We start from the raw sequence: 282,329 nt of genomic DNA, 5'->3' as shown, positions 1-282,329 counted from the left end.
TCTCTCTCTTTCCTCCCATCTTCTCTCTCTCTCTCTCTCTCCTTCCCTCCCTCCCTCTCATATTCCCTCTCTCTCAGAGACACAGCCAGAGCTGCTTTACTTGCATGTGTCCATCGCATTCTTGGTCTCCTTCTCCCTTCCAGATCCATCAATGGCGGTGCCAAAATCCCAATTCTCTTCTTTTCTTTATATTAAATTAGGAGTATTGTTGTAACCAAGAGAGGGGTGAGGAGGAAACTGTTCATTTATAAATAAATAATTAAAAAAGATCCACCTCAGTGCATCTGCCCCGGTGACTCTCAGAAACAGCCCCCTCCCCCCTCAATATAAAAAACTCAACTCTAAAAGGGTTGTAAAAAATAAATAATTCCAAAGGGGACCAAAAAAACCTATCAACTATCCATTGACTTGCAAGTTCTGAGGTTCTTCTCTGAAGAGAATTGTTTCCATCTCTTTCTCTCTCTCTTCAACTCAGGGAAAGGTTTGTTTTTGCTTTCAATTCTCCTGTCTCTCCCATGCTGCTTCTCCAGCTCCTCCAATCGCAGGTTCCTTTCTTCCTGCTCCTCCAGTTACAGATTCTGTTTCTGGACAAGCAGCAAGAGCAAGAGGGAGAGTACCTGTGATTGGAGGAGCTGATGCAGCAGCATGAGAGAAACAGAACCTGCAATTGGAGGGACAGCTCCTCAGATTCTGTCTCTCTCATGCTCACTGCTCCTTTAATCAAACACTGCACATTTTCCCAATCTCAACAAGACCCCTGTGGCTGCAATTGTTCAATTGCAATTCTGCAATTGTGTCCTGGACTATGGAGAAGCCATAATGTAAAGTAATAGCACAGGGGAGACCTTTATTGAATTTTTCGCCCACATCTTTGCTTTTTCACAAACTACATGTGATGTTTAGAGGGCAAATTCTCCTGATGCCCCCATGCATTTTGAACCCTGGTTTCATGTAAGGCGGTAGAAGACATTTGCAGCGTTCTGGGAAAAGATTTGCTGCCAAGTGGACCTGGTGGGCCATGTTTTGCCAGTGACTGTCAACGTTACCACCAATCTCAACTTCTTTGCCTCTGGCTCCTTCCAGGTATCTGCTAGAGACAGTTACAGGATCTCACAATCAGTGGTCGACAACTGTGTAACACAGGTGACTGATGCCTCATTTACCAGAACAGGCAATTATATCTACTTTGCCATCGATAGTGCCAGTCAGGGTGAGTGAACACTCGGGTTTGTAGCTCTAGCTGGCTTCCTACAGATGCAGGGCGTCATCGACTGCTCATGCGGTAAACAAGGTATCCTTGATCATACTGAAGTCTTCATTAACTGTAAGGGATTCTCCATGTGGAACAGCCATAAAAAATTTTTAATGCAGATCTACGCAAGGTTCCTGAGTAACTGCCATGTTTTCATCCTGCAGCAGTTCACCCGTCCTGACCTCTTTGCACTTCAAAACAGGCCTACCGGCTGGCTGCTCAGAAACAAGAGATATCCACTTAAAACATGGCCGATGATCCCTGTGAGGAGCCCAGCCAATCTTCATCAACAGCCCCTAAGATAAAGCTGAGCAGGGCTTGGAGCATACTGTCTCCAATGCAAACACTCCACTGGTGCCTGTCTCCACCATCTGCTCTTGCTCACTTGTGCAGTGAAAGTCAACAGGTGAAACACCAACTATCTTCTTTACCGATCCTATTGAAGTGTATCTGAGCTGGTGCATGATCTGCACGAGAACTGTAATAGTGCACCCTCAGTGAGTGTTCTGAGGAGTTATCGTTATCTTCCTGCACCATCACCATCACTGTCGCAATGGGGGACCATTTTGGACAAAGTGATCACACTATAGTTAGATTTAGGATCATTATGAAAAGGACAAAAATAGAACAGGAGTACAAGTTGCAAATTGGAAGAAGACAAATTTTACAAAGCTGAGGGGTGAACTGGCAAGGGTGGACTGGATACAGCTATTGGAAGGAAAAAATGTGTCAAATCGGTGGGAGGCATTCAAAAGTGAGATTCTATGGGCACAGCATAGACATGTCCCCACAAAGAAAAATCTAGAGCCCCTGAAGCATACAAGCCAAGATAAATCAGAAAAAGAAAGCTTATGACAATCACAAAAGACTTAATACTGTAGAAAGCCAAGAGAAGTATAGGAAGTACAGGGGTGAAGTAAAAATGGAAATTCAGAAAGCAAAGAGAGGATACGATAAAATATTGGTAGGTAAAATCAAAGAAAATCCTAAGATGTTTTACCAGTACATTAAGAGCAAGAGAATAACTAAGGAAAAGGTAGGGCCTATTGGAGATGTACATGGTAACTTGTGGGTTGATGCAGAAGATGTGGGCAGGGTATGGGTACAATGAGTAATAATCTCTGTCCTCACTCAGGAGAGGCATGATGCAAACATTCTAGTTAGAGGAGTGTGAAATGTTAGATGTAATAAGCATAATGAGAGAGGAAGGACTGGATTGACTGGCATCTTTGAAGGTGGATAAATCACCAGGGCCAGATGGATTGTATCCCAGGCAGTTGAAGGAAGCCAGGGAGGAAATAGCAGGTGCTCTGAGGATCATTTTCCATTCCTCACTAGATACAGGCAATGTCCCAGAGAATTGGAGGTCTGCGAACGTGGTACCATTATTTAAAACAGGTGTAAGGGATAGGCCAGAAAATTATAGGGCAGTCAGTCTGACTTTGGTGATGGGAAAATTATCATCAATTCTGAGATATAGGATAAACTGTCACTTAGAAAGGCACGGATTGATCAGGGATAGTCAGCATGGTTTTGTTAGGGGAAGATCGTGTCTTGCTAACTTAATAGAATTTTTTGAGCAAGTAACAAGGAGGATTGATGAGGGTAGTGCAGTGGATGTTGCCTACATGGATTTCAGTAAGGCATTTGACAAGGTCCACATGGCAAACTAGTCAGGAAAGTGAGATCTCATGGGACATAAGGGAAGGCAGCAGGTTGGATCCAAAATTGGCTCAGTGACAGGAAACAAAGGATAATGGTCGATGGATATTTTTGCAAATGGAAAACGGTTTCCAGTAGTGTTCCACAGGGCTCAGTGTTGGGGCCCTTGCTTTTGTTATATATATTAATGATATAGTCTTAAATATGGGAGGCATGATTGGGAAATTTGCAGATGACACAAAAATTGGCCATGTAGCTGATTGTGAAGAGGGTAGCTGTCAACTCCAGGATTATATCAATGGTTTGGTTGGGTGGGCGGAGAATTTGCAAAAGAATTCAATCTGGAAAAGCTAGGGGATACTTAATAAATGGAAAATTATTGAGATGGGTTGAGGAAGTGAGAGTGCATGTCCACAGGTCCTTGAATGTGGCAGGACAGATGGGCAAGGTGGACAAGAAATCATATGGAATGCTTTCTTTTATTGAGACAGGTATTGAATACAAAAGCAGGGATGTAATGACGGAACTGTATAAAATACTGGTTAGGCCACAGCTGAAATTTTGTGTACAGTTCTGGTCACCACATTACAGGAAGGACATGATTGCTTTTGAGAGAGTGCAGAGGAGATTTACAAGAATGTTGCCAGGTCTTGAAAAATGCAGCTATGAGGAGAGATTGGATAGACTAGGATTGTTTTCCTTAGAACAGAGGAGGCTAAGGGGTGACCTAATTGAAGTGTACAAAATTATGAGGGGCTAGACAGGGTAGAGAGGAAAGACTTGTTTCTCCTAACTGAGGGATCAATTACCAGGGGGCATAGATTTAAGGTGATTGGTAGAAGGATTAGAGGGGACATGAGGAAAAACATTTTCACCCAGAGGGTGGTGGGTACCTGGAATTCACTGCCTAAGTTGGTGGTTGAGGCTGAAATGCTCAACTCATTTAAAAGGTATCTGGATCTGCATCTGAAGTGCTGTAACCTGCAAGGACCAGGTGCTGGAAAGCGAGATTAAAGTAAGTGACTGCTTCTTTTTTTCTCTTTTTTGGCCGGCGCACACATGATGGGCTGAATGGCCTCTTTCTGCACTGTTAACTTTTCTATAGAAGGTCGGGTGAGACAGGGTTTCGGGTGTGAAACTGGGATCGGGTTGGGAACCGATGCTGACTGCAAAGAAGTTCAGGCCCAGTATATTTAATTTCTAAATGATTACTTTATAAACATTTGTGATTAAATGATATTCTGTGTGCAATGCACTAATTTTGCAGTATCATAAAAGAAAATTATGTTGGGCCTCAGGCCTGATGGATGATCCCTATTTGGATCAGTTTAAGATATTTTGGAATGGCTTTCAAGCCTTTCATGTGGTAGCTATCAACCCATTCTATAAAAGCTACACCCTACTAACTGTTTCTGGTTTTTGCTTGAATTCACAGGTTATGCATTATGGGTCAAGTCTTTATACATAGCTCGTTGACTTACCAATATGGACATCCATTTGTTGTTTGTGCTGAATGATATGATCTCAACCAAGTCAGTAAAATTAATACTACAATTGGCCTTGATGCACCTGGGCTCAAGAGATAAGAAAATAAACGTGAATGAGGTTTTTAACGTCTGATCACTATCTAATAATTCCTGCTGGAAATTGAAATTGGATATCAGGTGACAACATAATCATGGTGGCCCTGAATCAAATAATTGTTCACTGGACTCACAAATAAATTATGGCCACATACCGGACTGATACTGATGGAATGGTATCACAGCATGAGCTAGTATGTTCAGGAGGGGATTAAAGATAATAGGGTTCTTCTTAAATATTAAAATGTCATGGTAAAAATAGTTTCAATGTAAAAAAGATGTCATCAAAATAAAGCACAATTCAACAAGCATAATCTTTAGATCAGTTGAATTACAGATCAAATATAGTATCAACAAATTAGCTGCTAACAGAAGAGGCCTATATCCATGTCTATCATGCAACCAAGCAAACTGGTAAGAATTTAAGATATTTTGAAAAAAATTCCAATGATATTCATAGCAGATGGAGGACCTATTCTAAATAATAAACATGTTGTTTAATTTTTTTAAAAATCAGTTTTAGGAATTAAAAAAATCAAACAGACTGCTTTATTCCTCAAATTCACAGAATGCAAAAGTTCCTGGTAACAATCCAAAACAGTATCTAAAACACTTAAGGTCTAGATTTTTGTCCGCATATCGGGCGCGCGGAGTCAAGAGAATTCCCGGCTCTGCAAACCAGACTTCTAAAAGTGTCTGGCGCGGGCCACCTCAGAAGTGGTGAGGGGTAAGAGGTGGGCCTCACATGTGTTGGGCAACTCGGGCCCAGATAAAAATCGGGCCCTCGGAAATGTCCATTTAAGAGGTTGGTCGTCCATGGTGAAGTCCCTGTGCCTTGGACAAGACGTCATTAATATATCAGATGAGTGGGAACTCTGTAAATGCTGTACAATTAGTTGACCCTGGAATGGATTTTCCATTATGGGCTTTCCCTGGAAAAAAATTGTCATTGTTTTTACCTGTTCACAGTGTACTGTACTGAAGCACTGAAAGTATGGAGTGGATTCACAGCAATGGAGATGGTATTGTCTTGCCACCACTACCTGGTACAGATATTTTGCAGTCATGTAGTTAGCTGTCAAGACTCAGTGGATGAATGATGAAGTGTTATGGTCATTATCGCATCTACTTGCCCTCTTGCCACCCATCAGGATGCACCCACACAGTTGGGCCTTGACCAGTTCCCACACATCTGCACACTGTCATGGCGTAACAGTGTAACGAAAAGGGAGTAAACCGGTTGGGATGTCTGTGTTGAGCACAGCATACTACCTTGGAGTCACAGCAGCAACATTCGTGGCACCAAGCATTTGTGCAGAGCTATTATCTCCACCACACCTTAAAAGTAATCATTGATGACGTAGTGAAAACGGTTAGTGCATGTAAGCATACGAAAGTGAATGAGAGCACTGTAAATTGAATGGATCATGACCCTTTCCGCCTTACATTTTTATTGATAGAATGTCTCACAGAGGAGATGCGGGGAAAGGAATGAGTCCAGCTGCTCAACGCTTTTCTGATCAGGACCTTCAAGTTTTGGTGGAAAAGGTCCAGAACAGGAGGGCAGACCTGTACCCTGCTGGCCAGTGTAATCCACCAGCAACAACCAAGAAGACCTGCATTCAAATTGCGGCTGCAGTAAGCACAGCAGGAGACCATCAGTGAACCTTTTCTGGCACTGAATCCACGAGCAATAACCTGCTGCTCCCCAGCAAGGAGAATAGCTTGCTTCATCTACACAGAGGTCGAAGGGAAGGGTCACATCTGCATGCTGCAGCTAAGGTGCGAGACCAGGCACATGCTTCTGCTCCAGCACTAAGCCTTATATACGTGAGCTGCACAAGTAGGTGCACACAGAACCAATGTGAATGAGCATTGTGATGTGAAGATAAATATCACAGCATGCACTATATAACAGGCTAACATGAAACATGTTGTCATTGCAGTCAGAAAAGGCAAAGAACACTAAGGAGATGGCCCAGACTGGGGTTGGGTCACCCTGGCTGAGAATAATTCACTTGGTTGAACAGATGGCCATGGAAATTGCCAGGGTGTCTGAGCAGCTGTCTTTTGGTGATGGTGAATCGCCGTTAGTAGGTGATAAAGACGTTGTTAAAATCACCATGGAACATGGTGGTAATGGTGGAGGTCGTGATGTCAGTTCACTGAGCACAAGGGGGTGTTGGCATGAGAGGGAGTGAAAGGATGGGGTTGTGTCATACGGACAGCATGAGCATAGTTAAATGCAATGGCGCGCATCAGCGCGTGTTTTCACAATGAGAAGGGCTATATCCAAATAACTTCTTTTACGTCTCACAGGATGGAGCAGGTCACCATGCTCCTCATTGCCGTATAGACCAAGAAATGAGAAGCCTCCCTCCACTTCCTCCAAGGCAACATGAGGGTGGGGCACTTCATAGGAGTGTGCGTGAAGGCATGGCACTGTCTTGTCTAGAGCACTAATGGGTTCACCGTGGTTACACTTTTCACATTGTATATATCACATTTGAGAACTTTTTGAATATTTTTACATGCACTCGTAGAAGACTCAATGTGTGTTTGTACACTGGAGAACTCCGAAAGAATGGTAACATTATGAAAGCCATTCTTACCATGATAATGAAGGCAGCATGCTGAGGTTCATCTTGAGGCAAAGTCATCAGAAGCAAGAGTGTGACCACATTTGTGACGCATTGAAGGGCTTCTTCTTTCTCTGGTCTATCAAATAAGAATCCAGAGGTCAAAGGCTCAAGCATTAAGATGCTCTTTGCATCTTTCATTGTCTATACAAACTTAACTTTAAGGTAGGCTCAATGATCAGACTCCATGAACAGATGCTGGGCTGCAATTGCACCTCAAGCATGTGTGCTGGGTACAAGGTACTGATCTGTATGCCGCTGTCATGCATTGGCCTAGGTGTAAGCATCGCAGTTTGACATGCCATGTATGCTCCACTACTTTGGCTGCATTTGCATTCCAGGTGGCAGAGAATGTGCTTTGTTAGGGAAGCAGTGGTTTATATGAGCCTGGAATGTTGCATTTGGCACCCAGCTCAGAAACTGCACCATTAGCCAGAATCGATGTGCACAAGTTTTTCAAAGAGCTATTGTTACACATCTGTGGGCTCATCCTGCGCAATATGCCTTATCCACATGTTTGCTGGCAAATACATCCTATCAGCATGTAGACGTTGTAAAGTATTAAGTCATGTCGCTCTCAGCATTGTGGGCATGGTTTGACTATGGACAAGGTGGCGGCTTTGGCACTTGCCAAAGGCACTCACGTTTATGCGAGGGGCCAGGTTGTGAAGGATTTCTTACCAAGTGTATTTGTAATATGTTGAGGCCCATGGTTATGATAGTGAAGGTTTCAGCTATTTTAACGTAACTGAGTCAAACTCATTGATGTTGATTCTCTCCCTTTGGGGGATGGACGTTCCCCGAGTAATAGTGGCATCAATATACAGGTTCTTTGCTTGGAAGTTGCTCACCAGGGACTGGCTGTTGGCAAGTGTGAGAAAGGAGGACCTTATGTGAATTGATTGTGCATAAGGACACATCTGGCGATGATCCCCTCCTGCACAGAGTCAGCCCTGGCTCATGACCATGCCTCCCAGCTGCTCTGCCATTGGTGGCTTCCTCATTCCCCTCTGTTTGGAAATCATCAGAATGGACAGGGGCTTCCTCCTTCTCATCTTACTCATCTTCTTCATCATCCTCCTCCTCAAAGGTTGGAGCTCTGCCCATGGCGTTGTTATCATCAATTTCTAAACCCCTCCACTGCGCAATGTTGTGCAGCATGCAGCAGACCATTGCTCTTCTTGGTGCCCTTGCTGGGGCATACTGCAGGCTTCCACCTGAGTGATTGAGACACCTGAAGCGCATTTTTTAAATGCCAGTGGCCTGTTTTACTGTACTCCTTTGACAACATAGCTGCTGCTTTAGTTGCATTCTGCCTCAGTTTGAGGCATCCTAAAGGTGGTCATTAGCCAGGTTCCTAAGGGGTAGCCCTTGTCCCCTAGAAGCCAACCACAGATCTGCGAGAGTGGCAGAAATGGCTGAGGGAATTGGGAACTCCTTAACGCAAACAAGTTGCGGCATCTACCAGAGAACCTTGCACACACTTGAAGGAAGACCTTGTTGTGGTCACAAACCATCCCATACATTGAGTGAGTGGAAGGACCTTTGACTGACGAGGGTGTCCAAATTATGAGTTGGAGCCTTCATGGCAACATGGGTACAATCAATAACACCCTGCTCCTGAGGGAAACCTGTGAATTTGGCAAAGGCTGTGGCTCTTTGCGTTTGAGATGCCTAATTTACAGGGAAATTAATGTAATCCCCCAAAATGAGCAAACAGGGCATTAGTTAGCTTTAATGTAGCTGTGTGCTGCTGACTGGAATATACCAGACAGCTGCCCCCTGGCAGGAGCCTGAGGCATAAAAATTGAGAGCAACGGTTACCTTTACTGACACTGGCAAGGCAGAGGGGTGGGGGATGGAGTGCGTCAATAGAGTGTGGCTCGAGTTGTTGCTGAACCATGTGACATACAGTATGTCTGTCACCACCTCACAGCTTAGTCTCAGTCACCTTAGGCACTGGTTCTCTATCATATTGTGGTATGGTGTGCTAGGTCTGAACACCCCTCCCATAGGGTAGTATGTGGTTGTCCTGCCTCTCCTTATCCTCCTTCCTGGTGTGCTTCTTCCTCCTGACCTTCTGCTGTCTCTCTCTCTGGCTGCTCACATTGACTTGGCTTCTACGGCGTCCATGTGCGAGGGTGCCATGCCCATCTTAATTCTTCCTTTGCACGAGTCGCAATGTGCCCTTCTCAAGCAGAAAGTTCTTCCTGGCAGCTGGGCGCATGAGTCAGCAGGGGCAAAAAAATCTGCCCTGCAAATCCAACAGGCCCACTCCCCCCTGTGAAAATGATAGGTGCCTTGTTCAGGAGGGGGGCTTTTGATTTCCAGATGTGTCCACCATTTTTGCTGTGATGGAGAGGCTCTCCAGCGTAGCGAAAATTCAGGCTTAAGTTACATGCCTGCATACCAAATATCTCATCCAAATCACATTTTCAGTACACATTGTGAAAGCAAGTATGTAACACCTAAATTATTCGCATACCACTAACCTGGATTCCTGTCTCTTTACATAAAACATCTTTAGAAACACAAACAAATTTCTAACAGCTCATAAAACAGCCCCACACACACATGCATTATGATAACTCCCAACAAATAGCTCACATTTTTAAGAGGAAAATGATAAGGATGTGAAACAATTTGGTAATTATGACAGAATTTTGAACAATACTTGTGAAAGTACAAGGACAAAATAATGTTTCAGAATGTTAATCTTATTCAACATTCCTCTTTCTAAATATCATTAAATGAATATGAACACCAAGCAATGCTGGCTATGATTGAGTGGGTGTCACTGGGACTGAGTTTTTGGATTTATAGCAAAATCTGAAAAGCAGATCGTTATGGCTAGCCTCCTAGAATTTAACAAAGGCTTATTACTTAATTTATGACTCACCACTAACCTTCAATAAAAAAGTTGCTTGGGGAAGGCCAATTAATGAGACATTGTGTTTCAGTAGACCCACTTACCGGAAAGCTGTTAATTCCATTTTGTTCTGAACATTGTAAATTTGCTTACCATGTTACTTAGATTGCACCACTCATCTCTTGACGCAGATTTTAAAACAGCAAGAAGCAAATAGCTTAAAATTAGTTTCACGTAAACTCCCTAATTCAACATCTCACTTCCCTTCTGCCTCTCTACATAACAGAGCACACGCTGGGTGACATTATTTGCTTCAGGTATTAGTTTTGAAAAATATGTGCTGTACAATGGATTGTAGAATAACTCATCACAGTGCCAATTCAATTGATCGTCTGTAGCATGGTGAGCTATCTGAAAATGCCAAGTGGTGACTTGATATCCCACTGGGTAGCAGAGAAAGTTAGAAAGTAATTCACCGTTCAATGTTGCCATGCATATCCTAGTGCAAAGTTAGACTGAATTATTAGGATCTTAGGAAAAATAAAATGAAATTTATATAAAAAACTGAAATAAAGTAATTAATAAAAATTGAGATGGTCTTACTGAACATGGTAATATTTATATAGTTTGTGGGCTTGGCATCATAGTGCACTTATACCTAACTTTGACACACTGGGGTTAGATATAATTATTATACAACAACATTTGTCTTATACTAACTATAGTCTTGAAATTTTACATTCTAATTTATAGATTAGCAAGCATTATAGCCAATGGCAAACATTATCTGATTCCCCAAGGTTTGGATAACCACCTAGAAATTGGTTATTTTGTTTTTAAAACTTGTCAATCTCCCATGCTGCTACACATAGGGAGTCAAGGCCAAGTATACTCTTCAGGTGAAGTGGATTAAGAGGATAACAACTTACAACAACAACTTATATTTATATAACATCTTTAACGTAATAAAATGTCCCAAGGCACTTCACAGAAACATTATAAAATTAAATATGATACTAAGCCACACATGGAGATATTAGGTCAGATGACCAAAGAGTTGGTCAAAGAGGTAGGTTTTAGCAAGTGTCTTAAAGAAGGAAAGCAAGGTAAAGAAGTGGAGGGGTGTAGGGAGAGAATTTCAGAGCTTAGGTCCTGGGCAACTGAAGGCATTGGAGGCTAGGAATCGTGTGATGAGTAACTCACCTCCTGATTCCCCAAAGCCTGTCCACCATCTACAGACACAAATCACTTGCCTGGATGAGTGCAGCTCCCACTACACTCAAGAAGCTTGACACCATCCAGGACAAAGCAGTCCGCTTGATTGGCACCACATCGACAAACATTCACTCCCTCCACCACCAACACACAGTAGGAACAGTGTGTACCATCTACAAGATGCACTGCAGGAATTAACCAAAGCTCCTTAGACAGCGCCTTCCAAACCCACGACCACTACCGTCTAGAAGGACAAGGGCAGCAGATAGATGGGAATACCACCACCTGGAAGTTCCCCTCCAAGTCACTCACCATCCTGATTTGGAAATATATCGCCGCTCCTTCATTATTGCTGGGTCAAAATCCTGGAACTCCCTTCCTAACAGCACTGTGGGTATACCTACACCACATGGACAGCAGCGGTTCAAGAAGGCAGCTCACCTCCACCTTCTCAAGGGCAACTAGGGATGGGCAATAAATGCTGGCCTAGGCCAGCAAAGCCCACATCCCATGAATGAATTTTTTTACAAATTATAATTGTGAATGCTTAAGAGGCCAAAATAAGACGAGTGCAGTTATCTAAGGGTGGTGACACTGGAGGAGATTAGAGGAAGGTGCGAGGCCATGGAAAAATTTGAAAACAAGAATGAGAATGTTAAAGTCAAGACATTGCTTGACAGGGATCTAATGCAAGTCAGCTAACATGGGGTGAAAGGTGAATAGGACTTGGTGTGAGTTTAGTCACAGGCTACTGATTTTTTGATGACTTCAGTTTATGGAGGGTAGAATGAGGAGGCCAGCCAGGAGTGCATTGGAATAATGAATTCTAGAGGTAACAAAGGCATTGCTGAGACTTTCAGCAGCAGATGAAGTGAGACAGGGACAAAGTTGGGCAATGTAATGAAGGCGTAAGTAGGCAGTCTTAGTTACAGCGCAAAATTGTAGTCGGAAGCTGATCTTGGGGATCAAATATGACAGGGTTTGGAACAGGGACCAAAAACAATGGCTTCAGTCTCCCAATATTTAACTGGAGTAAGTCCCTGCTTACCCAGTACTGGATGTTAGATAAACAGTCAGATAAATCAGCAAAAGTGGAGAAGTCGACAGAGAAGTGATGGTGAGGTAGAGCTGGGTGTTGTCAGCGTAACTGTGAAAACTAATGCTGTGCTTTTGGATGATGTCACCAAGGGGCAGCATATTGATGAGAAATATGAGGGGGCCTAGGATCAAGTCTTGGGGGACACCAGAGGTAATGGTGCAGGGTCAGGAAGGCAGGCCATTAAAATTGATGATCTGTCTATGATTAGGTAAGAATGGAACCAGGTGAGAACAGTCCCACCCAGCTGGACAACAGTGGAGAGACATTGAGGAAAATGGTGCGGTCAATCATGTCAAAGGCTGCAGACAGGTTGAAAATAATGATGAGAGATAATTCACCTTTGTCGCAGTTACACAAGACATCATTTACAAATTTGTTAAAAGCTGTTTTGGTACTGTGGCAGGGCAGAAACCCGATTGAGAGATTCAAGTGTGGAGTGCTGGGAAGCATGAACACAGATTTGGGAGGCAACAATACATGCAATGGTTTTGGAGAAGAAAAGGATGTTGGAGATGGGGCAAGGATGTTGGGGTGAAGGTTATTTATTTATAGGGGTGATGATGGCAGATTTAACGAGCAGAGGAACAACACTTGAAAAGAGAGAAATGTTAACAATATTGGCAACCAGGGGACCAGGAGGGGAAGTTGGGCAGTTAGCAGTTTAATGGGAATAGGCTCAAGGGAGCAGGAGGTGCATCCCATGGACAAGATGAACTCGGAGTGGACATGATGGAAGATAGGAGAGAAACTAGGGAAAGCTGCAAGTTGAGGGGAGGTGGGGGAGACTTTAGAGGAAGTTTGGCTCAATGGCCTCGTAGAAGGAAGGGACACAGCTGAGGCAGCTAATCAATGGTCTCAATTATAATAACAAAGAAGTTCAGCTCATCACAGTTATTGTTAGAGGTGAGGGTGGAGGAGACAAGGGAAAAGGGTATAAGAAGACTGTTTGCAGTAGAGAAAAGAAGCCAAGGGTTAACTTTGCATTCCAGGATCACCTTGAGTAGGATAGGGGACAGGGAGCAGGGAATAATTGGACCGGGGCGTGCAGATATATTTCAGCCCCATTTTAGTTCATATATTCTGTTTTTATTTTTCATATTTCCATTATGAATTCCCAGGTTCATATTCATAATGGAAATTGTCTGTGTAAATGTGTCATGCTGTAATTACACCCTTTTACAAACGATGGCGCTGCAGGACATCAATGTTATTTGTTTTAATTAAGTCAGGCTTACACAGGTAATTTCCATTCTAAATATGGGCATTTGGTTAAAGGGATTAATGATGGTGTTTATCCTCTCCTTGAACGGTAGTTTTAATCCATTATCATTATATTTAATGTTCCCATGCCCCTTTATTCTCTCTTCTTCTAATCATCTAATTAACCCACTCCTGAATTTTGATATGGTCTTAACTTCAATCACTTGTGCATTTCACAACCTCGCAACCCTCTGCATAAAAATGTTTCTCCTGTTCTCTGCCCTAAGTATCATATAATTAATTTTGTTCATATGTTGTAACAAAAATAGATTCAATTTTTCATGCCTTTCCTTTTATTTGTATATACCAGACAGCGTCTTAATAATTCTGTGCTGATTCTCTATTGCCATAACATCCTTCATTTGGTGTGGAACTGTACACAGTGCTCCAACTGCTAAAGATTTATATAGGTTTACCAGGACATTTTCATTTTTATATTTTATATATTTTGCTGGAGCGTGCAGTATTCCTTAGCTTTTGTTAGGGACTTGAGGACCTGCTTTTAATGTCTTGTGAATCTGAATCCTAAATCCTTCTCCCTTTCATATATCACTCAACATTTTTCCATTCATATTATAATTATTTTATTTCTATTTAAAACAAAATGCACTGCATCTATTCGCTGACAGTGAATCTCATCTGACACTTGTTTTGCTCATTCCAACATCTTATTAATATTCCCTTGCATGTTCCTTTGACACTCGGGAAGATTTTCTATGACTCTTAATTTGTATCATCTGCAAATTTATGCAGCACTCCCTCTAATTCTATATCCAAATTATTGACAAACACAACAAATAGAAGTGATCTCAGAACAAAGCAGTGTAGGACAACACTCTTCACTTTGAACCACTCTCTAAGAAACAACCCTTAATTAAAACTCTGTTTCCCTCTTAATTTCATGCCCTTTAATCTTTTCCAAATCTCCTGTGCAGTATGTTATCAAAGCCTTTTTAGAAGCCCATTTACACTGTATTTACCATATTTCTCCCAATCACTATGTCTGTCATCTCCAAAAGAACTCTACCAGATTTGGCAAGTATTACTTTCCTTTCCAAAACTCCACACTGGATACATCTAATTATTTTTCTCCATCTTTATCGGGTATAAATGAGATTTAAAGCATTAAAGCAATCTTTAATAAAAGATTCAAAACTTTCCCCTATCACTAATGTTAAACAAACTGTCCTGTAATTACTGAGATTAGTTCTGTCACTTTTTAAAATGGGTACTGCATTGTTCACCCTCTGGCACAAATTGGCTTTAAATAAAGCTCCAAAATATAATTCCTAAGATCTTGGGAACATAGGAGCAGGAGTAGGCCATTCGGCCCATCGAGCCTGCTCCACCATTTAATTAGATCATAGCTGATCATCTACCTCAATGCCACTTTCCTGTGCTATTCCCATATCCCTTGATTTCTTTACTATCTAGAAATCTATTGATTTCTGTCTTGAACATCCTCAATGACTGAGCTTCCACAGATCTCTTGGGTAGAGAATTCTAAAGATTCACCACTCTCCGAGTGAAGAAATTCCTCCTCATCTCAGTCTTAAATGGCCTGTCTCTTATTCTGAGATTGTGTCCCCTGATTGTCAACCCACCAGCCAGAGGCAATCTCCTATCATATCTACCCTGTCGTGCCCTGCAATAATTTTGTATGTTTCACTGAGATCACCTCTCATTCTTTGAAACTCTAGAGAACATAGGCCCAATTTCCTCAATTTCTCTTCATAAGACAATCTCGCCATCCCAGGGATTAGTCTGATGAACCTCCATTGCACTCCCTCTATGCAAGTATATCCTTCCTTCGGTAAGGAGACCAAATCTGTACACAATACTCCTGGTGTGCTCTCACCAAGATTCTATACAATTACAGCAAGACATCTTTACTCCTGTACTCAAAACCCCTCGTGATGACGGCCAATTTATTTGCCTTCCTAATTGCTTGCTGCACCTGCATGCTAGCTTTTAGTGACTCATGAACAAGGACACCCAAGTCTATTTGGACATCAACACTTCCCAACCTCTCACCATTTAAGAAATACCCTGCCTCTCTGTTTTTTTCTATCAAAGTGGATAATTTCACATTTATTCATATTACATTCCATCTGCCATTCACTTAGCCTGCCCAAGTCCCCTTGAAGCTTCCTTGCATCTTCCTCACAACTTACATTCCCACCTAGTTTTGTGTCATCAGCAAATTTGGAAATATTACATTTGGTCCCCACATCCAAATCATTTATATAGATTGTGAACAGCTGTGGCCCAAGCACTGATCCTTGTGGAACCCCACTAGTAACAGCCTGCCATCCTGAGAATGACCCGTTTATTCCTACTTTGTTTTCTGTCTGTTAACCAATTCTCAATCCATATAAATGACAATGCAAAAAGTTATTTAAAGATTCTGGACTTCATACCCCCAATTACCCCCAATCCCCTGTGCTCTAATCTTGTTTACTAATCTCCTGTTTAGCCTTCTGAAAATACACATCAACTGATTCTTCTTCACCTATGCTACAAGTAACATCCTCAAAAAACTCCAATGGGTTTGTCAAACATGATTTCCCTTTCATAGATCCATGTTAACTCTGCCCAGTCATTTCATTATTTTCCAAGCGTCTAGTTATTGCAACCCTTTATAATAAGTTTTAACATTTATCCTACTACTGGCGTCAGACTAACAGGTCTGTTGTTCACCGTTTTCTCTTTCCCTCCCTTCTTAAATATGGAGTTATATTTGCTACTTTCCAGTCTGCAGGAAACTTTCCAGAATCTATAGAATTTTGAAAGATAACCACCAATGCATCCACTATATAGCCGCCTGCTTCAACACTCTGGGAAGTAGCTCATAAGATCCTTTATTGAAACATATAAGATCCTGAGGGATCTTGACAGGGTCAATGTGGAGAAGATGTTTCCTCTTGTGGGAGAATCTAGTACTTGAGGTAGATAGACTCTTGATAAGCAAAGGCGTGAAAGGTTATCGGGGGTAGGTGGGAATGTGGAGTTGAGGTTACAATCAGATCTTATCGAATGGTGGAGCAGGCTTGAAGGGCTGAATGGCCTACTCCTGCTCCTAATTTGTATGTTTGTACATCCAATGAATTTATCAACCTTCAATCTCATTAATTTTTTGAGTACTACTTCTTCAATAATACTAATTTCTTTCAGTTCCTCACTTCACAAGCCCTTTGGTTCTGTGGTATTTCTGAGATATTTTCTGTCTTTCTCCATGACGATAGACACAAAGTAATTGTTTAGTTTCTCCGCCATTTCCCTATTCTCCATTATCAATTCTCCTGTCTCTGCTATAATGGACCCACATTTGTCCTTGCTAATCTTTTCTTTTTCACATATCTAAAGAAGCTTTTATAGTTTGCCTTTATGTTTCTCACTAACTTGCCTTCATATTCTCTTTTCCCTTTTTTATCAGTTTCTTGGTCCTCCTTTGCCAGATTCTAAATTGCTCCCAATCCTCAGGCTTACCACTTTTTCAGGCAACTTTATAAGCCACTCGCTTTGATCTATTGCATTCTTTAACTTCTTTTGTTAGCTATGGTTGATTTACTTTTCCTGTTGGGGTTTTGTATCTTGTAGAAATGTATATTTGTTGTAGACCATGTATACTTCTTTAAATACTATCCATTGCTTGTTTACTGTCAATGTTATTAATATTTTCTCAATCCACCATAGCCAACTTGCCCCTCGTACCTTCATAGTCTCCTTTAAGACCCTAGTTTCAGAATGAACTATGTCACTTTCACTATTTCCCTAAGGATCTTCATGTATGTCGTTAGGGTCCTGGCAAGCTTTTCTCCTTTAGCTTAATTGCCTTCTCTAATACTTTCCTTTTATTTATATTGCTTATCTCACTTTTCACCGATTCAAAATTTACTTCCTTCCTAATTTTTTTTTTGTAAACAATGGAGGCATCTACAGGCTGCGGAATTGGGTGAAGTAAAATTGAGGTACTACAACATCACCACTGACAGAATGCTGCAATAAGTTTACACAGGCAGTCTCCATTCTGAATGTACACCCAGGAATTTAGGGACAAAATGTGATATAAGAATGCGACATCAAGAAGTAGGATTTTGTAGACAGGGCGTGCAGATCTAAGATTTTCAGCATATTATAAAAGATATAAATATATTGAAATTGTACAATTTTTGTACAATTGTTTTAATAAGTTTAAGTAATGTGACTTTAATGCAAGTGATATCTTATCTTGTGACATCACGAAATGAATGAAGGTATTTGGTCAAGTGATTAATGAACAATGCAATTCTATCAGATAAGATTGAATAGTGCTACTAATTCAAGTCCAAAATCTATGTACAATGTAAATAGAATTATATACAGCTCTGGAAAATGGAGTACATTCATTTCTTGTTGAGGTTTGTTTCTGTACTCATCAAGGTGAGGAATGTTAGTGCAGGCAATGGAACATTTCTCATTCCAGACACAGAATGCAGCAGAAACCACTTTAAGGTCAGTTGTCATAGGGTTAGCCTCTGTTGCCTCAATGTGTCTTAACCTCAGAAAACCACAAAATGCACCAATGTGCCATTTTTTCCACTTTCTACACCTACAGTCAATGAATGAGATTGTCAGTTTATTGGCAATAAAGAATAATTTTCTGCTGAGGCTTAACAGGAACCGAATTGAGACAACCCAAATTTATTTTGCATATGTTCCATTCACCCTATCAGTCTGAGCTGGATTTGAACCCAGTTTCAAAATCCAGACAAAAGCAAAATACTGCAGATGCTGAAAATCTGAAATAAAAACTGAAAATGCTGTAAATATTCAGATCAGACAGCATCTGTGAAGAGAGAAACAAAGGTAATGTTAACTATTTTTCTCTCTCCACAAATGCTGCCTAACTTGCTGAGCATTTCCAGCACTGATGTTTAAACAGCTATCCAAGGTATATATTCTCTCAATAAAATTCTTTACTAGTTCTGCTGACCTACACATAATTCTGATGTAGCATCATGTTGAATGAAGTTCACATTTCCAGGCATGCAATGAAGAGCCCAAGTGAAAAAAATAGGCAACTAGATCAGTTATTAAAATTAATATTTTTTAAAAATGGGACAGTAAACTACTCAAAGAAAACAAATGACAAAGTAAACATAACTAAATTATTTTTATACTTTAAAACAAAACAATGTTTGGAGGCATAGTCAACCCTGGAATATACCCTTAATTTGGATGACTTTGAAATGTGTCCTTGCAGTTTATAACCTCCTCTTTTGATGTGTTACATTCTCAACTATTTTATACTTTATAGTAAACCTGCTGCCAGATTTTTAACATAGCAAAAATTTTTCCAAATAGCAAATTCATATATCTGCCGCTATTTACAATACTGTCTGTAGAGCGGATCAGAGGAAAATACTTTTCAGTGACATGACTTGTGTGCATATTTGAAAACGTAAATTGTGAATAAGCTTTTGACATATATGTTTACAAGAGTGAAAATATCTTAAGAACATCAGCTATTTCTTCCTCTTGGAACCATAAACGTATCAAAAGGTCTTTACATTCCTGTCATTTTGCAGAACAGTAAATTAGTGTTCGTGGACTGTGCATTGCTTCCCTCAGGTATGTGGTTTACACATAGATTTCATCTTACGTTTCAGGACAGATGGAATGCACTATTGGCACAACAAATGAGTTATAAGTTAATCTTTGAGTTCAAAATTGTAATAGGCTGATAAAGATAAAGAAAAACATTGTGGGGAAAGTATGTCACAGTGGAAAATAAATGTACGATACTGTAATTCGTCACCAAGTATCTTGAGGAAAACGTCCTACTTTTTCTTCAAAAGATGTGTTTACCCTTTATACCGAGATGTTCTACAGATTATAATTTTTTTCTGGTCTTCCCCAGAATACAATTCAGCTGAGGAAAGAGGGTGGCATTAGCACTGGTTAGCAGATTTTCAGCAAAGCCATTCTGGAGGAGCTGCCAGTGCGTTTTGCAAGAATTGCCCAGCGATTATTTTCTGTCCCGTGTAACCCTTCTATCCGCGCCCTTAAGAAACAGCATGAGGGGTTCTCAGGCACAAATCCATGCCTCAGTCTATGGTAACACTATTGTACCATTCTTTATAGATATGTAAATGAAAATCCTCGCCTTTTGTTTCAGAAAGTCTACACCATTATGAATAGCGCATTTTGGGATGAAATGTGGCAGGTACTATCACAATATTATTTATTGCTGGTGGAAGCTCAAAGCCAAGTCTTTGATCGCGACTGCACCGCTCCTGATGTTTGTTTTTTAAGTGTTAAAGCCATGAATGCATGAGGCGGAGGGTAATGAAAAACCCATTTATTTACACTGTATGAGAGACCTTGTGTTGGCTGCTTCGGCTGTGCGTGTTTTTGTAAAACGGTTGCATTTTGACTGGGTTTTCCCGTCTCAGACGCGGAGGCACTCACAACCTTGCACTTAAAACTTTAAAAAAAAGGCGTTCACTAGCATGCTTCCCACCCCCCCACCCCCCCCACAACCTTGCACTTAAAACTTTAAAAAAAAGGCGTTCACTAGCATGCTTCCCACCCCCCCCACCCCCCCCACCAAATTGCAACTCGATCCTCGCCCCCTTCAGCACCCCCTCCAAAAAAAAACTTCACCTGTCGTTGCTGTTGGAGTCAGATTCCTGGGTTGAGTGGGGGGGTGGGGGGGTGGGGGAGGGGATGGGATGGGGTTAGGGTCGGGTAGAGAGGGGGGCGGGGCCTCTCCGCGGCATCCGGCCAATCGGCTGCCAGATTTCGCGCCCCACGTGGTGGTGCGGGGGGGGGCACTGGCCAAGTGTGAAGGTAAACTGGTGGCCGATGGGCTTTTCACACTGAACGGCGACGGAGGAAGGGGGAAGGCGTGAAAAATCTGCTTCTGAACGGTCGCGCCAGCGTGCGGAAAGCAAACCCGTTTTAACAGAGAAAGGGGAGGGGGGAAAAAAAAAACAAAATCAAAACACGATGACCGTGAGACCATTAACCAAATCCGATACCTTCGTCAGGCGGGTGAGTTGACTTTGATTTCTCCTGATGCTCAGTTGCTAAAAAGAAAAGATTTATCCTTTATCTTCCAACCCCCCTCCTCTCCTCTCCTCCTCGAAAAAAAGAAAAGCAAGGAAAAACGAATCGCTGATGTTTGAAGTCGAGTCTGATTTTTCCTAAGGGTTTCCCATCCAGCCCAGAAACTCTTGGGGGAGCTCAGTTGTCGGACGGGCGGCTTGTCCCACGTCTGTTTCTCCCTTTTAAACTGTGACCGTTAACTCGGGCTCCAGGGGCTCGCGCTCCCGGTGTGTGTGGCGCGCGCGCACCCGATCCGAGCAGGCTCGCGGCGGGCTTTTGATCCACATCCACCCTCAAGGGGGCTCGCGCCCCCCATCCCCCCCGCATCCACCCCCCCCACGGGGGCTCGCGCCCCCCCCCGCATCCCCCCCACGGGGGCTCGTGCCCCCCCCTCCCACCCAAACCCAACCCAGGGGTGTGGGGGCTGGTGCGAGCTCAACACTACCTGCCCTACTCGCAGTGGCTTTTAAAACAGCAATAGCCCCCCTGGGGACGGGGTGGATTTAATGGTGGGTTGGTTTGGGTTGGGTTAGGTTAGGTTGGGGTGGGGGGGTAGAGAGTGGGCTGCTGGTTGGGTGTGGAGCTGTTTAACCCAAAGGAATGCAAGACATTCTCTGCAAGATAAGAGAGCACCGCACCTCGCAAGTTAAGGGTTATCAGCCATGGATCTGTTTTTTTCACCAACTGAAAAACCACCACGTCTGCACTTGTTTCAGTTGAGCACCAGCGCATGTTAACTCCGTTGGAAAACCAAAAAGAAGCTTGTTGTGTACGTGGGATTTTATTTTGACTCTTTCGAAGTGCGACCGTCGAACACGACCGATCAGTTGAAGTCCGTTTTTTTTTTGGTCTTTTATTTATCCATCTGTACTGTAGGCCGCTGAACAACGTTCAAATGTGTGGTGCAATACTTTTAAAATACGCTCTTGAAAAGAACTGAAACTTGCTCACAATGCTGCTCTTGGTAGTAAACCGGAAAGTCCCCTGCGGCAGAAGCTGCGGTGTTAATGTTATAAAATTAGAAAAATAAAAATGGCTGTGGATATAATTTACCACGAGTGCCTTTTTGCCCTATTTGTGCCAATTAGTGCTATAATTTTAATGAGTTTGTAATCTGTCTTATTTGACCCCTGACATCTCGCTTGTCATGTGTTGACATTCCCATCCACTCTGGGTTGTGCACTAGTTGGCACATTGTAAATCCCCTTTAATAATCCGTGATATGTAAATTGTTTGTGTTATTATAATGTATTTGATTAACCCTGGTTACGGTGATATTTTTAAGTACTTTGTAATAGAGAACAAAGCTACCGTGCAGTGTTTTCATTGAGATTTGAAGCATCACTCTGTTACAAAACTAGGTCTAAAAGTGAGATGTGGCAAGTGCCTCAGTGTTAAACACTCCAGTGCAGTGCTGACATTGCAGTAGACAAGTGATTTGAGCCTTAGTAACTTAGCAAGCCATTATACCTAAAAGAGATAATTGGAATAATCTTTCCATATGAAGGAAAACTGCAGTTATGGAGTGAGAAAATGATCGCTCTTCACTGCTCACTAAAACATTTTTATCACACCTCTAAATTTATTTAGCATCTTTTTACAAATTAAGGTGCTATATAAGTGCTAGTTTTTGTTGGAAGGGATTCTATTGAAACAAAAAAGTATTGATGCTATCTTAACTAAAACTTTGTTTTCTGTTCTTGTTCTAGGATCTATCATCCTAAACTTTTGTAGATGGTCATTTAGCTTTACAGATTGCCCTGAGGAATTCTCAAGCAGCTCGCCAGCTGGGATGTTGCGACAGACTGTTGGAAGTAATAAACGTGGTTTTGCCCGTTTCTCCAGTTCAAATTTCTTTGCCTTACCCAGCTCTGGAAACTGGAATATGGGCCGAAGTACCAAAAGTGGTTCTATCAGCAGCATCAGCTCTAACTCTGATTGTTATGACAGCCCAGTTGTGGATCCAGAATATATTATGCAGTTGGTGAATGATGTCAGGAAGTTTGCAGATGTCCTGGAGCATTTGAAAGAAGCCTTTCTTTCAGAAGGTGTGTCATTTACTTAATACTTATCCCATAATTTCTTAAGTATCAGCATGATTTGGTACCTTACAACGAGAAGAATAGTGTCAGTGATAAACCTTTGCAGGTTTTGGCTCTGCCTAAAGGCTGAATAAAAGATTAGCATCATTATGTTTACATTTCCTTGTGCAAAAAATCCTTTCTTATGAAGTATCAAGCGTTGGTCTGCAGTGGATCTTAGTCTTTCTCCTGGAGTGCCCAATAATGATCAACATTCGATGAGTTATTTAGAAATATATAAAAAAAATACTTGGAAGCGAAATATTATTTTTACTGTTAGGATGTGGTCATTGCTGTTGACTAGCATTCATTTGTCTATTCTGAGCTGCCTTTAGAAGGCGGTGGTGACCCTTCTTGAACAGATCACTGGTGAATGCTGTTGCATAGGAAATGCTAGGATTTTGATTCAGTAGCAATGAAGGAATGTTGATTTGCATGCCCACATCATGATGATGTGTGGCTTACGGCTGTTATCATTCCCATGCGCCTATGTTCTGGCTGTGTTAGGCGGTGGAGTTTGTGCATTTGCTAGGTAATGCTGAAGAAGTCATGGAGAGTTTCTTAATTGAGCAGTTCAGATGATAGACGCAAATGTTGTGAGAACTCTGAAACGTTATTGCAGGATTATTTGGTGATTTGATCATTTTTTACTTGTTTCTTATGAGTTGCTGAGATCACAATCAGCTCAGTGATGGAAATGACAGGGACACAAAACAAAACTTATGCAACTATGTCTGTGTATGCTGCACACATGATCTGGAACTGTGAAAAATACTTGAGTTGAAATTTTGTGTAGAGATTTGAGATTAGTATCTTAGTTCTCTTGCACCACCCCCAAATTTGGGCTCATGATAGCAACATTTCAACAAGTTGGATTTCCCTAACTGCATCATTTAGTATAAACACTTTCTTTCCCACCCACATAATTCACACTTTGTTATGTCAAATACCCATTACTTGTGGACTTCAACCTCCACTCTACTTCCTTTGGTAATTGAACTTTGCTGAACCTGAAAGTTGCTGAATGCCAAGTGAAAACTACATATGCATCCACAAAAGGGAGCACTTTGCTCTTCCATGCAGAATTCTTTGTCCAAGTGGGTGCTGGATGAAGTCAATTGCCATTTTATGGTCTGATTTATAAAGCAGTCTACCGTGCAGCTGCTTTTTCAATGAAAACACAATCGCTTAAGACCTGCAGCTTATCTGGAAACTAAAGTTGGGTGGCACTTATTCCTTATGCAGGAAAAGTTAGTCAGCGGTGTTAAAATTTTGTGTGCTCTTTATCTTCCCATTTTTTCCCATGCAGAGCAAATACTGTAATTGGCAAAGTTCAGCATTATTCTGAAGTCATAAGCCACAAGAACAAAGATGCCATGCAGAATCTTGTGATTGAACGATAGAATGAAGTTAACTGTAGGTCTACATGCATGAAAGACATGTTGGTGTGTTTGAGTGTAGTGGAATCAACAAGTCAAGGGACAAAGCTGATGTTACACTTACAGATTGCTTCACTCCTACCCTCCCACAGAATTACCTGGATGACATTGCCAATGTGCTCTTTTCTATTGTGTGAAGGGGAAATTCCATAGCTCAGGAACGGAAAAAAAGCCACTGCAAAAGTTATTGTTTTCAATAATTTTGGTCTTTGAACCTCCTCTGATTGAAGAATGCACTTAGCCAAGTTGAGAGAACGTTTAATCGATAAGTGCTCTGTCTACGACCAGAAGAGGTGATGATTCCTCCTCCTGGCAGCAAAAGTGGGTTTAAGCTCCACAGGCAACCAGTGGTGTAACCTCACTTCAGAATGTTGATGGTGGGAGCATGGTTTAGGGGTAGTTTAAATTTGGGCCTGCCATTTAAAAAAAAATCTTGGATTCCTTGGCATAATTATCTCTTGTAAGTGACCTGAAGTTTTACTTTTAGGAAGCTTATCCACACTATCCTGTATCCACTTGTATTGTAACATGTAACATAAATTAAGGAATGGGAGCAGGGTTAGGCTATGTAGTTTTGAGCCTGCTCCACCATTTGATTTAAATTATGGCTGAACTTGCACAACAAGCCTACTTTCCCATCCTATCCCCAGATCACTTGATTCCTTTGATGCTCAAAATCAATATATGTTAGTCTTGTAGATGTTCAGTCATTGAGTATATTTATCTGGGGTAGAAAATTCATAACCGTTTGAGTGAAAATTTTCTCTTCATCTACCAACCCCTTATCCTAAGACTGTGACTTCTAACTCTCCAACCAGGGGAAACAGCCCCTCATCTATCTGTCAAGCTATTTATCTCTCATGATCAGTCCATCATTCCCTTGTTGCCTCCAACCCAAACTGGATATTGATTTATTAAAGAACAATTTGCTTTTATGAAGAATCAGCAAGGCTGTATTTATTCCCCATCCCTTGATTCCTTGTTAAGGTGCTGATGGGTCATCTTGACTTTGTGGTGTTCCCGCAATGGTGTCAGGTGGGAAATTATTGAACATTGCAGCATGTAGCTGGGACAATAGGACAGTTGTGGTTTGTAGTTGCTTTTCCTGGTGTGAGCCTGCAAGAAATTTTTATTTCATAATTTGCCATGGTGAGATTTGAACTCTTGATCTTGGGGTTACAAGCCTAGTACCATAACCACTTGGCTATCATACCAGAACTAAGTGCAGCCCTGCCTTTTCCAATCAGATATCAATAAATATTCAACTTGAGAAACACAGGACCCTTCTTGCAATATAGCCATGAATTAACTGAGACAAAATGCAATGTTTCTATATTGAAATTGATCTTGCTCATGCCACAAAATAGTGAAAAAAGCATATTGTTGTAGTACAAAGTACTCTCAAAGTTAGATGCTAATCATTGGGTTGGTACTGACGGGTTATCTTATTGGGGTACAATTATGCTGGCAGCTACAAATGAGGTTGTCAGGTGATGAGGGTTCAAAATTAGAATCAGAAGCACGAGTCCTCGGGTTTGGATGGCTAAAAAACTGTGGAAACACACTGCTTTCGATGTTTGATTGAGGGATTTGGCACAAGGGAACATAGAAAATTTAAAGCAGAAGGTACATTATGCAAAAAAACTCAGAGGTTTGTGAAGCTGTGGAATAGCAGTGACCATGTCAAAATTTTAAGATTTTAGTTAGCTGCTTGAGGGCGGATAAAGACCAAAATGGACTAATTAGGAAGAATAACCTATTTTCGTGTTTCTTGCATGTATTCTGAGTCATGAGCAACTTGTGATCGTAAAGAATTTTAAACTGAAGTACTGTAACTAAACTGAAGTACTATAATTTTGTTTGAACTTTAGTCTCATCTTTTTACCTTTTTTTTTCTTTCCGTTTTAATTATTTTCCCTTTCATGCCTTTGCAATGCAGCTAAAGGTGTCTTAATTCGTTGCTTACGTAGCTATGTCAGTTAGGAATGTACAAACTGATAGATTGGATGCACATGAAAGTCCACAATCACTTCATTTCAAGGTTTTTTTCTTTCCTTTCATCCTCCAACACATTAAGTGCACAACTCTATTTATACCATTTCCTGAAATGCAGAATTATGTGTAGCATACTAACTTCAGTTGTTGAGTGTTTTATATCCTTCATGCTGTCCCTCCATTCTGTGTAATAATTAATATCCACTGCTCTGAAACTGGATTTATCTGCTGATTACGAAGTTCAAGTAGGGGCATTCTAAGGAATGCAAAGCCTTGCTGCTAAGCTCAGTGATATTTTTAGAGTGCAACATGTAAATGCTATCAATGTTTTTATCCCACCAGTTAAAATAAAAATTTTGTATTTAAAATCTCCTTTTAAGCCATCCAAGCATCAACTTTTCATGGAGATTAATTCCTACTACCCTACTTCTATTTGTACAATAGCAGTACAATAACAAAATCAACTTATTTATATAGTGCCTTCAATGCAATAAAATGTCCCAAGGCATTTCAGAAGAGTGTTATGAAGCAAAGGTTGACACTAAGCCACAGGAGCAGATGGCCAAAAACTTAATCAGAGGGCGTTAAAGGAAACGGAGGTTTGTGGGTGGGAATTTCAGAGCTTAGCACCTGGGCAGCTGAAGGCATGGCCACCAATGGTGCAGCAATTAAAATTTGGGGATGCTTGCGAGGCCAGAATTAGTGGAGCACAGGGATCTCAGAGTTTTGTGGCTGGAGATGATTGAAGAAAGAGAGGGGCAAGGTCCATGGAAGAATTGAAAATAAGGATGAGAATTTTAAAATAGATGTAGGTCACTGAGATAGGTGAGTGCAAGAGAATGAAACTGCCTTGTGTTCTGTGTCACCTTTCTGTACATTATGCTTGTTTACTCCTTCGCACTATCAGTGTATCAAAGTTTAGTATGCATTTGTTACAACCGGTCCCCGGGTGATGTCCCCCAATTTAACTCCCCCAACGGGACCCTAATTTTGTTATGCTCCCAGGTGAGGAGGAATGAGCTGGCCCCCCTTCTTTATTCAACCCTCTCGGAAGGTTGCAGCAAGATTAATTTAAAAGGGATCCCTTCCCCTGTGGATACCTTTTTTCTGCTCAAAAGTATTTTTTAGAGGGACCCAATTTAACCAGGCTTTCTTGAGGCAAACAGTAAGTTTATTAGTTACTAAAAACCTGAGAAAAATAATAAAAATGCAACACACATACATGCACATGGATCTGAAATGAGAAGTTAACAGTCCAAATAAAAGTCTAAAAAATGTACAAATCAGTCTTTGGCTTGTCTGCGAGGCATAGATGGCAAGTTGCTGCGGCCATTAAGTTGGGTGGTTCTGGTAGGGCTGACTTTGGCAGTTTTGCAGTGGGTTTGGAGACACTTGGTTCTGCAGGATAGCTGAATAAGCTGCAGTATTTCCTACTTGATTATGGCTTCTGCTGCCTTACCTCCAGTAACAGAAAGAGAGGCTTTTTCTGCAACTGGTTCTTCTTGCTGTCACGCACACTAGCACACACTGCACTACTCTGTATTTAGCTTTTTAACCCATTTCTCCCTGTATATTCCTGTAAGGGGAAAAAAAAACATGTCTTGCACCCAGAGTCTGTTTTCTTTGATCTCCGAGCATTTTACTCATTCTGAGATATGAATCGACAGGAGATGGATTTTAGATGATTGCTGAGATGTGGTAATCAGTCTTTTGTCTCTGCAACCATGGGAGATTAAAGTTCAGTCTTTTGCATCTTTCCTATCTCCCTATTAAGTGTCTCTGCTTGAAGGCCACAACACCTTTCCAGGTGTGACATTCCATGTTCTCTCAGGACAGATCTGTCCGTATAATTCACATAGGAATTTTCCTGAAAGTGGTCACTTTGCATTGAGTCGTCTTTTGCTCTGTGTCTTTGCTTGTATTTTTTTTAAAACACAGGTTTTCCTTAAAAAGTTCAATATGCCTGTAAAGTAATTTGTGACTGTGGCCGCCTTTTCATGGCACTTCGCAAGCTGCTTTATTTCATTGGGTAAAACGCAGAGCAAAGTGATAATTTCATAATAAAATAGTTACAATAGCTTTTATGCATTGTGTAACAGCACGCAAGGCTAGCTTGTTCTGGTGGGTCATCTATCTCACTTCAAGCACCATATCTCTCCATCTCTACCATGTTCCATTGCCTAGGATGGTGGTTCATCTCAACCTGCTGCTGTTTGCCTGGTGTCTATTTGCAGATTTTTGAAAAGTCTTTTTCAGCTGACATATACACAAAGAGGTTTCCAACACCAAAATGTAAAGTGTCTTTTTGAATGATTAGATTGGCTAACACACTGTTTAGCTCTGAGGAGCAGCCTCCCATATTGCATATTAATCTGCTTACCAATTCAATCTTCCAAGCAACTTTTGCTTTTCAAAGAAGAAGGATTTCTGGGGTTTAGGAAGCAGGTCCTTAGCCATAGATCTTGTTGTCCAGTAGGATTGGGAAATGGTTTTTGAATATTGCAAGAGGTCTAACAGTATTGGGGTTGCTGAGAGTTTTTCAGTATTGCAGAAGGAAATGAGTGAGTGTCTTTGACACCACATCTCTTCCCCTACTATTTTTAAACAATTGAGCCATCACCTCTCCTGAACTGTACAAGAGTTCCTTTTTCGCATTTCTAGGGACCACCCACAATGCTTTCCCCCAACAGTGGTTTCTACCTTAATGCGCTTAAGTATAAATTTTTTGCTTCTGCACTCCTGGGACTCACTGAGAGCAGAGAAGCAGAAAAATCACTGGTTGTAGAATCTGAGCTGTGAATGCTCAAATTTCTCTATGTTTCGACAGGAATGTCGGAATACAAAAGTTTGCTTTTTAGTGTGCAATTACTGAGTTTGCTGCTACAGCTTCCCCTCTCATGCTCGTTCACGTGTATGTAAGGAGGTCTGGGAGAAGTGGAGCTTCTTATACTGGGACCAGATAGATCTGGGTCCTGACCCCCGGAAGCTGGCTTCCCTCCGGCCCCACTCAATGACTATCCTTGGTGCAATGATACCAACAGCTGCAATGAACTGACCTTTGCTTTCCCTGATGCAGTTTACCAATCCAATCTGCTGTGGATGGTGATTCCCTATGATTTCATGCCTTTTGTGACTCAATTTGGAAATGCCATGCTGCCACTTATAGTTATGCCACTGGTGCCAGTATGTTAAGCTGATCGGGAACGATTCCCTCGTGTCTGGAAATGCTGCCTTTTATTATTTTTGCCAGATTATAACCAGATCAATTCAATTCAATCCAAACCAATCTGTGAAAGGGTTTTAGTTACCAGAAATGTGGGAAATAGGATACCATAAGCTTAGTAAGCACAGTAGGAAAGGTAATTCTAACCATAATCCTGTAATTGAAGTCAAATGCCAGTAATTTTATCAGTTATATGTGCTTTGTGAGCAAATCTAAAAGCCTTTCGTTATATAAATCCTATGTTATGGAATTATCAGGAAGGCCATTCAGCCCATCAGGCCTCTGCTGGCTCTTTGAAAGTGTTAGCCAATTAGCCCTACTCATCTCTTTTCCCCACAGCCCTGCAAATTTTTCTTTTCCAAGTTCAAATCCATTTCTTTTTCCAATTTACTATTGGGTTAGCTTCCATCACTCTCTTTCAGAAGTTGTATTTCAGGTCACATTAACTATCTGAGCTTTTAAAAACTATCATCCCCCTGGTTCTTTAGCTAATTATTTGGTATTTATATCCACTGCCTATGCTCCAGCTAGTGAAAACAGTTTCTCCATAAGTAATTTATCAAAACCTTCCATACTTTTGAGTGCCTCTATTTAAATCTCCTGTAAAACTACACTGCTCTAAGTAGAACAATCATAACTTTTCTAGTCTCGAAACACAATAAAATCCCTCATTCCTTAAAGCACTTCCTCCTTCAGGTACCGTGCCCTAAGAGGGCAATTGTGACCATGCACTTCCATTGGTTGGTCCGTGATTATGGTTGGCAAAGTAGTGCAGTGGTTTGCGATTTGCCTTCTGCAGCATGTCCAACCAGGAAACACTTTCACTCTTGCTGTCAGCCATCAGACATATTGGAAGGATTTACAGGCTAATAATCAACCTGTTTGGCCACATTATAAATGTACCTTACAGTGGGACTTGAACCTGGAGCCTCTGGGCCAGAAGTAGGGATTTTTTTTTTTTAACATTTATTTACAGGATGTTGGTGTTGCTGGCTAAGCCAGCATTTATTGCCAATCCCTAATTGCCTTTGAGAAGGTGGTGGTGAGCTGCTTTCTTGAACTGCTGCAGTCCATGTGGTGTTAGAGAGGAAGTTCCAGGATTTTGACCCAGCGACAATGCATGAATGGCAATATATTTCCAAGTCAGGATAGTGAGTGGCTTGGGGGAACTTCCAGGTGGTGGTGTTCCCATGTGTCTGCTGCTCTTGTCCTTCTAAATGGTCATGGTTGTGGAATTGGAAGGTGCTGCCTAAGGAGCCTTGTGAGTTTCTACAGTGCATCTTGTAGATGGTATATGCTGCCAGTGTTTGTCGGTGGTGGAGTGAGTGAATGTTTGTGGAAGGGGTGCCATTCAAGCGGGCTGCTTTGTCCTGAATAGGGCCAAGCTTCTTGAATGTTGCTGCAGCTGCACACAGCCAGGCAAGTGGAGAGTATTCCATCACACTCCTGACTTGTGCCTTGTAGATTGTGGACAGGCTTTGGGGAGTCAGGAGGTGAGTTACTTGCCACAGGGTTCCTGGCCTCTAACCTGCTGTGGTAGCCACAGTATTAATATGGCTAGTCCAGTTCAATTTCTGATCAATGGTAACCCCCAGGATGTTGATAGTGGGGAATTCGGTGATGGTAATGCCATTGAATGTCATGGGGCGATGGTTAGATTCTCTCTTGTTGGAAATGGCCATTGCCTGGCACTTCTGTGGCATGAATGTTACTTGTCAGCCCAAGCCTGGATATTGTCCAGGTCTTGCTGCATTTGGACCATGGATCGCTTCAGTATCTGAGGAGTCACAAATGGTGCTTAACATTGTGCAATCATCAGCGAACATCCCCACTTCTGACCATAGGAAGGTAATTGATGAAACAGCTGAAGATGGTTGGGCTGAGGACACTACCCTGAGGAACTACTGCAGTGGTGCCCTGGAACTGAGATGATTGACCCCCAACAACCAGAACCGCCTTTCTTTGTGCTAGGTATGACTCCAACAAACAGAGAGTTTTCCCCCTGATTTCCATTGACTCCAGTTTTGCTAGGGCTCCTTGATGCCACACTTGGCCGAATGCTGCCTTGATGTCAAGGGCAGTCACTCTCACCTCACCTCGGGAATTCGGCTCTTTTGTCCATATTTGAACCAAGGTTGTAACGAGGCCAGAGTGACCCTGGTGGGGAACCCAAGCTGAACGTCAGTGAGCAGGTTATTGCTAAGCTTGATAGCACAATTGATGACCCCCTCCATCACTTTACTGATGATCAAGAGTAGACTAGTGGGGAGCTAATTGGCTGGGTTGGATTTGTCCCGCTTTTTGTGTACAGAACATACCTGGGCAATTTTCCACATTGCCGGGTAGATGCCAGTGTTGTAACTGGAATAGCTTGGCTAGGGGTGTGGTAAGTTCTGGAGCACAAGTCATATTATTGCCAGAATATTGTCAGGGTGCATAGCCTTGCAGTATCCAGTGCCTTCTGCCGTTTCTTGATATCACGTGGAGTGAATTGAATTGGGTGAAGACTGGCACCTGAAGTGCTGGGGAATTCTGGAGTAGGCCGAGATGGATCATCCACTCGGCGCTTCTGGCTGAAGGTTGTTGTGAATGCTTCAGCCTTTTTCTTTTGCACTGATGTGCTGGTCTCCTCCACCATTGAGGATGAGGATATTTGAGGGTCCTCCTCCAGTGAGTTGTTTAATTGTCTACCACCATTCACAACTGGATGTGGCAGGATTACAGAGCTTAGTTCTGATCCGTTGGTTGTGGAATCACTTAGTTTTGTCTATCACCTGCTGCTTATGCTGTTTGGGACACGTAGTCCTGTGTTGTAATTTCACCAGGTTGACACCTCAATTTTAGGTATGCCCTCCTACGCTCTTCATTGAACCAGGGTTGATCCCCTGGCTTGATGGTAATGGTAGAGTGGCGATAGGCCAGGCCATGAGGTTACAGATCGTGATTGAGTACAGTTCTGTTGTTGATGATGGCCCATAGTTCAAAATCTAACCTATTTAGCATGGCGGAGGGTATCCTCAGTGTCAAGACGGGATTTCGTCTCCACAAGGACACTGCAGTGGTCACTTCTACCGATATTGTTATGGGCAAATGCGTCTGTGGCAGACAGGTTGGTGAAGATGAGGTCAAGTATGCTTTTCTCTCTTGTCTGCTTCACCACCTGCCACAGACCCAGTCTAGCACCTCTGTCCTTTAGGGCTCGGTCTGTGGTGGTGCTACTGAGCCACTCTTGATGATGGACATTGAAATCTCCCACCCAGAGAACATTTCATGCCCTTGCCACCCTCAGTGCTTCCTTCAAGTGATGTTCAACATGGAGGAGTACTGATTCACCAGCTGAGGGGGCGCAGTACATGGTAATCAGCAGGAGGTTTCCTTGCCCATGTTTGACCTGATGCCATGAGACTTCATGGGGTCCAGAGTCAATATTGAGGACTGCCAGGGCAACTCCCTCCCGACTGTATGTATACCACTGTGCCGCCATCTCTCTTGGTGGGACAGGACATACTCAGTGATGGTGGTGTCTGGGACATTATCTGCAAGGTATGATTCTGTAAGTATGACTGTGTGGTATGAAGGACCCCAGGCTAAATTGAAGTCAGTGGGAATTTTGCGGGGGGTGGGGACAACTTGCCACTGGTTGGAGTCATACCTAGCTCAAAGAAAGATGGTTGTGGTCGTTGGACGCCAATTATCACCATCCCAGGACATCACTGGAAGAGTTCCTCAGGGTAGTGCCCCAGACCCAACCATCTTCGGCTGCTTCATCAATACTTCCATCATACGGTCAGAAGTGGTAATCATCAGTGACTACTGTTCAGTACCATTCGTGACTCCTGAGATACTGAAGCTGTCCATGTCCAGATGCAGCAAGACCAGGACAAAATTCAGGCTTGGGCTAATAAATGGCAAGTAACATTCTTGCCACAGAAGTGCCAGGCAATCTCCACCTTCAATAAGAAAGGATCTAACCACCTCCCCTTGACATTCAATGGCATTACCATTGCTGAATTGGGTTAGAAGGCTGAGAACAGATGAAGCCCGTGGAGAGTACAAAGAAAGTAGGAAGAAACTTAAGCAAGGAGTCAGGAGGGCTAAAAGGGGTCATGAAAAGTCACTGGCAACCAGGATTAAGGAAAATCCCAAGGCCTTTTATACATATGTAAAAAGCAGGAAGGTAGCCAGGGAAAGGGTAGGCCCACTCAGGGACAGAGGTGGGAATCTGTGTGTGGAGCCAGAAGAAATGGGAGAGATAGTAAATGAATACTTCTCATCAGTATTCACCAAAGAGAAGGACTTAGCAGTCGATTTGTCTAGGGAAGAATGTGTAGTTAGCCTGGATCATGTTGAGATCAAAAACTAGGAGGTGTTAGGCGTCTTGAAGAATATTAAGGTGGATAAGTCCCCAGGGCCAGATGGGATCTACCCCAGAGTACTGAGGGAGGCAAGGGAGGAGATTGCTGGGGCCTTGACAGAAATCTTTGTATCCTCACTGGCTACGGGTGAGGTCCCAGAGGACTGGAGAATGGTCAATGTTGTTCCATTGTTTAAGAAGGGTAGCAGGGATAATCCAGGAAATTACAGGCCGGTGAGCCTTACGTCAGTGGTAGGGAAATTATTGGAGAAGATTCTTCGTGACAGGATTTACTACCATTTGGAAGCAAATGGGCGTATTAGTGAGAGGTAGCATGGTTTTGTGAAGGGGAGGTCGTGTCTCACTAACTTGATCGAGTTTTTCGAGGAAGTGACAAAGATGATCGACGATGGAAGGGCAGTGGATGTTATATACATGGATTTCAGTAAGGCCTTTGACAAGGTCCCTCATGGTAGACTGGTACAGAAGGTAAAGTCGCACGGTATCAGAGGTGAGCTGGCAGGATGGATACAGAATTGGCTTGGTCATAGAAGACAGAGGGTAGCAGTGGAAGGGTGCTTTTCTGAATGGAGAGCTGTGACTAGTGGAGTTCCGCAGGGATCAGTGCTGGCACCTTTGCTGTTTGTGGTATACATAAATGATTTGGAGGAAAATGTAACTGGGCTAATTAGTAAGTTTGCAGACGACACTAAGGTTGGAGGAGTTGCAGATAGTGAAGAGGATTGTCAAAGGATACAACGGGATATAGATCAGTTGGACACTTGGGCGGAGAAATGGCAGCTGGAGTTTAATCCGTACAAATGCGAGGTAATGCATTTTGGAAGGTCTAATACAGGCAGGACTTATACAGTAAATGGCAGAACCCTTAAGTGCATCGACGGGCAGAGGGATCTGGGTGTTCAGGTCCACAGGTCACTGAAAGTGGCAACGCAGGTGGATAAGGTAGTCAGGAAGGCATATAGCATGCTTGCCTTCATTGGCAGGGGTGTATTGAGTATAAAAGCTGGGAAGTCATGCTGCAGCTGTATAGAACCTTGGTTAGGCCACACTTGGAATATTGCGTGCAATTCTGGTCGCCACATTACCAGAAGGATATGGAGGCATTGGAGAGGATGCAGAGGAGGTTTACCAGGATGGTGCCTGGTCTGGAGGTTATTAGCTATGAGGAGAGGTTGGAGAAACTCGGATTGTTCTCACTAGAGCGACAGAGATTGAGGGGCGACTTGATAGAAGTTTACGAAATTCTGAGTGGCATGTACAGCGTAGATAGTCAGAAGCTTTTTCCCAGGGTGGAAGAGTCAATTACTAGGGGGCATAGATTTAAGGTGTGAGGAGAAAACTATAGAGATGTGCGGGGCAAGTTTTTTACGCAGAGGGTAGTGAGTGTCTGGAATTCGCTGCCAGAGGAGGTGGTGGGGGCAGATACGATAGTGGTGTTTAAGAGGCAACTTGACAAGTACATGAATAGGATGGGAATAGAGAGATACGGACCCCGGAAGTGCAAAATGTTTTAGTTGACGGGCAATATGATCGGCTCAAGCTTGGAGGGCCGAAGGGCCTGTTCCTGTGCTGTACTTTTCTTTGTTCTTTGAATCCCACACTATCAACAGCTTGGGAATTACCATTGACCAGAAACTGAACTGCACTAGCCATATAAAATATTATGGCTACAAGAGTAGGACAGAGGCTGGGATTTTAGTGGAGAGTAACTCGCCTCCTGTCTCACCGAAGTTTACCCACCCTGTACAGATCCTGCCTTATTTTACTAAAATCTGCTCTTCCCCCAATCCAAAACATTTTTTTGCAACTTGTCTTCTACTTTGTCCATAACAAGCTTAAATTGCACCATGTTGTGGTCGCTATCACTAAAATGCTCCCCCACCACCACCTCAGCCACCTGTCCGGAGTCTCTTTACCAGAGTCTCTTCTGTATTTCATGTATATTGTGGTTGGAGTGTATGGATACAAAGCTGGCTGAGTGACAGGGAATAAAGTAGTGGTGAACAGTTGTTTCTGGACTGGAAGATGGTATGGGGTTCCCCAGGGGTTGCTGTTGGGAGCACTGCTTTTCTTGGTCTATATTAATGACTTGGTTTGTAGAGTACAATTTCAAAATTTGCAGATGATGCAAAACTTGGAAGTATTGTAAACTGTGAGGAGGATAGTGATGGACTTCATGAAGAGTAGATGGGATGGTGGAATGGATGGACTTGTGTCTGGTGAGATTTAATGCAGAAAAATTTGAAATGATACATTTTGGTAGGAAGAATGAGGAAAGGCAGTTTAAAATAAAGGATACAATTCTAAAGGTCATGCAGGGTCGGAGTGGGGGTATATGTGCACAGATTGTTGAAGGTGGCAGGACAGGATGTGGAGGTGGTTAAAATTAGACATATTGAATCCTGGGCTTTATAAGAAGAAGCATAGAGTGCAAAAGCAAGGAAGTTATATTGAAACTTTAAAACCCTGGTTCGGCCTTAACTGGCATATTATGTCTAATTCTGAGTACAAAACTTTAGGAATGATGGGGTTTTTTTTTATTCATTTAATGGGATGTGGGCATTGCTGGCTAGGCCATTGTTTATTGCCCATCCCTAATTGTCCTTGAGAAGGTGGTGGTGAGCTGCCACCTTGAACTGCTGCAGTCCCTGTGGTATAGGTACATCCACAGTGCTGTTAGGGAGGGAGTTCCAGGGTTTTGACCCAGCCACAGTGAAGGAATGGCAATGTAGTTCCAAGTCATGATGGTGAGTGGCTTGGAGGGGGAACTTTCAGGTAGTGGTGTTCCATCTATCTGCTGCCCTTGTCCTTCTAGATTGTAGCGATTTGGAAGGTGCTGCCTAAGGAGCCTTGGTGAGTTTCTGCAGTGCATCTTGTAGATGTTACACATGCTGCTACTGTTCATTGGTGGCAGAGGGAGTGGATGTTTCTGGATGGGGTGCCAGTCAAGCGGGCTGCTTTGCTCTGGATGTAGTCAAGCTTCTTGAGTTTTATTAGAGCTGCACTCATCCAGACAAGTAGAGAGTATTCCATTGCACTCCTGACTTGTGCCTTTGAAGATGGTGTACAGGCTTTGGGGAGTCAGGTGAGTCTCTGACTTGCTCTTGTAGCCACAGTATTTATATGTCTGGTCCAGTTCAGTTTCTGGTCAATGGTAATCCCCAGGATGTTGATAGTGGGGGACCCAGCAATGGTAATGCCATTGAATGTCAAGGGATGATAGTTAGACCCCCTCTTGTTGGAGATGGTCATTGCCTGTCACTTGTGTGACACAAATGTTACTTGAAGGCATTGGCAAGAGTGTGAAAAAGATTTACAAGCATGGTCCCAGAGATGAGGGACTTCAGATGCATGGATGGATTGGAGAAGTTGGGGCTGGTGTTTTTTCAAAGGAAAGGAGATTTGATAGAGCTGTTTGAAATCATGAGTGGGATAGAGAGAAACAGGTGTAAGTGCCAAGAACCAGAGGACACCAATCTAAAGTGATTGCCTCTGGTCTTTTTAGCAATATGAAGAAAAACCTTTTTTACCGAGCGAGTGACTAACATCTGGAATGCAATGCCTAAGAGTGTGGTGGACATATACTCAATCATGGCTTTCAAGAGAGAATGGGATAATTACCTGAAGGGAGAAGATTTGTTGGGCTATGGGGAAAAGGCAGGGGAGTGGAACTAGCTGAGTTGCTTTTACAGCAAGCAGGTATGGACATGATGGACAGAATGGCCTCCTGTGTTGTAACCATTCTATGATATGAAAGATAGCTGAATATGTGAACTTAAATTTCCAATTTAGTTTTTAAGATGCATAAGTGATTTGTGACAGAGGTTCTGTACAGATGAACTAATGTCATTGGTGGTGCCTTCAATTGTTTGAAACATGGTCGATAATGTGCCCTCAAGAAGGGGGTTAAGCCTATTGGTTCAAATGCAAACATCCAACATCCAACATGACTCATGAAATTGTTTTAATTTTTTCTAGAAAAGATGAGGCTGAGGAATAACCTAATAGAGGTCTTCACAATTATGAAGTGGTTTGATAGGGTAGACAAAGAAAAGATAGTCCCCTTGTGGGCAAGTCTGAAACCAGTTGGTCATACTAGGCAATTCATAAGAAACGTCATTAGCTAGAATTGTTACAGTGTGGAAGTTCCTATAATGGAGAATTTGAGGTGAATAACATGGATGCATTTAAGGGGAAGCTAGGTAAGTACATGTGGGGCAAAAGAAGTTGAAGGATATGTTGATAGTGAGATGAAGTAGGGTGAGAGGACGCTTGTGTGGAGCATGGACTGTTTCTGTACTAATTCCATATTAAATTTATTTTTTAAAGAAGCAAGTGTTTTTAAGGGTTGCAGTTATGTATGAACCTTCAGAGATACAATAGAGTGCATAGTTCACTAACAGGGAAAGAACATATCCTTTTTGTAGATTTTGATGCTCTCATTGTGGTAGAATTTACTTGTGTTTTTTAATCAAATCAAAGGGCTCAGTGGAACAGTTGGCTTCAGCATCAAAATGAAATTGAAGTTTCAGTTTAACTTCAAAGACTGACAACTCACATCAAGCAGTTTAATAGTACTACTGGTTATGACAACTTAAATGTATCAATGGTCTTCAGACTGTTCTGAACACATTTGTGTTTAAAATTGCCAATTTTATTTTCAAATTTATATTTCATACAAATTGATATATAAATTAATGAGAATACATAGTGTATAACAAATTTTCTATTTCCATAATTAGAAATTGTTACTGATAAAAGTGAAATTGACCATCGCCAAAATGACACTTAATTGCAATTCAGGGAAAGGAAAACTTGCACATCAGTTATTTACCATTAAAATGCATTGTGCATTATATTTTTAATTTTCAAATATAATTACTTTTTTAGATGTTTTTTGATTGACCAAATGCTTTAGAAGCATTACATTTGGCCAGTTAGCTTAGATGGTTAATGTGTCATTCAGAATAACGCCAGCAGCACAGATTCGATTCCTGTTCCGGCTGAGGTAGACTTGGGACCTGCCTCCTCGCCCTGACCATGGGAATGGAAGGCAATGGCAAACCACCACTGACAAACTGCCAGGAAAAAGGTTCAGGTTGAAGCATCAGATATTGAGCCAAGGATCTGCCTTCGGGCAGAGCACACAGTGAATGAATGAATGAATGAATTAATTAATTAATTAATACATATTCTTCATTTCATGTAGTGTCAATTCACTTAGCCCTCTCGCCTCAGAGTCAGTAGATTGTGGGTTGAAGACCCACTCCAGAGATTTGAGCACAAAAATCTAGGCCAACACTTCAGTACATTACTGAGGGTGTACAGCACTGTCTGAGGTGCAATGTTTTGAAGAAGATGACCAATATTTATCAGAAATTATCTGGCCATTATTCCATTTCTGTTCATGGGAACTTGCCAAGTGCAAATTGGCTGCCATATTTTCTTCATTAAAACAGTGACTACGCTTCAAAGAGAAAGTACTTCATTGGCTGCAAAGTATTTGTGCCTACCAACTGCCCCCTCTCTCATACATTACCCAGGATTCCATGTACACAACATCCACTGCATTTTCTTTATCAGTACATTTATTATTTTGTGCATTGCTGAAAAAAGGCATCTTGCCGAAGCTTCTCAACTTGTACTCATCTGGACAGTCGCAATGTCAGGGGAAGAACAACTTTTTTGTATGAGGCGAGAGTGCTGACTGGTTGACAAGTGGACTTTTGTAGAGGTGTTGCCATGGAGAATGCACCAGCTAATGGTGACTGGCAATTAACTGCCATGCATTGTTTGAAATTTAACCAGGCAGCTTGACTCTGGTCAAGGCATTTCCCTGAGGAATGAGCCAGCGAATATCTATCACTTATTCTGTTTAGCTGAAGCAGGCCACAACGTGTGAACATGTTCTTTCTGTCTGCAAAGAACAGGGCCCCATGTATTAATATATGTAGCTTCCAGTACACGCAAATGGGCCACACTGCGAACCCAACTGACAATCTTAAATTGGTTGTCAGCGTAATTTTTTTTTAGCACATTTGAGGATTATTCTTATTCTTATAAAACAAACATTTAGCAAATGTTGTCCAATCGTGGAATCGTACCTAATGTTGGACACTTGAGTTTTGCAAGCATGGGCTGGTTGGGTACGGTCTGTACTTTGCCTGTTGCGAACAGCGGAAGAGTCATGCTATTTGATATGATCCTCCAGTCTTTGGGATGGACGGCCTACATATCTGGCATCACGCTGGCACTGAAATTCATATACCACATTACTCATTTCTGTGATGGGCAAAACATCTTCCTGGCTTGTATAAAGGGAATAGCATTTTTCGTAATATTACTATGGATTACTGAAGCAGGTGTGGGGGCTGTGTATGTGTGGTGTAAGTGTGGGACCAATTTAATTAAAATGAAGACAGTCAGACTGCAAGGTTTAAAATCATCAAAGGGGTTAGGTGTAAAAGCTGGCATTTTGAAATGGAGATGGGCAAGCTAAGATGAGATCCCAGTAGATACAGTATCAATGGGAATTTGGATTAAGAGATAAGTGAGGAGAGAATTATTGGTTGTTGAATTTCAAAGTAGGCATACCAAGAAGTTTTACAACTGGCAAAATCGTAGATTAAATAAGGCAAAGTTAAGTTTATTTTTCCCAAAAGTGCTGACCATAATGACAACATGAAACATTTTTATTTTCTGAGAAAGATAACTTACAAAAAGTATAAAACAATGGATTTAAAGATCAAAGGGGGTGAAAATATATTTAAGGAAAGTTTGAAAGCTGTATGTGAGTGACCATGTGAGATCTTGAAAGGTGGACTATGTGAAGGCAGACCTGGAAAAAGCAGCCTCTAGCCACCCCAGAAAGCAAGGTTTTGTTAAAAGCCTTGGCTATCCATTGTCAAGGGAGTGGGAAGCCCTGTGAAATACCTCCGTTATAGAAACATAGAAAATAGGAGCAGGAGTAGGCCATTCATTGTGATCATGGCTGATCATCCAACTCAATAGCCTGCTCCTGCTTTCTCCCCATGTCCTTTGATCCCTTTCGCCCTAAGAGCTATATCTAACTCCTTGGAAACATACAATGTTTTGGCCTCAACTACTTTTTGTGGAGTGAATTCCACAGGCTCACCACTCTCTGGGTGAAGAAATTTCTCCTCATCTCAGCCCTAAATGGCCTATCCTGTATCCTCAGACTCTGACCCCTGGCTCTGGACTCCCCCCACCATCGGGAACATCCTTCCTGCATCTACCCTGTCTAGTCCTGTTAGAATTTTATAGGTTTCTATGACATTCCACCCCACCCCACCCCCTCCCCTCATTCTTCTGAACTCCAGTGAGTATAATCCTAACCGACTCAATCTCTCCTCATATCAGTCCCGCCATCCCAGGAATCAGTCTGGTAAACCTTTGCTGCACTCTGTCTATAGCAAGAAATCCTTCCTCAGATAAGGAGACCAAAACTGTGCACAATATTCCAGGTGTGGTCTCACCAAGGCCCTGTATAATTGCAGCAAGACATCCCTACTCCTGTACTCAAATCCTCTTGCTATGAAAGTCAACGTACCATTTTACTGCCTGCTGCACCTGCATGCTTACCTTCAGCGACTGGTGTACGAGGGCACCCAGATCTCATTGCACATTCCCCTCTCTCAATTTATAGCCAGTCAGATAATCTGCCTTCCTGTTTTTTGCTACCAAAGTGGATAACCTCGCATTTATCCACATAATACTGCATCTGCCATACATTTGTCCACTCACTCAGTTTATAGCAACTGTGGGTGCCTTGTAGTAATATTACTGAATCTTTTATAGAATAAGAATCTATTTGGACCATTGATTGAAAAAGGTGTTTATTTTGGGGGCCTAACTAAGTAGAAATCTCTTGGGAAATGTTGTAAGACTAAATTTAACTGTGTAACTGTAATCTTGTGCGTTTTCTTCGCTTTTGTTAATACATGTTTCAATCTACTATTTAAAATCTCAAAGTGGTAGTGGCATCTTTACTTCTGATGTCAGCGCTCATACCTCCTCGTAATAAAATACAAATTGCAAATCATTGTGATAGCTTGGCTAAGTTTCCTTTTGGGATTTGGTGAGCCCGGCAATTGCCACCTACCATATCCTAACACTTGATGATAGCATCCTGTTAGTGGTGAATACCACTTGTGTTGCTACTGCATAGTAGCAGCATGAAACAGCAAGCTTCACCTATTGCTCAATTTTTTTTTTGAAATACCTTGCCCTTCCTGGGTAATCTGAGGTAGACTGGACACTTTTTTTCAGGACCGAAAGTGACTGCACAAACTCATGAATGGGCCAAAGGCAATATTCTCAACACTCCAGTTAAGAAATCTGCCAGGGGGTTCTCTACCACGGTCTACTGTAGGTTTACCTTCACTGGTCAGTACACGCATTGGGATTCTTACATTTCCACACACCTTATCGGCAACCTCATAAAGAGAGCCTGAGCCATTTGCTCACCATGCAAGCTGGTTGCTGAAATAGGGTGCATCAAAGACATCCTGTGGGATAATGGCTACCCTAGTCAGATCATTTCACGATGTATATGGCGCAAACTCATGATTGGGCCTAAGACAGTCACTTTTGACCCCAAAAAGTGCCCAGCCTACTCCACTTGCCAACCAATCAGCGCACACATCTCATACAGTATAAAGTTGTTGCTTCCCTTATGTTGGTATTCTTGCAGTTGTCCTGACCAGTGCAAGATGGAAAGCTTCGACAAAATGTCTTTCTTCAGCAATACTCAAGTTCTGTAATACCAAATTACTTTTTTTCAAAGGACAAAATTAATTTTACTTATTGTAATCTCTAAAAGATTATCCACTAATTTGAAAAATAATCGGTTGATTCCGGTATTAATGATTTTTTATTAATGGTGTCTAAGTTTTTACCAAATAGCAAAAAATTGATTTAAATAACCTTAACATCAGGTAGTGAATTGCACAACATCCGCTCTCATTCTCTCTCTGTGGACAGCTTCCTGTTGTGGTGTAACTGGCAAGTCGCTTAGCAAAACTTGTGTGTTGAAATTCCTTCCTCAACAACATCTCTGCAACCAACAGCTTGCAGTTCTATTTTTGTTTCTTGTTTTTCTTTGTCTATATGATGAGTGCTCAGCTATGAATGGGATAGCCAAGCTAATGAACCATGAGTGATGTGAGGAAGATTGTCGAACTGGCAGTTTGGCATTCACTTTCATATTGTAAAGGATACACAGTGGCATCCATATCCTGTAACCAATGAGAATCAAAGTAATGATTAAAATATCAGATATATAGGGCTAGAAGTTGGGTTACTCTGATTTTTGGGTGCAGGGTTCATGATTCATGAGATGTCAGGCCCCAATCAGATTGATGTGGGCAATACTTGAATTTTCACCCACCTTATCTGCATGATTATCGTGTTTGGCTGAGCAGGAGCTGTTGTCTTGTTAAAGGTGCCTCTGCATTCAGCAGGGGAACCCAGTAGCATTGTTCAGAAACCATGTGGTGCAGCCAGCCTACTTACTCTTAAAGGTAGGCTGCCCCTAATAAAGGGAAGCTGTACTGAAGAGTACTGCTGCAAGTTAAATCTTGGCAAAGTGAACACCAGGATAGAGAGGGTTGCAGGGTGACTGAAGAGACATTTAAGGCACTGTTTGTGGAAGTGGGAAAGAGGAGCAACACCATGGTTTTTTGGGGGACCACAAAGCCCTCAAGGCCCACTTTCAAAAGAGTGGAAGCAGGCCTGGCCTTAAGAACCTAGCTGAAGTGCCCCAAGAAATCTAATGACCTCATGCAGGTGGTTAAGGCCAGTGAATGCATCTTTACATGACGACATCTATCACCACACCATCAACTTTTCATACTGTTCCATGCACCACACCCTCATCAGTCACCCATCTCACCTCACATACCTTCCGATTAAGCACCACCAGCTGCACACCTATCTCTCGTTATCTTCAGATACCTCAATTCATTTGTGATAGGCATGTCACCCAAACACAATCACAATGTGGCACACAATAGGGGAGCAGAGCCAGTAAAGGACAAGGAAACTTGCAGAGGAGTTGATTGTCTGCATCATGGAACTGGCTGCATATTCTTGGAGGGAGAGAGAGAGAGAGAACGTGCGCAACGGTGCAGCAATGATGAAGAGGCCCTCGCTCTTAATCTGACACTTACAGCCACCAGCTCAGATACTGACACCGCACATGCCTTGAAGGTAAATAAAGTTGGGCTCAGGGTAAAGGGCGGTTTGTTTGCCAGCTCATAGAGGGAGAGATCGGAGATCTGTTCTGCTGCAAGGGATTCTGACGAGGAGCTCGATTGAGCAAAATACAAGATGATGCTGATGAGCACCCTTCTTACAAATCACCATGCAGGAATGATTTGATGGCAAAAGGCATGCCACAAAAGTGCTCTGTGGGGTGCTATACAATGGAATTTCATATCCATAACACCTTGACCTACATGGATTTGCACAAAATGGAAGCTGCGACAGGCTTTTCTGCGTTGGGAGGAAAAAAATAGTACTCCCATGGCAGAATGCACACTGTTCTGTCACACTGTTTCGCGGATGAAAGACAAGCTATGATCACTTGGATTCATTTTCTTAATCAGTGGCCATAAAGTGTATGTAAGCTGTGTGTCATGCCCTCACCCTCCATCTTCTGTGATCCTAGGGACACAGTGTAAAATTAGTTTGAATGTAAGTAACGCACAAATAAGCAGCAGAAGTCAAACTACCTCAGTTTAAAACTAACAGCCTTGACCTGGCAAGTATCATATACCAACAAATTGTTTAGCTAGTTTTCTGAACATAGTTCAAACTGTCATGATTTTCAGCTAGATGGAAATATAGCCATATAGGTAGCATTAATGGCTTGTGAAACCCATGAAACCAATTAAGAATGAAATGCATATTTTTATAAAGTTGCCTGTACAGTAAAATCCCTTCTGTTTCCTTTTAATGGCCTACCCTAGTGTTGAAATTCTTAGAATCAATTTGGGCCCCTTTCCTAAAGCTTGAATTATTGATGAAGTCCAATAAGTGTTTTTTTTTCTCCCCTGTATGCACTGTTCCTGTGTTTGACTGCCCCTGAATGTGGTCCTGAGTCGTGGAACATGCTTACCCCCCCCCCCCCCGCCCCCCCCAGGCCTTCTCTGGTCGTAGCCTCACTTCTGACCGACCCTCAGTGTTTCCAGTTGCCTGTTGAGTAGACCTGATATTGCTGCAACCCCAACTCCTCCCTCTTCTTTTGCAACCAGCCACATTTTTGCACATTAGTGGCCTATTTGTGCCCCAGCTTCCAGTCTGGTGTCTGTTGCTTTCTGTCTGCCTATGAAATATATGACTTGAGACATTGGAAATTGCAGGAGAAAAAGTATACCAAGGAGAGAGAGATGAGTGTATCCAGCTTTCATCATTTCCATCTCAATGAGAAATGTGTAATATTGAGACAGAAGGATGATCAAGATAGAACAGCACAGAGTATTGAGTGGGGAAAATGTTACCAGATAAACAGAGAAATTTTGCCCCCAACTGCAGCCCTTGCCATGAGCAGTGCTCTTTTGTGGTAAATTATACTGTTATGTTGCATTTATTTTATCCTTTCATGGGATGTGGGTATTGCAAGCAAGACCAGCATTTGTTGCTCATCTTAGTTGCCCTTGAGAAAGTGGTGCTGAGCCACCTTCTTGAACCACTGCGGTCTATTTGGCACGGGTATACCCACAGTGTTAGGGAGGGAGTTCCATGATTTTGACCAGGCGACAGTGAAGGAACGGTGATATATTTCCAAGTAGGATGGTGTGTGACTTGGAGAGGAACTTGCAGGTGATGGTACCTGCTGCCCTTGTTCTTCTAGGTGGTAGAGGGTTTGGAAGATGCTGTTGAAGGAATCTGGTGGGATGCCTCAGTGCATCTTGCATGTAGTGGCAGCAGTGTGTACAATGTGTTGGTGGTGGAGGGAGTGAATGTTGAAGGTGGTGGGTGGGGATCAAATCAAGAGGATTGTTTTGTCCTGGATGGTGTAGAGCTTCTTGTATTGTTGGCGCTGCACTCATCCAAGCAAGTGGAAAGTATTCCATCACGCTCCTTCCTGACTTGTGTCTTGTAGATGGTGGACAGATGTTGGGGAATCAGGAGGTGACTTACTTGCTGTAGAATTCCCAGCCTCTGGCCTGCCCTTGTAGCCCTAGTATTTATACAGCTGGTCCAGTTCAATTTCTGGTCAGTGGTATCCCACAGGATGTTGATAGAAGGAGATTCAGTGATGATAAATGTCATTATCACAAGAAGTTAGTAAACAAAATTAGAGCACATGGGATTGGGGTAATACACTCTCCTGGATTGAGAATTGGTTAACAGGCAGAAAACAGAGTAGGAATAAACTGGTCCTTCTCAGGTTGGCAGGTTGTGACTAGTTTGGGTACATCAAGGATCAGTGTTTGAGCCTCAGCTATTCGCAATCTATATCAATGATTTTGATGTGGGGACCAAAGATAACATTTTCAAGTTCACTGATGATACAAAAGTAGGTATGAATGTGAGTTGAGGCGGATGCAGAAAAGGTTTCAAGGGGATTTAGACGGGCTAACTGGGCAAAACCATGCCAGATGGAAGATATTGTGGAAAAATATGAAGTTATCCAAATTGGTAGGAAAAACAGAATATTTCTTGAATGGTGAAAGATTGGGAAATATTGATGTCCAAAGGGACCTGGGTGTCCTTGTTCATAAGTCACTGAAAGCTAGCACATAGGTGTAGCAAGCAATTAGGAATTCAAATGGTATGTTTGCCTTTATTGCAAGATGATTCGAGTACAGGAGTAAAGAAGCCTCGCTGCAATTGTAGATAGCCTTTGGTGAGACTGCATCTGGAGTATTGTGTACAATTTTGGTCTCCTTACCTAAGGAAGGTTATACTGGCCATAGGGGGAGTGCAAAGAAAGTTCACCAGACCGATGCTTTGGATGGTGGGATTGTCCTTTAAAGAAAGATTGAAGAGACTGGGCCTAGATTCTCTAGACTTTAGAAGAATGAGAGGTGACCTCATTGAATCCTACAAAATTCTTATAGGCTCGGCAAGCTAGATGCAGGTAGAATGTTTCCCCTGGCTGGAACGTCTAGAACCAGGGGACACAGTCTCAGAATAAGAGGCAGGCCATTTAGGACTGAGATGAGGAGGAATTTCTTCACTGAGGTTGGTGAATCCTTGGAATTCTCTACCCCAGAGGACACTATATTCAAGACAGAGATTGATAGATTTCTAGATATTGAAGATAGCAAGGGATATGGTGTGTGAAAATGGCCTTGAGATAAGGATCAGTCATGATCTAATTGAATCGTGGAGCAGACTCAAGGTTCTGAATGGCCTTCTCCTCCTATTACCTATGTTCCTATTAAATGTCAAGGAGAGATGGTTAGATTCCTTCTTAATGGAGATGGTCATTGCCTGGCACTTTAGTGGTGCAAATGCTACTTGCCATTTAGCAGCCCAAGCCTGAATGTTGAACACGTCATGCTGCATATTGGTACAGACTGTTTCAGTATTTGAGTTGCAAATTGCATGCTGATTCTACTGTTTATTATGGAAGTTGTGTTGTGTTGTAGCTTCACCAGGTTGACACTTCATTTTTCAATATGCCTGGTGCTCCTCCTGGCATGCCCTCCTGCACTCTTCATTGAACCAGGGTTGACCCTTTGACTTGATGGTAGTGGTAGAGTAAGGGATATGCTGCGCCACGAGATTCAAATTGTAATTGAATACAACTCTGCTGTTGCTGATGGCCCACAGTGCCTCGTGGATGCCCAGTTTTGAGTTGCTGGCATTGTTCTGAATCTACCCTTTAGCATTGTGCTAATGCCATACAACACGATGGAGGATATGCTCAGATGGGACATCGTCTTCACAAGGAATGTGCGGTAGTCATTCCTACCTATACTGCCATGGACAGATGCATCTGCGACAGGTAGATTGGTGAGGACAAGGCCTAGTAAGTTTTTCCCTCTTGTTGGTTCCCTCACCACCTGCCAGAGACCCAGTCTAACAGTTGGACTCGGAAAGCTCATTCAGTCATGGTGCTATCGAGCCACTCTTGGTGATGAACATTGAAGTGCCTCAGCCAGAGTATATTCTGTCCCTTTGCCACCCTCCGTGCTTCCTCCAGTTGGTTTTCAACATGGAGGAGTACTGATTCATCAGCTGAGGGAAGGCAATAGGTGGTAATCAGCAGGAGATTTCCTTAAGATAAAAGCAAAATACAGTGGATGCTGGAAACCTGAAATAAAAACAGAAAATGCTGGAAAAACTCAGCAGGTCTGACAGCATCTGTGGAGAGAGAAACAGAGTTAACGTTTCGAGTCCATATGACTTCTTCAGAGCTAAAGAGAAGTAGAAAAGTGCTTACGTTTATACTGTTTAAGGGGGTGGAACAAGTGAAGCTGAATAGAAGGTCAACGATAGGTGGGGGCTAAGGAGAGATTGACAAAGAAATCATGGACACAAGACAAAGGGAATGTTGAAGGTAGCGGTTTTCCCCAACCATCGTCCCCACCCCCCAAAAGGGCCATCAGTTACTTGTTCCATGTCATTCTTTCGCAGAATGCTGACCCTTCTTCTGCTATTCACACATTTTGCTTCATACCTTTATGCCGCTATCAACAACAACTTTATCCCTTACCTCTACAATCAGCACTCACTTTGTCTTGTGTGCATGACATCTTTGTCAGTCTCTCCTTAGCCCCCATCTATCGCCGACCTTCTCTGCAGTTTCACCTGCTCTACTCCCTGTCATACGAGTTTTCCCAGCATTTTTTGTTTTTATAGGAGGTTTCCTTGCCCATCTTTGGTCATCATAGGGTCCAGATCAATGTTGAGGACTCCCAGGGCAACTCCCTCTTGACTGAACACCACTTTGCCACTGCGTCTGCTGGGTCTGTCCTGATGGTGAGATGTGACATACCCAGGGATGGTGAGATGATGGAGTCTGGAACATTGGCTGTAAGATATGATTCTACGAGTATGCCTATGTTAGGATGTTGCTTGACTAGTCTATGGAGCAGCTCTCCCAATCTTGGCACAAACCCCCAGATGTTAGTAAAGAGGACACGGCGGAGTTGATGGGGCTGGGTGTTGTCGTTTCTGGTTTTAAATCAAGGTGGTCTGTCCGGCTTTCTTTTTGACTTTTCTATATCGATTTGGTACAACTGAGTAGCTTGCGAGGCCATTTAAGAGGCAAAGAATCAGCAATGTTACTGTGGGTCTGGTGTCACATGTAGGCCAGACCAGGCAACGAAGGCAGATTTTCTTCCGAAAAGGAAACATGGTTTAATACTCCTATCATTATAAGAATTTACTCTGACCTGCCTTAAGGATTTCCACGGGTGATGTACTTTTAACTGTGCTGTGGTTTTATTACCCAAGTGACATTTTGGTCAGTAACTTGATGCTAGTTGTATCTTTTGTTCCATGTTTCTGCCTTGACTTTTTTTTAAAACATGCGTAACAATTTGATTCATTTGTGATACATGTAGTTTTAAATTTGTTTTTCAACAAGTTTTGAGTGTGGACCTTTTAAATGATTTTGTTTAAAATCTAAATTCAGAATATTGCGCTCTTCCTGCCATTGGTTTATGGTGATTTCTAATTCTTTTAGCCAATCCTTTTCTTTCTAACTTGTAGTAGTTATTGCATTTTAAGAATAAATCTAGTCCTTCAAGGAAAAATATATGTATGATATACACCTTGTTTTTAAATTGACACCAATGCATGTAGTAATTAATGTTTGATAAATCTGATTATCTACTTGGGCAAGTTGTAGCGTGTTTAAAATGGGAAACCAGTACTCCAAAAGCTTTTATTAGTCACTTTGAAATAGATCTGTTGAAAATAGACCTGTGATGGCTAGACATGATTGGCATTTTTTTTGCTTCAGACTGTATCGTCCACACACCACTGGAGTAAGACAGGCCTGAATGCGTGTTGTAGGGAAGCTAAATTATGTTGCTTAGTCCCTTGGTGCGTTTTATATCAGCATATGATGATGCAAGTTATGGCAGACCTACTAGAACGCATATTATCGTGCAGATCGAGAATGCTAAGTGCATGTTGGAGTATCCCTGATTGCTGTGCTCCAATGTAATTATTTTGAAAACAAATCTATTACTTTGTTCTTGAAGCCTTTGCCCTTAGAAAAGACATCTTTAGTGAAAATAACCAATCTCTGTAACTGAGGGTACAAACTGTAGTTCTCCCTAACTTGCATACATGATCTTAGAAATTACGCCCAAAAGTGAGTACAAAGAGCATGGCACTGACTGCCTGTGTCAGTTGGTGCTGCCTGTTGATGATAACCATATGTGTTTGAATTTGGCACACCCCATGCTACTTGTTGACTGCACATTTGTTGGGGAAGGAGGGGGTAATAACAGAGTCTAGGACACTATTTGGAGTCAGCCAACACTTGAGGTAAATTCTTGCTGCAGAGACCCAAGTCTAAGTTGCTTAGCAAAATGACTGAGGAGGAGAATTTGCAAGTATCAAGTTTCTCCAATGCTGCACTGAAGTCCTTGGCATAAGTGTACAGAAGGAGTTGATGGCCTTTTTTACCTGGGGCAGGAAGTCTTTAGGCATCTGCATAGGAAATGCATGAAAAGAGATTGATAAATATGACAGCTTCCATTGCGTCAAAACTATTGTCACAATAACAAGTAAAAATAATTGTTGGATTTTTTTAAAAATGATTTGCAAATGGATCACAATTAGTAATCATTATTTTCATCTAGTTTTAAATGTTAAATATTCAGTTTGAGAGTTTTGAACAAGTAATTAGATACCAATATATTTTCTTCCAGCATTTGTATTTACTAGTGTTGCTTTCAGTAGTGTAAAAGTAGGTTGGAGCATTTTCATACTGTGCCCCCATGTACTACGGTGGACAGAAAAGTCCAGTAGTACAATTATTGTAAGTTTTTGTCCAAATTTGATTTTTATCTTGGGAGAAAATTTTGAGCTCTGAGATATGTGAGTAACTGCTTGTTTGGTAAAAGACTGTTACTATTGCTGGGACCAATACAAAGTTATGAATTGAGCTTATTGGTTTGCATGAGCAAAAAAAAGGGAGCAAAAGTAGGCCATTCAACCCTTTGAGTCTGCTCCACCTTTTCAAGTGTGATTTCCAACCTCACCCAGTGTGCTGGTACCAGTGGGCCAGAAAAAAATGCCTCACGTCATCAATGTGTGCCTAAATTCTCCTGTCAACAGCTTGCATTTATATAGCATCTTCAACACAGTAAAATGTTTTCTGGCTTTTGTTCCTTGCAAATTGCTCTCATACTCTCTTTTCCCTCTCATCAATATTTTTCCTCTCTTAATCAATCTCTTGGTCCTCCTTTTGCTGAATTCTAAACTGTTTCCAATCCTCAGACTTGCTACTTTTTCTAGCAACTTTTTATATGACTCCTTTGGATCTAATACTATCCTTAATTTCTTTTGTTAGCCATGGTTGGGCCACTTTTCCTGTTGTGTTTTTGTGCAAGAAAGGAATGTATAGCCGTTGTAATGCATACATTTGTTCCTTAAATATTAGCCATTGTCTACCCACCGTCATGCCTTTTAATGAAGTTCCCCAATTTATCTTAGCCAACTCACGCCTCATACGTTTGTATCTTCCGTTAAGATTTGGGACCCTAGTTTCAGATCAGACTACTTCACTTTCCATCCTAATGAAGAATGCAATCATATTATAGTTCCCACTCCCTAAAGGACCCTGCACAATTAATTAATTAAACCCTTCTTATTGCACAATACCAAATCCAGGATAGCCAGTTCCCTAACATAAAAGCAAAAAACTGCGGATGTTGGAAATCCAAAACAAAAATAAAAATACCTGGAAAAACTCAGCAGGTCTGGCAGCATCTGTGGAGAGGAACACAGTTAACGTTTTGAGTCCGAATGACTCTTCAACAGAACTAAGTAAAAATAGAAAGGAGGTGAAATATAAGCTGGTTTAAGGGGAGGGGGGTGGGGGGTGGGTAGAGCTGGATAGAGGGCCAGTGATAGGTGGAGATAGCCAAAAGATGTCATAGACAAAAGGACAAAGGTGTTGAAGGTGGTGATATTATCTAAGGAATGTGCTAATTAAGGGTAGAAAGCAGGACAAGCAAGGTACAGAGAGCCCTGATGGGGTGGGGTGAAGGGAAGGGATCGAAATAGGCTAAAAGGTAGAGATAAAATAATGGATGGAACTACATTTAAAAATAATGGAAATAGGTGGGAAAAGAAAAATCTATATAAGTTATTGGAAAAAGTGGGGGGGTCGGAAAGGGGGTGGGGATGGAGGAGAGAGAGTTCATGATCTAAAATTGTTGAACTCAATATTCAGTCCAGAAGGCTGTAAAGTGCCTAGTCGGAAGATGAGGTGCTGTTCCTCCAGTTTGCGTTGAACTTCACTGGAACAATGCAGCAGGCCAAGGACGGACATGTGGGTGTGAAATGGCAAGCGACAGTGAGGTCTGGGTCATGTTTGCGGACAGACCGAAGGTGTTCTGCAAAGCGATCACCCGGTCTGCGTTTGGTCTCTCCAATGTAGAGAAAACCGCATTGGGAGCAACGAATGCAGTACACTAAGTTGAGGGAAGTGCAAGTGAAATGCTGCTTCACTTGAAAGGAGTGTTTGGGCCCTTGAACGGTGAGGAGAGGGGAAGTAAAGGGGCAAGTGTTGCACCTTCTGCGGTTGCATGGGAAGGTGCCGTGGGAGGGGGTGAGGAGTAGGGGATGATGGAGGAGTGGACCAGGGTTTCCCGGAGGGAACGATCCCTGCGGAATGCCACCAGTGGGGGTGAAGGGAAGATGTGTTTGGTGGTGGCATCATGCTGGAGTTGGTGGAAATGGTGGAGGATGATCCTTTGAATGCAGAGGCTGGCGGAGTGATAAGTGAGGACAAGGGGGACCCTTTCATGGATCTGGGAGGGAGAGGAAGGTGTGAGGGCGGATGCGCGGGAGATGGGCCGGACACGGTTGAGGGCCCTGTCAACCACTGTGGGTGGAAAACCTCGGTTAAGGAAGAAGGAAGACATGTCAGAGGAACTGTTTTTGAAAGTGGCATCATCAGAACAGAAGCAACGGAGGCGAAGGCACTGAGAGAATGGGATGGAGTCCTTACAGGAAGCCGGGTGTGAGGAGCTGTAGTCGTGGTAGCTGTGGGAGTTGGTAGGCTTGTAATGAATATTGGTGGACAGTCTATCACCAGAAATTGAGACAGAGAGGTCAAGGAAAGGATGGGAAGTGTCAGAGATGGACCATGTAAAAATGATGGAGCAGTGGAAATTGGAAGCTAAATTAATAAATTTTTCCAGGTCCAGACGAGAGCGTGAAGCAGCACCGAAGCAATCATCGATGTACTGGAGAAAGAATTGTGGGAGGGGGCCGGAATAGGACTGGAACAAGGAATGTTCGACATACCCCATAAAGAGACAGGCATAACTGGGGCCCATGCGGGTACCCATAGCCACACCTTTTATTTGGAGGAAGTGAGAGGAGTTTAAGGAGAAATTGTTCAGCGTGAGAACAAGTTCAGCCAGACGGAGGAGAGTACTGGTGGATGCGGATTGTTCGGGCCTCTGTTCGAGGAAGAAGCGGAGAGCCATCAGACCAATCTGGTGGGGGATGGAGGTGTAGAAGGATTGGACGTCCATGGTGAAGAGAAGGCGTTTGGGGCCAGGGAACTGGAAATTGTTGATATGACGTAGGGTGTCAGAGGAATCACGGATGTAGGTGGGAAGGGACTGGACAAGGGGAGAGAGAATGGAGTCAAGATAGCCAGTTCCCTTGTCAGTTCCTCGACATACTGGTCTAAAAAAACCATCTCGTCTACATTCCAGGAATTCACCCGCCACAGTATTATAGCTAATTTGGCTTGCCCAGTCTATATGTAGATTAAAGTCGCCCATGTTTACTGTAGCACCCTTGTTAAATGCATCTCTAATTTCCTGTTTAATGCCATCTCCTACCTTATTAATACTGTTTGGAGGCCTCTAGACAACCCCCCAAGCAACCTCCTGATGCTTGTTAGCTCCACCCAGACTAATTCTACATCTAGATTTTCTGAGCCAATATCCTCTTCCTATTGCACTGATTTCATCCTTAACTAACAATGCCATGCCACCTTCTTTTCTTCCTTTTTGCCTGTCTGTCCAAAATATCTAATACCCTTGGATATTCAGTTCCCAGTCTTGGTCACCCTCTAGCTATGTCTCCAAAATCGCTATCATACCCGTTTACATCTATTTGTGTATCCAAAATGGAAAATCTGTTGGAGAGGGAGATAGACCAGGGAACTCCTGCACTACCTGCCTAGTGTTTTTACTCTGTCTGGTGGCCACCCATTCCATTTCGGCCTCTGCACTCTTTTTACCTGCAGTGTGACCACCTCACTGTACATGCTATCCGTAAAGAGCTCACCCTTACGGATGCTCCACAGTGACTCCAGGTTTAGCTCTGGCTCCGAAACACCGATTTTGAGTAGCTGCAGCTGGAGACTCTTGCTGCACACGGTCGCCCTGGACACCAGAAGTGTTCCCGACTTTCCACATCGCAGGAGGAGCATTCCACTTGGCCGAGCTGCCCTGCCATGACTTACCCTTGAATTACTCCCTTTACTTTTACTTCCTCTAGTTTAGAGAATATTAAGGACAGAATAAATACTTATCTGATCCTACTTACCAAGACCCCTGCTCTTCTTACTGAGGAAAGGTAGAAAATGAAAGGATCACCTCCTTCCCTCTTCAGTAAACTACCCCTCTCATCAAACTCCAAACTGAAGCACACTAATGCCCTTTGCATGCAACAGTCCAATATACTTAGTGAATAATACATAGTGCATTGCATGGTATAATCTATTTATAAAATAGATTTTGTCTTGAACGTGGTGAGTGCCATTATTACCAAACAGCAGATCCTTCAAGTCAACATAAGTAACACCACAGAAGGTGTGCCTATGTGTGTGTTTTTAACTTAAAAGCTAACAGTCTGCATCCAGTCAGCGGAAACTTGCAAAATCTAATCTGATAAAACCAATTTTGTTTCATTATAAAGTTTGTGTATAAAGTACTGTTAACATTTTAGCTGAAGTCATGCACACTTCTGAAGCGTCAAATGCAGACAGTCTGTTAATTGTACTAGCAGATCTTGCTGCCAGTTCTTTCGTATGTGTTCCTTATTGAAACAAAGCTACTTTTTAATTGGAAAACAACAGGTAACTTATTTATAAACCATGCTTGCTGACAACTATTGGAGACTGACTGACGATGTTGCAATAGCATGGCATATGACTCCAGAGGTCCTGGTGTGCCACTGGTATCGATGCTTCTACAAAATACAATAACATACTGAGTCAATTATGATATGGTAACTACACAGTGTGTGTTTGAAGAAGGTAGAAGTGAATAGCTGGCCTATACCAGAGTTTTAGAATTTGTAAGAACAAGCTATCTATTGATATGGATTAAATGCGTGAAAAGAAAGAAAGAAACTTGCATTCATATAGTGCATTTCACAAACTCGATGTCTGAAAGCACTTCACGGCTAATGAAGTATTTTTGAAAATTGTTGCTGCTGTAACATAGTGAAAAATGTGTTGTAACTAGACTCTCTTCTATGCCCTGGCAATTCTCTCAGAAGCATTTAAAGTTTTAGCATAAGAGAAGGCTGCTCAGTCATTCTTGCCTGCATTAGGCTCTTGCTGCATTGGTTTTACAGTCTCACTTTCCTGCTATTTTTCCACTTACCCTTTTATAAATGAGTAATTTTTTAGTTCTTCCTGAAAGCTATAATTGATTTTAGCAGAGATCATTTATGATGAAGCATTTGATATTCTGATAATTCTGGATAAACATATTTCTTATCTCTAGATAGTGCTTCTCTTCAGACCATGGCCCCATATCTTCAATTTATCTACCAGTGGAAATTATCTTTTGTTTACCTTGTCCATTACTTTTATCATTTTGAACAAATCTATCAAATTGCCTATTTCCCATAACAATCAGTTTAGAAGAATACAGCCCTAGTTGTTCTTGCTTCCCCTTTGTAACTCAGAACACATCCCTAGTGTCATCCTGATGATCTGCATTGCATGTAGTCCAGCAAGGATTAAAGTCCATTTTCTAGAGGGTTAAAGCTAATGGGCATACTTTTTATTTCACAAGCTGGTTGCCATTGTCCTTAATTATTAAATGCTTTCTGTTAGAAGAGTTGATCTTACTATGGCAATTGTAGCCATATTTAGATGCCCTTTCAAAGGACACAGGCTAATGTTGGAATCCTGCACATGTCAACAGCCGAGAGATAGTATGCTTTGAGGCTTGAGAGAGAGGTTAGTGTGTAATGGCTTTGTACATATCCAAAATCATTTGAGGTGGCAAGTTAATGGTGTTTTGCTAAAATTGCCTCCAGCTTGAACCACATACCTGTTCGCTCAGTGAACTTTGTTTCCTGTAGCAAGTTCAAATTGACTGCAAGTCCACCGGTGTTTCTGTACAACACATTTTTTCTGAATTATCCTTTTACTCAATTAAAATGCATTGTGCAAGAAGGGGTACAGTAGCATAGTAATTATTTTACTGGATTAGCAATCCAAAAGCCTGGGCCATTGATCCAGAGATGTGAGTTCCAATCCCACCGCAGCTGGAGAATTTAAAATTCACTGAATTAAATAAATAAATCTGGAATTAAAAGCTAATATCAGTAATGGTGACCGTGAAGCTACCAGATTGCCAATAAAAATCCATCTGGTTCACTATCTGTTACTAGGAAAATAAATTTGCCACCATTACTTGGACCGGCCACTATGTAACTCTAGGTCTGCAATAGTATGGGTGACCTTAACTGCCCTCTTAAATGGCATAGCAAGCCACTCAGTTGTATAAAAATGACTACAAAACTTAGAATAAGAATAAAACCAGTTTGACCCAAGCACAAATTCAGGGATATACCTCACAAAGTCCTCCTCACTAGCATCTGGAGAATTGTACCAAAATTTGAGTGCTGTCAAGTAGTAGCTTGACGTAGTGATACTCTCCGAATCATCCTTTTTAGCCAGCATCCCAAGTTCCTCCTTCACCATCCCTGGGTATGTCTTATCTCGCAGCAGGATAGACCCTGGTGGCACCACAATGGTGTACATTTGGGAGGAAGTTGCCCTTGGAGTCCTTCAATATTGATGCCAGACCCTGTAAAGTCTCACGATCTTGTGTCAAACACGAGCAGGAAAACTTCCTGCTGATTACCCCCTTCGGTACTCTTCCTAGTTGAGGATACTAAAGGCACAATGTATTCAGGGTAGTGAACTTTGGTGTCCATCACCAAGAGTGGTTCACGACTATTGAATGCTGGCCGAACCAGCTGAGAGTTTGGGCTTGTAGTATGTGGTGAGAGAACCAACTATTTGACCTCACCCTTGTCAATCTACCTGTTACAGATGCATCTGTCCATGATGGTGTTGTTTGAAGTGACCACCGCGCAATTCTTTGGAAGACAAAGTCCAGTCTGCGCACTGAGGCTATGTTATGTGGCACTATCACTGTGCTAAATAGGATAGATTCAGAATAAATTTAACATATTGTATTCCACCCCAATCTGTAACCTCATTGCCTGGCATATTCCTCACTCTGCCATTACTATCAAGTGAGGGGATCAACCCTGGTTGGATGAGGAGTGTAGAAGATCATGCCAGGAGCAACACCAGGCATACCTAGAAATTAGGTGAAGCTACAGCATAGGACTACATGCATGCTAAACAGCCGAAGGAATGTTCTATAGATAGAAATAAGTGGTCCCACAATCAAAGATCACAGAAAATGACGACAATACAGAAGGATGCCATATGGCTAGCCGTGTTTGTGCTGGTTCTCTGAAGGAGCAGTTCATGGCCCACCACACCCTTGCCTTCTCTCCTTAATCCTGAATATTCTTTTCAAACAATAATCCAATTCCCTCTTAAATGCCTTGAATGATCCTGCTCCACCTCACTCACTGCATTCCAGATTCTAACCACTTGCTACATTGAAAAAATTGTTCCTCATGTTGCCAGTGCTTCTTTTGCTAACTACCTTAAATCTGTGCCCTCTTGTTCTTGATCCTTCCACCAATGGGAGTAGCTTTTCCTTATATACTCTATCCAGACCCTCAAGATTTTGACCACCTCTATCAAATCTCTTAACCTCTTGTCCAAGGAAAACATTCCAATCTATCTACGTAGATGAAGTTCCTCATCCCTGGAACCATTCTTGTGAAGCTTTCTGCATCCTCTAATGCTTTCACATCCTTCCTAAAGTGTGGCGCCAAGAATTGGTTGTAATACCCCAGTTGAGGTTGAATTGGGGTTATACAAGTTTAACATAACTTCCTTGCTTTTGTACTCTATGCCTGTATTAGTAAAGTCTAGGATGCTGTATGCTTTATTAACCACTCTCTCAACCTGTCCTACAACCTTCAATGATTTATGCGGCCAGGCCCCTCTGCTCCTGCAACGCTTAGAATTATATTGCCTTTCTGCATTCTTCCTACCAAAATGAGCCACTTCACAATGCTCTGCATCAAATTTCATCTGCCACTTGTTTTCCCATTCCACCAACCTGTCTGTGCTTTTGAAGTTCTACACTATCCTCACCACAGTTCACAATGCTTCCAAGTTTTATATTGTTCACAAATTTTGAAATTATGTCCTGTAATCTGAGGTCCAGGTCATTAACAATACATCAGGAGAGCAAGGGTCCTAATACCATCCCCTGGGGAACTCCTCCACAAACTTTCCTCTCTAGTCTGAAAAACATGCATTCACCACTACTGTTTCCTAAAATTCGACCACTTTCACATCCGTGTTGCTACTGGCCTTTTTATTCACGAGCTCTAACTTTGTTCACAGATCTGTTGTGTGACATTTTATCAAGTGCCATTTGGAAGTCCACATAACCACATCACAACATTACCCTCATCAACCCTCTACCTTATCAGAAAACTCAAGCAAGTTGGTTAAACACCATTTTAACAAATCTGTGCTGGCTTTCCTTAATTAACCCACATTTACCCAAGTGACTTATTAATTTTGTCCTGAATTATTGTTTCTAGAAGCTTCCCCATTACCGGGGTTAAACTGACTGGCATGTAGTTGCTGGGCATTCGGACAAGGGTGTAGCATTTGCAATTCTCCAGTCCCCTGGCACCATTCATGAGTCTAAGGAAGACTGGAAAATTGCAGCCAGTGCCTCTGCCATTTCAGTTCTCACTTCCCTCCATATCCTTGGATGTATCTCATCAGGTCCAGGTGCCTTGTCAACTTTTATGTGCAGACAGCCTGTCCCATATCACTTCTTCAATTATTTGCTGCTTCAATTCACCTCTGAGCCTTATATAGTTGGCCTGGTTCTCTGTTGTATTATTCACCTGATATCTGTCATAAGCATGCTTTCCTCTTCAGCTTAGTCCCTATCCCTTTGTCATCCAGGGAGCTCTGGATATGTTTGTCCTACCTTCCCCCTTTGTGGAAATATACGTTGTCTGTTCCCAAACTGCCTTCTTTACAGGTAGCCCATTGTTCAGTTACAGTTTTGCCTGCCAACCTCTGATGCCAAATTTCTGACCATCAATGTTGCTGACTCAGAAGGCATAAGTCAGGAATGTGATGGAATACATTCCACCTGCTTGAATGCGTGCAGCTGCAGTGACTGTCAAGAAGCTTGATATCATCAAACAAAGCAGTTCACTTGATCGGCAGCCTATCCATCACCTTAAATAACCACTTCCTCCACCACAGATGCATGACGACTGCAATGTGCACCATCTACAGGATGTACTGCAGCAACTTAGCAATTTGCTAAGGTTTCTTCAACAGCACTTCCCAAACCTGCGATCTATGCCACCTAGATGGGAACACCATTGCCTCCAAGTTCCTTGCAACTCTCACACCATCCTGATTTATTGATATATTGTTCTGTCATAGTCATTGAATCAAAATTCTGCAAGTCCCTACCTAACAGTTTTGAAGAATATTTGTTCAAGGATTGGTGTTGCAGTGACCTGTTCCTGTATTCAATTTTGGGCTGCTGCTGTGGTAGATTATTGGAAAGTTTTGACCTGTTTGTTGTTCCACCGCTCTACTCTTTTCCCTTATTCCTGCATCTTCATTTGCTCTAAATATTTAGCCTCTTTTTTTTTTCTCTTTAAAAGGCACGGTAGCCTCTGCATCCCCAACACTCCCATGACAAAGCATTCCGTGCTCCATCAACTTGTCAAATTTCTTTACCCCACTCCTTGTTCTTTCAGGGACAGTTTTAAAAATTGATTTTCTCTTATCACGAAATAACCATTTATAGGAAATAGCCTTTCTCCATATAACAATCATTATCTTTAAAAAATACTCTGGTATCTCCTCTACATCCGAGTGAGACATAGATTGAGTGAGTAGATGGGAATGTGGTTTGGTTGGGAATTTGGTGCAGAGGGGCCAAGAGGGCTCCTTTTCCTACATTTTTTTTTCAGCCTTCAGCATTTGATGAATTTCCTTCATTGTCTCCAAGCTAGGTGAGTACAACTTTCTATTACTTTGGCTGTGTAAATTATTAACTAAGTGACTAATTAAACAAGTGGAGGTTGGACAGACATGGCAGGGCTGGTGGTGTGTCGTGACTGCAGCATGTGAAAATCTGTGGAATGCACTGCAATTCTGGACAAGCATGTCTGCAGCTTAAGGGCCTGTGGCTCAGAGTTGCTGAGCTGGAATCTGAGTTGCGGACATTGCGGGGCATCAGGGAGGGGAAGGGCTACCTGGACACTTTATTCCAGGAGGCAGTCACGCCCCTTAGGCTATGTAGAACTTTATAGAGTTGTACATTGGTGAATAAGGAGATTTCAGGGAATAGAAGTTTTTTAAAAATTAAATTAAAGGTTCATTATTTGAATGAGTGAAGCATCTGCAATAAGGTAGATGAACTAGTGACACAAATAGAGATAAATGACACAGAGACATGGTTACAAGGCGCTCAGGGGTGGAAAATAAATATTCCAGGCTACTCAATATTTCTGAAAGACAGAATGGCAAAGGAGGAAGGTTTGCCCTGATAGTAAAAGATGACATAAGGACATTAGTGAGAAAGGATCTGGCCTCAGAAGATCATGAAGTGGAGTCAGTGTAGGTAGAAATTAAGATTAGCAAGAGTAAGAAAACACTGGTGGGAGTAGTTTATAGGCCCCCTCAGAATAGTTGTATTGATGGGCAGAGCATTAAGTAAGAAATTATTGGAGTTTGTAACAAAGGCTGTGTAATAATAGACTGGGATATCAAATTGGCAAGAGTGGTCTAGAAGATGAGTTTGTACAATGTTTTCATGACTGTTTCATGGAGCAATGCATTGTGGAATCAACTTGGGATAAAGGGGGTAAAGCTATCTTAGATCTAGTATTATGTAATGAAACAAGGTTAATTATTAATGTCATGGTAAAAGATCCTCTGGGAAATGGTGATCATAATACCATTGAATTCCATGTTAGGTTTGAAAGTGACATACTCCCATCGCAATCAACAATCTTAAACTTAAAGCCATTCACATAAGTATGAGGGAAAAACTGGCTAAAGTTAATTGGATAAATAGACTAAAAGGTATGGAGGTAAATGAGCAGTGGGAAACATTTATAGAAACAATTAATATCTTCAAAAATACATTCCATTGAAAAACAAAAAGTCAGACCCATCTGTGGCTTACTCAGGAAATTAAGGATAGTATTAGATTAAAAGAAGAGGCTTAGAACGTTGCAAAACACAGTGGCAACTTTAAGAATTTGGAGTATTTTAGAAACCAGCAGAGGTCACCAAAAAGTTGATAAGGGAAAACATAGAATATGAGAGCAGACTAACCAGGGATATCATCATCGGCTTGGGGCTGAGGGTGACTTTCTTCCACTCTGGGGTTGTCGGTCCTGAGGCAACTAAAGTCCAATGCTGGACCCTCGCATTCTGCCACAGGTGGGGCAGGTAGTGTTTGATGAGATGGGCGGTTGGGATGCTTGGATTTTGGTACGGTCTTTCTGCTGTTTGCCTTTGGCCTCCACCTGGGCCTGTTGGGGATGTTTGAAATGGTCGGCACCTTTGTGGATGTTTCTTCTCGGGTTTGGGCGATCTTGAGCAAGAGATCCCCAAAAATTGGTGGGGATGTTGCAGTTTTTTCAGGGAGGCTTTGAGGACATCCCTGAAACATTTCCTCTGCCCTCTTGGTAACTGCTTGCCGTGAAGAAGCTCAAAGTGGGGAGCTTGTTTTTGGAGTCTTGTGTCAGGCATGTGAATGATGTGGCCTGCCGAGCATAGCTGATTAACCATAACTAGTGCCTCGATACTGGTGCTGTTGGCCTGAGAGAGGACACTGATATTGGAGTGCCTATCCTGCCATTGGATTTTGCAGAGGCATTGCTGGTGATGTTTCTCCAGGAATTTAAGATGTCTGCTGCACATTGTCCATGTCTCTGATGTATTCAGAAGGGCAGGTGGCACTGCAGCCCTGTAGACCATGAACTTGATGCCAGGTTTGAGGTTTTTGTCATCAAACACTCTTTCTCAAACAGCCAAAGGCTGTGCCTGGCACACTGGAGGTGATGTTGAATTTCATTGTCATCGTCTGTGCTCACCGAGAGGAGGTTCCCAAGGTAAGTAAAATGATCAGCGTTGTCCAATGATAAAAACAAAATATTGCTGATGCTGGAAATATGAAATAAAAACAGAAAATGTTGGAAAAACTCAGCAGGTCTGACAGCATCTGTGGAGAGAGAAACGGAGTAAATGTTATGAGTCACCACAACTCTTAAGAGAGAATGTTGTCCAATGATTTGCCATGGATCTTGATAGTCATGGGGGGAAAGGTGGGTGCAGTGTTGTGCATCAGGAGCAGGCTGCTCGAGGACCTTTGTCTTCCAGATGTTTAGCCTAAGGCCCATTCTTTTGCCCCTGTAAATAAATCAACGATAGTTTGAAGCTTAGCCTCTGTGCTCATCTGTCATCAGCATACTGCAGTTCGATGACAGTTTGGGGTGTTCTTGGTTCTGGAATGGAGGTGTTGTGGGTTGAGTAGTTTCCCAATCGTCTTGTAGAGTAGCTCCACTCCGACAGAGAGCTTCATGGAGATGGGGTGGAGTATTGTGGCAAGGTAAATGGAAAAGAGCATTGGTGTGATGAGACAGCCTTGCTTGATCCCAGTTTGCACTCGTATTGGGTCTGTGGCAGATCCATTGGTAAGGATCATGGCATGCTTGTCACAAAGGACCGAGGTAAAGTGTATAAAGAGGAAAAGAGCAACTAAAGTAAATGTTGGTCCCTTCGAAGCAGAGACAGGAGAAATTATCATGGGGAATGAGGAAATTGCAGAGGCATTGAACAAATATTTTGTATCTGTCTTCACAGTAGAAGACAAGTTTCATACCAGAAATATACAGTAATCTAGGGGCTAAAAAGAGTGAGGAAATTAGAGAAATTAATATCAGCAGAGAAAATGTGTTGGCGAAACTTGCGGGACTAAAATCCAACAAATCCCCGGTTCAGATGACCAACACCCTAGGGTTCTAAAAGAGATAGCTGCAGAGATAGTGGATGTGCTGGCTATGATTTTCCAAAATGTCTTAGACCCAGGAATGGTCCCATTGGATTGGAAGTTAACAAATGTTGCATCACTTTTCAAAAAAGGAGGGAGAGAGAAAACAGTGAATTATAGACCAGTTAGCCTAACACCTGTTGTTGGGAAAATGCTGGAATCTATTATTAAGGAAGTCTTAACAGTGCACTTGGAAAAATATAGGATGATTAGAAAAAGTCAACATGTTTTTACTACAGGGAAATCCTGTTTGACAAATTTCTTAGTTTTTTGAGCAATTAACTAGTAGGGTAGATAAAGGAGAACCAGTAGATGTAGTGTACCTAGATTTCCAAAAGGTATTCGATAAGTGCCGCACAAAAGGTTAATAAGCAAGAAAAGGGCTCATGGAGTTGGGGGTAATATTTTAGCATAGGTAGAGGTTTGGATAATGGACAGAAAGCAGTGGGCAAAAAAGGGGGGTTTTCAAGTTGACAGGCGGTGAATAGTGGAGTGCTGCAAGGATCGGTGCTGGGGCCTCTGCTGTTTACAATGTATTAATGACATAGATGGAGAGACAAAGAGTAATGTATCAAAGTTTGCTGATGATACCAATCTAGGTGGGAATGTAAGCTGTGGGGAGGACACAAGCTGCAAAGAGATATAGACAGGTTAAGTGAATGGGCAACATTATGGCAGATGGAGTGTAATGTAGGGAAGCGTGAAGTTATGCACTTTGGTCATAAGAATGGAAAAGCAGAATATTTTTTTAAAAGGTGTGCAACTTGTAAGCATCAGTGCTCAAAGAGACTTTGGTGTGCTTGTATAAAGAACGCAGAAAGTTAGCATGCAGGTGCAGCAACAATTAGGAAGGCAAATGGCATATTGGCCTTTATTGCAAGATGAATGGTGTGCAAGAATAAATAAGTCTTGCTATAATTGTACAGGGTTTTGGTGAGACCACATCTGGAATACTGTGTGCAGTTTTGGTCTCCACATTTAAGAAACTATATACATGCATTGGACACAGTACAGTGAAGGCTCGCTAGATTGGTCCCTGGGATGAGGGGATTGTCCTATGATAAGCCCAATTTACTTAGCCTATATTCTCTGGAATTCAGAAGAATGAGAGGCAATCTCATTGAAATCTAAAACATTCTGAAGGGGCTTGAAAGGGAAATGCTGAGAAATTGCTTCTGCCTGTTGGGGAATCTAAAACATGGCGGCACAGTCTGAGGATAAGGAGCTGATCATTTAAGACTGAGATGAGGAGAAATTACTTCACTCAAAGGCTGGTGAATCTTTGGAATTCTCTACACCAGAGGGTTGTGGTGTATCATTGAATACATTTAAGGCTGGGATAGACAGATTTTTGGTCTCAGGGAATTAATGAATATGGGGAGTGGGCTTCAACTCCATTTTCCCACCCAAGATTGGCCATGATCATATTGAATGGCGGAGCAGGCTTGACGGGCCATATGGTCTACTCCTCCTATTTCTCGTGTGTTCTCTGTTAGCCTTTTCTGCTGTAGTGGAAGTAGCCCTAATAGCTCAAGTCTCTCCTAACTTTAGTTTCTCATCCTTAGCATCATCCAGGTATTCTCATAATAGGTTCTTGAAGAGACCAGGCACTATTAGTCTGCTTCCACTTCATCTGTAACCCTCAGCAAACTGCTGTTTTATTTACCTAAGTGCTCCCATAGCTGTTGGGTGGCATAGCTGGATTCAGTGCTTTTCCCTACAGTTCGCCAGTTCAAGAAAAGCCTTTGGGGGATCAAGATACCCAAGTGTAAAGGCTCCATTCATTCAAAAAAAAATTGCATCTCCATTTTCTAATCTTCAAACTACCTTTGTGGCATTCCTATTGCTGGTGTGGGTGTATGTTTGTAATACAATTGTTTATATTCTATTTATTTTACATGTACATATATCAGAATGGGGGTTCTTTCATTTTGATCTTTTTTCTCAATTTTGGTTATTTATGGCAGGCTGTAACTAGTCGAGTGGCACATGCATTAGTGCTGGGGCCTTGACTAACTACAGTCTATATTAAAGACTCAGACAAAGAGATTGAAGGTATGAGAGTAATATATACAGGCCTGCTGAAGGTACAAAGCTAGAAGGGAATGCAAGCTATGAGGAGGACATAAAGTTGCTGCAAAGAGATATAGACAGGTTAACTGAGTGGGCAACAAGGTGGCAGATGGAGTATAATGTAAGGAAGTACTGCCTTGGCAGTAATTAGAAAAGCAGAATTTTTTTTTAAAAGGCATGAATTTTTGAAATGTTGAAGTTCAAAAAGACTTGGATATACAGCATGTTACAAGGAAAACAGAAAGTTAGCATTGCAGGCACTGCAAACAATTAGGAAGGTAAATAGCATGTTGGCCTTTATCGCAAGGAGATTGGAATACAGGAACAAGGAAGCCTTGCAACAGTTGCATAGCAGTGTGATCCCATTTTAATGCCCCAGGTTCCATGTAACAGCAGTGTGAAAGTTTGGGTGGTATGAGAATTTTGGTTGTTGTTTGGGGGGGGTGGTGTGTTTTAATTAAGTAGCAAGGAGAAGAGGGAAACTTCAATTGTTGTGCCAATTCTGTTTTAGCCCAGAGGGTAACCAGCAGCCACTACTGGGCAAATCATTTCTTCAGCACTGCTGTCACCTTGAAGAGGCACACACTTTTTTTCAAAAAAAAGTGTACAGGTTTTTTTTAATTCCCAGTTTAAAGAAAGAACACGCAGGAAAATGAGAGCTCACCACTGTCCCACAATGGTATGACACTGGGCAAGGGGTGCTCCTTCCCAGTCCAATCAAATTGGCTTTGCCTCCAGGAATGTATGGGTAGTTTGCAAATGGTGTATACTATTTTATTGTCTTCCCTCCCTCAAAAAAAATCTTCAGGCTCAGTGTTTATAATGAGGTTTCAGGCAAAGGGTGGTGCTTTGCCAGAGGAATTGGTCAGCGACTGTCTCTTTGGCCAACACCCTTCGTGATTTTTGAGGGGTCGGCTTCAAAAATTGTAAATTCCTTCTCCAAATGCTCATCCAATTCAAGTATGGCAGCTAACACCTACCTATTCACAGGCTTTTTTGCTGCAGCAGCAATTGAACTTCGGAGAGCAGTCCATTAGGCCACTCCCACCACCAAAAACGCAATGATTTTAGATGGGGCCTCGCAGGTGTCACAAATCAGCCTGAGCTCCATGGCAGCCATTGCTGTCTCTGAGCTTGCCACCCCAAAATCTAACCCACAGTTTTGGAAGCCCTGGTGTGGGGCTTGAGACCACACCTGAAGTATCATGCGCAAGTTGGTCTCCATATTTGTATTGGAGGTGAAGCTACAACACAGAACTAATTGCATGCCAAGCAGCAAGTGACAGACAGGGCGAAGCGATCCCATAACCAAAGGATTGAATATAAACTCTGCTGTCCTGCCATATCCACTCGTGAATGGTGGTGGACAATTAAACAACCCATTGGAGGATGAAGCTTCAAAAATATCCCCATCCTCAATGATTGGGGGAAGCCCAGCACATCAGTGCAAAAGATAAGGCTGAAGCATTTGCAACAATCTTTTTTAGGCAGAAGTGCCAAGTGGATAATCCATCTCTTCCTCCTCCAGAGGTCCCCAGTATCACAGATGTCAGTCTTCAGTCAATTCAATTAACTCCACATGATATCAAGAAATGGCTGAAGGCACTGGATGCTGCAAAGGCTATGGGTCCTGACAACGTTTCAGCAATAGTACTGAGGACTTGTACTCCAGAACTTGCCATGCCCCTAGCCAAGTTGTTCCAGTACAGCTACAACACTGACATCTACCCAGCTATGTGGAAAATTACCCAGGTATGTCCTGTACACACAAAGCAGGACAAATCCACCATTGTCAATTACCGCCCCATCAGTCTACACTTGTTCATCAGTAAAGTAATGGAAGGGGTCATCAACAGTGCTATCAAGTGGCACTTGCTTAGCAATAACCTGCTCACTGACACGCTGTTTGAGTTCTGCCAGGGCCACTCCGCTCCTGGCTTCATTACAGCCTTGGTTCAAACATAGACAAAAGAGCTGAACTCCTGAGGTGAGGTGAGGGTGACCTGCTCTTGACATCAAGGCAGTATTTGACAGAGTGTGACATCGAGGCATCCTACCAAAACTGGAGTCAGGGGGAAAACTCTGATTGGAGTCATACCTAGCACAAAGGAGTTTGGTTCTGGCTGTTGGAGGTCAGTCATCTCAGCTCCAAGACATCACTGCAGGAGTTCCTCAGGGTAGCGTCCTCGGACCAACCACCTTCAGCTGCTTCATCAATGACCTCCTGTCCATCATAAGGTCAGAAGTGGGGATGTTCACTGATGATTGCACAATGTTCAGCACCATTCGTGACTCATCAAATACAGAAGCAGTCCATGTCCAAATGCAGCAATAGCTGGACAATATCCAGGCTTGGGCTGACAAGTGGCAAGCAACATTCACGCCACACAAGTGCCAGGCAATGATCATCTCCAACAAGAGAGAATCTAACCATCACCCATTGACATTCAATGGCAATACCATCGCTTAATCCCCCACTATCAACATCTTGGGGGTTTACCATTGACCAGAAACTGAACTGGGCTAGCCAGATAAATACTATGGCTACAAGAGCGGGTCAGAGACTAGGAATCCTGCGGCGAGTAACTCACCACCTTGCTCTGCAAAGTCTGTACACCATCTACAAAATGCAAGTTAGGAGTGTGATGGAATACTCTCCACCTGGATGAGTGCAGCTCCAACAACACTCCAGCTTAACACCATCCAGGACAAAGCAGCCTGCTTGATTGGCACCCCATCCACAAACATCCACTCTCTCCACCACTGACTCTCAGTGGCAGCAGTGTGTACCAAGACGCACTGCAGGAACGCACCAAGGCTCCTTAGGCAGCACCTTCCAAACACACGATCACTACCATCTAGAACGACAAGGCAGTAGACACATGGGAACACGCTCACCTGGAAGTACCCCTCCAAACCACTCACCATCCTGACTTGGAAATATATCGCCATTCCTTCACTGTGGCTGGGTCAAGTTCCTGGAACTCCCTCCCTTAACAGCACTGTAGGCGTACCTACACCGCATGGACCGCAGTGGTTCAAGAAGCAGCTCACCACCACCACCTTCTCAAGGGCAATGAAGGATGAGCAATAAATGCTGGCCTAACCAGTGATGCCCACATGCCATGAATGATTTTTTTTTTTAAAAGGTGGTACAGCAAAGATTCACTAGATTCATTCCCAGGTTGAGAGGGCTGGCCTATAGTGAAAGGTTGAATAAATTGGGCTTTTTTCTCTGGAGTTTAGTAAAATGAGAAATTATCTCCTTAAAACATCGGCGCCTTGACAAGGTAGACACTGAGCGGCTAGTTCCCCTGGCTGGGGAATGTCAAACACAGCGGCACAGCTTCAGGATAAGGAGGGAACAATCATTTAGGATTGAGGTGGGGAGAAACTTTCACGCTTCGAGGGTTATGAATCTTTGGAATTGTCTACCCCAGTGGGTTTTGGATGCTGCATCGGTGAGCATATTCAAGGCTGGGATAAATAGATTTTTGGTGTCTATGGGGATTGGGCAGGAAAGTGGGTTTGAGGGGGGAAGATCAGCAATGATTGTATTGAATGGCAGAGCAGGCTCGAGGGACTGTATGATCTCCTCTTTTTATAGTAGGTTGCAATTTTGTGGAGTTGGAGAGTTTATTGCATTTCTAAAGTTGTTGGTAAAGCACTTTCAGCACATTGTGTAAATGATTAATCTTTATTGGGCATAAGTTTCTTTAATGAAGCAAACCTAACCATTGACGTATGAAATGTTTTTCTTTCAGAAAGTAAAAGTTTGCATCATATGGCCCATGAGCGCCTGGGAGAGCTCTTAAGAGTATTAAAGGTCGTTATTAATAAACATCAGTCATTAAATTCAGTGGACATTCTAAGTGCAACAGGGACAGTCATTTCTAAAGTAAAAGGTAAGACTGAACAGTTCTTCAACTGCATAGAAATATATAAAATGGGTTAGCAAATGATTTAACTTACTGTTGAAACTGCTTTTCAAATAAATTTAGCTAAGTACTTAAAATATCCCTTGTACATATATCGGTGTGGATTTATTTAAAAGCACAATATATGTTCTTGCAATATTCTATTTGTGCTTCTTTCCATTCACCTAGTCCTCTCTAATGCTCTGTTTGTACGTCTCGGGTTCTCGTGCCACTTCCTTTGCTGACATGGATGCTTGTGCCCCTTCCACTCCTGCCCACACCCCCACACTTGTGACCTGACCACCCCTTCATTTCTTGCCACTTCAAAGCTGTAGAGTTTTCAGATGAAATGTTATGCGTCAGTCCCTCATTAGTGCATAAAGACACGTGCACTTTTTGATACCCATTCTTAAATCATAGATTCTGTTATTTTTTATTTATTCTTTCATGGGATATGGGTGTCGCTGGCAAAGCCAGCACTTGTTGCCCATCATTAATTGCCCATGAATTGTTTGGCTTGGCTTGCCAGGCCAATTCCAAGATCAACTGAGTCAAACATTACTGTGGATCTAGCATCACATGTAGCCCAGACCAGGTAAGGATGGCAGATTTCCTTCCCTAAAGGATATTAGTGAACCAGATGGGTTTTTACAACAATTGACAATAGTTTGTGAGACTAGCTTTTAATTCCAGATTTATTAATTGAATTTAAATTCCACCAGCTGCTGTGGTGAGATTTGAACCCGTGTCGCCAGAGCATTAGCCTCGACCTCCAGATTTCTAGTCCAGTGTCATTACCACTAAATCACCATCTCTCCGTATTCTCATTATATATGTAGACACAAGAATTTATAATGGTCTGTACAGCACATACACTGGCAGGTGGCTGCAATTGTAACCTGGCAAGTTGTATAGGAAGTTTCTACCACAAGTTTATAAATATAGGAATTTTTAATTGATAAAGTTGACCAAGTGCCAGCAGAAGTAAGATTTTCCATATTTCAATAGTTAAATGTTGATTTGTTCTCTATGTTGTAAAACAGGGAATGTGTGTGTTTAGGAAATACTACGGCAGCTAAAATAGTTTGAGTTACAGATGTTTAACTGAGAAGCATAGATGAGCTAAAATAGCACCACCTAGTGGATTTGTGTCAAACCAAGAAAGCCATTATTAACAAAGGGAGGTAAGGAATTTGCATTGTAAATGTTGACAAAATACTGACTTAAAAGCATTAATAGTTGGACAGGAAGTGTACTCATATACTGCACTTTTTAAATTGCTTTGATTTTTTTATTTGAGATAGTCATGAAAATCTTCCAATCAAATCACAAAAAATATTTTGCATCAGCTTTTCAGCTGCTATTTTTACCCTTCAATCAGCAACATTTGCATATGTCTGTGTAACAACATTCTTGCTTTTAAGCCAGAAGGCTGCATATTCAAGTCACATTCCAGGTCTTTGAATAGATGATCTAGTTTGCACCTGGGGAAAGGAAAGGACCATCATTTATATAGCACCTTGCATGTCCACAGTACATGCCAAAACACTTGTAGCCAATTAAGTGATTTTGTAGTGTAGTCCTTATTGTACTATATTAAAACATGGCGGCTAATTTAAAGATGTGGGTCTGGATCTTCTGAGGAGCAGCAATCGTCACGGGATTACCGCTCTGCTTGAAAATTCCCTGACTCTACGCTGCTCCAGATTTCTTCCGGGAGCTTCCAAGCCTGGCTTTTCCAGAAATGCGGAGCGCAGCGTCCGTCACGGAGCTCCATCGTAGCAGAGTAGAACCAGGGAAAGTCAGGAGATGCCCCTTTTTATGCACCGTTTGCCATTTGGTGAGTTTAAATGTCCAGTTTGAATGTTAGTGAGTGGATGAACGAGTGAATGAATAGGTAGGGTGGGTGAGGGGGCAGGTGGGTCTGTGGGTAGTCGAACCGGGGAAGGCTGGAGGAGGTAGTCGGGGTTGATGAGGTTGGTGTGGGGGGTGGGGTGGGGAAGCAGGGGGGTCAGTTGTGTAGCTACCTAGATGTTAGACTAGGTTCTAATACTGGGTAACTATCCAGGTAAGTACATTGGAACTGTCTGAAGTCTCCAACTGTAACTCAGTCAGAGACATTCGCTGTGGGGCCCCGGTGATCTGAAGACCAGAAGATTTGGGTCATGATTTCCAAAAGCCTCTTTTTTTTTACGAGTAGTGCTGTTTGTTTTATGCCAATAGTCCATTAGTCATATGCTCCATTATTTACCCCAGAAAGATGGAGCAAAACAAAATGGGAATAGACTAACTAAGGATAGGGCATACTTGGCAAAAGATGTTACAGTAGTGGTATCAATGATCCATAAACAACTGGTGGTAATCTTGTGTGTAGTGTAAATACATTTTAAAAAGAAAACTATGGGTGTGGTTATGTTTATGAAGTTGGCTAAAGATTCTCTACTACTACTCAGGAAGTTATGGATAAGTTTGCAGGAAGTTGCTGGAAGCTTTGGGTGCTTGCTAAATAAGTTTGGCAGTTGGAAAGATATGACAAAATATCTAACCACAAATTACAATTTTCCCTAAAATTCAAACTGAAGTTGTTTTTCAGATGTACTGTTCACATTTGTAAGTTAGTTTGCACACATCTGAACAAAAGCTGCAGGAAGTTTGTTTCCTTAAAACAAAACTTGATGAGATCAAAGGGCTAAACGCAAAAACGTTTAACAGAGGCCTTCCTGTAACCGGAAAAAAGTCACCCGTTTTATTTATTCTGCACAGTTTGACTGGTGTTACCATTTGGGAGTGAGGTGCTAAATTAGGATTTTGGCAACGGCTTTTATGATCCACTGGTGCTCTGTAATAATTATATAATAATGGCTCAGTGCAAAGTAATGAAATGAAATGAAACAAATTAGCTTCTCTTGTGTAATTCACGAGGGGTAAGTTGCTTATTAAGACAAATATTCAGGTAATTTGTGGTATACTTGAGTTTTATTCCAAACTTCAAAGTTTGCTCTTTCTGTAGAGTAGTGTGGGAGGAAGGAACTGAAGATTAGATTGTAGTAGGCAGCTCCTGGAGAATCAAGGTCTTTACAGTGAATTTTTATACAGTTTTATGGAGCCTGAAATCTCTCTTCCCTGTAGCATTGCTTTATCTGCTGTAATGATTGTACGAAGAAGATTGCATTGTAGCTCCTTCAAAGGAAGTTAATTAAAGAGTACTTGATTATGCTTATTTACGTTACTGTTCACCCATTAGTGTGTTCAGTGACACAGGAAACTGGTGCCTTGACGAGATAGCAGTCCTAATTTCAGTATGTCAGAGGTTCTAAGTGGATATGAGCATTTTATTTATGCTTGGATGAAGAACAGTTTGGTGCATTTTATCCATGTATTTTGTTATAATGGTGTTGATATGACCCACTTAGTAGCTACATATTAGGCCGTGTTATTCGCAGACTTAATATTACAATAAAACAACCTGTATATGCTTTAAAGTTAAAAATGCTTCAGTGCTTTATTTAATTAGCATATATTCGATACAATAATGTTGATTGTTTCACCTTTATACTCATAGATTGAACGCTAGTATCTACCTTGTACTGTTATAATGAACTATAATTTCCCCCCAGGTGCAAACTACAATGAAGTAAATGAAGACAAAAGAGAGCATTTCAGTGAAATATTTGCTTCTATTGACACGTTGGCATTCACATTTGGTAATGTGTAAGTAACACAACTTTTGGTATAGGTTTGACTTTCTTTAATTTGTGTGTCTAATTATAGGTGTTTTAGGTTAAAACAATATTAATGATAAAGCTGAACTAATGAAAAGTTATGTTTGAAGCAGTCACTCAAAGTATGTGTTTTTTTTAAAAATCTGAAAAATTGTATTGCATCAGTCCCCTCTTCTCATTCTCAGCTTGGCAAGTGTATGCATATTCCTCCTTTTCTCAACTCCACTTCCATCTTTTTTTCTTCTCTTGTAAGTTCTAGTTCTTGCTAGGATGTAGTACTGCCAGCATTAATAGTCCTGTAGTTGCTTCTCAATGTATAACATCAGCTTATACTGTGAATCTCAGCAGGCTGTGCAACTGTTGCAGCCAAGCCCCATCCTGTTCTCAGCCTACATCTGCGTGCAAGCACTTAACAGCCAGTCACTGGTTAGCAGTCAGGAATGCAAACCCCAGCTGATTTTTTTTTTTAACCCTTCCTTATCACTCAGCAATTGTAGTAGCCTAATTGCTGAGGTTAAAACCTAAAATTAGCTCAGCACAGACTGCAAAATAAACCTGGAGCCTTATGGTCATAAGGATTAATACTGTTATTTGCTGCTTTTATCCACTACACTGTTACAGCAACTGTATGTGTTTATTTTATTGCTTTAAATTGCATCTTGGGCATTGCATGAGCACTGGGTGAAATTGCTGCTTCAATGTTAGAGGTTATGTTTTTGTCCTTTTCATTTTCTAGGGCTGCTAGCACTTTTTAAGTACCTTTGCGAAAAAATATTGAATTTTGTGTCTTTTATGAAAACCATAATTTGCGCTTATCATTGGCTTTATTATTCATGATATAACCAGTGCTTCCAAGGTCAAAGGATTTTTTTTCTGGCAAGAATATCCTCAGTTTCATTTTGATTTTATAAGTGCATTTTGTAACTGCCCATTAAGGTTGTTGCTTTACCATATCCTGTTTTATAGTCACAAATTTAAAATAACTGTCATGAAACAAATCTTCTGCTAGCTTAGAGCTGTGGTTAAACTGGACAGAACATGAGCAATCTACTTTTAAAATTTCCAATGCTGAAAAAAGTACTCTGGTTTTGTAAATGTATTTAATTCCAAAAATAGTCTCTAGGTTGCCATTGTTCTCACTGAGTTTGTGTAATGTGTTAGTGGTGTTATTCACTTAATATTTGCCACTCTTAATTCAGTGTGTCCAAAACTGTCTACCAGTCACATATCTTACCTTAATATAGTTTTGGCAATATAACATTTGTACATGTATGTGCATTTGTGTGTTGTCACTTTTGCATATTGCACACACCTCTGATGTGCTTTATTTTAACTCTTTCAGCAGTACTGATTAGAGAAGTTAAGTTTAGGATTGTGGAGGTGTTTTTTTTTATTCTTTCATGGGATGTGGGAATTGATGGCTAGGCCAGTATTTGCTGCCCGAGCCTTAATGGACATGAGAAGGTGGTGGTGAGCTTGCAGCCTTGAACCACTGCAGTCCAAGTTGTGTAGGTGCGCACCCACAGTGCTTATAAGAAGGAAGTTTGAGGATTTTGATCCAGCGACAGTGAAGGAACGACAATATAGTTCCAAGTCTGATGATGTGTGGCTTGGAGGAGAGCTTGTAGGTGGTGATTTAGCCATGTATCTGCTGCCCTTCCCCTTCTAGGTGGTAGAGGTCACCAGTTTGGAAGGTGCTGTCGGAGGGGGCTTGAAGAGTTGCTGCAGTGCATCTTGTATATTGCACATGATACTGCAGCTGAGTGTCAGTGGTGGAGGGAGTGAATGTTGAATGTGGTGGATGGGGTGCCAATCAAGCAAGCTGTTTTATCCTGATTGCTGTTGTGTTTCTTGAGTGTTGTAAGAGCTGCACTCATCCAGGCAAGTGGAAGAATATTCTATCATACTCCTGACTTGTGCCTTGTCGATGGTGGACTGGCTTTGGGGAGTCAGGAGGTGAGTTACTTGTCACAGCATTACAGTATTTATATGGCTGGTCCAGTTCAGTTTCTGGTCAATGGTAACTTCCAGGATGTTGATTGTGGAATTTCAGCAAAGATAATGCCATTGAATGTCATGGGGAGACGGTTAGATCCTCCCTTATTAGAGATGGTTATTGCCTGGCACTTCTGTGGCGCAAATGTTACTTGCCACTTATCAGCTCAAGTCTAAATGCTATCCAGGTCTTGCTGCATATGAACACTGACTGCTTCAATGTCTGAGGAGTTGTGAATGGTGCTGAACATTGTGCAATCATCAGCGAACATCCCTACTTCTGACCTTTATGATGGAAGGAAAGTCATTGATGATGCAGCTGAAGGTGGTTGGGCCTAGGACAGTGCCCTGCGGAACCCTTTCAGCGATGTCCTGGGACTGTGATGATTGGCCTCCAACAGCCACAACCATCTTCCTTTGTGCTAGGTATGACTCGTCATTGGAGAGTTTTCCCCCTGATTCCCATGGACTTCAGTTTTGCTAAGGTTCCTTGATGCCACACTCGGTCAAATGCTGCCTTGATGTCAAGGGCAGTTTTCTTTCTTGGCCTCCAATGTATTTGAAAAGTAATGCTCATGCTGAGTAGTTTAGCTGAAAATATAAAAGGGAATCTTTTAAGGGTACTGCATAAATATTTATTTAAAAAGGACCATGAATAAATTGAGTCATGCATACTTATGAACTACTTAGCAAGATGTATTATGTAGTTGTATAAATTACTGACTTTTCAGAAGAAAGGGAATGAAAGAAATTGAAAGTCAGCTTCAATATGTAATAAAAATATAAATTAATCTTTTTAATCAAACGATTCTGACTTGCAGCATTTCAGATTTCCTCATGGGAGACGTGGACTATAGTTCATCTGTGGGACTGCCACTGAATGGGCGAAGTCGTGTAAGTTCACAGAAAAATTACAATAACTAGAAGCAATAGTGGTATGATTATTAGGATCATTAGAATCTTAAAGCTCCAAGGATAGCCACTTTGTCTTTTAGAAAGAGCTACCCAATTAGCCTGACTCCATTGCTCTTTCTCTTTAGCCCTGCAAATTTTTTCCCTTCAATTATTTATCGAGTTCTCTTTGAAAGTTACTATTTACTCTGTTTCCACCACCCTTTTCAGGTAGTGTGTTCCAGATCACAATCTTTTTTTTTAAAACGAACTCATCATCTTACTTTGGGCTGCTTTGCCAGTTATCTTTTTTTATAGCTGTGTCTGCTGGTAACCTGCCACAACAATTTCTCTGATTTACTCTGTTGGTAGAATGTGTCTATTAAATCTCCCCTTAACCATCTCTGATCAAATGAGAGCAATCCCAACTTCTCTGGGCAACAGACTAATCATAGGCATAATTAGGAAGCGTTTTCAAATGTTAAGTGTGTTCATTGCACTGTTTTGGCATATACATGCCAGTTTCTGTAAATGTTTTTAGCAAACTTCAAGCCAAGAAGATGTGTATAAATGTATCAGGTATGCTGAATATACAATTGCTGCCTGAGCATTTATTAAGATGAGTCATGTCCATTATTTACATCACACCTGATGCAGAAACTAAAATTAGATTCAGTTTGTTGGTTTGGTTTTGTTTTACATTTTCATACTATTTTTATGATACATATATATCTATTACAGGCTTAAGGGACACTTGTTAAATGACCTAAAACTGTTAAATGAAAACAACTTTATTTGAAACTTCTCTGTTGACAGATGATTCTGATGATTTGGAATTTCAAAGTTCAGATATGAAGTGCTTCTTCTCAATTAATATCTGGTCCAGTTCTGTAAAATTAGTGATGATTAATTTATTTCTTTTCCATTTAAAAGTCTTATGAAAATCTATCCATGGGATCTGGAGGATCAATTCAGGAAAAGGATGACCTACAAGGTACCAATACATTTTTAAAAATCCTTTTAAAATTTAATATTCCAAGTTTTATTTGTCATTTTCAATTTGGCTGCCAAATCAGTGAATACACTTAAGGGTATTTAACTAGCTGTAAAGTAATTTGAACGTTGAGGCTGTGAAAATTAGTTAATAAATACAAGTTTTTTTTTCTCTTTCATCCCCCACATATCTGTTCCTCCAAATATATTAGAAATTTTCACTCTGCTTCTGTGATCCTACAATATTTATTTGGGGTCTACTAAGTACTTGGTGCTTGAGCTGGATTTCAGTTTGTTTTTTCCCCTCACCTTCGGGATTTAGTTCAAATCATCTTTAGCCATCCGGTAAGAAAGAGTTGAGTTCAGTCAAACATATTCATGAGGAGTTTATATGGGTGCAGAAAGCTGCCGGGGCTATTGCAATGGAAGCTTCTGCAAGTTCTGGTTACCCAACTGTGACCCAAGGGCCCTTTGCCTGAAATAAAACCATATGGCAAGTGCCCATCACTGATAAATACAATATGGATCCTGTATATGCACCTTTCAGAAATAGCACCTGTATCATATCTTGAGTTCAGTGGCTGCAATCCATGAGTGACATCCTGGATCAAATGGACCTTTATATCTGCTAGGATTTTATTCTTTCATTCTCTCTTTATTGTCTGTTCTTTCCCCACCATGCAGTTGGCAGACAAAATCATGACTGTTACTGTACTGCAACTCACAGCAATCTCATCCAGAATATGTGAACCATACTGGTTGCTGCAGGGTTTGGATAGGACCCATTTATGCGCACACTGGGTGGTGGCTTAGGTGCAAGTATACCAAATACGCTCTTCAAAGAAACCACTCAGCATCTACCAAAGCTGAGCAATGCTTGGATCAGGTTAAGCCTGTTCTAGATGTGGATAGCTTGCTGTCAGATTCGAGGACTAATTTGTTTACCGTCCACCCAAATCAGTTTGCTCAGATACCATATTTCTTGATGAATAGCTTACAGACAATGTTTATACTATTTGCTGTTGGTAACAATTTGCATCAATCTGCCATGGTGATTTGAAGACTAATATTTGGACAACAATTCAAATGTTACTTCACGTATCTTAGGACCTCACTTAAGTTTTCCCCAGACTGGCAATGGAGAATGGTGGGGAAGTTAGTGATGTCGAATTGAAATAACTTTATTTTCCAGTTTGTTCAGTTGCTTGCGACCTATAACTCATTTGGCTTTGAGACCTCGATTCTTCCAGCATGCTAAATTGTTTTGCCAGTGATGTATAACATAGTCGCGGCGCAAGCACAAACTATTTACATAACTACTTGATGTGCCATCTTCCAATGTTGTCTGGACTCTACTTTCAAGTGGTAGTTCCATGTAAATGTGCAAAAAGACTGAAATGGAAACAATGCATTGCAGATTACAAACTATTTTCTTGTTGTGAAATCAACAGAGGTAATGTTTAAAATGTAGGTTTCAGCTTTGATTCAAGGAGCGCACTCACCCCTGAGTCAGAAGGTTGTGGGTCCATGCCACACTCCAAAGATTTGAGTACATAATGTCAGTTGACAATTCACTGCAATAAAGGGTTGCTGCACTGTTTTGGGTGTGCTGTCTTTTGGATAAAACATTAATCTAGGCCCCATCTGCCCCCTAGGATAGATATACAAGATCCCTGCTACCTTTCTTTAAAAGAGCAGAAGAGCTATCTTAGTATCTTAGCTGTTCAATTTATCCCTTAACAAGCACCATGAGAACAGATTAATTGGTCATTTATCTGTTTGTGTGACTTTGCTGTATGCAAATTGGCTATATTTCCCAACAATAGTGAGTACACAATGAAAGTACTTCATTAGCTGTAAGAAAAATTGAGATTGTGAAAGGCGCTATATAAATTCAAATCCTTTCTTTTAAGAGATACAATGACTGAAGTACATCGCTATTGCATGGGTGATTGACCTAATCACAGCAAGATATACTCGGTAATCTTTTCTTCTTCCCCCTCCTACCACTAGGTGCCAGCCAGCACGCAGTTCTATAATTTTCTAAATGATGGCTTGGCTAGATGCAAACCGTTTTAGGTTGGCTAAAGTAACTAGTAACTTTGGAGTACCAAATCAGTTAGCTCCGGTCACTATGAGGCTATTACAAATAACTTTGTTAGAAAGAACAATTAAGTATATAACATTTGGAACCAATTTTGCAATTGATGAAATAAATATTTTTTTAAAAACTTTTATATACATGACAAATATACATTATGCACAGAGAAAACAGTGAATATGTAAATAGTATATGTATTGCATGCCTTAAATGTAAGGAGATGACTATCATCTAGGACCTTTACTGTATAGTTATTAGATTTGCATGTTGAGTAGCCAGTGACTGTAAAGCATTTTACACTGCCGGTGATACAGAAGATAGAATCTTGGAAAGTTTACAGCACAGAAAGAAAAAAAAAACTTGGCCCATTGTGTCTGTGCTGGCTGAAAAACAAGCCATCAGCCTAATCCCACTTTCTGATGGCACTTCAGGTGCAATCCAGACACACTTTTAATGAGTTTAGGGTTTCTGCCTCTGCTGCCCCTTCAGGCAGTGAGTTTGAGACCCCTACAATCCTCTGGGTGAAAAACATTTTTCCCATCTAATCCTTCTACCAATTATTTTAAATCTATGCCCCCTAGCCACTGACCTCTCTGCTAAAGTAAATAGGCCCTTCTCATCCACTCTATCCAGGCCTCTCTCAATTTTGTACATCTCAATCAAGTATTTTTCTTCCTATTCCATTCTTTCTTTCCCCATCTCCATAGTTCCATGATAGTCTTTAGCATTAACTTCCATTAAGGTATATTTCGAGGTCAGAATAGTGACATTGAATAGTGACAGACCAGACATTGAAGCGTTTTGCTGTAACATAGGAACAGAAGTGAGTTGCTTAGCCCTTCAAGCCTATTGCGTCATTCAGTGAGATCAGGGCTGGTCTGCGACCTAACTTTGTATTCCTGCCTTTGCCCCATATCCTTTTGTACTTTTGCCTCCTAAAAGCTGTCGATCTCCAGATTTAAACTTAACAATTGATCGAACATCAATTGCTGTTTGCAGAAGAGTTCCAAACTCCTACCAACCTTTGTGTGTAGAAGTGTTGTTAATTTCATTCCTGAAAGGTTTGGTTCTAATTTTGAGTATTTCACCACCACCATCCCCACCCCCATCCTGGACTTCAAAACCACCAGAAATAGTTTCTCCCACTTTACCCTATCTGTTGTCCTCAGTATCTTAAAATTTGATTCATATCATCCTTCTGATTCCCATATGTTTCACTTCCTGTTTTCAGGAGCTCTCCGAGCAGAAGAGGTTGACAACATGTTACTTAAAAATGACAGTGGGATAGAGTCAGCTCTAACGTATGCAAAAATTTGGTCAAAATATACCAAAGATATTCTAGCCTGGTTGGAAAAACGGTTAAATTTAGGTAAGTTCTTCACTGCATTGCCTTACTAGTCAAAATAATTGTAAGTCGGTCATCGTATTATCTGCCATATTAATGTTCCTAAGGTCACTTTCACATTCAGTAACTTTTCTGCAGAAATAAATGCCAACTTATCTAATTTGTACGTGCTTGTTTACATTTGATATTTTAGAGCTTCTATCTGTAATGTAATATTATTGGCTAATTATTTAAAATATTTAATAAAATAGTTACTCTGACTACTGTAAAAGTTATTCATAAGGTGACATAATTGTTTATCATACAATCATAAAATGATGCAGCACAGAACAATATGCACTCCATCATAACTTTTCAGGCTCTTTGAGAGGGTATCCAAGTAGTCTCACTTTCCTTCTCTTTGCCCATAGCCCTGAAAATGTTTCCATTTCAAGTAATTATCCAAAATTTCATTACATTATTACTGAATCTGCTTCCACAGCCATTTGAGGCAGCACACTCTAGATCATAACATGTGTGAAAAAATGTTTTTCTCATTTTGGAGCAGGTCCCCTCATCTGCAAAATGATCGTGAATCACAAAGATAACCCCTGGCTTCTTTTTCCTACTGCAAGCTGTCATCTTAAACCCCTCTCCTATGGCCCAGTGAGAGTGAAAGAGACAAACTTCCTCAAATGTCCTGCCCCTCCACCAGAAATGTACTTAAATTTTTTTTTTTCCCAGTTCCCCTCATGCCCTCTCATCCCCATCTCTCATTTTATCCATGAGACCCACCTCCTGTTGACCCTATTCCCACTGAACTGATGCTTATCCAATTTCCCTTCCTGACCTAGCTAATGTTGTTAACGGCGCTCTTCCCAGGTACCATCCCCCCACCTCCATCAAATCTGTCGTCATCACCCCTCCCATCAAAAAACTGCCCCTTGACACCACCTTCCGTGCAAACTACCACCTCATCCACCCTTTCATCTCAAGTCTCAGAATCTCTCAGTGCAGAAGAGGCCCTTTGGCCTATTGAGTCTGCACCGACACGTGAGAAACACCTGACCTACCTACCTAATCCCATTTAGCAGCAATTGGCATGTCATAACATTCAAGGCTATGGGCCAAGTGTTCATCCAGGTACTTTTTAAAGGATGTGAGGCAACCCACATCCACCACCCTCTGGGTAAAAAAGTTTATTTCCTCATATCCCCCATAAACCTCCTGCCCCTCACCTTGAACTTGTGTCCTCTCGTGACTCACCCTTCAACTAAGGGGAACAACTGCTCCCTATCCACCCTGTCCATGCCCCTCATAATCTTGTATACCTCAATCAGGTCGCCCCTCAATCTTCTCTGCTCCAACGAAAACAACCCAAGTCTATCCAGCCTCTCTCTTCATAACTTAAATGTTTCATCCCAGGCAACATCCTGGCGAATCTCCTCTGCACCCCCTCCAGTGCAATCACATCCTTCCGAAAATGTGGTGACCAGAACTGCACACAGTACTCCAGCTGTGGCCTCACCAAGGTTTTATACAACTCCAACATGACCTCCCTACTTTTGTAATCTATGCCTCGATTGATAAAGGCAGGTGTCCCAAATGCCTTTTTCACTACCCCACTAACATGCCCCTCCGCCTTCAGAGATCTATGGACACACATGCCAAGGTCCCTTTGTTCCTCAGAACTTCCTCGTATCATGCCGTTCATTGAATACTTCCTTGTCAAATTACTCCTTCCAAAGTGTATCACCTTATGCTTTTCATGGTTAAATTCGATCTGCCACTTATCTGCCCATTTGACCATCCCATGCTGACTATCCCTGATCAAACCTTGCCTCTCCAAGTGGAGATAGATTCTTTCCTTCAGAAATTTCTCCAATAGTTTCCCTACCACTGACATGAAACTCACTGGTCTGTAGTTCACTGGCTTATCTCTACAACGCTTTTTAAATAGCAGAACCACATTAGCTGTTCTCCAGTCCTCTGGCACCTCCCCACGTGGCCAGAGAGGAATTAAAAATTTGGGTCAGAGCCCCTACGATCTCCTCCCATGCCTCCCTCAGCAGCCTGGGACACAAATCATCTGGACCTGGAGATTTGTCCACTTTTAAGCCTGCCTACACCCCCAATACCTTGTCACTCCCTATATCAATTTGCTCAAGAACCTCGCAGTCTCTCTCCCCGAGTTCCATACCTTCATCCTCATTCTCTTTGGTGAAGACGGATGTGAAGTATTCATTCAACACTCTACCGATGTCCTCTGGTTCCACCCATAGATAGCCCCCTTGGTCCTTAATGGAACCTACTCTTTCCCTGGTTATCCTCTTCCCATTGATATACTTATACAATATCTTGGGGTTTTCCCTACTTTTATCAGCCAGAGCTTTCTCATATCCCCTCTTTGCTCTCCTAATTGCTTTCTTAAGCTCCACCCTGCACTTTCTGTACTCCACTAATGCCTCTGCTGATTTGCTCCCCTCATAACTGCTAAAAGCCTGTTTTCCTTCTCATCGTATCCTGAATATCTCTGGCCATCCATGGTTCTCTGGACTTGTTACTCCTTCCTACCACCCTAGAGGGAACATGTTGAGCCTGTACCCTTCCCCTTTCCTTTTTGAATGCCACCACCTCCCCCCCCTCCCCCCCACACTGCTCTTCTGTAGATTTCCCCACATGTAGCTGTTCCCAGTCTACCTTGGCCAGATCCTGCCTTATTTTACTAAAATCTGCTCTCCCCAATCCAAAACATTTTTTTGCAACTTGTCTATTTCTTGGTACAATTTAAGGTTGTTATGGACAATCATGTGGCCGTTATCACTAAAATGCTCCCCCACCACCACCTCAGCCACCTATCCGGCTTCATTCCCCAGAATTAGGTCCAGCACTGTGCCGTCCCTTGTTGGACTCTCTACATATTGACCAAAAAAGTTCTCCTGTACACATTTCAAGAAATCCACTCCATCCAAGCCCTTAACACTATGTCTATCCCAATTAATGTTGGGAAAGTTGAAATCACCTAATATAATTACCCTATTGTTGTTTTTACACACCTCCTCAAGTTGTGCACATATTTGCTTCTCAATTTCCTGCTGACTATCTGGGGGTCTATAATAAACACCTAACAATGTGGTTGCCCCTTTTTTTATTCTTAAGCTCTACCCACAAAGCTTCATTAGATGCCCCCTCCAAGATATCATCTCTCCTTACTGCCGTAACTGACTCCTTAACTAATAATGCAATGCCTCCTCCTCTTTTACCCTCTCCCCTGCCTCGCCTGAAGATTCTATATCCTGGAATGTTGAGCTGCCAATCCTGCCCCTCCCTCGACCACATCTCAGTGATGGCTACTATATCACAATTTCACATGTCAATCCTCACCCTTAACTCATCCATTTTACCTGTAATACCCCTGGCATTAAAGTAGAGGCCATCCAGCCTTGCCTTACCCCCTTGAAACTTAATGCAGCTGTACTCCCTCTGACTTGATTGTTTTACTGTATTATGATGTGACCCTATTCTGCTAACATTCTGTGTCCCCACCCCCTACCAAATTAGTTTAAACTCCTCCCAGCAGCACTAGCAAACCTGCCCGCAAGGATGTTAGTACTGCTTTGGTTCAGATGTAGACTGTCCCGCTTGTACAGGTCCCACCTTCCCCAGAAACGGTCCCAGTGATCCAGGAATCTAAAACCCTCCCTCCTGCACCAAATCTTAAGCTGCATATTCATCTGCACTATTGTCCTAAATCTGTGCTCACTAGCACATGGCACTGGGAGTAATCCAGAGATTACACCCTGAGAGGTCCTGCTTTTTAGTCTACTGCCTAACTCCCTGAATTCTTGATGCAAGTTCTTGGACATGTCATTGCCCTGTGCCTGTTTTTCCTGGAACTCCACGGTTGAATCCTTCCAATCAAGTTTCCATCCCTGCCACAGAACTGAACGGCTCTTAAAGTCACAAATGCCTTCTCTGTGATTATGACAAAAGTATACTATCCCGTTTTTCATGTTTCCTGAGCTGACTTCAGTCTTTGATATGGTTGACCAGATGATCCTTCTCCAACACCCCTCCATTGTCATCCAGCTGGATGGAGCTATGCTTGCCTGGTTCCATTCTTATCTTTTTAATCATAGCAAGAAAATCAGCTGCAATCTTTCCCCTCCTGTAGGATCTACCTTTGGCCCCTCTTTTTCTCATCTACATGCTGTCCCTCAACAACATCATCAAAAATGCATCAGTTTCTACATGTATGTCGATAATGCCCAACTCTACATCACCATGTTTTCTCAACCTCTCTGCTATCTGTAAATTATCCAAATTCCAGTATTAGGTGAGCAGAAATTTCTCCTCAGCTAATAATGGTCTTCCCAGTTGTCTTCGGTCCCTTCGTTCCCAAACTCTTGGTGCTTAGCTGTTGATTCCATCTCTCTCCCCGATAACTAACTGTCTGAGGCTGAACCAGATTGTTTGCAACCTTGGTGTCATATTTGATCCTGAGATGAACTTCCAGTCACAAATATCTACATCATCATTTAAGACCACCCATTTCCACCCCTGTAATATCACTAGATTCCACCCCTACCTCAGCTCATCTGCTGAATCCCTCATCTATATCTTTTTTTTTAAACTGTTCCAATTTGCTGCTGACCAACCTCCTGCATTCAACTTTTGTTAAACCTGACATCATCCAAAGTTCTGCTAACCTACACTAACTCGCACCAGTTTCCATTCAGCCATCACCACTGTGCCGACTGACTGACTGTTTGTTTGACTGACTGACTTGCAGTTAAACAGTGCCTTGGTTTTAAAATTTGCATCCTTAATTTCAAATCCCTCTATTGCCTAACCCCCCCAGTCCACAATCTTTTGAGATACCATGTTCCTTTCATTCAGGCCTCTTGATTGGCCTAGCCTTGGTGGCTGTGCTTTCAGCAGCCTGCACCCTAAGCTCTAGAACTCCCCACCCTAAACCTCTTGTGTCTCTCTTTTTCATTTTTCTCCTAGAAAACTCTCCTTAAAACCTACTTCTGTTAAACACAGTAAGTGCTTGTTGTGAGTCCAAAGCTAGTCTCTTACCTCAAGCTGATTTATTCTCAAGACTGCTCTTCAGTGTAGCAGCCCCTTCCGCACTAGAGTGTTACAGCTGTACCCACTTGTAGATGAACCATCACCTGTTTTAACAAGCAGTAGTCTTTAAAATGTAATTGCTATACAGTGTAATTGCCAGTCAACAAGAAGATTGTTATTGGACCTTGATAATGTAATTACTGATACACTGACACTTCTTCCTCCTTTTCCCCGGCCATCTTCCTCCTCCTCGTCCTCCTCCTCCATCCTTCTTTCCACCTTTCCCCGCCCCCACCTTTCCTCTTCTCCCATCATCCTGTGCCACTGTTGAAATTATGATCTATATTCCCAAGTTCAGATCATTAATATATCAATTCTCATCGCCATATTATAAAGAAAATGTAGAGGCACTGAAGAGGGTGCAAAAAATAGATTTACAAAGATTGTGCCAGAAATGCAGGGATATACCAATCAGGATAGGATGAATAGGCTGGGTCTCCTTTCTCTTGAAAAGAGTGGCTGGAGAAGTGACCTAACGGGTCTTTAAAATTATGAAATGTTTTGACAAAGTAGATTAAGAGAGAATTGTTTTCACTTATGGAGAAGAGCAAAACCAAAAGCCATCAGTGTAAGATAGCCAACAAAAAATCAAACCGGGAATTCAAGAGTGGTGAGAATGTGAACTTGCTATTACAGGGAGTGCTTGAAGCAAATAATATAGATGCATTTAGGGGAGGCTGCATAAGCATATGAGGGAGAAGAGAACAGAGGGTTATGCTGATAATTAGATGAGGAAATGCAAGAGGAAGCTTGAGTGGAGCATAAACACCAGCATAGACTGTTTGGGCTAAATGGCCTGTTTTGGTTCTCTATATCCTATGTAAGCCCTCTTCCCTTTTTTTTTGGAGCCCATTTATGCAACAGCTGTAATCTTCCAATCCCCTACCATATCTAATGAGAATTGGAAAATTTTGGCCAGAGCCTCTGCAATTTTTATCCCTCTGCCATCTAGAATATATTCCATCTGGATTGAATAAATTTCCCACTTTGAATGCAACCAACGTTTTAATATATTTTAATCCTGTCTAATTTCTGCACTGAGCCTGCTTTACTGTGACATTGGCAGCATCCTTTCCTTGCAAAAGTACTCATTTATTACTCAGCTATGCTCTCTACCCCATCTTTTTTTAGGTCCGTAATTGATTCCACCCTTCCTTTGAGCATCCTTTTACTATTTATATAGGACATATATTTCTAATCGATGTTTTTTTAAACATCCAGATATGGAATATGCAAGAAGCTTTTCAAAATTGGCAGAGTCAGCTAAAACTTCTATTGGTCAACAGGTAAATATTACAATGTCTAATGTTGGGGAATGTCTTATTCCTGCAAGTACTGTTGTGCAATAAGCTACTTAGCAAGTTGTCAACCTTCCACTTTTTTCTGAAGCAAGTTTCCTGCCATATACAGGCACAACTAACAGAGCAAGGGGTAGGAGTGCATACATTCAGGATAAACTAAGTAAATAAGCAATTCAGATCAACTTTGAGACCATGGGCAGTGAATATATGCAATAAATTACCAGACCAGACAGCCAAAGAAGAGATTTTTTAGAGGTGTCAGAAGGAAAATAGATCAGTTCTTGCATTCATTCAGATTTATGAGGCTGAATTTTACGGCTCCCCCCACTGGCGTATTTAAAGGCAGGTGGGCTTGTAAAATAAAGCGGGTGGCCTTTCTAGCGCCTTACTGCCAACTCGCAACTTGTCTCCCAAATTACAGTGGATGGTTAAGGTGTCAGGCACCCATCTGCCTTTAGGCCTATTGAGGCCCTTTACATGGCCAATTAAAGATGGATAATCCAGCAGCTTTCATTGTGTGGGCTGCTGTCTGGCAGGAAGTGGGGAATTACCTCCTTTGGGAGGTCACTTGTGCCCCTTGGAAACACACACCGCAAAGATTGTACTCCTCCTTTAACTCTTAACTTCCCCCTTCGGCCCCTCTCACTTTCTCCCGTCCACCAGCCCGCTGGGGTCTGGCAGCATCCAAAATCCAAGATTTGTCTTTGAGTTCGGACTCCATCAGTCTTTTTTCTTGGGTAGGGTTGCCTCTAATCCCAGTATTGGCCACCATTTGGTCCTGGCACTGCTAGGACTGCAGAGCTGCCAGCCAATCAGATTGACTGGCAGTTGTCTAGGGTGGGACTTCCTCCCAGAATGGGGGGTAGAAGTTCCACTCCGAAACAACTAACACTGCTCCCAGCGTAACCTGGCTGCCCGCAGCAATATTTCAAGTGGGCAGACTGACAACTGACTTTTCGGTTACAGGGGGTGCAGGAAATGTGGCCCCCTGTAAAATCCAGCCCATTTAAAATTTAAAAAGCTACTTCATAAGAGAGAGGATAATTGAGTGGGTAGACTAGATGAGCTAATGGTCTTCTGACCAAAATGTTAATATTTTTAAAATTTACTTTTTTTAACAGGTACACATGCCATTTCAATCAGTGTATATGTCTGCTTTTGAATATGATGTTGAGTATTGTCAGGCTCTTCTGCAAACTGGAGCAGGCCTCCAATCAAATAAATTTATTCAGGTGCGATTTTTGTATGTTTTGAATTTCTTTTGCCCAGCCCATTACAGAGAATGGTTGTTATTTAACTATTGCAAATACACGTTTACTTGTATTTCATGATAGCAGTTGCCCATTGCAGTCACTGAATACTAAATCATGGTTTATGTTTCAAGTCTTTCTTAACTGACTTGTTGGTTCTTTCTAGGCTTATCAACAGTTGCATATCCTTTGTAATTTTGGGAACGTATGATTTTCATTTGTCTCATTCTGTACTTTTTTGATGTCCATATGACCATTCTTTGAGTGGATAGGCAAGTGATCTGCTAGGTGTACAGTTATACTATAGGAAATGAACGGTTTCTTTTTCTCCTCCCTCCTGTTTAGCACCTCATCCATGTAGTTTAATTCAGATTAAGCATGTATTAATTCAGATTAAGCATGTATTATATAGGAGAATTGGGTGTTCAAAATTAGCTTCATACCTTGTATAATCTTTGGGATTACCTTTGATGCATTTATCAACATTTGGAATTGCAGTTTGACTCTTGAAATATGATCTTCTGAATCCATAATAGCATTTTTAAAGATCAAAAGTTTGTCAACTATGAAATGGTATAAAATGGCATCTTTGTTATTAAATGTATTTTCAGCCACTTCTGTTGCGAAGAAATGAACTAGATAAGCAGCGTAAAGAAATTAAAGAGCAGTGGCAGCGAGAGCAAAGAAAAATGGTACTATGTTCTACATACTCTTTTTAAAATGAGTTTTAACCTTTCTATTTATTTCCCATTAATTTTTTTAAAAGAAGTGCCTACCCTCTAAATACTAAAATCCTTTTATGTACTTGACAGCATGAGGCAGAAACATCTCATAGGAAAGCAAATCTATTGTACATTCAACGCCAAGAAGAATATGAGAAGGCAAGGTCTTCTACAATTCGAGCAGAAGAGGAACATTTGACTTTAAGTAGTGGGCTAACTGGAAATTACAACAGACATCTTGAAAAAAAAAGAAAACTGGAAGAAGATGCTTTACAAAAAGTAACTTTTTAAGCCAAATTAAACCTACAAGATTTTTTTCTCCCAGAGTAAAAGTGACCACTTTTTTTGTAGCTCCTTTTAAGAATGCTACATAACTCGATTTAAAGTTACAGACTGAAGATTTGAATTACGAGCTTCAAAATTTACTTAACCCAACTGCATTAACAGCATTATATTAAGTGTTGTCATCAGTTAGATGATTAAAAATGTTAACTGATACTATCATCATTCTGAGGTGTAGAATGAAGATTTCATCCTAACATTCCCAATTTAAATGGATGCAGTACCTTAGTGCAAAGTTGTCTGTACAAAAATGAAGTAATTTTTGCCTCAAATGTTCAGTTACTTTTAACATTAGGACAATAATGACTGGATCCATACAGAATTTATAATTTTGAAATCTGTTTTGTAGGCTGAAGAAGCTGAAGAACATTTCAAAGCTTCTAAATCGGATGCCAATGAAAAACGAAGCAATATGGAAAACATCAAGAGCGATATACTGACACAACTACGCGAATTAGTCTACCAGTGTGATCTCACCTTAAAATCAGTAAGACTATGTTTTGCAAATCATGTTTACATAGTTATAACTTGCTAAATCCTTTTATTACTTTTAAAAACATGGAAATTTAGGTAGCAATACTACTACCTTTTGCAGAAAATATTTCAATTAAAATAATTGACTCTTTCAGGTGACAGTTAACTTGTTTCAGATGCAGCATGCCCAAGTGGTCGCCCTTCCTGTTAACTGCCAATCTCTTTGTGAAAATACCAAGCTGTATGAGCCAGGGCAACAGTATTCAGAATTTGTCAAAAGTTTGCCAAAGGAGGAAGTTCCTGTGGAGCCATATTTATTTCAATTTTCAGTTTCATCAAATGGAGGGTAAGTAATGTGGTTGACTCTGAAATGGCTTAATAAGCCACTAAGTTCAAGGGCAATTAGGAATGGGCAACAAATGCTGCCACCCATACCCTATGAAAGAATAAATATATAAAAGAAAACGTGCATTGGGTGCTAGTTTTTGTGTGTTGAGTGCGTCTAAGTTGGGGAAAAGCCTACTTGTAAGTGTGGAACAGTGGTAGAATGGGTTATTATATTGTAACAAATAGATCTTATGAGGCATAAAGATAAGTAATGTAGACATCTGCTTGCAATCTCCAACTCCCACCTCCACTCCACCCCCCCCCACCCCCCCCCCCCCCCCCCCTCCCCCCCCACCCTCCCCGGCCCACAGCAAACTCCTCATTGAATTCTTAGGGCTGGATTTTCTCCCATGATGCAGGTAGCTAGAGTCTGAAAATTTCCCTGCTTGGCGCCTCCACCTTGGGGGATAAAAAGCGCACTTGGGAGGGGTGCAGGATAGAGCAAGGCCGCCCTTCCGAAGCATAAGGGAGCCACAGGAGCTGCTGAGTGCCAAGGCTGCTGTTTAAAAGGCCCACCTCGGCTCTCTGGAACTTCATCCCAGTTGTTTTGTTAAAACCACTAGCCCTCACACTCCATCGTGCCCCTCATCCGCTGCCCATGCTCCATCCATGCTAGCTCATTGCCCCCCCCCCCCACACCCACTGTCAATGGCCCCACCTACCCTCCATGCCAACTCATGCCCCCAAACCTTCACCCTTAACACCCTCCATGCCTGCTCACCCAGTATACACTATGAGCAGACATCAGGAGCCATGTTCAGGTGAAATTAAATAAAGATCTAAATATCTATTACAGCTGTCACTATAATAAACAAATGCCTCCTCCATGGAAGTCCATTTAAATCCTCTCAAGTACTTACTCCTTTATCAAAGCAGACTTGTATTCATAACCCCATATCAATGACAGCTAACCCTTTAATAACAACAAAGATAAAAGCAAAATACTGCGGATGGTGGAAATCTGAAACAAACACACAAAATGCTGGAGAAACTCAGCAGGTCTGAGCATCTATGGAGAGGGAAACAGAGTTAACATTTCGAGCCTGTATGACCCTTTCTCAGAGCCTTTAATAACCTCCTGAGCTGTCAATCAAACTGCAAGCATACAACCCCCTACAGGGATAATTGTAGCTTGTGGAAAACAACCAACCGTCAATAATGATCTAATGATAGCCCTTTGGGTAATGTCAGTAAACAGCTATTGTAACTGCTAGAACAGATTCTCTTCAACACTCACCGACATAGGAAGGGTTTTTTCCCTCCCCAAAGTCTTAAATCGTTGGGGATTTAAGTAACTTGGCAGCATGACAGTTCTACATAACCTTATCCACCCTCCACAAGCATTTACATCTCCATAAACTTGTGACTCCCACACTGCAGGATAAGGTGCTTGGTACAGCAAAAATGCAGTCTGTTCGAACTCAGAGCTGAGTTCAAATGACCCTGCTGAGTTCGGGATTCCCTTGTGTGAATCACACCTTGCCCCCGTTGCCCAGCTGGGATTTGTCAGAAATGGGGATGGGACTTCCAGATCCAGGCCCCGTCGCCATTTTTGAAGATCTACGGGGTCTCCACGACTCTGCGAAAACCTGGCCCTTAATCTCTGCTTCACTTATTTGTAACGAACTAAGGCTTCCCTCCGATGTCAATATTCCCCCACTTCTTCCCCACCTCCAAACTTCTATAAATTAATTGATTGTAACAAAATGGTGTAAAATATTTCCTTTCACAGTTTCTTTTTTTTACCTATGTAGGCTTCCATTTCTTAAAAGAGCAACAAATAGCCCTCATTCATCTCAAGGAAATTTGTCACAGACTTCAGGTGATCTTCCACTTCAGTCACCTGATGTTGAAAATCCTCTTCATATTAGATCCAGTAATGGAGAGAAGCAGTCAAATAATAGCACTGATCAGCAAGGTAATTTAAGTGGATTTTTTTCTTACATGCAATATTTCAATGCCTGATAACATAATGCTTAATTGCTTTACATTAGATCTTACTGTGTCAATTATAACTGTCCCAATCATGTTTTTATTATGTTTTCAACACATTTAATTGCTTGATGAAATGTTTTGGAGAGTTGCAGAGAATAATTCTTTTTCTCCAGTTACAAGTTTTCATTGGATTGATTTTAAACATTCAAGAGGTTATTTTGGTGAAGAGGTGCTTTGCTAATAGGACATGTCCATTTTAAAAAACTGGTTTTAATACACTATTTTGCTCCTCATTGCTGTGTACTATAAGTCGAACTTGCCTGGAGGTATTAAATCAGATGCTTGCAAATTTAGTGCTCAAATAATGATTTTGATGCAATTTTCATTGGGGAGTTTAAGTGCTTCCATGCACCCACTTCCACTGAAGATGCGGAGTAGACTGGCTGATTCACAGCAGCAAGTTTCAGGATGGATCAAACTGAATGAGAGGATGCACAGGTTCTCAAACATCCTGGTGGGAAAGAGAAGGGCTGTCCTCCACCAACAGTAGGGAAACACTAAGCACTGTGGGTGTACCTACACCAATGGCTCATCACCATTTTCTCGAAGGCAATTAGGGATGGGCAATAAATTCTCAACTTGCAAGCAATTCTTTTTTTTCCCTTATTTCCCCTGCATATCCTATCATCCCCCTGACTGTCTGACTTTCCTGCAGCAGCCAGTACTGTTCTGCCTGGTTCCATTTCATTCCCCTTGCAGACCAAGGGGGAGCCCTAGCAAGGTGTTGGTTACCAAGCACACCCTTTTCTTTGGTGATTTCTGTAGGGCAAGTAGCCAACACACTTTTTAGGTGAAGTTGTCAAGAGAATTTCCAGAATAAGTGCTAATATGTTGGTGAAATCTTAGCAAAGTGCCCCAGAAAGTTTCCTGATGTATTTCAAAAGTCGTGTTGAAAACTTCAATAGCCCTATTAAAAGCACCAACAGCAAATGAAGAGTGAAAGCTGATGTACCTTTTAAGTAACATTTGATATTCTCAGCAATGATTTGTTTACTCCTGTTCAGCTCTTTATCCTTGTAAGCAACATACCCTCTAATTTTTTTTACATAGTGCACGGCTGATTTGTTTAAGTGCATGGGCCCTTTAATTGTTTTTGCATGGTAGATTAAAGAAGTCACCTATACAGGGCCTGCACAGAAAGTTTCAGGTTGCTGTGCAACTTGGAGGGATCATTGGCTGGGGAGAGGTCATGAAATGAAGTATTATCTGCCAAAATGGCAGGCAGCCTCTTTAATGAGCACTAGCAGGCAATTTTAATTATCAGTCCCTTAACTATCCTCTAGCTGGCCATTACTACAGCTAGCTTCAACCCCATAACCAAGATGGCACCCTGCATTAAACATGGGCTAAACAGACATTGCAGCTTAAAACCCCACCTTGGCCACATATTTAGAGGTTAGTGTTTGCCCAAAACCATGCACCACTCCATTCCCCCCCAATCCTCCTTATCAATAAGTCTGGGCAATTATTGCTAAGTAAGCAACATAGTAGTTGCAGGCAGAAATGCAGAATTACATTTAGGGGAAAGGTTAGTGATACCCAAGCCTAGATTTTCGCTGGTGCACAGGGACAGAAGAATTCCAGGCTCCGTGAATCAGACCTTTAAAAATGGCTGTCTAGATGTTGGATTTTCAGTCCTGGGTTTGAACTGAATTAGAAGTCAGTCCAGAGCAGGTGACCCAAGAATAACTGAGGAGGCTGCTGGGTGCAGAGGTGGTCTGGGTGGGTGGAAGGTTAAAATATGAAATGCTCCTCCACTCCTCACCGCAGCCCCCCACATTCCCATGCCACCTCATACCACCCCCTCATACCTTCCATGCCAATCTATGCCCTCCACCCACCCCTCATGAATGGTTTATAGCCCCTATACACTTAGACTGCCCCTCCCCCCTAGCCCTTTATAGCCCCTATGCCTACTTTGTGCCATCTCAGGTCAAGCCATGCACTCCAACCCACCTAGTGTCCACCATGGGCAGATCTTAGGACCCAGAGATAGAACTTTATTTCATAGAACTTTATTTTAAGTGTCTATTGCAGACTTCACTATATTGAAAAAAACACTTTCATTCATAAAAAATCCATTTACTACATTTATATTCCTTCAACTAAATAAAGCCTTATAACAACAAGCATTGGAATTCTTAGTCCCACATAAGAGAGTCTGTAACTATTTGTAGCTGTCAATTAAATGAAATAGCAGGCACCCTACTGTGATAATGAATGGTTGTGAATTCAGTCATGCAGCACTAATCCAGTAATGAAAACACACAAGCTATGTCAACAGAGTGAAATAGGAAGCGATCATTTTTTAATGTTCTACTTATTTTTACAAACATTTAAAGGGTTGCACTTTTAAATGTTTTGACAGCTCCCTTTGACATGTGCTTCTTACAGCTTTGACAGTTGATTTTGACAGGTCTGTTGACAGTTCCAGTGAGCTTGACAGTAATGAGTTTATATACTTTTTACACACATTTATGCCTACTTTTTACAATCCCAAAGGACTCCTGATCTACTCCATAGGGGACCTGAACTCCACCAAAGGGGTCTTTATCTCCCCGAAAAGTCTCCTGGGACCAGGTTCAAAGGGGTACCCTAGCTATTCAAACAAGTCTACAAAGTCCACACCACCTCTTACCTGGTCTAATCTGCATACTTCAGGTTTCGCACTCCTGGCCTACCAAAATTCCACTTCAGTGGAGGCACCTGATGATTTAAATAGCCAGCTGCCTCCATAAACTGCACATGCACAAAATGCATCCAGTCTCCGTGAAAATGCAAGGTGCTATGTTCGGGAGTGGTCTTGGGATTTTTGAAAGTCTGGGCCCTAGTTGAGAGAAGCTGTCAGCCGTACGTTGCTATTAGATTTAAGGGGAGGTGGTGGCATAGTGGTTTTGTCACTGGACTGGTAATCCAGAGACCCAGGGTAATGCTCTGGGTTTGAATCCTGCCACGGCAGATGGTAGAATTTGAATTCAGTAAAAATCTAGAATTCCAAGTCTGATGGTGACCATGAAACCATTGTCGATTGTCGTAAAAACCCATCTGGTTCACTAATATCTTTAGGGAAGGAAATCTGCCACCCTTACCTGGTCTGGCCTACATGTGATTCCAGACCCACAGCAATTGGTTGACTCTCAAATGCCCTCTGAACAAGGGCAATTAGGAATGAGCAATAAATGTTGGCACAGCCAATGACACCCACATCCCATGAATGAATTTTTAAAAATTAGATGTCATTACCTATAATTTCAGTTTTCCTTCCCTCCCAAAAATTATAGTAACTTCAAAAATGTATTCAATAATTTAATAGGGTAACTGTTTCTAAGAAACTTTTGATATCTACCTTTTTATCTTTCACTATTGCAGGCCTTTCCCTGTATAGTCTCTTTTTTAAGATATGCATTCATGCTCCTGTCACAGGGAAAGATAATTTCTAAGTTACCCACCTTTGCTTTAATTGTAGTTTGAATAATCCATTTACAAGGATAACTTGAAAGATCCAGAATGCATCAGCGGCCTGCTTTCTTGTGCTGTTTCTGTTCTTCCTCATTAATACTTTCTATTTCTTTGAAATTCTTTTAAATTTGTATTGTAAATCATTGTCAGTTGTTCCTCCCACTTGTATGTTTTTGCCTAACACATTCTCTAACGAGCGAGTTGCCTCTGCTGATTTTACTGCCATTTGTAATTTGATATCACCTATAAATATGACTAGTTTCTATTGGATTTCTGAGACCAAATCATTTGATTTTAACTCCTTGCATTAACAGAAATGAGCAGTAACAGGGTTAAATTGGAGGCAATGCACTTATTGCTCAGTTCCTGCTCTGCCACTGGTGCCCACCTGAATTGAGCAGGAGTCTCATTATTCTATTTAAATTGACCTCCTAAAATGTACATAGCCCGTTGCCTACAGAGTGTAGGCCCACCATGGACCCCCACTTGTTTAATAACAAGCAATACAAAAAGGAGAGACCTGAAAAGGTAACTGTTAAAATTATTTTGTGGGACAAAGAGGAGCAAGCGTGCTTCTGAGCTCCACAAGAATGTATGGGCTGCTCTAGCCCTGGACTCCTCTCCCCTACCCTGTCCTATGTTTCCTATGTGTCTCAAGGCTCTGTCGGTCACAGGATCAGAGTCAATGAGCTGCATGTGGACACCTATTTCGAATGTACCCAGTGGTTAGTCACTGGATAGTTAAAGTATACTTCATTGATATAAATTTGCTTGGTGCAGAATCACCTTAAAAGAGATAAAAATGCCAAATGAACTTCCGCTAGATTGCCAGATTTTACCCATATCAATTATAATTTTATTTGTAAAATTAAAACCATTACATCCAAGACTGCATAAGTAATTCTATTTTGTAAATTTCCTGGCTAAATTATCCCCTTGGCTTCTTTGGTTCATCCAAGCTTAGACCTCTTCTGCTAATGTATTGAAGAAATGACTTGCTCTCTTGCCACTACCGGTACCCCTTTTGGTTAGTTGCTAATAGACATGAAGTCCCCAAGGTGGAATTCCATGTCAGATTTTTCCTTCCACTCAAGGTCTGATCAACAGACATCATTTCATGAGGTTTAGCAGAATAAAGGATCAATTGTGCATCTTCCCATGCTCTGCCACGGAGCATTGTAACTCATTGCCACTGTATATCCTTCAGTTTTTTTAATTTCATGGGAAATAGTTTATCTTTAGTTTGTAATTTTGCTGACTGCTTATATGAAATGATCGCTTGTGTCATGGATATGACTTCAGGCAATATTATCAGCTGTGTGCCATTATCAATGCTTCCCTGTTTTTGTTGCAACAGTCCGAAATCAAGGGCCATTTAGAGTTTGGCCCTTGGGCACCCAGGGAAGTGGTATGTACAGTGATTCAGAAAGTGGAGGAGGAAGCAGTGAGTCGCGATCCATGGATTCGCCCTCTGCTAGTCCAGGTGTGTAACCAGAAGCTTTTATTGCTATTACTGTATTCTGGGTGATCTTGAATTGCTTGGTTTTAGGTAATCCTTCAGGCACACTATTTTAATCAATTAGTGTTATCCGTTCACTGGTCAAGACAGTCTGTTATTTAACTCAGATTTTATCAATTAGTTTCAAATGCCAGGAAGACTTGAGCATCAGATGTTACAAATCTCATGAATAGGTAGAGTGGTTATGTGCCTCATTGCTAGCAGCATGGGGAATAATGCTAATGCAACAACTTGGTCATAAATCATTTCCATAGTTACTAGACTCAGAATTTTTGGAGGAAATCTGTTCCTCAATATTTAATTAATAAGTGCACTGAACAGTACAAACAGCGAGAACCTTCGGTTTAATTTCCATTTGTGCTCATTTAATATCAACGGGCACAAATAGGGTGATACACTTGGCATTAGTGCCCTTTGGGTAGAGAAGGTAAAATAATATCAGCTGGTATCTGCACATGATCATTATCTTGAGTTCTTGCTAAAATTTAAACACATGATAAGAATCAGGATCAGACAAGCTATGATTTTCTGTTCCTCTTTCCTCCATTCCTTTCCCCCACCCCACCCCAAACTGTCATTTCTCATATACTCACTCTCTCTCTCTCTCTCTCTCTCTCTCTCTCTCTCAAGCTCTCATTTCCCTCCCCACATACCACCCCCCCACCCACCCCAAACCATAATCAGATGAATGATTATGCCTGAAATTTCTTAAATTACCTTGGGTTAGTGAAGTTAAAGACAGTTGTAGTGCCCTCTGCAGCTCTGCAACACACTCTCAAGAAGACTTAGCTCACTTTTAATAGTTGTACGATTTGTCAACTGTGAAATTGGTCTGTGTCGGAGTTGCTGGCATAGCCAATGCATTAACATTTTTCCATAAGTGAATTATTAGGAGAGCAAGGAAATTTATAGAGCCCTGTGCTTTTTATATTTGTCCATTAGCTCTTTAAGGAAAGGATATCTACGACATACCTACATCTATTATTTTCCAATACTATGCATTGTTCTGAATAATTTAACACAATAAAAATAATTAGCTTAGAAATTATGAAGTAGAAATCCTGTACAATGGGAGTGGAGAAGCAGGAAATTGGGGAGGAGCATGTACATCTGTGTTGCATTCGAGCAACAGCCACTTCAAGAAATTGCTGCTTGGGCCCCATCGGAAAAGGAGCAGCATCAAAGGCTTCAGAACCTTTTCCCCAGGTTGTCCTGTGTCTTTAATTTTTTCACAGCATATGAGCATTGCTGGCAAGGCCAAAATTTACTGCTGATCCCTAATTGCCTTCAAGAAGGCGGTGGTGAGCCATCACCTTGACCAGCTGCAGTCTATATGCTGAATGTAGTCCCACTTTGCTGTTATATAGGAAGTTATGGGATTTTAACTCGGGAGCAATGAAGGAATGGCAATCTATTTTAAAGACAGGACGGTGTGTGACTTGGGAGAGTAACTTGGAGGTGGTAGTGTTCCCATACTCCTGCTCGTGCGCTTCTAAGTGGTAAAGGTCATGGGTTTGGGAGGTACTGCAGGCATCTTATAAATGGTACACACTGCAGACACACTGCCCAGGTGATGAAGGGCATGAATGCTTAAGATAGTGGATCAGGTGCCGATCCTGGATGGTGTCAAGCTTCTTGAGTGTTGTTGGAGATGCACTTATCCAGGTGAGTGGAGATTTTCCATCATTTGTGCCTTGTAGGTGATGGAAAGTCTGGGGAGTCGGGCAGTGAATCAGTTGCTGCAGAATGTACAGCCTCTGATGTGCTCTTGTAGCCACAATATTTGTGTGGCTGGTCCAGTTAAGTTTCAGGTGAATGGTTATCATCCCCTCCCACCCACCCCAGCCTCCCTGAGTTGATAGTGGGAGAATTCAATGATTGTGATGCCATTGAATGCCAAGTAGGTTAGACACTCTCTTGTTGGGGATGGTATTGCCTGGCGCTTGTGTAATAAGAATGTTACTTGCTATTCATCAAATGTTGTCTTGGTCTTGCTGCATTTAAGCATGGACTGCTTTGTTATCTAAAGAGTTGCAAATAAAATTGAGCTGATTTAAAGAGGTGGCTACAGAGATAGTCGATGCATTGATTTTTGATCTTCCAAAATTCCCTAGATTCCAGAACAGTTCCTGTGGACTAGAAGTGGTGGGAGAGAAAACTGGCAATTATTGCTTGCTTAACATCAGTAGTATGCGCTTCCTGGTGTGATGTGTGATATGGTGTGATTCCCCAACTGTCAGAATGCTGCCTCAGGGAGATTGCTGAAAGGCTGGCAAATATAAAAAATAGAACAATAAAAAATTAATTAACATGTCCCCCTCATATGAAAATGTCACACGCGATCGGACATGTTAATGAAATAAACAAAAACTTTCTTAATTGTTTTTAAAACCGCTATCAAACCTCATCCCGCCACTGGATGAGGTTTGTAAAAAAAAAAAATCACCTACCCGCCTGCCCGTTGGGCCCGTGCGCTAAGCCGAAGTTCACACGGGCCCCTCAAAATCATCGACGATTGGCAAGTTAAGGGCCTTAAGGAGGCCTTTAATCAATGGCGGGCCCGCGTCCCGCTGCATAGCACGCCCGCCAACTGAAATATCGCAAAGCCACACGCTGGTGTGCGGGCTCCACCACCTGCACGACAGCCAGAAGATTCTGCCCACGGTGTTATTACACAAAATTAAGGCTCATGGGATTGGAGATAATAGCATGCATTGAGAATTGATTAACAGACAGAAAGCAGTAGGAATAAGCTTGCCATGATCAGATTGCAGGCTATAACTAGCAGGGTACCAGAAGGATTAGTGCCTGGGCCTCAGCTATTTGCAGTCTGTATCAATGACTTAGATCCATTACACTTGGTCCCCCTAACTATGTTGCTGATGATACAAAGTTAGAGAGGAAAGTAAGCTCCGAGGACACAAAAGAGGATGCACAACAATATAGGTAGGTTAATTGAGTGGGCAAGAGCATGGCAGATAGAATATAATGCTAAAGGTATCCGCTTGGATCAGAGAAAATAGAAAAGCAGAAGTTTTTTTTTAAAAGGTGAGAGCCTGGGAACTATTAATATTCCTCGGGACTTAGGCTTAATACCACTGTTTAAAAACCCTGAAAAAGCTTAAGCCCGGCTCAAAGAGGTCTGTTAGGATTTTTAATGGCATAATCAGTATGCCCATTTAGGACTAAGATGAAGAGAAATTTGCTCACACAATCTATCCCAGAGAGCGATGGATACTAAAGTTGTTGAATGTATTCAAGTCCAAGATGAAAAGATTTTTGGATACTAAGGGAATTGGGGTATGAGAATATTCCAGGAAGGTGTAACTGAGACAGAAGAACAGCAATGATCTTATTAAATGATGACCGAACAGGCTCGATGGAGATTCTGCCCACAAATGTATAATCTACACCAATTATCAACAATATTGAAGAAAAAATAACATTCTAATCATCTTTTTTACAAACATCCCTGGACTATTGCAATCTAAGAATGATGATGTAGGCTGCTTAGTCCTTTGTCTGAAATTAATAAAGGCCTACTATTTCAGTACATCCTTTCAATCTTCAAATATGTTACATCTCAATTTGATTAGGTTTACATTAGCAATGTAAAATTAATAAATATGGTTATTTTATTGGCTGATCCAGGTGATTTCAAGCGAAGGCTGCCCCGAACACCCTCAACAGGCACCATGTCTTCAGCAGATGACTTGGATGAAAGAGAACCACCATCACCATCAGACAATGGTGTGTATTAAGTTACTCCATATGTACAATAGTTTTGTTCTTGTGGGTTTGAGGACCATTTATAAAGGATGAAAATTTCCAAGTTTGCTACCAAAAATCTGGTTATCCTTGTGATTTGTAAATTAATGCTGCTTTTTATATTTAAAAAGTGCTGAAAATGTTCAGGTCAGTCAGCATCTGTGGGACAGATCATGCTGTTGGGGAAAAAAACACTCATTAACATACTCTTCTCCAAAACATAAAGTGTCTTCTAGTTCATAAAACTTTGCATCTCATTTTCTCTTTAGTAACTGTGTGCCTTTTGAAAATGGATGCACTGAGCACCATCCACAGAACTAGTTCACCTCTTTATAAGAAGCCACATCAGTGACCAAGACCTAAAACAAATATAAACTGACCCTTTTAATCCCAATTTACTTCCCACATAGTGCTCATTGTATTTTGAATATTTTTCTTTAGATTACTTGGAGCCTTATTTGTTTTTCTGTGAACATTGCTTTTTCAGATTAAAAATATTGGTGTGGGGGATGGGGTGAAAAAATAACTACGAGCAGAATTTTCCAGTCCCCCAGCAGCGGGTTTAATGGTGGGTTGGGGGGGGAGCATTGCGGCGGTAGCTGAAAAATCAGTTTCCCGCCAGCATGAAATGATAACAGGAATGTGTGCTCCTGCCTATCATGGCGAGTCGCCATTCCTGACAGAGGCCAGCGTAAAACCATTTTGCATCCCATTAATGGATACAGATGAAGGCCCAACTGGAATCGCCCCTCACCTTGTCTGATTTTCAGCACCGCCAGCAAGATATCAAGCCAGTCCAGAACACATCTGGACCAACATGGCATGCACGTGTCCGGACTTATTTGCACGAAGGCAGCTTGCGGAGATCGGAAAATGGAGGGCTCCAGCGACCTTAGAAACCTGAAACACCATGTGCAGCATTGGATGGATGGAGCAAGAACCATGTGGACTTTTTAAGCTGCAGCAGTTTCCAGGAGGTGGACCACCTTGCTGTAGGTGGACAGCAGCATGAGGTATTGCTGGGTGGCAATGGTCTGTGCTGGGGGTCGGATTAGATGGGGAGGAGAGGAATAAAGAGGTGGGGTGGGTATGAATGCCTAGAAGGTGTAGTGGGGAAGGTTGTAGGAAAAGAGAGATGCTGTGGGGCCATGGAATGGATGAGGTAGTATGGAGCGGGAGGGTGGGTAGGGGCATGCTGGAGTGCGGGTAGGAGGGCAGACGTGAACTTGGCATGGGTAGGGTTGTGCAGGTGTGAATAGGCATGGGGGAGGTGGGGTGTGCACAGGCATTGGGAGGGATGAGGGGAAAAGGTTCAGAGGGAGGGGTCTGTGGTTTCAACTGATGAGTCTTGAGGGCACACTGAGGGAATTGGTGATAGGAAGAGATGGTGAGGGTTAAAGGGGGCAGTGGGAGCCAGTAGGGTGGGAAGATGAAGGTTCAACGATGAAGTGTGAAGGGGCACTGAGGGTTGTTGGAGGGTTGATGAAAGGAGAACCAGATTCTGGAGGTTGGCAGAATGAGGGGGCGAAGATCTACTGTCACTGGGGTGGACTTCTTGGGAAGGTACGGAATGTGGATATTCACCTGCAAGGGATGGAGGGTGATGGGGTGGGTTGAAGGGTAACGGTGGGAAGGTCAAATGTTGCATCAGTGGTTTTGGGCGGGGTAGGGTGTGGGTCACTGGGGGGAAGGGTAAAGATATTGGACTGGACGCCGAAGGTTACAACAACCACAGCTGTTCGCAACGATGGAGAACCTCGTGGTCAAGATCTCGAGATGCTGCATGGGAGCTGGGTCATTGGGGGTGAGCGGAGCAAGAGGTCATCTCAACTGGGCAACTGAAGGGGAACCCCAGCATGTGGTACTTGCAATGCTAGGGCGTCGGAACAGATGTGCATGTGAGGGGTAAAGGCTCAGCATGCGCGGGAAACTTCTTGCACATGGCTAGCAAGGGCCCTGGCAAATACAGTTGCATCCCTACACATGCATGATTCCGGAGAACATCGACCCAGCTTGGGGTGTTCCTCTGAAGAAGTGGAGGGAGGTGGGGGGGGGGGGCATGTGTACAGGCTTAAGGACTACATCGCAAACAAACCACATCAGACCTCATTAGAATGCAAGCTATTTACAAAACTATCATAACATTGACAACCATAGTGCACCCGTGCAACCACACGTGAAATCAAAACTTGCATTCCCTACCACCTCTTCTAGGTGCTCCCCTGACATCTGCAGTAGGGGTGGAGGCAGCCTGTTGACTAGTTTGTCTTATTGTCTTTGATGACCTTGACAGCCGTCCTATAGTGACCCAAGACCTGGAGGGCCCCGGCTTACTTTGGCTGTGTTTTGCTTTGCCTGCTGTAAGGCAGCTGCTCCCTCTGCAGAGGATGCAGCTGAAGGGGTAAGCGAATGTCAGACATTGTGGCTACTTGACCAGCCCAACTCAGTTGTGACTGTCTCAATACGGTGGATGCTTGGCATACTGGCTAGGGTGAGCACCTCAGTGCCTGGTATTTTGTCCTGCCTTCTGATCTTCAGAAGCTTCCAAATACAGCTCAGGTGAAAGTGGTTGAGCTTCTTGACGTGACGCTGGTACACAGTCCAAGCCTTGCATGCCTAGAGCAGAGTAGAAAGGACAGTTGCTCTACAGACTTGCAGTTTGGTAGGCAGACTTACTCCTCTTCGTTCCCAGACTGATGCTCGAAGTCAGCTGAAGGCTAGGCTTGCTTTAGCAATTCTTGCATGTTGTTAAATTTCTGTTACAGCCAGAGGGGTGAAATAATTCCCCTGTTCTACCACTCTAGGCCTAACTGTATTAGGGTTTTCTTGTGAATTTAGAAAGGATGTCCTTTGCCAATGCTGTAGGAGTCCTACTATTTATGCTTCCAGGTTGTAAAGAATTAGACAGGTTTTCTTAGGTTAAGCAAAGAACAAGGTAAGTTTATTGGAACTATTGCACAAATTTTAAAAAAAGACGAGGTAAATCGCACCCACCGTTCATACGTGTCTCACTCACTAATACAGATGGCAGAACAAGGGGTAAGAGTTAAGAATTTTTTACAGTTCGTGAAGATGATAAAACAAAGGAGTATATAGTTAATTGTTTTTTTGGCTGGTTTCAATGCAGTGATTCCATGTTGCAGCCGTTTTGTTCAGTTGCCTTCCTCGGTGTGGTTGTATGGAGCAGATTTCCACGTTTTATTCTCAAAAGGCCTCAGTTTGCAGTAGATTTCTCGGATGATTATTTTGCAAATCTGGGCACAATGCTTACTAGAGCGGGAGAGAGAGAGAGCAAATAGCTTTTGCAGCCTAGTTTAGTAGAGCATTCTGATCTGATTTCTCTCCTGCTTGGCAACAGTCTCTTAAAAACAAAAATACCTGGAAAAACTCAGCAGGTCTGACAGCATCTGCGGAGAGGAACACAGTTAACGTTTCGAGTCCGTATGACTCTTCAACAGAACAGTTCTGTTGAAAAGTCATACGGACTCGAAACGTTAACTGTGTTCCTCTCTGCAGATGCTGTCAGACCTGCTGAATTTTTCCAGGTACTTTTGTTTTTGTTTTGGATTTCCAGCATCTGCAGTTTTTTGCTTTTTGCTTTAGTCTCTTACAGCCAGCAGAGTACTTTATATTCCAGAGAAATTCTATTAGTCCATGTCTGCTGCTGTCATTGTTTTAGAACAGGTAATTGCATTTTGATGTCTCCTCTCAGGAATATTTGCAAAGTTTCAGGATAGTGTAAAGCCAACAAGAGATAGGGTCTTTCACACTCCCCAGGGGGTTGAGTTTGAGGTCTTTTTTTCCATCCCACTTGGCAGAATTCAAACTGTGCATGAAACAGCCTGGCAGTCTCCATTGTCTTTAGGCTAACTTAGAAAAACTGCACTAAAATGGTTTTCCAAGCAAGTCACTTAAGAAAGATCCATTTTTGTAGGTCTGATTTGTGTATTCAAATTTTTTTTAATAATGTGGGAAATGGCCAAAAAAATTAAGTTGACAGCAATCTTTTGTTTATAAACATTTTACGATTTTTTCTTAGATGGATTGAAGAATACTTGTGCTGATCAGCAATAATGTAATTAAATTTCAAATTTCATTTTCAAGTCACCATATATTTATATGCTGGATTCTTGTATTTTTAAGCAAAAAGTAGATGGTCTGTATTTACTGTTCTGTTTGTATTTTCTAAATCATATATTTGTCAATTACTCATCTTTCTATTTTTAATACTTTGAACATTATACTAGAAATTCACAGTTAAAGATGCATTCTGCTATGTAATTCACAGTAGCTATTCATATTTGTCTCAGCAGATTGTATAAAATTTAGATGACTCTGTTCTATATTATTTTCTCAAAGTCCCACCCCGAGAACTGTTCAAAAAATAACTAATAGGCACTTTGTTTGATCTGTCAGTCCAGACATTCGACCGTACGGTTCACATTTCTCAGGTGCTACAAAGCCTCCTAATATATATAGTATATTATATTCTATAATATAGTGGGCAGGAACCTTGCACACGGTTCTGGCCAGGATAGGGCAGTTGCACTCGTGGCAGGAGTGCATACCACTAAGTGCAGAACAGTTCATGCAGGACCCATTTCTGATTTTCGACTGCCCTGGTGCTTACTCACCACATGTTGACCTCAAGCAGCATAATGTGTTTTTTGGCAGAAAGGCCCTATTCTTGCATGAATGTGGAGCTTGGGTAAGAAGTGCTCCTCTCACCTCACATTAAAAAAAGACAAGGTTGTGCCCCTCTTCCATCCAAGGCCTGTTATCTTCAACCCCCCTGAAGCCTGATCTTTTCCTTCCCTGAGGCCGTCTTTTTGACTGATATCCCGTTTCCTACACTCCACCCCATATTTCACTTTTATTAAGGGCAACTGTAACGCTGGCACAGCTAATCTTGGTTCACTCTTCTCAACTAGCTCCTACCACATCATCTTTATGTTAACAAGGCTCAAAGCCCAAATTGAGAGCTGCTCAGACCATCATTCAAGTGTAGAGGTTATCCAGAAATGGCTGCATCCACATTTCTTGGCCCTTCTATTTACTTGATGTAGTGTATGTCACAAGTTAAGAATATTGAAAGACCACTATATAAGCTAATTTGTGCTCTGCCTCCTTTACTTGGAACATAGGCTTAAATGAGATCGTGGCAGAGATGGCAAGTTCTCCAGGGCCCTTCCGCAATACTCTTATGTCAAAAGCAGCACAAACACACAAGCTACGAAAGTTGCGAGCCCCATCGAAGTGTAGAGAATGTGACAGCCTTGTTGTCTTTCATGGAGCTGAGTGTGAAGAGGTAAATGATCTTTAATTGAGGCAGTAATTACTTTCCACATTGACATTTCAGATGATCAAAGGAGGGTTTGCATTTCTGATGGATGAAGGGATAGACCTATTTGTAAAGTCAGTCATAAAAGTTTCTCATTTCATAGTGTATCTAGAATGATCCATGCCTGCTGAGAATTAAAAGACTGTTATGATTTGTGACAAAATCTTTTTTTATCCTTAACTTAAAATAGCTACTATTTAAAATGCAAGTTGCTGTTGGCTAGACAAGCATTTAATGCCCAATCCCAATTGCCTCTTGAACAACTGCAGTCCCTGTGTTGTAGGTGCACCCACAGTGCTGTTAGGAATGGAATTCCAGGGTTTTGACCCAGTGACAGTGATATATTTCCAAGTCAGAATAGTGTGTGAATTGGAGGGGAACTTGCAGGTGGTGGTGTGCCTATGCATCTGCTGCTCTTGTCCTTCTAGATGGCAGAGGTCATGAGTTGGGAAGATGAAAATGATGATGCTACAATAGAGGACCACATGCATGCTAAAGAATGGAAGTAGCATGTCGTAGACAAAGCAACCCCACAACCAATAGAGTAGATTAAAGTTCTGCAGTTCTGCCTCATCCAGTTCTGAATGGTGGTAGACAATAAAGCAACCAACAGGAGAAAAAGGCTTTGCAGCCATCCTCATCTTCAATGATGGGGGAGCCCTGCACATTAGTGCAAAAACAAGGATGAAGCATTTACAACCATTTTTAGACAGAAGTGCCAACCCTAGCATTACAGATGCCAGTCTTCAGCCAATTCAGTTCACTCCACATGATATCAAAAAATAGCTGAAGGTACTGGATATAGCATAGGCTGTGGGTCCTGACAGCAACCTGGCTGTAGTGCTAAAGACTCGTGCTTCAGAACTAGCTGCACTTCCAACCAAGTTGTTCCCGTATAGCCACAATACTGGCATCTACCTAACAATGTGGAAAATTGCCCAGGTAGGTCCTGTCTACAAAAAAAAAGAACAAATCCAATTGGGCCAATTACCATCCCAGAGAGTCTACTCTCATCAACAAAGTGATGGAAGGTGCCCTTGATAGTGCCATCACATAACATTTACTCTGCAATAACCTGCACACCCATGCTCACTTTGGATTCTGCCAGGGTACTCAGAGCCACCTCATTACAGCTTTGGTCAAACGTGGACATTGAGCTGAATTCCAGAGGTTATCTGAGAGTGACTGCCCTTGACACTAAGGCAGCATGTGACTGAGCATCCAAACTGAGCATGGGTGTGCAGGTTATTGCAGAGTAAATGTCATGTGATGGCACAATCAAGGACCCCTTCCATCACTTTGCTGGTCCAGATCAGTTTCCGGTCAATGGTAACCCCCATGATGTTGATAGAGGGGGTAATGCTGTTGAATGTCATGGGGAGGTGGTTAGACACTTTCTCGTTGGAGGTGGTCATTGCTTAGCACTTATGTGGCATGAATGTTACTTGCCACTTATCAACCCGAGCCTGAATGTTGTCCACCTTCAGTTGCTTTATCAATGACCTTTCCTCTATCATAAGATCAGAAATGGGGATGTTTTTGCACCATATTTAGTACCATTTGCAACTCTTCAGACACTGAAGCTGTCTGTGCCTGCATGCAGCATGACCTGGATGACATTCAGGCTTGGGTTGATAAGTGGCAAGTAACATTCATGCCACACAAGTGCCAAGCAATGACCACCTCTAACAAGAAAGTGTCTAACCACCTCCCCTTGACATTCAACAGCATTACCCCTCTATCAACATCATGGGGGTTACCATCGACCAGAAGCTGATCTAGACCAGCCATATAAATACTGTGGTTACAAGTGCAGATCAGAGCTGGGAATCCTGCAGTGACTGACTCAATCTCCTGACTCCTCAAACCCCACTCACCATTTTCAAGGCACAAGCTAAGTGTGTAATGAAACTCTTTCCTGAATGAGTGCAGCTCCAGGAACGTTCAAGAAGCTTAGCACCATTCGGAACAAAGCAACCCGCTTGATCAGGACCCCATCCACCACCTTAAACATTCACTCCTTCCACCACCTACGCACAGTGGCAGCAGTGTGTACCATATACAGGATGCACTGCAGCAATTCACCAAGCCTCTTTCAACAGTACCCTCAACCTGTGACCCCTGCCACCTGGAAGAACAAGGGCAGTTGGATGCTTGGGAACACCACTATCTGCAAATTCCTCTCCAAGCCTCTCACCATCCTGACGTGGAACTGTATCGCTATTCCTTCACTGTTGCTGGTTCAAAATCCTGGAGCTCCCTTCCTAACAGTGCTGGGGCAATGCAAGAAGGCAGCTCACCACTACCTTCTCACGAGCAGTTGGGAATGGACAGCAAATGCTGACCTAGCCAGTGACACTTGCATCCCATGAATGAATAAAACAAAAAATTGTCACGTTATAAGTTTTCCATTGTTAATCCAGCCTGGTTGAAATGCAGGAAAACTGATACAACTGTTGGCAGCCATTATTCTTTCAGGTGACAAGAATTTTTTGACTTCTTTAAAGACGGCTCTTTTTTCAAAAGAGCCAAGAGAAATAAATCCCAGGTCCAGCTGCTAATTTTCTTTTATTTCTGAGTATTTGAAGTTTTTGTATTCCACCTATAGCATCTTCAAGATACACATGAAGACAGCATATTCCTTACCATCAAATAAAACCAGGTCAATCTGATTCATTTGAAGTGATTATTCCATTCCAAGAAACTAACAGTTGAAAACAGCATTCTGAGAAGGGTAGCTCAATTTCTTGTGCACTATTTCCAGTTATTGTACAAATATTGTATATTGTAGCATCTTTGCCTGTATTTTCCTTTGTTTCTGCCAAAATATTTTAATTATAAATCTGTTTTATTAGTGGTTTACAAAATGACCTAGATTCAGTATTTCCAATCTTTTGAATTGACATAATGGGCATCCTACTTGTTCTCCAATTAACAATTTACACAAATCAAATTAATTGTGACATGAATTACATTAATTGTGACAGAGAGTGACGGTCAGGTTCCTGTTCATAGGAGACGGTCTGCTAATGGAAACAGTTGTCAAGCTGTTTGTGTAAGAAGCACGTTGCCAGAACTTCTAGCTTTGGCTAGGGTGTAAAATGGGTATCGCTGCAACGGTTTCCCATTATGCACCTTCGTTACTGTTCAAGCTTCCACTAAATTTCATTTGCGTGAACCAGCGCAATTGGGCAGTGTAATAGGTCGTCGTCTTTTTCAGTTAACAATTTCCCATCAGGCCTTGTCTGTACAGCAAGTTAAAATGTCCTAGTGTCATGTGCTGAGCTTGCAGATTAAAAGTGTTGCATGCAGCAAGCTGCAAAGAATCAGGCACTTCTGAATAATAGATGGTTAACAACACAATGCCACCAAGGACAAGGAAAGCATGTATGTCATTACGTACATACCCAGCTTATTGGGTATAATTATAGGGTTAGTGGCCAGTTGTTGTCGGAGCTCTTGGGACAGTTGGAAGTTGGATTGCATTAATGGTAGTCTACAAAGTTCAAGTCCGATCATCTTGAACTTTGTGGGGAAAACAGGTTGCATTAATTATTTGTCTTTCAATACCATAGAACAGTTGTGTAAAAACAAAGTTCTTATTAGTCATAATATATTAAAGCTTGTTTAAAACAGTTCTGACTGTAATCACATGAAGCTGTTGTCGGAGGGCTAGCAAACTTTGTTGCGACCATAATCGTGGGAAATCCACTGATGTTGCAATTTCATGCAGCTGAAAATGGATTTATCACCAAAAATAAGCATTGTTTGATGAGTTCCCCTTCCTCCAACTGAGTAACCTGCTTTAAAATTATTGAACATGACTGGAAAAAAAATATACTGAACCATCTCCATTGGTGTACACTAGTCAGGTTCATGGTAAATTAAATATTTTTTGATATAAAAGTACTTTTAAAACATGTCTAATTGTGACTGTGTGCCTAAGAAAATGAGCAAAATTGGAAGAGCCTTTCCAAACCAACACAGTCTCGAAATTCTGAACTGAGGCCATGGCCAGTTTTGTGGGCAGAGTAATTGAATCTAGAACCAGCGTGAAAGAGCATGGGAAAACACTAGCATAGGTAGTTTTGGCCATAGCTTTCTTTTAAAACTTCCTCCCTACTCCTGTCGATTCTGCCCAGATTGCACTGGCTCATGTAAACAAATGAAAACTTGGTCCTTGCATGGTCTCCTTATTTAAGGAAGGATGTAAATGCATTGGAGGCTGTCCAGAGGAGGTTTACTAGATTGATACCTGGAATGAGTGGTTTGTCTTATGAGGAAAGGTTGGACAGACTAGGCTTGAGTTTAGAAGAGTGATTTGTATATAATTGGAATATACAAGATCCTGAACGGTCTTGACGAGGTGGACATGGAAAGAATGTTTCTTCTTGTGGGTGAGTCCAGAACTAGGGGGCACGGTTTTAAAATTAGGGACAGAGATGAGTAGAAATTTTTTTGAGGGTTGTGCGACTTTGGAACTCTGCTTCAGAAGGTGGTGGAGGCGGGGCCATTGAATATTTTTAAGACAGACTTAGGTAGATTCTTGTTAGGCAAGGGAATCAAAGGTTATCAGGGTTAGGTGGGAATATGGAATTCAAAACACAAGCAGATCAGCCATGATCTAATTGAATGGCGGAGCAAGCTCAAGGGGCCAAAAGGCCTACTCCTGTTCCTATTTCTTATGCTTCATATGCATGTTTCTAAGCCTTGAAATCAATCTTGAACTGAGATTAGCATCCTGAGCTAATATTTGCATTTAACTTCATTTGACAGTGTACTTTGGCATGCCACAAAAAATGCCTCGAGACTCTGGCTATACAGTGTGGCCATAAGAAACTTCAAGGTCGACTGCACCTGTTTGGGGTGGATTTCACTCAAGCTGCAAAAAATTGTTCTGACGGAATTCCCTTCATTATTAAAAAATGCACGTCTGAGATTGAAAGCCGAGCTTTAAATGTGAAGGTAAGATTATAACTCACTAAGTATGTGTCCTGCATATGCCATTATTTTAATTGGTTGCATATCATTAGAATTATACAGCTAAATTCCATTTGAAAATATTTGCATTTTTGTTCAGATTAAAGTCTTTTTAAATTCAGTCAACCTTCTTAGTTCAATTACTTTCTTAAAAACTTAAACACACACTTTTTCAATTAAGAGTATTCTATTTCAACAAAATCTTCCAGTGTTGTGGGAATATGAAAACATGTACTCCTTATGTTAAAACTGTGGATAACTCAAGACCTAAAAGGAAAAGAAACAGCTCATCAGTGATATACTATTTAGCAATCATATTATTATTTAGAAATTAAGTTAATTCTTCACACTGAACTGATGAAATTACTATTTTGTGGAATTTACTCTGCAATTTTTGATATTTTCACATTGGACTATTTCCTTTCTGATAAAATCCTGAGCTTACCACTTTAATATTTTACCATAAAGGAAATAATTCCAGTGTGAATCAATCACCTGGGGCTGACTGGCCACCAGCTCTTGGAAGCAGGCTCTTGTCCCTTAAAGGGTGAGGAGACCTGACAGCGCCTCATTAGATGCAAATTGGGCATAAAATCTGGCCGGGGTTGACACTGGCTTTCCAACCAGCGTTGAGGCCACCATTGCACAAACAAAATCCAGTGTCTGATGACTATATATCACCAAATAATACTTTGTTCAAAATACCATTTTGTTTTTATAATAGTGTAAGAATTTTGTCACTTTATTAGTAATATTATGTATTGTAGCTGTTACCATCAAACTATGTTTGCTGCAAATGATAGTGTTCCAATTGCTCGTACTGTATTGATATGCAGTCATTTAAAACTGTTTTCCCATTTTTGGAGATATTATATCTCCAGTTTACTGCCAGAATTCTGATTTGTTTTGTTAGCTTATTCCCTGGATGTGGTTGACACTGGTAAGGCCACTTTTATTGCCCATATCCACTACTGTCTACCGCAAGCCTATCTTCCCAGTTGATAAATATGTTGGGATTTGTATAGCTCCATGCGTTATAAGCTTAGCCTTGTCAGCAATCATGCAAATAGGGCCCTAGCGATTTGTTCACCTAGCAAGCTCGACGCAGAAGTAGGGCGCATCAGTGTGTTTTTACTGCAATATCAGCTTTCATGGTTCCTCTTTTCTAGTCCAGAAATCCCAGTTTTATTGAATTACATTTACAACTTTCCATGGTAGAGTTTAAGCTCTTGACCTCTGGCTTGCTAGGGGTGGTGCATAATAGCAAGATTGTCCTGATGCTGATGTTGGTTGTATTAATGAACAATATAATCTGTTGGAAAAGTTGAGAAATGTTGAAACAGAAAATGTTAATTAAAAAAAGTTGTATTCTTACAATTTAGATATAAAACTTGTCTAAAGTTTTACTGTCGCAAGCATTGTCTGATATTCTCTAAATCCTCTGCACATAACAAGCTTCTAACATTTGTATTATCTGACGTAATAACCATGTTCTATTTCATACTTCCTGCTTACGTGAAGCTAATGAAAAAATGTTAATTTACTTACTGAGGGTTTGTCTGTTCAAGGGTATTTATCGGGTGAATGGAGCAAAATCACGAGTTGAAAAGCTGTGTCAAGCTTTCGAAAATGGGAAGGATTTAGTGGAACTCTCGGATTTGTTTGCTCATGATATCAGTAATGTGCTAAAACTGTTCCTCCGTCAGGTAAACCCATGTAGGATAAAACTTTGCAAAGATTCATTTAAAATCTAATCCTTCTTATCAGAATGTAATCATCTGTTTATTGTCCAATAGCTCCCAGAGCCATTGATATCATTCCGCCTTTACAATGAATTTATTGGCTTGGCCAAGGAAAGCCATAATATTAGTGATGAAAATGATGGGAAACCAAACAGCCTGACAGCACACAAAAAATGGTCAACCAACATAGGAATGAAGAGAGTCCTTTTTAAGGTCAAAGATCTGCTCCGGCAGCTGCCGCAAGCCAATTACAACACTTTGCAGTACCTCATGAGCCATCTCCACAGGTATGTAAGAGTAAAAATATTTGGACATTTGACAATTGTAATATGCGGAAACTTTTGAACATTGCTGTTCCTCTCCTCCACCACGTGTCTCCTTTTTTCATTTATGCACTAGCTTAAAATCTTGCTGTGAGACAATGGGTGTGTAATCTACCCCCACCTTTCACTTGAGTGTTTTGTAATTGACTGAAAGGAGTTTTCTAGTTATAATACCACCGTGTCGCCCCCCCCTCCTCCGCTATGATTTCCCTCATTATTGGCGATTAACATCTCTTGCTGAAAATGGTGCCAATCGGGAAGCAAGCAACATGAGACTCGGGTCTGCATTTATCCATCTGGGCTGGACACATTGCAGGCTCAAGGTGGAATCAATACCTGTCTCACTCATTTTCCTGTTCTAGTGTGCTCAGTATTGGTGCACTACTGAGCTGCTATTCAATCCAGATTTCACCTTAGCTCCAAAAGTCATTTGAAGACTTATTACTTGTGACTGTGGAAGGATTCCTTGATATATGCTTATGCGTTTTCAGTTTTATGGGATATCTCCGTCTGTGCTAGCAACAACTGTCTCCTTCAAAGATTTCTGATAGCTGTAGTTACACTTGTAGAAAAAGAGGCTGGTATTTGAACAGAACTGGACTTTGAATCTACGTCAGTTTCTACCACTTTAACTTAACAATGTAGTGTTCAACTTTTTTGAGGTGTCAGCTGTGGCTCAGTTCATAGCACCCTCGCCTTTGAATCAGAGGGTTGTGGGTTCATATCCCACTCCCGGAAAATCCAGAACTGTGATTGTACTCGAAAGAGTTGCAATCTGTGACTGTTGATAACTCGAAAGAGCTTCAGTGATATAATGTTTAAATTACTTGGCTCTGGAGACTGTTCTTATTTATTCTTGGCTGACAGAAAATTTTACAAGCTGCAGTGCTCACTCAACTTAATCCTATTGGGGTTCAGAAATTAAAAACCCTTAACTCCAAAGCTTCTTTCTTGATGTTTTTGGACGTTAGCTATTTTTAATGACATTATTATGCCTTCATTTATATTTTCTGCCACATTTGTTGGAATTGCAGTCATTCTGCCATGTCAATACAAGCTAAATTCTTCAAATATTGTCAACGTAACGTTGTATGGTCTTCAGTCACAGCTGACTTCATTTCCACAGTTTGGCAGGAGGGGAATATTTAGGCAGATTTAAGGAATGTTAACAAAGCTCAGCACAACCACTTGGTCTAATTTCAGTTGATAGGATTCACAGAGTTGTCACAGATTAATCTGTTCATTTCCAAAAATATTCTTCAGACATATCAATTGGAACTGACTCTGGGAGAAGTTTTATCTCATCCAAGAGGGACCTCTTTATTCTTCCTCAGTTGGAATAGTATGCATTGAATGAAAGAATAAAAGATAATTTACATTCCTAGTAGTGCTGACATTCTATTTATCAGCATCTTATTTGTAACCAACTTTTCTTGCTAACATTCTATCATCATTGTTAGAATGTTTCCTGCCGGGTTAATTTTTTAACGTATGGATTATAACTAAATGAGGAGGGACTTTAATTTGTAAATTATCTTCTGTCAATACAGTTAACAAAAAAATCTTTCATTAACCTTATTTACAAACTATCCTTCGCACGACAAAAAAGCGCCTTAGCTACCTAACCTTTTTCTTTTGTAAAGGGTGGGAAAATGAATAAGCCCATCAATAAGGCATTTTTTGGTAATACACAAAAATGATACAGCAGGTGAGGCCATTGTGTATGTGCAAGCTTTTCAAAAGCTAACGAAATAGTTCCAGCCCTCTGCTCTTTCCCTAGAGCCTAGGATTTTTTTCCATTTCAAATATTTACCCAGTCCCTTTGTAAAAGTTACAATTGAATCTGTTCCCACCACAATTTTCAGGCAGTGAATTCCAGATCACAATAACTTGCTGTATATTTTTTTCCCTATGTGTCACCTTTGGTTCTTTTATCAGTTACCTTAAATCTGTGTCCTCTGGTGACTGTCCCTTCTGTCACTAGAAACGGTTTCTCCTTGTTTACTCTTCAAAATCATGAATAGTTTTGAACTTTTCTATCAAATCTCATTTTTAAAAACCATATTTGCAGTGATTTTTTTTCAGCCAGTTAAGTATTTTAAAGAGCTGTGAGGTTACTTTAAGTATAGGAATTAGATTACTAGCAATATTAAAATGGCAGTCTGATTTTCTATCATCCTGAATTTCCCACCCTTTACAAAAGAAAAAGGTTAGGTAGCTAAGACACTTTTGTGTCATACGAAAGATAGTTTGTAAATAAGGTTAATGAAAGTGATTTTTTTTTAACTGTGTAGAATGGATATGCAGCCTGCTACATAATTTAAACATTGCACATGTACATTTTTCCTCAACAGGGTGGCAGAGAAGGAAGAAGAAAATAAAATGTCGGCCAGCAACCTTGGAATTATTTTTGGGCCAACTCTCATACGGCCAAGGCAAACAGATGCAACTGCATCATTATCTTCTCTTGTTGATTATCCGTATCAGGCTCAAATGGTGGAGCTATTTATAACCCACTATGAAAAAATATTTGTTTCTTCACTGACTCCACCATCACCATCAGAAACTGAAAATTTATTAATTGAAGAGAAAGACAAGACCCTGTCTTTATCACAGGAAGAAGGTGTCACACAAAACAAAGGTCACCCAATAACTAACAAAGAGGTAAGTGCTAGTTAACATTAGAAAAATTATTACGAATAGAATATAGAAAATGTATGGCTCAGAAGGAGGCCACTTGGGCACATCGTGTCCATGTCAGCCAGATGAAATGAGCTGTACAGCTTAATTCCACTTTCCATTTCTTCTATAGCCCTGTGGGTTACAGCATTTCAAGTGCATGTCGAAGTATTTTTAAATGCAATAAGCATTTTCCTCTACCATCCTTTCAGTGTGAGTTCCAGACCCCCACTAACTTCTAGTCTTTCTGCCAATTACATCAAATCTGTGCCGTGGTTATTGACCTTTTTCTGCTAAGGGAAATAAGTCTTTCCTATCCAGTCTATCTAGACCTGTCATGATTTTGCACTTACTTAAATCTCTCTTCAACCTTCTCTGTTCTAAAGAAAACAGCCTCAGATTATCCAATCTTTTCTCTTAGCTAAAGTTCTCCATCCCTGGCAACATCCTTGTAAATCTCCTCTGTACTCTCCTGTGCAATCACGTCCTTCCTTTAATGTGATGAGCAGAACTGTATTCTGTACAATAGTGTGGCCTAACTAGTGTTTCATATAGTTCTAGCTTAACCTCCTTGCTCTTAAACTCTAGCCGTTGAGCACTAAGAGAAAGTATCTTGTATTCCACCTTATGTACCTGTCCTGCTGCCTTCAAGGATATGTGCACATGCACTCCAATGTCCCTCTGTTCCTCTATATTTCTCAGTATCCTACCATTTTACTTTGCCTTGTTAGCTGTATCCAAATGCATTACCTCACACTTCTCCAGATTGAATTCCATTTTGCACATTTCTGTCCACATAACTAGTCCATTGATATCTTATGTAGCCAACAGCTTTCTTCATTATCAACCACACAACCAATTTTTGTATAATCTGCAAACTTCATAAACATTCTTCTACATTAAAGTCTAAAGCATTGTTACCACAAAAAGCAAGGAATCTAGTACTGAGTCTTGTGGAAACTCTACTGGAAACAACCTTTCAATCACAAAAAAACAATGGTCGACAATTACTTTTTGCTTCCTGACTGAACCAATTTTGGATCCACCTTGCCCTAGGATCCCATGGGCTCCTATTTTTCTGAACAGTTTGCCATTTGAAAGCCACTGTAGTTAAATCAACTGGTTTGAGTTACTGGGCTTATCCTTACACCCCTTTTTTGAACAAGGATGTAACATTTTCCAGTAGTCTGGTACCATCTTTGAATCTAAGCAGGATTGAAAAATTGTGGCCAGTGCTCTGCAGTTTCTAACCTATTTCACTCAGTATCCTTTGATGCATTTCATTCAGCCCTGGTGACTTATCAACTTTAAGTATAGCCAACCTATCCAATGCCTCAACTACCTCCTCTTTCACTATGACTTGGACTGTATTTGCTTCCTTGGCAGAGACAGATGCAAAGCACTCATTTAGTACCTCAGCCGTACCCGCTGCTTCGATGCTCAAGTCCCCTTTAAGGTCCCTAATTGACCCCACTCCTCGTTTTACTATCCTTTTACTATTTATATGCCTATAGAAAACTTTTGGATTTCCTTGAATGTTAGCTGCCAGTCTATTCTCATATTGTCTCATTTGTTTCCTTATGTTTTTTTTTTACCCCCCCCCACCACCCCCCGAACCTTTTATATTCAGCCTGGCTCTGGCTCTCAACTGTATTATCCACCTGACGTCTGTCGTATGCACCTTTTTCCCCCTGCTTCATTTTAATCTCTTGCCAACCAGGGATCTCTGGATTTGTTTGCCCTACTTCTTTCCCCTTGTGCAAATATATCTTGACTGTACCCTGACTATACTCAAACTATCTTCTCTTTAAAGGCAGCCCATTGTTCAATTACAGTTTTGCCTGCCAACCTTTGATTCCAATTTAGCTGGGCCAGATCCATTCTCACCATATTGAAGTTGGCCCATTCCCAATTATTTATACTTCTGGTCATTGTCCTTTTCCATAGCTAACCTAACTTTATGATCCCATGATTACTGTCTCCAAAATGCTCCCCAACTGACACTTGATTCACTTGATCCACCTCTTTCCCCAAAAACAAAACCAGCAATGCCTCCTTAGTTGGACTGGAAACTTTCTGATGTAGAAAATTCTCCTGAACACACGCTAGAAACACTTGCCCCTCTCTGCCCTTTACTTTATTGCTATCCTAGTCTATATTTGGATACTTTCCTTCTGTTCCCTAACCAGGAATGTTGAGCTGCCTTTCTTCTAAGTCATGTTTCAGTAATAGCTATGATTATCATGCTTCATTGAAATAAAAACAACTATTCACTGACCAACTCCTCTATCAATTTTTTTAGCCTTTATTTTCTCTAACCTCCATACTCACTGATTTCCTACTTTCCATTCCCATTCTTGCTTCTACCTTCTGAATCTATGCTCAGGTCTCCGTACGCTGCATGCTAGTTTAAACTCTCCGTCAAATGAGTAAACTTCTCTGTCACGATATTGATCGAGGTCCAACCCATTCAGTTTGTACAATCTCCCCCGGAACTGGTTCCAATGCTCTAGGAATCTAAAAACCTTAAATCCTTGCTCCTGCATCATCTCTCTGGCCATGTGTTCATCTGCGCTATCCACCTATTTCTGTACTCACTAGCACATTGCACCAGGAGTAATGCAGGTATTACTAACATTTGAGGTTGTGGCTGGGATTTTATGTGCCCGCTGGTGTCGGGTGTGTTCGGTGGTGTGAGTGGACAATATGGCGTGATCAGGTTCACGACGGCATGAAACCAGTTCACAGTCCACTCAGTCCACTGGTGGTGGGCTGCATTTTCTACCACCGGACATTGGGAACCTCATTGTAATACATCAACATATCACTATCAGGCCTGCCCACGGAATCGTCGTTCACTCTCCACCTCCACTCCCTCTCTCGCCCCCCTCAGTCATGTTGGCGGGAAAATACGCAACGTGTTTCACAACAGCACATAAACAACATGCCACCTGGTGGGCTGCACTTCACTTTAGACTTCAACGTGTGTTTGCCTACCTTGCTTCGGTCAGCACTCACAGTCATTAGCACCAGGCTTCACAGGCAGTACCACATCACTTCTAGCGGAGCTCACAGCAGGTCTCTACCTACCAGATCAGCCATTTGTGAGTGGCTTTTCAATAGCTGCAGGGCTAGGGCTTGCTTGGCAAAGGGGGAGAAGAGGCCTCAGGGAAGAGGCTGCAGGACGAGGGCTGTACTGGAGAAGGAGAGTAACCCAGAGTGTGTGTGGAGGCAGATGTTGATTTGTGTAAGTTGCCTCAAGATGGTTAGGGCTGAGGAGGCAATCTCCAAAGGAGATGGGACCAGATGGACATGAGGGTGTGTGTGTGTGAGAATGGTTGGTGATGTCCCTTGAGCTGGCAGTGAGTGAGATGCTAGTGAATGTGTGATGGCTTGAGTGTGTGAGCTTATAGTGATGAGATGGTTGCCTCACCCTGGCTGCACGGATGAGGTCATTCATCCTCTATCTGCATTGAATGGCCAACCTCTTCTTGCAGCATTGACACTGGTCATCACTGCCACTGCCTCCCAAGCCTGGTTGGTCACACTGCTGGCCATCCTGTGACCAGAACGGGGTTCAAGGACATCGCGGCAGGCCTCCAAAATGTCCAAAAGGTGTTCCAGTGACGTGTCACTAAACCTGGGGGCTGCAATCTTTTTGCCTTTCGTGGACATCTTCCCTGCAGTAGTCGTGGGCTAGAAGCACTGAGACGTGTACGCACAGCTGGACTTTAAATATGGCGCCCAGCTTGATGAAGCAGCGAGGTGATGGCTTGGTGGGTGAATGAGAGCCCGCCTGCCATCAAAATGGTGTGTTTCGTGGGAATGCATAACTAATGTGGCAGGATTGGGACGATATGGCGTGAAAACCCACTATTGCGGCCAGCAGGTCAGCAGCCTGCTTAACCTAACCGCCCCCTGCTTTTTAATTTCTTTCCCAGGTCTCGTAAGGCTGCCTGCAGGACCTAAACGTTCTTTCTACCTACATCATTGGTACCATGTAGACAGCAACCCCTAGCTATTCACCTTCTCACCCCCCCACTTCAGAATGACCACTGGCACCGGGAAGGCGACATACCATCCTGGGATTACATCTGCAGCTGCAGAATTACCTGTCTCATGTTCTCTTAAATGTCGAATCCCCTATTACTATTGCTTTTCTGATTTTCCAGCTTAACTCCCACCCTGTATAGCTAAGCCACTGATGGTACTGTGAACTCTACCTTGGCGGTACACATCAGAGAAACCATTACTTTCATTGGCACTCAAAACTGAATACCAGAGAACAATGTATCCTGCAATACATGCCTGGTGGTCCTTATCTGTATGACTGTGGCCTATTTCTTTCTCTGCCCACAAACTCTTAAGATGAGGGATGACCATCTCCAGAGACATGTTCTCCATGTAGTTCTGAGCCTCAGATGCACTGTAGCGACCTTAGCTGCTCCTGAAGCTCCAAAACCCAGAGCTCTAGCTCCTCCAGCTGACAATACCTTTGCTTGTGATTGCCCAAGACACAAGAAGCATTCCCAGAATTCCTAAATAGCGCATGAGGTGCATTCAAAGGGACTGAGGCATCCTGTCATGCCTCTGTTTATTAAACAACTAGCTAAACTTAACACTGATCCCTGGTCCAGACAGAAAAGGAACTCGCCAGCTACTCCTCACAAGTCCCCTTAACTCCAGGCTATCCAATTGAAGTCTGCTAAAGGAAGTGGTACTTCTGAGAATTTGCCTTTTTTTCCTTTCTTCCTATAATACTTTGAACATGTTTTAAAATACAATTCAGAGCACCTTATGAGATGAGTGATGAAGGTGAATAATGAACAGGAAGAAAAAGAGAATTGGCAAAGGCAAGGCTAAAGAGAGCCTGGAATGGGAGTGGCAAAGAGTTTATGGGCACAGATGTAACTGCCACTATTGAAGCAAAAAATGTGGAGTAATCAGCCACTGCAGTGTGTCAGGTGTACGTGATAGATGTATGGCTGGAGCAAATAAGCTTGGCAAAATAAGGCTGTGGAGGTAGGGACAATAACCTTCCTTAATTATTGTTCTTCCTGCCACTTATTTTAATCAAGTCTGGAGAATGCAGTTTCCATTGCGAAATGGGGGCTGTGTTTTTAGTTTAACTTGAGGCTTGACAGCAGCTTTCACAATCCATGAAAATTTAGTCAACACAAGTCATGTATGTCAATAGCTCTGTGAGTAACCCACATGTGCAGCCAACTACCGAAAGCCACCTTAAAACTTGAATAAGATTAAGCGTTTGCATAAATTCCTGAGTGGTATTGAAGATACGAAAGAATGCACTGATACCTCGAATGTTTTAAAAGTTTTCTGTAACAACTTGAGTTTTTGTACAAAATTAAAGTGAAATAGGGTTGCAATGCTTTAATTTAATGCATTAATACCCCCTCATTTGCAAATGTACAGTAATATATTTTACATTGGCAGGGTTTTGGATTGTCAGAATGTGAAAGGGAGTCTTCAGAAATGGCATCTTCCAGTGAGATCCTAAATGAAGAGAAGGATCTAAGATGGCACAGAAATGACAATGAATCAGGTTTGTAGCTTGATATACATTTATCAACCTGGTGCATATGCTAGAAAATACTGGAAATACTCGATGGCTCTGGCAGCATCTGTGGACAGAAACAGAGTTAATGTTTCAGATCAATGACTTTTCACTAGAGCTGGAAATAGCTGCAAGTTAAGTTTCCAACTTTTCCCAGTTCTGATGATAAGTCATTGATCTGAAACGTTAACTGTTTCTCTATCCACAGATGCTCCCAGATGTGCTGAATATTTCCAGCATTTTCTGTTTTTATTTATAAGCGTAGTGATAACTTTTGAAATCTCAAAAGCAATGCAAAAACATTGTAAATCACTTTCCTCAAATTAATTTGGTAATAGAAAAGATTTTAAGTGGAGAACAATGGCATCAAGCTGGAGTAATATTATTACCATGTTTGCAATAAGATTGTTTCAGTTATTATGCAATACTTCAAGAAAGTAAGTCATACACTAAATGTCAGGTTTGACTCAGTAGAAGCATTCTCACCTATTAATCAGAAGGTTGAGAGTTCAAGGCCCACTTGAAATTTTAGCACATGCTCCCCCCTCATTGAGGATGGGGATAATTGTGGAGCCCCCGCCTCCAGTTGAGTTGTTTAGTTGTCCGCCACCATTCACAACTGGATGTGGCAGGATTGCAGAGCTTAGATCTAATCCATTGGTTATGGAATCGCTTAGCTCCGTCTATCACTTGCTGCTCACAGTAGTCCTCTGTAGCTTCACTGGAGTTAATGGGAATCGGGGAAAACTCTCTGCTGGTTGGAGTCACACCTAGCACAAAGGAAGATGGTTGTGGTTGTTGGAGGTCAATCATCTCAGCTACAGGGCATCACTGCAGGAGTTCCTCATGGTAGTGTCCTAGGCCCCAATCATCTTCAACTGTTTCATCAATGACCTCCCTTCCATTATAAGGTCAGAAGTGGGGATGTTCACTGATGATTGTACAAATGTTCAGCATGATTCATGGCTCCTCAGATACTGAAGCAGTCCCTGTCCAAATGCAGCAAGATCTGTACAACATCCAGGCTTGGGCTCACAAGTGGCAAGTAACATTCGCACCACACAAGTGCCAGGCCATGACCATCTCCAACAAGAGAGAATCTAACCATTGCCCTTTGACATTCACTGGCATTACCATCTCTGAACCCCCCCCATTATCAACATCCTGGAGGTTACTATTGACCAGAAACTGAACTGAACCAGCCATATAAATACTGTGGCTACAAGAGGAGGTCAGGGGCTAGGAATCCTATGGCGAGTAACTCACCACCTGACTCCCCAGTGCCTGTCCACAATCTACAAGGCACAAGTCAGGAGTGTGATGGAATACTCTCCCCTTGCCTGGATGAGTGCAGCTCCAACAACACTCAAGAAGCTTGACACCATCCAGGACAAAGCCCACTTGATTGGCATTCCAACCACAAACATTCACTCCCTCCACCACCAATGCACAGTGGCAGCAGTGTGTACCATCTGCAAGATGCACTGCAGAAACTCATCAAGGCTCCTTCGACAGCACCTTCCAAACCCATGATCACTACCATCTAGAAGGACAAGGGCAGCAGATACATGGGAACACCACTACCTGGAAGTTCCCCTCCCAGCCTCTCGCCATCCCGATTTAGAAATATATCATCATTCCTTCACTGTTGCTGGGTCAAAATCCTGGAACTCCCTAACAGCACTGTGGGTTTACCTACATCACATGGATTGCAGCGGTTCAAGAAGGCAACTTACCACCACCACCACCTCAAGGGCATTTAGGGATGGGCAATAAATGCTGGCCTAGCCAGCGAAGTTCTCATTCCTTGAATGAATTTTTAAAAAAACATTTGGCACTCCCAGCACAGTAATGAGGGACCGATGCTTTTCTTGTCATCAAAGAATGTATACTCAGATCCATGATTGTTAATCATTAAAATCATCCAAATGTTTATTTAGCTTAGGCTTTATTAAATCACTAATTGGGAACTTATAACAGTATAAATTATATAACATTTCAGATCCAAATGTGTCTTTCAATGCAGAAGATCCTGTTGAATTGCTGAAAGGTCTACAAAATCCTCAAAAGTCAGATGTGCACAAGAACAGCAAATCATCATTAATTGACAAAGGCAGTCAACAGGTTGTCAAAGTCAATATGCGACCTCCCAGGTTGAAACCAGTTCTTCCAAGACCTGCAAGCTTGCCTGTTCCTGAAACCATGATTTCTTACTCCCTGAATGACAAAAATTCAAAAGGATGCAGCACTACAAACAGTGAAAGGAGCCCTATTATTGAGGAAATCCCGGAGATGAAATTTCCATCTCGTGCATCTACATGCTGCAGGTATTCATACTATGATACCCAACCATTACGTAGAACTTGGGACAAACAGTATAAATGTTATGATATAACTCAGAAGACAGCTATGATTATGGCAAATGTTGCTTCAGAAAACAAAACACAAAATGACAATTCTTTCTCGCCACCCCTTACCTATAGTGCAGGCAATAGCTTTGCAAGTAGTTTACTTCCTAATAAGCCATATACAGTGACTGTTAAGCCAATAAGGACCACAAAGACTGATGGGAATTCATCAGAGTCTCCCTCCCATTATGTATTTCGTCCTCCAAGAACCTTACAACCTCCGCCTGGCACTTTTTACAAACCTCCCTCTAATACAATCAAGCATACTGGAGACTCTTCGTCCAAACCTATCGCAGCATTAGCTGATTTCTCTGATTCTGTACAAGGTGACAATGGAACATTTAATCCTGTAGAAGATATTGAAAATGGTGTTATAAAGAAAATGGAGAATCCACCAAGTCCAGCCAAAGAAGCCCAAGGAGAACAGAAACTGACATTTCAAAGATTGCGATCAAAACGCATTCCACCAGACTTTGAATACAGAGAAGCCCATTTTGTTTAAAGGCATTTACCTGAACTTTTAATGTATTATATCTACCAAGTTACCTTTTCATACGATTGAGAAATGATTTATTTTTCTAAATTGAGGAAACAGTGCCATAACACCATCTGGAATGCAAACTTTGACAGTGAAGATGCACCTTGAAGTGAAATTCCTCTAGGTAGCTATATAGCAACATAAAAAGTGTTGCAATTTTCATATTTCTGGAACTACTCTAACTTTCTAACAAAAGCTGAAGTAGTTAATCTGAGATATTAATATTGCGTTTTAAATTAATTGATTTTAAATTCTGAAGTAATATACCAGTCGAAGTGCATGTTTACCCATTGAGGTAATTGCTAAATACGTGGCACAGTATAACTAAAGCCATACTTAGTGGCAATAGTAATAAGATAATAGTTAGAGAATTTTTTGTAATCATCCAAAGTCTTATGAGCTTTGCATCCTCTGCTGCCATTCTTAATTGTGCAATCCAAACTTACTATAGCAATCTTTAAAAACTGCACAAATAGGCCAAAAGGCATGTTCCTTAATGTGCAAAACCCTGAAATGTTTCCATGTTAATGTTTTATCCATATGTTATAAACAAAGAGACTTTCAAAAGTGCAAAACTTAGTCTTCACTTCATATTGATGTGTGTAGTCTAGTCGATGACCAAAATGATATACTCATTAGGGACTCTGTATCTTAAAATGTGAATTGGAATATTACCTTTTAATCTGTGCTTCGGTTTATTATTTATATATGTTCATTTTGTTGCATGTATGTTTTTTGTTTACATTACTTTTTACACAAGACACTAAGCTATGTTAAAGCAAATATATTAATTCTTGTAAATGAAGTGTAATGAGTTGAAAAAAATCTTAACCTTTCAAATATTGCCTTATGTAATTTATTAAAATTTAGGTTTTATATGTATATTCTATAAATGTTACATTTATGTAAACTAACTGGACACAATCATATAAGACAATTATGAAGTTCTTCTGGTTTTTCGTTGTACTGGTAATGCTTTTAGGTGGATTACTTAAGCCTTAGGAAATTTCATGGTGTAAATTGGCATTGTTTCACATCAATGTTTGTAATGACTACTCACAAGAACGTTGCAATGTTTTATAAGACGTTTTACCAGTGATGCATTGTTCTCAGCATTCCTTCAGGTGGGGGGCCTGTAATCTTATGACGATCTCAAAGGAAGGGTGAAACATGGTTACTTTGACATTATGTGAGCATTTTGGAGTGGTGTATGTGTTAAAATGTCTGGCGTTTTACAGTTGACACAAGCTATCTTTGGACAGTGAAAATGCTGGTGATGATTGCAGAATGAAGTCGAATTGCTTTTTTCTGTCCTAATCATTCTACTATATTGCAGTATTGGAAATTCAGAACCATTGCCTCCTTGTATGGCACTAGATTATAATAAATGTTGTTTTTATTTCGTGGATTGTGTATTGGTGAAAACAAAGTTCAATGAGAGAGAAATTGCCAATGGCCCAGATTTTTGCTCCCAGATCACGTGCACAGAGACAGGAGAATTCCCGGCTCCACAAGCACAACCTTTTAAAAATGGCTGCCCAGACGTCACATTTTTAGTCCAGGTGTGTGGTCTGGATTCAAAGTCAGGGCAGGTGACCTGGGAAGAAACGAGGGTGCCATGTGCGGAAGCAGGCTGGGCAGGAGGCCTGCCATGGGACTCCAACACTGTCCAAAGTTTAAAAATAAGATTAAAACATGAAACATCCCTCCAGTCCTCACCCTCCCTCATCCCCCACACACACCCCATGCCTCCTGTCCACCCCCCATGGGCCTTTTGTAGGCCCTAGCCAACCCATCCCCAACCACCCTTTGCCCTTATATCTACCATGCCAGCTCACTCACCTAGTATCCACCCTGGACAGAGCTCACCACCAATGCAGAGATGAGATAGAACTTTTTTTAAAATAGAATTTTAAGTGTCTATTGTAGACTTCGCTATCATGGAAAAAGACATTCATGAAAACCCATTTACTTCATTTGCATTCCTTCAACTGAATAAAGCCCTATAACAACAGACAGTTCATTCAAGTGCACAATCCTTTGTAACAAGCATTTTTAAAAAATCGTTAACCAGTTGTAGGTGTCGATCAAACTGTGAAGTAGCAGGCACCCTACTATAATAATGGATGGTTGTGAAATCAGTCATGCAGCACTAATCCAGTAATGGAAGCCCTCAGGCTTAATAGACAGACTGAAATAGCAAGCAATCATTTTTTAATAGTCCAGACATTTTTTTCAAAGATTTAAAGGGCAGGGCTATTGAATGCCTTGGTAGTTTTGACAGGTGCTTCTGGCAGTTTTGACGAGTCCCTTTGACAGTCCTGTCAACAGCTCCAATACTTTAACAATTCCAAAGTGCACCTGACCTCCCCCAAATGTGTCTTGGGACCAGTTCCAAAGGGATACCTTCCCTCTCCAAGGGGGTACCCTGGCTATCCAAACGAACCCTTAAAGTTAGACCTGCTGGTACTTGGTCTAATCTGCGTATTTTGGCTTTCACATTCCTGGCCTACCACGGTTTATTTCAGTGAAGGCAGCTTATGATTTAAGTAGCCAGATACTGCCATAAAATGCACCTAGCCTTTGTTCCTGCCCCTGCAAAAGTGGAAAGTGCCATGTTCAAAGGTGGGACTTAGTTTTGGTCAATTCTGCCATTTTTGCCATCTGGGTCCATCTCTACCACACCTTCTAATGTGAAAAAGCTATTTTTTTTTTAAATATAAAATTGGTAAAATTATTTGGATGCCAGCACTTTTCTTCCCCAAAGAAACTAATGCAATTCAATACCGGCACGCCTCCTTGTTTCAAACACCAACTTGCAGACATTACCCCGGGGTACCCTCCATCTAGTTCATTTGATACAGATTGTGAAAAGTAGTGGTCCTAACACTAATGCTCGTGAAACGTCCCTTGTAATCTGTCTCCGTGCAGAACCACCATCTTAAATAGCAACCCTGCCTACAAGAATGTGAGCAATCCCCTCACCCAGCCCAGATTCTCCCTCCTGTGTCACAGGGTTCTCTCTCTTATATATAACCTATTGTGTGGCATTTCAGCAAAAGATTTTTTAGGGAAAAAAATCAAAATACACTATCTACACAGCTACATTCATTCATCAACCAAGTAACCTCCTCAAAGGATTCAACCAAATCTTGTTTAGTCTATCTTACACTAACTGAAAGATTACAAAGACAAAATACCTTAGCAGAGCATACAGGCTGCCTGAACAATTAGACAACAGATTGACCTTCTAAGCTTTCTGATTACATTCCAGTGTAGTGAAACAACTTCCTCCACACAAATGCAATTACGTCCTTTTTAAAATGAGACCAAAACTGTACACAGTACTCCAGATGTGGTCTCACCAACACCCTGTAGAACTGTAACAAGACTTCCCTACTTTTATATTCCATTCCCCTTGCAATGAAGAATGGGGAAAAAAAATTTTTTTACTTACTCAGACATGTCCTCTCATGTGACAGTGTCACATGAGCTGGGACATGTTTTATGTATTTCAATAAAAATTTTTATTTATAAATCCTTCATGAAACCGCATCTCGCACATGCATGAGGTTTCATGAGAAATGCGAAGGCCGCCTGGGCTCTTCGCCTGCCCGCCAACCTTAAGGTTAGACGGGCGGCCCTGTTAATGATTTCAATTGGTTTTTAAAATGGCCTTAACAGCCTTTGACTATTCGGGGGCCGACTCTGGTGCGCACCCGCCGAACTGAAGATCGAAATGACGTGCGGTGACATCGGGACGCACGCCCGACGTCACTGCGCGTCCTTTTACACATCGGCAAGCGGGGCCCACCCCCGCATGCCGACCAGAAGATTCAGGCCAATCTGACAATTTTTTTTCCCCACTCAATTAACCTTTGTAGACTCCTTATGTCTTCTTCCTAACTTAGTCCCCAAACTATCTTTGTGTCATCAGCAAATTTAACAACCATATGTTCGGTCCCTTCATCCAAATCAGATATAGATTGTGAATAATTGGGGCCCCAGCACTGATTCCTGTGGCACTCTACCTGCTACAGCTTGCCAGCCCAAAAATTACCATTTATCCCTACCGTGCTTCATATTAGTTAACCAACCCTCTATCCATACTAACAGGTTATCCCCTACACCATAAGCCCTTATTTTGCATAGTAACCTTTGATGTGGCACCTTGTCAACTGTCTTTTGGAAATCCAAGTATACCACATCTTCAGGTTCCCGTTTATCCACCTTGTTTGTTACTTCCTCAAAGAGCTCCAATAAATTAGTCAAACATGATTTTGCTTTCACAAAACCAAGTTGACTCTGCCTGATTGCATTAAGATTTTCTAAGTACCCTGCTATAACTTAGTTAATAATATATTCAGGATTTTTCCCCATGCGAGATGTTAGGCTAACTGGCCCTTTGGTTCCCTGCTGTCTCCCACCTTTCTTTAATAGAGGATTTATATTTGCTATTTTCCAATCTGATGGGACTTTTTTTAACTTACACAAGACAGGCTTTCTTGTAGGTTTCTGTTCTTAGAAAGTCACAGCGTTCAAGGAGTTAAAACATCTCTTTGTTCAATAAGACCACCTGAAGAACTGAAGCTTTTGAAACCCATCCAAACATGCATAATGGAATAGCTGTCATAACAAGTTTCCAGCTCCACTGACAGAACAGATATCCATTTTCATTTCATAAGTAGAGTGCTTGTCAATGGAGGGTGGGGAGGGGGGGCGCACATGGAGACGTTTTTCTACATTCAGAAGCAGGGTTTTTTTCTTTAAACAGCCAGGTCTGCCGGTCCAATGAAATCAGAGCACAAAAACATGCACGTAACAATTTTTGAATACATTATGGTACTTTCTCCATTGAAAAAGGACTGTAAATGCATGTGAACAATTATACAATACTGGTCAATGTAAGGCTCAATTCACATTTACAGGGCAGATTCCTGTGATGAATCACTGCATTAAAACTCAATTACATTATAGCATCAAATAGTGATAATTGATGGTGTCAAAATATTTCACACTTCCCTTTCACAATGTTCCTGACTCATCAGGCTTTCCATTTTCTTCATGAACTCTGAAACCCAATGTGCTTTTAATGGCCTTCCAAAACCCTGCAGCAACGGGCAAAAATGTTGCGCAGGAGCATTCTGCGCAGCAGAAATAAAAGGAGGAAATACAATTTTCACCCATTAAAAATGGGGAACCCAACCTCAGCCAGGGGATGCATGTTTTATGCAACAGGCATTCCCGGCCAGCGGAAAACAGCACAGTATTCGGAATGCGAAGGAAAATTGGATTTCCTCCAGAAAAAAACCGAAGTTGCCAATTATGTACTGAATCACATCTCCACAGCCAGATGGAAATTTGGCCCAAAGAAGTCAAGGAAGAGAAGAAAAGAGTCAGTGATAGGCCATGTGCAAGCAAGATAAATGTTAGGGTTATTGGAAGCAAATTCAATGAAATATTCCAGTTCACAGTGAGAGCAGGAAACCACTTCAATCATCAATGCACTGAAAAAAGAGGCGAGGGAAGGGCCTTAAGTAGGACTGGAACAAAGAATTTTCCACATGTCCCACAAAAAATCAAGCATAGCTAGGACCCATGCAGGTACCTACGGCAAAACGTTTAATTTCTTTATGATGAGTGAAGTTGGAGGAAAAGCTGTTCAATGTAAGAAAAAGCTCAGCCTGACTGAGGATGGTATCTAACTGAGCCTCCGTTTAAGTAAGAAGTGGAGAGCCCTCAGCTGTCCTAGTGGGCGATGGAGGAGTAGAGTGATTAAACGTCCTTGGTGAAAAGGAGGCCGAGGAAACTTGAAACTGTTGAAGTGATGGACGGCATCAGAAGCATCATGGATATAGATAGAAAGAGATTGGACAAGGGGAGAAAAATTAGTCAAGATAAGAAATCAGTGGGGCAGGAACAAGCTGAAACGATGGGTCTACTAGGGCAGTTCAGCTGCATTTTGGGAAGGAGTTGGATGGAGGTTCTCCAGAGCAGATGAGGTCAGCAATAGTCATGGAAACAGTTTGATGTTCATTGGTGTGGTCAAGTTCTGGAGGAGGTAAGACAAAAGGTTGGAGAGTTGCCATTCGACTTCTGCTAAGTAGAGGTTGGTTTACCAAACAACACCAGCCTTGTCAGTAGGTTTGATGTCAGTGTTAGGGTTCAACATGAGAAAAAGGAGTTCAGCTGAGGAACTGAGTGCAAACCTGTGAGTTTGGTGAGGGGAGGAATTTAAAGTGTTAATCTTGTTCTTGAAAAATCTAGTCTAATCTATAATTAGCAGTAACTGGAAAGTACCGTGTAAGTAGACTAAGTTTCTTTCTTCCAGCCTTAGACAGGGTAACACACTGCTGAGAGAGCTGGGTAATTAATTAGCTTACTGGGTGAATATGGTTTCTCTAGCTCCAGTTCAATTTACTATAAATTCAGGGTTTTTTAGTGCAGCTAAGGCAAATGAGTGCAGCTGAAGAACTGAGTGCATACCTGCGAGTTTGGTGAGGGGGGGGTGGTGCGGTGAGGAGTTCAGTAAGGAGGGGAAGGAGGTGTTACTTTCCTTTGCTTTTTTGAACTTCTTCATCCTGTGGGAATTGGTTCTTACTCTACTACAGGAGTACTACTATTACTCACTCTACAAGTGAGTGGCTGGTCAGTAATTAAGGTCCGTTCCAGTCCTAAGGTTTAAAATAGCAAGGGAGGAGCGCACTAAGGGAAAATTGCAATCACCAGGGAAGTGGTATTGAGCAAATTGTTGGAGCTGCGGGCTGACAAATCCCTTGGTCCTGATGGACTTCATCCTAGGGTCTTGAAAGAAGTCGCTAGTGAGATAGTTGATGCATTGGTTTTAATTTTCCAAAATTCCCTAGATTCGGGGAAGTTCCCCTAGATTGGAAAGGAGCTCATATAACTCCTTTATTCAAAAAGGGAGGGAGACAGAAAGCAGGAAACTACAGGCCCATTAGCTTAACATCTGTCACAGGGAAAATGTTAGATGGTATTATTAAAAATGTTATAGCAAGGCACTTAGAAAAATTCAAGGCAATTAGGCAGAGTCAACATGGTTTTGTGAAAGGGAAACCATGTTTAAGCAATTTATTGGAGTTCTTTGAAGGAATCACATGCTGTGGATAAAGGGCAACTGGTGGATATACTGTATTAGATTTCCAGAAGGCATTTGATAAGGTGCCACATCAAAGGTTATTGTGAAAATAAAAGCCCATAGGGCAAGATTTTGAGGTCATCAGGTGGGAGCAGTGGGCGGGCCAGGGAGTGGCTGAGAAACTGTCTGCCACCAGCGATTGGCCCCCGACCGCAATTTCACACTGGTGAGCCAATTAAGGCCCGCCCAGCGTGAAACACAGCTCGTCACTGGTCAGGAAGGGCTGAGCGGCCTGTCGGCCGCCGGATTCAATGGCAACCCAATGGCTGATTTAAAAATGGCACCAGCAGCCTCTGGAGGGCTGCCATGGAAGAACGTCTGTTCTGCGTCTTCAACATTCAAGCTATGGAGTCGAATGCGGCTGGAGATGCCAGGCAGGAGGGCAGGTCAGGTGGGCACTTGGCCCCCCCAGCTTTTCGGATGAGTGCCTTATTGTCCTGCCGGAGGAGGTGGCTGCCAGGAGGGACACCCTTGTCCCCAGAGATGGGAGGAGGAGGTCACCGCACCTCACCAAGAGGGCATGGGAGGAGGTGGCAGCAATGGTGAGCAGCCATGACGTGGTGCGGCGCGCAAGGGTCCAGTGCCGGAAGTGGTTCAATGACCTGCTGTGGTCAGGAAGGGTGAGTACTGTGTCAGCATAGGTCAATGTGCAGAAGTGTTAAGGGCTGGCCGTCCCCCCGTGGACCTCAGGGGTGCTAGAGTAGAGTGCCAACTGTCAATGATGCTGGAGCTGGCCAAGGGGGCGAGCCCTGGCTACTTAGAGTGAGTGCCTTGTGGCTGGAGGGCCATGACTTGGATATGTCCTGCGAGATGTTCCTCAGGTGGGATTGGTCAGGCTGCAATGGCGCTGCAGGTAGAAAGTGGACTAATCAATGCTCCTCTGTCCTTTCAGAAGAAGACGAGCCATAACCAAGCAGAGAGGTCATGTACAGGCGGAGGCCCGTCCAACCTCCTGCTGCTCAGCAAGTCTGAACAGGACGCCCTCGAGCTCAAGAGCCGGCACACTCCCCATGCAACCGAGTGTGGAGAGGCGGGGGTGCCAGATGAAGGTAAGAGCGCAGTGCATAGAGGTGAGAATTTCGTATTGGGCAACCTTTCTAGTGTAGTCTCTTCATTGATGGGAGCCTCAAGCCTGGAGTCCCCATTGATCATTGAAAGACAATGGCACCGTGATGCAGATCTCTGTTGTCTCACAGTGTGATGACTTTAACTAATGACATGTTCTTCTCCCTTCTAGCTTTGCCAGCACATAATTGCCCTGTGGACCCCGAAGGGCCACCCCTGACACTGGAGGACCACCGGGCTTCACTTGCCCTGCGTCACACCATCTGAAGCAAGCGCCTTGGTGGGCATTAGATCGGCGGCTAGAATGTTGTGCACATTGGTGAGGGCACTTCACACTCGCTTGAAGTGCAGGCAGAGGCAGAGAGTGCCCAGGGCACTGGCAGTCGGAGGACTTTTGGGGACCTGGACGATGCTCAGTCGAAGGCTGATGATGAGCCTCTGGAGTCGCCCATTAGGCGGCAGATCCTGGATGTCCAGTGAGATGTGCGGCAGGATCTGGGAGATCCATGGGGGTCTGCATGTCCATTGTGGAGGAGTCCATACGGAACGAGAGCTCTGTATTGATCCTCATGGTCGAGCGCATGCCTCCCACATGGAGAGAGTGGCGAGAGGCAGCCCCAGGAACAGAGTCAGGGGTCCCTGGGGTTGCACTCGGACCTGCAAGCCCTCATACAGGCACTGAGCTCAGGTGGTCAGCGCAAGTGTGGGAGATGGATGAGGCACCCACTATCCCAGCTAGGTGCTAGGTGTTTTTGTCCTAAAGGCCTGAGTATGCTTTGCCTTTTTATATTTTTGGTGGAAGGTACGCCAGTATGTAATGCTGGACGTGAGTGGCTCTAAACTTTATTGCACAGGCACTGAGTGGACTTTCGGTTCAAATGAAAGGGTCATTTCAGATATCCCGGGATGGAGGCGGCAGCCCTGGCATGAGGTGGAAGCAGATCTTTCGTAGGTTAGCTGAAGAGTGTTGGATCAAGGTGTCCCTGCTGTCCCTGCCTCCCTGGAGGCTAGGTCTGCCTCCACAGCCTCAGTGTTCCCCTCACCATATTCCTCTTCGGACTCGTTACTGCACTCATCATCTGTGGCCTGTGGAGCTGCCTCAAGATCCTCTTCCTCCAGTGGGTCCCCCCTTACTTGTGCCAGATTGTGGAGTGCGTAGCATGCAACCATGTGACACCCACTCTGGGGTATTGTAGTGTTCCCCTTGAATGGTCCAGGCATCAGAAGCACATCTTGAGAAGACCTATGGTCCTCTCTATCATCGCCCTTGTGGAGGCGTGGCTCCTGTTGTAACACTTCTCTGCCTCTGTTCTTGGGTGGTGGAGAGGTGTCATGAGCCACCTCTTCAACGGATAGCCCTTGTCACCCAGCAGCCGTCGATGCAATCGGGCTAGAGCACTGAAGAGCTGCGCTACCTGGGAATGTTTCAGGATATAAGCTTCATGGGAGCTGCCAGGGTACCTTGCACAGACTTGCAGAATCAGCATCCTGTGATCACACACTATCTGCACATTCATGGAGTGGAATCCCTTCCTGTTGACAAAAGCACCGGGCTCACCTGCTGGTGCCTTGATGGCCACATGTGTGCAGTCCATTGTACCCTGGACTCGGGGGAAGCCAGCAATGGCCCGAACAGAGCTTCTGTTACCAGCTTGATGCAACTGTGGGCAGCTGATTCTGAGACTCCACACAGATCCCCCACTGAGCCCTGGAAGGAGCCAGGTGCATAGACGTTGAGGGCCACTGTGACCTTCAGGGCCACGGGGTGTCCACCCATATAGTCGGAGCTGATCTCAAGCCCGATCCTGACAAATGGAGGTCACTGTACCCGTCGAGAAGCAGAGCCTCCTCCGGCATTGCACCTCAGACATATTGAGGTAGCTGCATCGCCGCCTGTGAACCATGGCAGCAGGTTGGTGGCATCTTCTGCGGCCCCTTCCACTTTGGACTTCCTGCTGGCCCTGCACCCCTTGTGCCTGCGTCTCTCCTCCCACAGGTCGCTCCCCTGGAAACTGCATTGGGACACCCGGCCTCCTCTCCCTTCAGCCCCTTTCTTCCTGCTCAGAGGAGGTGCCTCCAGTAGAGACCACAGTCGCCATTACCAGGACAACAGAAGGTTGTTGATACCTGGAAGGGCCCATACGGTCAGAATCCTCCAGGAGCCTTGGAGGCACCAAGGTGTCCTGAACTGAAGCCTGGAAATGCTAAGAATAAAGCCCCGAACAGAGATGAAGCTGCCAAATACCAATAAGTGACCAGCAGCAAACTATGTACCAAACTCCCCACAACTCACACTGGCAATGCGGCTGACCCTTTTATCGTGCCCGTGGATGAGGTTTTTGAAAATATCAGCTGGCCGCCTGCCCGTTTTGCCCGTGCAACGAGCGCGAAATTGAATGGGCAATGAAAAATCGGTGTCAATTGGCTTTTTAATGGCCTTAAATGGCCTGTTAATTAATGGTGGGAACGGCTTCGGCACCCGCTGGCGCCCACCAACCAAAGTATCGCGCAAGTGCACGATAACTTTGGGACACTCATCCGACGTCATCGCGCGCTTTTTTACGCCCGATCAGGCCGGGCGCACACGCATCCACGGGAAGTAATATCCTGCCCATGGTGTAGGGTGTATCACATTTTCATGGTTAGAAGTTCGGGTGGCTAACAGGAAACAGGGAATTGGCATAAATGGGTCTTTTTCTGGTTGGCAGAATGTAACTAGTGCGCCATAGGGAACAGTGCTGAGGCCTCAAATTTTTACAATTTATATAAATGACTTGGATCAAGGGACTGAAGGTATGTTGCTAAATTTGCTGATGACACAAAGATAGGTAGGAAAGTAAGTTGTGAAGGGGACAAAAGGAGGCTACAAAGTACACAGATAGGTTAAGTTAGTGGGCAAAGATCTGGCAAATGGAGTATATGTGGGCAAATGCGAAATTGTTCATTTTGGCAGGAAGAATAAAAAAGCATATTATCTAAACGGTGAGAGATTGCAGAGCTCTGAGATTTAGAGGGATCTGGGTGTCCTAGTGCATGAATCACAAAAGACTAGTATGCAGGTACAGCAAATAATTAGGAGAGCTAATAGAATGTTATCCTTTATTGTGAGGCGAATTGATTACAAAAGTAGGGAGGTTATGCTTCAGTTGTACAGGGCACTGGTGAGACCACATCTGGAGTGTACAGTATTGGTCTCTTTATTTGAGGAAGGATGTAAAAATGCGTTAGAAGCAGTTCAGAGAAGGTTTACTAGATTAATACCAGGAATGAGCTGGTTGTCTTATAAGGAAAGGTTGGACAAGCTAGGTTTGTATCCGATGGAGATTAGAAGAGTAAGAGGCAACTGGATTGAAACTTTAAGATCCTGAGGGGTCTCGACAGGGTGGATGTGGAGAGGATGTTTCCTCTTGTAGGAAAATCTAGAACTAGGGATCACTGTTTAAAAATAAGGGGTCGCTCATTTAAGGCAGAGATGAGGAGAAATTTTTTCTCTTAGAGGGTCATGAGTCTTCGCAACTCTCTTCCTCAAAAGGCAGCAGTGGAAGCAGTCTTTGAATATTTTTAAGGCAAAGTTAGATAGATTCTTGTTAAGCAAGGGGGTGAAAAGTTATTGGGGGTAGACAGGAATGTGGAGTAGAGGTTACAATCAGATCAGCCATGATCTTATTCATTGGCAAACTAGGCCCGAGTGGCTGAGTGGACTATTTATGCTCCTAATCCATATATTCGTACATATATTCATATGAGTCTGGCAAGTTCAGAGGGAGATAGTTTTTTTCTTATTTCCTATAGTTTGCTTTCAAACCGCAGCCATTCAGGATCCTGCCATTCACACCTGTTTTTCACACATTTTTGTTTCTTCACTTGTCTCATTACCATTTCCTTTGACCTTGCACCATCAAACCTTTTGTCATCTATTTGTCCTGCCCTCAACCCTATCTTACACAACAAAAACAAAAATACCTGGAAAAACTCAGCAGGTCTGGCAGCATCTGCGGAGAGGAGCACAGTTAACGTTTCAAGTCTGAATGACCCTTCAACAGAACTAAGTAAAAATAGAAGAGAGGTGAAATATAAGCTGGTTTAAGGGGGGAGGGGGGGGACAAGTAGAGCTGGATAAAGGGCCAGTGATAGGTGGAGATAACCAAAAGATGTCACAGACAAAAGGATAAAGAGGTGTTAAAGGTGGTGATATTATCTAAGGAATGTGCTAATTAAGAGTAGAAAGCAGGACAAGCAAGGTACAGATAGCCCTAGTGGGGGTGGGGTGGGGTGAAGGAATCGAAAAGGGCTAAAAGGTAGAGATAAAACAATGGATGGAAATACATTTAAAAATAATGGAAATAGGTGGGAAAAGAAAAATATATATAAATTATTGGAAAAAAAAGGAGCGGGAATCGGAAAGGGGGTGGGGATGGATAAGAGAGTTCATGATCTAAAATTGTTGAACTCAATATTCAGTCCGGAAGGCTGCAAAGTGCCTAGTCGGAAGATGAGGTGCTGTTCCTCCAGTTTGCATTGAGCTTCACTGGAACATTGCAGCAGGCCAAGGATGGACATGTGGGCATGAGAGCAGGGTGGAGTGTTGAAATGGCAAGCGACAGGGAGGTCTGGATCATTCTTGCGGACAGATCGAAGGTGTTCTGCAAAGTGGTCACCCAGTCTGTGTTTGGTCTCTCCAATGTAGAGGAAACCGCATTGGGAGCAACGAATGCAGTAGACTGAATTGAGGGAAGTGCAAGTGAAATGCTGCTTCACTTGGAAGGAGTGTTTGGGCCCTTGGATGGTGAGGAGAGGAGAAGTGAAGGGGCAGGCGTTACACCTTCTGCGGTTGCACGGGTTATCTCCACCTATCACTGGCCCTTTGTCCAGCTCTACTTGTCCCACCCCCCCTTAAACCAGCTTATATTTCACCTCTCTTCTATTTTTACTTAGTTCTGTTGAAGGGTCATTTGGACTCGAAACGTTAACTGTGCTCCTCTCTGCAGATGCTGCCAGACCTGCTGAGTTTCTCCAGGTATTTTTGTTTTTGTTTTGGATTTCCAGCATCCGCAGTTTTTTGCTCCTATCTTACACCTTCCCTTTTGTTTTTCCCATCCTTCTCTCTTTCACTTGCTCAAAACCTATGACATTTCTAACTAATTCCACTTCTGATGGAAAATCATTGACCTGAAACATCAATTCGGCTTCTTTCTCCGCAGATACTGAGTATTACCAATATTTTCTGTTTTTATTTCATTAAAGCACTTGCTTCCAGTAAGTTTGGTACTAAGATGTTGTACCATTGTAAATATCACCAATTTGCTACTGTATGCCAAATCAGGAATAATCAGAAAATGAGGATGTTCTGAAAGCATCCCTAAGGAGGTCAAACATCCCTGCTAGCTCATGAGAGTCTCTGGCTTGTGACCAACCGAAATGTAGAAGGGTCCTCTGGGAAGGCACTGAACACACTGAGAGACTTCATTGGGAACATGCAGAGCTGAAGTTGAGACATGAGCGGGAGCTCACAAAACTCCAAACAATTCATCGACCCAACCCTTCAAGCACCACCAGCCCCGCATGTGGCAGAGTCTGCAGATCATACATTGGATTTATCAGCCAACTCAGAACCCATCGAACCAGAGTTGAAGCAAGTCATCCTCAATCCCAAGGGACTGCCTAAAAAGAAGGAGGTTCATTCTGGTGGAAGGAGTAGATCATTTATTCCTTAGAAGGCAAGAAACTAATTGAAATAGAAGAGATTTGGGAGTACAGGTACATAAATCACTAAAAATGCACATGTCAGATTGCAGCGCCCAATGCACATAACAGAAGGCTTTTATTTTTGCAGCCTTGGTTCATGTTATCACAATAGTAGATATTGAACAGTTAGGATAAATTGCTGATCATATGACATGCTGGAGAGCAGACCAGTGATATCGGGAACAAAAGTTTGTAACGTCTATAGACTGTGTGGATTTCAAATGTTTTTGTAGGTAATGGATATGAGTATCTTGAAAATCAACAGTTCTCATATTAACACTGAAATTCCTTTATCTACCATTTTAATTGAAACTCTAATCCTTTACCAACACAATGACAGTGATTACAGAGCTAAGTGGTTTGGGATGCTTTCTGAATTTTTTTTCATACAAGTATTAATATTCAACAATCTGGATTTCAAAGCAGGAGTGGGCTTGACTTGTTTTATAGAAATATTAGCAACTTTGTGTATGAGATCTATAAACCTTTGCCTGTAGCCTACACACCTACCTAATGCATTTTTTGTGAAATTACTCTGATCCTGGGATGAGCTACCAACCTCATATTCATGTCATCACTAAGATGACACTATTTCCACCTCTGTAATGATGCCCAGACTTCATCCCTGTCTCAGCTCATCTGCTGCTGAAACCATCATTTATAGAGTCATAGAGGTCTACAGCACAGAAAAAGGCCTTTTGGCCCATCGAGTCTGCACCGGTCAAACAAGTACCTAACTATTCTAATCCCTTTTTCCAGCACTAGGCCCATGGCCTTGTATGCCATGGCATCGCAAGTGCACATCCAAATACTTCTTAAATATTATGAGGGTTTCTGCCTCTACCACCCTTTCAGGCAGTGAGTTCCAGATTCCCATCACCCTCTGGGTGAAAAAATTCTACCTCACATCCCCTCTAAACCTCCTGCCCCTTACCTTAAATCTATGCCCCCTGGTTATTGATCCCTCCACCAAGGGGAAAAGTTCCTTCCTGTCTACCCCATCTATGCTCCTCATAATTTTATACACCTCAATCATGTCCCCCCTCAATCTCCTATGCTCCAAGGAAAATAACCCCAGTCTATCCAATCTCTCCTCATAACTAAAACTCTCCAGCCCAGGCAACATCCTGGTAAATCTCCTCTGCACTCTCTCTAGTGCATCCACATCCTTCCTATAATGTGGATTCCAGGACTGCACACAATACTTTAGCTGTGGCCTAACCAGCATTTTATACAGTTCTATCATAACTCTCTGCTCTTATATTCTATGCCTCGGCTAATTAAGTTCAGTGTCCCATATGCCTTCTTAACCACCTTATCTACCTGTCCCGCTACCTTAAGGGACCAGTGGAGGTGCACACCAAGGTCCCTCTGATCCTTGGTACTTCCCAGGGTCCTACCATTCATTGTGTATTCCCACGCCTTGTTTGTCCTGCCCAAGTGCATCACCTCACACTTATCTGGATTAAATTCCATTTGCCACTGATCAGCCCATCTGACCAGCCCGTCTATATCCTCCAGTAATCTAAGGCTATCCTCCTCACTATTTACCACCCCAGCAATTTTCGTGTCATCTGCGAACTTACTGATCAACCCTCCTACATTCAAGTCTAAATTGTTTATATATACCACAAACAGCAAGGGACCCAACATCAATCCCTGTGGAACCCCACTGGACACAGGCACCCAGTCACAAAAACACCCCTCGACCATCACCCTCTGCTTCCTGCCACTCAGCCAATTCTGGATCCAATTTGCCAAATTGCCTTGGATTTCATGGGCTCTTACCTTTATTATCAGTCTCCCATGTGGGACCTTATCAAAAGCCTTGCTAAAGTCCAAGTAGACTATGTCAAATGCATTGTCCTCATCTACACACCTGGTCACCTCTTCGAAAAATTCAAATTAGTCAGACATGACCTCCCCTTAACAAAACCATGCTGACTGTCCTTGATTAATCCCTGCCTCTCCAAGTGTAGATTCTGTGCCTCAGAATTGCTTCTAAGAGTTTCCCCACCACTGAGGTTAGACTGACTGGCCTGTAGTTCCCTGGTTTATCCCTTCCTCCCTTCTTGAATAACGGTACCACATTGGCTGTCCTCCAGTCCCCTGGCACCTCTCCTGTGGCCAGAGAGGTATTGAAAATTATCGCCAGTGCCCCTGCTATCTCCTCCCTTGTCTCACTCAACAGCCTGGGATACATTTCATTCGGGCCTGGAGATTTACCTACTTTTAAGCCTGCCCCAGACCACTTAGAATCTCCTCCCTCCCTTTCTATGCTAATTTCTTTAATTATATCACAGTCCTTCTGCCTGATTTCCATACCTACGTCGTCCCTCTCTCATGTCTTTGTTACCTCTAGACTAGACTATGCCAATCCATCTCTGGCTGATCTCCCACATTCTACCCTCCATAATCTTGAGATCATGCAAATATCTCCTGCCAGTGCCTTAACTCATAGCGAATCCTGTTTATCTATCACCCACCCCTGTGCTCATTGACCTATATTGGCTCCCATTCAAACATGTCTTGATTTTAAAGTTCTCATCCTTATTTTCAATTCCCTCCATGGCCTTACCCCTCCCCATCTCTGTGACCACCTCCAGCCCTGGAACCCTCCAAGATACCCGTGTTCTTCTAATTCTGGCCTCTTGTGCATCCCCAATTTTAATCACTCCACCATTGGTGGTCGTGCCCTCCATTGGGCAGGACACAAGCTGTAGAATACCCTCCCTACATCTCTCTGCCTCTCTACCTCACTTTCCTCCTTTATGACACTCCTGAAAACCTACCTCTTTCACCAAGCTTTGGCCATCTGACCTAATATCTCCTGAGGCGGATCAATATCATATTTTGTTTTATAATGCTCCTGTGAAGCGACTTGGGATGTTTCGTTATGTTAAAGGTGCTACATAAATATAAGTTGTTGTTGGTGCATATTTTCTATGTTTGCACAGGCAAACTTAATTTAAAACAGAGCCCCTGTGGTAAAACATGATCAGATTGATTGGTTTACCTGCATGATCAGTAGATCAGCAGACTATTAAGACTAATACTAACATGCAAGTATTTAATATGAACAATAATAATCTTTCTTTGAATCTTAGGAATATCTGCTCTTTCATTTTTTTTCCCTCTGGTCCTTCCAGCCATTCTGCAGGAGTGAACCAGATTGAGGATTGAGGAGCTTTACAGGGACATAACAAACAATGTAAGGACACCTAACAGTCAAGGAAAGCCACTTATAGGTGGAGAATACAGCAGAAATCTGTCTATTTTTGTCTGTTTCCATGTATAACAATAGGATATCATATTTATACATGCAGGAAATATTCTATTATATCAAACAACCTTGCTCAGCACTGAAACAACAACCTGTAGTTTTGTTTGCGATTTGGAAATAACAGCAAAATGAATAAGGTGAATATTTATACACGATTCAAATGATCACGATCATTGTTTTATATTCAATATCGAGATATTTTTGTGGCATTGAAATATATGGAACTCCTTAACAAACTGAAAATAAATGTAGTCGCATTTAACGGGCAGGTACTACTTTGATAGCTAGCCTAAGAATATTATTAGTGTTCAATTGTCACTGTTACTGAGTCTGTCGAGGGTTTTACTGTAGTGCATCTTCTTCGACAAATTAATAATGACAGCCTTGCATATGATTTGCTACAGTTTAATAAGGATGGCATCATAAAGTACCACGAAAATGTAGGTCACGTATTAACAAAGCACCCCACTGTGAATTGACTTCGTGCTTTTCTTTCAATTGTTTCCGTCAAAAATCAGTGAAATATGTAACTTGTTCAAATGATTTTCACTTCAACCAAACCAGTGGAGAAAACGAATCAACATTAACTAGTTTTTCTTGCACACATTGTTCTCCCACAGATGTTCCATTTTGAGAAGGGGATTAAAACAATCAGATTACATTTGAGCTGTGTAGTTTGAAGCAGCTCCTGGCGAGATGTGCATCATTAGGAACTTGCTTGGAAATGTATTCTCGTAAGAGGGGTTTGCTGCCGTTGGAAATTACTTTCAAATGTCGGTTCTCAATCTGAGGTAAGCTAAAGTGTGGTTTTCTTTTCTTTAAATTCAACAAGTAGTTCTTAATTTGCATGGGCTGCCTTCGACACAAATTCTTGTTAATCTGATGCAGGCCACACTGCTTAGTCTAGATTATAGCTCAAACAATGCTTAATAACTATTGGAATGCAAGAATTGTGTAGATACGCATGTGAATAAAGTCCTTTTGCTCTCTGGAATCGTACAGGGAGTATTTTGAACCCCTGGTTTTGTGGAAAAATGTAATATGAAATGGTTCTACATTCTTGAAATGCTGGGCGTGTGAAGGGGTAATGCTCCAGATTAAATCTACATATCTAAAGGTAATTCTCTAAATTATAAACTATGTGCAAAAGAGTAGATATAGTAGTGTTCTAATGAGTGCAAGACGAAAAGCTTTGACACGTCTCTTTTTTCAGCAATACTCAAGATATACATGTGTGTGATTTAAATTCAGAATGTTAGTTTAGAAATTACAGAATGTGCAGGAATTGGGGTGCTATTCCCGTACAATGAATGATACAGGAAACTAGTAAGTGCAATGGCAGGACCACGATAAATTGGTCTGACAGCCTCATTAGGACAGTAGCGACAAGCTGCAGGCACCATTCACGGACCCCAGAGGAAGCTCGACAGTTGCAGGGGCAGCCAAATCAGTTGCTCATATGTCAGCCCAGGTCCTCCTAGTAGAAGATAAGGGATATACAGTAGCCGACTGAAACCCTCCGTTTTAATGTGGCACCAGAAGAAGCATTTGCTCCTCCAAACTCCACAATAAGGTACAATAAGACACTTAAAGACTTACTTTTCTGTGGCAACTTCCAGCAGGCCCTTTAAGGACTAATGCTTTGGCTGCTGAGCATCTGCTGTGGTTATTCGCAGTGCATTTGACATAGGGATCGAAAACAAATATTATATTCAATGCAGATGAAACTAGGGTGCCTAACACGAGTTTCAGCTGCGTGCCCTAAACACCAGCTGAGCAGGTCTAACAAATGGAGAATGCACATGTCACCAATTTTATGCCTAAGAATGGGCACCGCATGATTCAGTTTCTAGGCCATTGTCTCCTCATTTAAAGATGCTTCTGTACAATTCAAACCAAAGCATTCTGTAAAAGGACGAGAATATTGCATATGATTTATTAAGCATGAAAAGTCACCATTGGGAAAAATACCTGCGGTGAAACTATGAATATCTCATATTGAGCTCTCAGTATGTACATATTAAAATGTATTTGATAATTAGGTATCAACTAATAAGCTGTAAGTCTCTGGCCACATTTAGATGGAAACAGATATAAAGAAAACATATCTAGATTAAAACAGAAAATGCTGGAAAAGCTCAGCAGGTCTGACAGCGTCTGTGGAGAGAGAAACAGAGTTAATGTTTCGAGTCCGTATGACCCTTCTTCAGAGCTAAAACTTACCTAGATTGTTGGCTGGAGTTGTGTTGCAGTAAAGCTGTTATCTTTTACCTGGTCTGTTTCAACTGTTCACATATCTGTATCTTTTTGTTAATTTATAAAGCAACATTCTAAGAAATCGATATATGAAATAGATTTGAATCTGTTAAATATTGATTGATTTTTGCCTACATGACCAGCTTGAGATTTTAGTGCAGTTTTGTATAAGGAGCTAATGTTGGTTGGTCCACATTTCTGGGCATGTCAGCAAAATAAAATCCTTTTCTGTCATAAGAATTTGTTTTAATTGGATTAAGTATTATCATAGAGTAGCGTCAAAATACTAATGCAACAGCATTATGAATATGATAGTCCCACATGTACAAGCATGAGAATGCATGTGTACTGGATCTATTTATAATCCTTCTCAATTCGAAACCAGTTAATGAGATTTAGATTACAGTATATAAAGTTATGAAAAAGAGTTGAATGTTCGATATTAGTAGCTGTTTTTGTGAACTTTATATTGCTTTTGGCAAATGTATAATGAACGTTGTAAGTGGTAACTCCATTATAAATGATCTTATACAGAAATAATAAAATGTGTAACTTGGTAATAAAATAATGACATGGTTTTTAATTCCTTTAACAAATACTTGTATTACAAAACAAAACCTGTGCTGTAGCCTTCTAAAAGGTAAAACACCATTTTAGCTTTTAAAAATATATCCCTCTTTAAATCAAAATAATTCTTTGCTAAATTGAATTTCTAAAATCATTTCCACAGGTTAATTGAAGTAGAGTCAATGAAATGTGTGGAATTAGTGTGCATATATAAACTGAAGACTAGAGTTTGAGGTTAACATTAAAATTCTACTGCAATCCCCGACAATCACATGTGTGTGAAAATGCTTAAGTTGGTTGCTGATATGTAATTACTCAGTATTGAAACAATCCATGCATGCATGCAGCAAGAATTGGACAACATTCAAACTTGAGCTGATAAGTGGCAAGTAACATTTGTGCCAAAATAATTGCCAGATAATGACTCACCAACAAGAGAGAATCTAATCATCTCCCCTTGACTTCCAATGCCATTGTCATCGCTGAATCCATTCACTGTCAATATCCAGGGGGGGTTTTCATTGGCAGAAACTGAACTGGACCAGCCATACAGATACTGTGGCTACAAGAGCAGGTCAGAGGTAGAGAATGTTGCAGCAAATAACTCACCTCCTGACTCCCCAAAGCCTGTCCACCATGTACAAAGCACAAGTCAGGGGTGTAATGGAATACTCCCCATTTATCTGGATGAGTGCAGCTCCGATAACACACAAGAAGCTCAACACTATCCAGAGCAAAGCAGTCCGCTTGAATGGCACCCCATGCACCACCTTTAACATTCACCCCCTCCACCAGTGGTGCACAGTGGCAGTAGCATCTAACATCTACTTGATGCACTGCACCAACACATCAAGACTCCTCCTAAAGTGCCTTCCAAACATGTGACCTCTACCACCTAGAAAGGCAAGGGCAGAAGGTGTGTGGAAAGACCTCCACTTGCAAGTTCCCCTCCAAGTCACACACCACCCTGACCTGGAAAAAGGTTGCCTTTCCTTCACTGTCACTGGATCGAAATCCTGGAACTGTCTCTAACAGCACTGTGGGCATACCCATACCACAAGGGCTGCAGTGGTTCAAGAAAGTGGCTCACCACCACCTTCTCAAGGGCAGTTAGGGATGGGCAATAAATGCTGGCCTTACCAGTGATGCCCACATCTCATAAATAAATTAAAAACAGAGGAGAGCTAATTATTAACAGTATCAGCTATCATGAAGGCCAAGGAATAAAGTTGGGTAGTCAGAAGTTTAGCAAAACTAGGATTGAGGGAGCCAGAATTGGATTCATACATGAGATGAGCTTGGAGGAACCATGAAGGGAAATCAGAGAGAAACCAGACGGCTATAGAGAGAAAGAGACAGGAGTTAATGGACAGGATGGGCAGGTAAGTGAGAGGAAAGGTAAGGCTTCATGAACAAGGGCAAAGCAGAAAAGAAGCTCAGGATGGACTAAAACTTTCAAGCTCCTCCCACGTGTCATTAGAGGTGAGGGAATCATGGGGAAAAACAGGGGGAGGAAATAAATACAATAACTATCATTAGAGAATAAATACTGAGGAAACTAATGGGGCTAAAGGCCGATAAGTCACCTGGACCTGATGGGTTGCATCCTAGGATATTAAAGGAAATAGCTGCAGGGATAGTGGGTGCACTGGTAGTAATCTTCCAAGAATCTTTAGATTCTGGAGAAGTCCCAGAGGATTGGGAAACTGCCAATGTAACACCCTTATTCAAAAAGGGAGGGAGACAACAAACAGGTAACTATAGGCCAGTTAGCTTAATATCTGTCATTGGGAAAATGTTAGAGTCCATTATAAAGGATGTAATAGCAGAGCATTTAGAAATGCATAATATAATCAAGTAGAGTCAGCATGGCTTCATTTTTTAAAATTAATTCATGGGATGTGGGCTTCACTGGCTGGGCCAGCATTTATTGCCCATCCCTAGATGCCCTTGAGAAGATGGTGGTGAGCTGCCTTCTTGAACCACTGCAGTCCATGCGGTGAAGGGGAAACCATGCCTAACAAATCATGAAGGGGAAATCATGCCTGACAAATTTATTAGAATTCTTTGAGGAGGTAACAAGTAGATAAAGGGGAACCAGTAGAAGTAATATATTTGGATTTCCAAAAGGCATTCGATAAGGTACCGCACATAAGGCTACTTAAGCACCCCCATTGTGTTGGGGGTAGTATATTAGTATGGATAGAGGACTGGCTAACTAACAGAAGACAGAGAGTTGGGTAACGGGGTGCATTTTTGGGATGGCATCCTGTAACTAGTGGAGCGCCACAGGGATCAGTCCTGGGGCCACAATTATTTACAATATATATAAATGACTTGGATGATGGAAATGAATGTACTATTGCCAAGTTTGCTGATGACACAAAAATAGGTGGGAAGGCAAGTGGTGAGGATGACACAAAGAGTCTACAGAGGGATATAGACAGGTTAAGTGAGTGGGCAAAAACATGGCAGGTGGAACATAATGTGGAAAAATGTGAGGTTATGCACTTTGGCAGGAAGAATAGAAGAGTGGAATATTACTTAAATGGAGAAAGACTGAAGAAAGCTGCAGCACAGAGGGATTTGAGGGTCCTCATGCATCAATCCCAAAAAGCCAGCATACAAGTTCAGCAGGTAATAGGTAAGGCAAATGGAATGTTGGCCTTTATTTCAAAGGGAATGGAATATAAAAATAGGGAAGTCTCCCTAAAACTATAGAAGGCGCTAGGTAGACTACACCTAGAATACTGTGAACAGTTTTGGTCCCCTTATCTAAGTAAAGATATACTGGCATTGGAGGCAGTCCAGAAAAGGTTTACTAGGTTGATCCTGTTAATCTGTGGAATTTCTTACCACAGAGGGCTGTAGAGGCCGGGTCATTAAGTATATTCAAGGTTGAGATAGACAGATTTTTAATCAGTAAGGGACTCAAAAGTTAGGGGGGGAAAGGCAGGAGAGTGGAATTGAGGATTATCAGATCAGCCATGATCTCATTGAGCAGACTCAATGGGCCGAATGGACTACTGCTCCTACGTCTTATGGTGTAGATGGCAGGAGCAAGGGGCTTAAGAAATTGGTAGTAGAGAAAGATGGCTTACCTTTGCCCTCCAGGATGATTCTAAAATAGAGACCAAGGCCTGGTAGAGTTGGATGTGGTCAAGGCAGATATTTGGCGATATAAAGTGTGCATGAGGTACACTAAAGTCTACACCCCTTGGATTCGGGTTAGCAAAAACAGGATCAGAAAACAACTCAGATGGGACACAGTGAAGATTTTCCTGGGGACAGCATCAAAGATGGAGTTGTGGGAGTGGTTGAGCAAATCAACAGTGCAGAGGTATTGTCTTGAATTAAGGGCCAATGTCTAGGTAGCTGGCAGTCCAAAGTGCAGTTGGAAATGACTTTCAAAATTGTGAGACAGCATGAAAGAGTCTGGAGAATTCATGCTGAGTATCAAATGCTAAACTCAAACTCTTCTCATAGTACAGAGAATGCTCCATAAACCCTGCTTCAACACATTTTAGTATGCGCTATATTCGCATTTCTGTATTCATAGAAAAACTACAACAGACCAACTTAAAGGATAATATTAGTATACACAAAGAAAATAAGACTGATCCAAACCAACAAGTTTGTAAAAAGGCAGGTCGTACTTAAGTAACTTATTTGAAATTATTGTGTGTAAACAAGTGGGATGTAGCATATTTGGATATTCAAAAAACATTTGAGAAAATGCCACATAAGAGATTTGTTATAAAGATTGAAGCCCAAGGCATGAATGGGTAAGGCAATGTAGGTAAATACGAAGTAATAATTTTGGAAAATGAAGAGAATGCTGAGATAAATGTGTGGAGTGAGAAGAAAGGACAACTTTAGAAACCAGCACATCAGGTGGTCAGTGAAGATTGTGGGAGCATCGAAAAGAAAGTAGCCGAGAAGAGATTGAAATGGTATGTTTCAGAGAGAGACAGGAAATGTGGTGAGGTAATTGATGGAGTTGGGATTGCCAGGAAGAAGAAGAGGAAGGCCTAAGACCAGATGGAAAGATGTGGTGCTGAGAGACTTAAACACAGCAGGATTTTGAAGAGGAATGGGCGATTGACAGGAGGAAATGGAGAAGGGTGATCAACAAGCATTGTGGCGACTACAAGTAAAATGGGAGAAGCTGAAAGAAGGAAAATGAGAGTACGTCAATATGTGCTAAACTGATGAGTGGAGGGAGACTGGGGTTATGATGTATAAAAGTTGGATTAAAGCTGTAAAAAAGACACAGAATTATGAGTAATGTGGACAGGGACATTTCTATAAAACCAAGAGAGTGATGATGAATCTCTACAAGACATTGAAGCAATGTGGGACAATTCACATTTATAAGGAATAAGAGAGTACAGTTTTGCTAAAAAAAACAACTGGAACCAAACTCCTTGGAGCAGAGAAGTTTCATTGCATCTTCAAAGTTTTGAATAGGCTTGACATGCTAAGTGAAAGATTATTTCTACTGGTATATGAATTGATAACATATTCAGAAAAGAAAGGAGGGGAGTTGGTAATATCGATCAAGAAAACTATTATAGCACTGAATAGAGATGATGTCGATAAAGGATCAAATATAGAATCTATTTGGTCAGAATTAAGGAAAAGCTGAGGAGTTTTTATGCTATATGGCCACAAAAAGGTGGGAAGCAGAGAGGAACAAATTGGCAGGCAAATCACAGAAAGATGCACGAATAAAGCAGTGATTATGGGAGACAATTACCCTGATATAGACTAGGATAGTAGCAGAGTAAAGACCAAAGAAATGGATGAATTCCCGAAATGTGCATGACAGAACTTTATTAATCTGTGTCTTTCTTGTTCAAAGTGGAAGGAAGAAGAGCTGCACCTAGCTCTGGGAATGAACTGGCCTGAGTGGAACATGTTTCAGTGGAAGAGCATTTGAGGAAGAGTGATCATAATATCAAGTTTAGAATAGTTATGCAAAAGGCAAGGTACAGTCAAGTGAAAGGCTCTTAATGGAGGGCAAACTTCAGCGAGTTCAAAAATAATCTGACCCAGATGGATTGGAATGTAAAGCTGGTAGAGAAACCTATAATTGAACAATAGGAGCCCTTCAAAAGAGAAAATTGTTTGTGTACAATGTAGGCACATTCAAAGTTTGAGTCTCTAGATGACTAAAGATATAGTGGTTTAAATGAGACTGAAAAATTATAGTAATAATAATAATGGTATTTCAGTCAGGAAGCACGTTTGCAGCCCAAACGCTGAATTGCAGTGTAACTTACATTGAAAAAATGATATAAAGACTAAGTAATCAAGATAAAAACATGCAAACATGTAACAATCATGTAGTAACAAAAATAGACAAATTCAGCATGTAACAGGGAAGTGTTGAACAGGATATTAAAAGAAGGATAAAATTGAATTAAAATTTTATTAAAATTGCAAACCAGTACACCACTCCTACATTACAGGCACTGAAGTACATATAAATTTCACCATTTAAATACTTCATTGAGGACCTGAAGCATGTGAGGAACAGGGCTACATTGGCACCTTTCCTTCCTGCATCTTACAGAGTTGAATTTAGCTGAGTTGCCTTGATTACTCTGGGTATTAACTCTTCTTGTTTGAAGAGTTTTGAACTTTGTGACATGAAGGTCACTGTCTTATGTGTGGTACTGAGGGCCTCAGATCAATCTCAATACGTACTTCTGTATTCTTTTGATCTGGGCAGTTTGCATGTGCGTGAGACCAGGATGCCATACAGGCGCAGCCTATCTGTAGCCTGTGTAGATCAACAACAGGTTACAGACAGGGAGTCTGAAAGGGATAAGGGATCTGAGGATGAACATCCGGTTGTTTGATTTTTCTTTTAGCACACTGTCCACTTGGCTATCCCAAAAAGGAGGCTTATGACAAATGTAGGATCCACAATGCATTAGTGAACCAAACTAAATATAGAAAGAATAGAGGAACTGAATCATAAAATCATATAATGATTACAGCACAGAAGAAGGCCATTTGGCCTATTGTGTCTGTGCTGGTTCTCTGAAGGAGCACTTCACCGAGAGCCACTCGCCCAGCTTCTCTCTGTAGCCCTGCACATTCTTCCTTTTCAGATAATAATCCAATTCCCTCTTGAATGCCTTGATTGAACCTGCCTCCACCTCACTCTCAGGCTTTCCAAACCTTAACCATTTGATGTGCGAAAAACCTTTTCCTCATGTTACTATTGCTTCTTATGCCAATCACCTTAAATCTGCGCTCTTTCATTCTCAATCTTTCTACCAATGGAAATAGTTTCTCCCCATCTACTCTGTCCAGTCCTTTCATGATTTTGAATGTCTTTATCAAATCTTCTCTCAAGCTTCTCTTAGTCAAGGAGAACAGTCCCAACTTTTCCAATCTATTGTATCTATGTAACTGAAGTTCCTAATCCCTGGAACCATCCTCTTGAGTCTTTTCTGCACCCTTTCTCATGCCTCCACATTCTTCCAAAGTGTGGTGCCCAGAACTGGATGCAATACTCCAGTTAAGAACAAACCAGTGTTTTATACAGGTTTAACATGACTTCCTTTCTTTTTTATATGCCATACCCCTATTGATAAAGCTCAGAATACTGTATGCTTTATTAACCCGCACTTTCAACCTGCCCTATCATCTGAGGTGGAGATCTAAAAAAGAGAACTAGAGGCACAAAGAGAGGGTACAAGAATACATCAGTGGTTACCAGAAAAGCAAGCTCAAAAGCCTTTTTTAAAAATATCAATACTCAACATGTAATCAAAGGAACAGTGGGATCAATTAGAGACAAAAAAAAGATGTTCTTGTGGAGACAGAGTGCAAATGACCATTTTACACCTGTCTTCACTAGAGAAGAGGATACTGCCAAAGTCAGAATATAGGAGGTGGTAATAGCAATATTGGATGGGATAAAAATAGATACAAGTTTGTATGTAAAAGCTTGGCAATACTCAAAGAAGAAAAGTCACTCAGTTCATATGAGCTTCATCTTAGGTAATGGATGGATGCAAGGGTAGAAATTGCAGAGGCTCTGACCACAATTTTCCAATCCTCCTCAGGTATGGGGTGTGGTGCTAGACAACTGAAGCATTACAAATGTTACACCTCTGTTTAAAAACAAGAGGGATAAACCCAGCAATTACAGAGCAGACAGCCTAATGTCAGAGGCGCTCAAACATCTAGGACAAAATTCATTGATATTTGGAAAAATATGGCCTTATAAGCGAAAGTCAGCATGATTTGTTTAAGGCAAATCATGTTTGACTTATTTGATCAAATTCTTTGAAGTAACAGACAGTGTTGATGTTGTGTATGTGGGCTTCTAAAAGGCATTTGACAAAGTACCACATAATGGACTCGTTAGCAAAATTAAAGAACGGGTTTAAAGATACAGTGGCAGCATAGATATAAAATTGACCAAGGGACAGAAAGCACAGAGTATTTTTACAGTCGAGAAGGAAGTGTAAGGCCAGTGTTTGGACCACTGCTCTTTTTATTTATATTAATGACCTGAACTTGGCTTGCAGAGCATAATGTCAAAGTTTGCATGACACGAGATTCGGAAATAAAGTAAACAAGGAGCAGGATAGTAGCTTACCTCGGGAGCACCTAGACAGACTGGTGAAATGAGCAGATGAAATTTAAAGAAGGGATCTGGGAGGTAATCCATTTTGATAGGAAGAATGAGAAAAAAACTAAATTTTAAAGCGGATACAGGAACAGAGAGCTAGGGTGCATGTAGACAAGCCTTTGAAAGTAGCAGGATAAGTTGAGAAGGCTGTTAAAAGTACATATGGGGCCTTTGACTTTATAAATAGAGGCATAGAGGACAGGAAGTTATGCTAACCCTTTGTAAAAGACTGATTAGTCTTCAGCTGCAGCATCATGTCCAATTCTCTGCAGCATATTCTAGGAACGAAGGCCTTAGAGAGGGTTTATTAAAATGGTATCAGGGATGAAGGCCTTCAGTTATGTGGAGAGACTGGAGAAGCTGGGGTTGTTCTCCTTAGAACAGGGGAAGTTAAGAGGAGATTTGATGGAAATGTTCAAAATTATTAAAGGTATTGATAAAGTAAATAAGGAAAGACTGTTTCCAATGCAGAAAGGTCAGAATGGCAAAGGATATAGATTTAAGGTTCTTTATTCGTTCATGGGATGTGGGCAATGCTGGCAAGGCCAGCATTTGTTGCCCATTCCTAACTGCCCTCGCTAGGTCATTTCAGAGGGCAGTTAAGAGTCAACCACATTGCTGTGGGCCTGGAGTCACATGTAGGCCAAACCAGGAAAGGATGGCAGATTTCCTTCCCTAACAGACATTGGTGAACCAGATGGGTTTTTGATGGCATTTGATGATAGTTTCATGGTCACCATTAACGAGACTAGCTTTATATTCCAGAAAATATTAACTGAATTCAAACTTCACCAGCTGCTACAGTGGGATTTGAACCCGTATCCCCAGAGCATTAGCCTGGGGTCTCTCTATTACTAATCCAGCGACGTTAGCATTACATCACCATCTTTGGGCGACTGGCAAAAAAAAAAGCAGAGGCAACATGAGGAAACTTTGGGCAGGATTTTCTGGCCCCGCCCACTGCCGGGAACGTCTGGTCCTGCCCAAAGTCAATGGACTTTTGACTGGGCCGCCGAATCCCTGCAGCAGATCCCACCATGATGGGTCCGGAAAATCCTGGCCTTTGTTTGATGCTGCATGTTGCTGTGGTCTGAAATGTACTGCCTGAAAGGGTGGTGGAATAAGATTCAATCGTAATGTTCAAAAGAGAAATAGATAAATACTTGAAGGGGAAAAAAAAGATTGCAGAGCTATGATGAAAGAGCAGGCGACGGGGGTGAGTAGGAGGTGTGGGATTAATTGGATAGCTGTACCAAAAAGCTGGAACAGGCACAATGGGCTGAATCACCCTGTGCTATATTATTCTGTGAATCTATGAGAAAGGCTAGAGGCAGGAAAGCTAGGCAGCTCCAAAATAATCTTGTAGCGACACCATCGCAATGGCTTTCTTCTGTCCTGGAACTTCTATGATTCTTGCCAAAGGACAAAACTCCAAGGACTGTGCTGTCTGAGAAAAAACATTGTCACTAGTATTTCAGGTAGAAGTTTTGGTTTGATATGGAATGTTAAGAAGAAGTGGCAGATTCCTATGTTCTTGACATAAAAATGGAGGTCTGGTATTTTATTGGTTTTGTTTTCAGGTCTATTTTGTCCCTTTTTCTCTCCGAAAGGTGTTAGGGTCACAGTGTTGAGTGTTTCTGCAGGCAACTATCAACCTTTCCACCCTTATCCAAGTGGCTATTTGTCATCTGGAAAGTGAGTGTCAGAAAGCACATCACAGCCAATCCTAATCCTATCCCCACTGACATCCAGATATGTGCAATGGTCACTGGATAGTGATCAGCAGCTAATTTTCTGCCTTTCCCAGCCAATAAAAGCACAAAACCTTGGAAACAGACAGCAGGTCAATCAGCATCCGTAAAGGGACAGGACATGTTTTGACATTTCAGGTACGTAGCCTTCATTCAACCTGAAGACTGGAAACATTCCTGTGTTCAGTTCTGATGAAGGGTACCCATCTGAAATATTAACTTGACTGACCTGCTGTGTATTCCCCAGGTTTATATTTATATGCAAGACCACCAGACATTTCAAAATGCTTTACAGCCAATGAAGCACTTTTGAAGTGCAATTACTGTCGCTGGGTCAAAATCCTGGGACTCCCTCCCTAATAGCACTGTGTGTGTTCCTACACCACATGGACTGCAGTGGTTCAAGAAGGCAGCATGCCACCAACTACTCAAGGGCAATTAGGGATGGGCAATAAATGCTGGCTCAACCAGCGAAGCCCACATCCCATGAACGCATAATAATAATACAGCAAACTTCGACAAACAGCCTTCTTCCTAGGCAGCCCCTTGGGATCAAAGATTGTTCGATGGGCCTTGAAGTGGCTGATTAGTCCAAAGCACGATCTCCAGGCTCTGTCACATATGGGGCAGGTGGGTCAGGTATCTGAGACATTTGGGGGTTAGTGCACTCACTCCTACACCTCTGTGTGGTACTGATGAATTCTCTCAATGTGTTTGGAGCATCCCAGAACGAACCTTCTCCAATTCAGCCGGTCACAGGCCAGGATCTTCTGTGGGTCGGCGGGGGGTGTTTGACCTCTTCAGGGATGCTTTGATGACATCCCTATAGCGTTTCTGCTGCCCTCCTGGAAACTCCTGTCACGGCTAAGTTCTGAGTAGAGCAAGATGCTTTTCAGGAGCCTGTTGACAGGCATACAAATGACATGCCCTGCCCAGTGGAGCTGATTCTGAGTGCTTAGTGCCTCGATGCCGGGCATGTTGGCTTGAGAGAGGATGCTGCTGCTGCGCCACCTTTCTCAGCACTGAATTTGGAGCCTCTTACAAAGGAGCCGGTGCTGGTACTTTTCCAGTGCTTCGAAATATCACCATGGGATCGTTTACATTCACCCAAGCAGGTAGATGGAACCACAGTTTAATAACTCACCCAAAAGATGACACTTCCAATAATGCAGCATACCTTCAGTACTGCACTGGAGTATCAGCATTGATTTTTGTGCTCAAGTCCTGGAGTGGGACTTGAACCCTGGACCTTGTGACTCAGAGGCTTGAGTGCTCCTAACGGAGCCACAGCTGACACTACTTTGTGTTTTTATTCCAGTTTTCTTTTGTTTCATCTTTCAACATCTCTACTGTTAGCTTGACTAAAATGAGCCAACATAACAAAAGTTCTGGGACTTTCCTGCTCTATACAGTTCAGCTGATTACTGTTTTAAGCAGTTGAGCTATTTGAGGAAACTAAGGAACTCAAGTCAAGCACTAGCATCTCCTGAAGTGCAGCTCTTTCCTGTTTTTAAAAATAATTCAATTGTCTAAGTCGGTTGTAAACTAATATCTTAAGACCTTGCTGTTTATTTTTCAGAATTGCACATACTAACTTACTGTAGTGGGAGAGAGGTGAGAGAATGAGCTCCTCCAATCAGATCTCTCTGCTGCTGTGGAAGAACTGGACGCTCAGGAAGAGACAAAAGGTCAGTACATGAACAAAGGCCTGCATTCATTCCCACATCGCTTAACAGTAGAAAGGAAGTGGAATAAGGAGACTATTAATGTGGGATCAAATATTGTGTAAACAATGTTCAGAAACTGGATTAGCAGATTGTCATCGAGTTCAGTTAGCTATTTTTACTTTACAACAACAACTTGCATCCATATAGCACCTCTAATGCACATCCCAAGGGACTTCACAGGAGCATAATCGAACAAAACTTGATGCCAAGCCACATAAGCAGATGTGGTCAAGCTTGATGGTTTTAAGGATAGCCTTAAGGGGGGAAAGAGAGGTCGTTAGGGAATTCCAGATGCTAGGGCCTAGGCAAATGAAGACACACCCAACAAATTGTGGACCAATTAAAATTGGAGATGCTCCAGATGTCAGAACTGGAAGTGTGCATGTATCTCAGAGGGCTGTGGGGTTGAAATGGAAGGGTGAGGCCATGGTGTGATTGAAAACAAGGATGAGAACTTTGAAATCAAGGTATTGCTTATCCTTGAGCCAATGTTGTTCCAGCAAGCACCAAGGCTGAAGGATGAACGGGGCCTGCTGTGAGTTGGGATATGGACAGCAGAAAGCTGTGTTCAGTCAGTTGATTCAGATTTCAATTTGTTTATTTATGGCTATGCAGGCTTGTATGCAATTCCAGTTTTCCAAACAAGAAGTTGAATACAATTCTGAAGTTGCATGCAAATGGAAGATCTCTCCTCTGTTTGGCCTCCACTCCATTTTTTAGCAGCCAACATCAGTTACCAATATTGGACTTCCATACTGCTCTATTATTAAAAGATAGGGCTGCCAAATAACCCACAGTAGGAATGAAAAAGCAACCTCATTCTGCCCCCTCAACTCCAAAGGTAGTTGACATCTCTAGACTTGTTTAGTAGTCATAATTATTCTTCAAACCATACTAGATGTCCAATAATGCTTATGAGTGCAGTGAAAATGTTTAGTGCATTTAGGTTTATAATGGCCTGGAATTTGCAACCAGTGGCAAAGCAAGGATACTCACCGCTGACCTCAAAAATATGCTGCCCACAAAGATCTACCAGTCTCGGTTTTCTCCCCACTCCCGATGCAGCTTAAATCTGATACCAAGTTAAAGGGGGTGGCTTGGCATGCAGCAGCAGTGATGAGTGCAAGCAGTTTAGGGGCCAATTGCATAGTAGTGTTCACGCACAACAATCTGGGCAGTTAAAAGCACTGATTTATCCTTTACTTATAATTTACAGTTTCAGATAGTGAAATAAAGGTTTATGTTTGAATTAAGATTAAGCTAAAATAAAGATAAACAAGCTCTTTAATAAAAAAATAAAAATGTGTAATTCTATATCATTAGGGAGTTAGCTGACATTCCACAAGTACAAAATTAACTTTTCAAGGCCACAGAGAGTGTTTATCAGTAATTATGAGGTTAATACACTGTTAAAAACCCAGTTACATTTCATTCAACATGGTCTAATAGCATAGAAGTGGAAGTTCATGAGCAATGGAGAATTCAGTCTGTGGGAGCCTCCACAATGCATCCTGTACAGGAACATAGGCTCAATCTGCCAACAACTTCTGGATTTCTATGTTATTCTGCGCATGTGTGGACTCCCGAAGTTGCTGACAGGTCCGCCATCACCACCACAGCAAAATCCAGGTCAATATCTCTACAAGTCAAGTTAAATACAGTTAGGTTTTAGATGAAATGGAAACCAAATAGGAATATAAATTATCTGCAATAAGTTAAGATAATAATTAGTAATTGGGAATTTAGATTTCTGGTATATTCCAATGCCATGGAAGAGTAGTCACTAGCTATTTAATATAAGAACAGTTAAGGTGATATTTTGATGCATATGTACACATGATAAACTAAACTGGTACTGGGTATGATAAAGCAAACTGCCTAGTCAAAGTAGCTGGTTTATACTGATTGTAGAAGTTGATGTTCCCAGTCACCTCTGGTAAGGAATAATATATGGAAGGTGCTGCAGGCCTTTGCAGTTGTAAGGTATCATGCTATAATCAGAAGGTCAGCCTGAGATACCCTTTATGTATCTCTCACTGGCTGGGTATTGAAAGCACTGGCAATAGTCTGATCTGTAGATTCTGGGGGAGGTGGTGGCCTAGTGATATTGTCACTGGGCTAGCTATCCCAGAGACCTGTGGTAATGCTCTGGGGAGACCTGAGTTCAAATCCCACCATAGCAGATGGTGAAATTTGAATTCCATAAAAATCTGGAATTAAAAGTCTGATGATGACCATTAAAATCCATCTGGTTCACTAATGTCCTTTAGGGAGGGAAATCTGCACCCTCACCTGGTCCGGCCTACATGTGACTCCAGACCCACAGCAATGTGGTTGACTCTTAATTGCTCTCTGAGCAAGGGCAATTGGGGATGGGCAATAAATGCTGGCCTAGCCAATGACACCCACATCTCGTGAACAAATAAAGGAGAAGAAAAAAGATCATTGCCTTATGGATTCCTAATAAAAGAAAATCAAACAATTTATTAAAGGGGAAAAAGATGATCATGCAGTGGAAAGGAACTGATCAAGAGTTCAGAGGCAGAACCTTATAACTGGAGGCACCAAAACCATGAGCAAAATGGATGCATTAGGATTTTTCCTAATAGATTTCCTTTGAACTTAGGGAAACCTCCACAGGGAGTTAGGAATTTTAAGGATTTTTCTATGTTGACCTGCTCCACTAATTTAATGCAGGAAGTTTTCACCTTGGATCTCAAACTATATTGCAAAATTCTGTTGGTTTGGAATTTCTCTTACAGGTTTATTACAAAAAATGGGTCGATTACCTGCGGTGCAATCTAATATATTTGATACAGGCACTCCACTTGTAGTTTCATGAAGGGCTGAGTGAAGTATTTCCTCATGTAATATAGTTTAATGAGTTTCCACCTGTACTGATTAACTAGATTATGGACATGACAGACATATGTGCCTGATCAGATATTTCAGCTACCTTTTACTAAAGGAAATAGCTGCATGTTATCTGTTCTGTATCTGTTAGAATACTGTGAGCATAACCTTGTTGCTGATGATGTGGGTTTTGCCCATCCTCCTTTAAGTCATTTTTAGCCTGCAGAGAGTCGAGGCAGAACACGTCATCCTTAGCTAGAGTCAAGCAGGGGAGTTCTTGGAACATGATGGATCTTTAACATGTCGTTAATAATTAAATCATAGGGACAAACACAGAAAAAGTCTGTAAGGAATGTACCAGCTATTGAACTAGACTGGTAAATGGCTGGTTTTATGACGTACCTTTTCTCTATTAAGTAGTCGCATTATTACTTCCATGTCACCTGATCTTGGCAAGAACTGTGCTGTGGTCAATGCAGTGAAAGCTTTCCTTAAGTCTATTAAGACAAGGAGTGTGATTTGTTCCTGATCCTTTCTCCAGGGTATGTCATTTGTCGGTCAAAGACAGTGCTGACTTTGATCCTTTTTATTTCTGAACGCTAAACTGATCAGAGCTGATGGGAGTCAATGTAGTCATGCTTCTAATTATACTTAATTGTGAGTCTTGATACAACTCCCTGTAACATGAACCCAGTCCACAAATCAGTCCCGAACTGCATTGTAGTTTGTGTCCTAATGTGGTGCCATTTAGTTTGCAGTACATTTGGGGGGCTGTTGGAGGTGCATTGTGAATTCTTTTTAAGACATGTTATGCCGAAGACCATAAGATGTAGGAACAGAAGTAGGCCATTTGGCCCATCGAGTCAGCTCCACCATTCAATGAGATCATGGCTAATCTGATAATCTTCAACTCCACTTTCCTGCCTTTTCCCCATAACCCTTGATTCCCTTACTGATTAAAAATCTGCCTATCTCAGCCTTGAATATACTTAATAACCCAGCCTCTACAGCCCTCTGTGGTAAAGAATTCCACAGATTCACTGTCCTCTGAGAGAAGAAATTCCTCCTCATCTCTGTCTTAAATTGGTGACCCTTTACTCTGAGATTATGTCCTCTGGTCCTAGTCTCTCCCACAAGGGGAAACAAACTCTCAGCATCTACCCTGTCAAGATCCCCAAGAATCTTATATGTTTCAATAAGGTCGCCTCTCATTCTTCTAAACTCCAATGAATACAGGCCCAACCTACTCAACCTCTCCTCATAAGAAAATCCCTCCATACCCAGGATCAACCTAGTGGACCTTCTCTGGACTGCCTGCAATGCCTGATTTGCAGTAAAATGTAAAATCTGTTCCCAGCACAGCCACATTCAAAGGGATGGACAAAAGTATACATCAGTGGTGGACAGATTGTCAATGTGATCACCTACTCACCTGCCTATGAGAGAAGTTATGGAAAAGCATTGAGACAAAATTAAGTCTGACAAGGGGTGAAATGGAGGAAACCTGGATTCAAAACAACTTAATAGGCTATTTCTAAAACGTGAATCTATTGTGTTTTTATTTTAAAAACACTGCTCTTCAACTAACCTCATTTTCTTAAATTTTTACCAGCTCCGCTTTCTGGTGGAACTTGTCTGGCCTCTCTCTCTTTTTCTTGTATTGGTTTGGCTACGGAAATCAAATCCGCTCCACCAACAACATGAATGTAAGTAAAAACAAACATCGTAACATTTCTGGTTATTTCTAAATTGCTTCCATGTAACTCGATACCGAAAAGATGTCATTGTTTTGAATCTCCAGCCCCATCCAGCTTGAGACTGAGCACAACAGTGTGTCACGAGGAGCTGCTGAGTGTAAGATTTTACAAGTGGATAATGTTGGCAGGAGTCCCTGTCTGTTTTTGGTCTGAATAATAACTGCACGCCACAAACTGCCCTAATTCATCAATCTCTTTCCCCAAGAGGTGCATATTTCACGGATAGAGAAAGGCAACAGCGCTGCAGCACCGAGAAGCTTTCTGCTGCTTGGGTTGAAGCTGAATAGTTGATACAGTTCCAAGGACACTTGCTTTAGCTGAAGTATTAGTACAATCACAAGAAACAAAGTGAGAAACAGAGATCCTTTCTTTGGAATCAGCAGCTTTGTTTTAAAAGGAGAATTTAAATAAGTTTCTAAGAAGAATGAGCGTACAGACAACATATTATGAAACTTCTTTGCATGTTTTCCCTATTTAGGCCATTTTCCTAATAAAGCGATGCCCTCTGCAGGAATGTTGCCATGGCTACAGGGAATTTTCTGTAATCTGAAGAACCCCTGCTTCCGCTACCCTACTCATGGAGAATCTCCTGGTGTGGTTTCAAACTACAACAACTCCATGTAAGTATAATTTAAGAATTCATGGTCACAATAAATACTTGTTATACTACATTGGTGACAAATTAACAAGTGTATCTGATTTACTCAACCACGCTCTCACCTCCACCTTCCCCCACAGAAACCATTACTCTGGCCTGCCCTGGCTGTTCCCCTGGTTCACCCCTCACCTCCACTCATTTAAGCCCAAGGGACGCAGACTTGAAAGGATATGGCGCACAACTGGCTTAGCCTGGCTTAGATCTGGCTGGACCTGCCACTTAAAACACTACTGGGTCCCACTCCCATCTTTTAAAACTGCTCACTATTCCAGAATCATCCTGGGATGCACAGGTGACCCCCAGCTTCTTATCATGGCTGCAGACCTACTTCTTAACCCCCTCTTCCCTGTCCCCTCCACCCTCAGCTCGCAGAACAAGTGCAAGGAGCTCATAGACTTTTTTGTCACTGAGATTGAGACAATTCGATCAGCTACCTCTGCCTCTTCCCTCCCTTCCATCAGCCCTCTTGGTCACACTTCCTTCAAGGGTCCCCCCCTGCCCTTGCCCTGAACTTACATCTTTCTCTAATTCCTCTCCTATACCCCCTCGTGCCCCCTCTGAACTCATCTTGTCCATGAGACCCGCCTCCTATTCCCTTGACCCTATTCCCACTAAACTGCTGATCACCCAACTTCCCCTCCTGGCCTCCATGTTAGCCAATATTGTAAATGGTTTTCCCTCTTCAGATGTTGTCCTTCTCTCCTATAAATCATCACCTCTCTCCCCAAAGAACCAACCCTTGACGTGTCCAATCTTGCAAACTGTCTCCCACTTCCCTTTCCTCTCCAAAGCCCTTGAACGTGTGTTGCCTCCCAAATTCATTCCCATCTTTCCCAGATCTCCATGTTTGAATATCTCAAATCAGGTTTCCGTTCCAACTGTGATCCCGAAACAGCTCTTATCAAAGTTGCAACTGACATCCCATGTGACTGTGACAAAAGTAAACCTTCCTTCCTCCTCCTTCTCTGTCTGCAGTCTTTGACACAGTTTACCACACCATCCTACTGCAAACGCCTTCCACTGCTGTCTCACCTGGTTCCATTCTTATCTATCTAATCCTAAGAAGAGAATGACTTGCAATGGCTTCTGTTCCTACTCCCGCACTGTTACCTCCATTGTCTCCCAAGGATCTCATATTTTTCATCTACATGCTACCGCTTGACAACATAATCCAAAGGCATGCCGTTAGTTTTCACATTTACACTGACGGCACCCAGCTCTACCTCACTACCATCTCTCTCGAATCCTCCATTGTTGCTAAATTATCAGGCTGCTTATCCGACACCCAGTACTGGATGACCAGAAGTTTCCTCCAATTTAATATTGGGAAGACTAAAGCCACTGTTTTCAGTCCCTGCCCAAACTCCATTCTCTAACTATTGACTTCCTCTGGCAACAGTGTGAGATTAAGCCAATCTATTCACAACCTTGATGTCACATTTGATCCTGAGTTGAGCTTCTGACCTCATATTTCCTGACATCTCTAAGATCGCCTATTTCCACCTCTGTAACGTTGCTCAACTTCGCCCTGTCTCAGCTCATCTGCTGCTGAAACCCTCATCCATGCCCTCGTTACCTCTAGACTCAGCTATTCCAATGCACTCCTGGCTGGTCTCCCCATTCTGCCCTCTGTAAACTTGAGGTCATCCAAAAATCTGCTGCCCCTATCTTAACTCACAAAAAGTCCTGTTCCACCTCACCCCTGTGCTCGCTGACCTACATTGGCTCCCAGTCAAGTAATGTCTTGATTTTAAAATTCTATCCTTCGTTTCAATTCCCTCTATGGCCTTGTCCCTCCCTAGCTCTCTAATCTCCTCCATCCCCATAAGCCTCTGAGATATCTATGCTCCTCTAATTTGGGCCTCTTGTGCATTCCCAATTATAATCGCTGCACCACTGGTGGCCATGCTTCAGTTGCTGAGGCCCCAAGCTCTGTAATCCCCTTCCTACACCTCTCCTCCTCTTTACCTCACTTTCCTCTTTTAAGTCACTTCTCAAAACCTACCTCTTTGACCAAGCTTTTGGTCATCTGACCTAAAATCTCCTTACATAGCTCAGTGTCATACCTTGCTTTATAATGCTCCTGTAAAGCACCTGGGAATGTTGCATTGCATTAATGGTGCTATATAAATATAAGTTGTTGTTGCATACCAATAGATAGTTAATTATAGGTAGCTATAATTATTCATTCATAAGTAAATATAAAAATTGTTTTAAAACTTTAACAAAACCCTAAAAGAATTAACTGTGAATACCACTGATGTTTCAGTTAGCCCTTGATCTGTTCTCATCTCTTTTTGACATATCTACACCCCCTACAGTCCTTCTCTGAAGTTTGTGACTGGTGCTGGTGTGCGACTCCATGGCACAGTGACCATAGAGGCTTTGCGAGTGAAAGCTGGGAGATGAAGAGATCCCTTCAGACTGAGTAGTTTTTCTCCTCCCATTACCCCAGCATGGTTTATTATTGCAACTGATGACCAGACCAAGCTCAATTGTAATGTATCACGGTGGCTGAGATCAAATACTTGGCCCCTGACTCATGGCACACTGCATTAATGCTACCCAGCTAAGCAATCTGATTTTGGAAATGTGTCATGAAAGCTGAGATGTTTTTGTCTTTTTTGGGTATATTTTGATGCAGTCAAGTGTGTCAATTAATTTAATGTAATTGTTGTTCAATTATAATCATTCTGTGATTCTTTAATGTTAAGGTACAATAAGCTATCCTGTGTCAGGAAGCTTACTAAAAGTAACTGTGTTCATGTCGGCATTCTGTCTGCTGTACATTCTACCAGTAGCATTTTAATGTATATATTTATGGGAGGACAGCGATTGGCCAATGTTGCCTCCTCATCCTCTTCTAAAGGTGCCCACTTTTGCTGGATCACAGTCCAAGATACTAACAGCCTTCTACCTCCTCGCTAAAAGTGGCTATTCCTCATGTGTGAGCCATGTCAGTGAGCTACACTTAACAATGGAGAGCATTGTGGCTGAGACCAATCATGTCCTCACCTGGTATCAAAACGTGAATGTTTCCCAGCAGTGCTAGCGGTCAGGGGCAGGGAAATGTGACTGGTTTTTCCTCTCCCGTCCTCTCACCGCTCAATTCTCACAGACCCAGTGAGGTAAATTGCAGTAACACAACTCCTGCCTTGGCTGTGATCAGCTGACTCTGTAGAATAAGGGCTATATTCTACTTCAACATTGACATTTTCCCATGCACATTGTTAAAATGTGGCAGTTAAAGTTTTGGATAGGTTTGGACCACGTGCTGTGAAAGCTAATATTTTCATGTTCCCCTGCACTTTTTTCTAGACTTGCTCGAGTATACGCAGATGTTCAGGAGCTGTTTGATAAGCCTGAAATCTATAAGCTGAGAAAGATCTGGGATGATGTGTGTTTTCTGTCTGACTTCATGGATATACTCAGGACTAATCCCAGAAAAATTGCAGGCAAGAAGAAATCACCTTTATTAAAAGAGAGAAAGACTTGCATTTGTATATCTCCTTTCATGACCTCAGCACATCTCAAAACAAAGAAGATTGAGGGAAGAATGAAGCCAATGAAATACCTTTTGGAATGTAATCACGGTTGTCATAGAGTCATTACTGGTACAGAAGGAGGCCATTCAGCCCATGCTGGCTCTCTATAGAGCAAAGCAGTCAGTCCCATTCCCCTGTTTATCCCCGTAGCTCTGCAACTTCCTTTCCTTCAAGTGGCTATCTAATTCCCTTTTGAAATCACTGATCCCCTCTGCTTCTACCACACTCCCGGGCAGCGAGCTCCAGGTCATTGCCACTCATTGCATAAAACATTCTTCTTCTCACCCCCCACTTGCATCTCTTGCCCAGAACTTTAAACCTGTGCCCCCTAGCCCTTGTACCATCAGCTACTGGGAACAGTCTTGCCTTGTATACCTTATTTAAACGTGTCATAATCTGTATTAAATTCCACCTGCCACTTGTCCGCCCATTCTGATAGCCTTTTTTTATAGCCTGTTGCAGTCGATTTGTATCATCCTCACTGTTTGCCATTCCTCCCAGTCTGGTATCATCGATAAGTTTTGGAATTTTACTCTGTATCCAAATGATCCTAGCACTGGCTCTTTGGGAAACCACTGTCTACCATCCTCCAGTCTGAAAAATAACCATTTTTATCAAATCCCTGCATATAAATGTATTGTTGCTTCTAGAAAGCATAAATGTACCACTTTACAAGCTCAACTGATTATTTTAAATGGGCTGTTGATGTAGTTATTAGCACACAATAATGCATAATTGCCCAGAAGCATGGTAATGCCTCAGCCAATCGGAGTCAACTTGCCAACTAATCAGCACCCCTTTTGTCCTGTGGTATAAATTGTTGTGAGCGTTTGAAATTTGGCATTCTTGCATTTGTCCTAATAAGTGCAAGACAAAAAGCTTCAGCAACATGTCTCTCTTTTCAGCAATATTCAAATAATGATGTTGTTAGGTAATGCGAATAATACCTATATTGTTGGCCTTATGTTGGATTTTTTAGGACATAGAGTACAAATAGATGCATAGTGTACAAAAGAAAGGAAGTGATGCTAAACCTTTAAAAATCACCGGTTAGACCTCAGCTAAAATATTGTGTCCAATTCTAGGCAACACATTTTAGAAAGAATGTCAATGTCTTGGACAGGGTTCAGAGGCAATTTATAAGAATGGTACAGAGGGTGAGGGACTTCAGTTACGTGACTCGGTTAGAGTAGTTGGGGTGGTTCTCCTTAGAGCAGAGAAGGCTAAGAGGAGATTTAATAGAGGCATTCAAAACCATTAAGAGTTTTGATAGAGTAAGTAAGGAGAAATTGTTTTCAGTGGCAGAGAGTCATTAACTAGAGGATACAGATTTAAGTTATTGGCAAAATGGCCAGAGGTGAGATGAGGAGATTTTTTTTTTAAACATGGTAAGTTATTATGGTCAGGAATGCACTATCTGAAAGGGTAGAAACAGATTCACTAATAACTTTCAAAAGAAATCAAGAAATACATAGAGGGGAGAAAATTGCAGTGCCATGAGAAGAACAGGAGTGGAGCTAATTACAAAGAGCTGAAATGGTCACAATGGGTCAAATAGCCTCCTTTTGTGGTGCAACATCTAATTGTATCAATTGAAGTTAAGCACATACATGTGGAGGGCATTGATTGGATGGTTTCTTGAGCACATACAAAGAGACAATTACTGACACAAGAGGTGAGTGGAGTCAGGAGATATATACCTGTAATGTTTCACTCTGTGAATAAATCTATCCCAAGAATAAACTGGCTTTGGATTCTTCCTTCACCAACTGGCTATCAGAAGTATACTATAATATCTGAGATCTGCAATATTACATTCTGACTAATGTAACAAAGTAAAACAAAAAATAAGTTGATGGGTGAAGAAGATCTTCCTTCCTCTATTTTCCTGTTCTCATGATATTCCTATTTCATTTTAAGGGAAAGGTATTCGAATCAAAGATATTCTGAAGGATGATGAAACACTGACCTCCTTTTTATTGAAAGAAACTAGACTCTCAGACTCCGTGGTTTATCAGTTGATTAACGCCCAAGTGCGGCCTGAAGAGGTGAGTGTTGCTTTCGTTGTCCCTTGTGTGATAACATAAGAAAGTCAGAAATGAGAAAAGGTCAATCTGCTCATCAAACTCACTCTTCCCACCTTCTACAGATGACAACCTCAAACACGTACTCGCCCAATCAAGAGCTCCATAATGCCAGTTCTGACGAAAGGTCATCAACGTGTAATGTTAGCGATTTTAACTCATGCAAAATCCATTCCTTTGAACAGAATTGGAATCAGGCCCGTTAACTCTGTTTCTCTCTCTACAGAAGCTGCCTGACCTGTTGAGTGTTTTCAGCATTATCTGTTTTTATTCTAGCCCCATAATGCCCATGTGAATCAAATTATTAATATCTTTATAATTTTAGCCTCCTTCTCAACAGACATTGATCCAGTTCTCTTTTAAAGGTATTTGGTGATCCAGAGTATTCATTCTTGTGCAGAAGGAAAATGCCAATTTATGTCACCGTCTTATTCTGGCTCATAGAATTACTTAGTGTCCTGGGTCCGGAACATTTGGGTATATTTGTTATTTAGATAGAAATTTAGTATGCAAGGGGAGACAGATTATTGAACATGGAGTTTGATTCACGCATGTCCCATAAACTCCCATGGTCAGCTATACTGAGTTGGGTTGGCACATTCTGCCCCTAATACAGAGGAATCAGAGGAAGGTTCACTCCTGGGTCATGCACCTCCTAGTGGCTGGCCCATGACCCATAAGGCTGTTCCTGGAGCATAGGAGCAGCCTGGCACCTGCTCCCCAAGCCCATCTACATTATTTGCAAATGTTGTATGGACTTGGGGGTTTATACAACAATAACATCCTGTGACCTTCATCCCCTGGAAGAACAAGGGCAGCAGATGCATGGGAACACCATCACTATAGGTTCCCTGCCAAGTTGCACACCATCCTGATTTGGAACTATATCGCATTCCTTCACTGTTGCTGGGTCAAAATCCTGGAACTCTCTCCCTAACAGTGCTGTGTTTGTGTACCTACACCACATATCCTGCTCAAGAAGGCAGCTCACCACTACCTTCTCAAGGGTAATTGGGGATGATCTATAAATGCTGGCCTTACCGGTGATGCCCACATCCCATGAACAAATGAAAAAAATCTTGCAACAAAAACAAAAATTGCTGGAAAAACTCAGCAGGTCTGACAGCATCTGCGGAGAGAAAGACAGAGTTAACATTTCGAGGAAAACAATCTTGCATTTATATCATGCCTTTAACAAAGCAAGCTGTCCCAAAGTGCGACACAGGTACATTATCAAATAGATCAACATTAAAATTAACCAAATTTTCTGCATGATATTTCGTCCTTCCATATGATTAAAAATCAAACTCTTGCTAATAAAAATTTTTTTTAAAAAGAGTTGATGAGAATCTGTCAGAACAGATTTATTTGCAAGTGCTGTGCACTCCCTTAACCAAAGGTTTTAGACACAGTGCAACCCTTCACTCACAAAATGCCTGAGTGTTGAAGTAATTACAATCTGCATCAGAATGTTCCCTTTGGTAATGGTGTGTGGCCTCAAATTCTTTAACGGATGGAATGCACCAGTGTGGGAAGCAGCACTGACTGACAGTGCCGGGATAATAACAAAATTGGACCACAGCGCTAAAGGACCTTTTCATATGCAAATAATAAAATAATGAGAAAACATCCACAAATGCTGTGATTCAAAATTACCCAGACTTAACCACCTTAACCTTTTTTAGAAGCTTTGAGCCAGAGTGTTCCTAAAGAACTGTCAGCACTTTTGTGACAGGCTCTTTGACCAGTGTGTACTCCTGGGTGTTTGTGGTTATGACACATGGATAAGTCCTGAATAGTTATCCAGCAAACAAGTAGTACAATATCTTCGCATCTCACACATAACTGCTGGAATGTCGAAGGATTCCAAGAGACTTGCAAAGGATTGACTTGTGGCTTTACTGTTGGAACCCAAACCCATTTTAAGATTTGTTTTCAGACATAAAATGAGCTGTTTACCACGCAATTAAATTAAAAGATACTTTCCAAAGATTGATGCCACCTGGAAGAGTTTCTGTTTGATTTAGGGTGTGTAAATAGACTGAGGGATTAATGTGCCCTCTGATGCAACTGAAGTCAAAGGTCATAATGTATTTGTAATCTATTCTGAGGTTGAAACAGTCTTGTTGCCTTTATACTACGCCCATGATACCAGTGCCTAAAGAGCAGTGCTTGTTGTGGACTATTATTGTGATAAGTGAGATCATTTGCAAGAAGTGGCCTGCTTCAGTGCCATCTCAAGTGGTCATTAAACACCCCATGGAAATATTTGAAGAAGACCATGGGAGTTCTCCCCATGTTGTGGCCAGCATTTATCCCTCGATCAGCATCACTTCATAAATAAACATTATCTGATCATTTACAGCATTGCTGTTTAGGAGAGCTTGAACAGCCACGTTTCCCTATATTACAGCAGTGACCACACCTCAGGGTCACTTTGTTGGTTGTAAAGTTCTTCCTGAGGTGATGGAAGATGCTGGATAAATATACATCCCTTTCCTTTCACTTTCTTTCTTTCTCTTTCTTTACTTCCCTCCCTCAGCTTTATCAGAGTTTGGACAATCACAAACAACCCAACATCCCCTACTGCCAGGGAGCCTAAATGGTCAGGACAGTGCCAGGCCACATGCAGCTGAGGGTAGTGGGGTGGCATTGTCTCCAGTACAATTTTGATCACAGAAATATCCTTCTCCCACTAAACTACCAGGGATGAAACATTCCACAAACTAAACTTTAATTGACACTCGAAAGACAAATACCTAGCTTTGGTACCACGCCTCCAGTCCCATACTAGTCGTGCTGCTTACGGCTAATATTTGAATTTTCGAGAACATGTTCAAGTTCCCGATTTAATGAACAGTAGAACTTAGAATTATGGAATCATAGAATGATATAGCACAGAAAGAGGCCATTTGGCCCATTGTGCCTGTGTCAGCTCTTTGCTAATTAGTCCCAAATTAGTCCCACTCACTTCCCTGCTCTTTCCCCATATCCCTATCAATTTCTTCCTTGCAAAACTTTATCCAATTCCCTTTTGCAAGTTATTTTTGAATCTGTTTCCAGCACCCTTTCTGGAAATGCATTCCAGATTATAACAACACTTTTTTTTTTAAACAGTGTTTCCTCATGTCGTTACTGTCTGTTTTTTGCCAATCACCTTAAATCTGTGTTACTGACCCTTCTGCCACTGGAAATGTAACACAACTTTAGAGATTGAGGCCATACTTGAATTATAGTTTCCGTCTGGCCCTCATCCCCACTTGGAGCAACTCTGACAGATACCCAGACCTGAATAATTCATTCAAAACATTTTATAAACAGTCAGCCATCAACATTCTTGATTCTATTAAATAATAAAATAACAGATCAGCTATAACAGTGTAGCTGAATAGTTACAGGAAGAATAAAGGGGCCGGTTTTGTGGGGGAAAGGTTTGGATTGCCCGCCACCAACTTAAAAGTCGGTTGGCAGCTTGCTGCCATTAAACCTGACTGCTGTGCAGTGATAATACCTGAGGGGTGGCCTTAATTAGTGCATAGTGTGACTTCCGCCCCTCAGGGACAGGGAGTCGAGCCCTAGAGAGCTGCCAGGCAATCTGATTGGTTGGTTTCGAAAAAGAGTCATATTGGACTCTAAAGGTTAACTCTGTTTCTCTCTCCGCAGATGCCGCCAGATCTGCTGAGGTTTTCCAGCATTTTCTGGGATTTTTTTTCCAGATTTCCAGCATCCGCAGTATTTTGCTTTTATTACACATAGGGTGATTGGAGTGCTTAGGAGACCAACACTGAAACCAACCCGAGGAGTTTAGTATAACATTACTGTGCTGTTGGCTGGGTATCTAGCAAAAATAACAGGGTGGTAAACCACATAACTCATTTCTCCCTTTAGGTGGGTGTGTGCTCCAGAGCAGCTGTTTGGCTGTGCAAAACCCTCCCCCAGGAGCTGTGGTTCTGATAATCTGCTTTCAGTTGGGAGGGAGGGAGGGGATGCTTTCCAATCAGGCAAACAAATAATTAAAGCAAGAAGGATTTAAAACAAAATAAGTTGGATAAACTTCAACTCATAAAATCATAGCTCCTAACCTTTTGGCCTCTTAGCATCTTGAAATATTTGACCAGTATGTTGAACACATGCATATAATCAATCTTTTGACACAGCAATCCTATTACCCAGACAAAGGACTAGAATCAGTCCGAAAATGTCTGTTGAAGTTAAATGTACAACAGGGCTATTATGTGCCTTCATTAGATTAATAAGATCACCACCTTTTGTGTCTTTGGTGAGGTTGAAGGATGATATTTTGATAATTCGCAAAGTTAACCTTGATTCTCTGACTAATCCAATTGCACCGACATGAGCTCCTGATGTCGGTTGCTTGGTTACCAAGAATTTGTCAATTTCAACTGGGTAGGAATTGTGAGCTTGGTAAGTTTTTGTCCAAAGCAAGCAATTCTGTGAGAGACGTGAGATTTAATCAGTTATGGTCGATGGAAAGTGTTATAGATGAGATAGCGGCAATGTGTCACAGTGGGGCACAGCGCTCGAGTAGTTAGATTTGGATTTGTTATTTGACTTTCTGAACTCAATTTGAATGCTCTTATGCAGTGTTGAGGGATGTATCAGAAGGGAAATTAATTAGCGATACTTTTGTATGGATTACAAAAAAGTATTGATGGAACTATGTTGTAGGCTTCTGCTCATATTCTAGTACTACTCTTCCACTTCTGCTTAGTTCATGATAAAAAAAATCTTACATGGGAGAGATGGCACGCCCTTATACAAGGGCTGCTTTATCACTGACTAAATCTCTCTGCAATGCATGCCAGATATTCTTGGCTGTAATATTATGAAGAAACTTGATTGAATTTGTTTAAAGAACATGGTTGCATCAAAGCACAGTCAACAAAAACTTGTATTTATATATAGGAGTAAAACCATAGCAGTTATGCAGCAAAATGTTCCAGCTCACTTGGCAGGAGCATTATTGGATAAAATTTGACACTTAATCACACAATGAAATATTAAGAAAGATGACCAAAAGCTTGGTCGGAGAGGTAGTTTTAAGAAGCAAGTTAATGGAGGAAAGAGAGGTAGAGAGATGAAGAGGTCGAAGGAGGAAATAATAGAATTAGGGCCTAGGCTCAGCTCTCAATAGTGAAACAATAAAAATCAGGCATGCACAGAACACCAGAATTGGAGGAGTGCAAAGATCTGCAGGGGATTAGTATGGGCTGGGCATGATTAAAGAGATAAGGAGGGGTGAGGTCATGGAAGGATTCGGACAGAAGGATGAGAATTTTAAAGTCGAGCTTTTGCCAGACCAATGAGGGTCAATGAATACTGCTTAATAGGTGAACAGGCCTTGGTCCAGGCAGCAAAGTTTTTGGTGAGTTCAAATTTACTTGAAGGCAGGAGGCCAACCAAGAGAACATAGTCTCCATTTATACCTAAGAACTAGTGAAACTCAAGTTGTAAAACCTGAACACTTTATAAAGAAACCATTTTGGCCTTGATAGCCCCCAAATCTCTAACATTTCAGAGCACGTCGCCACTTTCCACTCCCAAAGTATTTTCTACTCCTTTTTATGTATAGAGGCCCTGACAATGAAAGCAATAGTTGTTTGCTCATGAACAATGAGCTTTATAAGCAATTTTGGAATTGTCAGCTAAATTGTAATGCGACTTGTAAATGTTCTGGTTCCGTTCACTTCCAGTTTGCTTATGGAGTTCCAGATCTAGCCCTCAAAGATATAGCATGCAGTCAGGCTCTCCTGAATCGCTTCCTCATATTCTCGAATCAACGGGGACTGCGCACCGTCCTGAATGGAATGTGTGTCCTCTCCCAACAACGGCTCCAGAGAGTGGAAGATGCACTTTATGCAAATGTGGACTTCTTTAAACTCTTCCAAACAGTAGGTCCATTATTTTGGCCATTTATGATTGCTGAAAAGTATGTAACCTGCTACCAAATGTCTTCACTGCATGTATTTTTGACTTGTACGAGTTATCTGTATTGATATCCATGAGTTAAGCAGCACTGTGAGGAGTTGTCTGTATACCTGCTTTCATGTTTACCTGAACCTCAAGATGGGATGGTTAGTTTTAATTCACTGACTACTGCTGATTATTACCTTTATATATTTTCTGAACACCTTAACATTGGATATAATCCAGTTAGTGGAGGGCAAATATGGTACGAAAATGTCATATGGATATAATAGGGTCTATATTATGTTCCTCCTTCCAAATGTCCACAATACCTTCACGGCAACAAAGATTACCAATGCCCTTCATATAATCAGACTAAAATGAATATTAGGGAGGGGTGATCTTAAAGGAGAAGGGGGGAAGGAGTTTATGGAATGAGCATGCGGCCTAGATATTCAAGGCCTGGGTGAAGGAATGGTGGAATGCACAAGAGGCCAGCTTTGGAGGGATGGAGAGACCTAGGGGAAGTGGGAGTGGGATGAGGATTAGCTGTAGGAATGGAGGAGTTTATAGAAGTGGGGTGATGCTGAGTCAGACTGTTTGCAACCTCAGCATCCTAATTGACACTGAGCTAAGCTTCTGGCACAAAAATAAAAGCATATAAATGTGCTGTGTTTTCTTTTCAGCTTCCAAGAGTGCTGAACCATTATTCAGATGAAATAGATTTGCATTTTTGGGTGAATATTATGAATGATGCATCACCCATATTAGAAGAGGTAAGGAAATTAAAATGCATTCCATACTTGTGGTTTAAGGACATGCATTTAAAGCTGTCTCATCCATCCTATCACTGTCAATGGAATGGCACCATAAATTCCAAATTTCCCTCACCCAACTCCATGACTTTTCTGAGTTGGATTGTCGGGTTAATTTCTTCTGAATAATATGTGATGGGCCCACACCCAGATGGAACTGAGTTAAAGCTGAAGAAATTAATTTTGCATGCAGTAAGATACATCAGCTTTACACTAGGTTAATATTCCTTATGGCAACACAATTCCTATTGATTGACCACATGCTGGAAGTAACAATCAGCTCCAACCCATTGCTCAGATAACCTCCTTAGGCAATTAAAACTAACCTAGGAGATCACATTAGGATTGCCAACACTGATTGGGTGTGTTCCAGCTCCTTCCTCTGTCTGCATCCCAACTCTTCGCACCGCATTCCCATATTGGTTGCCTGACTTGTCCACCTTCATGACTCACCATCTTCCCACCCCAATTGGAAAGCATCTAAACTCTTCATTATGTGACTGGATAACTCTAGCCAGTTGGTCAATAAGCCCCCTTACGCATCTCTGATATTTTCTCATAATTGATAATCAAATATGTTCAAAAAAGATGAAAAAAATACCTAATACCTATGATTTGTCTCCCTGGTTGCTCAGAGCAGTATCCCTGTCGATTAATCTTTAATTCCTGGAGACTCCAGGATGACCTTTGTCCTGACTTTCCCCCCATCAGAGGAAGTTGATTTTCCTCTAACTACCCTGTTGAATCCTTTAATCATTATAAACTGAATGCAATATTGCCATAGCCTCATAAATACTTTGGACACTGTAGACGGCTGGCAATAGAAATAAAGGGTAGCATCACCTCATGATATCGTGTTACCTCTCTCTTTCATGAAGGATCTCCCTCTAAATATTAACTTCTCATTTCCTTTTCAGCCGTTGACAGGTCTGCTTCATGTTCTCGGGATTTGCTATTTTTAGTTTGTGTTTCCAGCATTCACAAGCTTTTCTTTTCATTGACGTGTTTGTATATTTATTCAAAACACGTGTGAAGGTGATTGATACAATGATTTTTTTTTGTTTAACTGCTCTCCACCCAGTTTATCACAAAGGATAGTATTCACGATCTGCTCCAAGTGATCTACCCACTCTTTACTGAAGATGGCCCAGCTTCATTCAGTCAGCTGACGGAATTGTTATCAAATCTAATCTGTGGGTATCCTGAGAGAGGAGGCTCTCGGGTCTTTTCGTTCAACTGGTATGAAGATAACAATTACAAGGCTTTCCTTGGAATTAACAGCACAAAGAAAGAGTCAAAGGATGCTTATGATTACACTACCAGTAAGTACTTTCTGTAAAAACTTACATTTTCACTAGAAATTTTAGATTTGAATAAGAATTTTGACTGGGGGCTGGATTTTATGGGAATGTCGTGCTCCCCGCATCCCGCCACCACCACCCCGCCCCCCCCGCCACACCAACTAAAGTTGTTTGGGAGCCCGTCCATGAAAAACCCATCAGCCCTGGAGCCATTTTACACTCGACAGGGTGTTAATCGGCTCAGGGCGAGACTTCTGCCGCCATCGGGGGAGGAAATCCTGTCTTAGAGAGGTGCTGACCAATCGCGTCCAGCAGTGCCAGGTTTGAGGTCCACTGATGGCCTATAGCTAGAGCCCGAAGGGGAGGAGGGTGTGGAAGCCGGACTGAAGGTAAGCCCAGAGTGTCAGCAGGGCCTGGCTGGCAGGCCCAAGTGAAGGGCGTGAGAAGGGTAGGGGAGCCAGGTTTGAGAGGCTGGGGGGCTGTTTAAAGGAAAGGGCATGACCTTGTGAATGCCCCGAAGGGCACAGGGGAACCCCGCAAAGGAGATTTCCCTCCACCTCTTGCCCAATACTAGCTGTCTAAGTAAAAGCTGCTGGGCTACCCACTTGACTTGGGCCTCTCCCGGCACAGGTAAAATAGTGGCAGGGCAGGGTGAGGCACTTAAGTGACCAATAATTGAGGGCTTCAATAAGCCCAAGGGTGAGCAAGTCACCTGTGCCTCCCCCCCCGCCGCATCCCCATAAAATGGGATGGGAGACAGGTCAGGGGTGAATGGGAAGAATGTGGGCAGGTCACACACTGCATTTAATGAGCACTCCTGCCTTCGAACATGCTAGCGGAGGGCCGTAAAAAGCAGCCTTGGATTCTGAAGAACCGAAATGTGAACCGTTAGAATCAAATATGATTGGGCTGGAGTGTCCACCAGCACATTGATTCAGGTGTGTAGATACATTGAACTGCCCTGGTGCTTGAATGTGTATCATCAGGCAGTGGAAAACTCCCTTTTCCCCCATCCCACCCAACCGAAATAACCAAAGAAAATGGCGACCCACATATCCCACCAAATCATTCAGATCTGAATGTCCAGCCCTCACATCAGAGACTCCCAGAGCAGGACTTTGAGCTCCCCACCGACAACCCCCAACCGCCCCCACCCTCCCCCTGCAGGGGCCGAGAATGGAGGCAGGCAAAAGTTAAAAATAGCACCCCCCCCTCCACCGACTGGCAAGCTGGATCCCTGGCTATGTCCCACCTCTGCCTATTGCCTGTCATTTTACGTAGCCCGTCCGACCTTACGGTTGGCAGACGGGCGAATTGGCCAGGCGGCCTTTACATTTTTCGTCAAACCTCACCCACGGGTGGGGTGAGGTTTCCGTGATGAAATAAAATATAAATAAATTTCTGTGGACAGCATTTTCACTAGCTAAGTTTTCAGGGGATGCTTGGACATTTTTTTTCAGCTTTTGAAACCTTTATTTTTGCTTTTTCAGGTCTTCAGCTCCCTGAAGCAGCTCTCTGCCTTCAGGGAGCTCCCTGTCTGCGCTGGCCCCGCGCCCGCATTGACATCATCGCCCGCCCACCACCCCCCACCCCCCACCCCGGCAGCGTTCAGCTTTTCAGCGCGCGCTTCACGCTGGACGTTTCCGGCCGATTGCACCTGCCCAACGAGCTGAAAACTCAGGCCATGGTGTAGTGGGAAATAGATGCGCTATATTGTCATGTGGGGAATAATGTAGTTGTGAATTCACTCCACAGTGTATAACTGAATCATACAGGTGAGAAAAAGTGGCAGGTATGATCCCAAGCCTATACTGAATTGACTGACATTAATTGGGGATCAGTAGGGGCATAACAGCCAGTGTAAATGTTCTTGCGCCAAACAAGAGAAAAAAAGTCAGCTGGCGTTAACTGCTCCCATTCAGTGGCTCCTGTAAACATTGGGTTAAGACAGGACTGAGCTCAGCTGTGATCCCTGGGCCTCTCCTCCTCCCCAGTTTTGTAGGTTGCCATCACTTCCCCTTGTATTACATATGAAAAAATAGCCATTTTGCTGAGTTACCAATGAGTGGCCTTTGCCTCGGAAACCATGAACCTAAGAATCGTCATCCCCTTTGGAGAAAAGAGAGAGAAGAATATTGATGGTGGCGGAATGGAGGTCAAACATACATAAGTGAATATATGTATATATATCTGTGTGTATATACAGGATTTTGTAAAATTATGGCCAGCTTTACGAGAACTAAGAATCAGTCTGTTATGGCACAAATACTAATGTTTGGTAAACCTTTGCTGTAGCTCCTTTCTGTAACGCACTTAATCAAAACATGGAGTCTAACCCTGCAACCAAGATAGTCTGGAATGTGCTGAAGCCACTACTGATGGGGAAGATTCTCTTTTCCCCAGATTCCCCTGCAACCCAACAGCTGATGAAAAATGTAAGAGCACGTGATTTTTATTTTATTTGGATGTTTAATTTTAGAAGTTTAGGTGATTGCTCACACTCCATCTAAATAATATTATATTTATGCATTTGTGGAATCCTAATCTCTTCAAAGGAACGTATCAAGAAGATTTGTTCAATGCATAATGTCAATTATGGGCAAAATTAATTGTGTGATTTTTAATACTGTGCACAAATACAGCAATTGGAAGGAGGTGTTTTGTATTGTCCTAATAGTATGGTTGCAAACTTTGGATAAATTAGAATGTAATTTGGTGAAAATAGTTTAAACTGTACTGTTCCAATGACTTGATGATTGAAAAGTCAACTGAAAACAGAGAATTAACTTATCCCGAGTAGCCTATTGGCTGCAGTCAGTTTCTATGGTAACCCATCAGATGTGAAAGAGTTAAAGTTGTACGCTGTACAAGAGACGGCTGAACAATATTTCTAGAAGTACCGTGGTATAATGAATGTTTGTTGGATGAACTTTTCATTTCCATGCTCGACATAAAATATGATTTTCTCTTTTGAATTGTGATGATAGGCATATTCTACATGCCACATTGTTTTGTTTAAACTTTGAAAAGATGTTGTCTTTGCTCAGACAGGAAGAAGCTGTAAATAGTGACGCATGTTCCAGAATCTTTGATTACCAACCTGGCATGTGGTGGATCTCTTTAAACAGGCCAGGCTGCCCTGCACTGAGTTTAAAGCACAGTGTTCAGCCAGACAGAATGATTATCAGATACACATTCATGCACCAGGTTTACTGCGCTTTGAAGATGTCCCTTCTTCACCTGCTGTTTCTTGAATTTGTCAATTCATTTTATCGACTCCATTTTTTTTCACATAAACAGCTTTTAACATTGCTAACCTGAGGTTATAGCAGTTCAGCCTGTGGTATTGCAAAAGGAAGATTTGTTCAGGCCCAAGTTACATACATATGGCCATGAAACAGTTAAATGCAGCACACATTGATACGTGTTGGTGGAATTTTCTTTGCAGGCTAATGTCACTTTCGAGGAACTGCTCAGACTTAAGAAGATGGGAAAGGTCTGGCAGGAGGTGAAGCCTCAGCTGTGGAACTTCTTCCAGAACAGTGTCCAAATGAATATAATAAGAGTAAGTGTCGGCCACCAGGACAGATGGGCAAAGTGTTTCCCCAGCTGCCAGCCAGCCAGCCATCTCTCAGCTCTTTAGTTTTCATCACCATGGTTATCTTGAATGGTTTGTTGTCTGTGATAGAGATAACGACAGATGAAGATGTTTAGCATTTTCTTACTTTCATTGTTTTCTCTATCTGGTCTTGATGTCTTGTTTTTCTCTCCCTCAGTTTGTGCTTTACATAAAAGCAAAAAACTGCGGATGCTGGAAATCCAAAACAAAACAAAAATACCTGGAAAATCTCAGCAGGTCTGGCAGCATCTGTGGAGAGGAGCACAGTCTTTTTCGCAGCCTTTTTCGATTCCTTCACCCCACCCCACCCCCACTAGGGCTATCTGTACCTTGCTTGTCCTGCTTTCTACCCTTAATTAGCACATTCCTTTAGATAATATCACCACCTTCAACACCTCTTTGTCCTTTTGTCTGTGATATCTTTTGGTTATCTCCACCTATCACTGGCCCTTTATCCAGCTCTAACCACCCCCCCCACCCTTAAACCAGCTTATATTTCACCTATTTTTACTTAGTCTGTTGAAGAGTCATATGGACTCGAAACTTTAACCGTGCTCCTCTCCACAGATGCTGCCAGACCTGCTGAGTTTTTCCAGGTATTTTTGTTTTGTTTTGTGCTTTACATATCCTTGTCATGTCAATTATAATCATAAATACTGGCAGGTGGAACTCACTAGGCGGCTACTTTGTCTGTATAGAATGCAAAACATCTAAGATGCCTAACAATGGACAAATAACTTCTCAATGGACAACCAGCATGAATGTGGGTTTACGCTAGAGGCTTAATTACATTGTTATTAGGGTGCCACATGAAAGGAGTCTGGGCAGCCTTAACCTACTTCCTGGAAAGCATGTGCCTACAGCACAGCACTGCCCAGAATTTGGCATCACTTGACACTCTCTGAGGTATCATAAGATAGTGGGTCTGGGAAGTGGGAAATTGTCGAACCATATCCAGCAGGTAAAAACAAAAAGCTAAAAGCTACTGCAGATGCTGGAAATCCAAAACAAAAACAGAATTACCTGGAAAAACTCAGCAGGTCTGACAGCATCGGTGGAGAAGAAATCAGTTAACGTTTCGAGCCTTCACGACCCTTCGGCAGAACTGAAGCATAGTTAGGAGAAAGCCAGCAGGTGCTTTCCTGATCTTGCAGCTATGGTGCATTATTAAGAGTAGATAGAGAGCATTGAACCCCACATAACCATTCGCTACCTAAGATGGGAATTGTTGAAGGTCGTCCAAAATGGAAAGTGTTCTTAACTTCAACATGAACCTTCATAGGCACAACATTCCCAACACAAAGTTTGAAAAAATTCAAAGTTTTTTTTAATACATTTATCCCTCTTTATTTCACACAGGACTCGATAAAAAACCCCACAGTATCATATTTCATAAACAGGCAATTGGAGGACATAGACTTGACAGCAAGTGACATCCTAAACTTCCTACACAACAGACAATCCAGCGAACGTGCGGAAGGCATGCCAAACTTCGACTGGCAAAACATTTTTAATATAACAGACCAGATCTTAAGCCTATTCAATAATTACATGGAGGTAAGAAAATAGCAGAATTTAATTGGAACAACATTGTGTTGCCAAGATTAACTATTTGATATTGTTTTTGCTGCATCTGTTTACTAGACAAAGCCAGTAGAGAGCTACATTTTGACAAACAAAGCATCTCAGTCTTGCACAACATGAACTTTTTTTATTTATTCATAGTGTGTAGGCATCACTGTCAAGGGCAGCATTTGTTGCCCATCTCTAACAATCCTTGAAAAGGAGGTGATGAATTGCTGCAGTCCGTGTGAAGGATTCTCCCACAGTGCTGTTAGGGAGGGAGCTCTATGATTTTGACCTAAAGATAATGAAGGAACAGTGATATTTTCTAAGTCAGGATGGTGTGTGGTTTGGAGGTAGTAGAGCTCCCATGCGCCTGCGGCCCTTCTCTCCTGCCTGACCTTTCATCTTCTACCCTCCATAAACAAGCTCATCCAAAACTCTATGCCCATATCCTCACTTGGACCAAGTCCCATTCACTCATCACACTTGTGCTCACTGCCTACATTGGCTCCTGGTCCACTACTGCCTCAGTTTTAAAATTCTCAAGCTCACGTTCAAATACCTCCAGGACCTTGCTCCTCCCTACCTCTGTAACCTCCTCCAACTGTACAGCCTCCAGAGAACTCTGATCTCTTGTGAATACCCCACTTCCCTTGCTCCACCATCGGCAGCTGTGCCCTTATCCTTCTAGGCCCTAAGCTTTGAAATTCTCCTTGCCAAACTCTTTTATCTCACTACTTCTCTCTCCTCCTTTAAGCTGTTACTTTAAACCTGCCACTTTGACTAAGCATATTGTCACCTGCCCTAACGTTGTCTTCCTTGACTCGAATGTCAGTTTTTACTTGATTACACTCCCGTGACGTGCCTTGGGATATCTTACTAAGTTAAGGGTCCTATATAAATGCAGGTTGTTGTTTTCTTTCATTCCCATTTAAGAGGTCCCTGTCCCAGTTGAGGATCGGCATTTTTTGGTTGAGAAGCTGGAAGTTTAGTGGAATGCTGTGTCTCTATTGCGTTGTGCTCCATCATTAGTGCTGGTGCTCTCAGCTTTCTGTAGTCTTCTCTTTAATGTTAATAAAACCAAACTAATTGTGCCAACGCATTTTACTGGTATCAGTTTGAAAATTGAGAATTACCCCAGGTATTCACGTAGCTTAATTTCATTCCCTTGCAACTATATTTTCTTCAGTGACCATCCAATCAGTAGATAAGGAGTTTCGACATTGTTACAACAGTTTGACATGAGGGATTAAAGGCCTTATCAAGACTTTGAGGTAAAGTAATTGAGGCTTAATGTTTCCTGATAACTCACTCAGAAAAACAAGATCGGAATTGTTACCTAACTCCAAATGTGCAATCCTTGACAACTGACTTAAATTTACCCATATTATTCCTACACTTCTTGTCAGGAGAATTATTCATTTTCCCTCTAATGTTTTCACTTTTGGAAAATGTATCTGGAGAAGCTCCGACTTAATTTACCTTTCCAAAGATCACAAGATGAATACAGGTGAGAAAAGCCATTCAAATCATATTAGTTAACACATCTGAAACACTCTACAGTTGTTGCCATCATGGAATCCAACTGTTTCTTAAAAGATGCCAAGATCTTGGCCTCCACTCCTCTGTCCGAAAGTGAAACTGCGTTTGCTGATCACTTTCACAAGAGGAATTTTCTAACATCAATCCTACATTTATCTTCCAATTTGAAACCTGTGTCCCTTTGTCAAAATTCAATTTTAAATAGTTTTCCAGATTGGGTTTGCTATTTATCAATGAAAGCCTCATGGATGGTAGTGGGAGAGGGGGAAGAAGCATTAGGGGCATTCCAATGATGTTTGCTTCTTTTACCTCGCATTGCTCCTTTAAGGCACTCCTTAAAACCTACCGCTTGGACCAAGCTTTTGGTCATCCACCCTAATATGTGGCTTGGTGGTATATTTTGTTTTATAACACTCCTGTGAATCACCTTGGGACATTTGATTACATTAAAGATGTGAAATAATTGCAAGTTCTGTTGTCGAATGCCAGACAAGCAGGTCTGATAACTTAAGAGACAGCAGTGGAGGGTCAACACAGGTTAATTACTGGTTTGCATTTTAAGCAAATAATTAGAGGCACCATTAGCCGTTATCTTCTCACTCTGCTATTTGCTAAGCCGTACCCTTGGGGTCATAACCTCTTTTGTTATTTGCAGTGTTTAAACCTGGATAAATTTGAAGGCCTTCCTGATGAGGGGCAGCTCACGCACCGGGCACTTTATCTGTTGGAAGAGAACAAGTTTTGGGCTGGGATTGTGTTTGTGGACATGTATCCCTGGACGAGCAAGCTTCCAACTCATGTGAAATACAAAATACGAATGGACATTGATGTAGTGGAGAGAACAAACAAAATAAAAGACAGGTCAGTTCCAGAAACAGGATTGCGAGCTCCACTCAGTGAAACGCACCAACAACTAACTGCAAACTCTCAGCGAGTCAATAAGACACCATAGGGAACGTTCTCATTCTAGTGACGGTAATGTCCAAACTATGACCTGCAGGCATTGCACCACCTTTCACCCTTGCCCATCTGACCCCAACTACAATGACTCGCCCTCCCATAGTCTTCCCTGAACTGGAGCAGCATGTCCAGTTCGAATGCAACCAACGGTTAAAAAAGAGGTCAAGTTTGTGCGTATTTTCAGCTGCATAGGGTCCATTGAAATTTAACACCAGTAACAACTTCATTGGGAAAGTGCAGGCTATTGGCAGGGGTGGCAATGGGCTGAATGATTTCCCCCCAACCCCCCCTACTCACCCCCCACCCCAACCTCCAAAATCAATTCTATATATTGAATACAAGAGCAAAATACTGCAAATGCTGGAAATCTGAAACCGAAACAGGAAATGCTGACAATGTTTGGCAGCACCTGCGGAGAGAGAAAAACAGGGTTAATGTTTCAGATCAGTGATCTTTCATCAGGACTGAGGCGGAGGAATGGGGCATGTGTGGTTGCTTAGAGATGGAAGACCGATGAGTGAATGATAGGATCCAAGGTTCGGTGGAAGATTGCGAGGACAGAGCGAAGCAAAGCCGTGGATAGACTTCAAAACTTTTAGAAGGTTTTTCTTGGCACCCATGATGCTTTTGGTTCTGAGTAGAGTGACAAGTAAACACACATAACTGCCTCCAGCTGGCTCCCCCAACAAAGCTTTAAACTAAAGATTAGGAACAATAACTATTCCCAGGCAGGTTGCTTTCTTTGGTTGAGGTGAAAATTGAAAAGGTCCCATGGACTCTAGTTCACTGGTCCCATCCCGAGCATTGTGCAAATACATTGATCCTTTAGCAAAACACAATCAAAGCCATTGCTGAGCTTGAGTTTTATGATGGGCCAAACAATACAATAAAAATCATGTCTATTGGCAGCGACATGAAGTGTAATGCTAAGAGCTTAAGGCACTGAAACTCAATTCATGAAGCTATATTCCCTCCTAGAATTGCAAGATTTATACAGTGGATGATTGTTTCACACAGTAAATCAGACTAGGACAATTTGAATGATCCCCATGGCTGCTGATTCCTCTGAGCTTCGGTCCTCTTTGTTTCATGACTTTTTGTTTTACCTTATCCTTATCCAAACCCATTTCCAGAGCCTATACACGGCTAAATGTAAGAGGTTTTTATCTTCGACTGGGCAGTAATCTTGTAGAGTGGATTGCCCACTCTTTAAAGACCTAATGTGATTTTCATTCCATTCCATTGAAGATGAAAATCTGCCTCATCGTGCTCTATTTTCTCTTGTAATGAAACATATCACTCACTCAAGCCTCACTCGCCAACAGAACCTCCATTCCAACAGCCTCTAGCTCAGTCACACTGCCAAATCTATGTAGAAGAGAACACAGAATGGCCTCTCTCGAATAAACAGTGATACAAAAATACTGTTGAACTGCATAATCTGATCTTTTCACTAACGTGAGAATGCATTAGTGCCAAAAGTAGGATTTATGCTATTATTATAGGGCCACTGCAATTAAATCAGAACAGCAACTTGGACAAAAAACTTCTGTTGCAGTTGCTGTGATGGCTCAATGGGTAAGGACACCACATGCTGTGGACATGGGCCATACAGATTCGGAAGTTCTTCAAGATTGGTGCCTGGCCCGTACTAAGTTACCTGAAAATTGTTGAACAGTGAAATTGCCCCACATTTTCAGAGATAAAGAGGAGAAAACTAGCCAGGACAACCACTCCTGATTGCAGTCCAGTGACCTCTGTTGTAAAATGCATTTGTCTGAGCATTTGCTATGGGCAGAAACAGGCTAAGGTGTGATGTCCCCTGTGGGCACCTGGTCTGACAATACAATCTGGGCTCAGGTGTGAAGAATAATCACTTGGGAGACATACCAAAGGATTATCAACATCTTTGGAATTGGCCATTTCCTCTTTCTCCTTTACATACTGCTCCTCACATACTAAGCCCCAGAGGCTGCTGGCTTAGTTAACTCACCTGTTCTGTCCATGCACAAATTCCTCCACAGTTTCACTCATTTTACTTCTCCAACCTCCTCCAGTCCTGCATGTTTCCACCTTCTGTGGTCTGTGCCCACCACAGTTAGTAGAGTCTTTAGATATCTCAACAAAACTCTGATATTCTCAGTAAATCTATCAATCCTTTTACTTCTCACACCATCTTTAAAAGTGGCTTTATGACCCACCTATTGGGTAAATCCTTAGGTCGTCTGTCTACTCTCTCACAAAGGCTCAGTCACTGGCTCTCTTTTCCCTTCAAGAGCCTCTTTAGAGGCAAGTGGCTGTTGGTGAGAATGGAGTAGCAGTCCTGGTGATTGATGACCCAGGTGTCAGGGCTACAGAGAGGCACTGTCCCTGCATCCCCCCACTCCCCCAACACTGCAACCCTGGCTAAAATGTCAAAGAGAAGCCTGCCCACCATCCCTACTGCTCCCCTGCAGGAATTTGATGCTGGGAGCAGCATTAATTACTTTAAAGGCAAGGCTTCCATCCCTTTCTCAGGAGAAGTTCTGCCTTCAAGCTCGTCAGGTGGCTGGCAACTTTGTCGCCCCAGCAGCGCCAGCTGAGAGCGGTGGCCACAGCTGGGACTGCAGGCAGCCCCAACACACTGAGGAGCTTAGTTAAATCCCAGGTCAGGGGTCACAGTGAAGGGGGGAGGGGCGGGTTGAAGAGTCCAGGAGGAGAGTTAATGGGGTGGGGGGGAGGATGACTTGGGGATGTGCCTCGAATGGGCCCAGGGGGCTCAGAAAGGAGGCTCCCCTCTCCTTAATTTCCCGGCACCAGCCCACGTGGCTGCTAAAGCTGCCAGGCTTCCCACGTGGCATTGGCCTCCATCCACCGTGGGTAAAATACTGGCAGCAGTAGAATGAGGCCCTTTAGTGACTATTAATTGACCACTTAAGGGCCTCAAGAGGACCGAGGGTGGGCAGGCTGCCCAACATCTCCCTTGGCCCCGTGTAAAATTTCAGACAGGTCGGGGGTGGATTTTACATCACTCCCCCCTCCCCGACCTTCAAAGCCACCAGCAGGGGAGTGTAAAATCCAGCCCACGGACAGGAAGCCTGGTATGTTGTGTGTCCCTTATTCTTCTCTAACAGTAGATTCGTACTGGGTGATAGGATATAAATGTAGGTCTGTTATTTAACAACAAGAGGAAATGAAAAATTGAATTAACTAATTCATCTGTTTAAGGTACAACCCTTTATTAATCCACTGAAAGCGTATGTGATAGCCGTGCCTGTAAGCCCAGTTTTTCAATATGATGTTATAAGGAAGGGAAATGCCTCAGGTAATGTTTCCTTCAATGAGTCAAAGGCCAATAACACTTCAATCCCAGGGATGATGTTCATTAACTGCTCGATCCATTCTTGTGGCTTGCATCACCCAAAGTTCCCAATTAAATAATAATCTTACAACAGATCACAAGATGCATTCGAAAGGCCATTTAGTCCATTTTAGCTCATCATTCCAGTAGAAACCTACATTGCTGTACCCACCCCATCACCACATCTGACTATTTTTAAAAATGATTCCAGGGATTTGTTTCCTTCCCTCTTTTGAAATACATTCCATGCATTGCGGATGACACAAAGATTGGCCGGGTGGTTAACAGTGAGGTCGAGCGTCTTGGGCTACAGGAAGATATAGACGGGATGGTCAAATGGGCAGATAAGTGGCAGATGGAATTTAACCCTGAAAAGTGTGAGGTGATACACTTTGGAAGGAGTAATTTGACAAGGAAGTATTCAATGAACGGCATGGCACTAGGAAGTTCTGAGGAACAAAGGGACCTTGGCGTGTGTGTCCATAGATCTCTGAAGGCGGGGTGGGGGGGCACGTTAGTGGGCTGGTGAAAAAGGCATATGGGACACTTGCCTTTATCAATCAAGGCAAATATTACAAAAATAGGGAGGTCATGTTGGAGTTGTATAGAACCTTAGTGAGGCCACAGCTGAAGTACTGTGTGCAGTTCTGGTCACCACATTATAGGAAGGATGTGATTGCACTGGAGGGGGTGCAGAGGAGATTCACCAGGATGTTGCCTGGGATGAAACATTTAAGTTATGAAGAGAGGTTGGATAGCCTTGGGTTGTTTTCGTTGGAGCAGAGAAGACTGAGGGGCGACCTGATCGAGGTGTACAAGATTATGAGGGGCATGGACAGGGTGGATAGGGAGCAGCTGTTCCCCTTAGTTGAAGGGTCAGTCACAAGGCGGCATAAGTTCAAGGTGAGGGGCAGGAGGTTTATGGGGGATGTGAGGAAAAACATTTTTACCCAGAGGGTGGTGACGGTCTGGAATGCACTGCCTGGGAGGGTGGTGGAGGCGGGTTGCCTCACATCCTTTAAAAAGTACCTGGATGAGCACTTGGCACGTCATAACATTCAAGGCTATGGGCCAAGTGCTGGTAAATGGGATTAGGTAGGTAGGTCAGGTGTTTCTCATGTGTTGGTACAGACTCGATGGGCCGAAGGGCCTCTTCTGCACTGTGTGATTCTGTGATTGATCTGTCAGTGTGCAAAGAACTGCCTGACATCAGTCTCAAATATGTTTTTTATTAGTTTGAACCTGTTGCCCCCCATGGCCTCCTGTTCTCGTCATCATTTGTCCCAATTATTCTATATGTTATGTAGATTCAATAAATGTTTCTCCCTCAGGTACTGGGACCCAGGTCCAAGAGCTGACCCAGTAGATGACTTGCGCTATATCTGGGGAGGGTTTGCTTATTTACAAGACATGATTGAACATGGAATTATCAGGACTCACACGAAGGTTGAGGTGCCATCAGGGATCTATGTCCAGCAGATGCCGTATCCCTGCTTTGTTGATGACATGTGAGTAAAGTCATGTTTGGTGTTTTTATTAAACCTTTCCTCGTTAAAAATCATCGTAACTTCAAAACTTTGGAAGTGACTGCTGGTGGAAAGCTTCACCCATCAAGGTGCAGGCTGCCTATAATTTTCAGACCTGAATTTCCAACATGGGGCTCAACTCTGGGAGGGTGAAAGCCAAAAATTAGCCCCTACACACTGCCATTTATAAATGTGATCTTTGAGTAAAGTGAAAGACTTTGGGTCTGTACCACATGTTCTGGAATGCTGCTATGTGAGGTAATCGATACTCTGAAACACACCAGGAACCACCCCTCACCCTAGTATTTCAACCCTTGAGCACAATCCATCTTGCGATTCAGGTTTAGAAAACGTAGTACATAAGCGGAGTACTGCGGATGCTGGAATTCTGAAATGAAAGTGGAAAGTGCTGGAAATATCCAGCAGCTCTGGCAGCGACTGTGGAGAGAGGAACGGAATTAACGGGCAGGGTTTTCTGGCCCCGCCCACCGCTGGGACTGCCCAGTCCCGCCGAAAGCCAATGGGCTTTGGGCTGGGCTGCCGCACCCACTGTGGGGCGGTGCAGATCAGAGAACCCCGGCCAACATTTCAGACCTACGACTTTTGGGTTTTGATGAAAGGACGTAGGCCTGTAACATTGGCCGGGATTTAGTGGAGCCCGCCAGGGTGGGTTAGGTGGCGGGCAGGCCCACTTAATTACAAGGGGAGACAGCGCATCCAATCCACACCGGCGGGAAAACTGACTCTCATTACGCCAATGGTGGGAATGGATCAAAGTGGGGAACCCGTCCACAGGCTAATTAAGCTCATTATTGAGCCACCTAAAGTTCATCATACCTGAGCCCTCTGGGAGTTAGTGGTGGCTCTGGTACTCTCCCAAACTCACATGGGTTTCCTGTGCCTCCTGAAGGTCACCCAGAAAACCCTGTCAAATTTGCCAATGGCCTCCCTTAGGGAGTTCCTCCAACTGAGGTACCCAGCTCTGGAAGGGGGTGCCAGATGAGAGCCAACCCCCTGCCCTTGCATCTGCCCCTACCCCCAACCCCCAATATGCTCCACTTACCTCTCTCCAGGGATCCCACGGTGACCTCTGGTGAAGGCCTCACTGTATTACAAACAACAGCCAGTGACACTGCCGGCAGTGGAAAACTGCCGGCCTCTGATTGGCTGACACAGAAACATAGAAACTAGGAGCAGGAGTAGCCCATTCGGCCCTTCAAGCCTGCTCCACCATTCATTATGATCATGGCTGATCATCCAACTCAATAGCCTGCTCTCGCTTTCTCCCCATATCCTTTGATCCCTTTCGCCCCAAGAGCTATATCTAACTCCTCCTTGAAAACATACATCTTTCAGGTGGGGTGGGATTTCTGCTGCTGGGGTCCCAAAACCCATGGAAGACTCAACGCTGGCCAGTTAAGTGCCTGACAGACGTTTAATTTGGTTGGGCCTTCCCCATGGAAGCAATGCAGGTTCCCCACTGGTTCTCCAACTCTGGGTGGGATTTTCCGGTCCCGCCGAAAGTCAATGGGCTTTTGGCTGGGCCGCCAAATCTCCCGCGACAGGTCCCACCACAATGGGGTCGGAAAATCCCAGCCTCTGTTTCTGCCTCCACAGATGCTGACAGACCTGCTGAATATTTCCAGCATTTTTCTGTTTTTATTTTAGAAATGTAATGTTGCCTTAAAAATTAGTTCATAAGTAATTTGATTTGAATTTATCATAATAGTGCATAATCTTGTCCAACAAAATGAAAGTAGAATGGATTACGGTGCAATAAAAATACTGAGGTTGACTCTCATTGTATTTGCACTGAGAGATAATAGAGTCTGAATTAGACAAATTGGGTCGGCTAATAAAAGCATTTGAGAGACCAATATAGTGGTAAAGGAGGATTTCAACAGAAAATGGCAAGAAAAAGATGTAAAGGAACAATAATGATAACCTATATTAACGTTAGATATTAACTATTATTTCTTTGTTTATGTCTAATATTTTTCATTAAATTCTTTTCCAACGCAATTTTCCTGCTGCACCTCCGCCCTCTCCTTCCCATATCCCAATCTCACTCTAGGTTCATGCTCGCATTAACCCGCTGCTTCCCAGTGTTTACGGTGCTCTCCTGGATCTACTCTGTCTCCATGATCGTGAAGAGTATTGTGCTCGAGAAGGAGATGAGGCTGAAAGAGACCCTGAAAATCATGGGAGTCAGTAACTGGGTGCATTGGGTCACCTGGTTCATTGACAGCTTCACCATGATGGCTGCCAGTACAGTGCTGGCGACCATAGTGATTATGGTAAGAATTCAGTTATCAATACGATCTAAACATTTAGCATTCGCCCTCAGACAACACCAGACATGTACAAGTTGAATACATGAATAAAGATGGTGACCGAGTACAGTAGTAACCAGCTGCACTCCTTTGTCACAATGTTGCTGCAAAGTTTCTGTTATTTGGGAGCTTGATTTTTGCTTAGCTCTTTTTCTCCTTTGTCACCAAAATTCTCACCAAATGATGGCAATATGAGAGATTACCTCAACCAGTGGCTGCTATATTTGTCTAAGCTCATTTTACTTGGGCCTTTCTACATTTGACTGTCAGTTTTTGTTTTGATGCTGTAACGTAATGGAATTGTCACCGGATGTGGAATGTGATTTGAAGCGGACACTGACGCACTTTGTTAGAAGGGATACATTGGCAGTGCTGGGGGCGTTGGAGGGATAGGGTAGAATTGGAGATGGAGACACTCAAGTTAAGGCAAAAATTGCACTTCTTCGAACTTACTTTTCTTTGTTAATACTATATGTTCGTTTCAAATGCAAAAATTAGAATAAAGAGCACCAAACAATCAGAATATTAATAAAATGGTCAAAACAGGGCAGAGGAATATTTGATTTACAGGGGTAGCTGTTACATTGCGGGAGACTGGCTTGTACAGTCATCTTATTTGAGCAGGTTTCTATCTCCCGTAATTTTTTTTAGAACTGTTTTCGGGCTCCAGGAAAGCTTAGCAGCTGTTCATGAGAAATTAATATTTCAACCAATGATGTTGCACTTATATCTTAATGTAAACATCTTAATGTTTACAGGAAGCCTTAAAGCACTTCACAGCCATTGAACTACTTTTGAAGTGCTTTGTAGGCAAACACTGCAATCATCTTGCAAGGATCTGCAAGCAGTAGATTAAATAATGTCTTTTTGTGCATGTTGCTGTTGGGCTCCTTGCTCTTCTTTGAGTAGTAGCATGGAATCTTTCACATCCCTTGAGAACAGGTAGCTATGCCCTTGGTTTAATGTCTCAACTGAAACAATGCAGCGCTCCCTCAGCCCTACACAGAGTACTTAGTGTTAGATTATATGCTCAACATCTGAGTTGAGTTTGAACCCACAATCTTCCAACCCTGAGATGACACTGCTGCCATGGTGACCCTTAGTTGGAGCATTTCATTGGAATTGTATGGCACAGGTAGGTTTAACCATTCGACCATTTCATTGTCCATTGTCTCAGGAGACCTGGGCTCATTGGACTTTGAAAATAAGGCCTCCTTGCTAATGGATGCAAAAGGTGAAAGTTGAACAAGAAAATAGTCATATGTGCCTAGCTTCTGTTAACATATTTAACAGAGAATATTGTAGATCGATCCAGCTCTCAGCTCTCAAAAGTATTTCATACCGTGTTATTATTAATTACATGGATCAAGTTTTATCCAACCATTATCCTACATGTAAAAATTCATAATTGATTCCTGAGCTTAATTAGCACCATTGATATCATGAATCTAGATTTGATTTTATCACCTATCTTTTGCGTATTTATTTAAAATGTCTCCAAATCAGCCTATGTAATATGCATTATTATCAAGGTACTTGACATTAGCCAACCTCCAAATGTTTGCTGCTGTGACTTGACCTTTCTTACAACCTCTGGGAGTTTGTCCAACTCACCGATTATCCTCTACAACTTTATTCATGTGTCTTTTTCTCCTTTACAGAGAGGAAATGTGCTTCACTACAGCAACTCTTTCCTTCTCTTTGCATTTCTCCTGGTGTTTACTGTGGCCACCATTATGCAGTGTTTCCTGCTGAGCGTATTCTTCTCCAAGGCCAACCTGGCAGCTGCTTGCAGTGGGATAATTTACTTCACCCTCTATCTGCCTCACATTCTTTGCTTCGCGTGGCAGGACCGTTTGACCACAAACATTAAATTGGCAGCGGTAAGTTTAATGGATTCAAACGTTTAACCCTTTGAATTATTCAACATTGGTACACATTCAGGAACAAATACATTCAAGACAGACATAAAAGATATATGAGAGTGTCCGTTTATAAGATTTTAAAGCAGTCAAGGAGGTGAACTTGTGTTGTATGCCTGGAAAATGCTCCAAAGTTGCTGTTCTAACATCTACGTCACTCCAGTCGTACCAATAATGTATAAAGTATGTCATGGCTATGATGGTCTCTGAGGCAGAAAGTTGTGGGTTCAAGCCCCACTCCAGAGATTTGGGCTCAAAATCTGGGCTGACATCTGGTGAAGGTGGGGTGCTCTGTCAGAAGTGCCACCTTTCATTTGAAACATTAAACCAAGGTCCCTGTCCACCCTCATAAAAGTTTGCATGCCACTAAGCATACTTAGTTATTTAGTGGTAGCCAGAGAATTACTTGCAATGACTTCTGTTCCTGCTCACACAGCATTACCTCTGGAGTTTCACAAGGATCTATCCTTGGCCCCATTTCTATTTCTCATCTACATATTGCCCCTCAGTGACATTATCCATAAACACAATGCCAAGTTTCTTACATATGTTGATGACACCCAGATCCACTTTACCACCACTTCTCTGAGTCCCTCAACTGTCTCTGATTTGTAACACTGCATGTTCGACATCCAGAAATGGGTGAGCAGAAATTTCCTGCAGCTAAATATTGACTGAAGTCATCGTCTTAAGTCCCCACTACAAACGCAGCTTCCTACCTACTGACTCCACCCATCTCCCTGGCAACTGTCTGAGGCTGAGCCAGACTATTCACAATCTTTGTGTTGTATCAGGCCCCCAGATAAGCTTCTGAACACACATCCGCTCCATCAACAAGATCGCCTTCTTCTACCTCTGCAATACCTCCGGATCCGCCCACGTCTCAGCTCTTCTGCTGCTAAAACCCTTATCCATGCCTTTGTTACTCTAGACTTGACCCTTCCAATACTCTCCTGGCCGGCTTCCCACCTTCCACATTAGATAAACTTGAGGTCATCCAAAACTCTACTGTCTGTGTCCTAATCTGCACCACATCCCCATTTATCTATCACCTCTGTGCCCATTGACCTACATTGGCTCCTGGTCTCACAACACCTTGATTTTAAATTCTCATCCTTGTTTTCTAATCCCTGTATGGCCTTGCCCCTCCCTATCTCTGTAACCTCCTCCAACTGGTCTTTGAGACATCTGCCAATTGCATCCTCAAGAACATCCCAGATTTTAACCACTCTGCCTTTGGCAGCCATACATTCAGCTACTTTGGAACTCCTTCCCTAAACTTCTCCACCTCTCCACCTGTCTTTCCTCCTTTAAGACACTCCTTTAAACCTACCTCTTTGTTCAAGCATTTGGTCATCTGTCCTAATACCTCCTTGTGTGACTCAGTGTCAGTTTTTTATCTGATAATTGTTGTATGTTCAGTAAGTCTCATGAAGAGGTTCTGAGTCTTGTATGGCTGAACATTAAGTGTTTATTGATAACACATAACTATGTACAAATATACAAGGTATAACACAAGCTATGAGCTAACTCCATGCTTGCTTCTACACAGGTTTCTGTCCAGTCCACAACTGACCCTAGTCTTAGGTCATGTGTTTCTTTACATCATACTGTTGACGTTACTGTTTCCCAGTTCCACGTTAACCCTAGCTATGCCAGATACCCTTATACTACAATAATCACCCATGTGAAGCGCTTTGGGGTGTTTTACAACATTAAAGTTGCTATATAAATGCAAGATGTTGCTGTTGTTACTATAGCCATCATGGTCTCTGAGGCAGAACGTTGTGGTTTCCATCCCCACTCCAGAGATTTGGGCACAAAATCAAGGCTGACACTCCAGAACAGTGGTGAAGGAGGGCAGTTCTGTCATTTGAAACATTAAATCAAGGTCCTTATCCACCCTCTCAGCTTGATATAAAAGTTTGCCTGTCACTATTTCAAAGAAGGACAGGGAATTCAGATTATCTGGATAGTACCACATTGACACTTGTGGGGACCTTGCTATTTGCAAATTGGATGCATTACAACAGTAGCTACATTTCAGAAGTAACTAATTGGCTGTAAAGTGCTTTGGGATGCCCAGTGGTCGTAAAAGGCTCAACATAAATCCAAGTTCTTTCCTTCTTGCTGAGGGTTGTCACAGCTCTTGGCATTCAAGTAATGTTGGGGAGAGTAACAGAAAATGAGCCAATCACAAGAGCAGCTGGTAACATTCCTCACTGCTGGGTGTGCAGAGAGAATCAGAGCAATGGCGCTTGAAAGTGTCGTCCTCATCAAAGCCATAACGTACTGTGATTTGATTTAAAAGACCAGAAGCAGAACAGCAAAAGCCTTCACCATAGTTCAAGTTATAACACCTTGTTGGAAGTTAAAGAGAATTGTGAAGAGACCGTTACTGAATCTTCTGCTTCCTTCTTCAAATTTCAGAGCTTGTTGTCTCCGGTGGCATTTGGCTTTGGCACTGAGTACCTATCCCGTTATGAGGAGCAGGGTCTTGGACTTCAGTGGGACAATATCCGTACCAGCCCTGTGGAGGGAGACGAGTATAATATGCTGCTCTCCATCAAGATGATGCTGTTTGATGCCTTTTTGTATGGAGTACTTGCCTGGTATCTTGATGCTGTGTTCCCAGGTATGCTGACAAGAGATTAAGTGGAGGATGTATCCTTAAAAGATTATTTTTTTCCAGAAGCCTCAAGTGTTTCTAATAATGATGGCCTGTAAACAAATATTACTTCGTGGACCTCTCACTCTGACATTTTCTTCAGCAAAATATAAATTTATATTTAAATCATGCAAGGAATTACAGTCACTGCCAGGTTGAACAGCTTGATTGCAGTGACATGATGGACGATTTCATTATATTCGCTTCTTTAGAGAATTTGCCTCCAAAAGTTAGCAGTCTGCTAATTGTTTTCTTGTCATTTGCTTTTTATTGCAATAATGCAATTTGGAACAAACTTGATAATCAGCCGGGGCTCGAATTAAATTTGGATCTCAGGTGCTCCTTTTTTGTGCCCACAACAGAGCCTGTCTCAGTGTGGAGACATGGGCCAGGATTTTGCCTTCGTCGGGTGGGCTCGGCGGGGGCGAGCAGGAGCGGCCGTGAAAGCGACCACCACCCGCGATCAGGCCCCGACCTCGGTTTCACACTGGCTGGCCGATTAAGGCCCACCCAGCATGAAAGGCGTGGTGCAGCACTCAGCACTGCCTGGGTCAGGGTGGGAGGAGGGCGAGCGTGCAAGTTTGCATATGCGCGCCAGTGCGCACAATGAGAGCTCCCTGAAGCACAGAGCTGCCTCAGGGAGCTGAAGATTTAAAAAATGAAAAATAAAGAATTTTAAAAAACATGCCCCCCTCATGTGGCTCTGTCACATGAGTAGGGAAATGCTCTGAATGAAATGTGAAAATTTTAATTTAATTTTTAATTGCCGTTGGAAACCTCATCCCGCCTGTGGATGAGGCTTCCTAAAAAATCCAAAGGCCGCTTGGCCTTTTTGCCTGCCCTGCCAACCATAAGGATGGACAGGCAGCAAAAAATTAATTCAGTTGGTACCTTAATGGCCTTAATAGGCTTGTTAATTGTCAGCGGGCGCACTGCTGACTCCTGCGCGCGCCCGCTGACCAAAATATCGCACGAGTGCGTGATGACATCGGGATGCTTGCCCGACATCACCGTGCGTCATTTTACGCTCATTCGAGTCAGGCACATGCCCACCCAATCAGCGAAAAATTCTGGCCATGATCTAGGATTTTAAAACTTTGAATCAAATGGATAACGTAGATGTATGGAATGAGTACAAACACATTAGATGAGGAAAATGTCCTATGAGGAGAATTTGAGCTGACTAGTCCTATATTCCCTGAAGTTTAGAAGAGAGATGATCTAATTGAAAATATTGAATTCTTAAGGGTAGATACTGAGCAAATGTTTCCACTGGCTGGGCAATCTAGAACACGCGTCACAGTTGTTCTGAGATGGTCCTTCTTATCTGTGGACTCTAGGTGTAGTACTTGGTTAGTAGACAAATTGCAGTCATATTCTGAGTATCTGCTTAACACTTGTTTATTGATACAACGTTTAAAGAAGTTACAGAGTAGGAATGTTGCTCCTGGGCATGGGTGTTCCAACTTCTCTTTCAAGAGTCTAACACATGGCTAACTGGTGTCAGTGATACATCATCATCTATGTCATATATTAGCATATCCCACCTGTTAACTCGTTATACTATGGCAGCCTCAGGATAAGGGGATTGTGAATTGGGTTTGGGAGGAGAAGAAATTTCTTCACTCAAAGGTTTGTGAACCCTTGGATCTCTTCATCCCAGAGACCAGTGGATGTTCAGTCATTGAATATATTCAGTACAGAGGTAGATTGATTTTTGGGGACTATTGGGCAGCGTCACATGAGGGGAAAGGGCAGGGAAATTTTTCAAACCTCTTTATTTCAAGTTTTACATTGGAGACGATCTCCCTGAGGCAGCACTTTGCCTCAGGGAGATCTGTGCGCTCTTTCACCCTAGACTGAGGGAATCCCCCCACACCCGCACAGGGAGCGCTTGGTGTTTCCTGGCACATGTCACGCTGGGTGGGCCTTAATTGGCCCGCCCACTTAAAATGGCTGTGCGCCCCCAATTGGGGGCGCCAACCGGAGGTCCGCCTGCCGGCACCCGCTCCCGCTCTTCCCCACCCCCCCCTTGCCAGATGAGGGGAAAATGTTGGCCTAAGAGAATTAATGGATATGGGGATAGTGTGGGAAAGTCGAAATGAGGTAGAAGATCAGCTATAATCTTGTTGAATGATGGAGTGAGCTCGAAGGGCCAAATGATCTACTCCAGCTCCCATTTTCTATATCCTCATGTTATTTTTATTTTTCGAAATTCTATTTCAGGCAAGCTACCTCCATTATAATATAAAAGCTAAATGCTGCGGATGCTGGCAATCTGAAATAAAAGCAACCTCCATTGGTCTCTCTACCCTCTCAACACTGCGAATTGAGAGGTGATCTCTTTCAAACTGCTGATTTCTATTGTGTGAAACCTGGGGACTGCTTCCTTGCATTGGCTTTAAAGAAATTGGTTTCCTTGATCCAACGCAACATTTTTAGACCTGAGTCAATGATCTTATTGACTTGCAAAGTTTTGGCTCGTTTACAGAGTGGCATGTAGCTCTCAAAAGCAAAACTCCACTCCTGAAGCATAAAAACACTAAAGTTTTAGCAGCTTCAAAAGTCACCCCTCCTCTTTACAATCTAATGGATATGTAGAACATAAAGAAGGTAATCCGGTGTTAATTAACACTTCTAAAATAAGCCAGATGAATATCTGCTTGCAAACAGGATTGCAGGTTATGAGGATAATTACAGATGGAGTTGATCCAACACAACATGGAACATGATGATTCTTGAGCTGCAGGGGCCTTTGGAATGTCATGGCAAAGAGGGAAAACAGTCAAGGAAGAATAATAAAGGATTGAAGACTGGATACATACCTCTGGAGGGGCAGAAAAAAAAAGCTGAGGAAGCACTTTTTGGGAGATTCAACAGGCTGAGTAAAGTCAAAGGTGAAGCGGATTGTCTGTGAAAAAATAACTTTCTCTCACTCCAATATTCATGTTCTAAAGAGAACCAGCCCAAAGATGAAGATTTTCTCTTGTCTCTACATTAGCGACATTACAGTCCTATCAGAAAGAACCGTAGGCTTGTCATTTCTAACAAAGTTGCAAAAGCATTCTGAAATGGGGGCTTTTGTGGAAGGATAGGCTGGATGGGCTGAATGACCTCCCTCAGCCTGTGCTTAATCTTTGTGATATTTGTTTGCAATCTTGCTAGCAATAGCCATCAGAGCCAACTATGTTTACAATGTCACTGGCACATGATGACCATGGCCAACCTTGTCCCAACTCCCCCCACCCTATAAACAAAGGCAAAACAGGTAAGAAAAAACAGAATAAGACAGAAAATGCAACGCTAGAGTTATAGGTGAAACAATTACCATCCTCTCTCCAGTACTTCAGCCAGGTGGGTACTGCAGGTGTGAGTACATGTCAGGCTATTTGATTATGGAGGTTGGTGATATCCTCAGACTATGTACATATTCACCTACAGAGGTCACTGGGTAATGGTCAGCAAGTGTCCACACCGTCAGGAAAGGAGAGAACAGCCTGGATGAATACATTTTTCCTTCTGCCCCCATCAAAACCACGAATCAGAAGTAATATTCACCCAGTTAATCATGCTTCTTTATATTGTTCTTTCCCATGCATATAGGTCAATACGGAATACCCTCTCCATGGTATTTTCCACTACAGCCCTCGTACTGGTTTGGTGCTGAAAAGCCACAACCTGCCACAGATGGTGAGTTCATATATAAATTAGGGACCTGAGCGAACAGAATAACATTTTTTACATTGTCAAAATTCCCTGCGTTATCGATTCTGTTGCTGTCTAATTGTGCTGGTGTAGTTTACAGGAGTATCTCTGAGACAGTTAGAATGGGAAGCCTGTGATTATATTGCCAGCTCACTTCACTTCTGAGTTGGTGAAAGCAGAGTTCAACACTGAAATGTAGCCCAGTAGTCTCTAACTAACAGTGACGAGGTAGTTTGCCCTTTCCCATTATTATTGGAGACTTAAAGAAGGCAAGGCAAGCTGTCTAAGTGCTTGTCAAATTTAAAGTCTGAAGCGTTGGATGTCATCTCACCGCTGGCTACATTTACACTGCAATGTACAGCTTTAATGGAGCAAGATAATCTTTCAGGTGATTTCCTTTCCAATGTCAAACTGCTAAATTCTGCTGTCTGGCAGTATAATAGTGCAGTTTTGATGATGTACTGCAAAACATGGTTCTAAGCTATTATCAAACGTATAGTTTAACTGGGACATGAGTGAGCATGTGTACAATAGAATTACAGCTTTTCTTGATTATAATAATATTTGGGTGATCTAGCTAAGGACACAATTTACAAAAAAATTCAAACCTATCCTCCTCCCTATTGATATCCAGTGGCGCCTCCATTGAGGATGAAAACATTTTGTGTACCGAATGATCTATTGACACTCACAGTACCCTAGCAGGAGTAACTACCTTCAGAAGAGAGAGGAAGAAAATTGGGAAAAACAAACATTAAGTTGACCATATGATCAGCATTCTCAGTCTATTTAGTATGAAATAATTGCCCTTAGATATGTTTTGAGTGAAGGATTTTCTTTTTAAATACTGTAATTGTGGACTGACTAAATAAGAGCTGAATTCTTTGAGTATAAGTCACCCTTTCATACTCAAGATCTAAAATTAGCATGCTTTACCTTTTTTTTTACCTTTGATAAGACAAAAAGGAAGTCAAAGAGAGTGCAAAAGATGAGAAAGGAACAGAAGGGAAAGCAGACAAACCCGGTGAGAAAACAGAAGACAAGCCAAAAGACAAAGCAACAGAGCAACCTGGAGAACAAGTGAACAAACCTACAGAACAAGCTGCAGAGAAATCAGCAACACAGCCCACAGCTAATGACAAACCAAAGGACAGCAAGAAAATTTGTAAACTAAAAGAGAAAGAAATGCAGGAGAAGGAGAGGTTGGAAAAGGAAAAACAAGAGAAAGAGAGACTTGAGAAGGAAAAGCAAGGGAAAGAAAGGCAAGAGAAGGAAAGGCAAGAGAAGGAGAAGAAAGAGCAACAAGAAAAGATCAACCCAGGTAATGTTTAAATCAGGACAGTAACATTTTCAGTTGAACTTTGTTCCCCATTCCCAATTCTCTTTCCCAGACATTGAAACGCTGACTATTTCTGTTTGCTGTTATCTGTTGGCAGTGACAGCGGCAATGGCAGGAAACCCCTTCTACGAGAAGGAGCCGTCAAGTCTGACACTGGGAGTGTCTATTCAGAACCTAGTGAAGATTTTTGAAGAGGGGCGCAGGCCAGCTGTGGATGGACTGAGCATTAACTTCTTTGAAGGGCAGATCACTTCCTTTTTGGGTCACAATGGAGCTGGAAAGACAACAACAATGTAAGAGTTCACATTCCTCCGGCACAACGACGAAATAATCATTAGCCAGTTGGAAAAGGATAAGGCGTGTTCATGCAGTTCATTTTAGGTCCCAGCACAAATTGCAGGCAACAAGAACAACATGCATGGCAGCTATCTATATATTGAAAATAATCGCTCTACACAGGGGTACTTTAGAAAACCTTTTGTGAGCAACCACCACTCAAATCAAATGTTAATGAGCAGGTCCATGTTGAAAGTTCAAACATAAAAGTTAGATATTTGCCGTTACAGGTGAAAGATTTATTTTATGGGTTATTGGAAGGAATTCAATTTCATTCATTTAAATCCTGTGGTTCTGTAGCCAGCACCCACTGCCTTAAGTCTTCACTGTATACTATTTGTGAAGTCACTATATATCACACCACTGTTAGGTGAACTGTGGAAAGTTAACCATCCAACCTCAAAGTAACACACGTGGCAGTTCACTGAACTGGAAGAATAGCTGCTGTTAGTCAAACCATGGTAGAGACCCTTGGAAATACACTGCACCTCAGCGGTGCTGCTGTCTGGTCTTAGCTCTCATACAAATCCAACTAGCATCAAAATACAGCAACAACTCCTCACAGTCATGTTATTGTGGAACTGTTTTATCCTGAACCAAATCCCAGAAAGCAGCAGCAGGAAAATTCCTTATTTCCTTAATCTCTTGCTTGCACATTTGCCAGATTGGATCGTGTATCAAAAGATAATAAAGGAAACAAGCTTGAGCGTGTTGCGATACGAATCACAAGCTGCAGTTTGTCCAAAATGGGTGAAGTATTTCCGGTTTTCCAATAAATCTAGCGCAAAGACTATCATAAGATAAATATTAACTAGAGTCTAGCACTGCACTTGCTATATCTTTGATCTCATGATCATAGAAGTAGTATTAACTATTGTAACAATTAGATTCTTTATAGGAATTCCAAACCCTAACAAATACATACAGATGTAAATGTGCCCTTCACAACCTCAGATCATGGCAAAGCAATTTACAGCCAATGAAATACTTCTTGTCCTGGTTGTAATGTAGGAAATGGATAATAAAGGCACCAATTGCACCATTCTCCAATGCATAAATAAAAGGACGGGCAGAAAGGGTGACAGAAAGAATTGGAGATTTGGAAATCAACAGAGGAACAGTTAGGGGGAAAGATAGATGCACAGTTCTCCTTAAAATTGTTGACATACAATCAACTAATGGAAATGAAACAGCTTCACAAAAAGTACTTTACCTCAGTCAGGCACACCTTGAAGAGATTCAAAGCAACTAGTAACTGTGCACTAATGTCTAGAAACATAGGAACAGGAGCAGGCCATACTGAGGTTGACTTGCAGATAGTGGATGGAGTGAGTTTATTCGGGGAGGGAAAAACTCTGCAAAGAATAAGTATTGTATCGATGCAAACTTAATTCCTACAGAAAGAAGCAGCAAGTGTTGCATGCATGATAGCTGACTGTGTAAATAAATCATGCCTCAGGGTTAATTCATTTGTTATGAAGTTCAAGTTCTCTTTAATAACAATTGAATTTGATCAAAATTGTGTAATTCTCATCTCTTAAAGATGTGTAACACCTCTTTCATGGGTACTGCTTACTTTTCAATATTCAAAAGTAAAGCCGAGCCTGGGGATCATGTGGAATCTTTAGAATCTACTATTAGTGGTTTTCATGTGCTTTTCCCGTGTATCCAACAGGTCCATGCTGATTGGGCTGTTTCCACCCACATCTGGTACTGCAGTCATTAATGGCAAAGATATCCGTTCAGACATTGATGCAATTCGACAGGACATTGGCATATGCCCCCAGCACAACATTTTATTTAACAAGTAAGCACGAAGGCATCCATTCTAGTGAACCTGGCTAGGAGCAGTAAAGGCAGTTTCATGGGTTTCTGGGCAAAGAGGGAATGGAAATAAATGGTGAAAAGGTGAGGTTGTGAACAAACAGAAGGAGTTAGGTTTTTGGATCCATTTGTTTGTTGTTAAAAAAAATACTATTGCTAATTTTGCTTTATTCTGAATAGCCTGTGTGAAAGTTTGCTCTAATATTTTGCGCGGTTGATACAAACTATAAATACAAGGCGCACAAAATAGATGCAGTTCAGTTCAAACTTTAATGACTATTAGGTTACAAATAGAGCTGAATGATAAGCCACAGTAAGTGAATCACTTCACCTATTGGGTGTTGATTAACAGCATGTTGCACTTTTGTTAAATGCTTTGTTTGCTGTGAAAGGGTTCATTCCTTTGTAAATTGATGCAAGTTACAGCTGACACTGGGGCTTTGGACCACATGAAAAATCCAAACTGAAATTGGCCCATATGCTTGGACCAGGCTCCAACAGACCTTCATTTTTTGAGAGATAGGTTATTCTCCATAAGAAATCTCTCAAATTACCCTGCCAAAAAAAAGTGGTGCATTGTGGAATGCAAGGGCTTTCTTCAGGCCTGGTATCTGTCCAGGGAAATATTTAATGTTGGTTGCCGCTTACAGTATCTGCTACACTGCCCAGGGCCTGTGAAATGATGCTGAGGAAGGTTCCAGCACTGGCCAGAGCTGTAGCATCCATCAAGATAAGCCTATTGTATCAGCCTGAGAATCTGGTCAACTGTCAGGGTGAGCCTGTGAACTGATCAGAGAATGCTCGGAATGTTGACCTGGGGAAGGTTGTGTCTCTCTTGGAGTAAGATTAGAACATTGATCTTTGGTCCACAGTTTGAAGGAAATCGCAAGCAGAGTAATCTGATTTTATCTTTATCTTTCTCGTAGCTTAACAGTGGCAGAACATATCTTATTTTATACTCAGCTAAGAGGCCAGACAGTAGAAGAGGCAGAGAAGCAGACAGAAATAATGTTGGATGAGGTTGGACTTCCTCACAAGAGAGATGAGCTGGCTCAAAATTTATCAGGTAATCTCAAAAACAATCAAACAAACCTCAGCGGAATGATATTAATCACATAGGTAGATGGACCGTCCCATTTAGCCCTGTTCTGCCATTTAATTCCATCACAGATTATCTGTTCATTATCTTATTGTTGTTTGTGACAGTTTGCTGTAACTGGCACATACAAGAATGACTTCACTTCAAAAAGCACTTCGTTGGTGTAAAATGCTTTGGGACAATGGGGCAGTGAAAGGTGCTATCAAAAGTTTTTCTTATCTGCATTGATTTAATTTAATCCATCCTTGCTTCATAATCCCTCAATACCTTTGCCTAATTTAAAAAAAAACCTACCAATCTCAGTTTTGAAAATGTAAATTGACCCAACTTTCATAGCCTTTTGAGGAAGAAAGTTCCAGATTTCCAATACCTTTTGTGTAAAAACACGATTCCTGATTTCACTTTCCTAAATGTTCTCTTCAAATGCCTTTCGGTCATATTGAATAAATCTGAGTATGTTCTGGCCTGACATGATGTATGTGGACAGTGTTGACATCATGTGCATCTTGGATCTTTGTGGATTATGGTTGCACTATACAATATATTTTTGAAGTTATCATTAGTCCCTTGTAAGTAAAGAACTTGAGTATTGCTGAGGAAAGGGATATGCTGTTGAAGCTTTTTGTCTTCTACTCAGCAGGACAGAATCAGAAGAATACCAAAGCTCAAAGGGCTGCATGAGAAGAAAATGCCTTTATCAATCAAAGTCCACTTGTCAACCAATCAGCACCCTCTGCTCATGCAATATAAATTGTTGATCCCTTTGAGATTTGTCAATCTTGCGATTCTGTTCTGATGACTACAGGACAAAAAGCTTCAACAGCATATCCCTTTCTTACAGAAATTCTAACGTTATCATGAATAAAATTTTTCTATGTAGTGAGAGGTTAGGGTCTGGAATGCATTGGCTGCAAGGATGGCGGAGGCAGGTTCATTCCTGGCCTTTAAAAGGGGATTGGATAAGCAACTGATAAGTAAACATTTCAAGGCTATGTGGAAAGGACAAGGGAGTGAGATTGGCTTACTTGCTCTTTCAGAGAGCCAGCACAGACATCACAGAATCACACAGTGCAGAAGAGGCCCTTCGGCCCATCGAGCCTGCACCGACACACGAGAAACACCTGACCTACCTACCTAATCCCATTTACCAGCACTTGGCCCATAGCCTTGAATGTTATGACATGCCAAGTGCTCATCCAGGTACTTTTTAAAGGATGTGAGGCAACCCGCCTCCACCACCCTCCCAGGCAGCGCATTCCAGACCGTCACCACCCTCTGGGTAAAAAAAATTTTCCTCACATCCTCCCTAAACCTCCTGCCCCTCACCTTGAACTTGTGTCCCCTCGTGACTGACCCTTCAACTAAGAGGAGCAGCTGCTCCCTATCTACCCCGTCCATGCCCCTCATAATCTTGTACACCTCGATCAGGTCGCCGCTCAGTCTTCTCTGCTTTAACGAAAACAACCCAAGTCTATCCAACCTCTCTTCATAACTTAAATGTTTCATCCCAGGCAACATCCTGGTGAATCTTCTCTGCACCCCCTCCAGTGCAATCACATCCTTCCTATAATGTGGCGACCAGAACTGCACACAGTACTTCAGCTGTGGCCTCACTAAGGTTCTATGCAACTCCAACATGACCTCCCTATTTTTGTAATCTATGCCTTGATTGATAAAGGCAAGTGTCCCATATGCCTTTTTCACCACCCCACTAACATGCCCCTCCACCTTCAGAGATCTATGGACACACACGCCAAGGTCCCTTTGTTCCTCAAAACTTCCCAGTGTCATGCTGTTCATTGAATACTTCCTTGTCAAATTACTCCTTCCAAAGTGTATCACCTCACACTTTTCAGGGTTAAATTCCATCTGCCACTTATCTGCCCATTTGACCATCCCGTCTATATCTTCCTGTAGCCCAAGACACTCAACCTCACTGTTAACCACCCGGCCAATCCTTGTGTCATCTGCTGTGACATGACGGGACAAATGGCCTCCTTCACTGCTGTAGCCATTGTATGATAATAACTGAATGTGTAACGGATCGATGATTCTATGCGCTAAGCACTATTAGCTTTTACAACGCAAGGAATTAATACAATAAAGACATTTGAAGTTGTTTCCATGATAAATGAACTCTGACCTTTCTGCACAGGTGGAATGCAGCGCAAACTATCGGTAGCTTTAGCATTCATTGGAGAAGCTAAAGTGATCGTTTTGGATGAACCAACATCTGGAGTAGACCCTTATTCCAGACGATCCATCTGGGACCTCCTACTCAAATACCGCTCAGGTATAGTGTGCTCCCCAAGGCTCAGGCTAGAAAATAAAGTCTAATGCATTTGACTAAATTACCATTTATATCTGTTTATGTTGTATCCTGCTTATGAAATACAATAATTATTCTTCCAGAAAGTTACAAATTAATAAATATATTAGGATAAGAGACACATTAACTACAATCACTCTCAGCCCCTGCTGTGTTTATCAAATTTACCAAATTTCTCTAACAGAACTGACTGTACCATTAGGTAAAGTGGCCCCTGGTAGCTCACTAGGCAAATGCATCAACTCATTATAGGGCTGAGTCAGAAAGTTTCATATTATCTCAGATCTGTGCAGAGGCGGCTGGTTTCAGATTAAGTTAGCCCCAAGTCCTTGGGACTGGGTAAGTAAAATCTCAGCTCCCAATCAACAGCAAGAGACCCCCGCAGAAAAATGTGCACACGTGTGCTGGCATCAGGCATTAGACAGAATCAGACTGGAACACAATATTCCTCGTGGCCCAGCATCTTGCGAACACTTACCACCCAGGCTCTCATTGAAAAGATTTAGACCAAACCCTGGAGGCTGTGATAGCCGCTGTAGTCATGACGCAGCCCAAATCAGCATCTTCAGAAAAGGAGCCTGAACGTAAAGGTTGGTAATAGGCAGATACTATTTATACAGGAAATTGTATTAGAATTACATATCATTGAATTAGACTGTTAAATGGACTTGATATGAATCAAGTCTTCATAGCACTAGTGATTGATTACATTACTCACAATTAAACTATCAAGAGAGGAACACTGCACTGACTATCTCTTCAATGCTTGTCCCCACTTCTTTTCTCCTTTATTTTTTCATGGGATGTGGGCATCACTGGCAAGGCCAACCCTTGTCGCCCACCCCTAATCACCTTGAACGGAGTACCTTGATTGGCCATTTCAGATGTGGGTCTGAAGTCACATGTAGGTCAGACCAGGTGGCAGATTTCCCCTCCTTGAAGGACATTAATGAATTTGATGGGTTTTTACAGCAGTCGATGATAATTGTCACAGTTACACCAGCTACAGCGGTGGGATTTGAACCTGTGTTCCCAGAGCGTTAGCCTGGGCCTCTGGGTTACCAATCCAGTGACATTGCCGCTAGACTGCCATCTCCCCCACACTTGGGTGGCTGTGATCAGCTGAGCAGCAATGAGGAAGGTCACACAAAGTCAAGGGATTTGTGGAAAGTGAAAAACTGTCACCTGCCTGACTCACACGCAAATTATTGGTGGAATTTTACAGCCCCATTGTGGTGGGACAGGGCATGGCAGGGCGGAGCACAGCAGGGCGGGGCACAGTGAGGCAGGGCATGGTGGGGCGGGGTATGGTGGTGCGGGGTGGGGCACGGCAGGGTGGGGCACGGTGGGGTGGGGCATGGTGGGGTGGGGCACAGCGGGGCGGGGTGGGGCACGGCAGGGTGGGGCGGGGCACGGCGGGTTGGGGCATGGTGGGGTGGGGCAAGACGGGGTGGGGCGGGGTGGGGCACGGTGGAGCGGAGCACGGTGGGGTGGGGCATGGTGGGGCGGGGCATGGTGGGGCGGGGTGGGGAACGGTGGGGTGGGGCGGGGCACAGCGGGGCGGGGTGGGGCACGGTGGGGTGGGGTGGGGTAGGGCACAGCGGGGCGGGGTGGGGCACGGTGGGGTGGGGTGGGGCACAGCGGGGTGGGGTGGGGCACGGTGGGGTGGGGTGGGGCACGGTAGGGTGGGGTGGGGCACAGCGGGGCGGGGCGATAAAATGTGCTGAGCCATTCAGAAGTCCATTGACTTCGGTGGGACCATAACATCCCCCCCACAGTAAAACTCCGCCCTAAGTTTCTGGAGATTGGGAGTCAATAAATGACTGAAATGTAGAGATTGCTGCAGCAGCTGTGCCAAGTTATCATTTCCAACGCTAGCCCAATGTGCCCGATCTGGCTGTCTGTTCAGATGTGGCTGTAATCACATCTATAATATCACTTTACTCAGCAACAGGAGAGCACTTGTGCTGGAACAGGCGGTAATCTGCTTTTACACAATGGGAACATTATAGAATAGGATTCAGAAATAAAAACAACAGATGGTCAAAAACATCCAGCAAATCAGGCAGCACCCGCGGAGAGACAAGCAAGGTTAATGTTTCAGGTTGATGACCGTTTTTATTTCAGATTTCCAGCACTCACAGTAATTTGGTTTTATTTGAGCAGAATCCAGAGCTTGGCTTTGTTTTCTGGGTCCTGAAAGAAAATCTGCAGGAGTTCACCTAGGGTTTCAGACGTGTTTGGGGAGATCAGTAAGATAGTATCCGGTCGCTGCTGTACTGATGTGTATCAGGTGCTAGCTTGCGATTTTATCCATTGCTGTTGGCACAGTACCAGGCCAGCGCTGCTGGAGCATCAGAGCTCAAAGCTGCACATAATATCACTTCACTCAGCAACAGGAGAGCCGGAGCCCCACATTCATTTAAATCAGGCTGAAGCCTCACAATGAGCAGCAGCGCTGTCTCTCAGCACCTGTGCCATTCACAATTCCGGAGAACATATGCTTTGACACTTTTTACTTGGGTGACCCTGCCCATGCAGTATGGTGACCATAAAAAGCTGATTTTGATAAGGCATCAGCCTCACTGTGCTTCCTCTGCTGGGACTACTGGCAAACCATGTTAATGAGCTGACCCCACATTGTACAATAAGGTCAGGTCATTCAGGCACAGGTGCAGCTAAAGCTTCAGGACTTTCCACCCTGTATTATAGTCAACCTACCTTTACCTCGTGTGGTTGTTGAGCAGCATTCTAGACCAGCGCTGGTAGCTAAAGTGTGTGAGATGCTTTTCTGTTGGTTTCCTGTCTACAGTCAGCCTGGCTGATAGGTTTGTCTTGCTGCTGGGTGGGACAGCCTACAGCAAAAGGCCACAGCCAAGTGAGAGCAAGTAGATATAGTAGGGCCAATGGGGAATGGTGGCAGGGGTAGGGGGTTAGGGGGTGTGGTGAGGTTGGGGAAGGTGATAGATCATGTGGACTGGTAGGATTGGGTCCATTGTGGGAGGGTGGCAGATGGTGATCTGAACGCAGAGGTGGCATAGGCGGAGATGCTGGTCAGGGGAGCGGATGCTGGTCAGTAGGGGATCGGAGCGTCCTACCACAGTGGAAGGGGTGGTGGAGGGAGCGGACAGATCATAGCTGGGGTGGCGAGTTTACTGATAAGCTTAAAAGCAAAATACTGTGGGTGCTGGAAATCTGAAACAAAAACGAAATGCAGGTCTGAGAGCATCTGTGGAGAGGAAGACAGAGTTAACGTTTCGAGTCTGTATGACTCTTCCTCAGAACTAGGTTCTGTTACTGATAAGCTCGTGCCTGAAGGAAACACTCTGCTCCTCCTGGCCCATAAGGAGTACTGTAGGGTTCAACCCTTCCTCTCACTTGGCAGGTTCCAGAGACCTGGGAAAGCAGCTAGACTGTGATTAAAAATAGAATCACTGTTAAAATGAAACAGGCAACCGATCTACTCCCAGGAGTCAGTCTGATTCCTATTTTAGACTTTTAGCTTTTTAACCTCCCACTGGAACCAAACCCACCCCTCATAATGTCAGATCAACAATATTGATAATGACGGACACTGCTATGTATAGTGTTGGATTCTACGATATATATGATGTTGGACTCTGCAATATATATATAAATGTTAAACTGCAATATGTGATGTTGGATCATACTGTATATTTATATATTTTATATGAACTGAACAATGTATATAATGTCAGCCTCTGCAATATCTATAATGTCGGACTCTGCTTCAACAGCAGCAGCATGCAATTTATATAGAACCTTTAATGTACTAAAAAGTCCCAGGGCATTTCAAGCTGCTAGCAAACAAAATTTGACACTGCCACATAAGGAAATGTTAAGGCGGGTGACAGGAAGTTGGTCAAAGAGATAGGTTTTAACGCGAGTCTTAGAGGAGAGAGAGAGAGAGATGCAGGGGGTTTTAGGGTAGGCATTCCAGAGCTTAGGGCTAAGGCTATTGAAGACTCAATCACCACTGGTGACGTGATGAAAACTGAGGACACGCAACAGTACATAAAATGGTAGACTCCTCCAACTTACACTGCTGATATGGAACTTCACACACCCGGAGTGCACGTAGGGAATTTGAACAGTGTGGTTAAGCACCACCCAACTGATGTTATGTAAACACCTTTGGTTGTCAGAGTAAATCTTCACTCTTGCATCTGGCTGGTTTCCCTTCAGTCTAAAATGTCTTGGCAGCTGTGCACTCCCCTACCCTACCGTGAACTTTGCCTTTTCCGTTCATACCCCACATGGAGAATCAGGCTCTGCGTCTCTCCAAACAATCTCACAACGATAACCATATCCTTAAGTATGAACTAGTGGTTTAGGAGGTCACCCGATAATCCTGAAACATGAAAATCTGACAGAGAAAGCAGCTGGTTTTCCAATATATGGTTAAAATGAATGAACCTCATCGGGTCTGGATTCCTGTTTCTGGTACGCAAATTTGTACAGTAGGGTTCCTATTATTTAAGCAAGAAAAGATATTTTAAATTTTTTTTATTTGAGGCTGCAGTAAACCATAATCTGTTGCTGCTTTTGCGTGTTCTTAATGCAGCCCATCCCATTAAAGAGAGCTTGCCAGGGAATTTCGACGGTGTTCTTTCCTGGTAAAGACTGAAGGGAAACCAGCCAGATGCAAGAGTGAAGATTTACTCTGACAACCAAAGGTGTTTACCAGGAGGAAAAACCAGTAAAACTTGGGAAAATGACTGGTCTTAAAATGGAACTCCAGTTTTCACCAGTACCAAGTTTTATTGGGTTTTTTTTCCTGCTGCCTGTTGATTCTGGGGAAAGTTGGGCACCACAGCAGCAGTAATGTGAAGGGCTGGGCAGAATCTTGCGGGGTTCAGGGGTCTTGCCTGCTGGCTAGAGACCCACAGTGCTTCTTTTTGCCAACACATGCCGAGCCGGCAAGTATCAAGGCGACCAGCAGGCCTTGCCCTGCAATCAGCACCCTGGAGGCGGATTCCTTCTACCAAGGGCTGCTGGGCCAGTCAAAGGTCGGTGGCTTCTGCGCTAAGCTGCACCCCTGAGGAGGCTGTGGCTTCTGCTGGAAGGACAACTCCCCCCCTCCAACCACCACCGGAGTCCCAGGGTTGAGGAGGGCCCATGACCCATGCTACAGGGGATGGGGGGGTCACGGGGAGAGGGACCCACACCCCCCGCAACTTCCTTATGTCCAGTCCCTCAACCAGGCACCGATTGCCTTTGATGCAAGGACGGCGCCACCCACCCCTTCCAGCACCGAGGGGACAAGCGGCTGCACAGGTTCACCTGCCGTGTAGGCCGCATGTTGACAGGCCCAACTACTGCTGGGTTAATCCCACTGGCAGTGGGACGAGGCCCTCAAGTGGTCATTAATTGGCTTTTCTAAGGGCCTCAGTGGGCAGGGCACATGAGCTTTTCCCGCACAGAACCTAATCCTGGTGGAGATGGGAAGGCAGTGGGGCCACCACCCAGCCCAAGAAAATGCCCTTCCACGCCACCAGCGGGCACACAAGATTCCAACGGGAGTTTTGCAGTTTAAGGTTAGAATATTGGGCTGAATTATCCCCCCCGTTGGGGGTGGGGGGGTTGTGCGGGAGGGGGGTGGGTGGGGGAAACGAGCATGAACCTGATCGCCGTCCCCCCCACCCCCAAACGGGTGCGCGCCGCCATTGTACACGGCCGGGCCGATTAAGGCCCAGCCAGTGTGACGCACACCTGGAAAGTGCTGAGCGTTCCCTGGGCGGGTGGGATGGGGGGTGTGGGGGGGTGGGGGTGGGGGGGTGCGGGGATTCCCTGAGTCGGGGCCTGTGCTCTTTCGCACACAGAAACCCCACCTGATGGCACGGAGCTGCCTCAGGGAGATTAGTTTGAGCTCTGAAAAATTTAATAAAGGGAAAAAAAAAATTTGAAGGGCCTGTCCCCTCATGTGAAGCTGTCACATGAGCTGGGACATGTCCATTAATTTTTTTCAGAAGGTTTTATTTAATTAATAAACCCGTCATGAAACCTCGTCCCGCCCGTGGATGAGGCTTCATGAAAAATGTGAAGGTCACCTGGGCTCTTCGCCTGCCCCCCCCGCCAACCTTAAGGTTGGATGGGCAGCATTCTTAACGAATTTAATTACTTTCTTAATGGCTTTAATAGGCCTTTGACAGTTCGGCGGGTGCGCAGCTGACACAGCTGCACCCCCGCCGAGCTGACAATCTAAATGACGCGCGGTGACGTCGGGACGCCCGCCCATTTACGTCATTTTACCAGTCGGCGAGCGGGCCCCGACCGGAACATTCTTCCCATTATTTCAGTGGCGGGCACGATCGATGATCTGATGTGCCACTTGCTGGTGAGTTTTTTTTTTAAACATCACCCAAGGACAAATTTCAAAAGGTTGATTCTGAACTTGAACTCCAGCCTGAGTCAGTAACTTACATCCAAGCGCCACAACAATTTTTGAAGATTGTTTTTAAGAACCTCAATTGTTATACCATGGAGGGGACACTCCAAAGTGGGGGCATTCCAGCCAATGTTTCTCAATTTCTCTGAGTGCTAGTTACGAGCAGCGCCCTCGGTCCAAAAAACCCCTTGTGTTTCAGAAATGTATAAAGTAACAGAGAGAAGCCGGAACCTCCCATGGATCTGAAATCATGCGACAATGACACATTCAGTAAGTTAAACAAAACGTGATCCAGAACATACGGTTTCAAGAGTGACACCTCCTTCATTAATGTGCACTGTGAGGTCATGCGAGGAGGGCACCAGGTTAGGATTCACATTGCAAAGAGCTAAGGATGCAGTAACTTAATGCTGATGTTAGCTAAACCTGTATGAGCCAGCTAGGTTTGACCTACACCCTTTATACATGAAGTCTTGACTCTTAATAAACAAACCTTATGGCTGGGGGCAAGTGGGAGTATACAGGAGCATTCTTCTCCTGCGAACACCGCTGGAAAAGATTTTGAAGCATGTTCCCTTCCGGAGAGGAGATATTTATATTCCTATGTCACACCTCCAGATTGAGAGAGACCCAGAGGGTGCCTCTCCTGCAGCTTGCTGTGAGCAGATGCTGCTCCTTAGTTGCTTCGCACGGCCAAGCTTGGGCTGAAACGTGCGTGCAGAGTCAGGACAGTGCGGTTTCTCAGCTGGAACATGGGTTGTGCAGTCACGATTAGTAACGGAGTGTGTAAGGACTTTTGGAACTAAATCGTAGCCAAGGAGCCCCAGGGCGGAACATGCTGATACCAGACCTTCCAAGCCCACCCTTATTCCTGACAATCATCTACCTTTTTAATGTGTACGACCACTTATACCAAGGAGCAATCAAATACTTTATATCATACAGGATAAATAGGGAGGTTTATGACAACCCAAGGCCTGAAGGAGTCCCTGTATCCCCAGCAAAAATGATTGTGCTTCCAGCCTTGTGTATCTGATTCTAAAATCTCCCTCAGATTGAAAGGTCTCAAGCCTTGGGCTACATCCTTTCACTTTGGTTTAGAAACTATCGAACAAATTCATTCCAGAAATGAAATAATGTGACTTTACAAGCAAGCTAAACACGATCAAAACCAAATCTAGCTCAACAAAAGCCTTGGCTGATATGACGGCTCCCTCTAGTGGACAGCATTGACTCTAAATAACAAACCAAGAAAGATGAGAAAAGCAAAATACTGCGGATGCTGGAAATCTGAAACAAAAAAAGAAAATACTGGGAAAGCTCAGCAGGTCCAACAGCATCTACGGAGAGAAAGACAGAGTTAACATTTCAAGTCCGTATAACTCTTCTTCAGAGCTGGTGATGATAAGTTCTCATGTTCTCACACTTTAGGGAGAACCATCATCCTCTCCACTCATCACATGGATGAAGCAGATCTTCTCGGTGACAGGATCGCAATCATTTCTCAGGGGAAGCTGCAGTGTTGTGGCTCCTCTTTGTTTCTCAAGAATTGCTTTGGCTCTGGTTTCTATCTTACCCTGGTTCGCAGGATGAAGAAAGCAAAACGAAGGAAACAAGATGTCGGAGTAAGTTAATGCCTTAGCACCTCACTGTGTACATAAAGGACAGATCACCTACTCTGTATCAGTGTAGAAACTGCTCTAAAGGTTCTTCAGTTGTAAAATCAGATCATAGGCCCCATTAATGAACAAACCGTTGAGAATCTGCCTTCACCTTTAATGTACAAGGCAACTGAAATGAGTTACCATCGCTCTTTTCCTAGTCAATATTAGCAAGATATTCACTACCCATTGGGGGAGTCTTGTGGTGCAGTGGGTAGTGCCCCTGTCTCTGAGCTAGAAGCCCCAGGTTCAATTCCCACTCCAGGACTTGATAGCCAAGGCAGGTGAGCTCATAATGTGAGCAAATAGATTTGAGTATCAACCTGCAGATCCTTCCAACACAAGCCAGTGCCAGGCAGTAAAAGTGGGAGAGATTCCTGGTCAGCTATGTGTTAGAAAGAAGGTTGGGGCCTCAACCATCACTATCCATCACCCCCAGGTTACTACATGCATGTAAAAGTACAAATTGCCACAGCAACTCAACTTCCTGGAGTGAACTCTAACCCACCGCCACACACAACCCATTTTCTGCAGGAATAACATTACTTTAAACAGCCTTGCACGAAGCTGGAAATGACAAACGAACACACGGAGGAAGCACTTCCGCAAAAACAATATAACTGTTGGGGAAATGGGGTCAGGAGCAGAATTTAAAAGGATCAAAGGGTTTCTCCCACACAGACACAAGCTAGTGGAGTGAGTGATCTTTGCTGCCCATGGTGTTCAGTTCAACTGATCTGTGCTTCTCTTTTGCCCACAAACTCATCACAGCCGACGTGTACCTGTGGATCAGGCTGTTCCTGCTCCTGCTCCAACTGTTTCCCTATTGATGAGACCCTGCCAGAAGAAGAACTAGACGGTAAGGTTTGCATTTTCTGCCTTGCATTTATCAGTGATAGATTGGCACTGCTCAGTTCCATGCTAGTTCACCTAATCTATTCTCCCTGCCGTGTGGGGGCTGAATGGACCTCATTTTTGGGTCGCTTTGGATCTTCTCTAGGTCTTTAACTGGACAAGCCCAAAACACTGGTCAACACACTGAAAGGTTTGTTAAAGGTTCTCAAGCATTTGTATTCCCTCATCTGGTTATGTTTCAAGAAATGACACTGGGCAGGAAATGATGGCACACAGCCAGCATGCAATAACCTAGTGACACTTTTATTACGTCACTTGTTCAAATTTATCCCACTCTGCATCTTTGTTATTTCCTCGCCCCCCCCCCCCCCCCCCCACCATTATAAGTTGTATTTTCAGTGTTGTGTGCGTTGACAGGAAGAGGAGCTGTTTGACAGTGTTCCAAATGTTAGATCTGTGGGGCCAGCCAACAGGAAGCATGCTTGGGTTGGCAAATACAGCACAACAGTTTACATAAGGCTGATTCAATGGGAGCTCACATCACTTTGTAAAGAGTGGAAGTATCCCTCTCATTGTTTCTCGCTCACTGAGCATTAGCCTCCACTTTTAGCCAGCCAGCCTGTGACATCAATGATAGTCCAGAAATAACTCTCTGCAATATTAATGTGCAAAGGCTCAATGCATTCCTGTTCTTATAATGTTATTCTATCTGCTATTTTAACAGATGTTGACCCATTCACATTAAAAGCGTAAACACTTGGGTTAAAATCGCATGCGTTACAGGATGTCATTTAATAAGAAAGGAAGGCTTGCATTTATATAGCGCCCTTCATAACCATAGGACCTCCCAGAGCGCCTTACAGCAAATGAAGTATTTTTGAAGTGTAGTCACTGTTGTAATGCAGGAAAAGTGGCAGCCAATTTGTGCACAGCAAGATCCCATAAGCAGCATTGTTGCAATGGCTGCATAATCTGTTTTGTTTGGTGATGTTGATTGAGGAATAAATATTGGCCAGGACCTTGGGGAGAATTTCCCTTCTCTTTGAAATGATGTCATGGGAACTCTTCTATATACTTAAGATATACAGCACAGAAACAGGCCATTCAGTCCAACCAATTCATGCAGTGTTTATGCTCCATTCAAGCCTCCTCCCATCTTTTCTCATCTAAATTTACTGCTATAACCAGCTACTCCCTTCTCCCCCATATGCTTGTCTAATTTCCTCTTAAATGCATCTATATTATTTACTTCAACCGAATAATACTCGGCTCCACAGCAGTGAGTTCCACATTCTCACCATTCTTTGGGTGAGGAAGTTCCTTCTGAATTCCCTATTGGAATTCTCAGTGACTATCTTATATTGATGGCCTTTAGTTATCCTCTTCCCCATAAAAGGAAACATTCTCTCTCTATCCAGTCTATCAAAACCTTTCATCGTTTTAAAGGCCTCGATTAGGTCACCCCCTCAGCATTTTTTTTTGAAGAGAGCGGGCAGAAGGGGATCTCAGGTTAACATCTCATCCAAAAGGTGGCGGAGCCTCTGACAGTGCTGCACTCCCTCAGTGCTGCACTGTGGTGTCAAACTGGACTTTTGTGCTCAAGCCCTAGAGCGGGACTTGAGTTCAGAACTTTCTGACTCAGGGGCGAAAGCACTAAAAAAGGAGCCATGGCAGAAACCGTTTTGTTTATTACTATCGCCAATAGTCATTTCTAGACACATGTTTTGACCCCTGTTATAAGTAATAAGCATCATACCCAAGGTGCTGACTATAGTGAGAAACCCAGTGCACTTTAATTCTGGATCATCAATGAGAATGGATTGCCCGGTTGATATGAAGATGACAGTGATTGTAGTAAACTTGCAGTAAATGGCAGTCTATGGCCTCCTACTGTGGCCTTCATTGCGGTTTCTCTCATACAGGTGATGTGGACGCATTGACAAGTCTCATCCAACATCATGTTCCTGAGGCCAAGCTGATAGAAAATGTCGGTCAAGAGCTTTACTATCTGCTGCCCAGTAAAGACTTCAAACATCGGGCCTACGCCAGCCTGTTCCGGGAAATCGAAGAGACCCTCCAAGATCTAGGCCTCAGCAGCTTTGGTGTGTCTGACACATCGCTGGAGGAGGTAAGGCTGATCCTTACCTATCACAAGAAACTTCTTTTTATCGGTTCCTTGAAAGCTGACTTGAAACAATTCTCACTAGAAATTGTAAAAGATGTGTGTTGCCTATTAAATATGGTATTGCAAAGAAACTCAAAGGCCCTGAAATTATGCTTGCTGGAATTTTATTTGGAGGTGACCGTAAGTACCATAAGACATAGGAGCAGAAATAGGCCATTCGGCCCATCGAGTCTGCTCCACCATTCAATGGGATCATGGCTAACCTGATAATCGTCAACTCCACTTTCCTACCTTTTGCCCAAAGCCCACCCCTGTTTGGCTGGGTCGCCTGCAGCCATCTTAATGGCCGTTGGGATGTTATGGGGCTTCCACTTGATTGGCTGGCAGCCCTCCTATCCCAGCAGTAGGCAGTCCTCCAGGAGGAGCTGCCATGGGCCCGGACTTAAAGGTAAGTTGAGGTTACAGCCAGGGCCAGCCTGGCAGGCAGCAGCAAGGGGGTCAGGTTCTTCAGGTCAGGAACATACGAATGAGGAGCAGGAGTAGGCCATTCGGCCCCTCGAGCCTGCTCCACCATTTAATAAGATCATGGCTGATCTGATAGTAACCTCCAACCTGCATCCCACCTACCCCCGATAACCCCCTTGCTTACCAAGAATCTATCCACCTCTGCCTTAAAAATATTCAAGGACTCTGCTTCCACCGCCTTTTCAGGAAGAGAGTTCCAAAGACTCACAACCCCCTGAGTGAAAAGATTTCTCCTCATCTCTGTTTTAAATGGGCGACCCCTTATTTTTAAACAGTGACCCCCTAAGCCTAGATTCTCCCAGTGGAAGGAGGAAACGCAGTGAGTGGGGCGGGCGTAGCTGGGAGGAACTACCTTGGGGGGTAGGGGGGTCTCCATTGAGAATAGGGTGCCCAAACCACCATTACACCCTCCCCTAACCATCCTGCCAACAAGACTGCCAGGTTTTACCTAGCAGCCAGGACACTTGGCCCTGGCACTCACCGCTATGAGAAAAATCCCAATGGCGGTGAGAGGAGGCCCTTAAGTGGCCATTAATTGGCCAATTAAGGGCCTCGATTGGCACATGGTCAAGCGGGCTGCCTGACTCCTCCCCCCACCATGGGTAAAATCCCAGTGGTTGTGGGTAGGCGCAGTCGCCATGGCACCCAACTTTATGCCTCCCATCTGCTAAACTGCCTCTAGTGGTGGTTGCAGAGTTCTGGCCACTGTGTGGATATTAGCATACAAACATATAACACATTTGTGTGCAATCCTCTTTCGGACTTTTTTAACAGGAACATCACAATGTTCAAATGAAATTGGTTCATGGTGTCTATTGGACAAAGGAATTCCATATAGACATGATAGGCCTCCATGCAGTGCTACGCTGAGAGAAATTTCCAGGCAGAAGTCATGGGCAATACTAACTTGTGATGTTCTCATTGGCACACCATGGCCAGAACTCTATACCTGCCCCTCCCCCAGCTCTGGGAGTGGGCTGGTAGGTGGGGGCTGGTGAGGGTGTCATAAAATCATGTGGGATGACAAGGGTTGGCGGGGGCAGTGGGCTCATTGCCTGACCACCTCTGCTGATATTTTACCAGCAGTGAGGTAGGTGTCAGGTGGCCTGCTCACCCTCGGGCCACCTAATGGCCATTCAAGGGCCTCTTCCTGCTGCCATTGATATTTTATGAGTTGCGGGGGTGCCTGCAGGTTTGGGGTTGAGGGGGTTTGCGAGAGGTCCCTCCTGATCGGGCATCCTGTGCCCATAAAGGGCACTTCACTGAAGAAAGGTCTGTCTGCCTCCCCACTCCCCCCCACCCCAGCACTTAATGACCACCCCACCTCCCCCCGCCTGGCTTCTAGATCAACACCTCTCACCGAGGCCTGCCTGACTGGCCGCAGTGAGCCTGCTGCACTTACCCGCTTCTCCCACCTCTATCACTGGGGCTTGGTCCAGGACAGGTTGAATTCCCAGCAGTGGCCACCACTCCTGGTGAAAGTTTTAAGCAGTGTAGTTGTATCGTTACCTACAACGTCATCTGAGTAGCACCTAATTCATTGATAAGCCATTAATTGTGCAATAAATGTTGTATCCACAGAAAGACACAGTTAGTTTGCCTTCTTGTCATCAAGTCTTTATATCAGTGCAAGGAGTGTCCTGAGGATACACACTCCTCACAAGTGTTCTCATAAATAACAAACTGAAGGCTCACAGCTCAGTCGGGGAATCACTGGATTTACAACCAGCAGCAATGTGTTGAAAAGAGCTGTCCACATTTAGGGCTTGAATTCCCATGGGAATTCTCCCCCTTGTCCACCATGACCTTGGTGAATGATCTACAGAATCCCTGGCGTAATGGCGTAAACAGGATTTGGGGGCCATTTAAATTTCCAGCGACGTAGCAAGACAAACAATATTGGTTCAGCTGCCTGTTCCACAGCCCGCCAAGCTTCCCTTTCCCGGGAATGTCTAACAGGCCACACTGTTCCAATGCAGGATGTCGAAATGATCTTTTTAGTCTGGGTTTCCCATGGATCAACCGCAAAAGTAATGGCGGGTGCGCAGGGGAACGTCCACAGAGATCAATGGTGTTATTATTTTATACTAGTCTGCTAGGTCACTGTTGTGTATTTATCATAGTGCAAATTGACCAATGTAACAGCACTGCTTCTTGTGAACTGCAATATTATACATCTGCTTTGCAGCAGCTGTGTGAATGTATCACTTCAGATAGGAACAATCAATGCGAATGTTGGACTTCACATTTATTGGACATTGGCCCTGTTTGGAATTCAGAAGTGTTAGCCATTTAAAGATATTACTTGTATGGCTTGTGTAGATTAGGACTGAACTCCCTTGCATAAAGGGTGATCTAATCAAGGTGCTAAACATGAGTAAAGGAGTTGAGGGTAGGTAGAGAGAAGCTATTTTCTCTAGTGGGGGAATCCAGATCATGGGGTATAACCTTAAAGTTAGGGGTAGTCCATTCATAGAATCTGTCACGCCTCCCTGGGGATAGTGCGCTGTAATATCGAGCCCCACTGTTCCCTGAGCTGCAACAAATGTGAAAAGTTAAACCAAACCACCAGATTGCTCCAATTCTACCTAATTGTTTAATTTAGGTTAACAGAAAACGTGCACCAGGTTTGTAAACCTAATAAGTAAATAACTGTTTATTGAACAAACGGTCATTGACCAGTGGCAAAAGAAAGAAATATGAATAGCTAATTTCTAACTCTATAACCTATACTCTACCCCTTCTTAAATCCCTATCCACACACATTCAAGACACATAAGACATACTAAAGCATAGATTTTAAGGGTGGGATAAAACAGTTCAATAGCACCAATTCCAGAGTATAGACTCGATGGGTTGATTTTGATCGATGTCTTCCAAATTCCTTTCAGTTTTTGTTGATGACGCGATGTGGCCTTCCAGCACTTTCAGTATTTAGTTCACTAGCTGAGCACTTGCCTTTCAATGTCTCTAACAGTGATTTTTCCCTTTTGCCTCTTGACAGGGGTTTTCAGAGAGAGGGCAGGTTATAGAGATGGGAGAAGAAAAGCCAGCTAGCTATTGTTGTAGAATTACTGGAATCTTCCACACACAGGAAAATTAGGTTTTAGGTCTTGTTCCTTTCAGGCTAGGAGTTATCCAGCTACATTGCTTCTCACACAAAACCTGGTCACCTGGTCAGAAGCCACTTAAAATGCTGTTGTCAGGCAGCTCCCTTGGTCCTTTCTGGTACCATTCTGTCTTTCATGGCACACTCTGTCCCAGGATTGCAACATTGTATAAATCTCTCATCCTGTTCCAGTGGACATGTCTTTCAACCTGCAGCCATTGTAATTCTAATCCACAGTCCAACAGAAAATAAAAAGATATGTTCTTTACAACAGTCCAATATAAATAATAAGTTATGTTCCTTACAAATCCTAAAATCTTAAAGCACAGATGGAGGCCAGTACTAAATTGACTGGACACAATTTGCTTTGCATTGTCAAATAGCACTTCAAATATCATCATAATCAGCATGATTGCAGGCTGCCACTTTATTGTTGAGAGAGCAAAGTCAAAATAACTAGGCGTCTAATGTCTAAACTTGCCTGGTGCTTGTCCCTGCGCCTTATTGTGAGATCAGTGTTGAGTATTTTCCTTCAACGTAATGTTTTTAAATGATATTTGCTTTGTGAAAGAGCTGAGAGGTACCTATAATTCAATGCCATTGTTGGTTCATTTTCAGATATTCTTAAAGGCTACTGAAGATCCTATGCACAGAACAGGTAAACAAGCATGCCCGAGAATTCAGAATGTATGATTCATGTGGAACATGTTGAGTATAGAGGTTGTGCTTTTGGTGAAGTTTAAATACGGATAAATAATGAAAAATCTTGCATTTATATAGCAGCCTTCACAACCTCAGGACCAGTGTTCCTTCTAAGGTGCACGGCTACACAGCAACCCTGTAGTTCCCCTGCAGGCCGTGCACACGTTGGCCCCTTTAAATTACCACCCTTCAAGGCCATGTTAAAAAAAAATTTAAAGGGGCCACGCACTTACAAAAAAATCACTCGTGTATCCCAAAAAAATCATCAGAGGGAGCATTGCGTAGGACATCTCGAGTGATTCACAGGCAATGAAGTACTTTTGAAAAGTAATCGTCATTGTAATATTAGAAAATGCAGCGCCGATGGGTCCCACAAGTAACAAGGAACCAAATGAACAGATCCTCTGCTTTACTGATATCGGGCAGGACACTCGGAGAACTCCCAGTCTTCAAATAGTCTTGTGAAATTATTTATCTCCACGTGAGAGGGCAAACAGGGCCTGTGTTTAATGCTTCATCTGAAGGACCTCACCTCAGACAGTGCAGCGCTCCCTCAGTACTGCACAGAAATGTCAACCTAGACTGTGAGCGGAGTATGGCTTGAACCCATTACCTTCTTACTACAAGAGTGATATCACTGAGCCAACTCTGATACCTTGCTCTGATCATGCGGACCATATTTTATCTTTTGACAGTGAAGTGTAAGCTTACAAATTTATTCAATATAGCCTAGTATATCCAATGCAATGTTGCAAATTAACAGAAGTAGAAATTTGCATCTTTTTCACTGTTAATTAGTTTTTGCTTAACAGAATACGAACAAGGAGCAGGAGTAGTAGGCCATTCGGCCCCTCGAGCCTGCTACATCAATTAATAAGATTGTGACTGACCTGATAATAACCTCAAATCTGCATCCTGCCTACCCCAATAACCTATCAGCCCCTTGCTTACCAAGAACCTATCCACCTCTGCCTTAAAAATATTCAAAGACTCTGCTTCCACTGCCTTATCAGGAAGAGAGTTCCAAAGACTCACGACCCTCTGAGGGAAAAGATTTCTCCTCATCTCCGTTTTAAATGAGCGATTTAAACAGTGACCCCTAGCTCTAGATTCTCCCACAAGAGAAAACATCCTCTCCACATCCACCCTGTCGAGACCCCTCAGGATCTTATATGTATAAAGGCTCTGTGTCATCGCACAGCCATTGGGAGAACATACATGTGTAGCAAAAGAAATAGTCAGGAACAGACGATGGTTTTGCTTTTCATGGTGTTTTAGATGATTGTAGAACCCTAAATTTAACCGTATATCTACAGTGGAATATGTTGCACTGAATCAGCCCTAACCATCAAAAATCCTGGAGATTATATATAGCTGGCTGGACCTTGCTGGACAAATAACAATGCATTATTTATGCACAAATCAGCGAGAAAATTTAGGGAGTCGAGGGGGATTTACTGGTCGATATATGTGATTCCTCTATTTGTTTCACACAAACAGCATCTTGCCCTTAGGCTCCCCGCTATTTTCAATAACTTGCTGGTTTTGCAAATTAATTGCTCATTAATCTCACCACTGCAACTTAAGTCTGATAATTAGCAGCATAAGTACTTTTTAATGATGTGATGATTGTTACTACAATGCCAAGTAACCTCCCTGGCCCAGAAATTGAACAATTTAAACTATGATGTCTCTTTCAGTCAGATAAATTACAAGACTTTGAAAATGTCAAATTTAAAAAAAACACTTTTCTGTTGTGTCTTTTTTTTCCTCTTGATCCAATCCTTCTTTCCTTCTCTATCTTTCTTTCAGTATCTTATTTATGGTAACTCTAATACACTCTCCTTCTCAGTTATTCCTGTGTATCTTTCTTAATCTTTCATTTGCATTGATTAAGGAGTTAGAGCAAGGGCCCAATGCCCTTGCGTTGTTCCCAACAAATTACAGGGCAGCAAAATGTCTAACTAATGGGGAATTCCGTGAGATGACCCCTCCAGCAAGATCTGGCCCAAAGGTCAAGATTTTATTCAAGTTACTAATAACCTCTTTAATCATTGCTCTTTTCTTTGTTAATCATGATCTTTGCAAGACTGTCTGATACCAAGAAAATCAGAAGCAGGCCTTAGAGAGGAACACAAGGCAACAGTTGTCAACATTGAGACTAACAATGGTGAGCATGAAGGAAATTCTAATCATTCAGTCTCTTAGTTCTACATTAAGACATAAACTACCAGACCGTAGCTTTGGTGAGAATGTATCAGGATCTTCTGTGGCAATAGTTTTATCCCAAAATATGAATCCTGAACAATCCCTTCCTTCAATATCCCATTTTATTGCAGATTTCATTTTTAATTTACGAGCAGATCCCTGACGCTAATGTGCTTACAATGGGCCGAATGGCCTCCTGTGTTGTAACAATTCTATGATTCAGTTCCGTGTGTTAATGTTCTTGGTCCTATTGCTGTCTGTTCCCTTACATTTGCAAATTTCCATTATTTCTGGTCAATTTGTTTGATCGGACATTCTTCTTACACAAGATGCTGCGTTGTAATGGCGGCTACCTGACTAAGCTGGCCGCACCTGCATAAACTTATAAAGCTACAGTAATCCATTAATTAATGATGATATCACCACTGAATTCTAACTAAGAAATCACATTCTTGATTCAATATGCAGATTGACTTATTTTTTTTTTAAGTTCCCATTTTGGTTATCGACAATTCTGATCCTGCCCTTTGAACTTAATTCCTGACACTATCAGTGACAGAAACCAGAGCAGCAGTTCAAAAGTCAATGCAAGACGTATACAAACATTACAGTTCCAAAACCTCTGGCCCAACTACAAAAAAAACAATTCCCTTCATAATAAATCGGGTTAAGAATGTGATTCTTCCCCCCCACCCCCCCACTCCCCTCCACCACAGGAAAGATTCTTTAAAACTGCCCTACTGACAGGGAACAAAAAGTAATTATGGGACATTAAATTTAATAACTTCCACATTATTAATGCAGAAGCTAATCTCTACCTCTTTGGATTTTGGCCTCCAAGCTTAAAAACCTGCAAAGTTTACTTCAAAGGATAAAATACCAACAGTTGGAATAAGCACTTTGCCAGCAGTAGATGATGCCTATTGCCAACATGCAGCAGTCTATATCCATGACAAAAATAGCAAGCTATTCACTACACCAGTGTACAGCTCACCAAATGTCACCAAGAAAGGGCACAATTATCCAACCCATTAGATGAAGCATTCTGATTAAAACATCAATGAGTTGAGTTTAAAATCACTAGGTTAGCTAAAGCCCGATTGTGGTCCTATTAATGAGTTTCTGGGCGTATTTGGTCTTGACGCTGTGCTGCGGCTCCCATTCTGTCTGGTAGCCTACGTGGGTACTTGTGCAATATAGGCTGAATTTTCCTGGTCACATGACGGTGGGCCTGGCAGTAGGGGCAGCCACATCGGGGCAGCTCCCCAACACCTTCCCAACACCAGGGAAGATTCTCAGTGGAATAGAATTGGATGAGGCAGGCAGCCACTTAACACGGTTAAGAGCCCAATTAGGGGCGCTTTTGCAGCCTCACTGGTATTTTGCCACCAACAGAGCTGCCCCCTCACCATGTGCAGAGGCTGCCAGCTCAATAGAAGGGGCCTGCTGGAGCCAGAGGCTTCATGCCCCATTGACAGATCAGCGGGGCAGGAGATCTGGCCCCAGCATTTCCCTCAGAGGATTTTCCCTTCACACTGAGGGGCCCAGCAGCTTTGGCCCTGATAATTTTTTATTTGCATCCATGCCTCTGAGGGTGCGTCCATGTTGAAGTACCATCCCATCCCTGAGCTGCCTCAGCAGTGCCCACCTCACTAAAGGTAGTCAAAACTCCAGAGCTGTCACTAACTGGGCCCTCTGATTGGCCCTGGCAGCACTGAGGGCCAGCTTGCCATCCTTAATGGCGAGCGTGGAGGTAGCCAATTAGGAGGAAGATTGCACTGCCAGGTTCAGAAGTGCGGGGCTTGGGACCCCCATTTGGTACCGACATCAGGGTTCTGAAACCCCTGAGAAAAATGAGCCCACGTTGTTGAATCCAATAAGAAGTGTGTAGCTGCGGTGGTGATGTAATGATGCCAATGCTCCTGTGAACTGTTTCACAGGGCATTGATTTTTTCCTCTGTCAATTATCCATCTTCACCTAAGACTAGTAATTCAGCCTAGGTACTGTTACACTGGTACCAGGCAGCCCTTGGCTTTGCCCAAGTGGCCATTATCCATGTATTGACTATTTGATTATGGCCCAAACCTAATGCCCACACACATGCACTTCTCCTCCTCCAGGTACCATGCCCTAAGAGGACATTGACAACCCTGGACTTTCATTGGATTGGTCCATGGTTATGCTTATGCATATTGGAAGGACTTACAGGCTGGTAATCAACCTGTTTGGCCATGGTATGAACTCACCTTCCACAGCCATCAAGTCCTGAGGTGGGACTTGAACCTGGAGCTTCTGGCCCAGAGATAGGGACCTTATCATTGTGCCACAAGACCTCAGGCACTTGTAGTAGGGGTTAAATTTGATAGTGTTGAGGAGTGAGAAGCCTGACAGATTTTAATTTTTCTCCCCTTTTTAATCCAAAGTCTATGGCAGTGAAAGTATTGCCGCTCTGACTGAGATGAACTACATCAGTGTGGTGCAGGAATCAGTCTTTCCCAGTGTTTATGGCTCAGCTTCTCTGTGAATGAACTTGCTGAGCCATCAGGCAAGGCGTGTCTGCTCTTTAATCCTTATCTACGACTCTTTACCACAGCAAGAATACCCTCTCATTTCAAAAAAGTGTCTGGTGCAGAAGACACTTTTAAGTCATAGTCAAGTTAAACAGAAGAACAAAAGGGTTATGGAACAAGGATGTCTCATTGATGTGAAGATGTGTAATTACATTTGCATCTAATTATTAGGCTGCCAGATGCATACTTGTATGGAATCACAAAATAACTTGTTTGGTAGCCTGCAAATGTAATTACATTGAAACATGATTTCAAAACTCTAAAGGGGAAGGAATACTTTTGGTACAAAGTACATTCCCTTTTAATATTAAATTGTTGATTTTCGCTTGGTAGTACAGAACTTGAATATTGCTGAGAAGAGAGACATGTTGCCGAAGCTTTTTGTTAATAGTAGTCAACTTGTCAACCAATCAGCACCCTTTTCTTCTGTAGTATAAATTGTTGTGATCATTTGACATTTGGCATCCTTGTCCTGATGAGTCCAAAATGAAAAGCTTCAGCAACATGTATTTCTTTTCTCCTGTAGTATAAATTGTTGTGATTAGTTGAAATTTGGCATCCTTGTCCTGATGAGTCCAAAATGAAAAATGTCAGCAACATGTATCTCTTTTCTCCTGTAGTATAAATTGTTGTGATCATTTGAAATTTGGCATCCTTGTCCTGATGAGTTCAAAATGAAAAACTTCAGAAACATGTATCCCTTTTCATTAATATTCATTGTCATCTTTATTCTGCTACTGATACTCTTTAGACAATGACATGTTTATATAGAGTTACCCCTCATTTTGTCCAGGATGCTCCTATTAATTCACAAAGTAGGCATGGCCAGAGAAAGCCATTTAAGTAATAATAGCTCAGCCATCCAGAAGGAACATTCAGTCTTCCCCACCACAGCATTGAAATGATTCCAGAGTACTTTCACTACCCTCTATGAGCTGTTTATTTGGAAAAACCTCCCGACAGCAGTCCCAAATTAACTTATTACCAATTTGAACCTTTGTCCCATGGTTACCATTTAGTTTGAAACAGTGTTTCAGACTTTTTGTTTCTGCCTTTTTTTGTTTGCTACCTTATACATCTTTCAGTTACCTCATTTCACAGCCTAAAATTTCTAGCTTTTCCACATACCTCAGTGGAGAGTGCCATAGCTCTTTTCTGCTTTGTTTCCTTTGTACACTTCACCAGTTTCCATTGAGTTTCTGAATCCTAAGTTTTTAATTGCATTAAAAGCTGTACAATTGGTACCATCCTAAATAAGTAGCATCCGTTTCAACTTTTAGATAAGTTATCACCTATTCCCAGGTTTTAGCGTGAACCCTCAATGCATTAAAGTGAAATATGAGTATTTTGTGTGGAATATTTTAACACCTGTTGGATGTTGGAGGCTTTAATTTGTAATAGGGCTGTCCATGGCTGACTGGGCTGTACATGGTCCACTGAGTTATCGCCTCCTAACAAGAGCCTAATTAGATTTATCATCTGATGTCCTCATACCATCACCGTTCTGGTTACATTTAACATCTCCTAAAGGCAATCGAAAAGCAGAATATTGCAGATGCTGGAAATCTCAGAACTAAGCTTCTTTCATTTTTATTTTGCCTTCTACACCTACATTGCTACACTTCTGGCCTATTGCACATACCCAATTTCCTTCACTGTGCCTTCGGATATCTGGGCCCTGGAATTCTCTCCCTACCCTTCTCTGCTTCTCTCTCTCTCTCTTTCTCTCGGCTTCTCTCTTGCTTTCGCTCCTTCTGTAAGACCATTCTTAAAAGAAACCCTTTTGACCAAGCTTTTGGTCACCTGTCCTAATATCAACTTAAGTGGCTCAGTGACATGTTTTGTCTGCCAATGCTCCTGTGACATGCCTCAAGCTGTTTTACTATGTTAAAGGTGCTATATAAATGCAAGTTGCTGCTAATGTCCACTCCCACAGCCATAAAGGATAGCCAGCGTTTATCAAATACTTCGTCATTTCAAGAAATAATTTCAAGAGGGAAATGGGATAAAATGGTGGGGGAGCTGGGAAATGCAGGTCAAATAGGTTTTCAAAATGTGTCTATTAGGAAGGGAGAGAGGAAGTGATGTAAAGGAGCAGAGGGAAAGAGTTCCGGTGGACTGAAAGCAAAATACTGCAGAAGCTGGAAATCTGAAATAAAAACAGGAAATGCTGGAAAAACTCAGCAGGTCTGGCAGTGTCTGTGGGCGGGGAGACAGAGTTGACGTTTCGAGTCCGTATGACTCTTCTTCGGAGGTGGTGAATTTTCCCGGCACTTTCTGTTTTTATTTCAGAATCCCAGTGAGTTGGGTTAAAAAGGCTGAAAGTTCTGCTACCAATGGTAGAATGGGAGAAGTGGGGTGCTGAGGGCTACACAGCAGGCCAGGATTGAGATAATGAAGGGCTCAGAGAAGGCCAGGAGGATGGAGGAAGTCAGGGAAAGTCTGTGAAAGGGTTTAAAGATCAGAAACAAAATTTTAAATCAATCAATTGAGGGATAGCGATCCAAAGTCAATTGGAAAGCTTTGGAAAATGAATTAATGAAGGACAAGAGACAGATATTCACCGTTCTGTTTTCATCCCTAATTTATATTGTTCAATTTATCAAATAATAAGACTAAGCCTCATAAATAAAGACAATATATTCCCAATATTTTGTTCAAGAGTTTAAATGCCAGTAATATTTTAAATCTATTCAGTACCCAAAGAGGCTTCCAAGAATGGACAGGAATCGGAGAAAGGTCAAGGTAGCGAAAGGAAACCATCTGCTGCTGAGGGAAAGCCAAATGGAGAGCCAGCGGCAGAAAGTACAGATCCAGCCTCTGCTAGGCCTCCTGCCCCCACACTCGGTAACCAGGACCTGGGTGGAAACGATGGGAAAGGCTCCAGGCAGATTAAAGGTTCAGACCTGATCAAACAACAGTTCAAGGCATTGTTTATCAAGAGATTCAACCACGCTATTCGCAGTCAGAAGGATTTCTTGGCACAGGTACAATGAAAACTATCAGCCCCACACTGATCTAAGCTGTTCCCAGAATGTGCTTTTGCCTTCAGCTAAATGTGCAGCATTTGTAGTGTGTTGTAACTTAACAAATGAAGACTGCAGTAGCTTCCCGTCGTGCAAAATATTACAGAGGGCCCTGTCCTTTATAAACAGAAAGAGCATGTCCATGCTTTGCACCTTTTGCAATTGAACAAAAGCTTGGGGGACAGCCATTCCCATGTTCATTCCCCATTGACCAATCAAAGTCGACCTGCCTGGTTTGAATTTGAACAAAAGTTTGGCAGTTAACTGTTCTCTGGTGCAGTCTCCATAACAACGCTTCTACCAATCAGAGTCCATTTGCCAACCAAGCAGCACTCTTCTCATGCAGTATTAATTGTTGTTCCCTTTAGAATTTGTATTCTTATAAATCTGTCCTGATAAGTGCAAGACGAAAAACATTGACAACATGTCTCTTTTTTCACCAATACAAAAACAATTACTTAGTTTAAATTGAACCCCCACCCGTTCCCAACCCTTGCCCTCATTCCACCACAGGGTCCCAAGTTTCCCCCTTCACTCCCAAAAGCACTCACTGGAGTTAAGGTGCAATCCTATATTCCTTCAGTTCTGGCCTGTTGGGCATGCCTGATTTCAGTCATTCCACCATTGGTGGCCATGCTTTCAGCTTCCTAGACCTTAAACTCTGGGATTCCCTCAAACTCACTGGGTGGAATTTAAAGTTTGTGGCAATGGGCCCCCTCCACCGGTTGGAAAGTCAGTGCCAAGTCCAGTTTGGCCATTCCTGGACGCCCCAACCCAATTTAAATGCTAATCGGACACTTAGCTGGTTGACGACAGGATCCTTGGCATCTTCAGGGGGGTATGTCCCGCCTCCAAGACCAGCCAATCAGAGGTCAGCAGCTTTTTAGTACTAGCAGTGTGACCAGGAGAGGTGTGCACTCACAGGCTGCAGTTGGCCTCTGGGTGGGAAGGCCATCTTTGGCCCTTCCTGCTCTGGACCTAATTGGGGGGAGTCGGGAAGGCGATGGAGTGTCCATTCTGCATCTTCCTGCCCCATTATAAGGAACACCCCAGCCTCCTAGCCTGCCCCTGCAGGGCGGGTGGGGGGCACGTTAAATTTCACCCTCTCTTTTCCTTCCTCACTTTCCTCCTTAAAACCTACCTCTTGGTCATCTGACCTAATGTCTGCTTGTGTGGCTTAGTGTTAAATCTTGTCTGATAACACTCCTGTGAAGCACCTTGGTATGGTTAACTATGTTAAAGGTGCTATATAAATGCAGGATTTTGTTGTTGATGATGACACTTTATTAGCTGCAAAGCATTTTGGGACACCCTGAGGTTGTAAAAGGTGCTATAGAAATGAAAATCTTTTTTCTTTCCTTTTAATTTGTCTGTCTCAGTCTGAATCTGAAGAGCCTTTCGACATCCAATTAGGGAACATTCAGATTGGCAGTGACTTTAGAACTAGTCCCAACTCATGGCAACTATTCTCCCGAGACATATTGAATAAGGGCTGGGCTGAGTTGCCTAATAGAAGGATCATACTGACCCTCTGAAATACCACTACTGTAGGATAGAAGCACCTTTCTTATAAACTATCCTTTATTTCACACTGAAAACTGTCTACCTATCTTTGTATCACATTACATATTGGGCAGAACTTTCTGGATGGTGGAGGGGGCGGAGTGGGAGCGGGTGCTGGCAGGTGTAGACCCGATCACCGCTCGCGATTGCGTCCGCGCCGCCATTTTACGTGGGTGGGCCAATTAAGGCCCGCCCAGTGTACTTCATGACTCCCGTGCAGGAGTGGGCGGGCAGCGGTGGGCGCGCTCAGCCTGCCTGGTCAAATGGCGACCCGGCGGCCTGTATAAAGGAAGGCCTGGCAGCCTTGGAAAGGCTGCTCGCAATGGCTGGGTGAAGGGCTCTGCAGAGGGGCAATGGAGGTGACGCAAGTCCAGACAGGGTAGGCCATCAGGGCAGGCCAGGCTGGAGGGTAGGCCATTGGGGGAGGCTAGGCCGGAGGTCAGTGTGCCCCTTGTTTTTCCGATGATTGCCTTGCTGCCCTCCTTGAGGAGGTGGCAACACGGTGGGAGATGCTGGTTCCCCAGGATGGGAGGAGGAGGCCCTCCCACATGATGAAACATGCCTGGGAGGAGGTGGCGGAGGTGGTGAGCTCCCGCGATGTGGTGCGACGCACCTGGATCCAGTGTCACAAGTTCTTCAATAACTTGTTGCGCTCTGGAAGGGTGAGGACAATGTTGGCTTTGGTCACTTAGCCCAGCAGGTAGGCTTTCCCCCCAGTACACCCCCCACCCCCCACCCAAGTCTGAGTGTAGTGACTGCATTGAATCAGTGACAGCACCTGCCCTTTGCTGGGTGGGCCAGCAGATATTGCCCATGCCGAGGTCACCCTGAGAGGTGGTGAAGAGATGTGTTCTGCCCCGCAGCATGTGGTACACTGAGACCCACATGACTGTTTTGGGGGCAACCTGGAGGAGCTGCACCTAGGCGCAGTGCTGGAACTGCAAAACATGACAAAGTCAGAGTGATGAGATGCTGGGAGGGGAGCTTCCAGGTGGCGTGGCAACAAACCACCTGCTGCCCTCTGCGCGCCACATGCTTGCGCCTCCTTGCTATGGAAGGATATACCGTGTGGTGCCTAATGTGATATAGGCAGCATTTAGCCAAGGGTGGAGTGGGGGTGTGGAGAACAGGCCCAGCCTCTTTGTGAGAGTGTTCAGCAGCAGTGGGGTGAGGAGGCACTGGAGCCCTGATATGTCCCACTCTGGTTGGGGTGGGCCGTGCGCGAACAGAGTCCAGGTACAATTTGCACAAATCAATGCTCTTCTCTCATTTTCAGGAGAAGAATACTCATAACACAGCAGAGAGGGTGAGGACTGGCGGCGGCCAGACGCAGTTAGCCATTCTCAGCCGGTTTGAGCAGGAGGCCCTGGATTTGGAGAGGCGCCATGCACCCAGGTCCACTGGTGTCGGTGAGGTCGGGGTGCCACAGGCAGGTATGTTTGCCCAGCAGTGAGGTCAGCATTGTTCTCCCAACAACCACGGCAGTGCTGAATGTTTAGTGATTTAATTTTGCAACATGGCTTGACCATTGCTTATGGAAGGATGAGCACATAATGATCCAGGGGACAGGGGTGCACATTGACATTGTCTCCACATTAACTGATCCAATGTCCTTGTTCTTCCTTTCAGCATCAGCGGAGCAGGGCCGGGAGGAGGAGCAGCAGAGGCCCCCTCTCACACCTGAGGGCCCTGAAGTCTCACCAGCATCACACCATCTCTGCCAGGCAGGCACCAGTGTAGATACTAGCACCTCGGTGGGAATTAGAACAATGACTAGTGTCCCAGGGCACAGCGCTGAGGGCACTTCACCGTCGCTGGAGCAGCTGGCAGAGACAGAGAGTGCCCAAGGCGCCAGCAGTTGGAGGACTGCAGGGGACCAGGAATATGCTCAGTCGGTGCCTGATGATGTGCCTCTGGAGCCGTCCGCAACACAGCAGCTGCAGGAAATGTGGCCGGGTGTGCGGGAGAATCTGGGGGTGATACATGAGGCTATGCTTGGCTTGGTGTCCGTGGTGGAGGAGTCTACGCGGACTATCGCCGAAGCAATGAGCCTCATGTCCGAGCGCCGTGCGTCCTCCATGGAGAGAGTGGTGACTCTCGAGGAGAGCCTCCTCCAGGAGGACAATCAAGGCTGCCTGGGGATGCGCTCTGACCAGCAAGCCCTTACATCAGCATTGACCTCAGCTGGTCAGTGCCAGTGTGGGAGATGGTGTGGGCACCAAGTTTCCCAGCTCGGTGTTCATCCATCCACGGTGAGCAGGGAGGTCCGAAGTGACCTCACGTCAGTGCAGCAGCTGCCTGTCATCTCTGCGGGCTTCTCTCAGGGCACTCCGGATGAGGGCGGCAGCTTCTCCGCCCCCTCCCAGTGACTGTAGCATCCGGTGAGGCTGCGATGACTGGGGAGATGCCAGCTGTGGAACTGGCAGCTTCCTCCCAGGCGGGGCCAGCACAGGCTCCACGGGCCAGAGCATGGCCGCCAAGGTCATCGAGGCCAACAGGACAGCAGAGTCAGCAGGCTGTCTCAGATAGCACTCTGAACGATGGGGCTGCACCAAGATGTAGCGCCTGGAAACATGAACATAAGGTACCTTAGGCACTACACGGGTTTATCACTGGTGCTTTTGTGTTGGCCCAAGATGAGGTCTTTATGATTTGCTTTGAATTAGAAAACTCTTGTCATTTTGTTTCATTAAGTTTCTTTGCCTGTGATATTAAATTCAGACATGTCACCATGGCTGAGGGTGCCTTTTTTCTTCTGCATGTGTGTGGTTTCCAAAAATGTTAGGAGTGTTTTGTGGGACATTCAGCTTTATTAACAAGGCCCTTAGTTACTGTACCTAACCTGGAAGATTTGGCATTGAGTATGGAGCCTACAGCCCAGGCTTGTTCTGGAGGTCCATATGTTGTGTGCTAGCTGAAGGTTCATTGGATTAAAGCCTCCCGTGTGTCACTGCCTCCCTGTGGTATGCCCAGGTCAGCGTCTACCCCCTCAGCGTTTCCCTGTGCATGCTCATCCTCAGACTCACTGCTGGACTCATCGTGTGCAGCCGCACCCACTGCGTCGATGTCTTCCTCATCCACTGTGTCCCCCCCTTTCCAGCGCAAGATTGTGGAGAGCGCAGCATGCAACCACTATCAGCAACACACGATCTGGGGGATAATGGAGTGCGTCCCTATGTGGTCCAGGCATTGGATGTGCATCTTGAGAAGACCGATGGTTGTCTCCACCACAGCCCTTGTGGAGGTGTGGCTCCTATTGTAGCGGTCCTCAGCTTCTGTTCTTGGATGGCGGAGAGGTGTCATGAGCCACCTTCTGAGGGAATAGCCCTTGTCACCCAGCAGCCATCCATCCATCTGAGCCGGAGCACTGAAGAGCCCCAGCACCTGGGAGTGTCTGAGAATGTAAACATTGTGGGGGCTGCCTGGGTACCTTGCACAGACTTGTAGAATCAGCATCCAGTGATCACACACTATCTGCACGTTCATGGAGTGGAAGCCCTTCCTGTTGATGAAGGCAACCGGCTCACCTGCTGGTGCCTTGATGGCCACATGTGTACAGCCTATTGCACCCTGGACGCGGGGGAAGCCAGCAATGGCCGCGAAGCCTCTGGCTCGGTCTGTCTGGCTTGCCTCTAGTGGAGAGTTCAGCTCCCATTCCCAGGCTATGGGAAGGCTCCCTGAAACCTGCAGGCCCAAAAAAGATTCCTCACTGCAGCGGTAGTGGATGAAGGTCAATACACGCCTGATCAGAGCGTCTGTAACCTGCTTGACACAAGTGTGGACAGCTGATTGGGAGACACCGCAAAGATCACCCACTGAGCCCTGGAAGGAGCCAGAGGCATAGGAGTTGAGGGCAGCTGTGGCCTTTAGAGCCACTGGCATGGGGTGTCCACCCACACAGTTAGGGGAGATCTCCGGCCCAATCATCTGACAGATTTAGTTGATTGTCTCCTTTGAGAGACGGAGCCTCCTTCAGCACTGCACCTCAGGCATATTGAGGTAGCTGCTTCGCCACCTGTATACCCTGGCAGCAGGATAGTGGCATCTTCTGCTGCCCCTTCCACCTTGGTCTACCTCTTGGCCCTGCGCCCCTTGTGCCTGCGCCTGTCCTCCCAAAGGTGTCTCCCCTGGAGGCTGAATGTGCACTCCTGGCCTCCTCCCCCTTCTAGCCCTCCCTTCCTCCTCAGAGGAGGTGCCTCCAGTGGAGAGTTCAGCTCCCATTCCCAGGCTATGGGAAGGCTTCCAGAAACCTGCAGGCCCAAAAAGGATTCCTCACTGCAGAGTGCTGACCTGAGGGTTAAGAGTCCAGACAAAGCAGCTGTTATGCATTTTGAAGTATTGCAGATCACACAGGCAAGTATCAGTAACTTTGAAAAATCAATACTTGACTGTGCACACTCGCAACCCCACTGAGCCCTCTTATCCCGCCCATGAATAAGGTTCATACAAATGTGTCCTACCCGCCTGCCCGTTGCGCCCGTTGCGCTGACCCGAAGATTGCACGGGCGCTGAAAAATCGGCGTCGATTGGTGAGTCAAGGGCCTTAAGTGGCTCCTTAATTAATAGCGGGCGCGCAGCAGATATCATCGCACGCCCGCCCAACAAAATATCGCGGTGGTGCACGGTGACATCAGGGCGTTCGCCTGACATCACCGCGTATCATTTTACGCCCGCCCCAGCACACCAAGGGGAAAATTCTGCCCATTGAAGTGAGTTTCTTAAAATCCAGAGACATTTCCTAATGTCCCGCTGTGATTCTCAGAAGTGAGGACAGCCACATTTACTGTTCTGAATTATTTTGAGTTCGGGGAATGGCCTGCTGCCTGTGATTGGCCCCTGACCACAATTTCCCGCTGGCCAATTAACAGCCTGCCAGTGTGAAGCGCGCGCTGGGTTGGGGGCGGGAGGAGGGCGGGCGCTGAAGTCAGTGCGGGCGTAGGGGAGCGCTCACAGAAAGCTCCCTGAGGCAGAGAGTTGCCTCAAGGAGCTGAAGCCTGCAAAATTATCAAATAAAGATTTTTAAATCCAGTAAAAAATGTCCACGCAGCACAAGCAGTGACCTGAGAATAGGCATTGTAAAAATTCTGTGCACAGCTTTTTTTTTAATTTAATGACGGAAACCTCATCCTGCCCTTGGAGGAGGTTACCTGAAAAATGCAAAGGCCGCCTGGCCGATTCGCCCGCCCGCCAACTGTAACGTTAGACGGGCAGTGTAAAATCCCAGTTAACTGCACCGTTAACTGTAACGTTAGACGGGCAGTGTAAAATCCCAGTTAACTGCACCGTTAACTGTAACGTTAGACGGGCAGTGTAAAATCCCAGTTAACTGCGCTGTTAATGGGCTCAGTAGCCCTGTTAATTGTCGGAGGGTGCGATTCCAAGTTTAATGCGCGCCCGCCGACTGAAATATCGCGCGAGTGCACGATGACGTCGGGACACTCACCCGATGTCACCGCGTTCTATCTTACGCTTGAGCACGTTGGGCATGTGCCCGCACTCCAAAAGAAAAGTTCTGCCCATAAACTGATTTTGCGGAATTCCTGGATTTGTAACTGATTGAATGCTGAGTTAAACTTCTTCCTTTTTAACAGTTTCTCCTTCCTGCAAACTTTGTGCTGTTGGCTCTGATCTTCTCACTCATAATCCCTCCTTTTGGGGAGTATAAGAGTTTAACAATTCACCCCTGGATGTATGGGAAGCAGTACACCTTCTTCAGGTAGGGTTGTTCAAACAGTTTATGACCATTTCATGTTTGTTTATAAGATTATGCGCGATTTAATTTATAGACAATAACCAATACTGACTGCAGATCGCATCTGTGACATCTTGGTTCAATGTTAGTTCCCTTGCCTGAGTCAAAAACTTGTGGCTTGGTTGACACTTCAGTGCAGTACTTGAGGGAATGCTGCATTGTCAGACGTCCTGTCTTTTGGATGAGGTGATAAACCAAGGCCCCACCTGTCCTTTTAGAGTGGGCATGAAAGATCCTATGGCATTGTTTTCAAAGCAGTGCAGGGCAATGCGTGGAGAGTCCTGACCACTATTCATCCTTCACCCGTTGTCATTGAAACAAATTAAGTGGCCATTCATCTCCTTGGTGCTTGTGCACAATGGCTACAGTGTAACAACACCGATTAAGCTTGAAGAAGTAATTCATTGTGAAGCACTTTGGACCAAGCTGAGGGCATGAAAGGCACCTTATAAATTGCAACACCCATCCCTCAGCTCACTCTGATTTAAAATTCCTAAAACCGTTTTTTAAAATCATGCAGAACTGATGATCATAATTTGTGTAATTCCAAGTGATTTAAATTTGAAATATACTTTATAAAATACAAGTAAAATTTTCACAACACTGACACTCTCGGCAATTAACATGTACTATATGTACCTTTTGATTCCTATTTGTATTTTAGTTATTTTTATTGAATGCACATACAACCTTCAAAGTGTAACCTGGAACTGAGCCACATTGTAGTTATATTGCAGTAGTGTCCATTGCTTTGTTTTTGTAGGTTGTTTAGGTGCACATGGTGACAATGTATAAAATTTAAATCACATTCCCATGGATGTACATGTCTCAGGTTGTTTGCATCAGTGTACCATGGTGAACAGCTTTGGAATTTATTCAACAGCACGAGAAACAGCCCTTAATAAAGCTTCAGACCCACAAAATTCAAACCGGACAATCCAACAACTAAGGAGTAAGCACCGGGTACAGTGACGACATGTGGACACCTTGGTTTATCCTTACATTTGTGTTAAATAAGTCTACATCGTCTTCAACCATTAAGCTTTGGAGAAATGGTCGTGAAAAAAAAAACCTTTGTTTTCATCTGCATCGTGTGCACTTGTTAAATAACATTACCATTCTCTTCATTTTGATAGCAATGAACGTCCATGGAATAAGAAGATGAGTCAGCTGACAGAGGTGTTGGTGAATAAACCCGGATTTGGGACGCGGTGTATGAGGGAGAATCCCATTGTGTAAGAGAGTTAATTCAGTTTTTATTCACTTTGTCACTTGCTTTTCTGAAATCATGGGCTGAATTTTCTTGAGATGGCAGAAGTCTCGCTGGGTTGAAAGCAGGAAGCAGAGGGAGGCAGTGGCATAGTGGTAATGTCACTGGGCTAGTAATCCAGAGGCCCAGGCTAATGCTCTGAGGACAAGGGTTCAAATCCTACTGTAGCTGGTAGAACTTAAATTCAATTAATAAATCTGGAGTTGAAGAGCTAGTCTCAGTAATGGTGACTATGAAACCATTGTTGGTAAAAACCCATCTGGTTCGCTAATGTCCTTTAGGGAAGGAAATCTGCTGTCTCTACCTGGCCTACATGTGACTCCAGACCCTGCTCTAGCAAGCTAATTAAGGATGGGTAAAAAATTCTGGCCTTGTCAATGATGCCCACGTCCCATAAAAGAATAAATCCTTAGAAAGGACTCATGATGGCCTATTGGGAGGTCACCATTGTCCAATTAAGGATGGCAGTCTGCCTTCAAGAGCTGCCCATCTAGTCAGAGGGCCAGCAGCTCAGCAACACCACCACTAACCCTAGCCCAGTGCTGGGGCTGTGCCTGCAGCTGTAGGGAAAGGGCACATCAGTGAGCCAGGCACCCTTGGAGGGAGTTCAGGGAAGCCAGGAGCTGGCAGTCAGGCCCTGGCAATTGGGGGTGTGGTGTTGAGGAGCACTAGCAGTGATGCTCCCTTAGGGATGGCCATTGCTGCCAGGGTTGCCCTCTGTGGGCAATGGCCATCGAGTGCCCATGGAAGAAGGTGCATCCCCCCACCTCCTTGGGAGGCCATCAGTGATTTTCCCACTCGGCTACGGGCCATCCCAATGTGAGTAAATACCCACAGAGGTGGAAGTGACCCTTAGTTAATCATTTCAGTGACCCTTAGTTAATCATTTCAGTGGTTCAATTGGCCACCCGCTGACCAATCTGCCACTTTACTGCCTCCTAGCCCATCACCAAAGGACCCAGAAAATTCCAGCCCATGTTTCAAGATCAATACTATACTTAAAAACAAGCAATATGTATCTTAATATAAGAAATCCTGTTTCAAGGTTCTGTATGCCCTATAACTACACTCTTGTATTTATTTTAATACAGGGGTTACCCCTGCAGTAATAAGACCTCTAATTGGGAAATCCCAAAGCGGGACCCTGCGATTGTCAACCTACTGCGATCCCCATTATATTCTGGCAGCAACACCTCACCATCCTGTCAGTGCAGCACAAGAGGTCGGATGATAATGCTCCCTGACTGCCCTGAAGGAGCTGGTGGTCTTCCTCCAGTACAGGTAGTAATCACATTCTTTTCTAATCCCAAATGAATAAATGCATGTGTATATGCATGTGAGTGCCTGTGTCTGTGTGTGTGTGTATCTGTGTGTGTGTGTCTGTGTTTCTGGATGTGTGTGTTTGCGTGTGTGTGTGTGTGTGTGTGTGTGTGTCATTATGTGTCTATGTATCTGTGTGTGTGTCATTATGTGTCTATGTTTGTATCTGTGTGTGTGTCATTATGTGCCAATGTTTGTTTGTGTGTGTGTGTTTCTGGGTTTGTGTGTGCCTGTTTCTCTGTGTGTGTGTGACTGTGCTTGTGTCTGTGTGCCTGTCTGTTTCTGTGTGTATGTGTCTGTTTCTGTGTGTGTGTGTTTGTGTTTGTATCTGGGTGTGTGTCATTATGTGCCAATGTTTGTTTGTGTGTGTGTGTGTTTCTGGGTTTGTGTGTGCCTGTTTCTGTGTGTGTGTGTGACTGTGCTTGTGTCTGTGTGTGTGCCTGTCTGTTTCTGTGTGTATGGTCTGTTTCTGTGTGTGTGTGTCTGGGTGTGTGTTTGTGTTTGTATCTGGGTGTGTGTCATTATGTGCCAATGTTTGTTTGTGTGTGTGTGTTTCTGGGTTTGTGTGTGCCTGTTTCTGTGTGTGTGTGTGCCTGTGCGTGTGTCTGTGTGTGTGCCTGTCTGTTTCTGTGTGTATGGTCTGTTTCTGTGTGTGTGTGTCTGGGTGTGTGTTTGTGTTTGTATCTGGGTGTGTGTGTGTCTAAGTGTGTATGTGTCTGGGTGTGTGTCTGGGTGTGTGTCTGGGTGTGTGTCTGGGTGTGTGTCTGGGTGTGTGTCTGGGTGTGTATGAATGGCAGTGTTGAAAGCAGTGTCAGAATATCTGAGTGAAACACTGTTCAATGTTAACTCTGCTACCAAAGAAAATGGAAAAAGACAATAGCGACAAGTTCAATTTGTTTTGTAGAATACAAAAGCAAAAATACTGCAGATGCTGGAAATCTGAAATAAACACAAAAATATGGGAAATATTCAGCAAGTCAGGGCCACCGGTGGCAAGAATCAGAGTTAACGTCTCAGGTTGAGATGACCTTACATCAGACCTTTCATCCGTTCTGGGGACAGATCATCTTGACCTGAAGCTTTGGCCAGGATTTTCCGTGCCCACTGGCGTTGGGCGTGCTCGGTGGGCCTGAGCAAACAAAATGGCGAGAAGGCTAAAAATCGGTTTCATGACATTGAGAAACCAGTTTGCGATTGTCTGCTCTGCCCGCTGATGGCACCAGTCGTCGATCACCTCATTGTAACACTTCTGCATGTTATTATAAGGCCAGCCTGCCAGAATCACCCCCCACCCTCCACATCCCCCCCCCACCACCCCCCCCCTGCCCCGCTGGATCGTCTGCCCACTCATGCCAATGTGTTCCACAACAGCATATAAAGCAGCACCTGGCGGTCTGCACTTTGAGAGGAACCCAGAGTTGAGTACACAGTAACGTTGTGGAGCGCTCGCCTGGGTCACCTGTTGGTCTTCAAGGTTGAGGCGTGTGGTGGTGGGGGTGGTGGTCAAGGGCTGCCCTGCGGTTAAGGTGACTTGAAGGGGAGGGAGGGACAAGGGCTGCCCTGTAGTTGAAGGTAGCGCACAAATACATAGCCTACATAGAGCAAAGAGGATGGAGGAGAGCACGACTGAGGCTCCTGTCTGCGCAGAGGGAAGAGCAGCATCCTCTGGGAGAAGGGGTTGCTGGGGCTCCAGCACACACTGCCAAAGAGCCACAGTGAACCCTCGTTGGTCGGCGCCTAGCTAGACCCAGAATCTATAATCGCTGCCTTCCAATCCTGCAGATGACCGAAAACGAGTGCTGCCAAAGACTGCACATGTCCAGGGAACTAACTGGTCAGTCACATCTGCCACCTGCTGCAGGATTTGGCGCCACAGGGACATGGAGGGCATCCACTGCCAGTGGCCATGAAAGTGACCACGGTGCTCAGTTTCTACGCCAGTGGCTCCTTTCAGGGCTCCACAGGAGACCTCTGTGGGATATCACAATCCGCCACCCACAAATCCATCCATGAGGTCACAGATGCCATCTTCACTAGGGCACACAACCCTGCATTTCACTTGGGGCCAGGGTGCAACAGCGATTGGACTTGCTGAGATCTGACCTCCAGCAGTCCTCCGAATGCCGGACACCTTGGATGTCTCTGCCACCGCCTGCTGTGGATCAGACAATGTGATGTGCTCACTAGATTGTGGTCCTGAGGCTACTCTAAAGCTAGGTCCCACCGAGATGTGTGTCTCTGCGCTGGTGGAGGGAGTGGGTGAGCGCTGTGACGGGACTTCAAGGAGGGTGCCTCCGGATTCCTCTTCAGAGGTTTCCTCGGGGCTTGAGTGGAGGCCCTGGGTCATGGATTCTGTCGGCTGTTTCCCAGATGTGCCTGCGAAAACAAGGGGAGATAATTAGTGCATGGCAGTGGCCTGTGAAACAGGGCACATCACTCACAGCATGGTTGTCTGATGGATGTTGCACTGCTGGATCCTCACTTGGTAGAGCACTGCTGACCTCACCGTCGAATGCTCAGGACCAGTCCAGATCCTCGCCGGCCAGCTGGATGGCTCTGTTTTCAAAGTCCATGAGGGCCTTGATTTCAGGCATTCCTCCACTGGTCTGCGACCTCTCCCTGTTGTTCTGTGCCAGCTTGTCCTGCGTGAATAGAGATGGAGAAAGTGTAATCAGGACGCCTGCCAGGCTAAATGATAAGCATGCCTGGCATGTGTGGGTGCTGAGTGATCCTATAGATGGGATGAGGACAATGCTGGTGTGTGTGAGAAAGTGAATGGTGATGTCTCTTGCACTGGCAGTGAGTGAGGGCCCTGTGGATGTGTGATGGGTTTGAGAGTGTGTGAGTTGAGAGTGATGAGAAGAGTGACTTACCCTGTCGGAACAGAGGAGATCATTCATCCTCTTGCGGCACTGGGTAGCTGTCCTCTTTTGAAGGGTGTAGGTGCTCTATTGGTAAATGGAGTACAGCTGACTAACTGAGTGAAGACTTGGAGTTTGGTGAGAGAAGAGTTGGGAGAAGGAGTCGTTCGTTTCCTCTTTGTATCTTTCTCACCTCATAGAAATTGGTTCTTGCTCTACTACAGGGAAATGAGCTGGTGTTTGGTGAGTATCTGGTAGGTGGTTAAGTTCTATTCTATCCCTAAAGTTTAAAATAGTACATAAATTGGGGGTAAAGTTAATAAAATATATAAGGAAACAACATTAAATAAGTGATTAACAGAATTAAGTAATTATTTAAAACACATTAAGGGCGACAGGGCATGTGATGTGTCAAGGCTGCAGCATGTGGGAGCTCCTGGATAATGTTGTGACCCAGGGCAAACACGTCTGCAGTAAGTGTTTGTGGCTTGAGGAACTTCGGCTCCGAGTCATTGAGTTGGAGGCTGAGCGACAGACTCTGTGACACATCAGGAAGGGGGAAAGTTACCTGGATGTTTTATACCAGGAAGCAGTCACACCACTTAGGATAGAGTCTTCTGATTTGATCAGTGGCCAGGGACAGGAGGGCGTGACTGCGAGTGAGGCAGGTAAGGGGACCCAGAGGGCAGGAGTGGAGGAGTGTGAGCCTCTGCAATTGTCCAACAGGTTTGAGGTTCTCTCAGCTTGTTTGGATGAGAGTGGGGGCTGCAGGCTGGATGAGCAAACTGCTACAGGAAGCCATCCAAGTAGCAAAAAAGAATGTAGTAGTAGTAGGGGACAGTATAATGAGAGGGATTGACACTAAGCTCTGTAGCAAAGAGCAAGAGTCCATAAGGCTGTGTTGCCTGCCTGTTGCCAGGGTTCGGGACATCTGCTCAGGGCTGGAGAGGAACTTGCAGTGGCAGGGAGAGGGTCCAGTGGTTATGGTCCATGTAGGTGCCAATGACATAGGTAGAATGAGGAAGGAGGCTCTGCATAGTCAGTATGACAAGCTTGGCACCAAATTAAGAAACAGAACCTTAAAGATAATAATTTCTGAATTATTACCTGAGCCATGTGCAAATGGGCATAGGACAAATTAGATTAGAGAAATGAATGCATGGCTCAAAGACTGGTGTGGGAGAAGTGAGTTCCAGTTTGTGGGGCACTGGCACCAGTATTGGGGAAAGTGGGATCTGTACCATTGGGATGGTCTACACCTGAACTATGCTGGGGCTGGTGTCCTCGCAAGCCGCATAACTAGGGAAGTAGAGAGGGTTTTAAACTGAATAGTGGGGGCAAGGGGAGATGTGGTAAACCAAAGAGTAGAGACAAGGCAAGAGAGAAAGGTATTAATATGGGAAATGATATACAGACTGTGACAAGAAGGGACAGAGAATACAATTCTCAGAGTAAATCAGCAGCTAAGGCTAGATGCTACAAAAATAATAAAAGGACAAAACTAAAGGCTCTGTATCTAAATGCACGTAGCATTTGAAAACAAAACAGATGAACTGATAGCGAAAATCGAAATAAATAAGTATGATCTGATAGCCATTACAGAGACATGGCTACAGGATGTCATAGATTGGGACCTGAATATTGAAGCATATGTAACATTTAGGAAGGACAGGAAGTTAGGAAAAGGTGGACAGGTGGTTCTGTTAATTAATGATGGTATTAACACATTAGAGAGGGATGACCTAAGTTCAGGAAACCAGGATGTAGAAGCGGTTTGGGTTGAGATGAGGAATGATAAAGGCAAGAAGTCACTTGTGGGAGTGGTGTACAGGCTTCCTAATTGTAACTACACAGTAGGACAGAGTGTAAAAGAAGAGATAATGGGAGCTTACCAGAAAGGTACAGCAATAATCATGGGGAATTTTAATCTACATATAGATTGGAAAAATCAGATGGGCAAAGGTCGCGCAGCTGAGAATGTTTTTGGGATAGTTTCTTGGGAGGTTCCTAAGCCAACCAGAGAGCAGGCTATACTAGACCTGTTATTGAGCAACAAGATAGGATTAATTGATAACCTCCTAGTGAAGGCATCCTTGGGTAGCAGCGATCATAATATGATTGAATTTTATATTCATTTTGAGGAAGAAACAAGTGCATCCAAGACTAGTACTTTAAACTTAAATAAGGGCAATTATGAGGGCACGAAAGCAGAATTCGTGAAAGTGAAATGGCAAATGAGGTTAAGGGATAGGTTAATAGAAGTTCAGTGGCAGACATTTAAAGAGATATTTCAGAATATATACATTCCAATGAGAAAGAAAAATTCCAAGGGGAGGGCCCACCATCCGTGGCTAACTTAAAAAGTTAAAGACCATGTCAAACTTAAAGAAAAAGCATATAATTACACAAAGACAGGTGGCAGGTCAGAAGATTGGAAAGAATATAAAGAACAGCAAAGAATTAATAAAAATATTAATAAGGAGGGAAAAATTAGAGAATGAGAGAAAGCTAGCTAGTAATATAAAGTAAGAGTTTATATAGATATTTAAATAAGGAAAGAGTTAACAAATTGAGCATTGGTCCTATAGAAAGTGCATCTGGGGAATTGGTAATGGAAAGTGGGGAGATGACAGATGAATTAAACAGACATTTTGCTTCGGTCTTCACTATAGAGGACCCAAGTAACATTGCGGAAATAGCTATAAATTAGGAAATGGAAGGGAGGGAGGAACTCGGGAAAATTACAATCACCAGGGAAGTGGTACTGAGCAAATTGTTGGGCCTGGGGGCTGACAAATCCCCAGGTCCAGATGGACTTCACCCTAAAGTCTTGGAAGACGTGGCGAGTGAGATAGTTGATGCACTGGTTTTAATTTTCCAAAATTCCCTAGATCCGGGGAAGGTTCAATAAGGTTGGAAAATAGCAAATATAACTCCTTTATTCAAAAAGGGAGGGAGACAGAAAGCAGGAAACTATAGGCCAGTTAGCCTAACATCTGTCATAGAGAAAATGTTAGTAGCTATTACTAAAGATGTTCTAGCTGGGCATTTAGAAAGATTCGAGGCAATCAGGCAGAGTCAACATGGTTTTGTAAAAGTGAAATTATGTTTAACCAATTTATTGGCGTTCTTTGAAAGAATAACACGTGCTGTGGATAAAGGGAAACCGGTGGATGTACTATACTCAGATTTCCAGAAGGCATTTGATAAAGTGCTACATCAAATGTTATTGCAGAAAATAAAAGCTCATGTTGTAGGGGGTAACATATTGACATGGATAGAAGATTAGCTAGCTGACAGGGGGCAGAGAGTTGGCATAAATGGATCTTTTTCTGGTTGGCAGGATGTGATGAGTGGTGTGCCACAGGGATCAGTGCTGGAGCCTCAACATTTTACAATTTATATAAATGACTTGGATGAAGGGACCGAAGGAATGGTTGCTAAATTTGCTGACAACACAAAGATATGTAGGAAGGTAAATTGTGAAGAGGATGTAAGGAGGTTACAAATTAACACAGATAGGTTAAGTGAGTGGGCAAAGATCTGGCAAATGGAGTATAATGTGGGAAAATGTGAAATTGTTCATTTTGGTAGGAAGAATAAAAAGAAGCTTTTTATCTAAATGGTGAGAGATTGCAGAGCTCTGAGATTCAGAGGGATTTGGGTGTCCTAGTGCATGAATCACAAAAGTTTAGTATTCAATTAATTAGGAAAGCTAATAGAATGTTATAATTTATTGTGAGGGGAATTGATTACAAAAGTAGGGAGGTTATTCTTTAGTTGTACAGGGCATTGGTGAGACCACATCTGGAGTATTGTGTACAGCACTGATCTCCTTATTTAAATAAAGATGTAACTGCATTAGAAGCAGTTCAGAGAAGGTTTACTAGATTAATACCAGGAATGGGCGGGTTGTCTTATGAGGAAAGGCTGGACAGGTTGGGTTTGTATCCACTGGAATTTAGGGGAGTAAGAGGCAACTTAATTGAAATCTTTAAGATCCTGAGGAGTTTTGACAGGGTGGATGTGGAGAGGATGTTTCCTCTTGTGGGAGAATCTAGAACTAGAGGGGGTCACTGTTTAAAAATAAGGGGTTGCTCATTTAAGACAGAGATGAGGAGAATGTTTTTCTCTCAGATGGTAGTGAGTCTCTGGGGCTCTCTTCCTCAAAAGGTAGTGGAAGCAGAGTATTTGAATGTTTTTAAGGCAAAGCTAGATAGATTCTTGATTAACAAGGAGGTGAAAGGCTATCGGGGAGAGGCAGGAATGTGGGGTTGAGATTACATTCAGATCTGCCATGGTCTTAGTGAATGGTGGAGCAGGCTTGAGGATACGAGTGGCCCACTCCTGCTCCTAACTTATATGTTCATATGACCACTGCTGCCACTGCCTCCCAAGCCTGGTTGGTCATGCTGCTGCCCATCCTGCGGCCAGAGCGGGGGTAGAGGACATCACGGTGGGCCTCCAAGGTGTCCAAAAGGCCTTCCAGTGATGCGTCATTAAGCCTGGGGCTGCAGTCTTTTTGCCTTTTGTTGGACATCTTCCCAGCAGTAGTTGTGGGCTGGAAGCACTGAGACGTGTCCGCGCGCCTGGATTTTTAAATATGGCTCCCGGCATGATGAAGTGGCGAGGTGATGGCTTGGCGGGCAAATGAGGGTGTTTCCCGGGAATGCATAATTAATGCAGTGGGTTTGGGACAATACGGCGTGAAATGCCGCCATTGTGGCCAACAGGTTAAACGCACCAGCCCGCTACCGCACTTAGTGCAAATCTGGGACAATTCCACACATTAACTCTGTTTCTCACCACAGATGCTACCTGACCTGCTGAGTATTTCCAGCATTCTTTGTTTTCATTTGTTTAATAGAAACCTGTTAAATTTTTTAAACTATAAAGCCAATTCTTACTCTTCTGACAAAATGAGTTGCTTTCTCCAATACAGAGAATCCAGCAAACAACAGACATCCTGCAGAACCTTACCCAAAGGAACATATCGGACTTCCTGGTCAAAACATACCCCAAACTAATAAAAAGCAGGTAGGGCCCATGGTATACACGTCTCCACATTCAGCACCAAAATTCACAAATAGACACAAAAAAACTTTAAGTAACATAATGGTCCAGATTTTGGGACCTGCGATGAAGTGATGGTGTTTGCCACTGACCTCACAAAGCCGCCCACAAAGATCTAGCGATCCCTGTGACGTGGATTTCCCCCTTCCCGATGTTAGTTTGATTCCAGCACCAAGGGAAGGAGATCTTCAGACATCCTGTTATAGTAATGTCATCAAGCAGGCTAAACAGCCAATCACGTTGAAGAGATCTCAGAAACAACAGCCAAGAAGGAAAATGCATTGATTATCATTCATTCATTCATAAATTTTAAACATGGTGAAAAAAAGTTTGGGAATAAGGTAGGAGCTGAAAGAGCACTATTTTTTAAAAAGGAAATTTTATTTTATTAAAAACATATGAATTTTTATCACAATCTAGAAATTAGGCTTTACACCAATATAAAAGTAGTTTTATCCAAGCTGGAGAGGTTGTTCAGAAGTAGTCATGACTTAGTACACTGTTAAACCCCAGCTACACCTCATTCAGCAAGAGGTAACTTTACAGGGTTATTTTTTACAACAATACTACAAAATAAAAGGGAAAGTTCACATTAGTTCAACTGATTTCTTAGCATTGCTACCTGCTGGAACTTAGCTATGTATCCTGTAGGGGAGCAAGTTCTGGATTTCCGTCTACATACCCACATGTGCAGGCAGCAAGACGTTGCTGCCAGTTTCATAGCTGCCAACGCTGGCGGTTTCGCAGCTATTACAACTGTAAAACCTGGGTCATTATTAACTGCAATACAATTATCAATCTGAAAATTGGTTTTGAAAATGATTCCTAACAATTTGTGAGGATTAACCTTTCTCTTTTTTTTTAATAATTTCAGCATGAAGAGCAAATACTGGGTTAATGAACAAAGGTATTGATTTGTTTTCTTCACACATTGTAAATTCCAGCCGGCTGGTTTGTTCATAACGTAAAGGGTTAGAAGTGGACTTCCTTGTGAATGTGTTACACACACAACATTGTTTCTGAGTTTGTTTAACAGAACTCGCAATGCATTGATGTTTCATGATTATAGCCTGGAAATTATTCTGTGCGATATCATCTGAGCACTTAAAATGTTCTGATCAAATTTCTGTGCTATTTTAATGGAGCCATTCATCTATTCATTTTTATTGCACAGCATAGTTTCCATGCATAGTTTCCAAATTGCACCCATAATATATTCAATAGTAAGCAAAGAAAGCAAAAATAAAAAACCGCAGAACCTGGAAACCTGAAATAAAATCAGAAAATCCTGGAGATGCTCAGCAGTAGAGGCAGCACTTGCAGAGAGAACAGAGGGATTGACAAAGCAGCTCCACCCAAACCATCAAATTCTCAGCTTTCCCCACAGATGTGATCGAGTTGCAGAGTTCTGCCAGCAATTTCTGGTTTTGTTATAAATTCACTAGTACCCAGTTATGGGAAAATTGACCCCTGTGCCATGAGTTGTTACGGTGGAGAGATAAGACGCAGAGCGGGTATAAAGAGCATCTTTTTTATTCGTTCTGAGGATGTGGGCATCATTGGCAAAGCCAGAATTTGCAGCCCATTCAGGACTACTCTTGAGAAGGTGGTGGTAAACTGTTTTCTTGAACCACTGTGGTCTATGTGGTTAAGGTACTTCGACAGTGTTGTTAGAGAGGGAGTTCCAAGATTTAAGCTCAGAAAAGATAAACAACAATCTGTTTCTATGTCTGCACAGTGTTTGACTTCGAGGAGAACTTGTAGTTGGAGGGCGTTCCCATGCTGTCCTTGTCCTTCGGGGTAGTGCAGCTTTGGGAAGTGTGTCCGAGGAAGTCTTGGCAAGTTGCTGCAGTGCCTCCTGTAGGGAGTACAGTCTGCAGACACAGGAACCTTCCCGGCTCCACAGAGGCAGGACTGGGAACAAACGTAGAAAATAGCACGTCGGGTTGGCTACCTGACGCATTCCCGCCTCCGAGCGACCTGGCCTGAAGCAGGGTCAGTGTGGCCGCAGTTACCTGCCTGGCAGTGACAATTAGCCATTTAGGCCAATTAAGGAGCCAATTGGGGATCTTCCTGACATTGAACCCCGCTAAGTCCAGAACCTAGCAGCTAACTGGAGGTGGCCTCCCAGTGCCAGGCCCGGGGCCTATCAATGCCTCCTGAATACCCCCAACACTCTCCCACAGGGATGCGATGGCCATAGCTGCCACCACAATCCATCCTGTTAAATTTTCAGAATGCTGCAGAGAGAGCCTCCATTTTGAGGTGCCCCCGGTGTCTCCTACCTGCTTCAGCAGTATCCACCCCTCCTGCTGGGGCTGCTCTCCATCCAGAATTTAGGGGCCTCCGATTGGGCCTACCGCCTCAGGCAGCCACCCGCCATCCTCCGTTGGAGGGCAAATGCAGAGGCGGCAACTTAATTGGCCAAGAACACTGCCCGTAGGAACACCTGCAGCAATGTCCTGCTCTATGATCGGCCTCCAACAACTAAAGAGTTTACTACTTGACTCAGGGAGAGAAACGATTTGAAAATATTTAATGTAATTGCTTGTATTTTAGAGAATGAAAGGTACAAATTGTCAGCTCGGTGTTCTGCTGTTTCTAGGTACGGTGGGATCTCAATCGGGGGAAAGCTTCCGGTTTTACACCTCGACATTAAACAGATCGATATCTTTTTCACTCAGTTGGGCCGGATGTTCAATGTCACTGGGGTAGGTCACAGATGCATTAGTTTCCTATCATTTGCAAACTAGGTTTCCTTTCAAACTGACCTGATTGTTTAATTGTGTCCTACTTTACTGCTTTACCTAAATGAGGAAACTTGTGACTGAACAAGGGTTAGCAGCACAGAATGACACCATTCAGCCCATCATGTTTGCCAGCTCAGTTGCTGGAGCAACCTGCCCTGCTTCCTTCCCATAGCCCTACGTCTTCCTCTGCTTCAAGTGTTTATGCAACTTCCCTTTTACTTGAAGCAGTTGTGTCAGCCTCAACCATTCTCTGTGGTAAAGCACTCACACTCCAACAACCCTTCTTCACACATAAGCATGAAGAAGGCTCTGACTGGGGAATAAATAAAGGAACCTTTAATTGTAAAGGAACTCAACAAGCCCCTGAATGCCTAACTGAGCAACTGCCGGACAATCTAATGTCCGTGTCTCAGCATTATCAGATGCATCAATCGATGACCTGGTGTGCATTAAGTGGTCCAAATTATATAAACTGATACAGGAAGCAATCTGTCCCATCCACAGGCCGGGAGAGAGGGTACGTTACTGAGTGAATAAGTTAACCATTCTTGCCCACAACATCAAAGCTATTAGAAGTCAAAATCATGAACTGATATTTATTTATTGGTACCTATAGTACTCAATGAGCAACAGTTTAATGCTAAATACTAAGGACTGAATTTTTGGCTCCCCACTCCCGCCGAGGCTCAGGAACGTAGGTGGACAGGGGGCCAAAACACCAGTGCCAGCCTGCATGCCAGCTTTGCGATGTTGTTCCCAGTGGCAGCGAGTTTCACCAGGGGCAGAATATTTCGCTCGGCGTGGAGGTGCACGCCCAAAACGCCCGAGCGTAAAATGACACGCGATGATGTCGGGCGTTCATCCTGACGTCATGGCGCAGTCTTGCAGTATTTCATTCGGCGGGCACACGCCAGAGTCGGCTGGGCACCTGCTGATATTAAGGCCATTAACAATTTAATAAATTCAAATTTACGCTGCCCGTCCAGCCTGACGGTTGGCGGGCCGGCAAAAAGGCCAAGCGGCCTTTACATTTTTTAGGAAACCTCATCCACGAGCGGGATGAGGTTTCCTTAAAGAGAATAAACATTAAATCAAAACTTTATTTTGGAATTAAAAACATGTCACAGCTCAGGTGACAGAGTCTGTGCCTCAGGGAGATTGAAACGCTCTTGCGCGCAAACTGAGCACCAGGTCCAGCTCTCCCTCCTCCCCCTCCCCCCCGCCAGCGCTCAGCGCTGCCGCTCACCATCCACGCAGGGTGGACCTTCATTGGCCCGCCAGTGTGAAATCGCGGTGTGGAGCCGATCGCGGGCAGAGGTCGGCTTCCCGACCACCCCCACCCACCTCCACTGAGCCCACCCGCCAAGGGCAAAGTCCTGCCCCAGGGCAAGGGGGGGGGAGGGCAGCCCTGAGGTCCTGCCCAATTCATTAAGAAGGCCAATTAACATTGTTAAAGAGCTTATTGTGAGCTTGCTGAGCGGCATGTTCATGCCCTGATTTTGATTGGAGCGCGTGGGCTGTACCCATTCCACCCGCTGTCTGAGTCAAGACCACCTGGATGGGGGCAGACACACCGCAGGGAAACCAGTCCTGGCCTCCCTGTGTAATGCAGTGGATCCCATGAGAGGGTGAACACCACGGAGGGGGGGGGCACTTGGCCATTGGCAAATAGGTGCCAAGTGCTCAGTCCAGGTGGTGGGGTGAGTGGGCAGTAAGTGTTCAGGTACTGCAGGGGGTCGTCACTCTCCTGACATCATCGGGGGGGAATAACAAGAGGGGGAAAGGCTGCCAAGCAGGATTGGGAGGGGTCACCTGAGAGCAAGGAAGGCAGTCCCTGCCCCCCGAGACAAGTAATTCAATGAAATGGCAGCTACAGCAATGGTTGCCATGGGCTGCTTAAATCTGGCCTACACTTGCACAATCTCACCTCCATTCTCACCCCCGTGGCCATCAATTAGACACAAAACCCACCTCCATGCCAATTAAGGAAGGGTGCCCCTGTGAAACCTGATGCCCTATTTGCTCCCCACTCATGAAAATCCTGCCCCAAAAAGTCTGCAAAGTACTTAGGTCGATGTAACTGAAGGAATGAGTAAACTTAAGGTTACAAAGGCAGTTGAAGCAGATGCGAGTAACATCAGCCGGACATCACAAAATAAAATGGCACAGTACGTATAACTGATAAAGTCAGCAAGGCTCGTTTACGGTTGAACTCTTTGTATAGCTGACAAGTTGACAGCTTTGAATAGCCAGTACATCAACGGTAATAGTAGTAATTAACACTAATAGCATTAGCACCTAGTTCAGCATTTTGCCAGTAATCGCATAGGCTTAACAATTTGACTCTTGGATCGTGCACAAGCTCAACCCTCTGAATCACTGGGGCAGAGCCGCCTCTCTCGCCTTCTCTGCTCTCTCGTGTTCTGCTTCCTGGGATGCCAGCGCGGTGAATCCCCATCCAAAGGTGTGGCATCTGTTCTCTCCTGGGTTGTCTGACTCTCCAGGGTAGATCTGTTCTGACCTCTGCTCTCAGGGGGAATTTAACTCTTATTTAAAAGCAATATAAAGATTTGTCAGCGTTGACAATACCCAAACGAACAGGTAAAACACTGACAATTCAGTGCTAAATAAGCAAGTACACCTGAGCGAATTGTGCAGGCAAGGTGCCTCAATCACAGACCATGTGTTCATTGCTCCCCCTAGTGATGGGAAAATATACTGCTCCTTCCATTATATTACTTTTATCGCATTCATGTTGCATTATTCTCAGTCATTGCCTGTGTAGTTTAATTTAGTTATTTTTGCAATAGGGCAACAATACACAGATGGCGTTCAGAAGCTTAGATGCTTTCCTGAAGCATTTTGAGACTGAAGAGAATATCAAGGTGGGTTTCTGAACAACTGACATTCTCCATTAAACATAAATTATTATAAAGAATTAACTGATTCCTGAAGCTGTAACACATGTTAGTGCAAAGATGAAATGTCTAACATTATTATTTCAGAAATATTTATATTTCTTAGATATTATTTTCATATACAGTTTTGTATTTTCATTTTTAAGTGTGGTCATTTTTTTCACATGTTAACCAACAGTTGCACAGGTACCTTATGAAAGTTCAAAGGTTATGAATTATAACCCATTCCTGAGCTACCTAATAACTTTTGACTGATTATGATGAATTGATCTATGATCAGCACTGACTGGAATTTAAATCAGACCCCCACCATGGGTGTAGTGCCTCCCATTATTATGGTTCATTGAAAAAAAGGTCCTTGCTTGACACTAACACTAAGTGACAAAGTAAGAAAAAGTGCCCCATCTCCCAACATTAATGCTTTTCACCTTGATGCCCACAAAAAAATCATGGACTTGAAGTTCTTTTTTAAGAAGAAAACAATGACTGAAGTCAATGGTGGGTTTATTGGTACATTACATTGATTAGAAATGGCTGAGCTGGTATGAACTCAATGGGGCTGAATGGCCTCCTTCTATACCATAACAACTCTGACTGATTGTTTTGTAACATGGGCAACATTTACTCCAAGTGGAATTTTACAAAAATAGTTCCAGTAATTAGACTGTCAGGCACTGCCTCCCTGGTGTATGTAAAACAGTTCTTAGACAATATCACACGTGATTTTAAAAATAGTCTTTTGCCAGTGTCTCTCTGTAACCTGTTGCTAGGAGATGTGCCACTTTGGTCTTTTGGAACTCATGTATTTCCAGTGTCTGGATGCACCCAGTCTTTACTTGGCACTGTTCTCAATGACCCGAGATTGGGAACTCAATGTGAGCTAGTCGGGGCACGAACCTGTGGTGTATAACTCTCACTGTGGCACACCAATTTATGATGCCACGCTTTTTAAAGGTACTTTAACGAATCAGAGTGCGAAGTTGGTTGGGTAGCTGTTGAACCCCAATGTAAACTTGCACCTAAAACTCTGCTTGTTTTGGCACTCTTTGTTAGCCACCCGAGCTCTGTAAGATTTAGTGTTGAAGGGCCTGGCTTCCTGTATTAGTGTTTCAATATACCACTCTGTTCCAGGTGTGGTTCAACAACAAGGGCTGGCATGCCATAGTTGGATTCATGAACGTTGCCAACAACGCGATTCTCCGAGCAAACTTACCTGACCAGCAACATGCAGAGGACTACGGCATAACCGTTATAAGCCACCCACTCAACCTGACAAAGGAGCAGCTATCGGAGGTTACTGTGTAAGTTCACGAGAGCTCGGGGCACATCTAATAACCAGTGGTTTACCACCATGATGAGTTTTATTGCTTGCAATCAATTAGCATTTCCAATATTTGGAAAGCAATCTCTGAAAGCATCATCAGCACGCTGTGACAATCGAATTTAAGTATGTGAGCGCCTCTTGTACTTTGGTCAGATTTACTGATGCTCCTTACCTTTCAGTCTTACTACCTCAGTGGATGCAGTGATTTCAATCAGTGTGGTCTTCGCCATGTCATTTGTCCCAGCCAGCTTTGTGCTCTACCTGATTCAAGAGAGGGTTTCGAACGCTAAGCACCTGCAATTTGTCAGTGGAATGAGCCCAACCACTTACTGGGTGTCCAACTTTCTCTGGGACATGGTATGTTCGCAATCTGTCATACAACTGAAACTGTAGTTAAACAGAACAGAATAATAAAAACTGTTAACAATGTCCTGTACCCTGTTATCGAACATCTTGAGATGTTTGGCATTACAGTTTTACCGTGAAACAATTCACCAGCACAATGAAATTCAAAATCTGTGACGCCCAAAGATTTAAATAAAAGGTTATAATTTTTAGAACTGTTTAAAGGATTCAGTGATGCAGATATAAAACCTAGACCTGAACTAATCCCAAGGAAGAGATGAACACATATTTGTCAAAGTCCTATTTGTCTAATATTTATGGAATTTGTTCAGTGCCTCTCCTTAGATTGAGTCAGTGAAATAAATGGACTGGGAATATCTTTTCAATTCCACACTATATGCTAATTTAGGAATAAAATGCCGATAGCTGTGTGAAGGTGCCTTTTTCATGCAAGCTGTTAATTGATGAAATGATTGGAGTTTCAGCATTCTCCACCAGTTTCACTGCAGAGATCCACTGTTTGAAATGAAAACAGGAAATGCTGGAAAAACTCAGCATGCCTGGCGGTACCTGTGGAGAGAGAAACAGAGTTAAACATTTCGATTCCGTATGAATCTTCTTCACTGTTTGAAATTGCTGTTTATCTCAGGCCTCATATTGGTGGGTCGCAGTCATGTTATGCGGTTGCATTTCCAACTTACAGTACAGGTTGATATAGAAGAAAGGGTAATGAAAGGGATTGTAAAGTGGATGTGTGTTGCGTCATATTCTCCTGGGGTCTTCCTGGATAGGTTGAGCCCTCCTCAGTATATCTCGGTAGATGGTCAGAGCAATGAATCTCAAAGTGAGCCAACTACGAGCTAGAGTGATTGCATCATCGCTTTCATTAGATGTGTTATCTGCCAGCATTTGTAACACTGTCCTGAGAATGAAGTGTGAATGTTTTTTTATTTCTCAGTGTAACTATTCGGTAACCACAGTAATGGTGGTCTTAATCTTCATCGGCTTCAATAAGAAAGCTTACACTTCTCCAAAAAACCTGCCGGCTTTCATAGCTTTGTTGCTGCTCTACGGGTAAGACATATTCTCAGAATTCTGCTTCTTTTGTTTTTTGCTGCCTTTTCTACACCACATTCATTTTTCTGATGTTGACGCCAGCATTATAACTCATCTTTCTCTCCTTTCACTAGCTGGGCCGTGACCCCCCTGATGTACCCAGCATCTTTTGTGTTCAGTGTTCCTAGCACGGCCTACGTGGCTCTGTCCTGCATCAATCTCTTCATTGGTATCAATGGCAGTGCCGCCACTTTTGTACTCGAGTTGTTTGAAAATGACAGGGTAGGTTCTCTTTGGTGTTTGTAGGTCCACCACTCACACATCACTTTTGACCATCTTTGTGACAAGCAAGTAACTGATTCGGTATCTTATCTGGTGACCACGTTTGTTGATAGGGCAAAAAGACCCAACGATTAAAAAAACTCCAACCAATGCGCTGTCACCATAAAATCATTAAATGGTTGTAGCACAGAAGGAGACCATTCAGCCTGGCCTGTTGTGCTGGCTCTCTGCAATAGCAACTTGGCCAGTCCCACCCTCCCACCTTTTCCCCATAGCTCTGCAAATCTTTTCTCTTTGGATAACCATCCCATTGCCTTTTGAAATCTGCGATTGAACCTGCCCCCACTGCACTCGCAGGCACTGAATTCCAGACCCTAACCACTCACTGCACAAGGAAGCTTCTCCTCCTGTTGCTTCTGGTTCTTTTGCCAGTCACTTTTAAATGTGCAGCAGTTCCACCCAATGTCAACATTTTATCGGTTCTGCAAATGCAAACCTGTGGCTCTTAAACAATTTTAAGACCAGTTACAATTCTGTTGCCCTATTGTTGTTCAAAAGTGATTCAGAGCAATAATTGGCCAATTGTGGTACGGGGTAATAGATGACTAGCAATACTTTGACTAATAGGCCACTGGCAGTGGCATAGGCTTACAGATGGATGGCAGTGATAAAAAGCAATACATGCCATTAAAGAGCAGTCAAAATTACAGAGTAATAGTTGGCTGGCAGTGATACAGCATGAATAATGACTGGCAGTAATGCAATATGTTAAATAGTTGGCAATGATACAAGGTAATGAATGGTTGGAACGGATACAGGGTGATAATGGCTGGTATTGATACAGCATAGGGTAATAGTTGGCTGGCACAAATGCAGGTTGATAAATGATACAGTGATATGCAGTAGACTTTTATATTATTCTTTGGTTCAGTAGCATTTGGCCCGTAGCCAGTGTCTAGTGCTCATAAACATGTTTTTTTTTCTCTGTTCCAGGCATTACAGATGTTCAATAAAATGTTGAAAAATATTCTGATAATATTTCCACATTTCTGCCTGGGAAGGGGTCTAATTGATATGGCCATGAATCAAGCAGTGACTGACGTATATGCAAGGTTTGGTAAGTCTTCAGTGTGTAGATTATACAATAAAGCAGAGAGCAAATGTGTTTAAATTCGCAAACTCTTATGTTGTGTGAGCATAAGTGATACAATGATGAGAAATTTTCAAGATATTGGCAGAGAGCGGGGGACTTATTGCAAAAAAATTAAGTCACCTCGCCAAGGTAAATTTCTACCTCCATTCAATGCTCCATTTCCCAACATGGAATTTGCAGGCAGAAAGCTTGTTGCTAGGAAACTGCTGGTCACACTTTAGAATCAGAGGATGTAATTATGGCAAACAAAAACAAAAATAGCTGGAAAAACTCAGCAGGTCTGCAGCATCTGCGGAGAGGGATAGAGTTAAAGTTTCGAGTCCATATGACTCTTCATCAGAACTAGAGAAAAATAGAAATGAGGTGAAATATAAGCTGGTTGAGGGGGGTGGGACAGGTAGAGCTGAATAGAGGGCCAGTGATAGGTGGAGGCAAAGAAGAGATTGCCAAAGGTGTCATAGACAAAACGACAAAGAGGTGTTGACGGTGGTGATATTATCTAAGGAATGTGCTAATGGTGACATTAAGGGTAGAAAGCAGGACGAGCAAGGTACAGATAGCCCTAGTGGGGGTGGGGTAGGGGGAAGGGATCGAAATGGGCTAAAAGGTGGAGATAAAACAATGGATGGAAATAACTTTAAAAATAATAGAAATAGGTGGGGAAAGAAAAATATATATTAAAAAAATTATAAATTATTGGAAAAAAGAGGGATCGGAAAGGGGATCGGGTTGGAGGAGAGAGTTCATGATCTGAAGTTGTTAAACTCAATGTTAAGCCCGGAAAGCTGTAAAGTGCTTAATCGGAAGATGAGGTGCTGTTCCTCCAGTTTGCGTTGAGCTTCACTGGAACATTGCAGCAGGCCAAGGACGGACATGTGGGCATGAGAGCAGGGTGGAGTGTTGAAATAGCAAGCGACAGGGAGGTCTGGGTCATGCTTGCGGACAGACCGAAGGTGTTCCGCAAAGCAGTCACCCAGTCTGCGTTTGGTCTCTCCAATGTAGAGGAAACCGCATTGGGAGCAACGAATGCAGTAGACTAAACTGAGGGAAATGCAAGTGAAATGCTGCTTCACTTGGAAACAGTGTTTGGGCCCTTCGACGGTGAGGAGAGAGGAAGTAAAGGGGCAGGTGTTGCACCTTTTGCGTTTGCATGGGAAGGTGCCGTGGGACGGGGTTGAGGTGCAGGGGGTGATGGAGGAGTGGACCAGGGTGTCCCAGAGGGAATGATCCCTGCTGAATGCCGCCGGGGGGGGTGAAGGGAAGATGTGTTTGGTGGTGGCATCATGCTGGAGTTGGCGGAAATGGCGGAGGATGATCTTTTGAATGCGGAGGCTGGTGGGGTGATAAGTGAGGACAAGGGGGACCCTATCATGGTTCTGGGAGGGAGAGGAAGGTGTGAGGGCGGATGCGCGGGAGATGGGCCAGACACGGTTGAGGGCCCTCTCAACCACTGTGGGTGGAAAACCTCGGTTAAGGAAGAAGGAAGACATGTCAGAGGAACTGTTTTTGAAGGTAGCATCATCAGAACAGATGCGACGGAGGCGAAGGAACTGAGAGAATGGGATGGAGTCCTTACAGGAAGCGGGGTGTGAGGAGCTGTAGTCGAGGTAGCTGCGGGAGTCGGTAGGCTTGTAATGGATATTGGTGGACAGTCTATCACCAGAAATTGAGACAGAGAGGTCAAGGAAGGGAAGGGAAGTGTCAGAGATGGACCATGTGAAAATGATGGAGGAGTGGAAATTGGAAGCAAAATTAATAAATTTTTCCAGGTCCAGATGAGAGTATGCAGTGGCACCGAAACAGTCATCGATGTACCGGAGAAAGAGTTGTGGGAGGGGACCGGAGTAGGACTGGAACAAGGAATGTTCCACATACCCCATAAAGAGACAGGCATAACTGGGGCCCATGCGGGTACCCATAGCCACACCTTTTATTTGGAGGAAGTGAGATGAGTTTAAGGAGAAATTGTTCAGTGTGAGAACAAGTTCAGCCAGACGGAGGAGAGTAGTGGTGGATGGGGATTGTTCAGGCCTCTGTTCAAGGAAGAATCGGAGAGCCCTCAGACCATCCCAGTGGGGGATGGAGGTGTACAGGGATTGGACGTCCATGGTGAAGAGGAGGTGGTTGGGGCCAGGGAACTGGAAATTGTTGATGTGATGTAGGGTGTCAGAGGAATCACGGATGTAGGTGGGAAGAGACTGGACAAGGGGAGAGAGAATGGAGTCAAGATAGCAAGAATTGAGTTCCATGGGGCAGGAACAGGCTGACACAATCGGTCTGCTGGGACAATTCTGTTTGTGGATTTTGGGTAGGAGGTAGAAGCGGGCCGTCCGAGGTTGAGAGACTATGAGGTTGGGAGCTGTGGAGGGAAGATCTCCAGAGGAGATGAGGTCAGTGACAGTCCTGAAAACAATGGCTTGATGTTCAGTGGTGGGGTCATGGTCCAGGGGGAGGTAGGAGGAAGTGTCTGCGAATTGACGCTCAGCCTCTACGAGGTAGAGGTCCGTGCGCCAGACAACAACAGCACCACCCTTGTCAGCAGGTTTGATGACAAAGTCAGCATTGGACCTGAGAGAACAGAGTGCAGCAAGTTCAGAGAGAGACAGGTTAGAGTGGGTGAGAGGAGCAGAGAAATTAAGATGACTAATGTCATGCCGACAGTTCTCAATGAAAAGATCAAGAGAAGGTAAGAATCCAGAGGGAGGGGTCCAGGTGGAGGGAGAATATTGGAGGTGGATAAGAGGATCTGTTGAACAGGGAGAGGACTCCTGCCCAAAGAAGTGAGCACGGAGACGAAGGCAGCGGAAGAAGAGTTCAGCATTGTGCCGAGCCCTAAATTCGTTGAGGTGAAGGCGTAAGGATATGAAACTAAGTCCTTTGCTGAGCACTGAACGTTCAGCATCGGAGAGGGGAAGGTCCGGGGGTATGGTGAATACACGGCCGGGGCTGGGATTGGGAGACGGGATGGGGACAGAGGGACGGGCAGGGGTGGAGGGTCCTGGATGGGTGTTGGTGTCGATGAGTTGTTGGAGCTTGCGTTCCTTTGCACCTGAAAGAAAGAGACAAAATTTCTTGTTAAGACGTCGGATGAGATGAAGAATAAAATGAAACTGGGGGCAAGGACAGCTTACAGATAGGGTGAGTCGGTGCTGCTGGAGGGAGAGGTCGAGTGTGTTCATATGGTGGCGCATGGCACTGAGTGTGGATCTCAGGGTGTGATGAGAACAGCAGTCCGAGAAACGTTGTTTGTCCCGGAGATACCTGTAATCCTGGGTGGGTTCGAAACATGAGGGATGGACCTTCAGTTGGAATCCACATGGGGTAAGTCGGAGACAGAGACAGTCACTAAGGAAGGAAATATGGCTGTGAAAGCAAGTTTTAGTAAACACCTTGTCGAACACCAGGAGAGAAATGGAAAGCAATGAAGGTGAACAGGGCAAAAGAGACAAGTGGAAATCCTGTCGGAGAGAGGAGCAGTACTTCTTCAAGGTAGGCATTCTTGGAAGAGAAGTGGCAGTCAATTAAACACTAAGATAAAAGCAAAATACTGCGGACGCTGGAAATCTGAAACAAAAACAAAAATAGCTGGAAAAACTCAGCAGGTCTGACAGCATCTGTGGAGAGGAACACAGTTAACGTTTCGAGTCCATATGACTCTTCATCAGAACTAAAGAAAAATAGAAATGAGGTGAAATATAAGCTGTTTGAGGGGGGTGGGACAGGTAGAGCTTGATAGAGGGTCAGTGATAGGTGGAGGTAAAGAAGAGTTTGCCAAAGATGTCATAGACAAAAGGTCAAAGAGGTGTTGACGGTGGTGATATTATCTAAGGAATGTGCTAATGGTGACATTAAGGGTAGAAAGCAGGACGAGCAAGGTACAGATAGCCCTAGTGGGGGTGGGGTAGGGGGAAGGGATCGATGTAATTCTGGCGATGGTTAACATCCTCTCAATTTTGCCTTCCTCCCATCTTGCTTCTGCCCGACAGTGTAGCTGAGATTGAGGTCTCCTCGAGCTGAACTTTGCCAGCGGTTTTGATCAGAACGCTGATATCAGGCCAAAAAGTGGGCCCCAAGCCTGCACTTATCGGCAACGGGACTGGCTCTGCAATTTTACCATTTAAGAATGGTGGGCGGGCCACCTGTCAGAGCCGACAGCTCTGAACTCATAGCAGCCCCACCAAGAGAGGTAGGTGCTGCTGAGGCAGGTAAGAGGGCTTAGAGCACCACAAAATGGAGATGCCCTCGGACTGGTGTTTAAATAAAATCGAGGAGGGCCCTGGGCTGCTGCAGGGGGGCCATCCCACTTGGCGGGTGGGGGGGGGTGCTGTGCCGCCGTGGAAAAACTGCCAGCGGCCCCCTAACATGGCCCTAAATTTGGGGCCTTAACTATGAAAATTGACCGCCTGCCTCTGTGGCCCGAAGGCGATCTGGGTGCAGCAACCACACTGTAGATGCCTAAAGAGGCCAAAAGCTGATCCGCTTGGCTCACTTGTACACTACCAGCAAGTTGTGGGCAGCAGCCATGGCCCCAGAGGCAGCTCACCGGTTGCGACCGGCCTGAGGAACTGGCCAAGGGCGGCCCCATGGGGTGTGTGAAGCAATCGAGAGCACACCTACTCATCCTGACCCCATAGGTGAAGTATAACATTTTGTACCCTGCTTTTTGGTGGCAGCTGCCAACTGTTCCGCCATTGGCCACTGATTTACGATAAAGAGAGGCTGACTGCAGCGTACTGCACCGTCCAATTTGCTAAAAGGAGCCTGGGACAGGCGTTAACCCTCCCACTACTTGGTAGTGGGGCCTAACCCCTGTTTCAGGTGAGTGCCCAGGACACCTTAACCCTAACCAACACCTTAACCAGCACCCCACTTCTGGCATGGATTGGGCACATGGACACCAACATGTCAGACTGGAGGCTTCAGTGCCCATTTCCTGCCGCACAAAACGTGCACTGAGCAATCCGTTTCTAGCCCTGAGAGTTGCACGGGCAGGATGAGCACAATATAACTTAATATTGAGATTGTACTTGGATAGAGACGAAGGGGCCAACTCCATGACTGCAAGGGTTACAGAAGCAGGAGGAGGCCCACTGTCACCACCATGGACCAATCAGGGACAGTCAATAAATGTCTTTTTGACACAATTACAGTGAGTTTTTTTTTATTCTTTCATGGGATGTGCGCATCACTGGCTGGGCCAGCAATTGCCCATCCCTAATTGCCCTGGAGAAGGTAGTGGTGAGCCATTTTCTTGAACCGCTGCAGCCCTTGTGGTGTTGGTACATCCACAGTGCTGTTAGGGAGGGAGTTCTAGGATTTTGACCCAGCGACAGCGAAGGGATGATGATATATTTCCAAGTCAGGATAGTGAGTGGCTTGGAGGGGAACTTGCAGGTGGTGGTGTTCCCATGCATTTGCTGCCCTCGTCCTTCTAGGTGGTAGAGGTTGTGGGTTTGGAAGATGCTGTTAAAGGAGCCTTGGTGAGTTGCTGCAGTGCATCTTGTAGATGGTACACACTGCTGCTACTGTGCACCGGTGGTGGAGGGAGTGAATGTTTAAGGTGGTGGATGGGATGCCAATCAAGTGGGCTGCTTTGTCCTGGATGATGTCAAGCTTCATGAGTGTTGTGGGAGCTGCACTCATCCAGGCAAGTGGGGAGTATTTCATCATATTCCTGACTTGAGCCTTGTAGATGGTGGACAGTGTACAGCATAGAAACTGGCCATTCAACCTCATTGGGCTTTGCGATGTCTAAGCTTCACATGTGCCTCCTCCCATCCCTCATCTAACTTTAACAGCATACCCTTCTATTCCTCCCTCGTGCTTATTTGGATTTCTCTTAAGTGCATCTATGTTATTTGCCTCAACTGTTCCACATTCTAACCACTTTTTGGGTTGCCTGCATCCTGGAGACAAAGATATATTAAAAAAAATAATTAAAAGATGAGTTGCCACTCATCCCTGCTTTCGTGCACACCCAGGACTACCTTGGCTGAATCCACTGGTTTTGTTGAGCTCCTGTCTATCCTGGTCCATTGCAAATCGACCGGCCTGCATCAGATTGGAAGAAGGGACATTTGTATTTCTATACGTTCACAGTAGTTGCCTTGGCAGTGCTGAGAAATAGCAGCTTAGTCAGGCCCCACACACTGTGCCACCGTACCACATTGTACAATTCATAAAAATATTTTCCAGACATCCCATGAGATTCTTGACTGACGCCTTAAGGATCCTCCAACCTGAACAAAGCATTGAACATCCTGTGTGCAGGGCTCTCCATGACAGGACTGCCTTCGAAAATCTTTGCCAAGTGCAGAGCTGGGGAGACTCGGCCTTGTGGTTTTTGACCCCAATATCCTCTGCCTGTTGCCTGGCATTGGCGGCATGATGCAGAGGGAAAATGAGCCCGTCGTGGATGTCGATTCAATAGCAGTCTCCTGAAGGGAATTGGTTAAATGCTTGAGGGAGAAAAATATTGCAGGGATATGAGGAAGGAGCGGGGGAGTGGGACCAACTGTATTGCCCTTCCATAGAACTGGCAGACCTCAATAGGCTGAATGGCCTCTGGAGTGTATTGAAAATTGTAATGTGCATTTTGTCTACTTAAGGCCACCATATGTACTGACAGAGGATGTCTAGAAGGAGAATAAAGGAATCCATGTTTCAACAGCACACGTAGTTCTGATTCTTAATACTTCTTACTGTTTCTTCCCAAGAACTTAACAGCCCCCTACTGTGCTACTACTATTCTATGACTGCTGAAGTGCAGAGGCAGCAGCTGTTTATTTTTCTTTTAATTGTTTTCTCTCTTACTTTACATCTGTCCCCTGACTTAGGTTTGAAAACAATTGTATAAAGCACCTCATTCTGTACAAGTGAATGCCATCAGACTTTTCACTGGAATGTTGTGGGGACAACTCTGTTGAGCCTAATTGTGTCCTGATCCAATTGTCCCGACACTTGTTTTTTTTTGGAAAATATACATTATTCATAAAATATCTGAAAGAACATTACAAAACATTTCAAAATGGCCATCACAAAAAGTGCAATCATATTCAACTTTTCCACTTGGATCATGAGGTGCTTCAATACAATCAATAAACATTACAGACATTTCAATATGGTCATTACAGACAGTCAGACAGTGCAATGGTATTCAAGTTATCAACATAGATCATGTTGCACTCTGAGGTGCTTCAATACAATTATGATACATGTAGTATTCACTGTATACATTCAATGTGAGTCATACAGCCCAAGGGGTCTATACAATTCCCAGACCATCGGTGCACTGTGGCAAAAAGGTCTTAGACAGCAAACTTTCCCCATTGCGCCTTTGTGGTGGCTGCCCCAAGCTTTAGTGCGTCCCTCAGCACGTAGTCCTGGACCTTGGAATGTGCCAGTCTGCAACACTCAGTCAGGGACAACTCTTTGCACTGGAAGACCAACAAGTTTCGGGCAGGCCAAAGAGCGTCTTACACCGAGTTGATGATCCTCCAGCTGCAGCTGATGTTTGTCTCGGTGCGTGTCCCTGGGAACAGCCCGTAGAGCACAGAGTCCTGTGTCAAGGAACTGCTCAGGATGAACTTCGACAAACACCACTTCATCTCTCTCCAGACCTTCTTTGCAAAGGTGCATTCCACAAGGAGGTGAACAATGGTCTCTTCCCCACCACAGCCACCTCGAGGGCAACGTGCGGAGGGGGTGAGACTCCTGGTGTGTAGGAAGGATCTGATGGGGAGGGCCTTTCTCACCACCTACTTGTACTTTCAAAAAGGGGACACTGGATGACATTCCAGAACAGGAACTCTGGATGAATTTCCCCTTGCTAGAGGTCAATTGTAATGCCCTTAGCATCATCCTAACTGAGTTATACTGACTCAGCATAGACCAGGATTACAATCTTTGTACACTAACACATCAGCATTGAAAATCAGTCGATATTTGTGGAAATTAGTTCAGAATGGTTTTCAAGGTATACAAGCTTATTTGTTAATATGCTGAATCTTGCTTTGCAGGTGAAGATTTTTATTTTAACCCATTCCATTGGGAGTTCATTGGCAAGAACCTTACAGCCATGGCAATCGAAGGAGTCGTCTACTTCCTTTTGAATCTCATTTTCCAGCATCGCTTTTTCCTCAACCATTTGTACGTATACACTTTTCTCCAGCTTATAACATTTCCTTCCTCTATCACATGTTGCCACTAGTGTAGTTTATCCATGCTCACTCACCAGTGCCTTTAATATTCCTCTTTTTCAAGCAACAAATTTGCCTTGGAAAAACAACTTATGAATCCCGTTTCAACAACAATTTGTAGTTGAAAATTCCACATCTAACCACCTCCATGGATAGAAATCATCTGTAACCCTTCCTTTCATTTCTTTGTGTTTAACTTAATGTGTGTGCCCCATGTTAACATCTCCCAGTTCAATGGAAATAACTGTTTACTTAATCAGGACCATCCATAATTATGAAGACCTCTATCAGATCACTCCCTAACTTTCTCAACCCTAGTGAGAAAAGTCCTAACTTCTCAAGTTCCATTTCATACTTGGAACTATTCATAAAGTATTCTAATGAATCTGTGTTTGTACCTGTAAATTTATTTTTATGTTCTTCCTTTCATGTGGTTATCAAAACTGAGGGATATTGATTAAGGGACTTTAAGGTAGCACAGGTCTTGTGGGACAGTGGGTAGTGTCCATACCCCTGATTCAGAAGCTCTGGGTTCCACACTCCCTTGGACTTGATGGCCAAGGTAGGCACATTCATAAAGCGGACAAACAGGTTGATTATCAACCTGCAAATCCTCCGAACACATGCTAATGGCAGGTGGTAAGAGTGGCAGAGATCCCTGGTCAGCTGCCATGTGATGGAAAGAACATTGAAGCCCCTACCATCACTATCCATAGCTCCAGACTACAGCCTGCATTTAAAAGTGCATGTTGCTCAGTAACTCAGACTCCCAGAGTGATCTGTAACACACCACCACCAAAGTGCAACACTTCAACATTAAGAACTTGCATTTAACAGCCTCCCCAGGTGCTCCAGAGCATAATCAGAGAGAAAATTAATGTTCAGTTAAGAAAGGAAATATTGGAAGGGGAGGATATGGGTTTACAGGAACGGCCTTAATGCTAAAAGGTTAGTTAAGGAAAAAGAGGGACCTATCAGAGATGAAGATGGAAACTTGTGTGTAGATGTAGAGGCTGTGGGAAGGGTTTTGAATGAATATTTTGTCTCCGTGTTTACAAAGGAAAGGGAGGATGTAGATATAGTAGTCCAGGAGGAACACTGCGAGATATTGGATGGGATAGTCATAAAGAGAGAGGAAGTACTCGAAGGGTTGAAACCCTTGAAAGTTGATAAGTCACCAGGGCCAGATGGATTGTTTCCGAGGCTGCTGAAGGAAGTCAGGGAGGAGATAGCAGATGCTCTGAGGATGATTTTCCAATCTTCACTAGATACAGGGGAGGTACCGGAGGACTGGAGAAATGCAAACGTAGTTCCATTGTTTAAAAAGGGATCAAAGGAAATGCCAAACAATTATAAGCCAGTTAGTCTTACATCGGTGGTGAGCAAATTAGTAGAATCAATCCTGAGAGATAGGATTAACTGTCAAGTGGAAAGGCATGGACTAATCAGGGATGGTCAGCATGGATTTGTTAAAGGAAGGTCTTGCCTCACAAATTTGATTGAATTCTTTGAGGAAGTGACAAGAAGGGTTGATGAAGGTAATGCAGTGGATGTTGTGTACATGGATTTTAGCAAGGCATTTGACAAGGTCCCACATGGCAAATTGGTCAGGAAAGTAAAAGTCCATGGGATTCAGGGTAATGTAGCAAACTGGATAAAAGGTTGGCTTTGTAACAGGAAACCAAGGGTAATGGTTGATGGATGCCCTTGCGAATGGAAAGTTGTCTCAAGTGGTGTTCCACAGGGCTCGGTGTTGGGACCCTTGCTGTTTGTGTGAAATATTAACGATTTGGATGTGAACGTGGGGGGCACGATTGGGAAATTTGCAGATGACACAAAGATTGGCCGAGTAGTGGATAGTGTAGAAGATAGCCATAATCTCCAAAACGATATAGATGGGTTGGTGGAGTGGGCGGTAAAGTGGCAGATGGATTTTAACATAGAGAAGTGTGAGGTCATACATTTAGGGAGGTCAAACAGTTAAAGGGATTACAAAGTAATTGAGAATATACTAAGAGGGGTAGATGAATTGAGAGATCTTGGCGTACAAGTACACAGGTCCCTGAAGGCAGCAGTTCACGTAGACAAGGTTGTAAAGAAGGCATATGGAATGCTCTCCTTCATTGGCAGAGGTATAGAATATAGAATATAGAATAAAATAAGGATATAATGTTGGAATTGTATAAAACACTGGTGAGGCCACAACTGGAGTATTGTGTGCAGTTCTGGTCACCACATTACAGGAAGGACGTAATAGCTCTGGAGAGAGTGCAGAGGAGGTTTACAAGAATGTTGCCAGGGTTAGAAAAGTGTAGCTATGAGGAGAGATTGGATAGGTTGGGGTTATTTTCCTTAGAACAAAGAAGGCTGAGAGGTGACTTGATTGAGGTGTACAAAATTTTGAGGGGAATAGATAGAGTGGACAGGATAAAATTGTTTCCCTTGGTAGAGAATTCTAGAACCAGGGGACATAGATTTCAAGATAAGTGGCAGAAGGCATAGGGGGGACATGAGGAAGAATTTTTTTACGCAGAGGGTAGTGGATGTCTGGAATTCGCTGCCCAAGTTGGTGGTAGAGGCAGAAACTCTAAACTCTTTTAAAAAGTATCTGGATCTGCACCTTAAGTGCTGTAAGATGCAGGACTATGGGCCGGGTGCAGGAAGGTGGGATTAGAAAGGGCACCTGGGTGTCCTCAGGCTGGCATGGACAAGATGGGCCAAATGGCCTCCTTCTGTGCTATAACTTTTCTATGGTTCTATGGAAGAGAGGGAAGTGAGTGGAGGAAGTGTTTAGAATGGAAATCCTAGAGCATAGAGTCTAGGTGAGTGCAGGCACATTCATCAATAATGGGGGCAGAGGAACTAGAAGATGCACAAGAGGCTGGAACTGGAGAAACTGGACTTTTGTAGGGCTGGAGGTGGCTACAGAGATAGGGAGAGAATGGGCCACGAAGGGATTTAAACACAAGGATTAAAAATTTAAATTGGAGTTGCAGGGGAACCAGGTGACAACGTAGGGTAGAAGAGATGGATGAGCAGGATATAGTGGCAGGATTGGATGTGAAAACGTAAAGGATAAAACTGGTCTACACCATTGGTAATACAGAAACTGGCTTCAACTGAGGGAGAGAAACTAAAAATTCGCAGCCAATTTGCCATGAATCTTTTTTTCTATTATTGGCCCTTAGTAAACTATTTGATTTTAAGTGTAAATCTTTAAATAGCTATGTGCCTTCATCGTCTTGAGAACTTGGAGTAAGCTGACAAGTTGACATAGTGAACATTCATGTCTTCTGATTAGCAAAACATCACAGATGTTCTTTTCCTATTGGTTCACTAGTAAATTTATCCAGCAGCTGATGGAATCTACAGACTGGAGGGTTCATTTTACAAGTGAACGCTGGTGGCATAAGCTGCACCCACTCGCTGCACATGTCACGATTTCTGGCTCATTCGAACTTTAATTAGCCTTTAGCCATTGTATCAGCATGTACGCTGACTGTCTTTCTGTTCGATACAGGCCACCAAGTCTCAACAACTTGCCTGCCATTGAAGAAGATGACGATGTAGCTAAGGAACGCGAAAGGATTCGGGGTGCGGGCAAGCACGACATTTTGAGAATAAAGGAACTGAGCAAAGTGAGTGGAACCTGGCCAGCCTATTAATGTGGGTGTATGTGAGGCGGGTTAATATGTTGAACTAATGTTGAATTCTGTTCCTACAGTATTACATGGGGAGAAACAGGCCAGCTGTGAATAGAATCAGTGTAGGCATTCGACCAGGAGAGGTATGTTTCATCTTTCAAATATATACATAGGCAACCATATATCTGCACCAGTATCCTCGGTAGACATGTTTCATTGAACAGGATCATAATGTCTTAATCGTGCATTTTTTGTCTGTACTTTAGTGCTTTGGGCTTCTGGGTGTCAATGGCGCTGGAAAAACAACTACATTCAAAATGCTGACAGGGGACATAGATCCCACCTCTGGCGAAGCTTCAATAGCGGGCTACAGGTATACTGCAGTGAAAGATGAACAGCATCCCTGCACGCTTGTAGGTGCCATTAGAAAGTACAGTTAGATATTTTAAGACAAAGTCCATCAGAAAATGAGTCCTCAAGTTTTTTGTTTGAGCTGTTTGGTAGAAATGAAGCAATCGGAAACAAATGTGCCATCTTTGCTCATGATGCTTTCTCCTAAAACTCAGTTGCTTTGTCTTGTGAATCTTCCCCAGTATTCTCACCCATATTGACGATGTTCACCAGAACATGGGATACTGCCCCCAGTTTGATGCTATCGATGACTTGCTCACGGGCCGTGAACACCTTTTACTGTACGCAAGGCTGCGTGGTGTCCCAGAAGATGAGATTGACCGGGTAATTCAGCCAATGATCACTTTTTTATGCAACTTATGGCACAAGTGTGACTGAGACCAGTGTATAAGGAGAAGAGGGGACTTGCTGTAATGTCTCATTGAATGAAATAAACTTTAATGCTTGTGACCTTTAAGTACTGAGAAGGATAAAGATCTCAGATAACTGCTGATAGCACTGTCAGGCAGCAACAATACAGAGCACCAACGTAGCCAAGAATCTTGACAGCAAGACACAAGTATGACCTGCTGAACTCTTCCCTAGTTACTATAAAGTGCCTTTAATGCCGTAAAACATCCCAAGGTGCTCCACAGGAATGTTATCAAACAAAATATGATACTCAGCCACATAATGAGTTCTTAGGATAGATGACCAAAGAGATACATTTTAAGGAGCGTCTTAGGAGAGAGATGTAGAGAAGCATAGACGTTTAGGTTGGGTATTCCAGAGCTCAGGGCCCAGGCAGCTGAAGGCGTAGCTGCCAATGGCGGAGCGATTAAAATCGAGGCCAGAATTAGGGGAGTGCAGATATGTTGGAGGGTTGTAGGGCTGGAGGAGGTTACAGAGATAGGGAGGGTTGCAGGGCAGGGGGAGATTACAGTGATAGGGAGGGTTGTAGGGGCAGGAGGAGGTTACAGAGATGGGGAGGGTTGCAGGGCCGGAGGAGGTTACAGAGATAGGGAGCATTGTAGGGGCTGGAGGAGGTTACAGAGAAATGAAGGGTTGTAGGGCTTGAGGAGGTTACAGAGATAGGAAGGGCCGAGGCCACGGAGAGATTTTAAATCTTGCCTCAAATTTTAAATGACATAATATAAAGTTAGTGAAAGTGATATTTTATGCTTTTAAAGTGATTTTGACAAAATCTGGCAGTTCCACACTAAAATTCAGTGTTAAGCATTTCAAAACGCTTAAACCTTATTGTCAAAACAATGCTTTGTTTCTGTCAAATCACCTACACTACCAGAGCATGGTGTGAACTGAAGAAACGCTGCTCAAAATAGAAGCAAAGCACAGCTTAGATTCCGGACATGGCACCATCAGTGACGCTGTCGAGTACTTTAACTCTAAGGACTGCAGAACTTTTTTTCTTATGCTATGATCATAGAATATTCTAGATTAGCATTGGGTCCTCCCTTTCCCCCCTTCTGCCTACCCTCTCAAGGCCTAATTAATCACCAGAAACCAAGACTATACAAATTGCCTTAATCCCCGACCCGCCTTGTTCCCAATATAATCATTAAACAAAGTCACTCAGGAAACCTGGATGTGCCATAGTAATTCCTGCAGACAGGTAATGGCTCCGTAAGATATATAGGTGAGGGAACGTTTTTGAGGATTCCATAAAAGGGAATTTGAAATACTAAGAAATAAGCTCTGGGTCCATAGATACTTCCATAGTTTTATTCTGTGTATTCACCATTGGACATCATTCTTGCGCTTTTCTGTTGGAGTTTATTATAACATTGATCCACCACCGCCAATTGGGATTTTATATACCTAGGTTTATATATAGGTGAGATGGCGGCATAGAGGCCTAGGCTAATGCTCTGGAGACTTGGGTCCAAATCCCATCACGGCAACTGATGGAATTTAGATTCAGTTAATAAAACCTGAATATCATATTGCCACGGAAACTATCATCAATTGTTGTAAAAACCCACTCATGTCCAATGTGGCTGACTCTTAACTGCCCTCTGAAAGCCACTCAGTTCAAGGACAATTGGGAATGGGCAACAAATGCTGGCCTTGCCAGCGATGCCCACATTCCATGAAGGAATAAATATATATATGTATATACCTACCTATCTACCAGAGTGCCAACTGGATTTAGTTTCACTGCACACAGATATTCATTGGGCTCCAGCAGGTTAGACTGAGCATTCACTGCCCAGAATGTGCCCTTGCTACTGCAGAATATTCAAGCCTGCGAGTCCATGGGTGTTCCCCAGAAAATGATCTCCTGACTGTTCCAGTGGTGTGTAAGGTGCTAAATTTCTATCAATCCCACTTGCAGGTTGCCGACTGGGGCATTGAGAAGCTGGATCTCACTGAGTATGCTAATCAGATAGCTGGCACGTACAGCGGAGGGAACAAACGCAAACTCTCCACAGCCATCGCCCTCATCGGCTGCCCTCCAGTTGTGTTACTGGTAGGTGGTGTTGCGCTTCTTTACTCCCATCCCAGCTACATCCCAGAAGTGGCTCGAGAGTGACCCCATGCCTGAATGCTCAGGAAGCATTACAAACTGTAGCTCTGGACATGACACCAGGATGTCCCTCTTTGAGTCATCATGCTATGTCAAAGACTAAAATCGCACCGCACCATTTCAGTAATGGAGGGGGCGGGGGGTGGTTTAATCAAGTAAATAAGGAAAAACTGTTTCCACTGGCAATAACCAGTGGATACAGATTTAAGGTGATTGGCAAAAAGGACCAGAGGAGAGTTGAAGAGAAATTATTTTTATATACTCTCTTATATCTGGTATACACTGACTGAAAAGGTGGTGGAAGAAGATTCTACTTTAACTTTCAAAAGGAAATTGGATATTTACTAGAAAAGAACATTTTTCAGGGCTTTGAGGAAAAAGCAAGGGAGAGGGACCAATTGGATCAGTATTTGAAAGAGCCAGCACAGACATGATGAGCTGAATGGCCTCCTCCTGTGATATAAATTCTACGATTGTAGTGATTTCCTTTATCTACAAAATATTAACAAAGGTGCTAACCCATTTATACTGAACTAGTTAATGTTTTCAGCTTTGTAGCAGAGGGAGGAATCCCACATTCGTTACAATCAGCCACCACAATTTCGACCTAATTATTCTGTATTTCTGGGGAAGGAATAATTCATTGCATAACTGCTTCAGGTTGTGCGTATTTTGTTTTCTGTTAGCTTTTCCAAATTTCTCCCTTCTCCTCCCAGAGAGACTGCTGAAGTACAGATCCATTTGTAGGGCTAGGTTCTGCATTAGGTGCTGTGTGTTCAGGAAATAGATATTACTGTAGCAACGAACCCCTCTATAGGATTGCATTGTGTCTTTCATTCACCACTGAAGCATCCTTAAGGGTCGCCCGTAGCATCAATGAAACTTTCCCAGCTTCAGAGCAAAGTTTTAAGACATTTGGGATCCCTCCAGTAGAAAGAATGGGAATATTCAGAATATAGACTCATAGACGTTTACAGCACAGAAGGAGGCCATTCAGCCCAAGTGGTCAACAAAGATCTGACTACACTAATCTCATTTTCAGCGCTTGGTCCATAGCCCAGGAGGAATATCTAAATACTTCTTAAATGTTACGAGAGTTTCTGACTTGACTACACTATCAGGCAGTGAGTTCCAGTCTCCCACCACCCTCTGGGTGAAAATATTTCTCCTCAACTCCCCTCTTAGCCTTCTACCTCTTACTTTAAATCTATGCCCCTTGGTTATTGACCCCTCTACTAAAGGAAAAATTGCCTTCCTATCCACCCTATCTATTCCCCTCATAATCTTATATACCAATATACTGTACATATATCTTATATATCAATACACTGTGGCAATAGCTGCCTAACATCTGTTGGATAAGTGCAGATGCGCTAAGGCCAAATACAAATGTGCTAAGGATCCTAACGTTGCTTTAAATTTCCCCTAAAAGCTCTACGACTGAGTAAGACAAGAGCAACCATGTCATTTGAAAAGTAACGTCTCAACATTCTGCTCTGTCTAATGGACAATCCTGAGTTGGTCATATTTCATTGTTCCCTTATCGTCGCTGGGACAATATTCTGGAATTCCCTGTACCGCCACCCCCCCCCCCCCCCCCCCCAGCCCCCCCACCTCCCCCATCACCACAAGGATGGCAGCGACTCGACAAGAAGCCTCACCATCAACCCCTTCTCAGGGCAAATAGGGATGGCAAGAAACCTGGCCATGCCAGCATCTGCCATATCCTGAGAGAGAAAAAAAACCAAAAAAAAACCTCTTCAGTTGCAAAAAAAAGTTAGTGTTATATTAGCAGCCATTTCTTTGAGAGAAAAAAATGGATAGTTTTAGCAACATTGACTGTAAGCCTGGTTTTTTTGCATGTCCAATGTTAATCAGATTTAATCATTAAATGGTGAGCCATTGCTTGTAGCATGGTTAATATTCATGTTTTAACATGTCACTGTGTTCTGTTAGGATGAACCAACTACAGGCATGGATCCAAAGTCTCGTCGGTTCCTCTGGAATTGTCTTCTCGGTATTATCCGGAAAGGAAGAGCTGTAGTGTTGACCTCACACAGGTGATTGCACCTTTTTAGTAACCTCTTGTTGAACATAAATAATTTCCTTGCACTAGACATCCAAAAGTGACCAGTTTTTCTGCTCCCTTACAGCATGGAAGAATGTGAAGCTCTCTGCACAAGACTGGCCATCATGGTGAATGGACAGTTCAAGTGTCTGGGTACCACGCAGCACCTGAAATACAAGTAGGTCCAAATTCATTGCCAGCCTTCCCAGTTGTGCTGCTACCTGTCAGAATTTACACGTTACAGGATGGGTTTCAACAGGGCGTAGGTTCTTAGCGCAAATTTGGACACAAACTGCTCTTGATTTTCCATCTGTTCATTTTAATGGGAGGCGATTCATGTGCAGTTTGTGCCCAAGTTTGAAATGGATACTCTCAAACTCTTCATCCCAAGCCCTGGGGAGGAAAATCCACCCATGTGGCTTTGAGCAACGAATGTTGTTGAAGCCTTCTTTATTTTTGACAGCTGCTAGAAAGCAATCTGTGCAGCTCCAGTCCTTCAATCATTTGTAGAGGAGGGTGAATGATGTTACAATAATGCTATTATAATCTGATGCATTGTTGACCTATTTCACAAGATCCCCAGATAAATATAATTAAGGAAGGTCATTCAGTCCATCCTAACTCATCAGTCTTAATTTGGAGCTGGAAAGACTAGCTATTACTTATTATGAATTATTAGACCATGTCCTTTCCTTAATGAGTTGTTTGCTACTCATTGATCAGGTGAATATCATACAGTGGGAAGGTGCTTTATAAACCGCTGACTCATTTTTCATTCATCAGGTTTGGCGATGGCTATGTGGTGACTTTGAAGATTCAAGGGACGCAGCCTGGAGCTTCACCTGACCTGAATCCAGCAGAAGCATTCTTCAAGAGCAACTTCCCCAACAGCTTGCAAATAGAGAAACATCACAACATGATCCAGTATCAGGTGTCTTCTTCATCATTATCCAAAATCTTCCAGTTACTGATCTCCAACAAAGAACAGCTGAGTTTAGATGAATACTCAGTTTCACAAACAACTTTAGACCAGGTAACGGAAACAATATGTGAAATATTCCCTATCCTCCCATCAAAACTCAACGTCTTTTTGTTTTTTCAAGCTTTCTCTCTGTAATGATTTTCAGTTTAGGTCTCCCTCCTTTCCAGGAGATCCAATGAGCAGCTCCCAATTCACTACCAACACCTAAGAAGGCCTTGTTATATCTAGGAAATACCAGCTGACCCTAAGGTGCCAGTCGCCTTCCACTAAACACTGTATCCTGGTTCAGGAAAGCAGCACATCACTATTTGCCCCTTTGAGTCTCTGACTGGGAGAGGAGGGGGTTCTCCATGGCTTCATTGTGCTTCTCTTTCACACAAGGAGCCAATAGAGAGCAAACACAAGCCACCAGCAACCCATGTTCACACAACTAAAACCAACCCCCATATCCCAACAACAGAATTGCTGTCCCACATTGTCAAGGGTCTGTGATACTCTCAGCTCTTAAACCTGAAGTTTGTTACACTACAATTGAGGGGGTCTGCAGTCAGCTGCAATCCTTTAGTATAAAGGTTTCTTTAATTGGACTTTTCATTCTCTTACATTTTGGTTATCTGCAGGAAATGAAAGCCCATTGCAGGACTGGATGACAATCTTACTATTGCAAATTGCTCTATTAGCCAGCAGTTTTCTATTTCACTGAGTAGAGAATGAATCAATGCCAAAGTATATGTGCATATTCATCAAATATTCAGAATATTCCTTGACTACATTCCATATCGCTTACACTCTTCCTTTCTGACTGATCAATACCTATCCCTCAATCAATATCACACAAAACAGATTATCTTATCATTATCACACTAATGTTTGTGGGAGCTTGCTGTCCGCAACTTGACTGCCGCGTTTCCTGCATTACAACAGTGACTACACTTCCAAAGTATTTCATTGGCTTTAAAGTGCTTAGGGACACGATTGATTGTGAAAAGCGTTTTATAAATGCAAGCCTTTCTTGTACTCCAGAGTTCCCTAACGATCCATCCTTGACTCCATTTCCCCTGTCTAAATGCTGTTCCTTGGTGCCATCATCCACAAGGGTGCTTCCATATGCACTACAATGACAGCCAGCTGTATCCCTCCCCTCTATATTTCTCAATCACTCCACTGCCTCTACTCAATCAGATTATTTTCCGGACAACCAGCGCTGGATGATCCTTAACTTTTTCTAGCTAAACATTAGGATGACCAAAGCCATCATCTTCAGGCCCCCACCACAAACTCCATGCTCTCACCACCAACTCTATCGCCCACTTCAGCCACTGTCTCCGGCCGAACCAGAATTTATATGACCTCAACATTCTTTTCAAATGGAGCTGAGTTTCCAAAACCCATTCCTCTCCATCACGAACTTCCAACTGCATAAGTACAGGTTTGAGAATCACACCTCAGCTTATCCATGACTGAAACCCTCATATATGCCTGGTCATTTCTAGGCATAAACTTCAGTTCATCCAAACTATATTGTCCATAGCCTGTCCTGCGCCAACTCCTGTTCTTCCCTCACCCTGTCCTTGCTGACCAACATTGGGTCCCAGCCCACCAAGGGCTCAAATTTAAAATTCGTGTGCATCACGTTGCCTATCCCTGTAACCTCCTCCAACCCAATAACTGCCCCTGAGCTCTCTCTTACTCTGCACCCTCTTCTCACTTTTACCTGCCATTATTGGCCAAATCTCCACTTTCCATCAATAAACTCCTCCATCCTTCCACTCCCTGCCTTCCTCTATGACCCTCCTTCAATCACCTCTTTGACCAAGTGTGGAACATCCCTCTTAATCGCTTACTCTTTGACTTGACACTCATGTTTCCTCATGCTTCTGTGATGCATCTTGGGACATTTTTCTGCATCAAAGATGCTCTATATAAATACAAGCTGTTGTTTCTTCAAATAAAGACTATGCAAACTCTTTTACACAGTTGGCTTGGTGGTGTTGTCGAGTTACCAGAGCTAATGCTTAATTTACCTTTGCGCAGGTATTTGTGAACTTTGCCAAACAACAGGTGACTGAGGATGAAAATCTTGCTCTCCATCCGCGTGCTGCTGGGGCTAGGAGGGAGGTAAAGGTAACACCAGCTCCAGTGGAACCCACTCAACCAAATACTACCAACACTTCCACTACTAAGGCAAATAAGGAGAAGCAATCTTGAGGAAGTGCCAACAAAACAGCAATAAACAGACTGCACTACATGGACTAAATCACAAGCATTCTGACTGTGACATCTCTCCTCAGAGTGATTACAATAACACAAACCCCACATGTGACAACTCTACAGTATCAATGTGACTACAATTACCGGGATCAGCAGACGGTAACATCAAGTTTTGTGACATACAGATTAATGAGCAGCCAATCTCAAAGATCATATATGTTTAACTCTAATGGCAAGCCTACTATCAAGGAGTATGATAGCTATAAATTGTGCATGGCTGAAATCATCTCTCAATGTCGTTACATAGATGCCTGCAGAGGAATTCATTTTAATGTTGTGCATTCCCCATAACCTACAGCATGCATATATATATGTAATATGGGTGTGTATATATATATATTATATATATATATTATATATATACACACATAGAAATTAAACCTTTATGTACTAAATGCCTGTTGCCTACATTCATTGTCATATAACATCTTCAAAAGTGGGTTTCTGTACATATTTAATATGAAATGGATTTGGAGACCTGTAATGACTGTGTAACATTCTCTAGATCCAAATAAATAAAATAAGGGGAAGATTTCCTCCGTGGGCTACATATTAAACCTTTTTATAAAGAATAGGCTTAGAATTTTACTGTAGCTAAGACAGATGAAATCTTCCCCCACAGTTCCACTTTGATAGTTCTCAGAAATTAGTTGTATAAAGCTTATTCCTGCAATGCCTGATCTGATGGCTGAAGCAATAGCAGTGACATATGTGCATGGTATATAGCCTGTGCTCTGAATTCTGAATTATAATAAAACTCTGACTGAGAGTGGCCTGAGATAAATCAGCACCAGCATGAGAATGTTCCTGGAGTCTCATCACGTATTAAAGGCGATTTTCAGTACATTTTCAATTTTTAATGGTACTTAGAATGGGTCAAAAACATTATAGATTTAAGATGACAGAATAATTGATGAAGTTCTAAATCCAGCCACAGTTTAATGTGATTACCTGACACTGTCAGCTACAGTTAGTAGACCTAAGAACCCTGCCCCTATCTTTCTACCCCTCCTAAACCATTTCTTCTCTCTCACACGGAAACACAGACACACACTTTTATATTTCAAAAACATCAGCTCGATACAACATTTTTCACTCTGAAAGACTCCTGTGAGAATAGCTGAAACAATAAGAGCTGGGAACTCTGGAGAAATGTTGTACATATAGACAGCATGCACTCTGCTGCACTCTTGACCATTGAATAGATAACTGTTAATATACCTTTGGCAAAAGAAATGAGAACAGATGTCATGCACATAAATAATAATAAATTGTCAGAGTTATTAAATACCTGAGAGTGTCTGAAATTGCAAAGTCAGGGCTTTAATAACATGGTTCTTCATGAAATCTTAGTCGGGGGATGCTGAAGTAATCAGAAATTTCCACTGCAATCAGCAATATTGGCAAATTTATTGTGATGATAAATAGCAAGTCCCACCAGCTTGACATGCAGCGTGCTTAATCTCCAATGAAGTCTTTCTGATGCATTCAGCACAAAAACCCATCCTAAAGCGCGGACTACACTCCATGTTCTTCAGTGTTCTATTGACACGTCCTACATGTTATGAATTCATAATGTGACTGAACTGCTACTTACTGTGGAAGGAATGGCAACACTAGAACTGGCAGTGAAAAGCATGGGAAAATGTTGGCTGAGCTGACCCTTTCACTAGCCTCTGGGTGAAAGTAGATGCAATTATCTCGACAGCAAGTAGTTTTTACCTGCCTATAATAAATCGGCTTTCTGCAAACTCTTTATACTCTTAAGTGTTAACAGCAAAAACACTGAGGGACTGGTTCCAAAATTTCTGACTGATCACCCCTCCCTGGCCTGCGAACACTGCAAAGTCCCCACTCGCCAAGGACATCCTTTAGGATGAATGGAATTCAAGTCTGAACTATAAATACCCCACCATCTGCACTACATACTCCTCCCAGTCTGTAATATATACACTGCACAATCTGCACCGTACGCAACTTAAAGTCTGCACTATATCTTCTCTAAGGGGAGAATTTTCTCTCTGTCGGGTGAGCCGGTCGGGAGCGGGCGCAGGCGGACGCGGAGCTGATCGCCGCCTGCCATCGGCTTCCTGCTGCCATTTTACGAAAGAGTGCAGAAATCTCCCTGAGGCACAGAGCTGCCTTAAAAATATTCAGTGACCCTGCCTCCACCACCTTCTGAGCCAGAGAGTTCCAAAAGTCACACAATCCCCTGAGAGAAAATAATTCTCCTTATCTCTGTCCTAAAAGGGCAACCTCCTAATTTTGAAACAGGGCCCCCTAGTTCTGGACTTATCCACAAGAGGAAACATTATTTTCTCTCAGAGGATTGTGTGACTTTTGGAACTCTCTGGCTCAGAAGGTGGTGGAGGCTGGATCACTGAATATTTTTAAGGTGGAGGTAGATAGATTCTTGTTAGGCGAGAGAATCAAAAGTTATCAGAGGTGGATGGAAATGTGGAATTCAAAACACAAACAGATCAGCCATGATCTTAATGAAAGGCGGAGCAGGCTCAAGGGGCCGAATGGCCTACTTCTGCTCCTATTTCGTACGTTTGTATGAAAGCATACACTACTCCATCATAAGGGAAGTTAGCTGAAAATGTGGATATCGTTAACAGAATTGCAGCCCCCTATTTGTATAAAGCCAAAGCCAGCACTGTCATCCCCTCCATTCATCACCCCCAGCCCATTCACAAACCACTGGCTGGATCTCCTGCAGACCTCACACTGAGAGTGTTGACATTCTTCCTCTTCCCCCCACTCTGTTAATGTAACCCCTTCTACCTGTGACCCAATGTTAACTGGTTTCTTCTGCCCCTCTCTCTATATCAGAAGTAATGGGAGCCTCCTGCTCTATCCTGGTAATAAAGGCAAAACCCTTTCCCCCAATCCCAGCCCTGATAAATCTTCCCAACATCGCTCACCTCCACCCCTACTGGAGAGAGCTTGTTTGTCTCTGTCCTCTTTCGTTGCTATAATTACTCCTTACCCCCTTCCCTGCCATCTCTTACCCTGTACCCATCCTCTTTCCTTCCCCTCTCCTATTCACACCATGTCCACCTTCTTCCCCCAATCCTCCTCCTCTCCCCTCCTCTCCTCACTGCCTCCCCTTGCTCCCTCCCCAACCTTTAGCCCTTCCTGGCCTGAATGCTTCACTTGGCCTTGATTCCTCATGGGTAAGGCCATGAGAGTCCAACCAGTGAAGTATTGGCACAAAATTCCTGCAACCAGTCGATAAATGATGCCCACTGTTCATTAGACGTGACCATGTCCATCTAACACTGACGATATTTTGCTTGCCGAATTACCAGGCGTGCAAGACAGGAAGAGAGCAACACCCTCCACGGGTCAACGTGCCAAGGATCCCCTTAACCAATCAGAATGAAGAATTCTGAAATTAACAACAGAGCCTCAACAAGGAATTGTAAGTTAAGAGTGGCGTCAAGTCAGGTACAGAAAGAGAAACAGAAAAGGGAAGAAAGATTAGATTAAGAGAGAAAATAGAAAGAAAAAGTAAAAACAAATCAATTCAATTTTTTAAAAATCTTCAATCAAAAGCTGAAGGCATGAGATTTCACACTTGTAATGGGTAATTTTCGGTGCCTGACTGTCTGGTTGGCAGCAATTAACATTCAACTCATCAGTAACAGGGTGCTTATACTTAAAGCGACTCCGTGACAACTTTACTTCACATCTACAGTGCAAACTCATGCCACTCAATGCATTTGGATTCCCTTTCACAAAGCTAACCATGAAATGGTGCACCTTGGACAGCAACTTTCCATCAATCCGCGCATTTGCCTTTCCCTGAAGTTGCTGAGGCATTTGCACTTAACTGCAAACATTTTTAACCTTGTTACTTTGACAGCAATATTGGGCTGCTACGTTAGGTATGTGGGGTACGTATTCTGTGGAAAACTACTGCGTGTGTGAGACAAATCCCAATCCAAAGTGTTCAGGTTGATATCTGTAGGTGGCACAGCGATCAGACTTTCAGTGTCGGAGGTGCCAACCTAGGGCGGAATTATCCCAGATTTACACTAAGTGCAGTAGCGGGCGGTTAAAGCCATGTTTTACCCGCCGGCCGCAATGGCGGCTTCTCACGCCGTATCTTCCCAAACCCACCGCAATAATTATGCGTTCCCAGGGAACACGCTGTTTCCATGGCGGTCGGACTCTCATTCGCCGGCCATGCCATCACCTCGCCGCTTCGTCACGCCAGGCACCGTATTTAAGGTGCAGCCGCACACACACCTCTCAGTGCTTCCGGCCCACGACTGCTGCACGAGAGACAGGATAGCCTCGAAAGGCAAACTGCGGCCTCCCATTTCAGTGACGTATTCCTCAAGCGCCTTTTGATCACTGTGGAAGCCGCCGTGATGTCTTCTACCCCCGCTCTGGCCGCAGGATTGGGCAGCTGCATCACCCGTCCAGCATAGGAGGCGGTGACAGCAGTGGTCAGCGCCAATGCCCTGCAAAAGAGGGCAGCCGCGACACGATGAATGGTCTCATCAATTCCGCCAGGGTAACTCGCTCCTCTCATCACTCTCAACTCACAAACTCCCAAACCCATCGCACATCCTCAGCGATCTCACACCTCAAGGAACAACACCACTAACTCTCACTCACGCCCTCACATCTCTATCAGGCTCATATCCTCTGGAGCTCATGTCCTCATCCTGTCCATGGCTCCGCTCACCACACAAGCATTCCACATAGTGCCATGTGTCCTGCTCACCCTCTCTCCTTCTGTTTCCACACAGGGGAAGCTGGCTCACAACAGCAGGGAGAGATCCCAGACCGGGAGTGGAGTGGCTCCATTCAGCCCCTCACTCACTTTGAGGAGTGTACCATCGCACTGACTGGTGAGGGCGTGGGCCATGCCTGTGGCAACGGTGATGTCTGCCAAGCGACCGACACCCTCAGCCAGCCAGTCCCTCCGCTCCACCCATGTCCTCACCTCCAGCCAAGAGGGCACCTCCTCCATTGAAGAGCTGGAAATAAGCAGCCTGGAAGACTTGTCACGCGCTTACCCACACCCTCCACCAGCGCAGAGACACACACCTCGGTGGAACCTAGATTTACAGCAGGCTTGAGTTCACAATCTGGTGGTCACCACATGGACGCGTGTCCGCAGCAGGAGGAGGCAGGTTTGGCCTAGCTCCCCGGCACTCGGAGGACTGCTGGGGAAGAGGCAGCTGTGAGGTCCGAGTTAGATGATGAACCTCTGCCTTCCAACTCATCCTGGAGAGTCTGCAGAAGGCGGGGGAATATCATGCAGAGCTGTTGGAAGCCCTCAACAGAGTGGCTTGAGAGTCAGAGAAGTGTGTCTGCCTGCTCTCTGATGAAGTGGTGCCCACGTGTGCGCGTATGGAGGTCTCCATGTGGAGGATGGCAAATGCCATGGAGACCCTGGTCCAGCAGAACGCAGAGATGTGTGCAGACCTGCACTCCATCACGGGAGCCATGGGTGAGTTCCTGCAGTGCTAACGTGAGAGGGAAACGGGGCACCTCAACGTCCCTCCAGGTGCTCCTTCCCCTCAAGGAGTCAAGCTGGGGCCCCCGCGCACTCGAAAGGAGGCAGAGTGGCAGCTGGACACCCCTTGGTCATCCACTCAGTAATCTGAGAGGCTGTCGTCTCCCTCTGAGTCCCCTTTGCCAGTGAGCCCCTCAACTTCGTCCTCTGTCACCACAGAGGGAGCAGCTGACAAACGAGTGATTCTGGAGGGAGAAGTGTATGTGGGATAGGGCCTTTTGGATGTGGGACAGGGCCTTTCGGAGCTCCGTGCAGGCCCTCTCCTAAACAAGCGGATCCTTCCCGTATTACACCACCTCAATGTCATGAGCATTTTCAATGCTGCCTGTTGGGGTTTGCTTTCAGTTGTCCACCTGAGCTGACCTGCATCACCACCCACCCAATGATCACACTCCCATGAAGCACCTGACCTCACCCACGACTCTTGTCTCACTTGCAATTTGGACAGTATGGTTTTGATTCGATTTTTAGTGCATTCCCCGTCCTTTGCCTTCCCCCATCACCCATTTCCTTTCCCCCATCACAGTCGACCCCTCACCGGTATCACCTTCCACCTCCCCACCATGACCTTCCAGCCACAATCCTTTTTCCTTCGGGGATGTCCAGGTGAATGTGCACATTCTCTTCCTTCTCAAAAATCCCACCCCATCCACATTAACCTCCCCAACCTCCTCCTTCGCACCTCCAGGGTCCGTGTCTGCCTCCTAGGCCCCACCAACCACCCTCGCCGTCCCTTCTACCACTAACATCGAACCCTCACCCTCCCACCTCACTCTGCCCTCGGTCATTCTCACCGTTCCCTCGTTCCACGCCCACCCTCAGTTCATTCCCCAGGAGGTAGTCATGGACTCATCAGAGCCCTCCCCTACATGTTCACCTGGACAACCTGCCCCTCTGGAACCCTTCCCTCCTTGGAACCTCTTCCCCCCCCTGGACTCCCCCCGCTCCCTGCCTTGGTTCCCCCTGGACTCCACACCCGCTTATTCCTTCCCCCTGCCTGACTCCTTCCTCCACCCTTACTCCCTCCCCTCTCTGCACTCCTTCCCCCGTCCGAACTCCTTCCCTGACACCTTCCACCCCCTACCCCTCCTTACGCCTACCCACCCAGTTGCCATCTTCTCCCCTGTTACCCCCTCCTCCCTCTGCACTCCCTCCACCCTCCCAACCTCACCCCATCCTGACACCTCTTCCTCTCAAAGC

General features: G+C 43.2%; 2 protein-coding genes across 5 annotated transcripts; both read left to right on the top strand.

Annotated features, from left to right (window-relative positions):
- The first annotated feature begins 20,408 nt into the window (after positions 1-20,408).
- Positions 20,409-125,778, top strand: LOC144692228 (rho GTPase-activating protein 29-like). 4 transcript variants are annotated; one of them, XM_078560809.1, is made up of 23 exons: positions 20,409-20,617; positions 22,381-22,719; positions 69,258-69,398; positions 73,028-73,121; positions 75,949-76,021; positions 76,952-77,012; positions 80,344-80,481; positions 86,791-86,855; positions 87,992-88,102; positions 88,732-88,812; positions 88,933-89,121; positions 89,534-89,671; positions 89,814-90,004; positions 91,800-91,963; positions 96,857-96,982; positions 100,670-100,768; positions 105,931-106,094; positions 110,904-111,092; positions 112,676-112,813; positions 112,904-113,136; positions 115,527-115,836; positions 121,306-121,414; positions 123,429-125,778. In XM_078560809.1, exons 2-23 carry the CDS (start codon positions 22,464-22,466, stop codon positions 124,334-124,336), a joined length of 3,978 nt encoding a protein of 1,325 aa, XP_078416935.1. In that variant the 5' UTR covers positions 20,409-20,617; positions 22,381-22,463; the 3' UTR covers positions 124,337-125,778. The 4 variants fall into 4 exon arrangements, with proteins under 4 accessions (XP_078416935.1, XP_078416937.1, XP_078416936.1 ...); XM_078560810.1 differs by lacking the exon at positions 20,409-20,617 and adding an exon at positions 21,245-21,503; XM_078560811.1 differs by lacking the exon at positions 96,857-96,982.
- A 16,502-nt stretch (positions 125,779-142,280) lies between these two features.
- Positions 142,281-276,880, top strand: abca4b (ATP-binding cassette, sub-family A (ABC1), member 4b). Its single transcript, XM_078560822.1, has 51 exons — positions 142,281-142,415; positions 155,435-155,543; positions 160,048-160,141; positions 160,671-160,812; positions 164,169-164,305; positions 166,316-166,443; positions 172,194-172,391; positions 173,094-173,183; positions 174,304-174,544; positions 176,819-176,958; positions 177,972-178,088; positions 179,502-179,699; positions 181,906-182,111; positions 186,882-187,058; positions 189,151-189,373; positions 191,071-191,292; positions 193,762-193,966; positions 197,603-197,689; positions 198,663-199,025; positions 199,141-199,336; positions 201,055-201,186; positions 202,130-202,269; positions 204,458-204,595; positions 212,472-212,665; positions 213,473-213,560; positions 215,479-215,684; positions 219,934-219,973; positions 222,107-222,187; positions 227,494-227,783; positions 234,977-235,101; positions 236,274-236,372; positions 237,499-237,688; positions 245,531-245,625; positions 246,536-246,568; positions 248,267-248,372; positions 251,222-251,296; positions 252,461-252,630; positions 252,833-253,010; positions 253,957-254,072; positions 254,189-254,336; positions 255,330-255,453; positions 263,508-263,637; positions 267,208-267,325; positions 267,412-267,474; positions 267,598-267,704; positions 267,925-268,066; positions 270,078-270,212; positions 272,226-272,329; positions 272,423-272,515; positions 273,121-273,370; positions 275,354-276,880. The coding sequence occupies exons 2-51, from the start codon at positions 155,478-155,480 to the stop codon at positions 275,525-275,527; spliced, it is 7,314 nt and encodes a 2,437-aa protein (XP_078416948.1). The 5' UTR covers positions 142,281-142,415; positions 155,435-155,477; the 3' UTR covers positions 275,528-276,880.
- The last annotated feature ends 5,449 nt before the right edge of the window (positions 276,881-282,329 follow it).

The sequence above is a fragment of the Cetorhinus maximus genome, chromosome 17, assembly GCF_964194155.1.
Source record: "Cetorhinus maximus chromosome 17, sCetMax3.hap1.1, whole genome shotgun sequence".
NCBI classification, from domain to species: Eukaryota; Metazoa; Chordata; class Chondrichthyes; order Lamniformes; family Cetorhinidae; genus Cetorhinus; species Cetorhinus maximus.
Note: the sequence above shows the minus strand (reverse complement) of the source record. Positions and strands in the feature narration are given on the sequence as shown.

Excerpts from the sequence above, each read along its gene's own strand:
- LOC144692228 (XM_078560809.1), top strand. The coding sequence starts at position 22,464 with ATGTTGCGACAGACTGTTGGAAGTAATAAACGTGGTTTTGCCCGTTTC. Across the intron at positions 89,672-89,813 it reads GTGATCTCACCTTAAAATCA|GTGACAGTTAACTTGTTTCA; the intron begins GTAAGACTATGT and ends TGACTCTTTCAG. Across the intron at positions 90,005-91,799 it reads TCAGTTTCATCAAATGGAGG|GCTTCCATTTCTTAAAAGAG; the intron begins GTAAGTAATGTG and ends TTACCTATGTAG.
- abca4b (XM_078560822.1), top strand. The coding sequence starts at position 155,478 with ATGAGCTCCTCCAATCAGATCTCTCTGCTGCTGTGGAAGAACTGGACG. Across the intron at positions 191,293-193,761 it reads CAAACATTAAATTGGCAGCG|AGCTTGTTGTCTCCGGTGGC; the intron begins GTAAGTTTAATG and ends TTCAAATTTCAG. Across the intron at positions 248,373-251,221 it reads GGATGTTCAATGTCACTGGG|GGCAACAATACACAGATGGC; the intron begins GTAGGTCACAGA and ends TTTTTGCAATAG.